This window comes from Coturnix japonica, chromosome 7, assembly GCF_001577835.2.
Source record: "Coturnix japonica isolate 7356 chromosome 7, Coturnix japonica 2.1, whole genome shotgun sequence".
Lineage (NCBI taxonomy): Eukaryota > Metazoa > Chordata > Aves > Galliformes > Phasianidae > Coturnix > Coturnix japonica.
The window spans coordinates 8115928-8404285 of NC_029522.1; the positions used below are offsets into that span (position 1 = coordinate 8115928).

The 288358-nt window shown below is 42.9% G+C and overlaps 4 protein-coding genes, 4 long non-coding RNA genes and 1 other non-coding gene across 19 annotated transcripts in view; 5 read left to right on the top strand and 4 right to left on the bottom strand.

Annotated features, from left to right (window-relative positions):
• The window catches only part of LOC107316481, an 11307-nt gene extending 4166 nt beyond the window's left edge, over positions 1-7141 (top strand). The window contains exons 2-4 of the long non-coding RNA XR_001556383.2: positions 3944-4649; positions 5250-5533; positions 7031-7141. This is a non-coding gene — a long non-coding RNA (uncharacterized LOC107316481). The remainder of the gene's footprint in view (positions 1-3943; positions 4650-5249; positions 5534-7030) is intronic.
• A 1108-nt stretch (positions 7142-8249) lies between these two features.
• On the bottom strand, positions 8250-47031 carry BARD1 (BRCA1 associated RING domain 1). 2 transcript variants are annotated; one of them, XM_015867994.2, is made up of 11 exons: positions 46788-47031; positions 46633-46689; positions 42972-43117; positions 35607-36571; positions 29591-29671; positions 28730-28902; positions 22014-22122; positions 21285-21414; positions 20257-20349; positions 11362-11459; positions 8250-8347 (listed from the first exon to the last, which is right to left on the bottom strand). In XM_015867994.2, exons 1-11 carry the CDS (start codon positions 46928-46930, stop codon positions 8327-8329), a joined length of 2016 nt encoding a protein of 671 aa, XP_015723480.1. In that variant the 5' UTR covers positions 46931-47031; the 3' UTR covers positions 8250-8326. The 2 variants fall into 2 exon arrangements, with proteins under 2 accessions (XP_015723480.1, XP_015723478.1); XM_015867992.2 differs by lacking the exon at positions 8250-8347 and adding an exon at positions 9255-10708.
• Positions 19911-19993, top strand: TRNAL-CAG. The gene has a single exon. It is a non-coding gene; the product is annotated as a tRNA-Leu (tRNA).
• Positions 47032-47180: 149 nt separating the features above from the next.
• LOC107316480 lies at positions 47181-54473 on the top strand. 2 transcript variants are annotated; one of them, XR_001556382.2, is made up of 5 exons: positions 47181-48427; positions 49684-49870; positions 50320-50454; positions 51127-51225; positions 51331-54473. It is a non-coding gene; the product is annotated as an uncharacterized LOC107316480 (long non-coding RNA). The 2 variants fall into 2 exon arrangements; XR_001556380.2 differs by having other exon boundaries at positions 51127-54473.
• Positions 54474-57064: 2591 nt separating this feature from the next.
• On the bottom strand, positions 57065-134107 carry ABCA12 (ATP binding cassette subfamily A member 12). Its single transcript, XM_032445977.1, has 54 exons — positions 133609-134107; positions 129025-129118; positions 117395-117542; positions 114703-114791; positions 113213-113322; positions 112346-112531; positions 111401-111579; positions 108460-108572; positions 107391-107484; positions 103108-107259; positions 102362-102477; positions 101562-101668; positions 100371-100624; positions 100132-100244; positions 99527-99651; positions 98630-98803; positions 97558-97722; positions 96352-96553; positions 95648-95787; positions 94961-95080; positions 93739-93829; positions 92231-92410; positions 90644-90950; positions 88218-88332; positions 86538-86867; positions 85604-85673; positions 85369-85503; positions 84529-84681; positions 83608-83785; positions 81823-82041; positions 80971-81167; positions 80424-80584; positions 78832-79056; positions 78469-78607; positions 76976-77228; positions 76200-76286; positions 75388-75481; positions 73735-73862; positions 72745-72832; positions 71340-71445; positions 69085-69139; positions 68486-68663; positions 66698-66813; positions 65985-66144; positions 64390-64658; positions 63713-63923; positions 62747-62856; positions 62070-62214; positions 61793-61927; positions 60614-60717; positions 60260-60352; positions 59708-59813; positions 59071-59208; positions 57065-57833 (listed from the first exon to the last, which is right to left on the bottom strand). The coding sequence occupies exons 1-54, from the start codon at positions 133675-133677 to the stop codon at positions 57714-57716; spliced, it is 11946 nt and encodes a 3981-aa protein (XP_032301868.1). The 5' UTR covers positions 133678-134107; the 3' UTR covers positions 57065-57713.
• Positions 87402-121142, top strand: LOC116653691. The gene is made up of 2 exons (XR_004308042.1): positions 87402-87865; positions 114727-121142. It is a non-coding gene; the product is annotated as an uncharacterized LOC116653691 (long non-coding RNA).
• A 15020-nt stretch (positions 134108-149127) lies between the features above and the next one.
• On the bottom strand, positions 149128-155490 carry LOC107316473. Of its 4 annotated transcripts, none has more exons than XR_004308072.1 (5): positions 155306-155490; positions 154942-155001; positions 154426-154590; positions 153090-153167; positions 152540-152970 (listed from the first exon to the last, which is right to left on the bottom strand). It is a non-coding gene; the product is annotated as an uncharacterized LOC107316473 (long non-coding RNA). The 4 variants fall into 4 exon arrangements; XR_004308071.1 differs by lacking the exon at positions 155306-155490 and adding an exon at positions 155196-155253; XR_001556377.2 differs by lacking the exon at positions 155306-155490 and having other exon boundaries at positions 154942-155188.
• Positions 155491-156209: 719 nt separating this feature from the next.
• ATIC (5-aminoimidazole-4-carboxamide ribonucleotide formyltransferase/IMP cyclohydrolase) lies at positions 156210-172703 on the top strand. The gene is made up of 16 exons (XM_015867983.1): positions 156210-156345; positions 156475-156601; positions 156940-157016; positions 157821-157887; positions 159180-159268; positions 161179-161330; positions 161460-161616; positions 163447-163572; positions 163724-163831; positions 164416-164501; positions 165311-165400; positions 166437-166565; positions 167328-167420; positions 170829-171011; positions 171752-171907; positions 172326-172703. The coding sequence occupies exons 1-16, from the start codon at positions 156324-156326 to the stop codon at positions 172443-172445; spliced, it is 1782 nt and encodes a 593-aa protein (XP_015723469.1). The 5' UTR covers positions 156210-156323; the 3' UTR covers positions 172446-172703.
• Positions 172704-175020: 2317 nt separating this feature from the next.
• FN1 (fibronectin 1) lies at positions 175021-223118 on the bottom strand. 6 transcript variants are annotated; one of them, XM_015867978.2, is made up of 46 exons: positions 222886-223118; positions 222598-222726; positions 221056-221193; positions 219342-219473; positions 219091-219228; positions 217346-217504; positions 215896-216096; positions 215245-215424; positions 213576-213752; positions 212591-212743; positions 210628-210756; positions 208906-209049; positions 207161-207282; positions 205810-205987; positions 205512-205688; positions 204155-204283; positions 203941-204030; positions 203203-203397; positions 201544-201816; positions 198203-198469; positions 196685-196779; positions 196063-196231; positions 195715-195801; positions 194941-195132; positions 193569-193841; positions 192341-192523; positions 191310-191399; positions 190645-190914; positions 190352-190468; positions 189843-190007; positions 189012-189167; positions 188818-188931; positions 187054-187323; positions 185321-185508; positions 184165-184252; positions 183801-183980; positions 183183-183272; positions 182794-182973; positions 182180-182269; positions 180896-181362; positions 180344-180482; positions 178761-178925; positions 178205-178330; positions 177570-177676; positions 177214-177324; positions 175021-175913 (listed from the first exon to the last, which is right to left on the bottom strand). In XM_015867978.2, the coding sequence occupies exons 1-46, from the start codon at positions 223040-223042 to the stop codon at positions 175884-175886; spliced, it is 7410 nt and encodes a 2469-aa protein (XP_015723464.1). In that variant the 5' UTR covers positions 223043-223118; the 3' UTR covers positions 175021-175883.
• Between the last annotated feature and the right edge of the window lie 65240 nt (positions 223119-288358).

Here is a 288358-nt window from a genome sequence, read left to right on the forward strand (position 1 = left end):
ATGGAAGAGCTCCAAAGGGCATTCTTGCATGTCCCTTCTGCTATGGGAAGGGGAACCACAGGCACAAGCAGATAGAACATGAGTGTCTTCTGGTCGTGGGTATGCTTACTATCTCATTTATCTTAGTTTGTGTTACTTCATGGGTTCATATATAATACGACAGTCATTATCACTGAAACAGTACTGACTCTGAGTGCTTAGCACTTCTATAAAGTCATGTTTTCAAGACTGATGTCCTGAACTGATACAGATAAAACCAAAGCCTCAGGCCCAGACAAAACAGGACTCCAGGTGATCCAGCCTCCTGTCCTCAGTGCCAGTGTCAGATGTACCAGCTCAGCGTGGGATGGGAGAAGATACACAACAGTGGAGCAGCTGATTCTACCAGAACAGACTGTCTTCTTATAAGGCAAGCCTTTCAATGGGCCCTCCCAAGGCACAAATCAAGTCATGTGTGTCATTTTTCTAAATGAAATGTTGCTACAATAACAGATCTCAAGTGTCCCCTGAAGGCGCACTGATCGATATTTATAATCACTTAATAAACACATAAGAAATGGCACAGTATGGGCCTGCATAATCTATGTGCAACGATCCCCAGTGACAAAGTGTAAGTGACCAAATCCCTTTCCAGGCCTAATGATATTTTGCTCCAGTAAGCCAGTGATATATCATGTATGGAAAAAAATAAAGCACTCATGCATAAAATTAATACAGTAAGCTCTGAAGTCATAAAGCCTTCAGTCTGTGATATATGAGATGGGAAAACTACTAAACCGTAATTCAAGTTCTCCTACTGTCTTATTCCCCATAGGTCCTCGGGTCACCTAGGCATTGCATGATCAAGCTGGGCCATTTCAGCTGCATATGGATGATTAAGAGACCAGTTGGGAAGCTCCTCAGGATCATGGGCAAAAAAAATCTGCAAAGACAGAGAACTTCTCTTTGTAGAGATTGTTTATCTTCTTTTAGAGCAAATCTTTGTCCACTGTGCTCCACTCCTCTAGAAGAGCCTGTGACATGGTCCTGCAGGGGCAGGACCACAGCTGGACCTGTGCGCTATTGCAAACTCAACCAGTACTCATTGGAGAGCCAACCAGGACCTCTTGCATCTATTTCAAGACCTTTCTCATGAGAAAATGCAGACACCCCTTGTTCCAACTAGGGATTGCACACAAGAGCATACTCTAGACTCCATCGATCTGCAATCCATCCCTTGCTTCGACCACAAAAATAATTATCCTTTGCATGTGAGATGATCAAAGTGTTTAAAAAAAAAAAAAAGAAAATCAAATTGCAGCTCCACAATTGGGAGTGCTGCCAAGCTATTGAATCAATAGGTTGTTAGATACTTGAAGTGTGGGGGTATGTGAAAGCCATCAAGTGATTTCTCTATTAATAATTACCATTAGAATCAGAATAGAAAGATACAGATCAGAAACAGTAAAATGTGAATGGTTTTTCATTAAGTGAAATTAGAATACATGAGATTATTTTTTTCCCTTCTGCCTTGATTCTGTAACATTTTGCACTTGTAGACCTAGAGCTGCTTGTGCACCCTGCTTTGTCTACCAGGATTTCTGCTGAATAGCCTTCTTCAGTGAGCCCCCAAGAAGAGGAGAAGCTTACCTGGGATCTGGAGAGTAGTTGCTTAACATCAGGGGCATGGGAACATCCAAGACCTGCACCTTGCAGAACTGAGCAATAGGAATGGTAGTAGACCAACCTGCAGCAGCTCATTTAATATCTTTATTGATGATTGGATGAAGGCATTGAGTGCACCCTCAGTAAGTTTGCAGATGACACCAAGTTGGGAAGATATGTTGATCTGCCTGGAGGTAGGAAGGCCCTACAGCAGAATGTGGATGGATTGGATCACCAGGCTGAAGTTCAAAAACACCAAGTGCCAGATATTGAGCTTTGGCCAAAACAACCCCAGGCAGTGCTACAGGTTTAGGGAACACTTGTTTGAATATGAGCCAGCAGTGTGCCCAGATAACCAAGAAGGCCAACGGCATCCTGGCTTGTATCAGAAATAGCATTGCCAGCAGGAGCAGGGAGGTGATCACCCATATGTACTCAGCACTGGTAAGGCTGTGTTCAGTTTTGGGCCTCTCGCTACAAGACATGGAGGCCCTGGAGTGTGTCCGGAGAAGGACAACAAGGGGTCTGGAGCAGGTAGGACATTAAGGAAAAATCAGTTCTCCAGAAGAGGGGCCAGGCACTTAAACAGGCTGCCTAGGGAGGTGGTGGATCCTTGGATGCATTCAAGAAATGTCTAGATGTTGTATTGAGGGACATGGTTTAGTGGGAAATAGCAGTGATAGGTGGACAGTGGGAATGGATGATCTTGGAGGTCTTCTCTAACCTTGGTGGTTCTGTGATTCAGCAGAATTCATCACAGAGGTGACCACAGCAGTGCTCCAATAGGACCAGAGCAGATTTAACCAGTGGACTACAGGTTTTAATGCAGAAACATGCACTCAGTCTGAACAGCAACAGGGAATCTGGAAATAACAGTGGGAAGGTGCAGGATGTCTCCAAAGGTGAGGAGTCTCAGCCCATGCTGTCTGAATTCTAAGTGTAAGGACAAAGAGCAAGAAAGTATCATGACTCAGATTTCTAGCTTTCAAAAGTCTGCATTGCTAAAATGTAAAATTTCAGTTAAAGAACACAGCAAGTTCTGCAAATCACAGCATCAGGAGGCAAAACAAGCAGCCAACCCTTCCTCCCACTTGCTACTTGTGGTCATTAGGGTAATAGACTGGAAAAGCCTGACCTTGTCTAAAGAGCAGGTCAGGGAAAGCAATGAGATACAGATAGGGCTCAACTTTGCTCCAATTAGCAGGAAATAAATTGCTACTTTGAGGGGAGGAGGGAGAAAATCATTTGCTGAAGGTTCAGAGGCAGTCTAGTTTTCAAAGCTAGCTCAGCTGTCCACTCAACAGCTGGAATTACTTTGATATTGTCCTTAGCCTAATAGATGGGAGCATGTGGGTGAAAGCACAGCTTCATTCAAATCAGAGAGAGTCAGAGTAAGCAGTTCTCTCAATGAAAAATAGAAAAGCTGGTCTCAAAGCCTCCAGCTCTGCTTGTGAAGAAAAGAAAGATTGCAAGGCTGGAAAATGCTTGAAAGGTATCACTCAGCATCTGCAAGCCCTGCAGTGCTCAAACAGAACAATATTAATTGTCCCACAGCTTTGCACATAGTGAATTACAAGTGTTTCCAGACTCCTTCCAAACCTAATGTATTTACTGAAATTGGTTGCCTTCTACCAGCACATAAAAAGGAGGAGGAAAGAAAGGACTAATGGATGCGCATTAACCTTTTGGTACTAGACTTCCCGATACTCTCTACTAATGCAAAATCCATTAGAAAGAAACGTCTGGGAACCATGGTGTGCAAATGCTGTAATACAGGAGACATCTGTAAAAACCTGCAGCAGGCACACCAGGAACAGGGATCCATGCAAAGGTGGCTGCAAGTGCAACGCAATTAAAGAAACTCCTGGATTTGCTCTGGGCAGAGAAATTCTGCAATAAAGGGCCTGGGGAGGGGAAGATTTGGAAGGTGAGCTCTGCAGCAGATTCTGCTGCAGTACAATTTGGTTGTTAGCTCCAAAGTTAGAGCTTTCAAGAGCCTCCTTTGTTGCTACTGCATTTTTTCTTGCCATAGGATTGGAGAACTATAAATTCATAGAACTTCCTGGGTTGGAAGGACTCCCCATGCACCATTGAGTCTAACCCTGACTCTACACACCCCTCTGGCTGAGAGCAGTGTCCCAGTGCTCCGTAAGCTCCAGCAGCTTGGGGACAAGCCCACTGCCCTGGGGGCTGCAGGCCACCATGATGAACTGCCATGAGAGCCTGGAAAAAAGCCATCTGGAGAGAGAATTCCTGAGATGTCCAAGCAGATACAATTTGTCTCATCTGTTTTCAACAGCTGGGGAGCCCAGGCTTGCCTTGAAGATGAAATACCAGGAGCTGAGCATGCAGTGACCGTGAGGTTCATGACAGAAACCAGTCCCAAATATCCTTATGGGAAGATATCTTCACGTAAGTACTTTTCTTTCAAGGATGTGAGAGAACGAAGCCAGGAGAAGTGGATATTACCATTTAATATGCAAAGACAGTTTCAATAGTTACCTTAATGTTCTCTAATTAAGTGTGGGAATACGCAACACATCCTAAGGGCTGGTTACAGCCTCTTTCTTCGCTGCACTCAAACATGTTTTGCCACCATGGTCAAATATTTTTCAATGTTTTCTCACAAGTCACAGCTACCAGCCAGCCTCCTAAAATGCAGGATATCCCAGCCCCAATTCATTTACCACCTAGAGCCATCAGCAGAAACGTGTAACAGTCAGGGCAAGAGCTTGGAACTGGACAACATTAACTGGGATGTTGGAGCTCCCAGTTCTTCAGTCACTGCATAGAACCTCTCCAGGCCACTGGCTGCAATCCAGAAAAATGAAATCTCAGGTCTTTCTTTGACTTGTACTCTGATCTTATTTTTTTTGCAGCTGTGAAATCTCTGAAGGAATGCCTTACGGGCTGCCCAGAGAGGCTGTGGATGCTCCATCCCTGGAGGTGCTCATGACCAGGTTGGATGGAGCCCCGGGCAACTTGGTCTAGTACCAAACCTGGAGGTAGGTGGCCTTGCCTGTGGTAGGCGGGTTGAAACTTGATGGCCCTTTGAGACTTTTTTTTCCTCCTCTGCTTCTACTGTCATTTCTTCACACACACCCATAGCAAAATTGCCACTTCCAAGTTACAGATCGCCATAGAGCAACCCAGAGACTGCTCCAAAGCTGGCACTACCTTGCTGGCCTTCATCAGGAATTGTTCTTCCTTCTGACTTGCAGCTCTTATAGACATCACCCTTGGAGTGGTGTGTACCATTCTCACATCATCTTAGCAAGGAGCCGCTGCACCTCGTTGCTTGCTCCTTTGTGCAAGAGTCTGTGAGCTTCCATTCCAAAGCCCCAGTGCCCAAGCTTAGGAATGTGAATGCCAAATTTGGCTATGGCACCTGCTGCTGCACAGACCACAGGAGCTGCTAACTCAGTGAGTGGCTACTCTATCTCTCAATATTGAGCCAAGAGCCATTTCATCAAGCAGCTTTTCTGAAAACACAAACCGATAGCCCACGAAAACTCTTTAAAGAGCTCCTACAAAGATATCCTGGGGGAAAAACAACACAAACCAAGACGAGTATTCCAGGATGTTTACGCTAACTCATTCAACAGGTACACAGCAAGCAGAACAGCATGACCACAAAACTCATACTGTAAGTGGGAAGAGCATCTGCCTCCAATTTTTCAGTGAAACAAACCCATGAAGCTTAATTTAATAACAACCTCCTGCTACAACCACAAATAAAATCCTTCAAGGTTGGCTGAGTTTAAAACCAGAAGCTGGCACCTCTTCAGAAGCACATCAGGGGAGGAAGTCTTCCTGCTTTGACACAGCTGTGAGGAGGAGGACTGGAGCTCTGCAGCAGGGCCAGGCATGCAGAGAGCAGACAGAGCTGGTAGGCAATTCCTATATTGTTTGCATGTGGGATACGGGCACTGTGCTGCTGCACAGCACAAAATAAATATGAGGGGAAAGGTCCAGCACCGCAGGCTTATTGAATTAAACATTATTGCAGCTAACACAATCGATATGGTATTGATCGCATTATACATATTAATATTTAATTCAATTAAAAGGCCCCCAATTTATTGTTTTGTGCTTTTTGTTTGTTTGTTTTAAATGTTCTTCCAGACCTTTTGTGCTGCAAAAAAAGCTGACCTCACACAGCTATTGCAACACAAATGGTTATGTCTCTGCTCAGACCTGAGCAAGGGCTGCTGTGCCCATCAGGAAGAAATCCCAGCTTCTCCAACCCATGCTGATGTGCAGAGCAGATACCAGCACTGCAGCTTGCCATGGCATCATACAGTGCTGCAAAACTTCCTCTCCTTCTAATTACATACCAAGTGTTCCTCCGCTTTTAAGGACAATTTAACACAAGTCAAACTACTGTTAATCTAAGTCAAACAAGTCTGCAAAGGCAGAACATGTTGTACTGCTATTAAAAACACCTGAATCTTCTTTTGTTCCCTAAGAGAGTGCTGCCAGTTAATTAACCAATAAGATTTGAAGGTCCCCTTCTGGCCAGCTGGGGAGCACAGGTACAAACACTTTGCCTGTGCTCCCCCGGCCAGTCACTGCCCTTCACCAGGTGCTCCATCACCACTTTAAGCCCTAACAGTTCTCCAACAAACTGGCCAAACTGGTTAATCTCAGTTAATCAAGACAATAAATTTATCCTATTTACAAGAACAAAACTAAGTCACCCTCCAGCCCTGAAGTACCGAGTAGCATAAAGTAAAACAAATAAGCTTTTCTCTGCTGCAATCCATAGACCAGCCCACCTCAGTTTTCCCCAGACAAAGCACACCAACACCTAGTTTCATGTGACTGTAGTTTGAATGCTTCTTAGTTTTGAGCAGAATATTTGGAGGAGTTTTGTTGTACAGAGAGCTGATTTGCTGGAAAACTGAAGGATAAAATAGAGTATCCAAATGAAATTTGGTATTAAGACACCAGACCAGCGCACAGGAATACACCCAGTGATAGAACAACCCAAATGGAATTCTCTTTATCTCCTGTGAGCCTCATGCAGGCTGACCACAGGTTGGAGCCCTTCCTATGTTTGTTCCTCATAGGAAGAGGACTAAGTAAAGACAGATAACGAGCACTTCCAAAGTGTGCCAACTTGGCTTTTGAGTTTAGAAGTACCAACACTCTGTGCTATTGCTATTTCCTCAAAACACTCATGAAACAATGCAACATCCAGCTCTCTAATACTCTGTGTTCTTACAAGCCACTTGCTTCTTCCTCCAAAGTCACTCCTCAAATAACAAATGAATACTGAATCATGGGAATACTAATAATTACAGATAAGTAAATTGAATCATGGGAATACTAATAATTACAGATAAGTAAAAAAAGCTGACTAACCTAGGTTTTCTGGTTGTAGGTCACTCCTCCTCAGGAAGCCTTCATCCAGCAGATGTTCTTCATTCAGAGGCCAACCTTCGAATGAGCCCAGGGAGGGCTGGACTGGTCAGTTGGGGAGCACAAGTAAATTGCTTGCACCTGTGCTCCCTGGGCCAACCACCCACTTCACCAGGTGCTCCTCATCAGTTCAGGCTGCAACAGAACACCCACCATATGCTTATTTTTAAGAAAATTCATCTCTTTTCCCTCAAACATGTATAATTAAGTAGTGGGGAAGATATCTTAGATATAATAAAACAAGTAATCAGAGGTATAAATGTGCATTAGTATGAGCTATTTATGATTATATTCTCTGGGATTTACCCAAGACACTAAAGCAAGGAAGCTTCCCAGTGTTGCCAGGTATGTTTCAGTCAATACACAGAACTATTCTTAAAAAAATAGCACTAATAATGAAAAACAATAGTGGCCTGACCTCATCTTCTTCTTTAGACCACAGCCACGCAGTAAGGTTGTGCAATATTGATTAAACATTACTTTCTATTATCAACAATAGCCTGATGCCACTGAACTGCAGACATTGCTACTGAAGGCGTTATCAGGTGCCACAGATGAAGCAATTTGTAATGAAATAACGGAGATAAATTTCAAGGGCAGTGGCCTGAAAATCATTAGGCTGAGATTCACAGCATTTTTTGAGGTAAAAACAGCCAATTTATTTATAACATCTATAATCTAGAATGCAAGTATTGGATTTTTACCTCTTCCACAGACCCAAAAATCACACATTAAGTGTATGTGTTTTCTCAGAACGCTAAATAGATGCTATACCCAAATTTGTTAGCAAACTTTAATGTGTTTGCTGATGATTTACCTACTCCATGCCATGCCAAAATAGCACTCCAAAGGGAGCACAGCTGTCCATGCCTCTGCTCTGCTGACACCATACGAAACACCTTTTGTTTTCAGCCTGCCTCCTACTTCCTTTAATGCACCCTCACTTGAAGGCAGTGAAAAATAACCCCTGCACACCCTTTGCTCCATGACTCATGGTTTTATAACCTTGTTTTTGTGAGCCAAAATCCAGTCATTGCCTTGAGGAGCTTGATTTATCCTTACTACAAGACTTTTTTCAAACGTGCTTTAATCAAGTGCTATACCTCTGCTTATGATGAACAGCGCTGAATTAAGCAGCCTGCATCACTTTTCCTTAGGTTTTGTTTTTTATGCTTACCAGTTGCCTCAGCAGTGTTCAACAATTGCTTCAGTTCTGGCATCAGAATCTTCCAGTGTTGAAGGAGTGCCCACAAGTTGATCAGGCCCAAACTCCCACAACCTGAAGGACAGACAAACAGGGGAGAGTTAATGTTGAGTGTACATCACTTAGGAAAGCAAAACTTGCTGCTTTGATAGTAACTATTCTTGTTAACATTATCTGATTCAAAGGAATGAAATTAAATGTGAGCAAATTTGCAACAAATTGAGTATGGCTTTTAAAAAAGGCACATTTCTAGCACAGCTTCTTTTCAGCTGTCAAGGAACAACAGCTCTGTAAATCTATTGCCTCTACATAAAGAGCATAGGAAGAGTTTCTTGATGTGTCAAATCCCTTTTCCTTGTGGATGGCAAAAAAAAAAAGCTCCATGCTTCAGAATTCTGCAGAGACTCACAGCTACTGCTGCAAAGAATACCCCATTAGGTATATTGATGTGCTATGAAACATCAAGTTAAAATGTGCTACAATTGTTAAAATAAACGACCACGTCTACACAGTATTGACTCAGTACCTTATTTGCTTCCAGTGTTTATCTGCACAAAAACCCAAAACACATTCATCCTATGAGTTATTCCACTTATTAATGAGCCTTACATTTCTGCTTGCTCACACAGACCTGCAAGTACTTGAGAACTGCATTTAGTGAAGAGCAATGATTCAGTCTAGCGTAAGTGATAGATCAAGACACTCCAGCTGCTGTATTCTAGTAGGTGCTATTGAAAACTACACCTATTATCCATGAAGTGTGTATTTCCAACAGCTCTACAGAGGATGTTGAAAATCTGCACGGGATCTCCAGTGGCAGCGATTACACAAAACAACTCATACTACAGAGCTTGCAGATATAGGATACTATCTTGACAGCTTATCAAGTTCACAGAAAAGTACTTAACATTTCCATTTACCTGCTGAGACACACATAGGAACTATGCACTTATTCCACAGCTAAGCTCATGCAACGAGACACTTCAGGGTGACTGATACTAAGTTTTATTACAAGCAGTACAAACACCAAGCGCAAACAACTTCATTTCCCCCCCCCCACAACCATCATTCTCATCTCACATCGTGGCAAAGACAACATCTTTAAGTTAGGAATTCACAAAGGCAACAAATGCCATGTAATGCTTACAGCTCCTGAGAGTAGGGAAGGAAGAAGCAACATTCTGACAATAACTTATGATCAATTTGAGAAAGGAATTACAAGCTGATCATAACAAGTATGCAACAATCAAGTACTGCTCCAATGCAGCAAAGTACACTTAAATACAATGGTGCAAAGCAAGGCGTAATTGTTTTGTAATTATTTTTTCCACTTAACTGTGATAGCAATCAATCTTTAAGTACATAATTTTTTAATCATAATTTAATAAAGGCTCTGACATTTAAAAACCTTCAGAAAATAGCATTGAATTCAAGTACGCACATAGAAGAGAGATAATGGATGGAAGTGAATAAAGCATGACTTGATCTGAAAAAGAATTTTAGAACAACATTTTCACAGATGCACTTTGAAAACTTTACTTTCAAATGAATTCAGGCCAGTCATTCTGCTTCAATTTCTAGTCTCATCCTATGCCAAGAGTTTCCTATGATGTTCAATTTTAAGTTACAAGGAGCATCACACATCATCTGATCGGTGTCTATACAGGCAGATGACTTTTCTTTATACATACAAATTCTGGCCTGGCTGGGAAGTCTTGCCACACACAGCAGATCCTTGTCAAAGCACACCAAACAAAAGAAACAGGGTCATGCTCTATCACCAACTAAAGCGTGATTTAACTCTAAATTCAAAAGGCTTCATTTTGCAAAATCTTATAAAATGCCAATGCTTATTACAGCGAAGTTAAATGCAAAAATAAAGCTTAGAAAATAATCCAAGGCACAACTTTTCAACACAGCATCTCTTTTTTTCCCTATTCCATTGGCAGGCCATTTATTCCAACCTATCACAGTCACCTTGGAATACAGAGGAGCTCTGACCATGTAAATGAGTTACCAAGTGCAAAACTTAAATCATAGCTTCGGACCAGCTGCTCAAGATTCACCACTTTTGTAAAGGTCTTAGTTGTGAGACCTAAGGTATGTTCACTTTACAGGCAGCAGCTGAAACGACATTATGCAGTCTACAATCCAGCTGGAGGGAGCAAACCAGACTTTGCCTTGGCGAATTTTCTTCGGTTTGAATTTAGAAGATGCATCATAGACGACATACTGAGTGCAAAATCTCTGGTCAGAGGTAGATTCTGCATGGTATGCCACCGTGTTGATTGTCTGTGTCACATCGCTGTCTGGTTTCGGCTGCCTAACCAGGATTTGTCCTCCTCCTGCTTTGACCAGCTCCACAAGATCGCTCTTCTGGTGACTAGCGAAAGATCCCAAAAAATAGAAGTAGCATCCATCAAACAGCTTAGGCAGCTAAGGGAAGGAATATAAGAATTAGTATAAAAACAAGACCTCCCAAACTGATGAAAAAAGTGAAAGTAAACAGTGAGTGCCTAAAGAAAGTACAACTGAAAATAATCAACAAGAGAAGCCACTTAACACATAAGGTCCTCAGCATAAGCATACAGCTGGCCAAAGATTGCTTACCTGGTAAATTCTTGCTTATGTTTAACTGTTTTCCAGTACAACAAGATCTTCAGCTACCAGCCAGGATTAGTCACAGCTACCCCTTCAGAAAGTAGCCTGGTTAAATATGAAGTGCTGTCATATGGAAACCTGATGCGATTCAAAACATATTTTTCCTTTCAGCTTTCAGATTATTTTGACTACACTCCTAAAGCTGACCAGAAAGGGCCAAAGCACCTTCACTCTCTGTCCCACGCAGCTTCTTCCATAAACGTAACAGAGCTTTCCTTCTGACAAGGTTATGGCAACATAACCACTAATGGAGAAAAATGACTGCTTTATGGACATATGCGGTTCTTTCCATCACCTTGCACATAATCAAATTTTGGTACGAGGCCACATTAAAATTTTACATCTATTGCACCTGGACGAGTGGCAAAGGGCAAAAATGCACAAACCAAAGGTCATCAAGACAATCTGTCTCAAGCAGTAAAACCCACCAGCTGTTCTTTGTTGAGCCGGCCTCTTTGAGGGCCACCTTGGATTTCATACTTCTCTTCTTGCTCTCGAACTGTACTTTGTAGACAGGCTTGTACCCCTATAGAAACCACAACAAGGAAAGCATTATTTAGTTTCAAATCTCACCATTAATTTAGACAAGAAGTATTTTTATTTTTTGTAAACAGGTTTGCATTTCATTTCTGGGAATAAACAGCTGCACTAGGATAAAAGAATTATCCGTAATGCAAAGGACTGCATCCACATAGCATCCAATCTCACATGCTTTTAGCAATTTTATTTTAACCTGGAAAAGAATTTACAGCAGTGGTTGTAAAGATGCAGGTTAGATGGAGAGAAGCAATATCACACTAAGATCAGTGTTGTAAACACATGGAATTATTAGCATTTCCTCTTAACTGCTACTAAAGGTCAACCACTTAATGTCAAATGTCAAATGGCTGAACATTTGGAAACTCAAAGCCAGCAAGGAGAAACAACCGCAGTTAAGAAATGGAAGCAATCGCCTGATAAAGAGCAATTACAAGGCAAGTACAAAGCTGTTTCTGAATAGGTATGGTCTTAGATAAATCAGATGGGATTTCAAGGTCTCCAAGATCAGCAGAATCTGCAGGTTTACACCGAGGTTTCAACAGTGGCATTTATTTTTGTTACCACTGCTGCATAATGAGATTGTCCTTCACAGTCAACACGGTCTTACCTTGTTTTAAGGCTCATTTTTTTCTACCCCCCCAATCCAAAACGCACTGATGCTGATGTATCACTAACATTTGTGAAACGTACCTCCTGACCTGACTTTGGAAAGAGGAATTGCTGGGGTCATCCATTCAAGGATGGAACACTTTGCCTTCATTCATTTATAAAAATTACCTGAGAAAGAAACTTTGCAAAGTGTTCCATGAGGATTACAGTTGTCAAGGTTCAACTTTCAGAGCGGTTCTCATTCCTCAAATAGTGTTTTTATTTAGGCAACTTACTTTTCCTATGCAAATTTGGGAACCACAATATTTGAAGAAACACAACCAACTGAACAAAACCAGAAATGAAGCAGGGGTGTTGATCTTAAGAGAAGAAAGCCCAAGACTATGAAGCAAAGCATCAATGATGAAGGTACTTGATTCCCACAGGAATAAGTAGCAATATACAATCCCAATCAACGGAGATCTTTAAAGTCAACTGGATTTGCTGCTGCTTTACACAAACTGGTAAGATGCAAAAGGAAATCATATTTTAGGTACCAGAAGTCTTACAATTTACTTAAAAAAGATAAACCTACACAGAAAGATACAACTGGTTAGATAATATAACGATATATATTTCCCTTTCCACGTACAGGTATAAGGTAACTGCACGTGGTAATTTCTTCAGGAAACACTGATATGAACTCATAAAACTGGAAGGGAAAGCTAGTCATGTATTTTCTTGAAAGTAACTTCTGCATTTATTATTCATAACAGCCACGTATAGAGATAAGCTATTTTCAAAGTGCTCCCAACTAAAAAATAAATCTGAAGGCTATTTCAATACTTAATCATCACGATGTAACTGGATTTCCTCCATCAATTTATTTCGAACTTATAAGGTCATTCTTTCAAGAGAACTTGGATGTTAATGGGCATCACTCACAGTAAAGAAAAGATCTTCTCAGCTAGTTGTAAGAGCAAAGCTGTCCATTCATTAAGAGCATGTGTTATTTCAATTTACCATCAAAAACTCAATTTCAAGGATTTTCCACTATAGAGCTGAGGTTTACATGTAAGAGTACATCACAAATCGCTCATTTAGTGCCAGCATCAATAAATGGTGCAAATTTGGTAACAAAGTAATGAAAGGCTGAATAAACACAGAAGGCTACGATGCCTTCCTGTACAGCTACTTCTGTGAAAGGAAAAAAAATGAGACAAAAATCTATGTTAACAAAAGGTAAAATATACTTTTGCAAACATACGCCTGCCCATTCTACACTGCCAGTTTCTCCAGCTCATCTGTAGGCACTGAAATATCCCTCTGTTCTCATATTTAAGATAGAAAGACAGAAACTCTAGTTGTGTTTCTAACCAATTCATTATACATACTTGTCTAAGACTCTCATTTGCCTCCTCTCTGACTTGTTTCTTATCTTCTCCACACTAAGTGCCAAGTCACTTGCTTCTACACCACTACTTCTGGATTCCCCTTTTCAGATGCAGTGACTCCAAGCAGCTTCCATAGTCTCAGTGAGGTTCAGGACAGAATAATCAGCTTTGGCTGTGGTCTGGTGTCAGCTGGGAGCAGGAGGCACATTGCAAGCTCTATTACTCTTCAAAGACAACCTCATGCTGGAAAAATCTCAATTCCACTGTTAAAGTATGAATACAAGCAGATGATTAGTGCACACTCTAGGCCTTTGGGTGGCTTTTCTTAGTTTTTTAATTTCCATATTTTTAATAAAGCTAGGGACATTATTTTGTGTGACAACCTCTGAGTGCTAAGCAGAGTTGACTCAATAAAGCCTGGGTCTTTTTCCTGAGTAGATCATGTTAACTTTAAAGCTGCTAATGTGTATGAGTGGCTGGGTAACATGACAGTTCCCTTTTAATACCTTTTTAATCAGGATGACACTCAGCTTGATGGAGAGGACATATAAAAGGAAATAAAGGCACAACACTCTACTGCTTTCATAGGGGTGTTTCCAGAAGCTCTGTGACCTCATAATACTCCTATTTAAGTCAGAGGCACAATGCCCCCTGACTTTAAACAGCAGCCATATTAAACTGATTTCCTGAACATCTTAGATTGCAATCACTTGTTCAGCCCCAGCAAAAACCTGATGCCAAGATGCACACACTGGACAAAAGAATGAAATGAAAACCAATGGCTACAAAAGTAATTAAAAGTCAATTAATACACCATCAGTACTATGCCTCTTCTTTCCTATAACTGACAAGGGCACTTATTTACTTATGTAAAAGCCAGCACAGGAATCTCCATCTAAGGGAAAGACACCCTTAAAGGAGCTTACCATAACCAGAGAGGGAAGTAAACTTAATGTTGGTAGGTCACCTACAATTTTTGAAGGGAGAGTGATCAGAGTTGCGTTATTTTCCTCCCCAAATTTACGGTAGGAAAAAAAATATGGGTAATAACAAAACAGAACGAGATGACTTTTTTAGCCAAGATCTCAGCAATTCTTGGTTTATTCCCTGATACTATTGCCAATTTTTCCTAAAGCACAGAGGATGATTACTGCAACTATACTTTAACGGTCCTCTAGTTTAATCACAGCAGTTGAATCAGACATCAGTTACCAATACAAGTGTCTCTCTTCCATTTCAACATGGACCAGAGCTGTTTTCCAATACCTAATGCAAGACCTCAAGCACTCATTAATAAGGCTTGCTGCCTGCCTGACAGGAGATGATGCTGAGGAAAGGTCACACGTGCAGAAGGGTCAGGGAATGTTCTCCACCAAAAATAAAGAATATTTGATGTTTGAGAGCATCTTAAATGGTTCCATGCTTGCACTGCTTTGATGCAAATAATATCAGTTGTGTGAAATTCTAGCATAAATAGAGGCTGCATTAATGGTACATAGAAAACATTGCAGAGAAAGGTTTTGGCTTAATACCACTGCATTTAGTCTGATGTCATCACATTTGGAGGGGAGAATACTGCTCTACCCCATTCCTCATTAGCGAGATCAGTAAAGCACCGCTACTTAAGCTGATCCTTATTAGCTCACTGAACATCTGGCCTCACCTTCTCACCTCCCAGTATTTAAGAAGCAAGGAGGTTAAAAGGAAGCCCACTGGCGATACCGTTAATTGACCTTTGATACAACTGTAACTACCAGTGCTGGAAATAAAGAAATCATTACTTGCAAAATTTAAGATCAGAGCCCTATAATCCTTATTAATGTAAGTCTTATTGGTTTATAATGAAACTAATTGCATCAGCAAAAACAGTTTAAACAGGGTAAAGTACAAGAAGAACTGGATGCCAAGAAGGTAATCACCCAGATACCCAGGGGTAGTCCTCAGTAACTCAATTAGCTTAGTGGAGGTTTTGTTGGATTTGCATTAATAGAGCAAAGAGCAAGGGTTAGTCACAAATTTCTTCTGAAATAGCTAAGAGTAATTTTAAAAGATGCAATAGCAACAAAGAGGATGAGATACTACACAGACAAGATCCAGCCAAGATTGGAGCTTCCTCAGCTCTCTCTGCTTCTGCTCCGAGTTCTAAGACTTATATGCAGATTGAGCAAAGCTTGATGAGATTATTTTCCTAGGAAAGGAGGAAAATTGGACTGAGACTAAGTGTTAGGGGAATTTAGTAGAGCTAGCTTCGATATGCTCCCTTAAGAACACTACTGATCGCTGCCATAGCACAGAAAAGAATTTTCATGTTGTATTGTGGATTTAGAAAGTAACTTTAGAACTGCAAATCTTCATGAAGTGAGGTTAGACCTCACTCAGTGAAACACAGTCCATTGTTCCAAAAGATGGAAATGCCACCAGATGCTGCAGGCTAAAATTAATCTCCTTAAGAAGGAGAGTTAATAAGTTAATCCAGGTGGTATTTATTAAACACAATGGAGCAGATGCTGAGGAAGCCCTTAGATACTGATTGCCAGAAGCCAGGATCATGTAATATGAAAATCACCACCTTGCTTAAAGAAAAAAAAAGGAATGGTTTTAAGCAGTCACCATTTGCCAGAGCTGTGAACAAAAAAGTAGAGCTAGCCATACCTGAGCTGAATAGATTAGGTTAAATGTCACTTATTTTCTCCTCTGGGGATCCCAGCAGCTGCACAATGTAAATTTGTGCCAACTCTGACACAAAACTGCTTCCCTACTCTCCTTGCCAGGAGGTGCCAGCCACTGTAGGAGTGCAGAAGTTTAGACCCTGGTGGCTGATGTGAAACATTCCTCTCTGCTGCACAGCCAACTCAATCACACACATGTGCACACTGGATATTCCTACCATCTCCCACAGAGCTGTGAGTCCTTTACAATTGAAATAAGCCTCCAATACAGATTAAGTGTGAAATTCTAGTTGTCAAAAAATTTAAGCTGCTCTAAGGAGAAAGTGCTTTGCTTTAGATAAACATCTTCATCTAAAAATACTTCTAGAAAACAGATAGCTCAGCCTAAGAAGAGCCAGATCAAACTAACTTGACACTTCCCTTGTCTGATAGCCTAAACAAGGCTGCTCCGAGAAAATTTTGCTTGAAATGCCAGTCATGCAGTCCCCTGGCTCTCCCTGCCAGCTCCCAGTTGTTCCAAGTCCTTACAAGAAAGGCAGGATTTTTTGCATTCTTGTAAGTGGTCAGAGCTGAGTCATTGATGCTGCTCCAAGTAAGCAAAGCAGATGAAGGAATCAGCAATTGGATACTTTGAATTCTCCCAGCTACCTTGCCAAAGACTGACACAAGCTTATTTCCATGCCTATTGTTACCAAGCCAGTGTCTCATTCCCTGCTTTAAAAGATGACAATAAGTGCTTAAGACAAAAGAAAAGCTGAAAAGCTATTAACTATTACTGTTGGTTTTAATTATGGCCCTGTGATCTACAAAGAGGACACAGGGAATACAGTATTACTCGAATCTTTGTCTCAGGCAACTTGCAGAAGTACAATGATGCTCTGCTTTGTGCCCTAATACAGACTCAGAAATAATGAGGGCAATAAAAGAATGAAACAAATGAAAGATATGGCCAAGGGCAAGGAGTACAGCAACAACAGCGGTGTTTTAGTTGAATTCTACACTGCTCTGAAAGTGGACAGATCACTGACAGAATAGCATGTATGGAAAATACAACTAAAAAGGTGGAAGTTTTCTAATTTTTTACCTGTGAAGATCTAATACTCCACAGCAATGATATCCTTTTATGATTTCCACTATCAGACAAAAGGAAAGCCCAGAACCAAATACACACACGTGAAATCCTGCCTCCAATACTTAGAGGTCTCCCATTTTGCTCAGACAGCAGGAAAACTCCACATTACTTCTCCAAGTGATGCTGGAGGATATTTTATCTGCACGTACAGACACACACAAACAGAAGCACTACAGAATTATACAGAAAGATTGAAGCAAATGAAGGAGACTGCTTTTCTTTTTTTAGACAAGCAGCCTGAAAGTCTGCTATAGCAGAAGAGTTAACATAAATATACTTCAATGATTTTGCTTGCAAGCATGAATTACTTTTTAAGTGGAATAGTTGTGTGTGGGCTGTAAGTATAACTTCAGAAATAACACTACAATGCAGCTTACTTTGTGGTTAAAAGGAATTCCAGCAGTCAGTTTTACGCATAGTCAGCATTTCATTAAGTGTTTGTTTTTAAACAAATTCAGTGTAGGTCTGAACATTAATTTCCTTTAAATGAGCAGTTTGGAACACTGAACTACAAGTGACTCCTCCTCTCATTTATTTGCAGTGTGACAGAAATAAGCCAGAGCGAATATATAGTTTTGAAAGTTTATTTGCATCACATTTAAGGAAAGTTATCCAAACAGGAGTCAGAAAGCCACGATAAATAAAAAGAGAAAGTTATGGAGAAGGAAAGCAAAGACTTCTTTTTTCCTAGACAAATGTTCCATCAGCAGGAGTCCCATTATTTGTTATAACAATCTTTAATTTGTAATGACTCTGAAGAAGACTAATAACAGACTGGTAGGAACAGATGGAGTGGTGCTGTTAATTATAGGCACTTAGCTGCATCAGACCCCATGAGTTATTACTAACACTTCCCACTAGGGAGGGGAATCACTCACTTTTAAGTAGTATGTTGCTTACTAAGCTGGGAGCGCTATCAGTCAGGATTGCACTAATCAGTACTCTACCACCACAGAACACAAAATACAGTTGCAAACAAAAAGAATATATTCCTTGGATAACCCTCACCTTAACCTATTTTTCTTCCAATCATATGTCTACCAAGTTCTTCCACAAAGACTTAAACTCAGGTATAATTTGATCTCCCTGCTACCCAGCTGAAGGCAGCTACATACCTTTATTGGCAACATCAGTTTTCTAAGCACCTTACTAGCAAGAAGATAATACGAAGTACAGGCACATGTGATGGAAAGTACACAGGCTTCCTGAACTAAGTGAAGCCAAGAACCTACATCAAAGTGATTCACCACAGAAAGATTGTGGTTTATCTGAACACAGTAATTACCCAACTCAAAGTTCACTTCTGACCTGAGTTGTCCACTGAATTCCCACCTCCAAGCAGGAAACTCTCATCCATCTGCTTATTAGCAAAGCACCTGGAGTTATTAAACCCACCTCCTTAAGGAGAAACAGTGTGTCTCCTGTTAGAGAGATTAAAATAGTTCTTGTTATATGCAAGTGGTAAAAGGCAACATTGTTTTCCTTTCGCCTGTGCTTAGCAGGCTACAAACTCCTGGAAGCACTGCAGAAAACACTGCTGAGAGAACCCAGTTTTTACAAGCCCTTTATGAATCAAGAAAGAGATGAAAGAAATCAATCAGGAAGTTAAATGAATACTCTAAGGAAGCCCAATGACTATGTGGTGCCTTATTTGTAAAACTATTATGCACCTTCTGAAGCATTAAACAATACTTTCATAAGCATTAGAGAATGCGGAAAATCCAGACCGTTAGAGAATCCTTAAACTCTGATGTTTAGTCACACAGTGAAAAAGTGGAATGAAATTTGGCTATAAGCCTTCCATGGATAGTTAACTCACTTGTAGCGTGATTATTAGCTAAAAGGACTTAGCCACAAAGGTCAGAGGGAAGAAGCTGGCTTTAACAACTCCACTAAAAGCAGATATAATGGCAAGTGCATTAGAAGTCATGTAAAAAAATCAGAACTCAAGGTCCATCTTCACAGAACAACTACATGGCAAAGCATTTGCTCCGTAAGAACTAATGATGAAAGATTACAAAAACAACTGCTTGCATACTAAGGTGATACTGTGCAAATAGTCTTTCCTTGGAGGTTACTGTCTAAGCAAGAGAGAGCTCTGGTCTGCACAGCTCACATGTACAGAAACAGTACTGAGAGTTAGGGTTATTTCTGTGCTCGTAGATGAATGAGCAAAACTGCTGTACCTGGAAGCTCCTACCTGTGATTGCACAGAGCGTGGCACCTTTCCCAACAAAGGGAGAAAGTACAAGCAGAGGTTAATATCAGCTGACAACATATCTTTGCTTACAGTGTCTAACTTGAATAGATCTCACCTTAGACGTACATAGGCAAAACCTTACCTTCCTACAGGCTTTCATCCTACACCCAAAGCAATAATTTCTCATCAATCTGAATGGAAGCTGACTGTAAGAAATTCAGGGATGTGACAGACACCTTCCTCCTCTTCCAGGAGGTCTTCCAGAGTCTTCATAAAGCACCCCCAAGGTATCTATGAACAAATTCATTCCCTACTACTACTAACAAGTGTGACAAAGCAACACACACGCTTACCACCAAGAAGGGAGACGCTGCATTGAATTAAATGTCCTCATTTTGGAGATTCAATAAACAAAACCCCATGCTTTATGTGAAGCCAGTAATTAACACACACAGTCAGGATGGCCGAGCGGTCTAAGGCGCTGCGTTCAGGTCGCAGTCTCCCCTGGAGGCGTGGGTTCGAATCCCACTCCTGACAGCAAGCTATTGTTTTCTAAAAGGTGACACAGCCCAGGGCAAGTTGTTGTAATGTACCTGCTTGACAAGGTGTAGGGCCCAGGGGATGGCCCCAGGGAGGGGAGTCCCTTCCAATCTCAACCATTCCAGGATCCTGTTAGGGGTCAGCATGTCATTTCTGTGCGGAATTCTGTGCTACTGAACAAGTAGTTCAAATACAATTTTCTCTAGAAGCTTATCCATCATTTCCAATTAGAAAAAGAATTTCACGTATTTAATACTTACACTCAAACTTCAGGACCCAACATCCAGTCAGCACAGCCATCATGCATTTAACAGTACTTGGCATCGGAATATCAGGAATAACAACGTGGGTTACTAGGAGAAATAAAAGCACGTGAAAATCAGAACCCCAGAACCATGTCTGAAAAGGAAGCAAGTGCTATATGAACAAATAGGCTGTGACAATTTGCTTTTGGTTTCTATGTGATTGCTGAAGATATGAATCCATCTGTGTGCTATTAGACATTGTGGCTTTCTACATTCTTGCTGTGATAAAGTCACATTTTTACAGTTCTAAAGATTCCACTAAAGTTTTAGAGGATTGATGTGAATCTTACCCCATAAACCTGAGTTGCCTTTGAAGAATTATCTTTAACTCTGACACAAACCTTACTATGTGACCACATAAAGCCAGCAGAAATCACAGTTCTGGAGCAGTAATTAGGGTGTAAAAGGAGACAAGGAAAAAAATTACTTTAGCATTTCCTTCACAGGTAGAAGCAGCACTTGAAAGAAAAACTAAAGGAGGTATTAAGGCAATGCTCGAGCACCCCAAGAAGGGGGAGAAAAAAGGAAGCCTAAATCAGCTCCATCACCTTAATAAATTAAAAACCAATTAAGTTTGAAGGAAGGTAGCACAAACGAAGTTGTCAACTGATAGTCACACTTTTATCTAAAGGCACCATCTGTGTAAGACTTAAAGGAGATAAAAGTTCATAGTATGTCTCACGTAAGCAGATGATGTTTATAAAAGATATGCAGAGAGAAGGGGGTCTCTGAGGAGCACTTATTGCTTGTTATTTAAAATCCATACACCGTCAAACCGTGGCTCCCCCAGAAGCCTTCCGCTTCAGTAACCAGGCAGGCCTTGTGTGCATTTGCATGCAACACTGCATGACATCCTTTGACTATGGCTACGATTCAGAGATTTCAGGAACTACAGTTAAGAAAGATAAAAAGGAATTGTCCCAGATAGCACCTTAACAGATAACGTGCAGAACTGCTGTCACTGTTTGAAGAAAACTACATACCTGTGCTGTTAAATTCAGTACACCTTCGAGCCTTCAGAACTGTTGCTAGCCTGCTCAGCAATTTCTGTTGCTTTGAACTCAGACTGCTCCCTAGGATACCAATAGGTCCATCTCTAGGCTGGCTCGGACTCTGCAATGTCATGAAAGGAAAGTCCAGTATAAGCCAAGTGTTTGGGAACAAAGAATGCAACTTCCTTACTTGACAGCATTATTTAATAAAGAAAAAGCATTGTGAAAAACAATTCATGGCAAGCTGAGTGGAAATGGTCTATCATTAAATCTCTTTGTAAAAGCCAGATCCAGAGGAGGACAAAAAAAAGGTTGACTTTAGAGATATTTTGTTTAGTTTATGGAAGCTACAAAAACAGGAAGCTAATGCAAAAGTTGTTTTGTTTTTCTTAAACAGACTGCTGTCCACATGTTTTGTTGGTTAAACTCTGTGTAAGCAGCTTTGCTGACTGCAGTGTTGGAGGTTTCCTCAATGTAGCAGTAAAATCTTCTGCTCATAGAGAAACATTACCAACAGAAGACATTATTGAAAAATAATAATAATAATAAGGAAAAAGAAAAAAGACCCAAACCAATAATTCGAAAGCTGTTTTCAGCTATTGCGCTGACAAGGACCAAGCCTTTGGCACTTAATGGATGAACTTAGGCTTTTTTTTCTTTGAAAACAAACATACAAAAGCACAACTACAACTACAACAACACCCCACACTAAACACTTACCTCAGAGAGCTGGCTAAATGAAAATGATTCATTCTTGACTGGTAACATTAGCACAGACTTCATCTTTTCACTCTCTGCATAGTCCACAGGCCGCAGACCAAATATATTACTGGCAAAACAAGCACAGATGGGTTTAAGTAAATAAAATGCAACTTGTTTCTCAACTAACTGGGCACATTAGCTGGGTAGGTTCCCTACCACCACTTTCTAACTAATATGCAATTTCAGCTAAAAACCAGCAAGCCTCACATAACAATTGTATCCAAGACAGATGGATACTGAATTACAAGCTGCTCCATTCAGCCCAAGAATAAGGGATGTTCAGAGTGCTATGTTAAGTATGCTATAGTTCTTGATAAACTCTTTTGAGATACACTGATATCATTCACAAGTCCCAGAAATTTCTGCTTCCATCTTTTCAGTGGCCTCACAGGATCAAGAAAATGCATTTTTAGCTTACCCTTCTGCCACAAAAGGAACAGTGGAAGATTCCACCTATTGAGTTAAACACCGGAGTTTAATGTTGTTAGGCTTTTATGGGAAAAGCTATCTGCATTCTTCCTGATAGCAGAAGCTCCCTCACGCATCCAGAATTTGAGTAAGCATCTTATTTATCTGTGCTGGGCCACAGAACACATTACAGCCAATTCATTCAAATCTGTATTTCTTCGGTAATTTTGTTGAAAACTGTTCATCCTATGTGGCATCTCATAGTTATTAGATATGCTTCAAGTCCCCTCACCTCCCCCATTCTTTTAACATCCCTGACAGACATGATTTGCTATAAACACAACATGAAGCACAGCCATGGCTTTTGTCTCTTCCTCACACAGCTCCACATTTGCAGGACAGCAGTGAGAAAAGCTGGAAACTGCAGAACCGGTGTAAGTGCTGTTAACAAACTCTGCCAGCCCCCTTGGGAGATATTCTGCTTGTTCTGACCTATGCGGAATAATGGCCAGTCCAGTTGATCCTTTTCTCCTCACCTCATGTAACTCTGGCTGTTAAAATGCATAGTAAGAGCTCATTATGAAGGGGAAGCTTGTCACCAAGAACAAAGCCCTGACTCAGTGCCTGAAACCTGGCAAGCTTTGTCATCAAGCAATGAAACATTTAAAGAGGTCAAAAAACTGCTGCATCTTTCAAGTGCTGTCTCTTAGTTAGCCACACGTTCCTGTGCAGAGCAAGAATCCAGGAAGCTTTACAGCAAATTCCACAAGGCCATAACTCAGCCCAGCCTGAACAAAAGCTCAAATCATTAAATCTTCATTCTGACTACACTGGGGGGCTTTGCCCAGCTGTAAGTTAAAAGATAGGTCTGACCCCAGACTCCTTCAATGCTCCTGGCTGAGCACAGCTCTCTGACTTTAGCTCTTGGGAACACTACAACCCACAAAAACCCCACATGGGAGATTCTGGTATTTTACAGTTTCCAATTTCATATCATTGCCCAACCAGAGCTCTCCTGCGTTACTAATGAGCAGAGAACCAGCCTAATACCAATTCTGCAGAATAAAAGATAATTGGTTAAACCTCGGCCCAGTCCTGGAAGTTGTAGCCCATTAAATACTGTCATGCTGTTCCTGCTTTGTCATGCATCATCAGGGTAGCTTTTGCCTTTTCTTTAAATAAGGGTCATTTCCCACTCAGACTGCTGCAGGACAGTTCCTCTGAACAATGGATGAAGAGAAACAACAGTAGCACATACACTAAAGGCATCCTTAGACTGGATGGCTGACTGAACTTTTGCTATGAAAAAGGGGGGGGGGGGGAAGAAAACACATTACTTGCAGAGATTTGGGGGTGCCCTTTCTCTCTCCCACAAGTACAGTAAGATCCTTGACTAGTAAAAGAAAAAGCTAATCACCTGATGAATACTTACCTTCATGCCACTGCTATTCTATGTTTAATTGGCAGAAGACGTTTGTTAAATATAAACTGCTCAAATAGAAGCTTTAGCTGGTCCCTCTGTATTCGATTGTCTTCTTCCCCTTTCTCCCATTGTTTAAGAACGTTTTAATCATCTCTTACCAGAGCACTGCAAAATGCCATCCTGTCCTTCCGAGCAAAGAATTAATGGCTAGTCATAGGATGCTAAGGTGGCACAGTTAAAGTGAACCGTGATGAGCCTGAGAAAACAGAGCTGGAAAAAAATATACACACCAGCCCAAGAATGGGTTTAAGTGTTCAGAATATTTGTATCAAAGCAGTTTGTTGATCAGAAGGGAAAGAGGGGGGTGGAAATCACTGAAAAGTGAGAATAGTTCTTCTACAAAGAACAACTAAGGAATGCCTTTGTAAAACAGATATTGAGTACAGTATTTCTTTGACTTCCTTGTATAAGAATAAGGACAAAAACCAAGATTTTTTTCATTTTACTTAGGCACTTACAGGTAATCATAAACAGAAAGAGACCAGGTCTCTGTTCAGCTGGTGCCATTCTTGGTGTAGTTAGTCAAAAGGACTATTCCTAATATGTTAGGAATATGCATTGTTTCTAGAACCATGAGCAGGACTGGCAAAAAATATGTGCTCCAATCTATCTGCAGCCAAGCTGAAGAACATGAGAAACCCTCCATGTTGTTGAGGATTTGAACTTTTAATCCACACTGTGAAATGAAATTGAGTGCCATTAACACTAGGTCTGCAATAGGAACACAAACACAGCATTTTGAGGAATATCAATAATGTTCCCCACACAGGTTTCTGTTTGCTGAGCATGGGTTCACATGACTGCTGAGCCAACAAGTTCTACCTTCAGAGGGATGGCAGACACAAGTGTTACCATCAGACAGTACTAAGTGCCTCTGGTGCTTCAGACAAAATACAAGGTCTCTAAGGCACACTTCTTTCTCCTAGAGTGTAAGAGGGCTTTTTGCAAGTTGATTTAAACGTTCAAGAGTCAGATGTATCCTTTGATGCAAACACTCTCCTATTAGTCAGTCATCAAGGAATATTCAGAGGAGGGCTCTTAGGGCTCCAGCAAATTCCAATCAAAGAGCAGGATGTCTGTGCTGAGAACAAAGATGAGCCCAATGAAGAGCAACTCAATATAATCTTCTGAGTACGGCTTTACATGAGACAGCGACAGGTGATAACTTAAGGACTGACCGATCAAAGAGCTTCTTGAGAAAAGCTTTACAAATGGGATTCAGTTTATGGTGGAACGCTGCTGAATTCTTGGCTACAGGGACTACAAAGAGACTAATTGCTGTAGCAAATAAGAAATTTAACAGCTACCTCCTACATGTTTCAGGGAACTTTCAAGAAACAAGCAACCAGGGGAGAACAGACAGAGGGACATATCCCTGCCAGCTCCTCAGAAGCCCCAGAATCACATTTACCTCTATGCCATTCATAACTGGGGGCAACAGCCAATCCTTAAAACATTCTCCCAGGTTAGTTCAGAATCTCAACTATTCAGACTGCTAACACCTAAACATTTTTACTAATGCTAAACTTATTGCGCATGAAGAGCTGGCAAGATAGCCCGTTTGAGTGAAAGCATTTAGAAAGCACCATGAAACTGCAAATGCAAAGACCTAATTTTTCTAATCACTCGGCTTGCTGCGAAGCAAGGAAAAAGGCAGAATTCAAGAGAGGGAGCACATGGAAAAAAAAAGCTGTAAAAAACTCAATTAGCTCCGTGTAGGAGATTAACTTTAAAAAAATTAACTAGAGCAGTGGGACAACCAATGGATCCATTGGTGCATATAATATTTTCCATTTGCACATTGTGTCCTTCCTAGTCAGAAGAAACTTCAAATGGTAAAAGAAGTGCCACAACTACCAAATCTGACAGACTTCCAAGGAAATTCTTTCTAAGGAAGATTGAAATCCTAGAACTGAAATCCGGAGACACTGTAGCTCTCACCTGTATTCTATTTGTCCAAAAGATACGCAGTTGCTTCCTATTACACCTAGTTACTTCCTCATGCCTTGAGATCCCTTGGAAAGTGGTTGTATTTGTTCCTAGATATATCTATAATCCCCTACAGCCCCCAACTGCCTTGAGGTCTTCAGTTAAAATACTTCATTTCTTTAAAAATATATATTTTGTCTTGTACTATCAAGATTCACGCTGAAATTCAAAACCACTGCTCTAAACAGGCTATTCAATGTAATATTCACTTTAATTCCAATAGATTAACTCTCCAGCACACAAGGGATATTAAGACATAATCAAGTTACATCTATGGTCAGAACAGCCGCATCAGCCACTTCTGGGGGTTTTCATGCTGCATATCTCAAGTAACATCTGAGTACATGTTTCATGCTCACAGTTCACCAAGTTTAACTAAAGGAAAAATGCGAGTAACCACAGTGAACCATTCAAATGTTCCCCCACTCTATGAGGCAGAGAAGAATGACTGCAACACACTAGGATAAAGACTGCCCTCAACCAGCTTAAAAGTTCACCAAGCACTTGATGAGCTCAGGCAATTACCAAACTGAATCTCACGTAAAGAATTAAAGCAAAGACAGCAGCTTAGCAAAATTTGTTATAGTTCTAGCTTACACACTGCACACCTTTAAATTTAAGGCACTCCTGAAGTTCAAACTTCAGAGATACTAGTTCTGCTCATTACTTCCCAACTTCTACATTAACAAGGCTAGTCATAACATGTAGGTAAGCATATCCTGTATTCAGAAGAACGAGGCCAATTATAACTAATCATGCCAAACAGACAATGATAAGTGCACTATCTGAGGTGATCGCCCCACTCTTGCCTCCTGTTTTTAAAGCACTGCTCAACAGGTCTCCTGGATATATGAAAAAACTCTGAAGAAAACGTGCCTCTTGCCAGAGTCTTGACTTCATTATAAGGGTTCGTGAATTCACTAAGAAAAAAATATTAAACTTCTTACATTAAAGAGGTTTCAAATCCAACTACTGTTTTAATTAGGACCAGGTGCAGAGGGAGACAGCCACCCTGTAAAACCTGGTCAGTTTGCTCCAGGGAAAGATTGAAGCAATTTGTTGTTAAAAACTAGCAGGGTTCAGTAGAAAAGGGAAGGAAGTATAAGACATTCTCAGAAGTCTCACATTCATTGTTGTTGTTTATATTGTTTCTTGGCAATGTTTGGAAGAGGTCAGTGAAGTCTTGCTATTCAAGTCTGAACACCTCACTTCTAGATCCCTTCTTTTTTTATGTCTCTTATGTTCTCTGTAAAATGGAAAAAAACCATCTTCCCCTCATTGCTATGATCGGAACATATGCAGTAACACTTCAGACAGGGATAGAGAACATACAGAAAAATTGGAATCCTCACTTTTTCCAGGGCAGGGGGCAGGCAGGGATGTTTTTCTGCCAAAGCAATGAAACAGATCAAGAAAGACTATGTTTGTTCCCCAAAATATTTAAGAAGAAAGTATATTTTTGCATGTTTATAAACAGCACACAGAGATTTTGAGTACACTGGAGGTTAAGTCAAGAACACTGTATTTAGAAGAAGCCATTTTTAATACTTAAGGTACTAAGGAAGTAGCTGGCTAAAGAGTTATGACCTAGCCTACATCCCAGTGCCTTAATACTCAACTGAGTATACCCATATTCAGTGAAAACTATGGCAAAGTTTAAGATTTATTTAAATCTTTCCCTTCCATGATTAAAAAGCTCCTGTTTCAACAGAAGGTCATGTTTGCTCACATAGAATGAGCTGAAATAGGTTCAGCTTTGTCTCAGTTTATCTAAGCCCACGCAGCAGAGATTAAGGCTAATAAGAAACCTGAAAAGTCCCAGTGCTGGCATTTGGAGTCTGCCATGCAAACCCTGCAGCGCTGGAGTCCTGTTGAAAACTTGCATCAAAGCTGTTGCTTGTGCTACACTTTCAGATACCAGACAGACAAGTGGTAAGTGTCACACAAGCAGAGAGCAATACAGGAGTGGTTTGAAAATTAGTTTCTGAAGTTGCCAACTTAAGGTGTAACGTGCAGGCCTTTGTTGTTCAAGAACAAAGTGAAGATGAACAACTGATCCTTTTTCACAGTTGGGGTGGCTTATTTTGTGTGATTCCCCCCTCCCTCCCGTTTCTTCAACTCTAGTGTTTTCAAGTCAATGACTTGTTGAAAATTCCATCTTTTTCCTGAGAATACTTCAGTTCTGTGATCTTCATGAGTGAACACTGTAAGCTGAAGCGATTAAACTGAATCTGCTTATGTTTTGTTATGCTCCTGAGAAGGAAATTTATGTCATGAAAGACTTCATCCTTTCATTACACATACACAGACCCTTCCTTTGACATGTGTTGGGTGCTCCTGGCACAACAGCAATACTAAAACACCTACAACCACATTAAACAGTCTGCAGTTTGGACTGAAACACCTTCTGCTAGCAAGGAGTGCAGGGAAAGTAAAAAAAACAGCTGTAGCAGTTCAAAGCTCATCTAGTTCAGCATTCCATACCTCACTGAGCTGTAACAAAATATCAACAGAAGAGTGTTACAACAGGAAAAGCTTCTTTTGTTACTTTCCTAGGACAGTCCCCAGTTATTTATGATTTAGACAACTTCAAAAATTCTAGGACAAAGGGAAACAGAAACAAAACACCTTGAAAAGGAGTGGATTTAAGTACAACACAGCATATAATGTTTAACATCTCCACTACCACTACAAGTAATCACATTTTATTACTAGCTTTGCTTTATATTTACTTATCATACATCCTGGATACTCTAGCTGGTGCTACAGCTTAAATAGCATTACATCTACTCACACTGCATCACGGGAGGCACCATGCAGAAGCAGCAGCTCAACAATGCTCACGTGCCCATTCTTGGCAGCATCGTGAAGTGGCGAATCGTTCTGATAGCCCGTAGAATTCACCAGTGCTTTGTGTTGTAGCAACAGCTCCACCACCTCTTGGTGCCCATGGTTGCATGCCTCGTGCTAGCATGGTGAGTCCACAAGCAGCAAAGAGAGAAAACTCAAGTGAAACAGAGTTCAGATGAAGGGCCTCTGTCATACCAGTTAACATGTTCATTTTCAAACCCTCTCAGAAGATAATCAGGGAAAATGATGCAAGAATACTGCATTACATTCCCAACATGAACTAACCTTGGAACCTGGCACTAATAACAAGCACAAGAGAGGAGGTGAACAAAGGCCAATTGTGTTCAAATTAGAACACAAAGAACAAAGCCTCACAGATTACAGATTCAGTCTAAAGTACTGTTTAGTAGAGAAAGAAGTCACTGAAAAAAGCCTTGTATTTATTCTCTGTAATTGTGATATTTTTTCTATTAACCACTTCATCTACTTCCAGTAATGTTAAGAAAAACAACAAGGACATGAAGTACTCATGAAATACAGATGTCTGTAACCGATCACATTCTAGGTATCATAGTCACATCTTCTGCATTTGCAGAATCTCAGACAGACCAGCTGCAGGTTCTAACCCAGCAGAGGAAACTTGGATTTGGCTGCAGCTGTTAATAATAAATTCTTTTACAATGTCATCATTTTCTATCTTGAACAATTCTTTGTCACCTAAGTGTGTATAAAGAGAACCAAAACATGAAAATAAGGAAGGATGAAATCTGATTGAAAGACAAAAGGCAAGAATTCTACAACTCACCAGTGGTGTCCAGCCAGCATTGTCCTTAATGTTGGGATCTGCCCCATTTTTCAGCAGCTCTTCAACAGCTGCTAAGTCACCCTAAATAGGCGAGAAACAATTACCATTACAGGGGAATGAAGACACACAAAGACGACAAATTGAAGAGATGCAATATTCTAAGTATACTTGCAGTGACAATGTTATTAAATCAGTCTTCTATTTTGAAACTGCTAAGATCATAGAATGATTTGGATTGGAAGGGACCTTTAAGATCACATAGTTCCAACCCCCCTGCCATAAACAGGGACACCTACCTCTAGACCAGGTTGCTCAAGGCTCCATCAATGCCTCCATGGAGGGGGCACTCACAGCCTCACTGGGCTGCTTTGGAGACAAATGTCTATCATTGCTGTTCAGTTAGAAGGAGCTGCCCATTTTCCCCATATACATATATTTTTACATTAAAATCAGGTGCATAACTGTCTTAACTCAGGATCCTGAAATGGAAAGTTTGATCTGGTGGATCATGTGCAGGTGAAACAGACTAATAAGCCAAACAAGCTCCTGTAGATTGTTTCTCCCCCACAAGTCAAAAGGAAAAGATTTATTTATTTTATTTAACACCAAAATTACTACTTACATTGAATCTTACTGAAACTCTGACACTTACTCTAACAGAACAGTTTTCAATTGCTTTTTTGGAAAACACATTATATTCAGGTTTTACTATAGGCAAGGAAATGAAAATAATGGAAACTGATTCCTGCTTGGCCTCCGATCTGCTTCCATAACAATATGGCAAAAGAAGCTACTGGGCAGATTTAGTGAAGACACTGCAAGACAATAGCTAACACTTGCCGTAGAGCAAGGTATTGAAATAATAATGTGTAAACTGGTATCTTGCCCTTGTCCTTAACCAAACTTTCAATGTATAAATAAGAGCTATAGGGAAAAAAGTTTATTACACAATACATGAAGTTCTGTAGCTGACATAGCATCAAGGAACTGTTATTCTACAGCATATCTTAGGAAAATGTGAGAAAATATTACAACAGAAATACACTTAATCCCGTTTATTTTTGTTAGTAGGGGCGCTGCTGAAAAACAGCTTTAATCTTCACTCTAGTTAGAGAAAATATGAAGATATCAGACTCTGGTCAGCACAAATAAATCCAGCAAGCAACAACTCAATATTCATGAAGAAAGCACTGAGAATCACCGGCTCTACAGCAGCCAAGCAAATTAGACGGCAGGGAAGTTTCATGCATTAAACTCAGAGCTTAGATGTCCCAGTAAAACATTACATTTCAAAGCAATTTAAGAATATGCTGCTGTTACGGTTGCAAGGTAACAGACACGCATCAAATCTCAACAGTTACTCAGAAACAGCTCAGATGGTGAGATCAGCATCAGATCTTTCTCTACAGAGGGAAGACACAATTATCTATATTAAGCAAGATCTGAGCTTATCATTTAAAGTTAAGTTTGCAAACACGTACAGGAAAGGTTTGACATTTCAGCAGTACTCCCCTCTAGCGCAGTAAGCATAGCTAATAATTTGTGTGGGCACCAGAGTATCACAGCTGCTCAGAACAGCAATGTAAATGTTGATTCGTAAAGCATTACTGTAGCTTTAGCAAAGGAAGCATAGCTGGCGTGGACAATGGAACAACATCCACAGAGTAAAAAACAAAGGGAAGATCAGTGTTCTGCAACTCACAGAAGTATTTTGACATCCTTCCCCCCCCACCCCCAAGCTGTAAATAAATGGAACCCACTTCCCACAAGCAGCACCTTGCAATGAGATTGACAGAAGGGAGGGAAGCTGTCATGTCAGCGGTGCTGTGCAGTGACTGCAGATGTGCTGTCAATCAGGATTGCAAGAGATACATTAAGAAACTGCAGCGTCAAAATTGGAAGAAGCGTAGCATTGAATTGACTGCTTCATTTCTGACTATGGCACATGATAGGAGCACATGCCTTTTTGAGAACTAAATGATCATCGAGGTCTCTTCCAAACCAAGTCATTCTGTGATGATGTGCCAAGCAGCTCTTTGATTGATTATCCTCTTGTGAAGCAGGAGTTTCAAGAAGCAGATTCTTAGCAACCACCACAAAGCCCCTCCTGCAAGGAGGGTTACTGGCACCAGAGGGTGATACAAAGTGGTCAGTTAACAAGTGGTCAAAACGGATAGTTACTCATCAGTTAGTGCTCTGGTCAGTTCTAAACGAGAAAGGCTAAATACCTGGTAGGGACAAAGCCCAGTCACAAAAATCATTTATACCATCTCCCTTTTCTCCACAAGAAAGCAGGAGTCCACACTTATACACAGACATGCTTCGTAAAGCCTACTGTAGAGAACTTGCCTTGGCAGAGGGTTGGACTTGATGCCTAGATGTCCCCTCCAACCCCTACAATTCCACCAATTATGCTTTGACTGACATTGAAATATATTATGTGCGTTTGATCCCTTGAATTTATTTGTGCCCAGCAATGCCAGCAGAAAATCACCAGTCCCCAGCAGTCAAAGCTACACCAGTGCGGCCCAATGGCTTGTGTTCACTCTGCAGCCAGAGTAGAAACAACTGAAGATATTGCTTGTTCAGAAGCAAACAGGACAAACATCGGGTAGAAAAGCTCTAACATTAAAAAGCTGAGGGAAATGTTGATTTGTTTTTTCTTTAACATCTCATTATCAATGATAGATTACAACCAGCTTCTAAAGAGTCAGGAACTATCGCAGAGCATAACATTATCTGTTCGAAAGAAGTAAAGCAAAGGACATTAGAAGCTCATAACCGACCTTATGTATAGTGACAACAACATAATGGATCGGATTTGCTCTTCCTCTGCTTAAGGGAGCTCAGAAAAGTCACAAAGCAGGAAAGGCATTGGGGCCATCTGTTGGCAGGTCCAGAAGATAGCACTGCATTAGCTTACAGAGAGGAGGGTATTTACGCAGCTTTGAAAGCGCGTCCCTCCCAGTCAGCATTTAGCTCGTGCAGATGCTCATGGCATAAACCCAGAAAACCAGCCCCACTTGGCTTGGACAACATTTTGGGTTCTTCCCCCACCCCCCTTCAAGTCCTAACATCAGTTGTGTCACGATGCTAACAAGAACAGATGGTTAAGAACAATTGCAAGTGTCCCTTTAGGCACATTTTTGACATTTTCTCCTTTACTGCTTCCATTAACCATACACATTTTCCACCGAAAGTCACCTTTAAATTATTAAGTTATGTAAAAATTCTACCAGTTCGAAAACTGAAACTCAAAGCATTAGGGTTAAAAACCCATATGACACCAGCCAAGCACTTCTCCCTTTGCTTGCAGAAGTACTCAAGAGATTTCAAGCTTTGAGTCAAACAACTGAACAAAAACCCCTTTTTCCAGTAAATGGAGAGTTTCTCACCTCCAGATTCTCTGAATTAATTCTCTAACCGTGATGGCAGCAACCATCATAAAGGCATTTATGGTTATGGTGGGAAAAATACCAACAGAGGAAGATGTCTGCTGAAACACTGACAACAGAAAATGCTGCTGGCCTAGGAACAGGAGATATCCTTGGGAAATACACAGGGCATCCTATACAAGCAGCTGGGTAGCAAAGAACTTGAAACATCTGGAAGTATCCTTAATAAGCACAAGGAAACTGAACTCGTCACCCAGAAAAACCGAAATACTTTTGTGAAAAGCAAAATTCAATCTGGGAATGCGAGAATTGGTCTAAGAAAATACAAAGCAGCAACTTCAACTGGCTGTTGTAGGTAGAGGAGCAGAAGTCAGCAACAGCTCCTGGCTGCTCTGTGTGCTGGTGTCCTACACCCTCGAGGTCTTTAAGGATGAAGTAACCCAATACCTGCCCAACTGGAGCTTCTCTCAGAGCTTCTGTTACATAAACTCTGCATGAGAACTCCTGGATACCTGAGGATGCCTGGGTGACATCAGACGCTTGTTCACTGTCTAAAGGCTAAAGAGGAACAGCAGCAAGGGATGCGTTGCCTCTCATGTGCATGTGTGGCCCAACATTTAATCATGAGTTAGATACATATCTGGTACCAAGAGGAAGGAATTGCACAGCTGGCAAGGTCAGATGTCTACCTAAAAAGGATCCAAATGGTCTAGAAGTTGGACATGTGGTGCTCACAAAAACCTTCTTTCAGGCCATCATTACAGAACTGGTAACAAAGTAATAAAAAGGAATACTCTCACGGGCTTAGAGGGAGCTTACCTAGCAGTACTGCAGTGCTAAGCTTAATGAATATGGAGAGTCCAGCTCAGTGGGCTAACCATGGGTAAAGCTTTGATGAAATCCCCTTCTTTCCTCACTAGCTAGTTAGTACAGCATCTGAAATGTAAGTAGTACCGAGTCACATTCCTGAGCAGCACTTAAGTAAGAGAGCTTACACCGTGAATAAGTCATTATTTAATTGTTAAAGAAAATAATAGCACGCTATACAGATGGACTGTTGAAGGGGCAATTTCCCACCATGCTAGAGTATCAGGAATGCAGAAGGGCACGTTTTGTATCTTGACTAATCTGAAGTTTTACCTTTAATGACTATGGAGGAAGATAAACACTACTGCTGTGTGCCGAGGGAAGAGCCGCATTTATTTTCATTTATTACTGCAACTCAGCATTAAGTTCATCCATTGTAGAATCTTTCTTGAAAGCCATTCTGATTTCATGCAGTTTATCAGCAGAGTAGAAGTACTAAATGGGAACAACTCCTCAGAATCATTTGAAACAGCACAATACACTTAATTTTAATGCCTCATAATGTTGTTAATTATCTATTTTAAATAAGAAAAAACAGGGAAGTCAATTAGCTTTCATTACAGCCAGAGTATTAGATTTTAACAGCTAATGAAAATAACAGATATTTTTTATAATTAATGAAGTCCCAGAGAACTAGACTTAGTTTCACTTGGGAGAGGGTGGCAGCTCCAAGGCTTTCTCATTACACACATGGAGAAACATCCCAGGCTGCAGAAACATGAAGAAATATTCACCTGTAACACAACACTGGAAGAGAAATACTTCTCTCAGAAACCAAAGATCTGGCAGGGATTTTTTTAGAGGCACAATGGGAATACAGGTACAGCATGCAACCAAATATTTCCAAGACCAACTTCTTTGAGAACACACCTGCCATTTGATATAAAGTACTTGGATGAACTACTTGTGTTCCAAAGAAGCATCAGGCATGGAAACCACAACTATGTCAACACTCATCAAGGTAGATCAATCTTAAGAATGAGTCACAATACTGTCCTTCAGAAATTCCCAGAAAATCGTGGAAGGATAATTTGTAACCATGCGTTTTAATAAAGAGGACTTATGAAGAGAAGAAACAAGATCTATCCTTTAAAGCTTTTGAGTCCTGTGAGGACAACATCTCATTTTCTCTTCCCTAATTCAGTATTAATGGCATCAAGTAAGAGATGTGAACTCGGCTCAGCTGCCACTTCCACTTAAAAAGGTCTCATGTGCAGCAGGAGTGGCTTATTAGGATGCCTTTGAAAGAGGGCACAGTTATTTATCAAGAACAGCCTTTGTCTTGACAAATAGAAGCACAGTATAAATGTCAGGATGCTTACAGGTGAATCAATTCCACCAGCATGGGCAGCTGATTAACAACACAGCATTTCTATATTATGATTTAGCACAGAGAACATTTAAATTGCTAGGGTACAAACTCTTTGTAATGCCCTCACAGAGAAGAGCCGCTATTATAACATATTTGATGAGGCTGACTGCAAGTTTTCAGCTTACTCCATCTGCATGTGTCTAAGTAACATTGTAAAATACACTAAGATCCTCAATAATAAGCGTCTTTGATGATTCCAAGTCATTTCTTTATGAAGTCAGAGAGACAAGATGGAAAGTACTCACTAAATGCAGAGGAGGAAGACCATATAATGAGCTTTGCCCACAAAATCAGAATGTGCTGAGGTGGTTTTCAGGATATTTCAAAGACAATGTTGCCTTTTTAAACACATTTAAAGATGAAATAGAAAATATAGTCCTACCTTGATGGAAGCAAGATGGAGTAAAGTCTCCCCTTTGTAATTTCTTCTGGCAATTGGGTTACTACCAGGAGACCTGAACACAGAAGGACTCTGTGGTATTCCTGCTTGATTGCAAGCCTTGAAAGTAGATGGAGTAGAGGGAGTTTCTGGAAGTGAAGGACTGCTTCTTGCTGCAGAGCTTCTCGTCTTCATTACGCTGCCACAGACCTGAACAGGTGTCTTGGGTTCGGTCACTTGGGGAATAGGGCGATCCTGAGACAAGTCCTCTGAGCAAGTCTGACTGTCTGAACTCCCATTAAGCCTCCCCTCACCTCTTTGTCTTTTAAACTGAGAAGTACCTGGGAGTTCTGATTGCTCCCTTCCACGTTTCAACGGCATTGCTTCACTTTCTATTGACGGCAATTTCTCTGCAGCACAGTTTTTGTCCTTGCTGACTTGTACAGGACAGACAGCCTCATCATTATCTTCTTCCTCTGAGGGTTTCACCTCTGGAGATACTTCCACTTCTTCCAAGTTTTTGGTGGAGTCAGCTTCCTGTGTAGACTCCTGTGGAAGTGCCTCTTTGGGATTACTTGCTTCTGGAGTGCACAGGACTACAGGCTCACTGCAAATAGTCACACTCTTTTCCTTGGAGGTCTTCTCCTGAACCCCTCCTTTTTGCTCAGGCTTCTCTAAACACCACACTCTGTTGATGTCTGCCAGACGTTTTTTCTTCATCTTCTTACTCTGCCTCTGAGTTGGTTTTTTTGTTGGTTTAGAAGGCTTTTCGTCAACAGGGGAAGGAAAGAAATGATAAACTGAAGATGGGTCTTGACAAAGGTCATTACTACTAGTCTTTATCTGATTCTTGTTCATGATGCATCGAATCTTCCTACTTCTTGGACTGAACCACATTTTTATATGTTCCTTGTTACTGTTTCCTCCAATATCCGAGCACATTGGTGTAGCCGTAGATTCCATTGAATCTAAGAAAGAAAGGGAAGAAGAAAAATAATTCAGAGTACTCTTCAGGAGAGTACCACAACCACTTGCCTTCCTGGGCAAGCAAACACTCAGGTTGAGACATTTCCTTAACTCCCCAGGTTAACAAGGCAGCACACACATACAATGTCTAACACAGAGGAGAGAAACTATTTCTCTCAGAGTTGTCCTTGGAAACAGGTCTACCAAAGTAGCCTGTGCACAGACATCAGTACAGAAGCAATTTCCTGAAGCAATATTGCAGTTTATCTGAGGAAAAACGCAAATAGTTACTGCAAGCAATCAAAAATAAGGCTTATAAGGATGTTAAATATTCCTGACAAATGTTGATTAATTCCACAGATACAGCAGATGAGTCAGAGGAATATATAAAATCTACAAGCAATTGTATCCTGCTATCTGATCCTCTAACCCTTGGTAGCTAATAACTGCAAGGAATGCTTTGATCATCTCAAACACTTCATAAAATTGCTCCATTGCACATTTTTAAGTCACACTGTACAGCACAGTACAAATCAATAGCCAAAATGTCATCGGAATATCCTGTACGGGGAACAACAGTTGAGAACAAGGGCTATTAAGTATCCTCAGTGGATTAAAAGTATAAAAACCATTAAGTGACCTCTAAATTAATGTTTAACTTAACAACTCCTTCAATCCAAGAGAACTAAAACAGATCACAGATTCCTCCTTGGAAATCTAACTTGTTTTAGGTTACTCAGGTAAGTCCTGTGAAGTAAACACGACACACTAAGGACACTGAAACAAGCACATCTTCTTGTCTTCATTACCTCCAAGCCCCCAGAACTACATTACCACGCACAAAAGTCCTACTGATGTGTTAACAATCGGAATCACAAAACCAATATTCATTTTGCCTAGGAAGGCAGGTAGGAGGCTGCTGCTTTTCATAAACAAGATTAGTGTGCTGTTTTTATTTTAAAAAATTATAGAAGAAAAACCAATTATACAAAGTCTTAGTTAATGAAAGACAGACACTAAATGCAACATACTGCCTTTAGTGTGTTAACTTTCTAAGGATGATTTGTCTTACCCATGCTTTCTCTTGTTTTTCCACGGACATAATATAACCTATTTTCCACAACAAACTGGGATGAACTGAGATATTACATAAAGTAGTCCCAATCCATTACACACAATAATATGTTTATAACTATTTTACTTAAAACATAGCTGTACAATTAGTAATCCAACATCATTTTTCTTTTAAAAGAGCATTTCAAGGTTAAACGTTTCCTTAATTCTGATTTAAACTACCCTACTTACCCCTCAAATTAAAAGAGACTCCTAGGTATGAGGAGATTTAGCTGGAGGGATATGTAATGCATCAGACAAAAGTGTATTTAAGAATACAGCTTGAGGCTAGCTAATCAATCATTTACTTATTTAATAAAAGCTACACCATACCAGCAAGATAATTACCAAGTACAGAACTGCAGCTATTTGGTTCTCCTTTAGGGTTGGGCTTCTTACAAACAGAATAGAAGGATTGAAATTGAGGCTCAAATCTCATAACAAGCTTGCCTTCAGGAAGATGTAGTACCCAATTTCATTCTGACAATAACATCTTAAGAAAAAGAACTTGATTGCGAAACAGATGCAAAATATAAGAGTTACTATTTATTTGTCTTGCCTTCATTGTTTACACAACAGGAAGATTCCCTTCTAAAATGTTTACCTTGCTAGAACTACCAGCCATCTCCAAGTAAAGAGCAAGAATGGAATCAGCCAGCAAAAGTAATTTGTCCAACAATTTTGTGATGGCCACAATTCTTTTTGATGTGTACAGCACAGGAAGACTTTAAAGTCCAAGTGACAAATGCAAGCAAAAGCACTGTCCTTCAGAAGCAGGATCTAAAGCAGCGTAACACAATTAAGTATTTACATTATAAGCTCTCTATATACCACTTCTGGCAGCAAGAAAGCTTGTGAAAAATTCACAAGTTTCTAAACACATCTGGTCATTACTGGTTGCTCACCAGGGACTTAGTAGTCAGGTTACTGAGCACCTGCTGAAAATACACTAAAAAAATGCTTTCCTATGATTATTTTTCCTCACATGGGACTACTTCACATGTCAGATAGCATGTTTTTGAATAGAGGAGGTATTCATGGACGGAGATCAAAGGGCCAGGCAGACTGTGAAGACTCCCTTCACACACCCAGAGGCCAGCCATGCAAACTCAGGGAAGCTCCTGCAGCTCCTCTTGGGTGGTGGGTGCCCTCTGGCCACTCGGCTCCATTTTTCAGAATGTTCTGTAGTTATCATCAGCTTTACCTGCACAGTTCTGCATAGCAACTGCTAAGAAATGCCGTGCTCAAATTCTGCTTCCCTCTCTTCTGTTTCTGAAGTTCACAAGGCAGGGAGTATAAATAAGAGGGATAAATGGCAGATCTATCCTCCCTGAAAATCTGTTCCTTTAATGGACTCAAAGCTGGACAGAGAGAGAAAAGACACTGCTTAGAAGCTGAAAGGAAGTTGTTGCAGTTTACTATGTAAATGTTCTTTTATATAAAGAGGGAATTATCTGGTAGCTTAGTGCATTCAGTCAAACTACCTTCAGAGAAAACTGCTTATAGAAAAATCGATCCAAAGGAATTCTTTCCTGTCTTGAAGGTGGAAGCCAACTCACAGAGCCTGCATCTCAACAGGAATGGAAAAATGACTGCGAATGATTGAGATGTAATCGGCTTATTAATACATAGCATTTTTTTTTAGAGATTCATTGAGACAAGGTAAATCAGCAAAGCATTACTTACCAATTTTAGATTTTAAACATTTATATTAACATAAAGATTATCCACAAAAGCAGCGTTAGGAAGAGCCTACATTAAAAGTAATATTTACTCTCCGTTGCTTATATACTAAATACTGTATCAACATACACAAGCTTATCTGAATACTTTCTAAATTAGGCTCTTTGCACAGAATAAACACAAGTTTCTTAATGCTGACACTTAATAGAATTCAATTCTTGAGTGTTAAAAAAGAACTGAGAGTAGACAAAAATAATGGTGGATATAACTGGAGTGCCATGGTTCCAAGTTATGCTGTAGTGCAGTAACAGACTAGAGCAGGGGGAAAAAAAAGAAGCAATTAGAAAATGTAGTTTAGCTATCATTAATCTGCATCAAAGGAATATAATGATGCACATTGTGTGCCTTTCAAATTATTCTCTATTATGGGTTTCAGAACAGAAGTTGAGAAATCTCTTTGACAAACTAGTCCCTTATTAAAAATCAAAGGGAAGTGCTTTGGTACCATCTGTGCAACATTAGAGCCTTCACTGAAGAATGATTATTTTGCAAGTTAAGTATTCAGCACAGGAGAAAAAGGGAGAAATTCCAGCTATTCAAAAACTCAGTTTTAGCTATTAAGAAAAATGTCATAGCATACATGAAATGCAATACAATCTGTTACAGCAGTTCATCCCCCCCCTCCACATCAGAAAAACAAGAAACTGAACTGTAATGCTATGAAGACTAATCAGAAGTTAAATTCTCCTACTGTCCACCACTATCAAGACAGGCTTGTGAAAATCTGACTAATACCCACAAAGTTTTAGCACTATGTGAGAAAGAGAAGGGCTGGGGGATGAAATGCTTTGTGAAGCAGATTACATTATAAAGAATAAGGTTAAAATCACCTACAAGTGACAGCTGAGATCATTTATGATGATATTTTCAAAGAATATCACACAAACATCTGTAGTATTTAGAAACACCTTGCATAATCCTAAGGGATAGTAGACAAGAAAGTGAAAATAATCCACGAACTAACAGCTTGTTTACTCTTAATTTAAAGGTGATGGGGACATTTCTACCCTAAGAAAGTCAGAAGTAGAATTAGGCGGCTTAATACTCATCATTGGCTTATACAGAAACAGCCATACCCTCAGGAGAAAGATGCTATAACGTTTGAAGATGTCCTCAAAACGTGAAAGTGATAAGCCACAGAGTAATTCCACTTGGAGGCTTTAATCAAACACATCCTTAGCTCTGTAAAATAAAGCAATCTCAATACTTTACTGTCCAGATTATAAAAAAGCTGCTGATTTGTAGCTTGTTCTGATAAATAACCCACAGATTGAAAGATTACTTTTTTATCTGATGTTGATGCAACTGACTACACACAATTTTGCCAAGGTTCCATTGAAGTTATTTTTCATGTGAAGTAGGAAACAGAAGACAGACCAATTCTGGCAGCCATGTTCTCACCTGTACAACCACCAGCAAAAGCCCAGAAACACTTGTTCATTCCAAGGAAGCCATTTTTCTTCTTTTTAAGCTACTCCAAGCATCTCAGAGGCTTTTGCTAAACTGGCCCCTATAGAGCTTATCAACCCATCAACCACAATTCCCAAGATGTCTTGGAGTTGGCAGCATTAAAGAGTGTTGGCAAAAGAACTGAAGAGTGAGGTGCAAATACCCCATCTGTGGAAACAACCAGCCAGATTCCCACTGTCCTTGTAAAGATACAGCAATGGGCAGTGAAAAGGATGCAACATCTCTAATGAATTCATTTTGAGACCCAGCTTTTGCTACCTATAGCTTGCATTTTCTATCCACGTTCTATTTGCCAGTCCTCCCTGGTCACATCCCTCATATTATTCTGTACTATCATCTGTTGTGCTTCCCTTTAAATTAAAAGGGAAGGATAATCTGTTTTGTGCAGTCTTCCCTGAATTATTTGCTACTGTTTCTTAGAACAAACACAGCTGTGCAGAAAGCTGTCCTTTATCCCAATGGAGTAGCAGGCAAGATTCCTCCTCCTGCGCTCCATGCAACTTCAAGGCTTTGACTTTAACCTTTTCAGATATTCAAAAACTGGCGTATGAAACAATTCTCACTGTAACTGCTTTTTCTTCTGCTTCTTTTCCTTTCCTCCATAGGAATATGACTGCTGACCTCACAGAAGGAGTAGAAAATATTGCTGACGGAGCAGAAGTGGCCATGTAAGAACACGATATCAACTTCTAAATAAGAAGAGCCCACCTTTCCAAACTAGTTCCTAACTTCAGCTTCAAACAGAACACTCTTGTAAACATTCACCTAGTACCCGCTTTAGAGTCCAAGCACAACGAATGATAAAAGAGTGTCATTTTTTCTGTGGCCAAGCCACACCACACAAACCTCATTTTAGAAGGGCTACAGCATTACACGTAGTATCCAGCTTCTAGCACAGTGAAAGTACACAGAGATCTGTAAGTCACTCCATCTGTAAGTTCTGCAGAACATTCAAGCAGTATCAATAATTGTGAACAGCTGCATATTGAACAGTGTGCTTACAGCAACACAAATGCCTCCTCTCAGAGATTCTCTTCCAACTAGGTTTCAACAGGCCTTCACCTCGTAAGATGTTTCCCTGATATCTCACATAAGGCGTCAGCTAGAATTCTCTATGCTCCAGATTTTTTAATGTATAGAAAACATATTCCTTTGCAGTTGGACAACAGGCTTCCAGTCCCACACCATCAACTTATTTTGATCCCAATAAGGAGCTACCCCATTAATGAACATGAAGGTGAATAGAGACATTGATAAAGGATCCTTTGTTTAGACGAACGTATTAAGAAGCAACAATGAAGCAAGAATTCCTTTTTCTGTGTTTGACAACTAAATGAATGTTTTCTAAAACCTAGTGTTACATAATAGGCTCCTCTCCAGGCTTCAGAAGAGTCACACATTCACCTACACTCATCTCATTTTTCCCTACTTTGGCAAATGGTCTGAAATTTGATAGACATTAATTTCCAGTGTACAGCTCCTGCAATCTTCTTGTACAATCAACAAGGACAAAATTCCATTGCAGCAGAATAGCTCACTGTTAGGGACCAGAATAAAATAAATGCATTAAAACTTGCCCCCTTCTCTCTCTAGGCAGAGAGCAGAGTTTTCTGTGTGTAAAAACCCCAAACTGAAAATTACTGGGATACCATGTAAATCACTGAGGGGCATGATGATACGTTTTTATCCTTTAATGGACCCTCCTAAGGAAGTGTGTACTGTGAGATATTACACATTTGTTTTCCTTTAGGAGCACAAGATACAACATCTTGTGCCCCTGGTGTGCTCAACTAACTGCCACAAGACTTGGGAATATATCCTACTTTCATCTAATTTTGAAAGACAGATTCTAATGAATTATGGATAACCCGCTCATGCAGATTTCTTCGTAAAACAGATTTGAAGAACAAGCAATCCATACAGACAGCTCTCCTCACATCAAGTTTTCCAAACATGGTTTGTAACAGCTTTTCAGAATCTTAAACAGAGCTGCACTGCTCATTGTCTATAAAGTACAAAGGATGAAACACTGCGGTCTGGATTCAGTGGCTGTCAGAGGGCCGGATTTGCTCTTACCTGAGGTGCCTGAACCCAGGAGATGCCGCAGTTTGCTGCAGAGCTGGACCATGTCATCCAGTTGACGGTTTACCTGCACATCTTGCACCCAGGCTGGCACATGACACACTGGACACCCTTTGCCAATGTAGTCGTCCACGCAAGATCTGAAAGTCAAAAGTAAAAATCTATTACCCAGTGTAAGTTATCTGTTGTACTTGCACGTAGCCTTTTCAGAGCCAAAAGCTCACAGAGAATCTTTTCCCTTAACACTGACAAACTACTATTGTGAAGCAAATGCAAGCTAGTCACAAGCACAGGAGAGGACATATTTATCATGGCAAGATGACAAGCCATAATTAAGCAAGCTAAGCCTTGCCAGGATGCTGTCATGGCTATCACGTGATTCCTACAGCCACAATTTGATCCAAATTTTCAAGGTGTGCTGAAGTTCCGTCGCTGTTTGTCTCTAGATAACAACAAAGAGATAACATGGAGGAAAAACCAGTTCATTAAATAAAGGTCATTTAACATTTGTAGCTTCTTAGTAATACCATATATACCAATACTTATTGTGATACAAGCTTTAAATCTTTCATTCATTAGTCCAATGAGAGAACCTTATGACTTTTGCTACTGCCATCAGTTGGTTATTGGTGAATGCAACACATTCACCAAGGAGGCTGTGGATGCCCCATCCCTGCAGGCATTCAAGGCCAGGCTGGATGTGGCTCTGGGCAGCCTGGTCTGGTGGTTGGCGACCCTACGCATAGCAGGGGGTTGGAGCTGGATGAGCATTGCGGTCCTTTTCAACACAGGTCATTCTGTGATTCTATGATATGGCCCAAATCTAGTAGTGTAGCAGCTAACAGTACCAGAAGCATAACAACTACCAATTTAATTATGAGAACTATTTGCAGAACTGCACTGGCATCTTTCCCTTAAACATCACTCAAGTATCCATGCCTTCAGATAATATCAAGACAGGAATGTAGAAGCTGCTGCTAGGTGTTTGTGTTTTGCACTAATCGGTCTTCTCACAGCACAAAGATGCTCAGCATTGAGGCCCTGTGTGAGGCCACTGGAATGGCTGCCCAGGGAGGTGGTGGAGTCGCCATCACTGGCAGTGTTCAAGAAGTGCCTGGATAGGGAGCTAGGAGATATGGTTTAGTGGTGTTCTGTAGGTATGGTAAAGGGAAGACAGTTGGACTAGATGTGATTCTATGATTCTGTGATCTGTTGTACGTATTTGGTACTGTGTTTTTAAATTATTGTTATCAAAACATTCAAAATATCATCTTGAATTCAGATTTCAATTAAGCCGGCGTTGTGATTTGCGAGTGCATGTGATTGAGATGCAGCATAGCTGCAGGGCAAGTGTGGAGTGTAATGATTATTATTGTCTGACTGTCTGTCTTTACGTTTTGTATGAATTTATGAATGGGGACAATGAACCCATAGAGGGATGTCCGTTCCATTCAGGGAATGAGTGTCAACCCATTTATGTAATACTATGTACTGCTTGCGAGGAGTGTGTGAGGGAGGTGGTTCAATCAGTGCTGGTTCTGTGGCACAGTGTTTATAACCAAGCAATACGGATTGCTAAGAGAAAGTTATACGGTATTGAGGGTGTTTATGGAAACTGATGAACTGTGTTGTTTGATTTGTGGGTTTTGAAGGGAATGGGACAAATTGTTTTGACTGTATAAGCATAGTTGTTAATGATATATGGAAGTGTACTTGAGGGAATGTGGAAGTGTATCTGAGCATAGAAATAGAGGAAGCATTTACAGAGGAAAAAGGGTTAAAGAGAAAGTGAGTTTATCTGTGCTGGCATGAGAGCAACCCCCCACACACACACCGTTCCCTTGCAAGCAGAACTCTCAGAGTGGGAGAGAGAACCAAGGTCAGAGACTGCTGCTGTAAACAGCAAAGGGAAAGGAGCTGAGTGAGAAGGAATTGCCTCTGATTGCAGAACTGAACAATGAGAACTTGGGAAGTTAACCCTAGCAGATACACCGATGAAACTGCAGCTAAGGAAGCAGGATAAAGTAGTTCATTTTCTGATGGATATGGGAGCTTCTTACTACCCATAGATGGTTTTGTAACAGTAGTAGGTGCTACTGCCCAACAAGAAAAGGCTTACTTTTGGGATTAATTAAATATAAGCTAAGAAAACAAGTAGGAATACAGAAATTCTTGTACCTGTCAGGTTACCCTGGCAAGAAATTTAATAAAACTGGAGCTAAGAGTCAAACAATATTGACTGATTAAAAATTGTAAGTCTGGCTTTAACACAAACTGGGAAAAACAATGTTGTACCCCCAGGAGTCACAGCAATCTCAATTAAGACACACTTAGGGGTGTGGGCATCAGGGCCAAAAATGAAGCCCTAAATAGAAGTTAAAAGCAAGAGCTCACCCAGTCAGGACAAAGCAGTGCCCTTCAAGGATATGTGACTGTAGAAGGATAAAAAATAGATAATGTTTTGGAGTTCGAATTCCTAATTGAATGGGAATCCAAGTACAAAACTCCAATTTACCCAAATTTTTGGATAGCAAGTGCTTTAGTATGGTACAAGACTTGAGGGCAAGTAATAGAATCCTTGAACGGATACACTCAGTGGTGGCAAGTCCATGCACTTTATTAACCAAGGTGGTGTTTACCTTCTGGGTTTGAAGGATGTCTCTTCTGCCTGGTTTGGCCAAAGGAAGCCTAAGGTTATTTGCCTTTGAATAGGAAAGCCCTAATAGAGGGAGAAGAGACTCAGTGAACCTGGACAGTGTTACCCAGGGTTGTGAGAACAGCTTAATGATTTTTGAGAACTGGTCAGAGAACTCATAAGACTGAGACCTGGGTTCCTCCATCCTAAGGTGGAACTTTACTGCAGCACGTGGATGCCACAGCAACAAAAGGACTGTGTACAATAGACTGAGAGTTTGCTGAGTTTCTTGGTTTACAGAAAGCACAAATAACTCAGCAGCAAGTGACGTATTTGGGATAGGAGATGACAGCTGGACTTTGAACCTTAAGACGATGAGCCTTCATCCCACAACCACCCCCACGACTCACTATGCACGCACAAGGGGGGAGGGACTGCATGCTAATAGTCTCAGGAATGTAATGGATATGTATCCAAATTCCTGCCAGCTATTGATAACATATTAGTTCAGCCTGTATCTGTAGCACTGTATGGGAAATCGGTAATCACAGCCTGAACCTCTGATTAATCAGCTGAGGCAAGTGTTAAGTCAGCTGTGAGAGCACAGGTGAGAGTAATTCAGCTGTGTTCCTGGAAGGGCAGGAGCTTGACTCCACATCCTCTAGACCTCATTTAAGGGCTGACCACCACTGAGGCAGCATCTCTTGGAGACTGCTTGTCAGTGAAGACCGCCCCAGCTTCCTCAGCAAAGGCATCACCACTGGTGAGTTCCTCTCTTGCTTATACCTTCTGTACATTTGTTACCATCCTTGTTAACATCCGTATAGTTACCACCTATACAACAATCTAAAAGCAATAGGACACGAGGGGATGGCTTTAAACTAGAAGAGCAGGAATTAGATGTTAGGATAAACTCAGAAAACACTAGGGCTGGGCGGGAGCTCACTATGCAGGTCCCTCCAGAGCAGGCCGCACAAGGCCCAGCGCGGAGAGGCCTGTGCCACCATTAGAGCTACTTACAGGCAGAAGACGTGCTCGCAGCCCCCCAGGGACACGGGCTCCCGCAACACACCAGCACTGCGGGCAGAGGAAGGAAACAAAGCGTTAGGGGAAACGCGGCGGCCCCGAGGGAAGAAAGAAGGGGGGGGGGGGGGGATGAGAAGAGGCGCCATTACCAGCGAGAGCAGCTCAGCGCCCTCTCCAGCCCCTCCAGCGCGGCTCGGGTGTGTGCCCAGCACCTCGCCATGGGGGCGGTGGAGCCGGAATGTCCGCCGGGCTCCGGCCTGTTTCCCGAGCGGCCCCGCAGCACCTCACGCATCGCTGCCGACACTCCGAATTACCCGCTCGGTTACACTGCGCAGCCGCCAAGCGGGGAGCCCGCCTTGAGGCCGGGGCGGAGCGTCATGGCGGCCTGTCGGTCTGTGGTAACGCCCCACCTCACAGCGGGATGCTGTGTGGGGAATGCGCCGCCTCCCTGCACGCTGTAATTACTGGAGCACATAAAGCGGCTCCAGAGGGAATTTATCACTTTCAAGCAGAAATAGTCCTGGCTAAATAAAAGATACCGCTTCTGCCACTGCTGCTTTACATTATGGGCTTTACTGACATTTCGCGTCGAGATGCTCCGCTGGTGAGCGAGCGGCGCTGCCATAAATCTCGGTGCTAATGGGATGTTGTGTGAGGGAACTTCATCACCAAAGCGATGCGGATTGAGCAGGTTTGGCTGGTGGAAGCTGTGGGAAACAAGGATAAACTCGGTAAATCCACTCGTGTTGAACACGGTTTGTGCTGAGACATTGTGTGAGCATTTACAACTAAGCTTAACTAAGGCAAAGTATTGCCCTGGGCAGCCAGCCTCCAACAAATACTTGTTCGAGAAAGATGTAAAAGTCACCAGTGATTCATTCGTCCTAGTTTTATAAAGGTTAAGGAGTGGGCGCTCTTGGAAATCTAAGAAACGTCTTCCACTGCAGTGAATTACTGTAAGCAATTGGACGGTCAGGAGCAAGAAAAAACGATGCAGAAAACAGGAGGGGGGTGAGAAATATATTGCTAAATTTGGTTTATGTGGTATTTAAAGCATGAGGAAAGCCATTTCAGGCATTGTAAGGCTCCCATGCTTGAGAAGGAATTTGCTGCATGACAGAAAGCTTGTGGAGTGGTTTCAGCATTGGTGTGATGTCGTGTGGTAGCAAAATTACCCTGACCCTCCTCAGTAAGTGGACCACTGCTATGTGACTCATTGCATGGCGGCGAGTCAAAACAGAAGATTGAAAGAGCGTTCCAGGAGAAGCAGCTTTGCACTGTGAATTCCCTCTTCCTTCAGATGTCTGAATCAAAGCCTTCACAGACTGAGCTCAGCTCACTTGCCAGGCCGCCCTTGGGGTGGTTGTTGGAAGCTGGAAGCCCCATGAGCTTGATTCTAGACCTCCTGTGTGGCAGCGTGGACTTGAAAGACATTGAGCTGTGGAAATCACTTGGTGCGGCAACTGGTAAGGGCTGTCAGAGGAGCGAGTGTTAACAGTTGGAATACTGAGGGATTTGATCCCCAGAAGGAAATAGCAATAATAATTAAAAAAATAAAACACCACAAAGTCTATTAGGCTTTCAGACTAAGCAGCACAGTCAGCATTGCATTACACAGTGTTAAATTATTAGTCGAGGCTCAACAGCAGGAACATCTGCTGGTGTTAGACATGGCATTTTTAATTAAAGGCAGCAGCCGCCTGTGGTTCATCAGTTCTGCTCTCGCCATGTGAATTGCTAAACCCAGAGCTGGCTGGAGCAGGTGCTGTGGAGCTGGTGCTGCAGAAGGGTGAGTCACAAAGTCCTCATGGTGATGGGCTATTTGCGCGTGGGTCCGTTGGCTCTATCCCCACCTCGGTCAAAACTGCAAGGGATTTTGTGATATTGAGATTTACCCACCTGGTTTTTCCTCTCCTCACCCTCTGTAGGGTAAGAAAACAGGAGTTTCAAATGGAAAGCAAAGTAAGTGGGAGGGAGAAACCCCCTCCCCTAGGAGTTCTATTCCCAAAGGCATTGAGGTTTGAGAAGGGAACACACTGCACTCCATCAGCCACACACCCGGACCCCCGGGCTGCAAAAAGTACCATCAGACTGGTTAGGGAGGGTAGAGACATGCTACACATTGCCCAAAGCCCCTGTCAGGATGGGCACATCTAACAAATCAAGAAATAGCTGTAGGTGGAGCAAAAAAACATGCCTTCCTGCCTTCGTGCACCCACCAAAACTGAAATGCTGTCCCACAGCCTGGCTCAGTGCTAAACAGCCTCCTCTGAAGGGATCCAGCATTTCAGTTATATATGACTTGGCATCTGATCCCAAAAGGCAAGGTCCTAATTTGTCACAGGTTGGAGCAGAGGTCCAGGGCAGGCACCAACAGCCACATGGTGGTTGTGCAGAGTTGGTGTCCCATCCTGTTGGTGTGCAGGGGGCCGGGATTTCCCTCGACGAGTCCCACAGATGGTGTTTGTTTGCTCAGCCACAATGAGAAAGGAAAATATTTGGTGCAATCTGCTAGCAGGCAGAGTCAGACATATGGTTGGCTCGCTGCAAGCCTGGGTGCTCGGGAAAAGGCAGAGCTCTGCAGCACCTTTCAGATGCTGGATTACCTTTGAGCAGGATGAAAGTGCAGGGAAACCTTTGAAGAAGTTGGCTTCAGATTTCCTAATGTGCCAGGGCTGCTGTACTGTGACCCCTCTTATTACTAGGCCCACTCTAATTAGTCCTGTTACACTATCATGATTATATTAGTGTTATTATAAATAGCCCAATTATAATTAACACAAGCCTCAGCCCTGGTTTAATGCTTGGTGAAGTTCTCCCTGGCTGGATGCCCATTCATCAGGCACACACAAAACATGGGTTAAAAATGACAGAGGCAATTAATGGTGATGGACATGGGGGAGCCGAGGTGTGGATGCAGCATCACCTTCATTCTCTTTACATCTGATTGATGACGATCTTTTCAAACATATCCTTGCAGCATGAAGCCTGCTGGAAATGTTTGGGCCACCCCAAGACATAACATTCCTTTTCTTTCCCTTTTAGTTGAAGTAAAAATATCCAGATGTCCATTTCCCAAATATCAGCAGCACCTGATTCCTGCTTGGGACTAACCCAACATCGGGTACCACTGTGCTGAAGGATAATGGGGCCGTGAGCTGCCAGCTGTCATCAGACCCTGCACACCCATCCCACCCTGTGAGAAAGCACCGTGGGCACCACTCATGCCGCTGTAAGCCTTGTTCTCTTGAGGCGATGCGCTGTATCCCTTTTTTTTTCCCCCAAGTACAGAGAGCACAGAAGCGTTTCCTTTCTGTGAGGGCACCTTTGTCAGGATTTAATTCCCTTTTCCCCTGCACATCTTCTTTTGAAGACGTACAGCCGAGCATCCCTTTGAAGCTCTCACTTTTAAATTCGCCTTTTGGCTGCTGTCTGCTCTGCGACATCGATCAGGGCTTGGTTTCATCAAGATGAGACGTTGCTGGGGCTGTGGGCACTGGGCATGTTTGGACGGAAATGTGCCGTGGCTTTTTAACACAAACCCTTTCCTCTCCTTGAAGACTTTTTTTGGAGGCTGAAGGTTGCTTCCAAGCTTCAAGGTGGGAACTTGACGACAGGGGCAAAGCTCCATCCCTGTAATCCTGGCTGTCCCAGGCTCAAAACACCTTTCTTTTCCCCCAGGCACCAAGTTCATGGGTGACTGCAAGTCCCGTATTGTGCCCAGCCTGAACCATGGGAAAGCTCTGGGTTCAAAGCTTCCCTGGGAAAACCAAGGAGCAAACGCCCCAGTGTGCATCTGTGTGCTTGCAGCCGTGGGTATGTATGTTTTAAACAGGGAAGGGTTACTTTTTTCCTTAGTAATCTCTACTAAACCCAAATTAAAACGGTAACAGCTCCCAGTGATTTATGCTGTTACAATAACTAACAGCAGCCACTTGCTGCTGAGTGGCTGATTAATGATCCCTATTTACAGCGTGTCCAGCTTTGAGCTGCAGCTTACAAAACAGTTCTCCCCCCAAAATCTTCCCTGCATGACCACAGGCTTTTGCACATCTGTAGCCCCAGGTGCACAGCCGTGCTTCTACCTGGTTTGTAAGATATTTCCTGTAACCATGCAGGACAGCATGCTCTGTAATATGGTCCAAGCTCTTACTTTAGCCAGAACTCATAAACAGCAAGGGGGGGGATGGTGGGAGAATGAAACACAGCAGCTTCCATTCATCTGGATGAGGCCAATGAGCAGTACAGAGATATAGCAACCCCAGGATGACACCGGTTCCTGCCATTGAACCTAACGTGAGAAGCAGTGGTGTATTGTTCTCACCAGCTGATTTCAGGCAAGGCAATTACCCTGTGTAGGATATTCACCGTGGAAAAAAAATCCCTACCATCAGGCTCTGCAGGAGCTGTGTGGGTTTGTTGTCTCACGGGTCAGGGCTGTCGCCCCATCGGCTCGTCCAGTAATTACATTTCTCTGTTCTCTGGCAGTTATGTCCTTTCGGCACCTGGGATTCCTGCCATCACTGCAATATGAGCTCTGTCTGAAATGGCATCCTCGGCCGTGCTGCCTCCACTGCCCTATGATAGGTATGTGTACACAGGCTAATGTGCATCCCCAAACCTCCCTGAATGTGTTCATTGCTGCAACCCCATGGTATTCCCCAATCCTGCCACATTTTTTGCAAATCCCAGTTTATAGCCCAGCCACGAGGAGGAGGCTGCTTTTAAACCAGCAAACCTCTGACTGACAACCAAGGGCTTTGTAACAAGCCTACCAGCTTTGCCTTTGCCATCCACCCATGCGTGGCAAAGAGCTGTTTCTGGGTTAAAAAAAAAAAGAACACAGAAGTTGCTTGCTGAGTCTATAATGAGGATTCTCAAATGCCGAAGACGTGGAGAGCAGGTTAAAGGAGCACAGCCTGGCTGCCCAGGAGAGGGAGGGAACGGGTGCAGCAACTCCAGCACATTTGCAGAGTGTTATTGCAGCACAAGGCATCGCTCTGTGAGCAAATGCTCTCTTCACACTGCTACGCTCCCTGGGGAAGCTTTCATAATTCCTAGGGAGGTTCTGAGGGCTAATAAAGAAGTGAATAAAGAAGTCAGCCCCAGCTATTGGTCTCCTCCTCCCTCCCAGGGAGCCTCGAGCTGCCCTTGTTTGTCGGGTTGCTCAGGTGCAGCTCTGATTTCCCCAGATCCTGAAGCAGAAGCAATTCAGCAGCACGGCAGCCTGCTTTAAGGCAGTGGATGGTAACTGTTAATCTGATTAAGCTCAAGGTCTCCCATTTTGCTCATCTTACTGACCTGGAGATATTTAAAGAAACACTTGAGAAGGAGCATGTGAAGGCATGTGAAACACCTGCTTCTGGGCACCTGTCAGTATTGTGCAGGATAGCATGATTTGGTGCAATCTGACATCATTTTGCATTGAAGTGAGATCCACAAGGTTTTAACATACGGTGTGCACAACTGGCAAAGAGAAGCTTTGTGGGCTCTTTGACAGGATTTTAGAGAGGAATTACTAGGGAACAGGAAGAGGTCCTGCAGCCCATTGCAATCCAGGGCAGCCTGACTATTGACTTGGACAGCTTTGGGGCTAAAGCTCTGAGCCTGCCCTGCCAGCTCTCAGCTGGGTCTGTCTGTTTGCTGGTGTTATGCTCCAGAACAAGAGTGAAAAGGCATTTTGGATTCCCGTTCTTCATGCAGAGATGCCAGAGAGAGCTGAGAAACACACAGAGGTATTCTTGTGTTTCTGGTATCTCTTAAGATTTGGATTGAAAATATGCACTCCTTTTTTTTTTAAATCAGTTTTCTCAACAAAATGAACTCAAATGCTTCAGTCTCCAGGTTCCTGGAAGCAGGGAACATTCAGTCCATGCAAGAAGGAAAACCCTCTGCCCTGTGGACGGTGAAAATCTGTTCTCTTTCAGAATCACTTGAACCTCAATTGCTTTCCAGCTATCACCTGTTAGAGAAAATTGCTACTAAAATGCTGAAAATGTTGTCCTTGTTTTTCCTTTGCCCTGCTTCTATGGCTGGCAAAGGATAGATGAGGCAATCCTTTGGGGTTAGGGTACCCAGCTCAAGTGAGGGATCTGCTGCAGCTTTCCAGCTCCCACTGCAGCCACCCAGCAAAGAGGGGCTCCCTGGGAAGCACAGGCTGGTGCCTGCTGTGGTTCATGGAGCATCTGGGCAAAAAAGCACGGCCTCCCACTGCTGGGTCCTGCTGGTTCAGGAGAAACCTCTCTGTTGGGAGCAATGTTTGTAAAGGGAGCAACTCTGCAAAGGTATTATTTTCTTCAATTAAAGAACAGACTTCAGTAAGGTGCTAGGAAGAGGTTCTGTTTAACTACATCTTAATCTGGGTATCGCTAGACCTGCCTGCTCTGGCTCCTGGTTTCTCCATACTTTTAAATGACAAGCACTGGTTTATACTAAAGCACCACCAGTCATTGCTGCCTAGAAATCTTCAGCAGTCCTCATGGATATGGGTCACCAGGCAGACAGCAGCTCTGCGCTCAAGGTCCTCTCTGCGTAGGTCGATGAAACACCACGGGTGTAATTAAAGATGCTCTGCTAATTGGATGTGCAGCCCTGAGGGATCTGCTTTAATTGGATTTCAGTCTTCTTGGTATCGTTTTAACTTCAGTACATGGCTGTTTTGCACAGGAATAAACCACCAGGTGTGGATAAGGAGGAAGCGTGCCATCCTGCACTGCACACCCCTCCGTTTTGCTCTGGCTGTGAAACCACAGCTGCACAATAAAGCCCAGGGCTGTGTGAAACCCCTCAGCTGGCAACTAGGACAGACATAGTGGAGGGGCTGGGAGTTCACCTTGACCTGCTAATGGAGGTAAAAGCCTCAATTATTACCCTGTCTTCACTTGGATTTTTTCTTGTGTGTGGTACCATAAATCCTCCTTCATGCCCTGAAGGTGCACTCCTTGCTTTCTTCCGAGTCAGAGAAGAGCTCATCTCTTTCTAAAAGATGTTTCCTTTCTATCCAAATGCTTGTTTTAGTGACAGAGCCACTGCTTGGCATTCAGGAGCCTGTGTTAAACTGGAGGCTGGGGTGGATGATCAGATTGTTGCTTTGGGCCTTAAAAGCTGGGGGAGCACCACCACTGATTTCTCTTATTTCCCTGCACAAAGCCTTCAGAATTGCTCTTCCTGGTGATGACCCATTTCCAAAAGCCTTTTAAACCAGCAGTCAGAAATGAAGTGGGAGCTGCATCCCTGGAACCCAGCACAATGGAGAGGCTTCAAGTTTTGCTCCCTGGGCTGCAAGCATCAGCCACAGCTTTTCTTCATCCTGGGCTGCATGTGGCCACTGCTCCATCCTCCCATTTTGCCACATACTGGCTTTCAGGTGCCATTGTACTCAGAGGATTGTACTCTGACACAGGACTGGTGTTCTCCTAAAAACAATACCCCTTTGGGGTGACCCAGGGCCTCCTGTGGCTCCCCCCGAGCCCCACAGATCTGGGGGGGGCTCATTTTGGATGATGTGGCCCCTAAAGAGGCTGTCCCCAGCACTGCAGGGCTGCTCATCCTCCCTCATTACCAGCACTGCGTATGCAAGCTGCGTGAGGAGCAAAGCCAACAGTAAGTTAGTGTTGGCCGTGTCCCATACTAATGTTGTTCTTACTATTTCAGTGCCATCTTCCTTATTTCCTCCCTCTCCCTGAACAACTAAATTAATTAGAGTGATTTTTTTTATTTAAATACTGTTGTGGAATAATAATTCTGGCAAATTCGTTTCTGTCATTCCCCACTGCTCCTTTTCTCTGTTGCACTCCCCTCTAATATGCTGTAGATATTTTGTTATAGCTATGCAAGATCACAGCTGTTGTCTGCAAAAAAAGAGGGAGTAAAATCATGCTATGTGCTGTTGCCATCTAACAACCATTTTTCTTCCTCCACCAACTCACACAAACAGAAAAAAAATACTATTCCACTATGAAGTGCAGGAGCTTACATTTTTCTCGGCTTGTAAAAACCCCCAAATCCTTACAGCCTGTTTGACAAAGCAGCAGCAGTGTAAGAAAGCTGAGGATCAGAGGGCAAGCCAGGGTCCCATCCTGTGCTTTGCTGGCTCCTGGAGCGATGTTGACCTGGTTGCCTTTCATCTGACCTACAAACATGCTTGTTGTTCCAATGCCAGAGCAAAACCATCATTGTGGTTCTCATGAAAAGACAAAGAAGTCCTATCAGACTCTCAATAATTACAGTAGTGATCAGTGCTGAGAGAATGGTTGTTTGATTTGGCCCCACAGGACAGTTTCCTTGGCTGCCCTTGGTGGCCACTCACTGCAAGGCAGAAGCCAAGCAAGGATCAGGCTTGAGAAGTGCCATGCTCTCACCAGCAGTGCAAAGCTGGGACAGAGATTTGAGTTGCTGTCTCTTATACACATCTCCAACTACAGAATTGATTTGAATCCATCACACAATCCACACAACCAATTATGAAGGCCCTCTTTGACTCCTCGGCCCTGGATTTGTTTAGTGTTGTATTGTGTACACCTTGAGTTACTAATATTTTAAAGCATTCTTAAATGAAGCTCAGCTGAAGCCCATGCAGTTCCAATTAACACATATGAGCCATGTGATCACTCTGGCAGGGCGTTAGTGCTCCCCATTGCCTCAAACAAAGGTTAGTAGGGTGGCTGAAGTGAGATTGCATTAAACAAGTGAGATGAAAAGCTTGCTTTCCCCCTGGCTGCAGCATTCATCTCTCACTCCCGGAGAGGTGATGTGTAGCAGTATGCAGAGTGCTCCTCTGTCCCTTCTGGGGACACTGAGGTCAGTGTTTTCAGCAATCTTAAGCTCCCAGCTCTGACCAAGAGAAAGAACCAGGCTCGCTGCCTGCTTGGCTTTATTGAAAAAGTCATTTTCTGAGCGGTAGCTCTGTATTTCCATCCTGCAACCTGCACGGGGCCTCCTTGGGGAGACCAAGGGGTGATGGGAAACCCAGAGCTGGCTTTCAGAGGTAGGATGTGATTCGCTTCCATATTTCTTGTCCTGGAGCCAAGCCTGGAGCATGTCCTACCTTAGAAAAGGACAGGTTAAATCTACAAGGCTCAGAGGGGAGTTTGTAATACAGCAAAAAATGATAATTCAGCCCCTGGTGATGTTTCATACAGCCTACCTGCCAGATGCTTCATCCCCCTGAGCAGTTGTAACTACTTCTCCACAGGTTTCAATTAAATCCCCTTAAGTACCTAAACTTTTGCTTGTTTGGACCAATACCTGCAGACTTGATTGCAATAGCAGATGTTTTATTTTTACCTGCAAGTGAAACTGGAGAGCGTATATCACGGCTGTGACACGTTTCACATGAAGCAGATGTTTCTATTAATGCCAGAATTGGATGGAAATCCAAAGGATGCTTTTTGCTTTTTTTTTTTTTTTTTAGGGGGAGGGTAATTCTATTTTACCCAATTAAACTGCAAACTTGCTGAAGTATCCCAATGAATCACTTCCTTTCCCCCCTCCTCCCTCTCTTTTTTTGATTAGCAGGCTCTAAAGGGACAAAAGAATAGCTTTGTATCAGTCTCCCTCAATTAAATGTAAAGTACATCTGGACAGAGCCTGAAGATCCATCTTTCACTGGCAGTTGCAAAGCCATCGACATAATAAAATAATACTCTGATTGGTATTACAAGGCTGCATTTAAATCATTGGCATTCATGCTCTGTGTCCTTTGCAGGGAGCGCAAGCCCTCCATTAGAGAAAAGCTTAATTTTATACTGTGATCTGTGTAAGATATGCAATGAAAATGAGAGGGGGAAAAAAGAGAGCTTTTTCAGAGCTGGAGACGTAATAATAGGAGGCACAATGAATGTCTGGGCAGCATTTGCAGTTACTTATAAACTGCAGGTGTCAAACGCATTCTGGAAAGAAGCTGAATTCCAAGTTTTAATTACAGCCAGCAGGTTGAGGCATAATTCAAGGCTTGATAATACCTTCAATCCATAGTAAAACTCCTCCTGCAATCAGCAAGAAGTTTACACCGAGATGAAGGAGAAAGTGTGACCTCCTCACAGTGGCTAAACTGTGAACCTTCTGCACCCCACTGTAAAATCCTGAACAGCCCTGGTACTTACAGCGCCCGCTCCTTGTGCGATTATCTCAGCAAGCCTTAGCACCACACGGGAGCTGAACTGCTAACACTCCTCTCGTGAGCAGGATGAGAAAGATGTGGCATCGCAGCTTCCATCTACGGTTTCCCTTGGCTCAAATTTAACAAGTACAGCTGTTTCAATACTGTTCTTCTGCCCTAATGGAGATGCCATGAGCACCAGCCAAAAGGAGAAAAAGGCCACTGTGATGGAGCGATCTTCCATGGGGTACCAAGAGCTGCCTGGGAGCTGAGGGCTTATTCTGGGTGTCAAGGAGGGCTGGAATAAACCGGAATCAGTGGAAGCGCTGACCTTTAAAATAATTATATTTGTACTAACATCACCCACACATACAGAAAAGCCTTATGTCATTACCAAAGACGGCCCCCACCAACGGTATATGCAACTCAGTACACAACACCCACAGCCTCACAACACCCCTGTGAGGTGGGACAATGCCATGAACTCTATTTGACCGGTCAGGAACCTGTCTAAGCTGAGCAACAGAAAGTCTGTTGCAGAGCAAGAAGGAGAGTGTGGGCTTTCAGAGGGCGGCTACAGGGCTGCTGCTTTGTCAAGCACCCCGAGCTTCCAGCAGCTCCTCTGCTCCATCATAGCCATTTCTCATGTAAGTAAATGGCCATGGCCAGCAGGAGCAGGTGATGACAACTATGTCCTCACAGGTATAAAAGTCATCGTACAACTAGAACTGGGGAGAAAAAAAAAAAAGACCACGTGTGAAAAGATCAATCTGAGTTGTAACCAAATGCCAGCCTTAATTGCCTACCACATTGCTAGTAACAAAATAAGTGCATATCAAAAAAGTACTTTAAGAAGTCGTGACTTTTTATGCCTACCATCCTAGAATCAAAGAAAATAGGAAGAAATTGGAAGGACCCTGCGAGGGGTCACAAGGTCTTTTCCCCAGCTCCTGTGATGCCTTGTGGTAGTGCCCTTTCAATAGATGGAGCTTATGGTGCTGGCTTGGCTACAGGTGTCAGAGCTGTCTGATGTCACATCAGGACCAGCATCCGCGCCGTCAGGATCTGCTTGATCTTTAGCAAAGTCGATGAAAACCTGTAAGTGTAAAAGATAACATTCAGTATGCGACGTTGTAAAGAACTGACAGTGTGCATGAATAAGACAAGAGGAATGGCTGTGCATTTGGCTGAGCCTGGAGAGTGCTCAGGAACGGATTTGCACTGCGTTTCAGAACTGCAAATGTTGTGTTTCTTATGGCTTAATGTAAATAAACAGATGCATGCTCCTGTATTGCTGAATGGACACCTGGGAATGCAGAGGTAGATGTTCCTGCAGAACCTAATTGTCCTGCAGCTCATGTTTCAAAATGCTAGTGAGATAATACCCCCGTGTGGTAGTTCATTTTGATTACAGTGTAATACATCTATATTATTACTTTATAAACCTATCTGTCTATATATAATTGACATCTATGCAGGCGCAACTGCATATTATATAGATAGGTATATACAATCACACATAACAGTGTGTTTGAATAGTATCTAATGAATGCATAAAATATTCTTACTGGAGCACTACAATCATATTTGCATACATAGAATCCATGCTGTCCTCTCACAAAACATGACCTGGGGCTTCCTGCTGTTTGTCAGCTGGTTTCTCTCACAACCACTGCCCCTCATTAAACAATATTGAGGAATTCCTCCCCTTCTCCCCCAAATCTGGTCAACAATTCATAGGATTGCATTTTTCCTCCTGTCTCTGGGGCAGACCTAACAGATCAGATACTGATGTTCAACAGACTGCTCTCTTCTGGATAAATCCTTATGAATCCCTTCAGCTGAGGCATTTTCCTACAAGGTTTTTATGCCAGTGGGAATGTTCTTCCAAGGGAAAATGAAAGGAACATGCCATGAAAGATAAGTTTGGAGTAACGCTCCATGAACTTACAATACAAATACAGTGCAGGAAAGAACAAAATCAAGTGTGATTTCCATGACTGTCAGGAAATCTCTGTCACCAGGATGCCTGGCATTGAGCTCTGGGGTGATCCATAATCCTGCCCTTCATCTTCATCCTTGAGACTGCTGAAATCAGCACTGACAAAGAACAGATCCTTTATGCTACAGGCAGCATTCTGCGTGTTTTCCCAGCGCAAGCATGGGTATCTGGAGGCAATAGTACTGATAAAGTATCCCCAGGAGGAATATGGATGGAAATCCCTTTAAAATGTAGTCTATTGTGTGCAGCAGTCCATTATGTGCAACCATCAGTCTGCTCGCTCCCCTGTTAACAGTTCAAAATGGATGGCTACACATCTTTAATTCCTTACCTCCTCTAGCGTCGTCTGACTCACTGAGAAGTGCCTTATCTTGAAGGCTTCTTTGCTGGCTTCCAGGAGATCAAATATATTTGCTACCCCTCCTGCTGAGACTGGAACATGGTACTCCACCATGTTGAAATGACGATCCTGCAGGAGCAACAGTGATGGAGTAAAGTTAGAAGCCTGCTGCAAGCTGCTCTCACTGGCTGTCTGGCTGAAGATGGAAGCACAAAGGAACTGAACCGGGGGAGAATTAAGGGACAGAGGATGCGTTCCATCCTCTGGTCCCTAAAGGTGAAAAATATAATTGTTTGCAGTTGATCAGTGACCATCTAATTACTGATGGAAAGTGCATCTGCATACAGATCAGGCTTCAGTGGGGCCATTCACAGGTGCAGAGGGTCACCTAGCAGATGCCTTACAGGATGACTGCAGCTGCTTGGCTGAGGTTATTTAAGGCATCAAGGAACTTGGATAATCCAACCCTTGAGCAATGCTGCTTATAGCTGTAACAAGTGCATGTGTATGAATTTCTTACACTTTACGAGCATGGATCTGTATGTACAGCAAGTTACAAGATGTCTATCTTGCAAGATACTCCTGGTTAATGTGGGAGGACTCCCTTGAATGCAGTTGTCCTGCTTACCTTCAGGCACGTATTTGGGAAGTGTGACTTCATGAACTCTGTCAGTGCCTCTGTGCTAACTGTGTTGCCATTTAAGTGCATCTTCACAGTGAATCCTCTTCCAAACCTAGGAGATAAGGAAAATCATAATTAACACAGTAAGAAAGAGAAACAGATAAAGAGAATCCCTCGAGAATGCTGCACAGCCTCTTCAGGGAAATCTAATGCAGGCAGAGTGCAGCTTGAATGGGGTCAGGGTTGTTAACCTGGAGTGAATCTCAATAAGGAACAGGGCTGTTGTGATAACTAATAAAATCGAAGCTCGACCCTAACATGCACTTTACATTTTCAGCAGTGAATTACTTTGAGAAACACATCTCTTGGAAGAAAGGCTGTGAGAGAGCAAAAAGCGTATTAGTTAAATGAATTTCAGTGGTGCAGTAAGGAACATAAAACAGAAAATTGCTTATTTTGATGCCCTGTTAACAAAGGTCTCATGTCCTCAGCCCTTAAAGCTGTGTTAGTAACTCCAAATGCCAATCAGTAGGAGTGGAGTGAGTACATTTTACAGACCTGCTCTTGATATGCTGCAGAGAGCCAATGCACTGAAAACTCCCATTCACCATAATTGCCAGCCTGGTGCACAGGGCTTCACATTCTTCCATGCTGAAAAACCAACAGAAAAACTCTAATAAGTCATGGAGAAGGCATACACAAAGCAATCATTCTGGCGATCAGAAAACAATACTGCATCTTCCTTAGAATATGGTGGGTCTATGTGGGCACCCCCATCCAACCCTAACCCCGCATAGCTGTCACAGCTCAGTGCCCTGAAATTCTCTCAGGAGCAGCAAGGATTTTGAAGGATGGATCTCTTCGTATTTTTTGAAGACCCTGAAACTGGAGAGAAAGCCAAACCAGCCCTACCTGTGAGATGTGAGTATCACGGAGCATTTGTTCTGCACTTCCTCACTGATGATTTTCCAAAGGTGCCGTTTAGCATTTGGATCCATTCCGGAGCTCGGTTCATCCTATGTGGGAAGACAAGACTGCAGTGGGAACTCCCAGCCTCCACTGGATTCCTTATAAGAGCCAAGTGGCTCTGATAACACCACCTAAGATCAACCCTGCACTGCTTTTTATATCATGGTGCTTTACATTTCCACAAACACCAATAGTCTTAAACAAGAAGCAACCAACAAGCATTTGATTCCCAGGTGAATCTGCACTCTGTTCCTCTCATATCCTCATAAAGCAAGTGTTCAATTTCTCCATTTATAGAGAAAATGAGCCAGAGATGAAAGACAATATATTGCCTTCTACTTTATGCATTGCTGATAACATTGTTAGTCGGTTTCAGATTGCCAGATTGTTGTTGTTAAGGGTATTGTACTATATGAGGCAGAAACAAACAGCTTGGGTTCATGCAGCAGCCAGTACAGAGAAAACTTCTCCACCTTCTCTTTTTATTAAGATTTTGCATGTCACAAAAGTTATCAAAGGGTGGTGTGGGCACTTCTGGCCACTGAACAGCTGGGCTGGATACAAGTTGGAGCAAGGAAAGCTTATTATGTTCACTAAGCATCCTATTTAACAATGCTCTTAGAGCACTAAGCATATTTAGAAACACTGAATAGAATCACAGAATCTTTGAATTGGAAGGGAGCTTTAAAGGTCATCCAGTCCAACTCCCCTGCAATCAATAGGGACACCCACAGCTCCATCAGGTGCTCAGAGCCCCGTGCAGCCTGACCTTGGGTGTCTCCAGGGATGGGGCATCCACCACCTCTCTGGGCAACCTGTGCCAGTGCTTCATCACTCTCACAGTAAAAAACTTTTTCCTTATACCCAACCTAAATCTCCCCTCTTTAAGTTTGAAACCATTTCCCCTTGTCCTATCAAAGCAGACTCTGCTAGAGTCTGTCTCCTTCTTTCCTGTAGCCCCCCTTTAGACACTGACAGGACACTCTTGGGTTTCCTCCCCAGAGCCTTCTCCACAAACATTTGGGGGAGTGTCCTGCAGCCTGTGTCTAGAAAGATCATTGAAGTGTCCCTCCAGCCTGGAGATCTGCTCAGCTTTCACCCAACAAGGCCCCCATTTCTCACCAGCAGCAGAATAGATGGATTCCCAATGAGAGCCAGAGCAGTTGAGAGTTTTCTGTTAGTGCCATAACTGCACATAGAGGTGACTCTGTCTTTGTAGGCCATCAGATTCAGCCTGTGGAGAAGCTGGAGCACGATCTAGGGGTGAAAGAGTACTAATTTCACAACAGACTCCTGGAATTAATTACTAGTATACATCTACGTTGACAGACTAATTAAATCAGTGTAGAGGCTCCTGATAACTAAAAAATGCTTCAAGTCAGGCCTTGGTGTTACTTACTCCTTTGATCTCTCTCTCTGGGATGCCATGGAGTCTAGCATAGTAATACATGTGCTCTTCCACCGTCAGCAAGTCATCTAAGGCATCTTCTTGAGGACAGTAGCCAAAGAGAGACCAGTGTGCCTCGGTGATGTCATTCAAGGACCTTTGTAAGGAAGTAAGCAAGTCATTTTAAACACACCAAATTGCCAATGCACTCTGGAACCTCCAGCTTCCTACCCCCCGCCCCCCCCCCAAGCCTTGAAGGAAAATGCTAAGAATTTGCAGATCTTCAACTTTTAGGCCCTCAGCTCTGCAAAGACCTGTGTTTGTGAGCCACATTGTCTAGTACATAGGTCACCAACTTCCATTACCCCTTCAGACAGTGCAGCTGCCACCAAGCCTGCTGCTGTTAAAGAATGCTTGGGGATGAGTCCTTCTGGTCTGATCCCGTCTAGTGAATGAAGTGGAAGAAACACCACTGAGAACAGCGAAGGTATGACAGCAAATGCAAACTCTAATGAAGAAACTGTGCCATTTTCGAAGGGTTACATTCCTTGCCTTATTTATTTTTGCTGTTTTGAATGTTTGGCTTTGTTTCAAACTTTCTTACTTCCTTTTCTTGGCCATTCAGCCTTATAAACTGTTCCCATGTTGATTAGTTTATGTGCCTTCCCCTGAAATCACATCTTGCATACCCAGAATGATCCTGGACCCGCAACCTTCCACTGGATGCTCCGATATCTCCTGTCAGCATCTTAAAGATGGTTGTCTTCCCAGCTCCATTCACACCAAGCAAGCCAAAGCACTGGGTTGTGAGAAAGAAAGGCAGAAATGTAACCATGCTGTATTTATAACGGAAGAATACTGCACTGAGATGAGTGCTCAGTGCAGTTTGTCACTTCTTCTCTCTGGCCTCTTGAGCAAGATAAATTGCAAGTGAGGCAGAGATACTTGGAGCATACAAACATTATAATGGTGGTTGTTTATGGTACAATATACTGCAGCGTATAATAGGACCGTTTGTTTAATATGGTGAAGAATCAAGGACATGTCTCTAATAGAGTCATTCCTTTTACTGTAAGGTGCATTTTCACAGTGAACCTCCCTGACAGGCCAAATCCTGCTCATCTCATTTGTGCAAACCTCCCATTGACAGGAATAGAGCTATTCATAGGAATGAGGTGAGTGAAGTTTGCTCTGTCATTGGTAAAACCTTAACGTGACACAAGATTTCCGTCCAATAATCTCACTAATGCACTACATTAATAAGATTAAGAACTGGCTCCCTGTAGTGCAGTTCCGTATCTCATGCTAAAATCCATATTTTATTGCTATGGCCGGAGATATACAACTGAGTGTTGCATGAGCAATCACCACTGTGCTGATAATTACTATTATTTTGATATCATTAACACAGATGAGCTGACTTGAAAATACTTCCGTGCTGGGACACAACCAGAGGCTCATCCCCCACCTCAGGTCTGTGCAGGAACAATATCTGTGCACAGGGCCATGCAAGGTGAAGGAAGGAAAAAAGAAACCAGAGTGGAACAAACCACTCCAGTCACACTGGGACAGAGGCAAGGACTGGGAAGAAGATAATGGTGGGATTCTGGACCTGTCCCAGTGTCCCTCCCCATAGCTTTAACCAACTTGCTTACCTCTCCGGCAGGAATCCCCAGGCTGATGTTTTTCACGGCCACAATGCGTTTGTGAGGAAGGTGGTAGATCTTTGTGAGGTTCTGAAGCAGTACCACATCAAAGTCAGCTTTGCCAGACTCTACTCGGATCCTCTCTGCCTGAACATCCCCATCTTCTTCAGCCACAGATAGCAGAAGTGGGGCTTTGCCATGCACTCTGTCAAACAAGAACCTAAGGGGAGGAAATAGGGTTATTATGCCCTTATCCTTTAGCGGTCACAGACAGCAGTAGGTCTGTATGTTTGAGGTACTGAGGAGACTTCTTGTGAGATCCCAGGGCATGCAAATATACACAGGCTTGCAGTTTTTATTCTCCTATTAAATCTTTTCAGGGAATTCAAGAAAACTCAGTGTTCCTTTGATGCCTAATTTTTCTTCCTATTCAGCAAATATTCTGAGCTGGAGCAGGCCCTGCCTTATTGAATACACACTCATGGTGCCAGGGACAGGTTCTTGCTTCTCACTGGACAAAAGAAGAGGCTCTCAATGAGCTGACTCCAGCTGAACACCAGCCCACCAAAGCCAGAGGCCTGAAACAGGGACAACAGCCTGAGCCAGTGATGGTGCGAGAACCCAGAATGAACCCACTGAGTGATGGCTTGATCCATTCTCACCGAGATACTCCAGATGTTACTTACTCCAGTGTGCTGTTCCAGACCTTCTGAATCATCCCATCGTGAACTGTCAGACGAATGGCAAAAAACACCGTGCCCTGGATAAACATGGCAAGCAGCTTGGATGTGGTCTTGTCCAATTCAAAGGTCTTGTCAGGGTAGTCCACTCCATAGGCTTTCAGGAAGCCCAGCAGTGCCTGATCCTGAGACAGTTCAATCAAGCCATAGCCAAAGCAAAATTGTGGGAACAGAAGGAATGCGTGCCTTAAGTTTTCAGCGAGATCATGCAAGCCCTGGGGGTAAAAAAAAAGCAACACCACAAGAGCACAGTCACTGTTTTTATTCATGGAATAAATTCATAGGTTTCACTATGGAACTGAAGTGTAACAATTACATTGGGATTTGCTTGTGTCTCAGAGCAGAGATAAATTGAGAGCAAAGAGCTCTAGAGACAGCTCATTTCACAGACACAAGGTCAGAAAAGTCAAGAGGCAACTCGGAGGCTGTGATCACCCATAGTAAGCAGCATCCAGTTCCTGTTGCAGGAGCTTAGTGCATGCAGCAGCCAGAAACCTACTGATGAGCCTGAGCTGAGTCCTGCAGCTGCCCAAAATTAGCATCACTGCACCAACCCACTGCAGAGTACTGCCTGCTTCCAGCTCCACTCCTCTGGAGCACTGTCCTATCCATTTTTCTCAGACAAACATCCCCATAAAACACAAGATCTGGCTCTAATAGACATAAAGGCTTTTCCAGTTAATTCACGACAAAGCATCTGAGTGCACAGTCTCCCAGCTATGTGCTCTTGTATGCAGGGATTTGGTACATCACCAGCAGAAGAAAGGACTAGCGCACACAGCAAAGTGGAAAGGCTGTACATTTGTACGGGGACAGACTGACTCCCTGCCTCTGGGGCACAGAGGGATAAATGCAGATCATATTCTTACATCACTAAAATCTAGGGGGCTGCTTAGCTACAGAGCAAAATCCAACACAGCTCTTGTTTTACAAAGCAAGTGCCCTTTATTTAAAACAAACCAACGACTAAATATAAGGTGTACACTTTGCATTTTATTCCACTGATTCCCAGGGATATCTCTATATAAAACAAGGCCTGACATTCTGGAGTCATCACTGCCTCAGAGTCATTTTTCATCCTTGCAGTGAGAAGGTGATTGCATTACAGATCAAGATGACAGACAGCCACTGCTGGGCTTAACGCAGCACACTTCACACTCAGTGCAATGAAATCTAGTTGTCGCTCTCAAGTTTGTACTGCAAGAATTGAGCAATAGTTTAAATTCCCATCAACCTTGCATCAGACATCCATGCCTTCCTGCCTTTCTCAGCAAGGGCAGTTTTTTACCTCTCTTATTATATTCTTCCCTCTTTCACCACCATGTTTTGCTGGGGGAGCAGATCTACACAAACAAACAGGATTTGTATGTGACTCACACCCTGTCAACAGGGAAGCCCCTGTAGTCTGAACTTCCTATCCTCTGCTTGGCTGAACAGAAATACCTTGAAACTAGCCAGCTGCTAAGGACCTGACCAAAGCTACCAAACTCAAGAAGCCTCCTGCTGTTTCACTCAAGCCTTTGTGTCACTGGGATTCCTACCTGGTCTGTAGCCTTTTCTTGGGAGAGCAGAAACACGACAGAGTGCGTAATGATGGTATTGATGCCAAAGAACAAGTTGACGCAGACATAAACGATGAAGGCCATTCCTGTCTCCTTGAAGACTCCAGCCAGCAAGTACATCCATGAAAACGTTGCATATCTATAAATCCCCAACAGCATAAGGAGCAATTGAACAGTAACTCAAAGAGCAATTGAAAACCAATAACTAAAGTCTTCGGACAACTTAACAGTTCTGTCTTGGCAAATGACTAGATTCCTCTAGTACAGGAACTTAATGGAGGACAAATGGCTTGATATCTGTTCGAATGGGACAAGTTCATGATACGTAGCCCTGGCTGAAAGCAGAAAGACTGGGCCTGGAGGACTTAAAGTTACGGAAACAATTTTGCCAAGTTTTCCAGAGGTTTTGTTTTTGGTCTGTTTGTTTTCCCCTTGTTGCATCTCAAAAGTTCACAACAGTTCAGTAAATATCTGCTTACAGCCTGAGCTGCCACCTGAGCTTGAATGTTTTGTATCCTCACAAAGATCTTGCAGGCATGACAATAGCTTAGCTCACTGTTCCTGGAAGGAGTCACCACTTGCTAAGTAGACACTGAAGAAGAAAGCCCACATATTCCTCTCTTGGATCCCAAATCACAGCAGCCTGCAATATCCAGTTCCTCACTCTGATATTTAAATTGCTTCACACTTACCCAAAGAGTAGCAACAGAAGAAATACTGCCAGTAAGTTATTGTTGTTGCAGAACGCTGGTATCTGGAAGGATGAAATAACTCCTATGGAGAGTCCAACAGGGATCATAAAAAGTACCTGTAGAAAGATATTACAAATATGTTATTAGGACAATAATTCTCAAGAATTTTTCTAGAAAGACACAGAAGCAGCAAAGTCTGAACTCGGTCCCACTGGTGTAACCAAAGGAAACAAAATACACATAAGTGTTTCAGTCTTATTTAGGAAGTCTTGCACTTGAACCCAATTTGAATAGGCTAAATGTTAAGAAGAAAAAAAAAAAAGAGAGAGAGAGAAAAAAAGAGGAAAAACAGACATAAATGGAAAAATACCCCTTGGGTTTTTTTTTTCTGTTAGCCTTGCAGACAGCCCAGTTCATTGCTCCCTGTAAATCCAGTCTCCCCAGTGTTGTGTCAAGCTATTGACCTCCCATGTGTCTGCCTCAAGAGGTTCCTCTTTTCCTCAGTTTTGGCATTTAACAGAATTTCCTGGTGGGGATTCACTGAGAAATATCAAGTTGCTGAGAGTGCTGGATTAGTTTCAGCCCACTGAATACTGATTGTGGCAGGGACTCCGGGGATGTTTCCACAGGCTGATTTACAAATATGCAGTGCTAGAGCAAGGGTTTGGACCAGGGAAGGAGAAACACACCTGCCCCATTCTCCAGCCCCCTTGTCATGATGCGGGGAGGCTGTGCCAAACCAGGCCACAGCCATGGCTGACAGACCCCAGGGGATTTCAGCCCTTAGCTCTGACTGCATCAAAGAGGCACCGGCCACTCAGACACACTTGCAGAATTCCTATTTTCAGAAATGGATGCTGTTGCTGGGATTTTAGCACTAGCAGAACTTCACAGCTGGAAACTCATAGGGCATGTGGAGCTGATCACCATCGTAGCACAGCTGGCAGTGCCAAAGCTTGTGAGCAGAGATAGTCTGCACTTGCAGATCTCTAGCTTTGTACGGGTTTGACATCATGCACCAAAGATAATTCCTAAGACACAAAGCACTTTAGTCTACAGATACTGTGCGTGTGATGCTTTCCAGCAGTGCTATTAACCCTCTTTGCCACAAAGAAACTAAAATTCAGAGAGTACAAGGGCATGTCTATGCCACATAATGCAGCACAGTACTGAGGAGCTCGGCTATCTCTAGGAATGCAGTAGTAAATCTATACAGCACCATGCAGCACTCTAGAAAGCAGCCTGCTCGTGACTTGGAAGGCACAGAGCTACATGAGTATCTTTCCTGGCTTAAAAACCTTTACAATAGATAGAAAGCATTCAACTAAGCAATGGATTTTGCCCAGTAGAGAACTGTCAGCTGTGAGATGTCTGCTAATGTCAGTCCCCGTGGTGGCAGGGTTCCCAAAACAGCTCCGGTCTCAAGCCCCAGATCTTTTCCCCAGATGAATAGTACCCACCCAAAAACTCATGCACTCCTGTGAGTTAAGAAAAAAGCCGCTTGCATGATAAAGTTGAAATCAAGCCCTGGCCTGTTCTGTGCTGCTCTCATATAAATGTGCTGAGTGTTTTGCATACACTCAAGAGAGAAGGAATGCCTTTGCTTAGCAAAATCCAGTGTTGCGGTTCACATTTAATCGTCTTCAGTGCCTTTGAGAACAATTACTACACAACACTCTTGGTAGTGATAATATTAATAAGTCTAAGTCAACCAACTTTAAACAAAGAACTTTTTCACCTCCTGCTGCTGAATGCCACTCTCGATGCATTTAAGTTTGAATTATTTACCAGATCATAAACGAAGTTAGTCAGCCAGTAGCTTGTCATCCCAATGCCTGAAATATGCTGCAGTTGCTTGGCTTTGGTTTGATGTTCTTTTACCACGTAGAGCACGAAGCTTGCCGTTGTGATAGAGTAGCCAACCAGAACAGACATTGAAACTATGATATCAAGTAAGCTGTTGAGCCTGGGGAGAAAGCAGAGAAAGATATATATGGTGAGTCGAAGCAATAGGCTTCCCTTGTTCAGTTATTTAGAGCTCAGAAGCGTAAAGGACCTGATTCTGTTCCAGTGTCCTTTGTTGGTGGTTATTATGTCTAGGAAAAAAGGGCTTAGAGCATTCAGTCACGTGAGTGCTGTAACATCAATCAGGATTGTGACCCCCAGATTTATACAGAATCCCACAAGAAAAAAACACCCTAAAAAGAAACATCCTGTGAGCATACAGAGTGCCACTCATGAATAAAGGCAAGGAAGGCAAGATGAGAGCAGTTTTCACATTTGGAGGGAGATATTTAGTAATTTAGGCTGCTTAGTGATTTCCAGGAAGCAGACTTGCTTCTTTTGAAGCTAAACAATTCAGGCATCAGCCAAATGAATCTTCTTACATTACTTGTTCTTGACTTTGTCCTCCGGGATATGGGTGAGCTGATAAGAAAATACCTACAAAACCAAAAAGAAAATAAAGGTTAAAAGTAGCTGGCTTAAAGTTTCTTTCCTCAGTTCTTGAGGGTGACAGTAATACAGAGGACTGAATAGAGAAGAAAAGCAGACCCAAAGCTGTTTTTGCTCTATCATCTTGGTGTGACCTTGGGCAGGATTTTGAGAGGCCCTGTTTTCCTGTGACTCCACTTTGATGCTCAGCAGCTATGAAATTCAGACCCTAGGCCTTGCTTCGGTACCTGCCCAACTTTAAGGGCTGTATCATTCACTTCAGCAGGAACACTTCTACAGTGAGGAGAACAATTTTGTCTCATGCAGCTGAAACAAGCAAAGAAAAACATTTTGTCCAAAGGAACTAATGGAAATTCCTTTGTTCAGAGGCAATCTGTGCCCATAAGTCTGTCATGGGGAGAAATCTGGGGGGCTCTGTTGGGACAGTTCCAACCTCCAGCGAAGGCCAGAGCCTTGGTCACACCAGCACCTGGGAAGGGCTTAAGATTCAAAGGTTCCCTAGGAAATACATTCAGTGTGGGAAAAAATCCTCAGCCTTGTCATCAGTGAGCAAAATGGAATGAAAACCTGAGGCTGATGATAGAGCCCCGCAAACAGCCAGAAAATGTTTTCCTTCTCTAAAAGAGGGGCAAAGGAAGATACCGTCTGCCTAATCTGCTAATGCTTCACTATAAAGCCATTTTCCTGTGCTGAAGCTTAGGCTAGGAGTCAGAATTTCCATTTCAATGCTTACTCTTTTTTTGTTGGTTGGGATTGAGAGAAGAGAAAGCACAATATACGTAAGTCAAAAGCTATTATGACTCGCTTAGTGACAGGGTAAAAAGCTCTTTATGTATTTTATTTTTTCAAAAAGATATGCTAAGTCAAACGTACTAAAGCAGGACTGGCACCTCTTTCAAACTGCTGAAACGACAACACACTTTTATCTGGCCTTTTCAGTGCTTCTTAAACTGTCATTTATTTGTCACAACAACAAATAGATTTAGCTGCCAGGGATGTACCACGCAGACCGTCTGTTCAATTGTATTTCAAACTGGATTTACACTACCCCAGGGGAGCTATCCTCATCCATTCATTTTATTTCCCCCATTCTATGAATTGGATCATTAGTGGGAAGTGGAGAATTATCTGCCTGGTCGTTCACTACTAAGCATTTCATTCAGAAAAAAAAAAACAACAACCAAACCAACCACGCATACACAGCAGGACAGATGGAATAAAAACTGCTGCTATTCTTTCCCCCTGAAAATTGCTTTTTTGCTGGTACCAGACTTTCTCTGTGAAAACTTTCTGACTGTTCACATAAGCTTTTGCTCCCACTATGGCATGTGCTGGGAATTCAGAGATGGGGCGAGCATCGCTGCTTAATAATTCAGCTGCTTTGGGATGCTCATGCTGCTGGAAGCTCCTCTCTCCGCACCCTGGCAGGGACTGCAGCTTCACCACGTGCTCTTGCAGTGCATACAGAAGAGCTTGAACCTTCTGACCTCAAGGGCACCCTGCAAGTCTCCAAAGCACAAGCCTCTATTGATAGGATGGCGGTGGAACCAAGGCGCTGCTTTTGCTTGTTGCAAGGGGAGCTGCAGTGCATCAATATGTGGAGGTGGGGAGAGAGATGCGCTGCTTTGACTTGTAATCAGCATTCTGCTGCGTCTTGAATTCATGGCATGGCATTCAAAGCTTCAGCAGATGCCTTTTCCATTAGAGTTAAATTCAGACACATCACTGAGGAATCATAGTCTCATGAGCAAAGAGACACTCTCAAGCTATCTCCCTGCCACCTAGAACAGCAGGCACCTGAGGTGAGGGGGCTTGGCATGGCTGCAGTGTGGCTGGAAGGACAGCATTTGTCACAGACAATGAGTCAGGGGAGCATTCTGCAAACACTCTGAAGCAGCCTTTTTATGCATAAATAAGAGGCACCAATCAAAAGTACCGTAACAAGAAGCAATAAATCAACTAGCAACTGTTGACACTTTTTGGATGAAGCGAGTGTTTTACATAGGAACAGGGGTCTTCCCTCTCCAGCTCCCTAGGGCCTTTGACAAAGACAAATGGAACACGTGATTTATTCATGTTTCTCAATGCTGTTTTTAAAAGAATCTGCATCATTCAGAATTTTAAAGTGACCTCACTGAAGTCCCCCCAGTCGGGAGAAATTACCTGTTCACGTGACGGGACACCTTACCGTATCTGGATGTCTCATTATTTGGCAGATTAGCTCGAAGAATGAAGTTGTTCAAGCTGTTCAGATAGGCTGGAAGGCTGTGATAACCTTCGGGATTATACCACACCTGCACACAATGGAGAAATTGAAACAAATTGGGAGATAAATTGTTACTGATAACATTTTGGTTTGTTCTACTTGCACAAATGAATCAGTCCATAGCTGTTATCTTAAGCCATAAGCTCTACAAGCTGAAGTGCTGTGATTAAACCACATCAGGTACCAGATGAGTATAAAAGCACATTTCACTTAAAACACAAGTAGTCCCATCAGCTTCATTTGCCTTCAGAGAGAGAAGAAAAGCACTAACTGGGTATGTGACATAATGCTACAGATATGTGGTTTCTTCTCTGTCAAACACCAGCTTCCCTTGAAAGCAAGTGGGAAAGAGACTGTTTTAGGGCAGAAAATACAGCCCTTCTCATTCAGCAACAGCCCTTCCTACGCTCACGATCACCTTCTGCCAAAACTATGATAAACTCTGAGGACTGAGGGCAGAAATCAGACCGGAGGAGATGCACTTTATGGGGATTTACCTTCTTTAGGAACAACTTGCAGTACCCAGATTAGAGGTGTAAGTTACTTGCAAAGCACAAAGGGCTTTGGCTATTAAGGTTACAGGCTTAAATACAGCCCACAGCTCCCACCTTTATATATCTTCAAGTTCTACATGCTCAGTGATTTTATGCTTCTCGCCCTAGCAGAGCAAGTACTGCTAAAGAAAGAGAGGGCTGGAAGTCAGCCTTGCTTCCAGTGCTACCAAAACTTCAGGTATCTAATCTGACACACAATTAGCAAATAGCAGGAGCTTTCTGATCTAGAATTGAAGGGGTGAAAACATTTGCAAATTGATTACACGAGGTCTGAGCATTAGCAAAACAATTAGAAATGAATCCTGTGATTCCCTTTGACTGGGAACACCTCTGAGAACAGCGCTGCTTTTGCAATAACACTTTCCTGGTAAGCTTGGTTTAACGTGGAAACAACAGGAACTCATCTGCAATTCTCTCCTACCTCAGATTTCAGCCTTGGTGCCTTTAATGCTGATGTGTTACAACATTTTCACTGAGCAGAAACAGAGAAATGGGTAAATCAGAACATACAAGCCAGCCCTAGCAAAGCTATGTACATTCTCCTGTGAGATAAAGGTGCCACGAACCGATCTTTTCACTCCTGGGTAATAAAATTATGACAGCAGAAAAATTGTTTCCTATCAGCAAGAGAAGTCAGACCAATAAAGAAGAATGGGAAGAGGAGAGGAAATGAACTGAAAGTCATCTCTCCCATGCCAAGCTGCAGATTTCAGATGTTTTCGCTCTCCTGAAACATCCCCCGACTCAACATCACTCCAGTGGAAGTTAGTTACCTTAGTCAATGTTCTGTTGGGGGGCACTGGCTTGATGTCAAACTGGAGATCTCTTGTCAAAGGCATCCCAAAACTCCAGCCACCATACCTGAATGAAAAATCCAGAGAGAAACGCACTGTTACGCTCACCCAGAAGCTGTAACAACATGGCTACTATATGCTAGCATGGACTCTTCAGAGGCAAACGTGCACTGCGTGTCGCCACAGTCTCAATTGTAGACTGACTTGAAAGAGAACTCATCCCACTACATGGTGTGAGAAATGCCAAACCAACAGTGCAGCAGGAGCCCACATTTGGAGAAAAAAGGGAAACAAACTGTGTTATTACAAAAACTGCCTCAATTTGAGAAGTGTTTTGGAGATGCTTGCTTACCACTTTGAAACAAGATTGCTTCTTTCCCAGAAGATGAGCAGCTCAGGTTAAATCAATGGACAGGTGAACATACTCCTTGACAACCTCAATGGCAGGCTATTTTTGCCCTACAACATGCTGTGCAGCTGCATTGCAGGCTCCAGACAAAATAATAGTTCTAACAGCCCCATGGTGCAAGAAAACACTTGAATTCTAACTTCCCTCCAACACAAGCATTTGTTTAAGTGAAGTGCACACCAAGACTCTTCAGACAATTAAACCTAGAGGAGAATCTCTCCCCAGGGTTCACTTCATGACAAGCTGTGTCAGATTTTCCTCTTTAGAAACATTTCTGAGCCAGACAACAGCTCATCTGTGGCCCCAGCCACCAGCTCATCAGGTGATGGACATGCTATCCCCAGGTGCTCTCTGCTGTGATCAAGCAGAGCACTTACACAAAACCTTTATCTTTAACTCTGTGCTTCTAGTGTATTTTCCTCCTTCCACTAGATACACAGAAGCTATCAGCAGAGGGGTCCTGCTAAGCCCTGACTACACCACCCCTTCTTTAAGTACAGAGATATGATAAAGGATTCTCGCAGTGCAGTTCAGAGAAGGACTGGAGATGCACAACACACCTTTTCTGCAGGAAGTCTTTGGTGGTTGCCAGAATGTAGGTCTCCACGTCGTGCCCCGTAACGTTATAAAGCATTCGTGTAGAGAAGGTCCTTCTGTGAGGGGGGGTGTAGTTTTTCTGTGGGCACGTCTGAGAAGAGACAAGGGAACAAAGAGATCAGTGACTGTGCTTTAACTGTAAACTTCACACAGCAGGACAGGGCTGAGAGCTGACAACGGTGACATTCCGGTCCTGGGACCAACACTTACAGCTGGAGATCTTCAATCCACTGTGCCAAGACACACAGCATCCAACCCTGTGTGCTGTTCTCCATGTATTTAGAGAGGTGCTTCAAAATAACCTTTGCTTGAGTCTATACGTCAGATTTACTGACATTAGTGAGACCTTGAAATGTGCTTCATGCTAGGTAGGAAGATTTTTCCTGAATTAACTCTGATCCCTTTTAGCAGAGCTTCAGAGTGACTGCACTGACAACAGCAGAAGGCAAAACAGCTCACGGAGCACCAAACTCCACGGTGGCCTCAAACTCTCATCTTGCATTTCACAGCGGCTACGCTTTACATTTTAACTGTACTGTCAGTCATTGGGAATATTTTTCAGAGCTTCAGAGAAACCTCGGATTAGTCCTGAATATATAATTTAACACACCGAGGGTCAAAATTGCACTGACTCTTTCATAAGGTTGAAACGTCCTACACCGGGCAGCATGCTGTCTGCTTCCTTCAGCTCATCCATAACAAATATCCTGGCCTCCCCTGTTGTGTATCTGTTCAAAACTCTACATCAGAATACACAAAACAGCTGCCTTCATGCTGAGGAACACCTGCCTGTGCCTGCTAGAGGTGAGAATCAGCTTTGAACATTACCCTGACATAACAGGGAATTGATGCCAGTACTTCTAACGATGTGAAATTAAGTACATGCCCAGTAAAGTGCATAAAATGGCTGTGCTTTAAGAAATGCCTGGGAACTTCTGACTAAGTACACGCTTTATCTTACAAGCAGTATCATGCTGGGCCTGGAGTTTGGTTTCCTTCTGGAATAAAGCTAAAGACAGGTGAACAGCACTGTGGGGAGGACAGTTCAACTTAAACTGGATACGTTAAGTTCTAACCTTTTTTGGTCAGAATCTGCCTTTCCCCAATATGACACCAAGCTCGTCAGGACCCACATCTGGTCCTATACATACTACTGCAAGGCAAATAACTAATACTATTAATCACCACTGTTCGTAATGTGGAATGGTGCAAAAGCAGATGGATCTAGACTTTGCATTAAGTTAAATTCTGAAGAGCAAACAGCAATAATAGCTGTGCTTTCATATAATGACAGTGCTGTATGAAATGCAATTTTCTTCTGGAATATACACTCACCTCTGCTAAATGGGACAATCATACAGCATTCAAAGACACCATTAAACCTTTTCCCACAGAGGGGAGCAAGGCAGATACACGAGCATGCAAATCTTCTGAGGTTACAGTTTCCTTTCCTGTCCCCAAGCTGGTGCACATTCAGTCATTATCCAAAGTACAAAATCAACAAGACCAGAGAGAGACAGGTGGGATTTTGAATGCTGAGTTCATCCACAGATCCCCACTCACAACCTGCTCATTTCCCACCAAACTCCTTCTCTTTTGTTTTTTTTTCAATTTACCTGGATGCCATCAGTGCAGTTGCAGGCAGAATACTTTGTTGAGGGGTTTCCATTGGTGATCCACGGGCCAAGCATGTCTTCATTTAAACACTGCCTGAAAATGAACACATTCTCCTCTGAGGGTCCCTGTAGCCAGAGGTGCAAATGCTACTGAGATGGCAGTAAGTAGCTTTGGCAGAAAAGGGACCTCCTTTTGTCTGCTCTGGAAATACCTGTCCTCCTACTAATTTGGTAGAGATCCCTCAGCACAGTTCCCCTTGCCTGGATTAATTCAGCTGATTAGAAAGAATTCAGACACTGCTTCATTCCCGCAGTGGTTGGCCAAAGCTAAAATCATCTTCCAGTGCAGAAAATAAGGGGCTACACCTGGGGAGTGCTGCAATGGGCCATACTGACAGCAGCCACTACAGATATTCAGCATCAACATTTGCGAGCTGATGTGAGGCACACTTGAGTACATAAGCTGCCGAGGATTGTACTACTATTGAAAATTCATCCTCAGAACCCCAAACGGTCCAATTCTCATGGCACTGCTTTGATTTTGTGGATAATAGCTACGTTGAGAATGTAGCTGTGAGAAGAACAAGCTTGCACCAGCCCGGCAAAGGTCAGTCAGGCATCTGCAGTGAGCTTAAAGAGTCTGTAAGTCGCTTTGGAAAGAGGCAAGAGATTTTCTTTTCCTCTGGCATCCATGTATGAAAATTCTGCAGGTGATCAAGGATGGAAAGAGGGTCTGCTGGCTAAAGTTGTCACATCAATTCTCTTGCAGACTCAGGATTTAAACGGGAAAATAAAAGGCAAGAAGTACTTACGAATTGCTTTCATTCATGCATGTGTTATCTGTCCCAGGGAAAGAAAGCATGGAAGCAACTAGAGCATTTGTTGATTCATTGAAATTCCTGCAGTTTAACAAAAAAAAAAACAACAAAAAGGAAAATATTCAAGGTACTTCCATTACCACTGAGCAGAGGAAAGCTGTCTGAAAGAAACGGGATTTATTTAGGATGCTAAATAAATGACTATTCCTGGTGCTAGCCCTGCAAACTACTTCAGAACATGCAGCACATGAGGGAAGACAGAGTTTTAAAAGAGCTGCTCACTGCTTACAGCTGCACACTTGCTCCACTGACTGCACACCTTAGACTAGTGAATCCTCAGCAGGACATCATATGCTGCACTGACAGAGAGGAGGACAATCAGACAGTTCACAGATGGATAGAACTTGATCCTATAGGTGTAATGTTGGACCCAACTAATGCTGCACCTCCATTTCAGATTGGGGAAGATTAAATACCTTTTTTTAAATCCTTTTGAGGCAGGATGGATGTCAGGGGGACAGATGGCTCCATTAGCAAACGCAACAAAGAGTATTTCTCACATATTTCTCAGTTAATTCCGACTTAAAGATTGTTTCTCTAAAGCTTTCTGATTGCTGGCTTGTGCCAAGCCATCTCCCCAGGAGATACCCCTAGGAACAGGGTTTTAATACTGCGTTGTCTATACAACAGCTTTCTGCTGTATTTGCTGAGAAACAATCCTGATAATAAGAACTGGGCCTTTAAGAAGGCTGAAAAGGAACACCACTCACCCAAAAAAGTCTGCCTGGTCAGATGTGCCATACAGAGATGGGGAAAGAATCAGCTCTGGATATTCAGTCTCTTTAGTTCTCAGTGTTCCAAGTCCCATTGCTGCCATCACAAAGAGGACAGGGAGGATGACCTGAGCAATGAAGCCTCGAACATCGCGCCGGGTATGATGGAATCTCTTAATGAATAAAGCGGATGTCTTCTTAAGCAGCAATGGCAAACCCTGCAGGCTCTTAGATCTGATCAGGAGCTGATCTGGGTACAAAAGAACACATTTTGTCATGGATCAGTATTCATGAGATGCAGAGAACTGATGCTCACTGGACCCTGGCAGTTACTTTGGCTGCCCGTTCTCCTTTTCAGATAGAAAAATCAAAACTAGTAAGCTGGGCCATACCCTGTTTGGACAGCATTCGGGGTTTGGCTCAAGTCACAAGCTCATGTAACACCAGATCTTTGCTTGATTTCAAATGCGTATGTGTAGCACACACATTCTGACACCTTGCAAGAGGAACAGAGACTTCCAGATACAAGAAGTTATCTGCACCATCCCTACTCATCTACACCTTTTGTATTTGCAAACTGAAAATTCTCATCGTTTAGAAAGCACGTTCTGAGGCAAATCAATAAGAGAATTCATTAGGGAACAAGAAAACAAGGCACATAAACTAATCAATCACTTGCATGGACAAGGCTGCAGCACAATAAAAGCAGAGCTGAACCCTATGCAACCTATTCCTCTTTATGAAATATTAACCTGTGTAATGCAACACAAGGCAAATCACCGTCAGTGCTCTCATTAGGGGCATCATAAAACACTTTTCTACATGTCTGTGTTACTTCTTATGGATTTGCCCATTTTACAGCACAGGTCAGCTTTGTGAAGTGAGTATGAAAATAGCTCTGTGTTGTCCCTCAGCAGCTTCCTTAACTATAAATGATAAATCTATAAGCAGAAGGGATGTTCAGGATGTTTTTTGGACCATGCCGCCTTGGGCAGCTCTTAAACCCTCAACATACAGATACTGTTGAAGGTAAATTTATCCCAGCGTGTGGCCCTTTTTGCTGTGTGACTTACACTGCAGTTGCTGGGACAGAACAAAAAGCAGCAGGGAGGACCGAGCTCAGAGCTGTGCAGCTTTTCCTATGAAGTTTCTCTCAAATTCTACTGACTGCGTAGAAATAATTCTCTGCATCAATTACAGCAATTGCTTTCAGAGGTACACATTTGCTACCTCACCCACACACTGTATTTGATTAGATTAAAATCAATGTAAAGGGAGGCGGATGCAAACAAAACCCCTCTGTAATTTGTTCTGTGATTCAGACATTCCAAACCAGTGGATCTAGGCAACTGTTGAGTGCTGCGCTTCTAGGGAATCAGTGGCTTTGTGTTCCTGGTTGGGTGAAGTTTGTTTATAAACAAGAAAGAGCCCATCTGCCACTGTCTGTATCTCTGACAAATCTGGATGAAAACCTGGAGGTCATTTAGTACCATCTCTTTCTGTGAAAGTATCCGTGCTCACAGACATTTCGTCACTGCCATTTTGGCTGCTGGCTCCAGGCACCCGCTGGGATAGTCCTGCATCTTCTTGTGGGTCCTGCCCGAGCTCTTTTGTCAGATTGAGAAACACCTACAGAACAAGAAAGCATAAAGTTTCAAACAAAATAATTAATACTCCAACATCTTATTCTCTAGATGAAATGCTGAAAGGTGAGACAGTGGTATGCATTGTGCACTACTAGATGTATAGATTGATGCACACATCTACAGCTCCCCATGTTCATAACTGTAGCACAGTGAGTAACAAAACCATCCCTGTTACTCCTACATCCAAAACCTGCTCCCACCTCTTACCTCTTCCACGGTTGTGTTTGAAATCCCAAAGCAACCAAGGTGGAGATCACTCAAGCTGGTATCAAGGGCTCTGAGAAGTGCCTGGTAAGCCCCTGAGACTGTGGACTTGAAGGGGGGAAGCACATACACCAGCTCTCCACCAATATCCTCCTTGAGATAAGCCTCTGGGAGGTGAGACTGAATCAGGGAGGTCACTGCTGCGGTGTCACACTCCTCTATCATATTCTGAAAAAGGAGGAAAACACTCTGTGTTCAAACAGAAGGCGCTGAGGTCAAAATTCCTGCTGCAGGATTCAGCTCGGATCATGTCCTTAAGTGTAGATGGTGGGTGATCTTAGCACAGACATGCAGCATTTCATTTTTAATACCAAATGGATGTGAACCCAAATTTCCAGACTCAGGAGACGTGGCACAGACTCCCTACCCCTTGTTGTACTCAGGAGGAGCTCCAGGTATTTTTTGGACTAAGTTGAGCCCACCTTGGTCCATCCATGCCTTGCTGGGCTCCCTTTGACAGCAAACATACCAGGGCTGGGACAGATGGACCACTTTGCACCAGCTGGAGTATTTATAGTGAAGGGAAAAAAGTCTAGCCACATGGGAGAATTCACACCTGAACTCACCTGAACTCACACAAACACAATTGTTCTCCCTGTGAAGTACAGGGCTTGCACAGGGATCTTCTTTCATTTTCTCTATCTACGCTGCCAACAATTTGGATGAGAGCTGATCTCTTATGATATTCATATGTTATTCAGTGTGCTGGCCTACAACAGCACCATAATAAATGCTTTCAGAGCACAGTTCTGCCCTCCCTGCAAGGAGCAGAACATTTTGCCCCAGGTCAGGTACTATAAACGGATCTCTTCCAATCTGATAACTCTGAACTCCAGAACTCACACTGCATCCAGCCTGGCCTTTAACCATCAAGGAGGCCCTGTTCTCCAACAAAGCAGAGCGCTGAATTTCTTGTTTCTGAGAGCCTCAGAGGCAGGTCTGATGGCCTCTCTGGGGGATGGCTTGGAGTGTCCCCCTGCTTCAAGGAAGATGCTCTGTTAGTATCTCTCCCTGAGAAGCACTGTGCTCATATGCAGATCCTCTGCTGCTCTTTGGTGCCTCTCTGCATCAAACATAACCACTTTGGGAATGCTACCACTCTCAGCTCCTGACATTAGATGTGCATGATGGACATGAAAGCAAGCTGGGGTCCAGCAGGGAAGGGAGGATGAAGAGGTCTGCACCTGGGCACAGAAGGCTCAGATTCATACTTTTGCCTCATCTGTTAGAGCTGTACAGCTTTGGGTAGCAGGGCTAGCCAACACATCCTACTTATAAACCACAATAAAAATGGTCACAGAAAGAATACATTCCACAAATCATAAATTAGATTGGAATAACCATTTCATGGCAGAAATCTAAGACCGATATGAACCTTTTGCAATGGACTTCATTTCTGTTGGACACTATGACTCACTTCCTTATTTCATTCCTTGCTTCCAACTGATGCAGCTTCCCACCCAAGATGTCTATCAAAAAATCATACATTTATCTTGAGAGGAGGCTGAAGATTTAGGACCAACTCTGACACGAACCTTCTTTTTTGTGAGCGTTAGGTGATATCCATCACCAAAGGTTTCCTTGAGGTAAAATGGAGACCCACAGCATTTGAGCCCTCCGTGCTCTAAGAAGGCAATTCGGTCGCTCAGTACTTCTGCTTCATCTAAGTGATGCGTAGAGAGAATGATGGTCCTGCCTGGAAAAGAGGAAGCTGATGTCAACCCACACAAAACAAACATACAGGATTACATGAGACAGGTGAAAGCTGAAGTGAATGATGTAGAGTACCAGCTGAAAATCAGCTGCATTTTTAGGGAATTAATAATAATTAGATGAAAAGTAACATTACCGAGGAGCTGAAAGACATTACTGTAAAATATGCATTATGGTAACAATACTTATCAAATGACATTGTGAATTTACAAGGAGAATGAAGAATGAATCCAGAGGATCTGCAAGGTGTTTCCAGTCTCCCACAGTTGGTTCTCTATGGTCTCCAAAACCCACAGCTCAAAACCACTCCATAATTTCAGGACACAAAGCACCTCTGCCCCTGGGCAGCACCTCATCTCATCACAGTACCTTTTTTATTCTTGGAGATGATTTCCCAAATACTCCTACGAGAGCATGGATCCACCCCAGTGGTTGGTTCATCCAGGATCACTACCCTTGATCCACCCAGGAGAGCAATAGCTATAGATAGCTTTCTCTTCATCCCACCGGACAAGGAACCAGCCAGCTTATGACGATGGCTGTAGAGTCCAGTCTCCTTCAAAGTCCTTCAAAACAAAGAAAAAACAACTTCGAAATGTTGCCCCTCAGGCAACTTTAAAAAGCAGAATACTTGAAAATGTCCAAAAAACATAACTGCAAATGAAGCACTACTCAAGTATAGACTGCTCTACTGAACGGTCACAGTGCACTGAGATGATTCATCCTATGTGTAGCTCAGCCATTGCCATTTTAATGTAAAAAAAATAATCTTTCTTTAGGATGTTTTCAAAGTTCCCATCTGACAAGTCAAGGTTAAAGGATCAACCTCATCAACAGAGATCAGCAAATTCCAAATTCCCTGGGATGTTTTGGCTGTTTCACTTCTCCCCAGAAACAGTAAAGCTGGCATCATCTTCTAACTGGTTGATTAAATCTCTTTCTGGGGAAAACTGTAAGGAAGCAAGGACCAGACCCTTAGGCTTATAAATTCATCTCCAAAGAATTGCCACATAAGCTTGTAAACTCCTGGAGAAGAAATGTTTTCTTACAGCTGCAGATTTTGACACTCAATGTACTCCAGTCAGATCAAGGCATTTATTTGAACTCTAGGCTGGGGTTTGCAACAGTGCTCAAAAACCATTCATTTGAGCTTTGTAGTGGTACTACTATGCATAATTTTCACAGCCCTCTCTCTCTTCTCCCACCCTGCTGTTTTTATACCTCTTAACTTCTTGGTAGAGCTCCTCTTTACTCCAGTGAGGGACTTTGATGTACCCATAGAGCAGCAGGTGCTCCTTCGTGGTGAGGTAGTTGAAGAGCACGTTGTGCTGCATACAGATACCCATGTTCTTCCTGATAACTTCCTGATCAGTCTTGATGTCTTTGCCATAGACAATGATAGTGCCTGATGACGTAGGGAACAACCCGGTCAAAATAGATCTGAAAGGGAAAAATAAGTAGAAAAGGAAGCTAAAAATGAAAGAAGAGAAAGCCATAGGTATTTTTTTCTTCATTCTCCTGCAGTTATCATTACTTGCCAAGCTTCTTTCCATTACTAGCACACTCCTTGCAGCCAGAAATCACTGAACACAGCTTCTTCTGCAGTCCCTCCATGCTTTGGTGGAGCAGTGCCCAATTAACATCAAAGAACATCCTCCTCCCCCCCATCTGTGGGATTGTGAGGGCAAGTACCAAGCTCACACACTGAGCTCTGGCTACTTTACACATATACTTTCATCTTCCTCAGTCTCTCCCTCCCTAAGTCAGACCACTGCATGCTCCTTACATCAATACTCATGAATGCCCTTCACTTCCAATTTAATCACCAGGAATTCACATAAATGCAGTTACTCTTCATTCTTTGGGGTTTGTCTGCAGTATCCAGACAGTCTCATATTGCTAACCACTTCAGAGATTGAAAACCACATCTTCATCATACTAACCACATCACAGCATAGAAACCCGATTTCACTGCCATTATTAAGAAGGAATGGGGGAGGATTTCCTGACAAGGAACCTCACTGAGGACAGCAATTTCATCTAGTTCAAGCTAATAATTACCTACCTAGTAGTACCTAGCAGACCTGAGTCAAACACCTTCTATTTGGAATGACTACTTGCACAATATAGGCTGGTTTTAGAGCTGTCCTGCAAGGGAGTAAAGGGAGAAGATGCATCTCAGGCTGCCCTTCTCCATCCTTGAGTTGCACTCTCTCCTGGGACTTTTAACTCTCATTAAAAAGGAGAGGAGATGTACCTTGTGACCTTACTCAGAATTTGAAGCCTGCACTAAGTTTCAAGAAGCTATTATACTTTTCTGTACATCACCTTTGCCTACACTTACAATGAGGACATGAGATGAATTCATAATAAGCTGAGATGAAGCACACATCTGTCTTGTCTTACTGTTTTTGGCTCTTCTGGGGCTTCTATTCATCAGCTTAATGTTGCTTTCAGAGTGACGCATACATATACATCAGTAGAGAAATCAAGTTCCACAGGTTTCTTTTAGTGATGTTACCCAACACCTTAAACTATAATTTATAAATGGCAATGCTGGAAGGGCTGGAAGGCCAAAGCATTAACCTACTGCAATTCCAGCCCAGCCAACACACAAGTCTGTACAGCTGAAATATACCTTCATTAAGCTTTCTCGCTAATGTCACTTCAAATTTGGCTGGTGCACAAGCTACCCACAGCTTTCAGAGCAACCCAGCCCCATGCACCAAAGCCTCGTGGAACAAAATACTGGAACAATTGCTGTGATGCATATTACAGGGATCCTATCAGACCAAAACGTATGTTCCTAAACAAAAAAAGGACCGTCAGTTCTAATAGATGAAGGGGTTGCTGAGGTCATCTGAGAGTAAGATAAAATTACAAGAGAGATCTGTCCTAATAAAGCATTTCATTCAGCTTCCCAATGCTGAAAAGCCCCACTTGCTCTCATATCCACCCAGCTGAGACCAACAGTACTAAATGAGCCCAACTTTAAACAACATGTACATGGTTGTAGTTTTCCCAGCTCCATTGTGTCCAAGCAGGGAAGTTATATTCCCTTCATAGAAGTTGAGGCTTAGGTTGTCCACTGCAGCTTTGGATCCATAAACTTTGGTTATGCCATGGAGAGAGACTCCCAGGGTCAGATCAGTGGGTTCTGGCTCCACGTGAGGTGGGGGGGCACCTTCAGAACCAAAAGGAAGGGTGAGAGGTCAGTTACCTTTTTTCAACTTGGAGATAAGCAAGGCTTTTGATAGCATATAACATAGCAGAAGCAGGTGACTTTCAATTAGGAACCTAGAGAACATTTCATAGGATCTGAGACATTTTGAGCTTTCCTGGATTTCTCCTTTTCACTTGTAACTTCACAGAAGTTATACTTCCAACAATAGGCATTAATCTCCTCTGATAAGGTCTTATATTTAGATGTTTCTGAGAACCTAACTTAATCTACGCTAAACAAGTATATAAAATCAGAGGAAATACAGAAAAGCTGTTGAGTGAATTTCTGTTAGGTAGAACTGGCAAGTTTGTATGTGTGATCTCATTATATTTGATAGCCCAAATATTTAAAGAGACGGACAGAGCAGCAGACATTCCTTTTAGCCAAGTGGAATTCTGTATATTTGCTTTCACAAACAAGAATATGTTTCTACACAGAGCATTGTAGGGTGAGGTATATGAGCACAAGGTATCTGCTCAACTACAATATACACAACTATGCATGCTGGTGTCAGTACTGGATTTCCATATCGAATTGGAAGAAGAAAAAAAAGAAGACAATTTAAAAGCCAAATCTCCATTTGGGTAAGTATTAATTTCCAGTTTTTCCTGTGCTACGAAGTAAGGATTAACATAGAAATGTGCTTTGGCTTTGTTTACTTAAAGCATATGTTAGCATGGCTATCCCATTCAGTATTCACATACATATCTGACTGGTGGGGCTGGCTTCTTTCCTTAACACAAGCTTGCTGAAGATGAAGCCTCTTTGCTTCTCACTCCAGAAGGGGAGCCAGTTGTATTCGAGCCAGTAAGATGGAAGCAGTGGGAAATACCAGGGAGCAGCCATGCCGTATCTTCCTGCAAGAAGAAGAGGAAGCTCATTCAGGTATCTGTTTCTGCAGGAAGCACCACTACTGGACTGCACTCAAAACAACAAAAGTGAACTCCATGGAGATCTCTCCTCTCTCGATGTGCTTCATGTACTACTGATGCTTGGAAGGGATTTTCCCCTAATTGGCTCAATAGGAAGCATTTGCTCATTTGTTATTCTGAGTAACTTCATAGCCTGAGGGCTGGAGTACTTTACATTTTCCACTGGGTAGATTTCTGTGTGCCAGTGGACTGCTTCATTAGGTGGGGAAGAAAAGCAAAAGACAAATGTACTGTCTCTTGCCCAAGGCAGGAATTACTTTTTGAAATCGGATGATATAAGTAACACAACACAAAATCACTCAACTGACAAATGCTGGCTAACATGCTCGGTTCTCATTTTCACCAACCAGACAGCAAACACATTCTCCTGTGTCCTTGGCTTCAGCTTCTTCAGAGGTTCCACCAACCCACGTGATGAGCAGAAGAAACCCTAATCCTCCCTTAACCCAACATCATTAATATTCTCAACACATCTTCCAAGTTATGGTTCCTCTGTTCTAGGAATACAGGTGTCCTGCGTGTGCCTGAGTGACTGGATCATAGAATCAGTCAGCGTTGTACTCAGTGTTTTCCAAACGAAACATCAACAGCCTCAGTGCTTCATATCCTTACCTGGGAATACATTTCTTATATACCATCCCAGGATGAAGTAAATGAAAGAGTCTATTAGAATGAGCCAGCACATCCAGCCAAAGGATGTGTTGTCTCCAATCATTGGAGATTTATACATGTTGTCCCACTGCAGACCTGCAGAAAGGAATTGAGAAGTACAAGAGAATCCATATTACTTAATGGAATGTCACAACCTTGGAAGCTCAAAGTGTACTTTTGTCTTCAATAAGCATACCTATGTCCTGTGCCTCGTAGCGAGCAATGTACTGGCTTGCATAACTGAATGCAGTTGGAGACAACAGGCTCTGTGGAACAGACAGAATTGAAAACAAAGAATTTGTTAATTAGTCTCAAAGAGATTTTAAGTCAGACAACCCATCAGGTGCCTCCCTGGCTTGGTACGCTAACTGGAAAAATGAGTAAGATTTTTTCCAGCAGACACAAAGAGCAGGGGACCAAGCTTCTGATGGGCAGAACTTCTGATGATGGGCTGTAACATCCCCTTGGAGTCTTTCTTCCTTTTGCTTCCTCTGCCAGCATCCAACTTTATCCCCCACCCAGGGCTTTAATTTAGGCTTTTGAAATACAGTGGTGATATAAAATTACATGACATGGCTAATGAATTTACCACTTGACTTAAAAGGTGACCTTTCCCAGATCTGAAGAACTTGAAAACAAATGTGACTCCTGGTACTTAATACCAACCTATTACCACCCTTGGCAAGTGACAAAGCTTTCTCTCATTTCCTATGGCTACAAAATTGAGGAACACACAAATAAGGAATGAACAGAGCCAGCTTTCCCTCAAGTCCTGCAACCTTAACTCCTTACCTTCCTCTTCATCATGGTTGAAGGTAAGCTATTTTTCCCTTGCAGCTTGAGAGGGTAAAGTGCACAGATCACACTACTCTGATTCAACTGGCAGTGGTTACTCACTAAAATGCCACAAGTTTTGCTTTCAGTGAAGGGACACAGGTCTCCTTCCCCCAGGCTACAGCCACCTCTCCCATTACATGATGTAGCATGTATCAGCACACACTGCTGTCATTCAGAAAGGCTACAAAAGATGTATACTTGTGACACAAGCCTTAAGAAGAGCTGAAGTGTGTTGAAGGTGAACGTTTGCTTCCACATACACACAATCCCTGTTATTGAAAAGCAGAACTTACCAGTAGGCTCTTCACAGAGAAGCTCAAGTGATTTTCAATGACAAGCAATACAATGAAGGGGAAGAAAGTGAGGATGTACACGAGACTGCCCACCAATGCTGCGATGTTGGTGTTGTTGAAGAAAACACTGATGAAGTAGCTCATGGCTATGATGGACAAGCTGTAGTCCATAAGGTACAGGAACAGGAGCGCTGTATTTGTTTTGGGAAGGATGTCACCCACTTTTAGGACAATGATGAGGAAGGTGACTGTGATTAGAAGGAAGATGGCACACTCTATGAACCAGGCGATGAAATGGCTGCTTGCATTAACACCCATCATCTTCATGTACTGTAGAGAGAAAGGAAAATAAAAGGAATTACAAATTAGAACTGTTTACTAATGTGTGTTTTTTTTGTTGGTTTTTTTTTTCAGTCTCTGGATAGGGCACACAAACAAAATACGCTCTCTCATACTCCAGCATGAGTTGATTACCAGAGAGAAGCCATGCACTCACACTTCTGGAATGCCCTTGGTTTGCAAGGAGCCTGTTGTAAAGGAGCAGCATAGGCAGGATCTGCAAGCATCATATGTCACAAGCCCAAGTGTCAAAAAGCAGATGCTGGACCTTACATTTGCTACTTTTCTAAAGCATTTTGGCTATTTTATTTGTTTTAGATAACGCTGTTCAACTCAGCGACATGAGTGTAAATACTCTCGGGTACAGTTGAAGCCAAACGTACCATTTGGTTCAGCTGGTGAACCACTTCACACGCATCCCCCCAGCAATAAATGATACACTTACATATTTATATGGAAGTAATATTAATTTATATCAGCTGATGACCAAGTCACAAGTCATAAGAACTGTGAACTTGCCTTGCCGAATCCAAAAGAAATGAGAGATGCTGGTGTCTTGTTGCAGATTACACAGCTGAAAGATTACTGACACCTTGGATCACAGAGGCAATGAAAGCGTGTCCCCAAAGCAATATTCAGAGACTGTCAACTGGACACTCTTATTGTCAGTCTCACTGCTGTTCGTTGGGTGATCTTTCTTGAAAATACTTCTTTGGTGATTCAGTGTTTGTTTCCATGGTACCAAATAACAAACAAATCTGTCTGAGCTTTATTGCCTGCTGAAGCTTAGCCTCCCAAAAAGTTCTCTGCTGTTCATCCCCATTGACTGTGTTCACACTGAAAACGCACGCTAATTTAATAAATTCCCTATGTCTCAATCTGATTTCTTTTTCAACAGGCAACCTGAATGAAGAACTTCATTTCAGAGAAGCTGACGTAATATGTTGCACCTTCTGAAATATTAAGTATAATAACTCCAAGGATAGGAGGTAAGTCACTCTTCATGTCTTTGTTCCCAGGAGGTTTGACTCAAAGTCAGTTTTTAGAGGGCTTTAGATCTTCAGAAAACTTTTAATTTCATAAGGTCCCCATTTTTTTCCAGTGTTCAGAACAGCAAAGCAATATTCCCACTGCTTGAAGGGCAAATGCCCTGCATTTCTATAGTTCTGAAACTGCCCACAATGTCACAACTTGAATGCTGCAGGTCAAACAATAGGTATTTGCCATATTATTTTCCTTAATGTTTGTTTTGCTCCATTTAGTGTCGCACATGAGATGTACTACCCACTAATAAGGAAAACTTGTTTATACATTTGCACACCCCAGAACGTTTCAGCATACCTCATAAAGCCTCAGATCTTTCTCCTGAACAAGAGTTTTAACAAAATCAGCTATAAACAGCACCCAGGCAGCCATCAGAGCAAATGGAAGAGAGTAGGTCACGCTGGTTAAGAACCTGTAAAAGGCAAATGCAGGCTTTAGTTGAACGCAAAACGTTCTAAGGATTAACGCTTTATACAGAATGTATTTTTTTTTTTCAGGGAGTATAATTAATAATTAAAAAAAAAAAAGACTATTTTGCTATTGCATTGAAGATTCTATTAAGAGACTCCTGTACTGTTAAAAAAAGAATAGCACTATTAGAAAACATAGGGATTTTTCCAGCTTGGTTCTCAAACAATTTTGCTTAGCAGCATCACTGGCAAGAGCAGAAACCAGCAGTGGCATCTTGTGACTCTGGTGGGTGCATCCCACCTGGAAATACCACAGCAGTTGGCTGTCCTGTCAATGGATACAATGGCCTGATTTTGTTATCAGACTGTATCACCCTGCCAGAAGCTGGATGTCAGTGCATTCTCTATTACTCCAGAGGGTGGTTATTACAGAGACAAGTCTACCACACCACAATTCTTAGTTCCTCCTCTTTATAACCTTCCTCCTGTGCCAATTGTGTGCTCAGAGAAGATGCAACAGTAGCCAAAAGTAAACTTCTCCTTTTGTGATGGAAAGCAAGTTTCTATTGTAGGAGATTCACTCCATGGTATCTACAGGGCTTATGCTTCCCTCCCTTATTTCTAAAGCTGACTTAAAAAAACAAACAAAAAAACCCAACAGCATTAATTCTTAGGAAAAGTTTAAAGTACGATAGCAGTAGGAAACCAATATGATTGGTTTTTTAATTACATTTTTAACTTGCGATGTCAAAGAGTTCCCAAAACTCAGCACTTTCAAGGAATTCTTCTTCCTTCAGTGCAAACAAAGTCCTAATATTTACATGGAACAATGACAAGGCATTGCAGTCTACTTCATTGTTTTGGCTCTTTTGTTGCTGTTGTTGGGGAAGAGCTCTTTTTTTTGGTTCTGTTTGCTTTTTGTTCAGTTGTTTGGGTGGTGTTTTGTTTTTTGTTATCACTTTGTGCACCATCTCTAGGCCATTAAAAATCCAGTATTCCTACACTTTCAGTGCAAGTGTATATACGTTCACTCCATTTCTCTACAGGATTCTAACTATCTGATAACAATCAATAAACAGCCATTTTCTGATGACTTCTACTGGATGGAAATAGGAAGCCTTTAGGTATTTTAATAATTGAGTATCTCATGACCCTCTGAACCCAGGGCGGGGAGGGAAACCCAGAGGCAAGCAGTTCACTCAGCAGCCCAAGAAAAAGCAAAAGAACAGATAACTGTAGTTAAGTGCCTCCAGCAGACAGTTAATCATTGTGCAAAACTATCTCACAGCAATAACCCACACACTTGCTGGAAGCTGACACCTGGTTCGAATGCTCACCTGCTTGCATACTTGCAGGCACTTTGCATGCTAAGGAGAGATTATAAGTTTCCAGCTGTCGAGTGACAGGCTGATGTGGGATTTTAACAGGTCTGTTGTAGCTCCCAGATCATCTTTTAGCTCATGCAGTCGGTATGCAAAGCTCCTGTGCCCATTCTGAAATCTTGGTCTAAGAAAGACCCTCCTATTGTGGATTGACAGCCCAGCCTACTAATGTAACTTGTTGAACATCCTTCAGAGCCTGCTGATGGACATGAAATCATTTCCCTACATGTTATCCATTCTGCTTGGCCACCAGCTGTGGTCAGGGTAATAACTCTGAGGATGTACCATCTTGCCAGCTTTCCAACATCAACCAAAATTGCTTTGCCAGTGGGACCAGTCCTCAGCTGTGAGAGATTGGCTTCTCTCTGTTGCAGTTGGCAGAGACATGGTTTATATTAGCTTCAGATCTGGCTCAAGATGAGTGGAAAGGAAGATGATCCGAAACTTTTTGATCTGTTTTGCCATTCAAAACTTACTTTGGTCCACACACAGTTCATGCTGCACCGCTCAGTATAACAGGTTGTTAAACCTAACAACTTGGCTCATCAAAAGCTTTTCTGTCCTCCCTCATTACAGTGGCAATGAATAGTACAATTTCACACTCTTATCCTTCTTAAAGCACCTGTGAGAGAGGCACCTGTATGGAGTACTATTCACTACACACTGAACATTAGCTGGAATCAGTGGAATGAATAACAAATAGAACAGCTGGGTAGCAATCTGCAGTAACAAAGCTCATAAACCTGGGGGCTTTTTTTGCACAATAAATGTATTTTCTAAGTTCTGCTGCACTGTCTGCATGTAAACACCTGCAGAACAAGTGAAGACTCATATTTAACCCAAGTCCTGCCAAACCCAGTCTCATTTCTATTCTGTGTAGTAAAAGAATGACAGCAAATTTTATGGGAAGATGGAAATTCCACAGACTTACATGTCCTTGTTGTAGCAGGGGTAAGGCATGGCCTGGACTTGAACAGCTATTTCCTCTAGCTTCTTGCCAGTCTGCAGATGAATAATGGCTCTTTCAATGCTGTCCTGGATATAGATAAATGCCCTGCTGTATATCTGGCTCTGTGAGGTGGAGTTGTGTGGTCCCACAGTCCAGATGCGCTCCCTGATCCTGTTGGTGGTCTGTGTGATCCTGCTGCTCATTCTGATGGTGTAGTTGACCACAGGAGGGAGGGCCAAAGCCCCATGGGCTGGGCTGCTCCAGCCTGAAGGCAGCCTGAAAATGATACCTTGGGAAAGAAAGAAAGGGATTTTCTTCAGAGTTGGAGTAGTACACATAGATATATATGAACTCCTCATCTTTATAAGCCTTGACTACATTACAGTCCATCATCCCATTTCTCTGCAGCACAAATAATGCTCAGGTGGGTAGGTTGTTAATGTTCACTACCAAGGGTCTGGTAGTAGAAATCAAACGTCACTGCAGCTCCTTGTACTTCCAAATCTGGTTGATGATTCTGGCCTCCACATCTTTTCCTACTAAGCATTCAAAAATGAAAGGCTCCCAAAATAACCAGTTGTGTTGGAAAAACCCTGCTGTTAACATGGACTGTCACAAATCTGTCGGGTACGTCCCTTACCACATGCATCTCTCATGAACATGCCTATCTGTGCTCCATCAACAGAGCTCACATAGTGGTGCTGTAAAATACACACCTCAGGAGCATTGCATTGACACGGTTCGTGGCCTATGCACGTATTTTTGTGCACAAAACTCCTGCAAAGCTGAGAAATGTCTGGGAATATAAAAGCTTTGCAAGTTCCTGCTAGGAAACTGCATGCTGTAAATACAACAGGATGGAGGACAAACATAGAGAAAAACTTTTTTTATGGGAATTGACAAATATTATCAGGGTCTGAAGTTCAAGGAATAGAAAAAGTCTATACCTACACCTTAATTATGAGGTAAGACCAACAGGTCATGGGACTTAAAAGTAAATCCTAACTGTGGAGTTTTGTGCATTGTCCAATAACTAAGACACATTCTATCATTCAGATTAGTCTAAGTTCTTATTCCCTGCTCTTCTGTACAGTCTGATTTGAAGCTGTAATCCAATCCCACAAATGTTAAAGGTATGACTGGAAAGATTCGTGATGATACTGCAGTGTAGAACTGGAGCATCTCAAGATCTTTAGAATCATCTAAATACCTTCAACTGTCTCTTTTTCAATAAAGCATCTTTTCCCTTTGGTAGCCTGAGAGAAGGGCAACTCTGTCACAAAGACCTCCAAAAGGCAGAGAAACTTAGAGAATTAACCCAAAGAAAATGCCAGATGACCAAAGGCTTTCTTTACAGACAAGAGAAGGTATATACAGGACAGCATAAAAACACTGCTACAAGGAAGTCTGAGTGTGCAGCTCCAAATCTCTAGGTGAAAACTGACTGCTGCAGGTTGGGAACTGTGACTACAACAGGCACTGGTGGAAAGCCAAGCCTCATAGGCTGTGCTCACACTCCGCACCAGGCCAGCTTCAGTTGACAGGGGAACTTGAGACTCAGCCACATACTTGCAAACAGTTCGTTCTTTAGGAAGAGTTCTTTAGCCATCTTTTCCATTTCCTCTAAGGTTTTGACGGCCCGAATGCGATTAAACGAGACGCAGGAGGACACATTTACTGCAAGGGTAGCTAATGTGTTCAGCTGATCAACAATGTCAGTGTTGTTCTGTAATTCCAGCCGAATATCATCTAGAATAAAATACCAGGAATGAGACCAACAGCATCAGCACATATAGCAAAAAAAAAAAATAAATCCATCAGAACGTTCTGCTCTTTATACCAACAATGACACCAGAAAGGAAGAGAAGACTTCACACATAACATTAACAAACACATTTCTGCACTTTGCAGTGCAATGAAGGCATGTTGTTGACCCAATTTTTATGTTAATCATTTGTAATATGCTCATGAGTTTGCCTCTGGGAGGATGCCAGCAATGTGATGTGACAGCCATCCCAAATCAGAAGTTGTCACTAACCTGCTGGGTTTCTAAACCTGTGTATGATGCTCACTATTCACCCCGCATCTTATGGTTCTTGATGTAATCAACGCGTCTGCTGAGCTGCTGTCTCAGGGGAGAATGGCCATTATCCAAGCACATCAAGGGAAAGTTATGTCTGTTGTGCTGATGTGTGTACTAAACCTGATAATGAAGTTTAATAAAGATGCTGCTGTTTGCTGGCTGTTTTAAAAGGTGACTGCATAATGCAGCGTAACCAATACGGAACAGCTGCTGCAGGCATGATGATTTTATGGGGAGTCCAGATAGGAGACACTACTCATAAAATAACACAGGGGTCATCATGAACAGCATGTTCACACTGTTTGGACTTCAACAGACTAAAACTACTCTTGGCTCATGCTAGGTTTTCCTGGCATAAATCAGATTTATGTTGAGATGTATGGACATGCTGAAAAGTGAGCAGGGGCAATGAGACCAGCTAGGAGGGGGCTATGAGCACCATGCTGTGCACTATCAGGTAACACATCCACCAATGGCGGTAGCACTGATTCCCACAGTGCAGATCAGCAACTCTCAACTTGAAAGACCACTCAAGACCACCAGAAAACAGCAAATGCCATCAGGGGATATTTTGCAATGATGCTTCTAGCTTCACCAGCATGGGCTCATCCCTTCCTTCCCTGCTCTGGAAAACTTATAAGTGAAACCCTTATGCAATGCAAGTGAGCTCAGCATTTCCTGTCAGAGTCCCAGGTAGCTCATTTGAAGTGATCATTATGGCTAAACAGTGTCCTCCAGTGGCCACAACCAGCTGCAGAGATTCCCATTCTACCATTCCTATGGTACTCAGGAGAAACATCCCACACAAGCCCTTTGCTTTCTAAGAGTCTTTTCCCACAGACAAAGCACAAGAGTTTAGAATCACATCTGAGACTGTTTCATCTCCAATACTGGCCAGAGCAGAGCAGGACTGGGGGATGACTACAGTTTGATGATTCTGGAGCTTCCAGACCTTAAGTACAAACACAAGGGTAGTGTACATGAAACAACTTACCAAGCTTGTTTATTTGACTGAGCAATTCAACAGCATCCAAATCAACCATCATCTTGATAAAAACCTGCACAAAGGGATTCCGTAGGGCATTCTGTCAACAAGCAAAGAGAAAAAGCATTTGGCCACAAATCCCATAAGCTTATTTGGCGTATTGCTAAAACACAACGGATCAGCTGCTTTCAGTTGCATTTATACTTTCCTGCTCCTTTCTTGACCTTCTGTTCTTCACTCTGTTTCAAGATGGAAAAGTGTTAGCAATGAAAAGAAGAAAGATAATGTTTGTTGGAGTCAACAAAAAATGCCTCTTGTCTCTCCACCAGGCATTGGACTCCCATGGAAAAAAAAATAAATCATGCATTCTCTTTAATATGGGGACTAAAACTATAGTTAATTTCATTCCTGTGCATTTTAAATCCTGTGAACGCAGCCAGCACAGAATGGGTAGGGTCCAAAATTTAGTTTGGAGACCGTCTGTCAGTTTTTTATTTGGCTGAATATTTCATTATTCCACCACTGAGTGCAGTCAGCAGAGAATATTTCATCTCACTTCTGCATTTTCTGCTCTCGATTTTCTCTCTGTGCCATGGAAATTACAATGAATTCCAGCCACTGAAATTATTTTTGAATGCTTTAGAGTTTGAGAGATCTCATTTTCATAGTTTTTAAGAAAAGGCGACAATTTGCACCATGGCAAACATGACGCATGTATGTAAAGCATTACAGCCTGCTGCTTTTCGCATCCAACCAAGGCCGGGCTCTTTGGGAGGGGAAAAAGAAATTTCATTTACATTCACTGAGGTACAAAGACATCTCCAAGCTCTTATGTGTGCACCCAGAGCTACATGCTTATTATAGATACTGTTTCATTTTCTGAAAAAGTCATTTCTTGCCTGGTCTTGGTTGGCTGGATCACTCCATCAAGCAGAAAGTTAATTTACAAACTGAAGAGCATTTCTCGCTCATCTTAGCCCTCCAGCAGCCCTCAGCAAGGCCACTGTCAGAGAGCATATTATAGACATATCATTTCAGAAAAGGGATTTGCATGGAAAGGTGCATCAGGAGTATTTCTGTGATGGGAACAGGCAGACAGGCATGGAAACTGAAGTGCAGGGCAGAAGCCTGAGCTCAGGTGTTCTTGTCATTACTCCAACATTTTTTTTTCTTAGTGAAAGGAACCATCCTCCCTGTGGGTCAACAGGATAAACAGGGTGAGATCTCATACCTTGATCATTGGAACCGTCTGGTTTAACTTAGTCAATGAATTCATGATGGCAGGAGACTTATCCAGCCATTCCTGTGACTTCAGGGCTAGATCAGCCATCTGCTTCAAGGTGGCATTAGACTATAAAGGAAGTCCACAACAACGTGTAAGTTTCAATTTATTAATTAACTGCGCGAAAGCTTTAGAAAATAATTGAGGAAATTAAGCTGAGATTCAGTTTGGTTTCTTTAGGGTTTATGTCAAACTCTATCACTGTGTGGCAAAATTCCTTTTCAAATAAGTACTTAAAAAAAGCAGTTTCATACACGACATTGGGAGCATGCCTTGGGTATCAGCTTTCCTTCTATCAATGGCCTGTGAGCATTAGTTCTGGGAGACATCTCTGTCACTAACTGAAAATATGGAGATAAAGCCTCATGAACCAAAAGCCTTTAAAAAAACCTGTACTATGAATATTAGAACAACATGATTTATTTATTTATTTATTTTTTTTTTGAGGTAACATTCATTTAAAGATAAAGGATGACACACACAAGCAGCAATGGGACTATCAAAAAAACATATCTGACTAATACTCCTAATAGTCAGAAATAGAGTTCTGCTTCTGAAAGAAACCAGCCTGCGCTAGACACAAATTAAAATCCCTTTGAGAGGGCATATCTTCACATAGTGTAAGCAGAGCCATACCTGTCCCATAATTGCTCGAGTTTCTGGTGTATCTGGTGTATAAAGGATCTTCCCAAACACCATTGGTTTTAAAAAAGACCAAATTAAAGCTCCGGTTGGGGTCTTGACCAGATCCAGGTAGAAAGATAAACAGAACGGTGCTGCAAGGGGAGAAAAACAAACAAACTACTTGTACAGAGCACAAGTAGACCAAACACGAGAAAGCATGGCCCTAATTGTCGCTGCGTCCAGCAAATGACTTCAGGCCTCTCTTCGCTGACTGATACAATGTGCCTTGACAAAAGCAATCCATCCCCAGAATCTCCCGTTGCTGAACTCAAGACAACAAGAGCCTCATTGTTTGAGCCAGGATTCTCTGCTTGGAGGTTAAGTGGAGTTTTGTGAACTCAGAGGAGCTAATAATGTCAAGCACAGTCGGGAAAACTATGTATCAAGAAAAAACAGTGACCCATCCAGCCCTAGAACTGCACCATCAACAAATGTGAAACGCGACAGTATCAAACACTGTTGGGCTGCGCAGGCTCTTTGCCTTTTAGCACTTACAAGACTAAGCCACTAGCAATTTAGGTGAGGTAGATCTTCAACAAGCATAAACCATGAGCCCTCCAGAGAAACATCAAGGATAGTGATGGATCTCTTTGGAAATTTGAGAGTTTGGCTTTGAAATGTATGTTTGAAATGGCACATGAAAAAGTCAGACTTACTGGAATCATGAGGAATCCCATATTTCCTCATCATGTTTTGGATGTGGACATCCTCCACAGAAGAACTGTTTCTTACAGGGTCTCCAAAATCAGGAAGCAAGGACTCAAAGAATAGGGGTGTGATCTCCTGGTTGCAGAGAACTTTTGACATGGATTTAAATGTGCCATGTGTTATCTTAAAGCTGTTTGGTTTAAGTAGTGCCTGCAGAAGAGGGAAAAAAAGAAAACAGCACACAAATATATCATGTATGCCACAAGCATCCAGTTCTGAAGAGGAAAAAGATAACAGAATGAGAAGGTGAGGATTAAATACTTTCACAGTGATTTATTACAAGAAGTTTCTTTCCACAAAATGAGAGGCTTTACTGGAAAAGCATGTTTTATGGCTAACCTCTGCTACATCAGAGGTGGAAAAATCATTTCAAGGTATGGAAGTCAACGTGGGAACTGCCCATAATTTGTGCAACAAGGTTATCCAGAGGCATATATATGTACAAAACTGTAGATCAGAAAGGGATGGGATCCAATGGTGTTAGTGCAACCTGAAGTTACTGCAGCTGGTGCAGCAGGGTTTGTACTGAATATTTTGGGCAGTCTTGAGGCTGCAGACATGGTGCAATGGACACCAAAGCTGGAGCAAATTTTTGCTCTTGACTTGAATGGTTTTGGATGGTTTGTAGTGGGAAGCTCCCCAACTGTTTTCAATATCTAGCTTCTTCTAGTGCGCCTGAATATTCTGGGGGAAGTCTATCATCCTTCAAGACAGTTCACAGAATGATGGAATCACAGGGGATGGAAGGGACCTCTGTAAACCATCCAGTCAAACCCCAGCAATAAAGCAGTCTGCCTAGAACAGGTTGCACAGGAAAGCATCCAGGTGGGTTTTGAATATCTCCAGAGAAGGAGATTCCACAACCTCTCTGGGCAGCCTGTTCCAGTGCTCTATCACCCAGTAGCTCATTCTCTGCATTCTGTTCCTAACGTTCCCTCCTCCAACCACAGTGAACTGTCCCACTGTACCAAATCTAAGCACTCTCATTAAGGCAACATGAGAGTTTAGTAGAGATTAGTCACAGGACTTTACTGCTTCAACAGAGGATGCAGTAATCCATGGTTTAGTGCACCCTCAGCTTCCAAGGTAAGAAATTGCAGTGAAAAATGTTCCAACGGTGTTTTACCTCCAAAGCAAATACAAACTACACGTACCTTACTCAGTGGCATCCTTCTATTCTGACGGAGCTTTTTCAGTGAATGAATGGCTTGTAGCAATGGATCAACATCAGACTCTACCCGGTGTCGGAAATGTTTCATTTTTGTCAGAAGGTTTAATATCTTGTCCACAGGTTTCTGAATTTCCTTAGGGAATAACACCTGCAAGAGGCAGGAAGGAAATCAATTACGATTTGCATGGATGTGCGTACACATGCAGGCACACACCCATGATCTCCTGCTAAGATGGAAACTGTGGGATGTTCAGAACTGTCAGCAGGCTTAGGGAGTGGATGTCCCATGGGAAATGAATAGGATTAGTATTCCTAAATCCCCATGTGTTTTTGCAACCCTCTCCCATGCACATTACACATCCTAAATGGCACAAGTTTCCAAACACCTTCAGTTGGGAAATGTGTATTGGGTATTCACTGGGATGTAATCCAAGTTTCTAAGAGGTAGCATTTTGCACAGCATAGATGTCAAACACTGCAAGTGACTTTTGACCTCAGCCAAATGGATTGGCATTCCCTTTTTCCCCTCAGGGTCACTTCTGTAGCACTTTACAATGTGTATTCAATACATAGCTCCCACTGATCAGTGTTTCTACTTGCTGTTTCTGTATGTGTGGGATATTTGAGTTGTTTAATAATTTGGCAGTGACAACTAGATTAGGCAAATATATTTTATGGGATATTTTTGAAGACTTCCCCTTTCGGGGGATAAAAATAATTAGCCCAGTGCCTTATTTTGGGAAGCCTGAACTCAGCTGGGAATGTTCAATAGGTTGTGACAGCACACAGGTGATACTAGCAGACAGGGAAGCATTTAAGAGTAAGAAGCATTAGAGTAAGTCCAGTGCCTTTAAATTAGTTTTGCTGGTTTACACCATCTGGGATCTTCATTTCTAACCACACTGTCACAGCAAAGATATGCAATAAAAATTACTGCATGAGCAAAGCCTGATCTTTGGCTTGTGTAAATCAGCATTGCTCCTGGCCACTGCAATCCTTTCAGCCACTGCATGCAGCAAAGACTACAGAAAGCACTCTTCAAATCCAATACTAACCTTGTATAAGAAATTGTAAATGTCTAAGTGTCGTAACAGGGTGACCCCAAGGATGTACGTCTCACGAGTCCTCTCTGAAAGAGAGAGATTGCAGAACTCTTCTGCTACTGTTTGTAGATGTGGGTCAGAAGGACGGATGCTACAAGACTCCAGTTGGAGGATCTGAGAAATTAACTGTGTATGCACAAAGAAAGAAAAGATTGGTTAAGGGCTGGACTACTTGCTCCAGTATGCAACGTTTAATGTTGCCTAGCTGTTGTTCCATCCACACTGTCATATTTCAAACCTGAAAACCAGAAAATGCCTACTCCTACTCCAAGGGAAAAATCCTAAGGACTGTATTTTACTGCTCAGCTTGCACAGTAGCAAAAGCTTTTGTGGTTTCTATTGACTGCTGTATATGAAATCTGGAAAAGAGCACACTCTTTAGGCTTCAGTCCAGACAAGATGGCTGGGAAAAGGAAAAGCATCTCGAGCTCTGTTTGCTCATGAGGCTGAGGAAGGCAAGCTCATCTCTCATTACAGGAAGCTATTTTGGACCCCTGACTACTTCTACACATCCTGGTTAGAACTGTGCTTTTCCATCTGGACAGCACTGAGAACCCCAAAAAGAATCCTGCTAGGTCCTCGTTAGCCTGTTACATTAACCTGTGCCCTTGCTACAGTCTGGAGCAATCATGCATCATACAGTCCATGGCAGTGGCAGCTTACCAGCTATTGGTGACAGCCAAAGAGATAGTATGGCTCTTGTTCTCTAATGGATGAACTGGCATCAGTGACTACATTTCTGATGGCTATTTTGACTTATAACATGCTATGTTTGTCTGTCCCTGTGGGACTGTTAACTTTTCCTTGTGCTGTCAACAGGATCTCTCTTTACAATACCAACAAACTTACGTGACTGCTGTTTTCTGGGAGAGACGCTTCCAGAAGGGCATCAATACTGGCTGTGGACATTCTTGTTGTGTTTTTGAGATCCTCTTTGAGCTGGTCCACATTTTTAAACACATCCCTTAACTTTTCTGTGAATGAAACCAAACAGAAATTGATACAGAAGCTCTCCACAGATGTACAGCAACCTCAAGAGCAAAGAGAGAACTTTACTTTTGGTAAAAGGTGAAAGTGCTGCATATCACTGCTGATTAAAACAAAAACAAAGTAGACTTGTAAAAGAGTCATATTTCCTTAGTTTTACAGTCTAATTGTCCACTATGAGCTAAAGATGGCAGGTTTAGTGAAAGCAAATTTTGCCCAAATACAAAGACTTGGGATTTTCAGTGTTCAGGCTTTTGGGGCAGTACAGAAAAAACTAGTCTGGTTTAACACTGTCTCTAGGATTATCCTAGACAAAGGATCCCAAGGACATGGGACATGGTGCTTGGTTACCCCATTAATATCACTTCTTAGTAGCAGCTAAACAAGTCTTGAGATCCCCAGTAGAAGTTCTGAAGCCAATGATGATGCTCACAAATGAACACTGTAAAGAAAATACAGAAGATTACCTGGAACACTGGAGTCTGTTAAATTCTCTGTGATGTTCAACATGGAATTCAAAGCTGACATATACTGAGGAATCTCTTGAAAGAAAGCAATTTCTGGTACATTTTCTTCAAACCTAATTTGGAAAAAAAAAGTAATAACAATAACCACAAATTAGGGAATATGAGAAGAAGATAAGAAGCCTTTGTATAGTTTTGTAAATAGAATACTATGGCAGCCTAGCTTGGGGGAAGAGCCTCACCACATTATTTGTGCCTGGACATCTGTAGCATCTCCAATCAGTACGTTCCAAAGCTCCTTGGAGACCCTTCTGCCGTTCAATACATTGGTCACAACTTGATTGCTCAGCTCAATAGCACGGAGAAGCTGTTCATGAGATTGACTCTGTTCACAGAGTTCTCCAAAGCTAACATTAGGAAGATGGCAAATATGCTGTATTGACTTAAAGCTCTCGTAGTCACAAAGAAGTGCCGTCAGATTCCGGAGGAGAGATATCTTCAATGAACATTTTGAAAAGGAAGACAAACGCACAAGTTAGAAGACAGTATTTTAAAAAGGTAAGTTTTAAAGAACCTAGATGTTCCTTCACATTTTTCTTTAGGGTTATTAGTATTTTTTTTAATTATACCTTTATACAAAAGGTCTCAAATAGAACAACTCACAACAGTTATTCCTTTTGTGATAGGTGTAGCTATTTGGATACCAGTTGGTCATCCCTACAACAGCACTTGAAAACAGCACATGAACAGGAGCTGGCTAAAAGTCAGGACTTCTCCCTCTACCAGCTTGATGTGCAAATTACAATCCTTTGCCTCGTCTTCTACCATGGGTTTTCCTCTTTTCTGACATCCCTCTTTACATTATCAGTCATAGCAAGAGCTGCCATGCCTGATTACATGTTACAGAGAAACTCATTGCATTATTTTTATAGATACAATAAGCAGTGTCAGCATGGAAAACTTATCTTTTTTAAAAATATGCTTTTTTACTATTATTGTTTTTTTCTATTTCTCTTCTTCAGAGAGACAGAATAAAGTGCATACGTGCTATAGCTCAAACATGAATGTATGATGTGAGAAGTATTTTATTCAAGTGAGGCATTGCTAAATCCAAAGCTGTCTAGGGAAATACATGAATAAATATTGCTTAGGTGCTTGATCTCAGAAACTACAGCATTGTTGTAAGGCATCTACCCTCTCAGAAAGCCGGGTATACACTGTGCACAGGACTGGTATAGGAACAAGTTTGTCAGCCCAGGAAAGTAACGACCTTTAAATATAGGCAGAAGACAGTTTCCTTCCTAGCTTTTATCAGCTGTCCTATGAAGACTTTTTTTTCTTTTTTTTTTCATATGCTGTTTTCCAAATTTTCCATTGCACATTCATGTATCACTGCAGGATGTCCTTCAAGTCAGCATTTTAAGCAGACTCACTTTTAGCTTCAGGAGCTCTGGTATGGATGAATGTTTCTCAGAGGTATTATTTTGCATAAAATAGTTCTTTTTCAGATGAGTTTGCTTCAAGAGCAGCATGATGTTTTCTGTGGGAGGATGAAAACAAAAGTTACTTGAAACAAAAACACCAGACTTGCAGAAACTTCATAGATGGGGATACTGGCACTTTCGTGCCAATGCCTACTGAGCACTGTTAACTTCTACAATATCTAGTTGGCTCAGGACCTCTAAAACCGCAGTCCAAGATCTGGATTGCAACCTGCTGATCCAGTTTGAGTAGGTGCTCAGCTCCTAAGGAAACACACCCCACACTTACAAATACAACTTCCAACAGTGAGCTTCAGAGCATGCTTGGTATCTCCATTCTGTCAGCAGATAAACCTCTGAGGTTTTACAATAAGCATATATCATGAATATCTACTTGAAATATCATGCTAGCACTCAAAATAACTGCTGTCATCTTAAGGGTACATAAAGCTTGGAAAAGAAAATAGGTTTCTATTCATAAGGATTCGTTATCTGAGTGTCAGCAACCTGTCATCACATAGAGAACATCACACGTGCCTTTTGTATATAGCTGGATGGAAAACATATCCACAATGTGACATAACTCAAACAAAGAGGAGTCTGGCTTCCCAAAGCCTCACAGCTGCAGTTAATTGCCAGCAGATGAAACCACATAGCACTATTCCTTTCCACCATTACACAGAACCCTTTGAAAAGTCAGACACAAACATATTGCAGCTGAGGTCCCACAACATTAATGGAATCATGATTACCTGTCAATTCACTGTCTTCAGCTTCAGTGGCATTTATTAAACACATCAGGTAAGGGTTACAGCTATTATTTGCTGTCACTTGTAAGATGGTACTTTCAAATTCTAAAAACAGAAACCTGAAAAAATAAGGCAGGAATTTAAATCAGCTTCTCCTTCAGAAGCAAAGGTATGTTAGCGAGCGACCTGTCAGCTGCACAGATGCTGCTCCTTGGCAGCTGTAAATAAGAACCCCAGATGAAGCCATGCATCTCTCATGACACTTCCTAAGTGGGTACCCACCCTGTTTTATTTCATCCATTATTTTTGCCATTATCTCCCAAAGCTGTCATTCACTCTCAAACCATAAGGAAGAGAAAACACGCTTGAAAGGTTCACTGTGGAGGAAATACTTAGTTAAGGCAGGCTTACAGGAGGCTGAGAAGCAAAAATTAAAGTCATACCACAAAATAAGGGATTCCAAAGAGTTTACTACTGGTGGGAAGCCTCCTACAGGATTCTACTTCAACTGTGAATGGAGATATAAAAACACAGATATTTTTGGAAAGCCTACATTCAACTATACGTGCAGCTCAGACAGAAATTCACTGTCCTTTGATTTAACCTACATTACATCTGTTGTCTTGAATTAAGATGATTTTGGAACAAAATTGCTCCACTGGAAGAAACTAAACTTCTTGCAATGCTGGAACTGATGATAGATGCAACTCACTGAAAAAAAATAATCAATATCCAAAACCCAGACTCACCGTGTGATCAGACTGGTGGGTGACAGGGTTTGGTCACTTTGGGTCCAAGGCACAGTCTTGTTGTACAGGGTTTCTGCCATGTCAATGAAGTGATGAGCGACCGTGTCAAACACAGCATCCAAAATAGTTTGATTGGAGTGAGAAGCTGAGCTGGAACTTGTACTGAGTTCATTTAGCAGATCAGAGATGTTCAGCAGCTTAAGAACATAGTGACCAGCTTCTGAGATGTCGAGAGCTGATACACTGTTGGCAAGGTTCTTTGCCTCTGCTTCCAGTAACTTCGCAAAGGCAGCCACTTCAGCTAGGTTACTTTCATTGTTCAGTGACCTGTCAATCACATCCCAGATGCTTGAGAAATAGCTCAGTTTGGTGAAGTTGTAAGAATCTAGGAATCTCTGCAGCATGTTGTTCATGTGAAGCTCGCTCTGTGACATGATGAAGAGCATGGACAGGTTATTCCAGCCTACAGAGCTGTCAGAGAAATTCAGGGAACTGAGTTCTGTCTCATTCAGTACAAAAGGAAGGAGCATGTTCAAAAGCTGAGATGGGAGCTCATCACCCACATCCTGGACTGGGATGGGGCAGGAGGCATTGCTCTGCAGCACTGTCTCCAGGAGAGCAGCCAGAGCTCTCATCTTCTCCTCTAACCAAGAGTTTTCCACCTCAGACACAAGCTTTAATTTGGAAAGGAAACGCAAGGAAAATCGCAGGGACTGGATGGTGCATGACAGCTCCTTGGAAAAGCTTTCACTGCTGTTCTTGTAGACAGCAGCAAACTCTGGAGACAGCTTCAGGTTCCTTATGGCAAGCTGGAACATTTTGGTGAAGGTTTCATTGCTCACAGTTCCACTCTCAACATCCATGGAGGCAAAGAGGTCTTTGCAGGGGCTTGTGGCCAACGACTCACTTAGAGTGACATTCTCAAAAAGCATCTGAAGTGTTACGTGGAGCACATCCTGAGTGGAGCAATTCTGGATTGTTCTGCCACTGCTGTCTCTGTTCTCAAGGAACGGGCTCAGGGCTAAGAACATGAGATCCACTGCTCTAGCCTTGAGTGAAGCATTGCGTGGTAAGGAAGACTCACTGAACTCCTTTAGCAGAAACAGACGGAAGAAATGATAGACATTGCCTGTTTTTTCTTCAAGTGTTTTGTTCAAGTTCATGTCATGAAGGACTTTCACCCCTGCTCTACATATTTCAAACAGTCTCTGGGTATAGTTGCTGTAAGAATCAAATAACAGGTTAATAGTTTCAAGGTCACTGATGTTGTAACTTTTCTGCAAATCTTTCAAAGTAAAAATACTCCTTCGTATGGCTTGTGAGTACATGCTTTCTCTGGAGTCACCTTCATCATACAGCTCAAATATGGAGGAAATAAAGGCCATCATCTTCTTCAGTTCCTTACTGAAAGGAAGACTGGAGTCATTTTGTGTGGTATCAAACTGATTTTGCAGAATGTCTAGAACGGACTGGAAAGTAAGATTGCCTGTGCTGTCCCAGTTCATGGACCAAACAGCTTCAGCAATCTGGAAGAAAGCATGAAGTTCATTTCCCTGCCTTCGATGAGGGGAACTCTGGAGCTTCTGCATTAGCTTAGACAAAGAAGAGATCAGCAGATAATGATCACTAGTATTCACCTTTGCCAAAGCAGCAAAAAGCTTCTCTAGGGCCAAGAGCTGTTCTGATAAATTTTCTGAAGTTATAGGGGTCAACAAGAAGTCAGAAGATAACGATGGCACTTCTCCACTTGCACTGGGATAATTTTCTATGTCTTCAAGCAAAGCTGCATGAAGTGCAATCATTTTGATAACCTCCCAAGTCTTCTCTGTATTAAAATGAGTCTTGTTTGAGATGATCTGATTCCAAATCACTGCAGCTGTGGACAGAATATCTTGATTTTCCTTCCCTTGGGGATTAGTGTAAAACAATCCTTCACCACCTGTCTCAAACAGTGGGATCATTTCTTGAAGTACTCTTTCCAATTCTAGTGTGCTGTTTGTGGCAGAAGTTGAATTGAAGAAGTGTTTCAATAAACTATAATAATCATTCAGACCTGAGGATTTCATTCCTTCGGAAGAATTACCAAAAATATTATATACTAATGTTTTTCCAGGAGCTAGCCCAAAGTCCACAAGAATTAGGGCTTTTTTCACAATTTCCAGGAGCTTCACATATTCATCCACTTCTGTTAGGTTCCATTTGGTGGTCAGCACCTTGCCAGTGGCATGCCACAGACGCAAAAAGTGTCCCCATTCAGACTTGCGGGAAGCATTTCCACCAACCTTTAGTAGCTCATTTATACTGCTGTTCCAAGTGAAAACAGTTGGTAACAGATGAGAAAACACAGGCACACTATGCCAGCCTGCAGAGCTGTCAGAGAAATTCAGGGAATTGAGTGCTGTCTCATTCAGTACAAAAGGAAGGAGCGTGTTCAAAAGCTGAGATGGGAGCTCATCACCCACATCCTGGACTGGGATGGGGCAGGAGGAATTGCTCTGCAGCACTGTCTCCAGGAGAGCAGCCAGAGCTCTCATCTTCTCCTCTAACCACGAGTTTTCTACCTCAGACACAAGCTTTAATTTGGAAAGGAAACGCAAGGAAAATCGCAGGGACTGGATGGTGCATGACAGCTCCTTGGAAAAGCTTTCACTGCTGTTCTTGTAGACAGCAGCAAACTCCGGAGACAGCTTCAGGTTCCTTATGGCAAGCTGGAACATTTTGGTGAAGGTTTCATTGCTCACAGTTCCACTCTCGACATCCATGGAGGCAAAGAGGTCTTTGCAGGGGCTTGTGAGCAACGACTCACTTAGAGTGACATTCTCAAAAAGCATCTGAAGTGTTACATGGAGCACGTCCTGAGCGGAGCAATTCTGGATTGTTCTGCCACTGCTGTCTCTGTTCTCAAGGAACGGGCTCAAGACTACATGCAAAAACTCCCCAATTTTTGCCTTGAGTGAAGCATTGTTCTGTATAGAAGACTCATTGAACTCCTGCAGTACAAGACGTGTTAAGTTATATACAGCATTAATCAGTTCCTCGGTGGAAGCTTCACTGGCATTTCTATAGTGGAGTATTTTCATGCCTGTCCACAGAAGTTCAGAAAATCTCTCAAAGGTTTTATTATCAAAATTAAAGAACAAATCTATATATTTCAATTTACTGACATTATAGTTGAGTTGTAAGTCTTTTAATACATACAAGGTCTTTTGTATGGCTTGAGTAACTAGTGAGATATTGGCTACTTCAGAGTTTTCCCCATCAAACTCCTTAAATACAGCTGCTATTAATTCAGACAGTTGACCAAACTGTTCACTGAAAAGACTATTTGAGTTATTAATCAGCTTTTCAAAATGGCTGTTTAGTACCTCTAACAACTGTGCATAGGCTACAATGCCTGTATTATTCCATTTCATTGATCTCAGCTTTTCAGCAAGGCGCCAGTAGCCGTTCAATTCATGCCACCGTGATTCACCCATGGAGCTTTCTACTTTCCGCATCAGCTCAAACACAGGCAACAGTAGGTACTCATAACCTATGTTTTCATGTGTCAGTATAAAAAATATCTTCTGGAGAGCTATGAGTTGGTCTGGGAAGCTTCTGTACGACACAGGTTTAAGAAGATAATCAGAAATCAAAGACGGTATTTCTTCCATTCCATCCAAACGATCTTGTAAGTCTTCCAGAAATGATGGCATGCTAGTGATGAGTAGCGTTTTGAGAGCATTCTCAGTTTGTGCTGCACTAAAATTAGAATTATTTAACAAAGCTGGATTCCAAATCATGGCAGCTAATTTTAAAGCACTCTGAATTTCTTTCCGCTGGGTCATTATATTGAAAATGGAAGTCCCGTTAAAGTCACTCTGTAATTGCTGTGATGTGAAGTTATAGATTTCATCAATTATTTCCTTATTATATTCTTCCTTTAATTTATAATCACGATGTGGATTCACTCCCAGTTCAAGAACTGCGTACAATTTCTGTAATGTTTCTTTCTTCAGATTTCTGAATAGATTTAAGCTTTTTAATTCACTCCTATTCATTTTTTTCTCAAAGCCTTTTAAACGATGCAGAGACTTTTGTATGGCTTCTAAATCATCTGAATTAATGGACCTCTTGGAGACTTTTCCACCAATCTCTGGTAACTTTATTTTTCTGGAGGGGGAAAAAGAAAGAGCATTTTAGTGAATATGAAATCAATGCGAGTGGAGATGTGAAGTGATTTAGAGCAAAGATCATAGATTTGAGTTATACTGTTAGTAATATCCCTTTAGTCAATGCCTTACCTCAGAACGTCTTCCAGCTCTGATACTGAAGTCCACTTATCTTTCCAGTTAAAGAGATTACAAATATATCTGATCACCAAACTTTTTTCTTTATCTACAACAAACAGATTAAGGTGATATTCATATTAGTCTGGGAAACCAAGAGGAGCTCTCTAGCAAATCTGCCACATAAAATACGCATGTATGCTATTAGGCTCCTGTGACATGACACAAGGTCCCAGACAGAACTGCCCCTTTAGGTTGGAAAATCAGGATCCCACCTGCCACTGCAGAAATGATTTTCTATCTCAGGAACAGTTCAATGGTCTGAGTAGAAACCGAGCTCTCCTCCTGATTTAGGACCCCTTGACCTAATATTATTACTGGATTTCTCTCTGTTCACTTTTTACTACCTGCATCTGAGCACTGACTGCATAATGTATGTCTGCCACAGTTAGACTCACCTTGATATCCCTATGTGATCCAAGCTTCTCCACCCTTCACATCTCCATGCTTTCCCCTACTTGCACTTCATTAATCTGCGTTCTTATTCACCCCAACTTCCACCATCTCCACCAACCAACAAATAGAGAATGGATGGCATTTTCAACCTGCCCCTGGCAGCAATTATGTGCTGTACTTTTCCCTTGCCCACTCTTATAACCTCAGTTAAGAGGTGGATGTCTCTGCCTCTATTGTAAACTGAAAGGGAATGGAGTAGAAGAAGAGCTACTCCTGACAATTACAAGTCCAGTCTCAATCCCTACCTTGGTAAAGACACAAGAGTTTGACAGAGCTCACAGCTACAGGCAGGTATTGACAAAAAAACTTTAGGCAAAAATTACTGTTCCCCATTTCCACTGAGACTGCAACGGATGTTAATTCATCACCTCCTGACAAAACCGAGCTATTTTGCTTTTCCAGTCAAAATGAGGCACTTTATTCACATTTGTAAAAAGTTGAAAGGAGAATTCATTATGCTGAGCCTTGAACAGTATGCAGTTGGTATGGTTACTTATTAGCCTGCAGTTTGCTTATCCTGAGCACCACAGGTTTTCAGTAGAGATATGACTATGTGGAGGAATCTTACCTTGCTCCAAGCAATTCAGGGAATATGGGGGATCTGTAACCCCGTTTTGAACAGTTTTGAATCTATCATCGGTAACAAGTGATGCAGAGACATTCTGAACTGCTAGCACAACACTGAAGGGAAAAAAAGCACAAGGAAAATAAACAGTGGTTGCAGCTTTATGAGTAGAAATAAAGCAAGTGTTCAAATAGGAAACAGTGGGAGTACAGCCTATGATTCTTCAAACTTCTGATAGAAAAGACAATGCTCCTACTTTTAAGTATTTGTTCGATCATGCACAAGACACAAAAATAAAGGGCTTTGAAGGGAAATCCTTAGTGGTATATTAGCAGTACTGTGCATACTGCATTCATTGGAAGCATTTATTCAAAGGGTTATGCAAAATCTATAGATCACTTAAATTCTCGCAATAGGTCTTAGAAAACACTCAGGTGATACACCACCCTTGTGATTCACTGCTGTGGGTGAATCTCCTCCTAAGAGAAAGCAAGAGGCAGAGCAGACAAGGCTCCTGGGAGAACAGGCTCCTTGGAGATGGTATTTTCGGATGGAAGAAGCAATCACAAATACATAACTCCTACCATTTCCAATTTTCCTTCTTTACTCTTTTATATTGTAATAACCAAGCTTTCAGGGAAGCAAGGAATATATATATATATATGTATTTTTCAGTCTCTGGAAAGAACAAGCTGACAATCAGTCACCTTGTATAACAAGTGAAGCTACTTAAAAGATTGCCTGTTCAATGTGTGCAGGTTACTAAAAACTTCAGGGTGGTTATTAGTCCCTTTTCCTTCTCCTATATAAAGAGCAGCTCTTCACTCTAGGTAAGGTCACCATGGAATGCATAATCTCTTGCCTGCCCAGAGGTCTACTGGCGATGCACACAACACTTAGCTGAGCTGATTCTAGTGGCATGAATATAGACATAGTGATTTGTGGGAACAGACTGCTAGTGAGAACAGAGCACCGGGAATCTCTTTTCTTCTCATTTAACATAATGCCTCCACGAAGGTTTTCTGGACTTTGTGCTCACGTTTCCATTTTGCAGAGGTGCTTTTTAGCACCTGCCTCAGAGGTGGAAGAAGCTGCTGTTATAAACGACTTATTTAGTTGAGCACAATTTCTTGTCTTCCGCATCTTTATTATTATTTTTTTTTAAATACAAGAAATTCCTTTCACAGCATTTCTTCAGGAGGTCAGAACTGCTTGAGTAAAAGACATGGCCAGGCTAGCTAAGATGTTCTTTTGTAAGCCTCATTAAAAAACTATTTGTGCACTTCATTTGCAGTAACTCTTTACTAGCTGCATTTACAGTGCCCCATGCTAGGCATAAAAGCACTGCAGTCCTGGTGGTGAAATTCTCTGGGCTTCTCTGTTGTGTCTCTGAAAACTTTGCCCAACTCTGCAGTCATGAAGCAAAGCAGAGCAGCACAGTAAATATCAATTCCTCCTGGGCACTCAAATGGTGCTAGTTCTCAAGCTTGATACTTCAAGCCAGAAAGTGTGAACAAATGCAATAATCCAGTGACATTTCAGTCACAGCAGCATGGACAAAACATCAGTGAATAACATTAAAAGCTCACCACACTGCAATGGACTCCTTTAAGGATAAGGTCACAATAGCTTGCAAATAGTTCTCCTGATGCAGTAAGGCAAATTACCTGGACAGAATCACAGAATGGCAGAATGGCTCAGGTTGGAAGGGACCTCAAGGATCATGAATCTCCAAACCCCCTGCCACAGGCAGGGCCATCAACCTCCACATTTAATACCAGACCAGGCTGCCCAGGGCTCCATCCAGCCTGGCCGTGAACACCTCCAGGGATGGTCAGGGCATCCACAGCCTCACTGTGCAGCTGTTCCAGCACCTCACCACTCTCATAATAAACAACTAGCCCCTGACATCCAACCTAAATCTTCCCTCCTTGATACTAATTACACCGGTTTTTAAATGCCTTGGCAACATTCTAGTGATGAAAAGTGAGCTCCTCTAAGCCTGAGTATAATCAGACTGACAAAGGTTCTATAACCTCTTCTGGCAACTTTGCCCAACTGTTCATATGCATAAGAAAAACAAAAATGTCTGAAGACCTTCTGTTGTTTGCTTTCCTCCACGTGTGCTGTAAGAAAAGGAAACTTCGGGCTAACTTCTAGCAGTCATACAGACAATAGACAGATAGAGGACTTGGTACACATTCCCCAGTCTCATGGGTCACTCAAGTATATTAGAGGAAAGTGAGAGTTCGGCCCAACCAAAGACCAGGAAAGGCATTCTGAGGCTAAGCCCATTTTAGTAGTTTTTAATGGGCTACCTACAGACAACAATGAATATTTCAGCACAGTTAATTAATGCAGTTAAGCCTGTTCTGTCTTCTCATAAAACCATTGAGCAAGAACATAGCTGGTGCTTTCTTGAAGTCAAATGTATTCAAAGCCCTGCATGAGAAGAACCAGGATCCCTCCCTCCTCTGCTTCCTTGGGATTCATTTTTGAGGAAGAAAACAGCAGTAACTGGTAACTGTCTTCTTTAAAGAGAAGTTCTGGCTTCCCTACGAATACATAAGGTGTTCGGAGCCACTTGAATTTGGCTTTGTTGTTTCTGGTAAGGAAGTGGCTAGCTGCCATTTTGACAGAACAGCTATCCAGCAAAGAGGGCTTTCCTTTAATGAAAGACAGGGGGTATTGCTTACCACTATTTCTATATGCATATGGAAGTGCCTCTAAGTAGGACAGAAGACAACAAACAGATCACATCAAGCTTCCAATTAAAAAGTGAACAAGAGTCAAGGAAAATCAAAACACTGCTAGCTGCATTAATGGCACCGCCTAAATCAATTACACTTTTAAGTTAAGGCCCTTCAAGGTGAAAATGATGCGCCCTTAGTGTTCATCACAAGCCCATCACCTTTCAGTGCCCCTCCTGGTATTTCGTTTTTACCTGCTCGCATTCTGAAGAAAATCAAATATGTCTTGGATTTGCGTGCTGCCCTGAAACACATCTGGAGCCAGCAGAAAGAGATGCCACAGGGAGGTGTCGTTCTGCACTTGGGAGACGAGCGTTAGAAATGAGACCATTTCGTTGACAAATGCTGCTTGGTATTGTGGGTTGTGTTGCACCTTAAAAAATAACAATGCAAGAAATTATTTAAGCAGAAAAATCCTTGTTGCTAGTGGCTCTTTTTATGTTTTCCAGTCTGCACTGCACTTTTACACAACTCTACGAACAACGCATTCAAAGGACTGTAGTGACAGGCAGTAACTGAGAGAGTGAGCGTGCTTTACCTTCATACCTCAGATTGCTCAATAAATTCTCTGTTTAGACAAGCCTTAAAATTCAGAATGTCCTAAACAGTCCAAAGACTAGGAGTGCGAGAAAAAAAAATGTCAATTCTCATACTGGCAAAAAAGAGGGCATTATATTTAGAGGATCCATTTGCTTTAATTATATAGCTTCTCCAAAGACAAGTGCTGCTTCAGTCACAAGTTGTTGGATGAAATGCAGGAGTTACTGGATGAAGTTATATGGCTGATGTAATACAGGATGAAATTTACAGCCTCCCTTAGCTTTAACTATTCTCATTTATGCCACACTCTCACATTGCTCTATCTACTTGCCACTGTAGGAAATAAAAGTAAGAAACAAAACCTCATGGCATGGTGAGGAACTCTTAGTGGTCGCTATTTGGTAGCTGGCTCTCCTTGCCTCTCCCAAAGATCTGTGTGTTTACACTAGTCCACAAAAACTTGTGTTGTAGGTACTTCAGCATAGAGATGAGCTATTCTAATCCAGGTGGGGACACACTGTACCTCCAAAACAATGTGCAGAAGTGTGTGAACTAACAAAGCTACTAAAAGACATTAGGAAACAGTCTCAGGCACTCACCTGAGACAACTGGCTTCTGAACTCTTGGGTAAAGGACTCTAAAAGCGATGAGTCCGTAAAGCAGAATGTCCTGTAGATGTTGGCTGCCATCTTCTCTTCAGTGAGTTCAGGAGCTGAGATGTATCGTGACAAGATCTCACACAGAATGACTTTGAGATTTGCTCCCACTGAATACTGAGTCTTGCTCTAGAGGATGTAATATTCAAGGTTAAGGAAATACTCTATCTGTGATGGTTTTAGACAGTGCTGAGAATATATATATATATATATGTATATATATATATATATATACACACACAGATATCCTCATGTACATGAACAGACATGCAATGTGTTTATAGGACACTCTAAATGTTTGTTAATCTACCATTAATAGCAGAAAATGTCCCTAGCATACTGGTGTCCCTTATATGCTACCAAGTTTCAATTACAAAGGATTTATTCTTATATTGATTCAATTACCTACATAATGAACATACTGTACTCAACACCACTGTTTCAATAGTGTGAGCAAATACAGAATTCAGTGGCAAAGCCATCTTTAATTTCACATGAAAAACCACCTAAACTCACACAAGTTTTGAGGAAAAAGCCTCAGGTTACTGCTTGCCTGTTTTGGTCATTCAAAGTATTATCCCCCAAGTTATATGGTTTATCTGGTTTCTGCTTAGAGAATAATAAAGTCATCACAAAATTTAAAAGTGCATCCACAATAACTGTCTTCCTCTTCACAAAATGAAGCAAATTCATATAATAAGGGAGATCCTGAAGAAATAAAGGCCACACGTGGTACACTGAGCTTTTAATTCTTTACATATAACTATACATAAATGCTCAGATAAAGCTATTATACAAATACAGACTTACCTTCCCAAAACTAAGGGTTCTGTTGAACATATTGATGAGAGAAGTCAAGTTGGATGGTGATGAAATATTCCAAAGTGTGCTTTCTCCCTGAGATACCAAATCCTTGAATGCTGCAATAACAGTTTAAAACACTGTATTTTACATAACGTCTTTTAACCTCTTTGCTACAGCATGCTACATGTTAACTAACTGACTACAGTCCATCTCCAAAGATACAACAATTACCAACCTGTAATTATTTTAGATTTTCTTCTGATGTAATTAAATCCTGGATTACATTGCTTCCTTCTGTATCTTTTTAAAAATTACATGTATTTAACTACTTGCTTGTGGTTCAGTGTTAATTTCCGCCTGTTTTCTCCAGTCCCACAGCTACCCAGCACAGGGAGAGACATAGGCAGCCTTACAAGGAAGCACACACAAGCTCAAACCTATAGTCCCAAAAGGGAGAGCTCTCCAGGTGTCTCTGGCACCAATGGGTGATACTCGTTATTCAGGAACAGCTTACACACAGATTTGGAGCACCGCTGCCTGCTGCACATGGCGGCACACTGCTAGGTCACCAGCTGATGCACACCAAAGCCAACATTTGCACTGAGCAGCCTTTGCAAAACACACAGCTCCATGAAACTAAAGGAGCTATGCCAATTTACATCAGCCAAGGCTATGACTTACGATTTTTATCTTATTTTTTAAATATGAGGTAAAAACTGAGTTCTTTCTTGACTGTGGCCATCAATGTGAGCTGATAGTTCCTATAAACTCTCACTGATTTTTTTCCCTATGCCCCTGTGTTCAGTTGCTTTTGCATGCCCATGCACCAAGGAGCGAATGCACTGCCAGGAATGCTAATTGGAATGCTGAATGGCTGGGGCAGAATGGTCACAGAATGCAAATCTGTAATCATTCATTTGATCGTGAGCTCCCTGGCAAAAGGACTATCCATCATGACGACTTGCAGGCAGTACTAGCCATTACCACAAATAAATAATAACTGTAATGATTTTACTGAAAATTTAAGCCTGAAAGTTCCTTCAGGAAAGAGAAACACGTCAGAGGAGAACAGCACCAACAATAAATATCCACTGTGGCACAGAAGAAGACTTGTGTGCTGGATAAATGTGGCTAAGAGATGCATTTGAAAAAAATCATAAGCTGTTCATGAACAATTTGTGGGCAGTAAAATGGCAGTATTCCATTAACAGCCAGGTCTTTAATTAATGTCCAAACAGTCTGCAATCTCACATCACTCCTGTGAAGTGTAACAATTTAACCCTGGTTTATGGGTCAGTTTCCAGAATTCTTTTCTACAGGCAGTTACTTGTAATTATTCCCAAGAATTTGCACTAATGTCAAGGCCTCAGTCACGTGCCTGTACAGAACACATACATCATTTTAGCAGCGCTCTAAGAACTGCATCTGTGTTGAGAGTGCTCTGAAAGATCACCCTTTAAAGACCAGGGCTTTACATACAGCCGTGAATAACCTACCCAGTGATGCATTCCTGCTTTTAGGAACCTCAGCACTCCATGGTGATGGATGGTTGTCCTTGGACACTCTGGATGAGCTCTTCCTCTTACTGAGGGAAAGAAGAAGAAGAGAAAAAAAGATATCTGTGAAAACTCAGCTTCTTATAATTAAGCTTACGTTTAACTGCAGTGTGACTCAGGATGTGTCTATAGCAGAATTTCACGGTAGGTGTGTTGAAATCTTGGTTGTGTAAATGCTGAGTTCTGTCTAGAAGACTGGTATGTATTTTGAGAAAGCATGCTGTAGTGCTCTCAGATGCTAAATAGATGGAGGGGATTGCATTCATGCCTGATATGCAGGGACAGCAAGGCCTCACATACATTTTTGGTTGTTTAATCTTAAACAAATTCCCACTTCTTTGAAAGAAGGCTTCACTGTATCCCCCACCAACACGTGCTCAACAGAAGAAGCAGTGCAGAATTTCATGACACTTCTAATGAGGCTCAGACTGGCCATAGCAGCCTTGATGTAAGCTGAAATAGCTCTAAGTTATAACAGCAGGCTGTACGCCTGTACCAAGAAATCCTTCAAGACATCAGGATTTCACTTCATCCTTCCCAGACATTTTACTTCAGGGGAAAAAACATTGGAAGCTGTTGATGTTGAGCTCAGTGTTTGAACTTAGTTCCCTTCTATTCAGGGAAATCTCAGCTATTTTTGCACACCTTGGTAAATGCTTCTAGGGAACAGAATAAAGGATGAGAACGTTGCCTATTTTCTCTGCTGAGCACTGGCAAGACACAGTTTTAGGGCAGGTTAGAAAATAGTTTCACACGTTTGCAGAATGCATTAAAAAACATTCTAGGTCAGCTGAATATTACAAACTATTTAATGTTCAACAGTAATACATTCAGACAATCAGAGTCACAGCTTAAGCCTTTCCCCTTCGTGACAATTTCATCCACCACAATTCTGCTCCTGAGGTAGATTTGAGTCTATACATGCTGGCTACTGGAACTTTCTCCTACCTAGTCAACCTGCTGACGGGGTTTCATACTCCTGGAATTATCCTGGGAGGTATTTTTAAGGTCTCCTGTATAATATGATGCATTTCTAAAGCTAACCTTGACAACAGAAGGGGAGGTATATCCACAAACTTGCGTGATACTTCACACAGCTAATTTCTAGCATCAGTAGAGGCCAAGATGCTTATTAAAGACTCATGTGACTTGAGCTATATTTTTACTAAATCCTTTGATTTTCGCTTGGCAAGAAAAAATAGTTATTTCCTAAACAGCTGTAAAGAAATCAAAACCAGAAAGCAACAAGGATTTGTAGCTATTGAAAGCCATGGAAAACCTCCAGCTTTGGCACTGAAAGTCCCCATTTCTTTGTTTCAGTGACACAAATTAACCATTGTTTGACATGCCCAGGAAAGCAGTGACACTGAAGAAGCGAGTGAAGAGCATCCAGGCACACAGTCCTCCCACAGCGTGGCTGTGTTCTGCTGCGTGACCTTGATTCACCTTGTGTAACTTCAGTTATCCACATGTTTAATCATCCAATTCTAACCAATGGATAGATCCTAACCACTGACTTGTCCCTAGAAACAAAGGAGCCTTGAGGAGGCACCATGTCCAGGATCCTATCTGATGGACTCTCTAGTGTAAGGCTTGGAGCCCTCATTAGCTTTTCAGACTCTCAGGCTCTGGCCAGAAGGGATTTTGAGGCTTTGGCATAGCCAGTCTGGAGTAAGTTGTCACCTGAAAAGAAGGATGAGCAACTGTGACCTTGGAGGTGAGAGATGTGCACATTTACTGCTCTCATTGACCAGACCTCAGACCTGCATGTTCCCTGGGGACATGCCAGAACCTGGGAGCCCAAGTGCAGACAACACTGTCTGGCACATCTCAAAGCAAATGCTTCTTGGCTAGCACTGGAACATCACTGAGATTGAAATGCATCCACTGTACATTTTGATTTCAGCAAACCAGCATTCCAACAAAACATGCTTAGCCAGCTCCACTCTGTAAATCTACATGATTATGTGGGGGAAAAAAATGTTTCACTTTTTCATCTGTTCGCCTACATGTTTGATGGCCTGCAGAGAGGACAGCCACTCTGGCTGCCACCTGGAGGCTCTACTGAAAGAGCAGCCGTTCCAGAATAAACATATCTCAGAAACTAGAGCTGTTGGGGAACATTTGCCACTTCCACAGTACACATCTTGATCTGATCACCACAGAAGGCAAGTAAACATGCTGCACTGCTTTTGATACAGTTTTATCAGCTAACAGCTATGACCCAAACCACAATCATGGAAAACTAATAATAACAATATACATATATGCATATATATGTATATATTATTTCCTCTGACTTCTGCAACTTGGGTAATTAGAAGCATTTTCCTCAATGAGTAAAATTCTCACTATCAAACCTGAAACACAACTGACACATTACCAATGGCTGTCTTTAATGTGAACATTCTTATAACTCCCTGCTTTGCAGCCCTTAATCTCATTTCTAAGTGAGAAATATCTGAATACTATATACCCAAAATATCTGCAACTATACCTGTTGTAACAGATGCCTGAGAGATGTCTGTTGTGGACGCACTTGTACATGCATACACATGTGGCTGCACCCTCCACCTCAAAGCAAATTTTGTTCTACAGCTTGCGACACCCAGATGCATTCAGATTTCCTTACAGTCTGAGAGATGAGATGTCATTAAGCCTTGGCAGCAGATCTTCTGGTGTGTATGGTGTGCCTTTACATCTGGCATCTGAATCACACAGCACAGTTTGCAGGAATGGGAAGAAGCCTGCACTAGGAAGGTTTCGGGGTGCAAGATAACCTGGAGGAAGGCGTAGAAAGAAAGAAAATACCATTATTATGATGCAGACATGCTTTATTTTTTTTCCGTATGTTTCTTTCAGATTGCCCTACTTTCCCTCTCCAAACCACTGGCTTGATTCTCAGTTTCACAAAGGTTGTTTTATTCCGTCCTGGTAGCAATCTCTGCCAAATTCCACTAGAAGCCCTTTCTCAACACCAAGAGAGCCATGAAAGGCTATTTAATGAGAAAAGGAGCCAATCTGTTTGTTAATAAGCAGATACCTGTCCCTGTCAATCCCAAAGCAACTGCAGCCTTTGTAGTTTAAATAAAAATAGGCATATGGCAATTGAAACTCGAAGAATCTATAAGAGCATGTTCTCCAAGACTTGTTTGGATCATTTTCTGTGCAAAGCCACAAGCTTCAGCTTCAAGCCAGGGTAATAAAAGAGAACAGTGTTTAAGTTTTTACTGTAGAAAGGAGCAATAGATTCAAGACCAGACAAACCTCCTTTGCTATTTGTGCAGACCTGCCCAAGGAAGGGAGAGGAGCAATCTATCACCACTCCCCCATAGGCCTCCTGCTATTGCAGAGCAGCTCCAGTGCCATCTGCCTGGTGACCGGTGATGTTGGCAGCCAGTGCCCAGGGATAAGATGCATGTCCCTGTCTCCCATTTCCAAAAATACCGAGAGGACCTGAGCAATTAGAGACTTTGGTGTTTCGTGTGCCGTTGCCCCATGCTGCTTACTGCCAGCCCGCAGAGTTCACCAAATGCTTCTCCTCTCAGTGACAAATGCTCTAATAAATCTCAAAACTCTTTCGCTAGATCACAGCAACATATTATTTAAAATAATCGTATGGAAAATTACCTGGCAAAGGACGTGGCTATTATTTCTTCTATGGAACAGAGCCAGATTTACAGAAGGCCTGAAGGCAAGTTTGTGGTAATTGATTACCCTGCTGTTCAGCCTCCGAAGATGACCTGTGACTCTTGCCCAGGAGCAGCTTTATCTCTAACACCTCCAACAAGTGCATCCTACATTTGAAGTACACTTATTTCTTCTAGCAGTGGTCAAAAATCAGATACTCTCAAAGGGATTGACAGTATTAGATGGAGTATCTGGCTGCCAATTTCCCTGAACAGGAGCCATTTCTCAACTTCACTCAGCAAAGCTGGTCACAACCCATGGCTGTGCAATGTGGTGCTGGTCATCAGAAATGAGAGGGGTTGTTTAGGCAACAGAATTCTGGGTGAAACTGAAAATATTCATAGTTAAGTATGGGAGTTCACGCTGCTTTATTTCATGTAGCAATAGGCATATGACTGCTGAGACCTGCAGTGTCAAGCACCCGTTTTGGACATTGTTATGATTCCCTTGTACCTCAGCAGAGAAACACCCATGGAAACTAAAGAAGGTGCCCCACCATAGGAGAAAGGCACAGCTCTACCTGCCCCCCAATGCTCACTGCATCTTCCAGGCCATCAGGATTTACAATGCAGGCTGAGCCAGCTCCCAGTAATTGCAGAGCACCAAGCAGAATGAAAGGCCTCATTTTTCTCTGCAGGCAGTCCTGGGGTTGAGGCCAAAGGACCAAGCATATTCTATTCTAAAGGTTTTGAAGTGTAAATAAGTCTGCTGCCCACAAGGCAAACTGCACAGTAGGGCACTCTCACCTGAAAGCATCCATTTGTGAATATCCACAACTGCATCTGGGATGTTTGCCCTTTGAGATCACCAATTACAGCCCTGCAAAATGGCCTTCTGCACACCCTGACGCTTTTCTTGTCTTCTTTCTGATCTCCCGCACTCTCATTCACCTTGACAAAAATCAACAAACCCAAACAGGCACAACACAGACCTCACTTTATCAGCATCTCCATCAAAATACCAGTCCAAAGAACTGGAAAGCCATGAGATTCGGGACAGACAGCACAACTGCACAAAAGCAGACAAGTAGGAGGGAAAGGTCTATACCTTCTACTGCCATCTGCATCTACCAGTGTACCAGCAATTAAGGGCAAAAGCCTCGTAACTCTTAAGTGTGACAGCAGAGTGGGAAACACTTCTCGTCTCATAGGAGAGGTGCTCCAGCCCTTTTATATCATCTTACTGGTCTCCTCTGGACCCACTACAAGAGCTCAACATCCTTCCTGTACTGTAGAGAGATGCAAGATATTTAAGGAGAAAATCACACAAGGGATCCTCCTGCAACCAAAACAGAAGATCCTCTTGGGAGATGTAAGTAGCAATGCCATATTTTAGAATCAGAAACATTATGGTTTGAACTAAGTGGAAAAAGAGACAATCAGTTGCTGTATCATAAGCAAGGTGATCCATCAGTGATGAACTGATGCAACCCCATGTTGCTCGTGGCACAAAAGCAGGGGAAGTGCCAGAAGAGGCTTCTCTGGAAGAAGCTGAACTCTAAGAGCAGTTTGAGAATCAAGGAAGTTTTTCATGAAAGGCCACGGACAGAAAAATCTGAAACGCCCGGGCCAAATTCCCTGTAAGTTCCTCTCATCCTGCAAAGGAAGAAATATACTGATGAGAAGGAGAGACAAGAGATGAATGCAATTCCTATCCCATCCTCCTCCCTTCCTCCATTCACTCTCTTGTGGCATGGAGCTGTGACTCCACAGAGCCACACGAGCTGCTCTACCCACACGTACGCATCCATTGGCTGTGTCACACACCCCTGCAAGGATAACCAGGGAGGAAGCTGGCTCCTTCTGGGAGATGTTTATAACCATCTGTCCCTCCCTGGGCTGGGATTTATCCTGTACTTCAAACGCAACATAAGCACTAGATACAGAACTTTATTGAAGGAGTTTTGTAAACGCCCTGCGAATTTTGAAGGACACAATGGCAATAGTTTTGCAATCTGAAACGCAATGCTTACTATCACCATTCATGACCTCTGTAATATTTCCCCTGTAGGGAATGCCTTCAGAGAGCATCTCCACCTACCAATGAAGTCTTCTACAATGCCATAGCCAAGGAAAAAGGATTTCCTATGCACAGCAGCCCCCATCTTTATGACCCCTTGATGGAGTAGATCCACAACACCTGACATAATTTATCACTGTCACCGCCTTTAGCTTTCACTGTTATCTTTTCCAAAAAATCCAGTTACCTTTGGAGGATCTTGCTACACTGCCTATGAGCCCAGAGGGAGAGATCACTGCATCACTGCTTCCCCTTCTTAGCTCTGCTGGGACATCACCTCCACGGATTTTCTTGTCAAATTTATTTGCCTGCACCTGAAACTCGAGCCCAGATCTGTATCTTATTAGTAAAGACTGACTGCTGTGTTTGCTAGCAATGGAAGCCCAACATAGAGGTATTTTGCTGTTCTCCCTCACTGTGGAGTGCTTTGATTTTCTGTCAGGGTTGAAAGAATGGCACTGAATCTGAAGCAAACAAGGCAGGCATCCCAAAGGGCAGAAGAAGCCCAGGGCTGAGCACTGAATGGGCTGGCAGGTTCTCCCTGCTCATTAGCATCTAGCCAGTCTGGCCACATCCTCAAGAGCTGAAAAGAAACAAGGCTTTCACTCTATTGCAAATTCTGGCATTTCCACATTTGCTGCTTTCCCTTGGAATAAAACTGAGAAAGTTGATTGCTTTTAGATTCTGGAACACCCAGGATTCCAACATGCTTCAATACAAACATCTTTTTTTTTTCCCAAGTAAAGGCATTTGACATAATAACAGTGAAAAATGTCAAGTTAACAATAAATGTCACATAAGACAGATGAAAATAACTGCTTCACTCCGATCTGTAAGATTAATTGAAATTGACTGAAATGGCCAAATCTAAATGAACCATGTTTTACCTTGCCACAATGATTTTGTTGTCTTCTCACACTGGGGTTTGCACTAGCTGTGTACAGTAATTCTCTGCAAGGAATGAGGCATTTAGCAGAGTGCAGGCACACTGCAATGCATGCTGCCCCAGAATCACCACCTTTCATTGGAATTCATCAAGGCTGCCTCAAAGAAGGCCTTCCTGCCCACACCCAGGTACAGGGTAAAGCCTTGTTCCCACCAGCCAAGGGTCTCTGGTGTAAACCTGCAACCAGGCCTGAGGTTTTCCTGTTTTCTACCCACCCACAATTTAGCAACCTCTCCCTGCCATGAAACATGGCTTCAGATTCCATATACATTAATACTGCATGTACCTTACACATTAAGCCACGGTTCATAAAAAAAATCCATACAAATCTCAACTCTCCAAATGGCAAATTAAGAGCAATGATGAGCAAATGACTTCATTAGGATTATTGTGTTCATTGAAAATGCATCCAATCCCTGCTACAACACACAAAGAGACTTAATAACTGGCACTCTTGGGGGAAGAAAAAAATGGCCCCAAAGTGGTGTGTCCAAGAAATAAATAACAACTTGATCAGCTGTGAAAGGGGTGAGTAAACGATCATTCCTTGCAATACAATGAAGTAGTAGACAAAAAGGAGAGAAAGTTTTTTCTTTTTTTAAACCAGAACCAAAATATTGTGCTATATATTCAAAAGCAGACATTCATTTTAGAACAAATTGGACAAATCCTCTAAAGAAGATACTTCAGTGGCTATTAAAAAGGAATGTCTGGATACAAACTGTCTATCTTCTGGCTGAAGAAACCAACTTATGAAGGCTCCTCTAGTGGAAGGCTTGCTCTGTGCTCCACAAGCTCTCTCAATATGCTGTGATCCCTGCAAGCTCTCTCAATCATCCCTGAGCAGCAGCAGAGGTCTAGCCCAGAGCAGCAATTCTATCAGCTGTAATTTATGGTTATCTAACCCATCACAAAACATACAAGGGAAATATTTACTGCTATGGTGTCCTCCTCCCAGCTTTCCAAGCAAAATGTTGGACTAAAATGTGTACATACAGCATTCTCAATTGATCTTTCCCAGAGTTGCACAGCATTGCTTTAAACTTTATTTCTTCACTGTGCTATACGTCGAGACGAAAAGACAAAGAATGTGCCTCTTCCATGGCACGATGACTGCAACCGTTCCTCTTTAACCACACACAATTGCCATTTCCAGCTACCTTTTGTAGGTAGCCTTATGATAATGCTAGCAGCCTTGATATCTCTCTGAAGTCGAAGCCTGACAATCAAACCCATGGGATAACTTTTGAAACAGAGTTGTGGTTTTTTTATGCTTATGAAGAATGAGCCAAATAGCTAGCTGGCCTTATCCTTTCATCTATGGAAAGAGAATATGTAATTGCTATGGTGTTTATACTGATGTGACACTGCGTGAAAGATTCACGTGCTCTGAAACTTATGTCAGACTGTGAACCTGGAAAAAGGGATCTGTGTGTTCCTAGAGACCTTGTAATGAGGGCTCTGGTCTTGCAGGACAAGGAGGCAAAGGACCCCCAATCAAACAGGTCCAGAGCTCCTCCTCTTTCACACCTGCAAGACCAGCGCCCTCAGAAATCCCACAGTTACTGAGAAAAAAATGGGTGAGGACAGTTAAGTGCTACAGTTCCGAGCAGTACAGCTCAAATCTTGTTCAGTGTGTCTAAAGCCCATGACATAGCAGCGATTGGCCCTACTGATTTTAATGCGATTACTCGGGCTTCAGGTTAAATGCATACTTTAGAATTGCTCTGGGTCAGAGCTAATGGTTTGATATTGCACTCCTTCTCTACCTAGACTGCCTTTCATATGACAAAGCTTGCTTTTAAAACCACTGCAGAGCTAACAGGTGACTTCTTTCACCCTATTTTTGGCCAACCAGCAGAGCTGCCATTTACAATTTCCCCTGCTAAGCTGACAGCACTGGAAGAAAATATTCCCTTGTGTTTACCCTAAAGTTGCAAGACACCAAGCATCCTCAGCATCTGTCACAGTGGGGTCACTCATGTTCCTTTGAGAGCCTCTATCACTGTTATGTGAGCACAGCTGTGTCCAACACCACACACGTCATTATGATCAGCTGCTGTTAGCCCAAGTCTTGCTGGCACTGGAATAGGTGCATTCCTCCTCTGCCTTGCTGTTATGCATTAAGCAATGTCATACTTGGCCATCTATCCCTCAACTCTAAATGGAGTTATTTTAATTTCCTCCATGCAAATCACAACGTAACCAAAAGACTCTGTGAGCTGCTGTTATGCATGCACCAGTCCACCTCTGTACCACATAGCTTACCCTGATTCACAAGTCATACACCCAAGACCCAACTCCTGTTTTTCTAAATAAAAGCATAGCAGGGCCCCCATACAATTCTGTTCCTCCCACCAGGATTCCATTCAGCTTTCCAGAAGCCCAGTGGGGCCAAGTGAGATTCAAGAACTTGAATCTTTCACCCTCATGGCACTGGCATTCATGCTTTCTTGAGTGTCCCAATAACATGATGTCCTCGGTTGTCTGCCTACGACAGTGAGATGGAACAAGCAGACAACTCACTGCAAGGCTCCTCCCTGTGTCGGTGGCTTCAGTGGAGGAAGCATCTCATTGCCCAATTCTTCCCTCTAGCATTTCAGGCTCTGCAAATAACAAGACCAGCCCAGAACAGACAGCAACTGCTTCCATGCTTATTAAGACTAGGCAAGCTAGTTTTGCTCGCCCACAGACCTTCACCTTCCACCCCCTTATTTAATAAATTAAAAATCAGGCCTTGACTGTGAATGCATTTGGGTTCGTGTACTGAACAGGGAGATAATAAAGAGCAGAGCATAAGAACTGAAAATGAGTGGGAGAAGCAGCAGGTGTAAAGGAAGGAGAATGAACTTCCAAATCCAACACAAAGGAGAAAGGAATAGTGATGGAGACCTTCTAAAAGGCACAGGTGGAGAAATGATAGTTCATGTCTGCACAGCAAGACAAAGTTGATGGAGACACACAAAAGCTTCTGTCTGTCAATGGTGAATGTCTTCAGCTAGCCTCCAGAGTCCGTGTTTAGATTCTTTAAACAAATGTGACCTCATTTCCAGAAAAAGAGACTTCAACACCTGCTAATTTCAGTGCAATCCAAAGTGCTTGGCACCTTTGGAAAAATACTTCTGTGCTTCTAGGTCCCAGCGCCTGGATACAGGTGCTTCAGGAAGCCCATCAGAATTAAGTGACTGCCCCGAGGCCTTGTTATAATTCAGTGGGGAGAAGAAAAATCCTGGGAACTCAGGAATTTCCGGCTCCAAATGTAAACATCCTCCAGTTGCACCTCACAAGGCTGAAGACTGTACAAAGAAATGGCTCAGCCAGAGAAGACAAGGCTACAGAGAGTCCTCATTGTTACCAATATATATAAGGGATGCTTATGAGAAAAATGGAGAAAGACTTTTCCCCAGAGCCTGTAGTGTGTGCTAGTCTGTGTATAAAGTAGGCTGAACTCTTAGGGTGGATCATACTTGACATAAATACCCGTGACTTATCCAAATGAATGGAGTGGCCTGTGTAGTCACCATATCCTGACTACCTATAATTACCATGGGAACCTATTAATTTTTACATACTACCCAGTGAAGACTCCAAAGGGCAGACTGGTGGAGCACTCAGTATCAGAGTTTATCACAAATATCTGAGTGAATGCAATACATCATGCAGCCATCTCTCCATGGAGGTCATGGAATTTGGGTGAAAATTCTGGGCAGAGGTGAAGGGTAAAACGTTCTTTGCCAACAGGAGGCAAGGAGTTTCCTGGCATTAGGAATTTGGTGTTTTTTCAGATCAGACCCAAGAGCACAGCTTCTGTCTGTGAAGAAGGAAAAATATTTGTGAATGAGGCACAGATTTTGCAGGCCACATCTAACTTTCACCCTTGGAAAGCCAGAGGGAGACTAACAGGAAAGCAAAGCCTTATCCTCTCCACAGCACGGAAAAGCAGGGTTTCAGAATGAGTGGGAAACTAACCACACCCAAGAGAGCTTCTATGGAGAACAAGGATGAGGTCAAGCTGACAGGAGGGGAAAGAAGGAGAAAAGGAAGAAAGCGGGTGGGTAGGGTGTGACAGTGCTAGTTAAAGCAAAGAACATAATTGGGCTTCCCTATAGACTGAGTGGGTTGTGCCCTGAGGGACAGATTGTATCTCTCGCACAATTCCCATACCTTGCAAAAACCTGAAGTGATGTAAAGGGACTTTTGTCCCTGCTCACAGGTGATACAGACATAAAAGACTGGAAGATACCTCAGACCCCATTCACAGGCTTCCATGCTTCAGGCTTCCAATCCAAAGCTTCCTACCACACACGCTCTACAAAGCACAACCCAGCATCTTCCATTCCTACATGGACTATAATAAAAGGTCAAGAGACACAAATTCAAAGTGCACAAATTGTTGGGTGGGTAAATTTGTTTGGTGAGACTTTCAGATCACCACAGGAGCTGGGTATGCAGAGAAGCAAATCTCAGTTTTCTTCTGGCATTAACTTCTGCTGACCTGGAAATATATCACCAAATAAATATGTGGGGAGAAGAGTGGGTTGGGGGATTTTTTTGCTTATTTTTAAGACACTAGGTGCTTTAAATATGAAGCAAATTGGATTCCAGCTTCTTACTTTACCTCAGTTCTTAGTGTTCCTACACGTGATTGACTGCTGATGTTTATTTGGTATGCCATTTCTCTTTTGAGCTCAGCCCAGTGCTAGACCCCACTGCATTAGGTGCTACGCAAACACAAAGGAAAGTAAGTGACTTGCTCTTTCAAGAAGCTCTTGCCACTTGTTCATTCTGATGAGTATTTGCTAGGTAATTTCTCAAAATAAACCATTTCAAATTTGAGCTAATTTAATTGAGCAAATAATAGATTTCATGATATTTCTGACCCTGAATATGAGATAAGCTTAGATTTTCTGTGGGGTTATCTCTAAAGCTTCAAACCTCAGCATCTGAGTAGCTTATTCTATCTCTGTGCCATTGATCCTATGCTTCCTGAATTTTGTCTGCCTGCAATAATCTCTTGGCAGCAGAAGGAATGGAAACTGCTCCTTGTCACCATTTAATGATTGTGCCATTAAACTTGTCACTGGAATTCGGTATAAAGTGGATCTAATTCCTGTTGAATAAAAACCCCCACTTGTAATCATTTTCCTATGTGTCCACCCACCTTGTTTTTGTTTGTTTCTTATCAGAAAAGAAAGCTCCCGAATGATTTCTCTTGCTTTCAAGAGAAAAGTTGATACATTTTTCTACTTGTCAAAAATAAAGAGGGTAATCTTCAAGTGGGTATTTTTATTTAACTTTTATTTAGAAAAACAGCAGGAAATAGCTGTTCAATTCCCAAGTTAATGTTCTTCTTCATCCCCATTGGATTCCTAGATGGTTTCTGAATAATCTGGATCACAGGAGTATGCAACAGCCATTAACAACTTTTCCAGCCCAAAACCTCCATTGCAATAGAGTTCCTGTCATCTACTTTAAGACAGAAAGACTACACAGGTGCTGAGACTTGCCCCCAAATAAAATTCATCCATGCTAGTCCAAAGACAGTGACCAGTCTCCCCATCCCCACAAAGAACAACTGATGAAGATGCTGCTACTAGGAACATTCCTTCCAATCCAATAATTGACAGATGTAATCCCCCAAAGCAAACACAAATACACATTCAAATTAATAGCCAGATGCAGAAAAGAATAAATATTTTACCATCCAGCTGGCACTTTCAACACTGGCCTTATCTGATTTCTCAGGGACGGGAAGTACAACCACTGGAGCCACATGCAAGGAATGCCATTTCCACACTCGGCCAAAACTGCAGTTCTCACTAAGTACAACATGTCCCTTCCTGCCTTCTCCAACTGGTTCAAGGGAATTTGGGCAGAACATAAGATACATAACATGCCTAAAGAGGCCTTTCACTGGCAGTAGATGTGGTTGGGGTTAAAAGTCCAGCGTAACACACTAAGAATGTCCTTCTCTGTTTAAGACTTTGGGAAAGTCCCTTATTCTGACTTTCCATCACTGTTTATAAATTAGATAAACAAACTTGTAGCCAGAGTAGGCTGCAAGCTCTCTGAGAAAAGGGCTATCCTAATTGCATATCTAGTGTTTGTAACCATGTGGCCTTTTTTCATACACCACTCTGAAGTACAGAGACACTTCTAATCAGAGAACTGCACGTTATTAACTGAGTTGGAACATTTCCAGTGCACATCCCATCAAGTACAGATCTCTCAAACACATTGTACACATCCAATAAGCTACAAACACTGGAAGCCAACCTCTCGTCCTCGCTGCTGTCAGTCTGTCTCCCCAACCTGTATCAGCCTCCTTGCCTCAAATATCAAAATCCTGCATTCCCATGACGTTACTTTGTTCCTGTTCACTCAATGTCATTCTGTTGTTGGCAAGCCACAGTGATGCCTCTCCTATGCATAAGGTGTAGCAAAGCTTTTATTAAGGGCACTTTGAGGCCCTACTCCTACCCTGTGCTGCAAGGATGTGGCTGTCATTGATAGCTCTCTGCACAAGGATGTAACCTGGCAAACTGGATGTGAAACATGAAGCACAAATCCTGCATGTACTGTCAGTGTGTGTGCAACTAATGTTGAGAAACCCTCTAATGAGCAGACAGTGAAGGGGGTACAGCTCTATGATTGATTTTTTCCAACACAAATGTAGGTTATTGCTAAAAAGAGAGACCAGGTCTTCTAACCAGTCCCTTGGGCATGCACTTGTTAAGGCCCCAGTGAGCAAAACAGGGGATTAGATTAAAATAGAATTAACATTGTGGAAAGGAAAAAGACTTGCAGCTGAATAAACTCCTAGCTATTTTTTTTACCATGTAATTTCATAAACAAACATAGCCAGGATTGAGAGCAAGGCAGGACTGCTTCTTCTGGGGGTAACAGGCACCCACTGAACTCAGTGGAAATTTTTTAGAGAAGATTCGAGTGGACTCACACTCTGAGATGCAGATGCAGTTCTCCTGACTGAGGAAGCAAAGGATGCACATGAAAAGCAGCTTGTGTAAACTCCTCACCCACTTAAGCACTATCAACTATCCACACACCAGCCAGCTGCTCTTTGATTTGCTAGTAAAGGTTCACACACACCATCATGTCCCAGGAGCCAATCAAGTTATCATTCTTCAGCTGAGCCGTAGCAGCAACTGCCTAAATAGGTGCTTCTTCCTTTAGCAAACACAAGGTGAATCTTTCAGTCTGTTTTTACTATGTTTTCTTAACCCTAGTTGAATACCTTACTTACCCTTACATTTTACTGAGGAAGATTCCCCTCAGCTGCTCTCTTGTCCCTCAATTTATCAAGTAGGTTTATACTGCTGCTACAACAGCAGTATCTGAGTGCATCGTGATGAGACAGTTCTGTAAAGTTGTTTTCTAATTATGAAACTAATTTGAAAGAAACATAAATATAAACAACCTCAGAGGAACGCTGACACTTTATTTACAGCCTGCTACATCCCAGGAAATCTCCTCTGGAAGCTGCAAAGAACCGAATTTATAAAAGTAACAAAAAGCATCAGATTAACACATCAGTCACTGAAATGAGAACTAATCCCCAAAGAGATAAAAGCAAACCAGTTACTTACAGTTTGGCTGTGGTTCTGGGGGGAATTTGAGACGGATGATAGCCAAGATTATGAAAACAACCACAGGCCAGGAAATTAAAATGAACGACCATACCTATAAAACAGCAATGAAAATATATTGGTTATGTTTGTTGTATTGATGTGTCCCAGAGCTTGTCTAGAATGCACAAGTTCTACCCTAAATGAGTTATAACATACATTGTAAATAATGCCTGTCTTGGAACACATATTACTAAAACTCAAGTATTATCACCCACAACTATGTAAGATTGTAAGAGCAAATAACAAGGCTGAAAATAACACAAGCTTTCCTGCATTTCAGTTTGGCTGTTGATACACTTTGTACTGATTTGAGACACTGCTTTGTAATAGTAAAAGCATCCTTAGATGTACAAGACCTTTGGATGAGGTGATTGCAAAACCTAAGAGCCAAAATGGAAAAAAGTTGGGTTTGCTTGCAGTAAAGATGACTTTGATTTGACTATTCCTCAAAAGTCATCTGACATACAAATGATAAGGCTGCTTTTTTTTCCCCCCAAAGGTTTTCACCATCCTTCACAAACAGCAGGGCCAAAAGAAAAGAGAATTTTCATAGTATTTGTTGACAAGACAGTGAAGGAGGGGGGTTTATTATAGAGCTGTGAGACCAATCCCATTGTGAGAAATCCCATTCAAACACTGGCAACCAGTCACTCTGCGTATGGGCTCTGACCACACAACAAAACTCCCTGGTTCCATTTCATTGCGAAATTGTAGCAGCTTATGTAGATACACTGACTTAAAAGAGAAATGATGCAAAGCCAGGAAAAAAATATGAAGATTTATAGACCTCCTGCCTCTGACAGCAGGGTAACCCACTTCAATGGATGGGAATGAAGAAGTGCAGTAAGCCAATCTAAGTACAAGGCCCAAAGTCAGTGTTAAAACTGCAAGCCTTGGAGTTTCATAAGGTAGGAAAATGCAGTTCTTCAAATAGTTAACTGCTTCTGCACTAGCTGGTTAGATTGGTATCGTGTTTAGTGGATTAGATTTTTCCATCCACCAGTACAGCTCCAAGTGCCCTGTGCTGCAAAATTGCTGTGCTATCTTCATGCCAATTTTTGAAACTCCAAAGATGTCTTTTTCTTCAAAATCATCCCATTTTTCATGGCTGTGTTGCTGTTTTTTTCAGATCAGCACTTATTACCCCAAACCATTTTTTCCGAAGGTAATTCCAAACCCATAACAGTGTTTTCATTTCCTGTAACAGTAACACTCCCTGGAACATAAAAACAAACAAACAGACAGACAAATCCTGAAGACTGATGAGCTTAAAGACGGTTGTTTTACAGCATGACCCTCCATACCATCCCTTAACAACGTGACACTCAGACACAGAAGTAGAAACAAGACTCATGCCCCAAAACAGTGAACTGACAGATGTCAAATCACCTCCTAAAACAGCCTTATAGAGAAAGTCTTCCTAGAATTTCAGCATTCAGAAAGCAGCATTCTAGCTTTTACAGACGCTACTCTATTTTCTTTATATATATATGCTATACAACGAGATTCATCCCTGGATCTTACATCTTTTTATATAATCTTTTGTATCATGTTTGCCTTATAATCAGACCACAAACACAGCATTTAACTTGGATTAATTCACACACACATGGTATTATTAAGGTGTCCTCCTAGTTTAGTACCACGTAGGCTAAAGTAAAATTAGGGGTAACAGCACTGAAATTGATATTAGTCAGAGGCTGCCTAAAGGACTAGCAAGATGTCCTTCATATTTTGGGGGAAAAAATGAATGCTGATTGTCTGTACTGAAGGAAATCTTTGTACCTCCCTATTTGGTGCTAATACAGTGCTAACATTTCCCACTTCCCAGAGAGCTCTTCCCAGACAACTCTTCCCTTAGAACTTCTGTCCTTTGACTTAATGGGATTTCACAGCAGCTGGATACATCACCTGCCACACAACAGTGTTCTCTCACTGTCCCAGGCTTTTCTAGTAAATGAAAACAACACAACCAGCCTGGCCAAACCTGTGCAGGTAAAACACATTGACTTGAATAGAGCCATAATCAACGTCAATTTGGCTTGTGGGACATTAAGCACTCTGCCACACGTTGCGTAATCCTTTGGTTGCTGGACTATTTCACTGCTAAAAGCAGATTAAGAATCTCAGATCTTCATATGTTTGGATGCAGGCATGTGTTTTTTTTCCTGCCTTCTGCCTCTTTTTAAGTAAACACACTGCACAGAAGTGACAGATGGAAAACAATAAAAAAGTGCAAGATGCACCGATTTCTCCAGTTCCAAGGCCAAGCCTTGCTCCCAGAAGACCGCCACCTCAGCTCATGGCCATTCCTTTCTCAGCAGCAGTAACCTGTGTTGAGGCTCTCCCTGGGTATGGATGAAGAGCTTCAGCTGATTTCAACAAATTGATGGCCAAGCAAAGTGTAGCTCTCCCCACACTGAACAAACGGAGGCAATCTCTCAGGGGCTCTGAAGAAAGTGCACAGAGGAAATAAAGCATAAAGCAAAATGCGGGATCGAATGTTATTTGTTAGCCCTGGAGAGACTGATAAACAAAGCAATAGGAAAGCACTTCAGTCTGCAGAGGGATGGGAGCTGACTCGTGTCAGAGTGCCCTGTGACGTGCCAGTCAGCCCTGGGGAGGGCAGCGAACATCACTGCAGCAGCAGGAATGCATTTGTGGGTTATCAGAAACAGAGAAAATAAGCACAGGAATAAAAACCAAAACAGAACAAAACAAAAACTTTCTGAAAGCCCAGTCCATTGGCACAGTCAGATTACACAGGTGAAAAACAAAGAAGCAGGGAGCTGAAGGCAGAGGGAAAACAGGATGCATTTGGGAGCAGAATTCTGAGTTTACATCCTCATAGTCCCTCCAGTCTAAGCAAGATTCCTAATTTAGGGCAAGAAAGGGAAAGGAAGGAGAATCGGATGGAATGCTTGCCCCAAAATGGACATATTTGAATTGACATTTCTATTCTACCCAATTGATGTTTCATCTCTACAAGAAACCAAGAGCAGCAAGTGAGATTGTACAGTCAGATGCACGTGCAAGGTTTAGGTTAGCATTTATTCAAGGCACAGGAGCTGAAAGAGACCCAAGCCTTCAGGTTTTAACAACGTTTTTAAAACTGCTCTTGAGAAACTGGAGATAATTTGTTGATATTCTTCTGCATCTCAGAAAAAGTCTCCAGTATCCTTTGCAGCAGGCCCAGACTTAGCTCAGAGGCACACAGCATGTCTGCAGCTCCTGGGGAAGATCACAGGGACTCAGATGAAAGACTCTCCAAATCAGGTTCCCGACCTGAGAGGCAGGACAAGGCAGGCACACAGTGGACCTTGAAGCAGCACGCAGTGATATGAGGTCTTTCACTCCATCATTAAATCACACTCTCCATGGCCATTTATTGCCAGCCTATTCTGCGCATGCCAATGCTTTCCATTCAACTAGGAAGTTTAAAAGTCATCACATTTGGATTACTATGGAGGGGATGGGTTGTAGCACCAGTCCATGAATTCCAGTGCAGTTGTACTGAAAAAAGACTGTGACAGAACTACCAAAATAGGTTTTGAATGGATATTCCATGCCACCCAAAAGACCACTTGCCTCCATGATGCTACAATTCACATTGCTCTCTGGACACCATTGACAGTGCTATCTTTTGGAAAGACAGACCATCTGGTATGTTTGATTTGCCTCATACTGGGCTGCAGTGGAAATCTGCCCTATCTGCATCTCTCAGAGTCCTTTTCCTTTGGCATCTGTTACAAAAGGCTACAGAGGATACCCCTAGTGCCCTCAAGCAGGGAGCAGGGGCTGTTCACACTGGTGAGTATTTAAGCATCCTTAATTCAGGTCTGCCCATGAGTCTGTGTATGGTTTAGTCTGCATGGACTGGCCCATGGGAACATTCTGGGCTCCTGAGCCCTCAGTGCAAGATCCAACCATTTGGGCTTAAAATGACCATCTTCTCTTCCATGTCATTCCTTTCCTTCCCTCTCTGTCTCTATTGACAGCTTCTAGAATATTTATACTTTAATACCATGACTGTCCTCTGGTGTAGAACCCTTTTTGCTCTTCATTTCATGGAATCAACTGACTTGTAAGGGACCCTCAAAGTTCATCCAGTCCAACTCCCCTGCAATGAAGAGGGACACCTACAGCTCCATCATGTGCTCAGAGCCCCATCCAGCCTGATCTTAAAAATCTCCAAGGAAGGGGCATCCACCACCTCTCTGGGCAACCTGTTCCAGTGCCTCACCACCCTTATTGTAAAAAACTTCTTCCTTATATCCAATCTAAATTTCCTCTTCTTGAGTTTGAAACCATTTCCCCTTGTCCTATCATAACAGACACTGCTAAAGAGTCCGTGCTCTTTCTTACAACCCCCCTTCAGATGAGGGTTGATGAAAGACCACTATCAAGTCTCCCCCAGAGTTTATCCATGCTGAACAGCCCCAGCGCTATCAGCCTGTCCTCATAGGGACGGTGTTCCATTCCTTGGAGCATTTCGTATGGTTTCTAGCTCCCCCTCCTCTCTGGCTTTGCTTTCACACTCACCGGCTGCCTCTTGACACTCAGCCAGTTCTTCCACAGCAGGATCCTCAAGTGCTGGAAGAGCGCAGCCATCCTCGGCTGACCCAACCAAAAACGAGCAGGCTGCGTATTCCTCCTCCCCAGGCTTAGGAGGCAAAAGTGGAGGCTCTAACCCAAATGGATATCCAATGTCCAAAATCCAGGCCCCTGTCTCTTCCCCACAGCATAGCTCTGAAGCAGCTACCTCATCCACTTGTTGCTGCTGTGCTCCCTGTAACCGTAGCTTTTGTCCTCACAGCAGTAACTCCTAGCAAATTCAACAGGTTATTCTTCTCCAGGCAGGCAGGCAGACGCAGCAGCCTGCCTCCACTTGCATTAATTATAATATCCAGCCTCTCCTGGCTGCTCGTTCTTCAAGCCCTAACCGATAAAATGGATAGCATTCCAAAAAGATGCTTCTGCTTAAACAAAAGGTGATGCATGCCTCCTCCTCCCTGTGATGAAACTACCTGCCTACCCACACACCGCTTCTGCTGGACAGGTGTCAGCAGCACTAAGGAGCTGGGCTGCTTGCCAGGCCTCTCCAGCTTCCCTGAGTTCACAAGCAAGTGCTGGGAAGAATAAAGTACCCTCAGCTACAGCTTGCATCTTCCTGGCAACGCTGAACTGGAATTATTTCTTAATACTTGTGAGGATCTCGAGCCTACCCACCCAGGGAAATTAAAAAACAACAAGCAACACAGAAGCTAAAACAAGAGAAACACATATAAATGAAAATCTAATTACCCAGCTTCCTACATCTTCCTTCCAGAGAGATCAGTACTGGCATTCTGACTGAATGCAGTGTAACATATTAAACCTAGACTGCAGAACCAGACCCCACAAAGATTTCAGCACAGCCACAAGGCCTGAGCACAGTTTTATTCAATTGATTGTTGATTTTTTTTTTTTCAGGAGCTAGCAGTGAGATTTAACTAATAACGGGATATGAAAGGAGAGAGTAAAGTGCAGGTACAGAGGGAGCAATGACAGCAGAGAGGACTGCCCAGTGCACCACAGACCGTAACTGATATGAAGTTATCTGATGAGCTCTGGTCATCCAGCAGTGCTTCTTATCCCACCCAGGAGAAGACCAGGCACACTCAATCACCCCATCAGCTAACAATGAAAAAGTATAGGAAAATACTTTTTTTGACCAGTGATGAAAATATCTGCATCCTTCAGTTTTGTAGTCAAATTTAGAGGTCACTTCTAAGTTTAGCTTAGATTCGACTCCTTTAGGGCACAAACATTTTTCCAAGAAGTATGATATATTCTAGACCAGATATTAAGATTGATCAAATGAGCAAAGTGATCCTCCTCAAATTATTGAGGAATCTAGTTATTTATCCATCTCTATAACACAATAAAACTTCCTGTGAGACCAAAGGTGTGCTCTATGCCTGTTTCCTCAGATTTGCCCAGATGGGAAGAAAGTTGAGCTTTCCCAGCCTTACAAACAGAAACTTCTTTAAGCCAGTGACTCTCTTCAATGCTGTATGGAACAGCTTCTCTTCTCCAGTGCTGAAGGAATCCCTGCTCACTTATGAAAGCTCTTGCACTGGCAAGCAGGGCAAGGAGACTCACCAGGCCGCAATTACAAGAGCTCCAATAACCCTGATCTATTGTCATGGTTTTCATTCCCATTTTGAGCACTGTCACATGGGCTGACAGAGGACAAAACCATCTTCTGTACTCCAATGCTGTTCAGCTTACTATGCTACTTGGGGAATGTGGAACCCTGCCAGTGGATGCAAGTCTTGCCCACCGCATAATGGTCTGCTTCCAGCTGTTTAAGGCATGATACAACCAGATCTAACCCTCCCCAGCAAACTAGAACAGAACAATAAATGAAACTACATTTGAGCAAACACAGCAACACTACCAAAACCCTGAAAGGTTAGATTTCAACACCCAGCATCCAGCCTAGGGACATAACATCAAGCCCTAACATGGAACAAAACCCCAGCCAAGCAGCATGCTGCCCATGTCCTTCAATATCTAGGCAAGCGGTGGAAGAACACTTGGCTGCTCTCAGCATATTTTGTAGAAGAGATCCAAATAGATTCTCCCACGTGCCATTTGTTCTAGCCACAAACCAACATTATGCCTCAAAAATGAGGAACATCTTGAATGAATCCTTGCCAAACTTCACCCAGGGGTAAATGTTGTAGAGGCAACCCTGCCAGCCAGAACCATCTTGAAGCAGAACAACTTTAATCTAAGGGTGGCTGAAAGTGCTGCTCAATGAACTTTAAAGCCTTCCCTGGCGAAATTTCGATAGTGATGAAACCTGAACATCTCAACTCCCAGCTCTACACTGATGTTTCTTCTACCAAACTCCCTTAGGAGAGAGAGGTCTGTGGGTGAAGAACAAGCACTGCTCCTCAGGACGCAGCCCTAGTTTAGCTACATGCAAAAGGCACAGCTGATTTCATTTCATTTGATCCAAATACCATTTGCAAACTTGATTCACTTCCTCTCCAAGGCCAGAAAAAAAAATTTCAAAAATAGATAATTTTGCTCTAAGGGAGCAGGAGAGAAGAAATTTATGATTTCACCATTCGCTGCTTTGCCAAGGTCTTTTGAGGCGAGCATTTGATTGCTTCTTTTTGGTATTCAGTCAAAAAACTATTTCAAAAGAACATTGTGATTTGGATAATAATATTCCCAAGCAAATGCGCATCCTTAGCTCCTTTGTGAACCGAGACAACAAACATTCCCCTTGGGAAGAACCCAAAGGGTAATTTGTTCGAGTTCACCACTGTAAAACCAGAATAACTCAATGTCAATTGGCTCTCAGAGCGCCTGTACTCATCTCCCCAAACACCATCCAGTTCCAGCTCAAAAATGCAAGATGAGAACTTCATTAATCCCTTATACATTCTTGCTTTCTAACTCCTTTACTTATCGACTCCTGCAGATGGCACAGGATGCTGTGCAACTACATGGCCACCCCTGGACTGAGTGCCCAGAGCAGGCAGATGCCCCAGTGACAATGCTAAGGTGCATACAGGCAGAGAGAGGAGAGAAAAAGTAAATTCTTTCTTTAACCAATAGACTTTCTGGTATGTTATTTCTCTTGTTGAAGAACTGTAGTTCATCTCTTCTGGGCAGAGGGGTGAATTGCTGGTTCAGAGCAGGGGGAAGAAAAGCAGAACCTGCTTCTGTGAGCATGCAGCTGTAGAAATCCTCAGGGAAGCTCTGATTTCATCCAAGGTGAGTCTTTAGGGGCATGGCTCATTACCTCACATGTGGCCATGGCCCACCACGATGTCACACAAAGGGCACAGAGAGCAGGGCAAAAAGTTTCTTGCTTTACACCAAGAACTCACAGACCCTGAGTCCTTTATTTGAGAAGTCCTTTCAAGCAGAGGAGCTTTTACTTCAGCGAATATGGATGCAATGATACTTCCCAGGTGTGCCAAGTTAGCTCTATTGAGAAATGAAAGCTTAGGGAAGTGGCGCAAGACAGAACTGGGAAGAGAATGGAGTCAGTGACTGACGGTCTGCAAGACTAACACAGGGGTAGTTGGAGCAAATCTGCCAGGGCAGAATATTTACCCCATTGAAGCCAGTGCTGAAAAAAGAAAAAAATCTGTTGGTTATGAGGGGGGAAAAAAACAAACAAACAAACAGGAGCAAAACAGTAATCTTGCAATGACTGTGCATGCTACAACTAAACCACAGAGACTTCCATAGACACGCAGATGAACAGTGATTAGGTACCCTCAGGGGCCTGGAGGAGGAACGATCACTCCAGCAGTGAGAGAAGCAGCATAACTAGATGAACTGCCATGCCACAAAATACATGCAAAGCAGAATGAACTAAAGAAGATCTGCAAGGGGAGCAGTGGGGCAATGCTATGACTCATCAAAGAGGCAGGACTCTGGTACTTTCCTCTTGCATAGTCTGCAGTGTCTTTAGTTACTGAACTGCAGCAGCGGGGCATTCCTCATGGTTTGTGTAAGTTAATATTGACCAAATGTTGGACTCCATCTGCAAAGGAGTCGCAGGGATGCCATGTGTGGACTTCAGCTGTGATTTCTTGTCAACAAATCAAGCCAGGCCAAGCCAGCCAGAGTGCTGTAAGAGCAGCCTGCAGCCCCCCCAGTCTTACCTGCAGCTCACAAGGCACTAACAGACCAGTGCTGAGCAGACCTATCTGCTCAAAGATAAACACAAGTTATATGGCCTGCTAGCACGCTTTGCTAAGATGGCATCTACTAGCAAAATGCTACAGAATGATGCCACCCTTTCTACCAAAATGGTTATAGAAGCAGAAAAGGGGAAGAAAAGCCTTCATGCAGTGTATACTACCAATTTTCAGCTGGGTAGCTGCTGTTTCATAGGGTAGTTCTCTACCAAAAAATAGATCTCCAGATTAAGTCCAAGCTTTTGGATACTCTGAAACCTGAATGAGTAGGAAACAAAAAATCAAAGAACATCACATTTGTCTGCACAGACAAATGCAAAAGTTAAAGTCCACAGCTAAATTAAAACATTGGCTTCTTCACACATCATACAGCAGTTGCCTAAGGTCTTGACTACATTAGGCAACACTGAACAGTGTTGGATGATGCAGGAAAGGCGGAAGAGTCTTATGATATTAGTGTGCCACTTGCAAAAACTATAAAAAAGGCTTTTGTCAAGCAGCCCACGGCATTCCCTGTGCATGACTGCACCTGCTCTCTTGGCCACTACAGATTCCTTCCAAAGGCATGGTAGGAGCCATGTAAGTTCCTCCCTATTTCCTGAGTGCCTGATGTCAAGCACATGAAAATGGCAGAGTTTTTAGACAGATTATCACTGAGTACTTCTGAAAAGAAATAAGGGACCTCAGAGTGTCTATAGGCAACAATACTTAATGGGAACTACAGGTGACATGGCGTTACCTCACTACTGCTCTGCCACCAGCAAAGACACCTCCAGAATCTCCCCACTGACATTTTTGCTTCTCATTTTCAATGTGTTTGAGCTTGGAAATATAAGGGGTTAGAGAGGACCACATCCACAGCCTCTGTGGAGAACTGTGTTGCTGATTTTGGCTCACAGTCCTTGAATATCAGCAATATATTTTTACTGAGCAGTCCTGTTTGCAGGAATAAGACCTCAAATGAAATGAGAGTTTTGGGATATTCTGAAATCAGAGCAGTTGAGCACCAAAATGAAAATGTATGAGTTCTGTGCAAGTGAATTAGAGGCACCCAACACTAAAATGTTTGCCATAGGATTTTCAGAAGAGCTTATGATTACTTTTTTACCCCTCATGACAATTATGACAAGTTCAGCGGGAACAAACTCAGGGAACAGTAGGGAAATGCACCTTTTGGCTTTAAAGCCTCTGTTCAGATGGGAATACAGTGTCACCAGCTAGTCTTTTACACTATTCATTGGATCCTAAGGACATTTTAATCTACATCAGCTCTTAGCAAAGCTGCAGTTCCATGAATCACATCTTACCACACCCAGCAGCTGAACCCTTTATTTGTGAGGTTCCTACATGCATCTACCTTGCCAGGCTACCCACTTTACAACCAGCTACAAACTCCCATGATACCATTCATGCACAATGCTGAATCAGGATTTAAAGAAAAAAGTTGGAGCTACAAGTAACAGATAAGGAAAAGCAGTTATGCTTATAGATCTTGACAGCCACAATAAGCTCATTAGTGTCTCCCTGCTGTAGTAAAACCTTGCCAGCAGACCATGAATCCCTGTTGCTCATCAGACAGGCCCATCAGTTAACAGCTCTTCAGAGTACACACACAAGCCCACTAGTTTGGCCACCACTGTGCTCAGACAGGTATGTGAACACCTGCTTGCATAAGTCCCTTCTTCAAAATCTTGAGCCAGGGTCTAACTTTCAATGAAACCCACAGGATCTCAAGGCTTCCAAGTGGGCATTAGCTGATATAACACATGGCAAACTTTGCTCAAGAGCCTTGCTTTGTAAGAGGAAGCAGATGTTATCACTGCCAGTTTCATTAGTATGTCCTTTAACCTTTCTTCCTGATTATTAACAGTGTTCAGATCTGATCTGATGCCAAGGCTTACAATAAGGCATTAGACAGTTACCAGCATCCAAATCCTCTGACATTTCCCATTTATCATTTTCAAGCACTCAGCCAGCTTCCAATCTGCGTGGCGATGCTTATGTCCTGTCACATGAACCTGGACAGCTGACAGATGGACTAATTAGAGCCCACAGAACTTAAGGAAAGACACATAGCAAGGTCAAAGCCCGGCCACTATGAACAATGGATTTGACTTTTGCAAAGAACAACGGGTATTTCTGCGGCTGGGGACAACCAAGCTACCGAAATGAAAGCATCAAAGATGTGAAAGGGAAAAAAGAAAAAAGCTTCCGAATCAAAATTTCTAAGGACAGTCTGGAATGTTAAGGAAACAGAAGCAGCAAGATGTGCTTATGACAACAGCTGTACCACGGCCATGCTGTTCTGTATGCAATGAAAACAGTCATTTTCTGAAAGATGCAAATTGGATGAAGTTAAAAATTAACTGTGGTTGTCTGCACATGATGGGAAGCTAAACCCTCAATCATGTGAATTACAAAAAGGCTTTTTCTTTCTTCCATAAGAAATGCTGGGCTAGCTTCACAGCCAGTTGTCTTAAAACACTGGAAAGAGATAACACTAAGAGTATATTTCCTGATAGATAACGCAACACAGAAAGTGATGCCAGTATCAACAGAGCAGACATTACTAGTGCTGTGTGACTTATCCAATCTCTAGCAACTAGCAAGTATGCTTGTATAGAGACAGATGACCTTCAGAAAGTATTTAATGGTTTGACTAAGGTTAGTTATTCCAAATCAAAGGTGATCGATTCACACCCAAACGGAGATAAAGCAAACCTGAACCTGCACTTGATTTTATTGAACTATTCAAAAGGCAGCCAACAAGTTTAAACACCTGCTCCAATGTTATAAAAACAAGCAAAGAAAAGCCTTGTTTAGTTCCAAACAGTATAGTCTTGGTTATACGTGTCTGACTGAATCTGATCTCAAATACTATGCAGTCCTTGCCCACACTTATGCCTTTCTGGTAGAAGCCTTGAGACTTGTTTTATCTCTACAGGGCTGATCATTTCTGTTGCACTTATCCACCAGCATAACCTAGCTGAATTTATTCAACAGATTCAGAAGCTATTCGAGTTGGATGGACAAAAAATCCCAAAGGCTCAATTTCTAGAAGCAAACAGCAATCCAAAAGAGTATTCCAAGGACAAGCAGTCACTATACTCCTATTTAATAGGTTTCTAGGATGTCTATCCCTCACCAAGTCACTGGGGTGTTGTTACAAAATCAGCTAATTAGGACCACACCCTGAGATCCAAATGAGTACTGGGAGTGCTGATGAGTAATGACTAGTTACACAAGGCCTGTCAGCCTCCTATAGCTGGGAACTTGCTTGCTGTGGAAGAAAAATATGTGTTGAAATAATCTCACACAAGTACTGCAGTGATGGAGGAGTATGGATAGAAGCAATGCGGGGCTTGCTTCCCTTCAGACTGTGGTTTTGACAGCTCTAGCAAAGCAAAGGTTAGATAACCTCTCCAGGTTACTTATACATGACAGGTGTCCTGTCAAAGTGAGGTTGATCCTCTGACTCATATGATGGAAATAGGCAATCTTCATTGAATGGGAGAAGGAATGTGGCTCATCCTGAGGCTTCACAGCCAGCCTGTGAGAGTGTTCAGCCCTCCTTTCCCTAATGACTAGCACCCCAGCATCCCGCATAAGAGCAAACAGTGAAGTCCTTCACAAAGAACTCTGGTCTGATTCTCCAAGCTGAAGGCACCACTGTGCACATGAGAACTTAAGATAAGGCATGTGCTGAGATTTTGTCTCGTATTTCTAGGTCTCTACACACAGCATGCACATTGGGCAGCCAGGTGTGGTACACGTGCTGGGAAACACAGCAGCTCCCTGGGAGTTGCCGTAGGATGTGCTGCCACATACCTGGGCCTCAACTGGAAACCTAGAATTTGCAATTAGCCAGGAGCCTGCCTGCCACCAGCACACCCTCACCAGGGGTTGCGCCACGACCTTATCTTGGGAGTTGCCTATGTTACACATGAAGCTCCTGAGCTACAGCACACCCACCCCTGGGTGACCAAACGGGCAAGATCCCATGATAGGTTGTGCCTCAGATAGTTGTCACTGCTAGATTTATCCATCCATATGCTAGAGCTCTATTTTTCAAACAGAAATGGAAGAAAGCTAAAGACAAGAATAGATATTGTGACTGTGCTGTCATGTGGAAGCTTCCTTAGATATGGAACAAATACTGCTGTGCAGTTGCACTAAGGGCACAGCAAAAGGCCCCTGGCTATTAACAAGGCTTTTTGATGACCATATTCTGGGTTTCTTTGTTCCAAGTCCAAGGCATCCCCAAGGGATGTGCTGAGTTCTGCAGCTACCAAGTTACAAAACTGGGCCAGAATTCCAGTCATCTTCAGTCTGGACATTTGGAAATCCCAAATAAATGACTTTGTTGCTTCTTACATTTTTCTCCTCGTCACACAGATAAAAATTATGGCTGGAAAATATTTAAACAGATCAGAAAACCCAGCAGATGTGTGTCCTTTTGGGTGCCATTACAACCACAAGAAGGGTGTTCTATGAGAAATATACAGCCACAAAACGCAGCTGGACCAGTGCTGGGAGAGGAGCACAGGGCAGACACTGTGCCTGTGCATAAAGATGAATGGCTTTTGGCAGGAAGATGGTCTGACTAGAAAAAGCCCTGAATTTATGGATTCAGGAGCTTTATTTATGGATAGAAGCATTATTTAGAATCCAAAGGTCTGCCCATTTTCTTCACATTGTTTCAACAGACATCAAGGGAGGATCACTGTCTTCCTCTCCATTGCCAGAAGGTAGTAATAGTAATAATAATAATAATAACAACTCTCTGCAGTCAGAATGCTTATAAAAACCACTCTCTAATTACTTAATAACAAAACATTTGATGATGCGCTGGAAACAACATTCATTGCCTTACAAGAAGACAGAAGTAGGACCAGATGTCTGCTTGAGGAAAAATACCACAGAAGAGCCACTCTGTAGATACCAATCTGTGTAACCCTCTTAAAGGAGCCAGCTGATGCCTTCTTTTCCAAAACAAGTTTCAGGGCAGACTACCATATACACATATATGTGCATTTCACTTGAAATGGTCAAAAGAACTTCAGTTTGTATTGTGTTAGTAGTTCAGAGATGGCAGTAAAGACTTCTGAGGGGAAATGGGATCGTAGTATTTATCTGGGATATAAATTCTTCCTAGAAGTTAAACTAGAGCACAAATGTGTAGATAATATCCAGCATCAGCCAGATGATATAGCAAGGCATTAACGTTCTCACCAGCACAGGCTGTTTAACATGTATGAAGAAACCTAGAGTGCACAAACAACAAAACATGTAATAGCAATTCTCCTCCCAGCAGAAGAACAGCGATATTGAGGACTCAGTGTTATCTTGACACTGGTTAACATGACAAACCCAGCTAACATGTCTTCCTCCCAGCTAGAACCAGTGCATTGCCTCCTGCATTTCCACAAAAAAACAGTTAGGAAAAAAGCTAGTCGTGGAATAAAATACCGTAAGCAATTCTGTGCTGCATTACTATTTTGATATTGCTTTGGGCACAAAGGTTGACAAAGGATATATCATTTTGAGCCAGGCAAGAGCCCTGGGGCTTTGTTAATGTAAAATGCTGTGTTTTTTGTACCACTGGAATCTACTGAGACTCACTCAGTCTCACATTCTAATGACACTTTCAGCATTAGAAGTGGTACAAATGGCTGACATGTTTTGACCATCTTAGAAAACGCCCTGTAGAAAATTAAGGACTCCGGGGGCCTTCAGCCTCACTTGGTAACCAGCTCTTTTCTTTTGGCAGAAGGCTTCAGTGACCCACACATGGGTAGAAAGCCCTGTGACGGTATCCTTGAAGGACTGGGCCTCCTCTTGGTGGCCAGGAGGCACTTTGCATGCAGTGGATGCGGTGCAAAGCACTGAAGAAATCAAACTTTAATATAATCATTAGCTAGAACTACTTAATTATTCAAATCTCTGGAAAGCTGCGCAGTCAGGCACCTTCATTTTACATAACAAAAGGTGAAAAGCACACGCTGCTTTCTTCCTTTGCCCTGTACTGGAAGCTGGGGACTTCCAGACAAGATGTTGCTGCACACATTGGCTTTGAGTCTTTTTTTCCCTCATTCTCCAGGACACACAACAAGCACCACTTGCAGTTATTTTTTTTTTCCAGAGAGAACAATCAAGAGCTATAAAACCAATTCCAAATGCAGCCTGGAACGAGTTTCAATAAGCCCCAATGCTCTGTGTGTGTGTATGTGCACAATTTAATTTACTGTGGCTTCAGAACTGTATTCGCAGGACTATATTTAATTTTTTTTAAACTCCAAGGCAGTTATCTATTGCAGTGAGTGTGTCATAAGACAAGATCACTTGCAGCAATTGCATAAATAAGCCTCTAGCCCCTTGCCTTAACAAGCTACGCGACCCAGTGATCTCCAGCATGACACTCCTTGCGTTTTATTGCTGGCTGGAAAGATTTGTTTTGAGTCTCTTTCAGTGCCAGAGGTCTTTATTGCTAAATAGCCCTGACTGTTGAGTAATATGAGAATTTAATGTACTCATACTGGAATGATCACTTGGAAAGTAGCAGAAATTCAGCTTAAAACATTTCCATTCTCTGAGCTTTCTCTTTGCTGTTTGTAAACTGCTTCCTGAGCTGCCTCGCACGCTGCTGCGGCTCTTTATGAAGCAGAGTGTCACCTCAGTCCTGCTCAGGCACATGAAAGAGATGACAGAGAAGGCAGCAGTAAGTCTCATAAAAGCAGCTTCCTACTTGTGCTGCTTTGACAAGACATGAAACGGTCCCATTCTCACTGACCATCTTATGAATAATCAGAATCCATCTGCAGTACAAAGCACCGCCGGTAACATTTCAGCTGTCTCTTTGGCAAGATGCATGGGGGGAGAACAGGAGAAAATCTTAAGAAGTGCATTGAAGCCTGCGTTAAACTGTTTCATACCTGGAAGAGGTCAAAGGAGGGTTTTTTTGGGGGGGGGGGGCAGTTTTTGGAGTAGAATAGAAATCGTGCTTTTGAACATCCAGCATCAAAGCTCTCTTGAAAATACCACTGTTGCCTCTGGTACTTCTAGCCATGAAACAGAAAGCTTCTGTGACAACTACCTGCACTTACAAGACTGGAGCTATGCTGCTTCTGGGGGAAAAGTTCTAAGCCCATAAATACATACCTGAATTTTTAAACAAGTCTTTTTGCTGCTTCACATGGTGCTTTTCAGCAAGTACGCTGCACTTCCAGCAGGAGCTCTGACAGTTTACTGGGAGCAAACCTGTGCTTTATTACAAAGGAACATTTGTGGTTTGGTGCTCTCAGGTGTTTCATTTTCCCCCTCACGTTCCTAGTACTGGAATATAATTGGGAATACCATCTTCTCTTCAAACAAAAGATCTCTACATAGCCCTAGTGATTAGAAAAATAGATAAGAGGCTGGAAAATGTGAAGTGTACAGACACTGGCATCAGAAAGACCACACAATGCAGAGAGATCACAGTATTCAGCTGGTTTGGGGTAGGGAAACTGAGCCTGTGGTCATCCCTCTGCCCTCTGCACACAAGAAAGTTGATTCTAGAAGTTGCACTGCCATGATGAAGGGAGAGAAGCAATCTAAGCAGCTACCTACCCAGTTAATGCTCTGATTTTGACCTCTGAATAGCTTAATAAGCTGCTCTCAAACGAGTTACAGGTTCAGTATTATTTGCAGAAATAATAACAACCAACTATTTGGCATCCTTGGAGAAAACTGCTGTTTTCTAATGGGCTGTTCACAGTGACCCCAAACAGACAAAATTAAGCTAATAAGGTATTCATTATGTATGATTTACCAGCTTGTGCAACTGTCAGTTCAGAATGCAAATCCACACCTGACTTTTAAAGACATTTTTTTTCCTAACAGCCACTTTCTATCAGACTGCATTGTAAAGCAGCTTAGCTTTCATCCCTGGGACTGATGAAAACATCCCTCTCCCCCTTGGAATTGAGCATCCTGTTCTGTTAAAGCTCAGCTGCCTGAAAATGGTGCATTTCCCCAACACATATCACACCTGTTGCAAAGTTCTGTCCCTGTGATGAACAGTAGAAAAAAACATCGTGTCCGCTGAGGCCTCTCTGAACATTTCTACTACAGGTGGGGGCTACCAGGAAAAAAACAACAGCACAGAACTCATCAAGCACAAAAGCACTGAACCATTATTGCAAGGTGACGAGAAGAGCTGGCATCTCTGGCAGGTCAGCATGTGTCAGATGTCACATCTGTTACTGAGGTGAGCCTGTTCTACGTCAAAGCCGACGGATCAATGCAAAAATGAGACGTTCCCCAGGTCAGTGCCCTGACATTGGTGTACTGACGCAAGCAACTGAGCTGTTAAAATGTTACAGCCTGCCCTGCCTTTGCATAAGGGTTACCATCCCTAGCAAGGAGCAGCAGATGCAACCCTACCTCTGTGCCATCACTGCTGTACACCCACTGCACCCGCCTCCACAGGCAACCCATACACACCAGCCAGTCCACAGTTTAGGTGCTGGGGCACTGAGATGTGCTTCCTGCTCTTGGCAAAATGGGATGACACGTGGCCAGTAGTGAACCAGTTATCTGTGAAAGCGGTTTCATTACCCAGACACACTGGAGACGCTCAGGGTGGAGGATGTTTTACTAGGGAAGACCCTTTTCTTTGGAGTATAGTTCCCTCTCACTTAAATCAATGATCATTTGTTACATTAATTCAGAGACAGAAATCAGCTACCCCTCATTTATGCTCTTTAATTGGCCAGCTGGGGAAATCGATGCTTTTATTGAATTTGCTGGTTGCCACAGCAAGTTTTCTTTGATTTCTAAGGTTCCCATGAAATCAGCAGGACTCCGTCGTTGCATCTAAGTGGAACGAAGCTAATCTCAAAGTCACAGTGGGTGGATGAAGCGCAGAATCAAGGCTGGAAAAGACCATTAAGGCCATCTAGTCCAACCATCAACCCATCCCTACCATGTCAAATGACCACATCACTTGGTGCCACATCTGCATCATCCTGGAACACTTCTGGGACCTTCTTCTGATTCCTCTGCATCACACGGATATGGAATTACTTGGTCACTTGCCAGAAAAATACCTCCAACCACTTCCTCCCCTGCTTCACCAACTGTCCCTGGCCCATAACTGCACCCCAACCTTAGCAGTTCTCATCTCACACTCAGCATCTGCCATTTGCCTGCTCATCAGATCATTCTGTGCCCTAAGTTCTGCTGTCTCAGTATCTTCTCAAATACAAGTATCTGCTACACAGAGGTACTGGACACAGGTCTGCATCAAGCAAATCTAAACGCCCCCCCAGGACTCCCTTCCCTGTGCTGTCAGCAACAAGTCATCTTTATTCAAAGCACTGGTCCAAATATTTCATATCTTTTTTCTTCACAAAGGTAATTATTGTTACCATTTCCCAGCCTCCTCATAAAACCAGCCTTTTATTTTTTAAATCAGCACAGCTGGCTGGGAAGCATGATTCAGACATAAAACACCACTTTTATTGCATTCTTTCCCTTTGTCAGCCCTTTTGCTGTCAGCTACACGGGACAGGACCATTATTCTTCATTGTTTAGCAAACACACTACACATAATGGGTGATAGTGTAAATAAATGAAAATAAAAGCTGAAATCAAACAAAAGCTGACTGACATGACTTCTCTGAAACCACCTGAGTTCTGCAGGTCTTTAAGCAGCCATGCTGTGCTGTACTACATGGCATTTAGAACAGCCCTGCCTTACTTTTATCACATCAGACAGGATCACAGATGTCAATGGAAATCAGGGCCTTTAGCTATTTTATCCGTGGCTCGCTTCAATCAATTAAGAGTGATCTGTGCCTGATTGGCTGACGAGCATCTTATAGGCAAATGATGATGGATAGCCCAGCATTTATTGCCTAATCAGAAGTTCTTCCTGGAAAATGGAGGGCAGCGATAGAAATGGATGCTAAAGAACAGCAGTTAGCAGGAGATGTCAAAGTGCACAATTGATGGGGGGGAATTTCAACAGACAAGCCGGCCCATAACCAGTGAATGCAGAAGTCCATAAAAATCCTGTGCAAACAAAATTTGATCGTGTTATAGAGAACAAGGGGAAAAGACAAGGGCAGCAGAGATGAGTAAATGCTGATCTAAGCACAACTGAAAATCAGGGGAAAACATTAAAGCAGGATCAGAGGGCTGCAGTATTTCAGCTTCACCATGTGGAAGTAAAGAAAATAAAATGCAAGATGAAAACAAAACTGGTGCAGCACACAACACAGCACAGACTAGGATATTAAACTAGCCAGGATAATGTTACATGGAGACTTGTAGGAGAAACAGAAGCATTTCCATGAGGTCAATGATGAAAGGGTTGTGGATGCAAGATGTGTCTGAAATTGATATTGTTTGTGCTGTACTGCTTAAACCAAGAGCGCAAAACTTTTCAGTTAGACTGAAACCAGCTTGAAAACTGATGAGTTTATAAAAGCACTCTGTATATTCTAAATGTTTGCCTTCTAGTTTGCATCCTTCAGGCAACTTTCAGTTTTCTTCAGTAACAAAAACTAAAGCTTCATTTTCTGGAAGAAAAAGAACAACAACAAAACAACACCAACAGTCTCATCGTGTCCTCAACAAAAATACCCAAACCAGTAATTATTGCAAGATCTGCAATCAAAAAAGCTGGCTGCAAACCAAGTAACAATGAGGTTTTGGGCAGAGGAGATGGTAAATAATGACAGCAGTGAAAAGGTAAAATCCAAAGATGAGAAAGGACTGGAGGGAATTGATCTAATGCTGCCCGGCTCAGGTGGATGCAGATCAAGAGCTTCATGACATGCAACAAAAAATGATTCTAGAAAGCAATGTGTATTTGTGAGTAATATGGAAACTTCTTTATGGAAGAAACTGGAAATGATCTACTAGATCTACTCTCTGCTACAGCCACAGGTTATTTCTATTGTTTTAGAGTACAACCCGTTCCAATTGTCAGTGGAGATCTGTGATAGAGAATGGACTTCAAATGCTGGACTTCTTACCACCATCTTTTACCCTTGCTTCTTCAGGAATAAAAAACCTCATGCAGTTCACTATGCAAGGCCTTATCCATGCCCAGGATGCTTACAAAAGGATCTCCTTGGCCTAAAGTGTCTCTAAAGAAAAGACCTGCCCTCTTTCCAGAGGGTACGATGCTGATAACCACTGAAATTAGGAACAGTTGAACAGTAAAGGTGGACTTTGGCAGCAAAATGTCAGAAGTGAACAGAAAAGAATGACGTGGAAAATTAATCAGTCTTTCTCCAACCCCCGGCATTAGACCCAAGTCTCTAACGTTAATCCAGTAAAAGCAGAAACCATTTCACATGATTCAGTCAGTCACATGTATTCTTAATGTAATGTGCTCTTTGCCATGCATTATGGCATCAACAGGATTTGAAGCAGCCCAATAGCAAGATTTCAGCCCCTTGCAGGAGTTATTCTCTTAAGAAAGAACTCCCTATGTTCTATTTAAAGGACATTTACCTGACCTATTGTGATAAAACAGTCTTTGGCTTTAAGAAATCACCCTTTCCCACTGTGTTTGTGAGCACAAAATGAGTCAAATGGACATGACCAGATCCAAGCAAGTTCTTCTCCAGGTTCTGACAGTGGAAAAACAATGTAAATAAAAACAAGTGCAAATAAAATAATTCTATTCTTCAGCTCTCCAGAAATAGCAAGATGTTGCATATTGTCAGCACAATGTTCTGTTTTGGAGATTCTGCTCCCAGCATGCTTGCTTCTTTTCAACCACATTAAATTAGACAATAAAATGCAGCAAAATAAACTGAAGCGTTACCAGTCCTTATTAGTTACCCAAGTCTCATAAGGATGGGTTGAGCCCCTAATTATGTGATTAATGATATTATCATTAATTAAAAGCCAGTGCTGAAGAAAACATTAGCTAGCTAAATTGAAGAATACAGTTGGAAGTCCATAGCAGTATTTTGCAGGAATCCCCATTCCATTACTCTGACTGTTCCCTCTGGCCTTGCTGCCTTGGCCAGAATCCCAGGATGTTTTTACCACTGAACTCATCTCATATAGGGTCAACTATTTTATTCCCATGCACCTGTTAATTTCACCCAGGAAAAGAACCTTGCCACTCTGGCATCATTTGACTGCCTGCTCCTATGGTGCAGTGGTGGATCTTAGAGGCCTACATCTCGCAACTAGTAATAAAGCCAATGGTTCTCTCCCACTGCACAGAGCCATAGTGCAGTGGGAACCAGGTGATGATTAACCTGAGCTCAGCCAAATGACTGTCCCGTCCTGCAGATGTGATTGAGGGCTGACAGATGCGCTTCCTGCCAACTGATCCGGGTCACAATAAAACTTGGTGATAATGGCTGCTTCCTGAGAGCTTGGATATCCACTCTCGCTCCTGTTTGCCACTGGAATTTTGAGCGCTTGTGCCTATAAAACAGCAAAGATGAATGCACTCTGAAAAAGACAATAACAAATAACCTTTAAAGGAACATTATAAATGCTTCCCCAGGCCAACTCTCCTCCCAGTCAAAGCATAACTGATGGCTCCAGTGATTCCAGAGAAAGAGGCACAGAGCAGAGATGGGCACGGTTACAACATCTGAACTGCACAAAGTGTGGAGGAGAGAGGTTCTTATGCAAAGCCAACACTAATCCTGTTCTCTCCCTGGAGGGGTCGGGTGCAGGCTTCTTCTGTGCATCTGAGCTGCAGAAATCAACAAGCAAGGCAGGACACAGCTTGTACACTGGTAGGTACCGTGAACATCACAGCTCTGCAGCTCCAGGGTAATTAGCTGCATGACTAAATCCTATTTCTCCTGCAAAAATATTATCTGGAAAATTCTATTCTTTATTCTACAACCAGGAAATGTTAATTTTAAGGCCTCTTGATCATTTTCAAATGCTTGTTTGTTTGTTTGGTTTTTTTTCTAATGAAAAGCTTGGCTTTGATTTAGGTGAAAAAGAGCTGGTTCAGTGATGTCTTCTGGGGAAATAAACTTCCTCCTCTGGTCATTTCTTGCTGTAACACTTCAGAGAGACAGTTCTGAAAAGCCAGAATTTGTCCTGTTGTGACTGGAGACTCAGAGCAAGGAAGGTCAGAAGCAAAAGATGGAGCCACAGCTGATTATGAATGCAGGGCATACAGGATAGAAGCATTTCAGAAAGCACAAGATACTCCTGAGGAATCAAAAGCCGCTGAGTTTTAAGTACTAAAGAAAAGAAAAAACATTCATTTTCTTCCCTCCCCCCCCTTCAGTAAGATGTTATCCATGTTTCTCAAGCCAAAACACATCGACCTGGTCCAGTTTCCTTGGAGGTTGAGAAAATAAAAGTGATTTATGAAAAAAAAAAGCTTCATTCTCCCTCCATCCTCCTGTCTTTATTATGTGTGAAATCAGAAACAAACAAAAAAACAAACAAAAAAAAAACAACCACAAAACCAAACCAACCCTAAGAAAGTCTACTATAATAAAAACATCTGCCAATTCGAGACTGCTCCAGGGTCTCACAGGCTGTGGCACTGACTGCTACATGATGCTGGACATGTCACATGTACAACTGTCTTTTTCCATCCTGTTTAGCCACATTCCTATTGAGACCACAAGACATTGAGGCAAGACTCCTTACTCTACATCTTAGCTCTCTGGGGTTCAGATCAGAGTTAGCTCTAAGCATAACACATATCAACAGCCTCCTATGGCTGGCTTTCCAGGGGAGCCTCCTGCTGCCTTTGACCAGCTGCCATTTTCTCAGGCATGCTGCAATATTGCAGCTCTGTCTGCATTTGCTGTCAGGTCTCCTGAAACACAGCCTGACAGGGTTTCCTGGGTCCCACAGTTCACAGAGTTGGCCTTTCCCTGCAAGCCATTCCTTGGCATTTGACAAAAAGCTGAGCAGGATGTTTCGGTGGAACTGAATGATGGGGTTTGTTGACCTTCGCCTAAGCCCTTCAACACTGACTAGTCTAAGCTAGTCTTCCTCCCAGCTTTTCTCTCTCACTGTGTTCAGTCTCTCTCTTCCCTTGACAAGTATCTCATGGACTTTGCCAACCAAAGATGACTGAGGCTGGATTACTATACAAAAATGCATGTTTCTTCTTAATCTGTTGCAAGGCTTTCAGGCCAAGCTTCACTGATTTCCATATGCCTCCTGACACTTTATTATCAGCCCTGATGCTATTTGTATTGTGTACTAAGAACTCCTCTGTGACTGTTTTGCTTTTTACTGCAGATCCTCCTCGCCCTACAACAGATGATGCCTGGTGGACAGAACTGTCAATTCTGCCTTCAGGCTCTCATCCCACCCAGGGAGCATTTTACCATCTCTTCTTCCATAGGGTCTCTTCCAGCCCAAACTTCAGTGCACTCAGGGAGCTTCACTGAGCACTTCACAGTGTGCTTTACCCTCTTCTAGGTGAAAAGCTGTAGCCAGAAGATGGGGAAACTAATCACATCCTCTGCTTAAAGAGCACAGGTGCCATTTCTTACAAGCATCTATATTGCTTCCATTCTGATCCCAGAAGGACACCATCTCCATTATAACTGCCCTAGCGCACCCTAGTGGGAACCCACTCCCTGCACAGCTCTGCAGCAGCCCTGCAATAGACGACTCACCTCTATGAGACTCTGCTCTGGCCCTTTGCTTACACATCACAGGCTGCTTCCTCACTCATTGACGCAGGGTCTTATGCTCTGGGAATCATTGTCTCACTGCACGGGAGTTCCAGACAATAGAATACACAACAATTTGCCAACAGAAGAAACTCTTTCTTACTTTATTATTATTATTCTTGTGCTTGGATAGGAACAAACCACTGTGAGGAAAGGAATGGGAACATTCAGAAAATAAATTGTTGTTTGGTTTATGCACCTTTGGGTCTCATTCATAATCTGGGGCGTTATGAGAATAACTCAGGCTGAAATCTGCAAAATTTGTTCTATTACAAGGCAATTGTTTCTTTTGCAGAAAAAAGCATTAGAAAGTAATAGCAAAGCTTTGGGAAAACCCAACAACTTATGTTGGTGTTTGAAATGGAGACATAAGCTTTAAAACCCATTGTGCACACCAAACTCTCTGGTGTCTCTGAATCTTAGCATCATCTCTGCATCTTTTATGTGACTCCGACGACGGATTTACAGACAGCCAGTTGAAAATACGCCAGCCCCAGGGAGGTGATCTAAATGGGAGCACAGCGAAAGAAAAGGTGCTCAGGATTCACAGACTCACAGCATGGCTTGGAAGGGACCTTAAAGCCCATTCAGTTCCAGCCCCTGCTGTGGGCTGATTGCTACCTACCAGACTGGACTGCCCAGGACCCCATCCAGTCTGGCCCTGGGTACCACCAAGGATGGGACACCAACAGCTTCTCCAGTGCTAGGGTTGAACAAACAACACAAAATGAGAGCTCTTGAGTCTCTCCAGTTACTCCCAGCAAGGCCATTCATCAGCTCAGCTGCTGAAGTCAGCTCACAGATTTGGGTAACTAGTGGCAAATGGCCTGGACAGCATGAGGCAGATTTTGATCGCAGTTAAAGAGCTTAGCAACTCTTTTTCTCCTGGAATACCCCCAAAAGACTTCACCCTACAGTTCTTGCAAGCTCTTAAAGCAAAAAGGTAGATAAAAACAAGCAAACAAAGAAAGATACAATGCTAGCCATTAGAAAACAACCTATATCATGCATTCCATTCCCATCCCTGCCATGTTATATTTGAGAAAAGGCATTTGAAGCCTGCTTGAGTAATCACTTTTATGACTTCTCAAAGCTGTGATATGCAGTCTCATAATATTGACTGTATACAGATTCTTGCAAAACTAAAGTCAAGGCACTAAAGGCACCTAGAGAAGCTGAGGTCCAGCATATGGCAAAAAGCATCCTGAAGGAAGATGTGAAGCAGAACAAGGCAGATGGCAGGAGGGCTGCAACATGTTCCTCACTTACACTTCTGTAATGCAATAGGAAGCACAACAATGACAGCAGAATAGCAAGGTCTTAAGCTACAGCAAGTGAAGGTTTACCCAAATATAAAAGCCACGGACAAAGAAACAAAGGAAAGAAACTACTTACGCTCAGAAGGCCTTGGGCATACAGAAATCTCCATATGATATTTCTGCTTCCACTGCCAACCCATTAATGAGGTCTGGGAAGGGGTGGATCCTGGCTCCATCCCTTCTGGTCACTCAGACGCACTGGATGTACCTGAGCTCCGCTAGGTTGGCCCTCCCTTCCACCAGGTGCTCAATGACTGCTTCAAGCCTTAACTTAGCATTTCCACTGCAACTTCCCTATTTCCTATTTAAATAACTGTCAGTAGAAATGTTTGGCTACACATGTATGCATCTGCCCTACATCTTCCTAAATATGACTATGCTAAGGCAGAGTAATTTCTATGTGAAGGCAGTTCAGAAAGTACATAAAGAGGCAAGAGGTTGCTTGTACGTAAACCGAGTATGGAGAGATGTACAGAGAAAAGCAGGGAATCAAGCTTATTTATGAAACTAGACATGGTAGGATGACTAATTTCCAAGTTGAAGACTTTTTGTCCATGTAGTGATGCACACAGTAATGTGCTTTTAGCAAAGCACCTTGTGGCTGTGAGGCACGTTTGCTGAGGCCATTGTTGTAGCACTCACCATGGATGACACCTTGCTTCTTGAGGCAGGGTTGCAGGGTCTTGTGCTTTGGTTCCTCCATTTGGATTGGGCCTTTCCTGGTTCAATGCTGGGTCAAGCCCACTCTTCTGCCAGCTCCCAAGCAGCTGCAGTGATGGCCGGAGAAACCTAGGTTGGCCTCCTACCCTAACAAATCAACAAACAGCCAAATTAACCCGTTTTTATCTACATTTCTCTTGGCGTGAAAAGAAGTAACAATAGAGAATAAGCTTAAACAGGGACTCACAGCCAAGCTGGAAAGCATTGCTATTACTCCCTATGGCCTTAAGAGCAGGGAATCTAAGGTATTGTCCTGACAACAGCAAGACCAGAAACACTGTCCCTTTTGTATGTCTATTCAGCTTCACCTTCCTTTTACATCTCTCTATTAACACAGCAGAGTACATTGCTAATTAAGTCTGAATTTTCTCCCCTGGATGTAGGCCTGGTACAATTCAGAAATAACCTTAATTTAGTATCTATAATTGTAGTATTTACCTCTTCCCATGATTTCCAGTGTAATGCTACTGCGCTCTTGGCTTCAGTCAGACATCGCTCCTATCGAATAAATAAAGGAATGTGAGCAGAGCACAAGATAATTGAATATCCTGTAAATATCACCAAAGAAAAACCACCCCACTTAGTTAGTTAAGTTCTATAAAGCAAAACTAGATATTTTGGGAGGCAGGTGATTTATTTTCTTGGTGTGGCCCCCCAAAACCAGGATGTTCCTGTCATATCCAAATCCATACACAAGAGCACACAGCCAGGACAGCCCTACTCAGACATCAGTCCAAGAGGACACAATGTAAACTCAAACCTCCCCCTTGCACGTAAGCCCCTGTGCAAACAGGAGCCTCACCTCAATCCAAGGGACAGCAACCTTGCTAGACAAGCAAAAAATCCCAAATGTCACTATTTATGCTGATAAGGACGCTTTATTTGTCTGAAAGCAGTATCAGCTCTGTCCTCTTGTGCATATGCTAGCATGGCCATCCGCTTGCATCTGCAGCATCTCCAAACACCCTGCTTTGCAGGCAGCATCACAGTGGTCCTTAGCGCCTCAGATGCTGCCCCAGAATATGCAATTGCTCTCCAGCCCCAGATAAATATGCAGAGCTCCGTCAAATCTTTCATTTTCACGTCCATTAATCATCCCCAAAGCCCACCTCGGCTGCACTGCTCTGCACTCCGTGTGCAGCCGCAGTTCTCTCCAAGGTACGTATTTTCATAATGATGGTGCTCATGTACCACTTAGCAGTATATTTTCATTTGGCCCCAGCCGCACTCCTGAGCGGTAATTTATTACTGCTTGTCACTAGCTGCTACTCAGAGTAATACATATACCGACTTTATTTAGTGTTCTGTATGTCTTGCTTGACTCCTTCTTACACAGACAATACTGCCCAAGCCTAGAGACGCACAAATCACAACAGCCCTGTTTTCTGGGTGTGCTTCCCAGTTTTCAGCAGGATCTACAAACTGGCATTTCTTACTTCTTTTCTAATGCCCTGTGTGAGGGTAATGGCTCTTTGGGAGATAAAACAGATGCATGTGTGGAAGTCCCAGATCGAAGCTTAGGATGCAATGTGACAGCCTGAAGTTGCACCAGGGGAGGTTCAGGTTGGATTTTAGGCACAGTTTCTTAGAGTGGTGCTGTGCTGGATTTTACACAGCTGCAGGCCTTCAGCCCCCACCTGATGGCTGCAGCACACCCTTTAAGCAGCAATATTTAACCCGAGCTCTGCCCCTTCCTCCCCTCCCTCCCGACCCGGGGTGGGGCGGAGGTCCCACGTGGTGCGACTGTTAGAGCCCAAATCCCCTCGGGCCGCCCTCGTTCTCTCCTTTCCTTCCTCCGTTTCTGACCCGTATCGTTCGCTATGGCGGCCCGGCAGCAGCTCGGTAACGTGGGGTGGGATAAGGGGGGGGAAGGCGCGGGCATGGCGGCCGCGTGGCGGTTGTTTGCAGGGGGGTGGGTTTGTGCTCTGTGGAGCTTCCGAAGGACTCATCCGCGGCCTTTTCGCCTTTCAGCTTTGCTCAGCGTCTCGGAGAAGGCCGGCCTGGTGGAGTTCGCCAGGAGCCTGAACGCTTTGGGTCTGGGCCTCATCGCTTCGGGAGGAACGGCCACGGCCCTGAGGGATGCGGGGCTGCCCGTCAGGTACATGCACGGCCCAGTGCCCTGTATTCTGCTCTCCAACACTCAGAGTTACTGCCCACCTGCTTGCGTGGTTATCAGTGAAGCCCAATGCAAAGCACTTCTCCCTCTCCAAAGGAGATGAGCATTCCTTAAGGATGGCATTGCAAAAGATTGCAACCTTCCTGGGTAAATCCAGGAGATACAGCTCCTTCTGCAAGCTGAAAAGTTGCGTCTGAATGATGTGTCCTAACATTACCAGTAGATCTAACTGTCCCCTAATGGTAATTAATCACTGAGCCTCTTGATGAAGTCATTGTGGCACTGCGGTTGGTGATGCTGTGTGTTTTCTTATTGAGCAGGGATGTTTCGGACCTGACAGGGTTCCCTGAGATGTTAGGAGGACGAGTGAAAACCCTTCATCCTGCAGTCCATGCTGGTATGTTTCTGCTGGTGTGTTTTCAGTCTGAAAGAGAAATCCATGGGCAGTGAGGGTGGAAAGAAGGGATTGATTAATGTCTTTTTAAGAACTGTGAGGAAGAACTGAGAAATGAATACAGGTTTGCTCTAGCAGCAAAAGGGGAGGTATGATGCACAAGGTGGAGAAGAAGTGTGTGGTGGCTGAATTACTTCCTCTGTTGTTAGGCTGGCATCTCTGCAGTTAGAGCTTTTCATCCCCGGAGCTATAAGTAATGGGGCTCCTCTGTAAATGCAGTTGTGAATTCTTTGTTTAGGCAATTTCAGGCCTGTTGAGGCAGAAAGCTCCACTGATTTTTAACCTGTGGGTGAATCTGGTGTGCAGCATAAGGACCATGACAGCGTAGTCTTTAGTGGGTGATTTCTGCATCTTTCCTGGCTCCTTGACCTCAGCCTGTGCTGTTCCACTAAAGTCACAGCCTCTTGCTTCAGCTGTTTCATAGGCTTTGCTTATTGCTGGCTGATAAATGACAGGTACCTTTTTCCTCTCCATGATCTCCTTGTCAGCTTTACCATTTCCAGGTTACCAAGGGAATGCTTATAAATCTTCCAGGGTTTTGTATTGGGGGGGAAGAAAGGAAGTTGTTAACATGGAATTTGAACAGCCATAGAGCCAGGGAAATGGAAGACAGCCTGAGGACCATCGAGTGAGAAAGCTTATGGGTGTGGGGAGAAGCACAGTGTGAAGAGAAGTGCTGAATTCAAAAAACATTTGTCGTGGCATCAGTTCTTTATTTTAATGAGGATGTACTATTTGTGTAACTAGGTATCTTGGCTCGCAATATTCCAGAGGATAAAGCTGATATGAGCAAACAAGATTTCAGCCTTGTAAGGTAAATTTTGGGGAAGGTGAGATGCAAGTTGTCTGTAATGAGAAATGAACATTGGAGATCAGTGCTGGCGGATGGGAGCAGTGGGGATCTGCACAGCAGAAGATCTGTTGTCTTCTTCCTCTTGGGAGATGTTATGCTTTCAAGAGTGTGATTTTTCTGCACTTAACAAATACTTTAAAGAAAGTTATGCATGTTTTCCACGGTGTTTTTAATTTCTTTTGTTTATCTGTGAATTTTAAGGCCCAACAACTAGTCTCATTGCTGTTACTGCAAAGTTGAACTCAGTGCTTTTGGAGCTGGTACAGCTCCTCTCAGCTTGGCTCTGGCTGTTTGATCAGATGGCAATTCCTGATTTTGAAATGCTTGCTTAGTAAACATACCCTTTGAGATTTACATAATGTTTACTGAGTTTCAACACGAGTAAAGACTAGATATGCAAAACAGGTCAAGAGCGTGCATCCTCTGCACAGACAGAAAGCAGATATAAACCAGAAAACTTACTTGGCCACCCTGAGAAGGAGTTGGAGCCAGAAAATGAAGTGTTACAGTTCATGCACTAACACATACACAAGATTTCTATTCTGTTTTTGTTAAAATGCATTTACATACTGTTCTTATGCAGGGCAGCTTGGGTCTGTTTTAACTACTTGATTTTAGCTAGTGATTGTAAGCATCCGCTTTTGTCACTGCTTAGATTTAGAAATAAGTGGTTGAATTGAACATAATAAATAGTAGATGTAACCAAGACAGGGGGGTATAGATTGCCTATAATAATTAGGCCAGAGTCCATCTTGATTTTCTTTTAAAAATGATTTTAATAGACGTGAGCCGAGGATGAATGGGTTTCCAGGCTGGATTTGAAAACCCAGAATTTAAAACCATGGGAGTCCTTATGGATGACTCCGCAGTGGGAGCTGTTCAAAATACACTGTGTTGTAAAGCAGGCTCCCCTGAGTTACAGGGGAGTCATGTTTTTACATCAGTGACATAAAGCCGTGCATTTGCATCCAGAGTAATAATGTAGATCACTGTATAATGCATAGTGTTAACTTGTATGTGCCTATGCTGCCACCATCCATAGTGTTTCACCACTGTAACACCTCTTGCTTTATGACTAAACACCACCATTCTTAAGTCTTCTGCAAAAAGAAGCCTTGCCTATAGGATCTTATTTTGATCACAGGTCTGAAAAGGAGGACCACAAGAACACTGATAATACCTCGTGCATATCAAGTCATGCTTGACCTTTAAATTTCTTTCTGAGTAACCCTGCTTTTCCCCTTAATTCTCAGAGTTGTAGTGTGTAACCTCTACCCCTTTGTGAAGACTGTATCTTCTCCGGGTGTAACTGTACCAGAAGCAGTGGAAAAGATTGACATTGGTAAGTTAAAGGAAGAATAAACCTGTTCTCCAGGCAGCCTTGATGTTTTTTTTAAGTGATCTCAATCCTCTTCTTTTTGTTTGGAGGCCCTGTATGCTCGTAAGGAACCATCAGACATCTGTTTGATGCACAGGGAGTGAGTTTGTAACTCCTTAGGATGCTGTCCTACTGGAACAAAATGCTTTTGCTATACCCCTTTTCTAAGTTATGGTCACAGGAACTATTTCTGTGCTGCAGCTAAAGGGAGGAGATGAGGAAACCTGATCCTATACCCTAAAATGTTTCTGTCTGTGGCCTCCACATGAGCTGGCCACTTATTTCATATGGGTTACTTGCTCCTAGCAATAGTTACCAGGCCATTAATGAAGATTTTGCCAGCAATAGGATTATCCTCATCACACACTCAAAACATCACATCCATGGTAGCTGGCATATGAAAATAAATTAATGATGACCAAGCTGGTGTGTTGTGAGAATATTCAAGAAGGAAGGGTGTTACTGAGAACTTCTCTGTGTCAGGGCACTAGAAAATGACTGTGTGCAGAAATGACCTGCTGGGAATTTGCGAACTAATTCTTTTGACAGCTGATCTCACCTTGACATGGTGAGCATCTAATAGTGTAATAGATCTGCAGCTCTTATTGCAACTGCCTCCCTCTGGTAAAGAAAGAAGAGGGGCCACAAATTTTGTCTTCTGCCTCACTTCCTAGGAACATGCAGGAGATTAGTCTTCCTGGTGGCTTTTGCCCTTTCTCCACTGAAGACAGCTGAGGAGCTTGAGGGCTACAAGGAGGAGTCTGAAGGGCATAGCAGGGTAAACCTCATTGCTTTTAAGCAATAGGAAGTGGCTGTTTTATCAGGCTGGCAGGTTGTGCTGTGTAAATGGAGAAGGTGAGCACTTCTCAACATAAGAGGCCTACAAGGAAAGAGAATGTAGAGCATGCTTCCTACTGAGAGCCAATTAAATCTCTTCTAGAACCTTTGGCAATGTAATAAAAATAAAAACCAGTTTTGGAGGAGAGGCTGAACCAGGAAGACATTACAGAGAAAGAAGTGGGTCTGCATGTGCAGGAAGGTAGTTAGTGATATGAGTTTAGAAGCACGGATGCCTGTATTATCAGCAGTTCTGCTCTTCATGCTGGTTATTAACCCCCAAAGACTTGCCTTTGCTTCACTGTAGCATCTCTGCACGGCAGCTTGCGCACAGTGCAGGCACAGTTTTGTGCCATGAGATTGGATGGGGATTGAATTTTCTTGCAGTAGTTTAGTCCAAACGATGCCCAGCAGAGCTCTCTATTAAATGTTTTATGAAGTAGTACTTGCTCTGTATGTAGCAATGCCAGCCTCTGCTTTTCTGTTGCTACAGCCTAGTATCCTGTATGATTTAAAGTGTTATAATCGCTGTGCAGAGTCAGATTTAAGGGGGAGGCATGGCATTTTATCTCACACAGAGGACCTGCACAGTATTCATTAATATTTGCAGAGAGATTTGAGTACCTCAGTTGCTTGGTAGAGTAGAAATAAATCTTCCTGTAGACTCCTCCCTAGCCCAGCATTGCAGAGGACAGTGTCAAAGCAGTATGTACAGATAGCTGTCCTCTTCAGGACGTGGCTGTGCTGCTGGAAGGTGTTCTTTCCCCAGGTGCTTTGCACAGCATGGGACTCATTTTCTCATCCCTGCAGCTGTGCTGGTTTTTTTTGCACCTTCAGCACTGGCTTGAATGATAGTAGCTGACTGCCTTGTGCGTTTTCAAGATGCTGTTATGGCCCCTTTTCTCAACAGAGCCTGGGGAGGTGGGCACATCCATCTGGCACAAATGATTGCTTGATGCATGTCCCTTCTTGGCCTCTCATGTGGTTACGCTGTGTCCAGATGAGAAGTGCCTCATGCCACCATGCTTCTCTTGCAGGAGGAGTTGCCTTGCTCCGGGCAGCTGCTAAGAACCATGCTCGTGTGACAGTTGTGTGTGATCCTGCAGACTACTCTTCTGTAGCTAAGGAGATGGCAGCATCAAAGGACAAAGACACTTCGGTAGAAACCAGACGTCACCTTGCTCTGAAGGTTGGTCGTGCTTGCTCACAGTAGAAGTGAGAAGGCTAGTCTGTCTTTCATTTATTCATTTCATTAAACACTAAGTCATTTGTACTTGGATGTTTTTAAGCTGACAAGCATCCCCTATTCTGCCCCTAGGCTTTCACCCACACTGCTCAGTATGATGCAGCCATCTCTGACTACTTTAGGAAGGAATACAGCAAGGGGGTGTCCCAGCTGCCCCTGAGGTACGGCATGAATCCTCACCAGAGTCCTGCACAGCTCTATACCACGAGGCCTAAGCTTCCCCTGACAGGTGAGGCCCTGACAAGTGGGATCTCTGGGGCAGCAATAAAAGAGGGTGGGTGGGCAAACAGGCATGTCTGTCAGTGTCTTTAGAAATGAGATACCACCTTGTACCTTAGTGCAAGGGATGCTGTACGGTTGTAACTATATAAAGGTGAAGTTGATGGATAGCTAGAGGTTATATAGGAAAGACTCAGCAATGTTGAGGCTTGCTGTAGAAACTCCACACAGGAGCAATCAACAGAAAGAGATGCTGCCTTAGTGGTGGTCAGTCCTTAAATGGGATCTAGGAGAGGTGGAGTCAAGCTTCACCCCTTCTGGGAGCACAGTTTACCTGTCACTTGCCTCAGATGGTTAATCAGAGGTTCAGGCTGTGATTAGCAGTTTCCCATACAGATGCCCAGCAGTGTGTTATGTTAAGCCACTTTACAGTGAGGGGCACTGGCTTTGCAGTGGGAAGGGTTGAGCTGATCCCCATGAGACTTAATGGTAGCTCTGTATTGTCTCGGTGTAGGTTGATGTGTCCATACTGAAGACACTTCAGGCAGATTTACATAATGGGCTTCTTGTTTGACATCAGCTTGAGATTTTGCAGAGGAGAAGTTGTCATCATTTCAAGCTCCTTTTCTCCTCATTGTCTGCATTTAGTACATGCCCAGACTTTTCATGTCACCAATTGCTGTCCAGAAATCAAGCTGTTCTTCTCTAGGCTTGAATGATTTTTCTTACTTTTCTTTCTGCAGCGGTTTTGAGCAGGGTTTATTGCCTCAATTTTCCAGAGTGCTGTTGCTGCTAGTGGTGACAGTGGCAGGGAATACCAGTTTCACTTGCAAGGGCTGAGATGGGTCTGGTGTCTGTCGTCTCCTTTTCACCAGGTGCATACCCAGCACAGCCTTACTGCCATGGGGGAATATCTGGTTTGGAGAGAACGAAAGTAGCCAGGCTTGCTTTCTTAAGTTCATTTTTAGTGTTGGTGAAAAGATGCTCTGCCTTGTAGCTCCTAGGAGGCTTTTCTGCTCTGCAGTAGAAGCTGATTTGCTTTCAAGTCTGCCTCCTAGGTCTGGCAGCAGAACAATATTGTGTTCACCTGTCTGGCTATGTATTATTACATTTCAAGAGAGAAGAGTTGTTTAAGCATCTGAAATGATCCCAGCCCTGCTCTGTCAATGCTGATCTTGCAGTTTTATGTGTGCTGGGGCAAAAGGTTTTGGAAGCAAACTTTCAAAGGATTTCTACTCTTGGTCCTTTCGTCAGAAATCTGTGCTTTAGCTTTGTGGCTGTGAATGGTTCATTTGGAGATGCTATGTATTGAGTTTGGCTATTGCATGAGTACTTTGTTGAGTTACAGCCACCCAAATTTAGCAGATTTGTTAAGAAATCTGTCTGCTATGGAACGAGGGCAGTGCTTTCTGTGTTCCTCACTGACAGCAGTGTCTATGCCTCTCAGTGAAAATCCAGCTCTGTTAGGCTCCCTCAGAAAGAGATGGCTGTGTTCCAAATTGCTGTCAGCTGAACAACTCAAAAACATGAGGGGGAATATTTTTTTCCTCCCCCATCTTTCCCAGAAGGGGAGGGGAACTGGGACAGTGTGTTGCTCTAAGGTTGTGCTGTGAAAGGGAATTGCATTTTCACCTTTTGAGTCCTAAGTGTATACATTCCTCAAGAGCCACTGAAGCTTTCCAAGCTGGTTAATCTATTGCTGAGGAGCCTGGGTCATTTTTAAAGAACAGTGTTGTACTAATTCTCATTCCTGGTGGGGAAGCAATCTCTTCCACTTGCTCTGCAGACTCTGGGGAGAAGACCTTGCCTGCTTTAATCTGTTTGTATGTTACATTTGCAGTGGTGAATGGCTCTCCAGGGTTTATCAACCTGTGTGATGCTCTCAACGCCTGGCAGCTGGTGAAGGAACTCAAGCAGGCGTTAGGGATCCCTGCTGCAGCCTCCTTCAAACACGTCAGTCCTGCAGGTAGAGTGGCTCCATGCTGCCGTACTTTTCTCTTTGAACAGACTGACTCTTGGCAGGCCCTACCAGTGGTATCTGTGTCTTAACAGGGCCCCATGGGCAGGGCTCGAGGAAGGGTTCTGATTTGAGTGCCCTGGCTTGTGTTTCCCACTAGGTGCTGCTGTTGGAGTACCTCTCAGTGAGGAGGAGGCACAAGTCTGCATGGTGCATGATTTACACAAGACTTTAACACCCTTGGCATCTGCCTACGCTCGAAGCAGAGGTGAGAGGCCCAGGAATAAACCAACCTGTCCGAAGAGCTCTGCTTAAGGCTCTGCTCTGGACAGCATATTTTGTGCTTTGCTGGCTCTTCCCTCTGTAGACTACTCCTCCTATTCAGGTTTTTCTCCATAGGCAACTGACTAAGTGAACTGCCCACATATCAGAAATTGCTTTCCAAGTGAGTTTGGCTGGAAGCATGCTCAGCCTTCTGCTGCAGATAGGATGTTAGGGAATACTGATTTGAATGTTTCTACCCAGTATTTGGTGGGTGATATTTAATGCTTTTGAAATTCAGAGGTTACAAAAAGAACAAACTCCCGTAAATCAGAATTCCCTGCTCTGCTTATCTGAGATACCTTGCTGATTATCTCATTGTCTGTGGCAAAAAACAAACAGAACCTGACAGATTATGGAAGACAAAGTGAACTTAGGTGTGAAATTAAGTTGAAGGGTACACCAGCACGTGTCCTCATTTTTCACTACTTTAGGGACCACTTTTGGTCATTGCCCACAGAAAACCATTGTGTGATTGGTGGAAATATTCTGCCATACTTGGAGAAATGACTGGAAAATGTCATTTTGCAGGTGCTGATCGGATGTCTTCTTTTGGTGACTTCATTGCCTTGTCTGATACCTGTGATGTGCCTACTGCTAAGATTATCTCCAGAGAGGTTTGTTAAGCAGCAGTAAATCATTTGAGGGAAAAGGGAGCATCACAGTAGATGGAACTGTTGGTTTGTAGCAGCCATTCACGTTTGGATTTGATAACTCAAGATGATTTATTGTCTATTTGGGTAATTCACTGTCTGGGGTGCTGGGAGCTGATGCTTTACAGGACTCTCATCCTGCTATGTGTTGCTTCTGATTTTCTTAAGAGGAGAAAGCACAGTGCAAGGGGCTGTCGTGTACACTACAGATTTCTTTTGAAATAAATGAAAGGTGGTGTTTGGCTGCTTTGTGAGGACAACATTTGGTACTCTATTTAAAACAACAAAACCAAGCCCATCGTTGTTAGGAGATGAGAATGTGAACAAAATACATTTAAACTTCACGCTTCATGGTGTTGATGAATGTAAACTCTTCAGCAGTGTTTTGTTGACTTTCTGTGTCATCAAGAGGGCCACTGTTGAAATGACTATAATATAGAGAGAATTATTTTTTTAGGCATTTTGGAGCTGAGAAGTGAGGATGTCACACATTGGTAGTTTTACCCCTAGAACAGTATATTAGTTATTAATTCTGTTGTGTATAAAGCAAGGTGCTTTTTTTCCTTACTCCTTAGCAGTCCTGCTATGGGCTGAACACCACTGCTGTTTCCTGTTTCAAGTACTAAGACAGATATCATAGTAGTGCCTTTGGTACTATATAGTACTTAAAGACCTCTGAGGGGCAAACCTTTGCCTTTCTGGATATGACAGGGAGAGTCTGCTGCATTAGCCCCTCTCTTTTTGACACAGTTGCTGAGATCTCTGTGTTGCAGGTATCTGATGGTGTGGTAGCTCCTGGTTATGAGGAAGAAGCTCTCAAAATCCTTTCCAAAAAGAAGAATGGTGGCTACTGTGTCCTCCAGGTTTGTAGTCCTGTTGCCCTACAGCCCTGCAGTGCTCTTCCTGTACCAGATATTAGTGTCTGGATAGCACCCACAGCTATCTGGAGTCCAGGCTTCCCTGCAGTGTAAGCCAAACACGTCCTACTTCTGTCTGAATCTGAGCAACACACGAGCACAGAACATTAGCAGTATGGAAAGAAAATCCAGGGCTTAGCTGAAGTTGCAATTGTAGCGTTGCTACCAAGGGAACTGTAGGAGATGGCTCCAGAGCTTCAGGCAAGCAGGAATGAAATTGCAGACAATCTTGGCAGCTGATTACCTTCTGAATTCAATTAGCTTTGCAAGGATGAGTTTGTATTGGTTAAGTCTGTAGCTTTAGGGCCTGTCTGAACAGGATTACTAAAGAAAGTTGATCTGAACTAACTTAAAGGGGTTAGCAAAACCATACAAAGAGTGTACGTGTTTGTATTTGGAGCTAGTAGCCTTAATCTGGTTTACTTCATGTCTCAATTAGCTGAACAGGGGCTATCAGAACTCTGAATCACCTATGCTTGGGTAGACCTTAATGCAGTTTAACAGTTCCGTTTAACTTGGCCCCATACACTTGTGTGGCTTAACTGTGCTGCAGGCTTGTATGGGTGTTCCCCAGGGAAATGCATCTCTGGAAATAATCATGTTCACCAGTTTAATGTTGAAGGCATTGGGAGTCGTACATTAAGGTGTATATAAACCCTTCTCAAAACATTTCTAGCTTAACTTTGCTGTGGGAGACTAGACAGATCTTTGATTGTGTGAATGCTTTTACATCTCTGTGAAAGATGGGAAGATGTTGTAGGCTTCTTGGCTTTCAACATGGATGGTTCCCTCTTCACTCCTGCAATGTCATCTCCAGTGGTTGAGACCTTAGTGCTCCAATTGATTCTAACTCCTGATGTTCTAATGCTGCTTTCTCTAAACAGTTCACTTCTTCTAGGTTCTGTTGAGGATGTTGCAACCTGAGCTGTTGCTTGAGCTTTGAAGAGCTCAGTGTTTTATTGCCCTGTCTTTTGGCTTTTAGATGGACCCTAATTATGAGCCAGATGACAATGAGATTCGAACCCTCTATGGATTGCAGCTCATGCAGAAGAGGAATAATGCAGTCATTGACAGGTCCTTGTTCAAGAACATCGTTACAAAGAATAAAACTGTAAGTCTTAGAAGATAAAGAGCTAAGAAACTAGTAGGGGCAATTGATGTGCTGTCATCAAGGAAGTGAGCACTGCTCTATTTTAAGAGCTCTTGCATTACAATTACAATAAACTTTGAACAAAATAATGCAGCAAGCTTTTTGGCTGAAAATGCTTGGGCAAATCAGGGTAATTTGCTTTTGTTTTGATTCCTTGTGTAAATAAGAAAAGCTGGGCCCTGTCCTTGATGTCAGAATAGCAAAATATTTATATTTTTTATTTATAAGAAGTCACTTTATTTCATTTCTTATGGTGAGATGGTGTGTGCCACAGATCCGCTGTGATCTCACTCTGACTCACTGTGTTGTTCTCTCTCGTATATACAGTACATAAATTCTGGCCTTCCTGATGTTGCTCATCACTTAGGGTTCACATCATCAGATAACTATTAGTTATTTCTGTGTCTCATTGTTCTCATTAAAAAAACAGATGTTTTAACGAGCATGTTATTAGTCATAGGATCAGAAGCAAGACCTTGAGGTAATAAAAATCATATTAATAAATTAGCAACGGAGTGTACTTAAATCAACATTTAATGCAGATTGCATGAGCTGCTTCTACGGTCCTGTGCATAGTTGAGTATATGTTTAGCTTTTGGCCTGCGAGCACTTCTGAGGACAGGAAGCAAATACAGAAGACCTTGCAGGATGAGGGCCTGTGATAGAACCATCTGGATCTGTAAAGACTGAGTCAATGAGATTGATGGTGGTATTTTGTTTCAGCTGCCTGAGTCTGCTGTCCGAGACCTGATTGTTGCCAGCATTGCTGTCAAATACACCCAGTCCAACTCAGTGTGCTACGCCAAGGATGGGCAGGTAACTAAACCAGACTACTCTGGGGACCGTTCTTCCAAGCCAAGCTGATCAGTGTGCTTTGGTCAGGTACAGGGTTTAAAATCATTTAGTAAAGAGGAAACTCTGAAATAAATATCCCAGTCTGGATGTGGCTCTGGGCAGCCCGGTCTGGTGGTTGATGACCCTGCACATAGCAGGGGGTTAAAACTAGACAATCATTGTGGTACTTTTCAACCCAGGCCATTCTGTGGTTGTATGAAATACAGGTGAACTGCCCCTGACAGTTATCAGAATGGATCAATCAGTGTTCACAGAACAGTATGTTTCAAGTACAGATTGTGAATGAACTGCAGTGCTGTTCCTCTTGCGTCTGCATGTGTCAGATTGTTTTTGCAGCCTGGATACATTGCAGCACTGCCTCACAGTATTTTCTAGGGTCACGTGCTGCGTGGTTCTTGAAAGCACCTCTCTGGAGGCCTGGGATTTTTTCTTTCCTTTTTCCTTGCTGTATTTTTTTTCTTGCTCTTGAGTGGATCGTTGTCCTCGAGCATTAATTCTCATAGCCCCAGAACAAAGGTGACACTATCTTTGCTCCTTTTCCCTTAACACAGCAGCAGTTTCCCCTAGTGGTTTTCTAAATCTAGACCTAACATGTTGCTGCAGCTGTTTCTGAAACGTGTGTGGTAATGTGTGTACCATATGGAAGGAAAAGGGCATGAGGGAGGAGTGGAAGGCGGCGTGGGCAGGCAGGGGTGTAACCAGCCTTGCTTCACTGATGCTTTGTGTATTTGCAGGGATGTGTTTCAATCAAGTATTAAGGTGCATTGTCTTGGTTTGCTGTATATGTGACAGGAAAGGCAAAGAGGCAAAGATCAGAGGTTTGTGTGCTGCACTCTGCCTTGTAAAGGTCAGCAGCCACTCCAACTGCTTATAAGAGTGGCAGATCTGTGTTGGGTCTTTAAATCAAAGCTTAATATCTTCCTAACAAGACTCGCTACAGTCCATATGCAGATATAGCAGTGTAGCTTGCTATAGGTGATGATGGAGGAGCTCAGATTGCAGCTGGCTCCCAGGTTTAAAATGTCAAAAAAGCCTCTTGAGTCTGAGCAGTGCGACCATTGTTCGCAAGGATCAGATGGGCAGGAAATCAGTCCTAAGATGCTGGTAAGCTCAGGTCTGTTTTGGTGATGCTATGCAGAACTAACTACTGATCATATCACCTACTATGATGTGACATCAGCTGTGCTCAGGAATATTTAGGTGCAAAGGAAAATAGCACAGATTAAGGATAGGGAACAAGAAGTAATATCCAATTCAAACACATTTCTAGGATGGGACTTAATTATGTGAGTTGTGTGAGCCAAGCTGGGGGAATCCAGAGTTCTTTCAGTTCTGTTGCTTTTGTTTTTCCAGGAGTTGTTTCAGCTTTGCACAGTTTCTGTTCTGCTTCAGCACTCCCGTGCATCAGATAACCAGAGCCTTTCTGACAGCCTGACTTCACTACTGCTCCAGCTGGGGCTTGGTGTTAATGAGTCCTAGGGAAGGCTGGAGTGGGAGGAAGCATTAATGGACCCGAGTGTCACTTAATTTGCAGGAAGTCAACTGCCACTAATTGCAATAAACACTTCCACTTGTTCTGTCTGACTTTCAGTGCAGCTGAGCCAAAGTCTGCACCGTGCTGGCTTACACTTTCTCCAGTGATGCTATTGGACTTCAACAATTCCAAATTATTCTTTCTTTATTCTCTGCAGAGTGGGATAAACCAAACTTGCTATTTTACCATCCTGTTTTCCACCAGTGCTGCATTGCCCTCTCAGTTGTGAAGCCCTTTATTTGTTCTAATAACTCCAGATGTATTTAGAATTTCTGTTTTCACTCGTCAATCGCAGTAAATCTGACTAAATCCAGGCTAACCTGCACCATTCTGCAGAGCTTCTTTGGGCATTGCCCATCCCATCCACTCCATGCTTTTGCCCCATATTCCACCTATGGGACGCATTGGGCTTTGCTTTGAGCCAAAGTGAATCACTTACAGGACATGTTATTTTGGCTGAACTTTTGTGCTAGCCTGAACTGCCTTGCTAAGCCCACATTTAAAGGCTGGGTGAGTTAAGGTGTGTGATGATGGTGATCCCCCTTGGCTGTGTAGGGAAGAGGGGCCTCCACTAATGAGACCATGTAGCTGTGTACTGCTGGCTCTGAGCTCCCTTGAGGTGCAAAATCCCATGCAAGTTTGAAGATGGAACAGATGGAGTGTAAGGAGCGCAGGTTAGACATCAAGGAGTGTTTGCTAGGGGTGAAAGTGTCCCTAAGCCATAAGAAGCATGGAACCTATTTAATATTTACCCTGACACCAATATCCTTATGAATTTACTAAGTGCTGATGACTGTTCAGTTATAGCTGAGCAGATGATATTAGATAGCAGCCCAACTCCTTTCATTTGTTCCTTGAGGGAACAGTATCCAGCAGCATGTTTTTATGGTTCTGGTAAGAGGTGAAGTCACTGTGTGTCTTGATTAATTAAAGACAAATGATTCATTCCTTTGAGGGCAGTGCTTGACTTATAGCTTTACCATCTGCTGCAGCCTGAGCTGGAAACTCTGAGGCGGTGGCCAGAAGTGCTGGCTTCAACACAGCATCCCTGGAGCGATACCCCATGTGAGCAATCTGGTGAACAGTTCAGCTCTGGCTTCACGGGGGCAGGGAATTGTGGAATAGTGTTGCTTTCTGACAGATCACTGGTATGAAATGGCAGGAGCTCTTTTTGGGAAGCAGAACCTCTGGAATCTGCAGAGGAAAGCTACCAGCCTGAGGTTTGACAGCCGTGGTGTGGCTAGATGTTGTGTTGGTCTGCCTGGCACGCTCTTGTGGCAGAGGGCTGAGGAGCAGCAGGCAGACCCCCAGCTCAGTAGCTGTGTTTACACACTGATCATTTCATCTTGGCTGAAGGGGAGCATGAGAGCTTGCCACAGACACACAGCATTGCCTGCTCTGGCTCCAGACTTGAATGTAATGAGGCATGAAAGCATAATGTGCTGACTCGGACAATACTGAGTTTCCCTGATTGCTGAGAAGATTGAAACTGGTGTTGTATTGCCAGTGTCCAGTAACCAAGATGTCCCCAGCAACATTTAATTCTCAGTAGTGTCAGCACTCTAAGAGTTGGCTTTGTCTCCAGTGCAAGCTTGAACTCACCTAGATAGGATGCCAGGGCTTGTTTGCATTGTATGTTGGGCTGTGATGCATGGCTTCAAGGTTGCCTGTCCCTGTATCCAGGTGATGGGATTGGGGATGCTGTTATTTTCCTGGCTTTCCTTGCTAATTACCTGTGTTTTCTCTTTGATCCGGTAAGGAGCAACTCATTTGTGGGAGTTCTTTGCTAATTGCTCTGAAGTGGGGTGTGATGGTGCTTTGTGTTCACTCTTCAGGTCATTGGCATCGGGGCGGGCCAGCAGTCCCGCATCCACTGCACACGCCTGGCTGGTGACAAGGCCAACAGCTGGTGGCTGCGGCACCACCCTCGTGTGCTCTCCATGAAGTTCAAAGCAGGAGTGAAGAGAGCAGAGGTCTCCAACGCCATCGATCAGTACGTCACTGGCACCATTGGAGAGGTAAGAGGGTTCCCCGATTGTCTCTCTGATGCTGCACCCATTGCCTGAAGTCCTGGAGCCTGCTCTGCACGTTGCTGTGCAGCTTGGTGTCCTTGGATGTTTGCCCCTGGTGTTAAGGCAGGGTTAAAGCCTCAGTTACTGAGTTCTCCCTGTCCCATCGTGCCTGCTGGCTGCTCCTTCTGGTGCTTTGCTGTTTGCCTCTACGGCATTTTGGATTCCCAGAATCGCTTTGACCTCCTCAGTACAAGTGAGACAAGAAAATAGCATGTCCTTTTTAAGTATTGAAAGCCAAGAGCTGGACTGGGGACTGAATGAATCATCTCAGAGTGGCTGCTTTTTTAAGGGGATAAGAACTTCAGTGCTGTTCAGAAGGTGAATCACAAACCAAGCTGCTGTTTGCAAAGTCATCTCCCACACCCAGGTGGTGTGTGCTGGCACTGACACAGAGCAGCAGGCAGGCTGAACAGAGCAACTTGGAGGAGAATCCTTGAGTTTTGGGGTGCAGAGGGAAAGGGATGGTGTTTAAAGGATGCAGGAAGAGCTGACATTGGCAGTGCATTCCCAGCATCACTTGGGTGTGTAGAATTCCTGGTGCGAGGTTGTCAGCAGCAGAGCTGTGGGAGCAGAAAGCACAGCTGAGCTGGGTCAGAGGGATGCCGTAGCTCATCCCAATGTCCCCTGAGTGGGTGCTGCCAGCAGCTGGAGCCATGGGGCTGAGCTGGCACTTCTCATTCCTCCAGGATGAGGACCTGGTGAAGTGGCAGGCCATGTTTGAAGAGGTGCCCGCACAGCTAACGGAAGCCGAGAAGAAGCAGTGGATTGCCAAGCTGACTGCTGTCTCCCTCAGCTCTGATGCCTTCTTCCCTTTTAGGGATAATGTTGACAGAGCCAAACGGGTAAGCTCTTATCGTGGCTGGGCTTCCTGCTTGAGTGCAGGGCGCAGCTCTGGGGAATGCCTCTGTTCTGTACTGAGGGTGCTGGCTGCAGTAGTGTGTCCTGGGCAGCATGGTGGTGTGGTTACTGGGTTGTTGGTTTAGGATGAAAAGAGCATTAAATTTTATTTTAAAACACACATACAAAAAAGCTTAAGATCAAGACAAAGTCTCTTGCTTCCAGAGGAACTATCTTACTCTTGGGCTGTAGAAAGAGCTGAGTACTCAGACGTGGAACTCCTCTTTGAATTGCTTTGAGCAATGGAGGCTGTTGTTTTTTCAGTGCTTGGAGTGAGATGTTAATAAAGAAGTGAGGCTCCTTTCTGGGGCAATTTGGTTTCTCAGTCTTCTAATCCCTATGCTTATCTCTGTCTTTGTTCAGAGTGGAGTTCAGTTCATCGCTGCCCCATCTGGCTCTGCTGCCGACGAGGTTGTGATTGAAGCTTGCAATGAGCTGGGAATAACTCTTATCCACACCAACCTTCGGCTGTTCCATCACTGAGCTTCCTGTGAGCTGCTGTGGCCCCTGTTTGGTCACAGTCTCACCAGCAGCAATAACTGGAGTATCACCAGCTTGATGGGGAGGCACCTGCAGTCTGTGTTCAGTAAGATCTGCAAAGACCTTTCTCTGCACTAGCAGAGGATAATAGTGCAGGTGGTTGACCTCTAATGTAGAAAAGGCCATTCTACATTTCTTTGTGTCTCTTACAAATAAACATATGGTTCTTAGCTATAAGAAGCTTGTATTATGTCATCCAAATACCGTGTCCTGAGGTTTATTTTTGAAGTAAATCTTATGGCATACATTGTGCACTGACTTTACCAGTTCATTAAAAGGACATGGGATGGTGTGAGTTTGGCTTATGGCCAGCTTATTGAATGAATGGGTAAAAGGCTGGGCTGTAAACTGGGCTGAGCCACTACTTTGGAATTAGCATGTACATTGCTGCAGGTGCTTCTGATCTGTTGTGGGGTGAGGGAAGTGGATCCTTCATGCAAGTTGCATGCTCAGCCCTGCCCTCCATGGGCTTTTGGCTGGAGACAGCATCAGGTTGGTGCCTTAAAGGTGGCAGAGCTCATTGCTGCAAGTTTGTCATTGTATGGGAAACTTAATCACAGCCTGAACCTCTGATTAAACCATCTGAGGGAGCACAGGTGATGGTACTTCAGCTGTGCTCCTGGAAGGGGTGGAGCTTGACTTCACCTCTCCTAGATTTCATTTAAGGGCTGACCACCACTAAGGCAGCATCTTTTTCAGGTGATTACTCCTTTGTGGAGTTCTGGTGGCAAGCCTCAACATTTTCTGTCTTGACTGAAGGCCTTTAGAGTTGGCGAGTTTTTCCCATGGATAACCTCTGGCTATCTATTTACAACTATTCTTGCATTTTTCCACCTGTACAATCATGCTCGTTCCCAGACACAGAGCTCAGTTCAGAGTTCAGGCACGGGCACATGGGAAGCAATTTGCCTGAAGCTGCTTCCATTCTCCACTCTGCACAGTTTGCATTAAGCAGATTTGAACTCTGCCTTGCCATTGTGGGCATGGATTTTGATTTACTTGAGGTGGTGACTGACTCTGTGACAATAAGGGCTGCCTGTGTGGTGGTCAGAAACAAGACCTGTGGTTTCCTCCTTGGGTTGTGCTGTTCAAATGGTAGGAACGTGCACTGTTTCATGAAGGCTTCTTGTTGCCATCCTTTGGCACAGGGGAAGACCTGTGTCAAACACGTTTGCACACCTGTATGTGTGTGCATGCTGTTCCCTAGCCACCTTCCTCACCTTGTTTTATCATGTCCTCTCTGTACACCATCACACCAACATGGAAGTCTTGGCTGGAGTGTGAAGGTTAGCAGGGAAAAACCCTTTGGGGTTGAAAGCGTGTGATGCTTCCTTGAGCTGCAGTCCTGTCTCTCTTACCCAGAACTGAGCAAAGCTGAGAGGTTTGGGAGTGCCAGATTAAGACAGTAGCCCACAATGAAAGCAGTGCATTAATCAGTACTCTAAAGCTCCCTTGCTGACTGTGCTGACCCCAGCCCTAGTCAGTGTAGCTATTGTTTCCTGTGGAATAGCAGTGGTTGGAGTCCTTGTGGTTTTTACTAGTATGTACTTCTAAAAAATTGAGTTTGAGACTTTTCTTCTAATGTGCCTTTTCAGTCCCTGTTTGGACTGCAGCTCATGCATACCGTGCCACAAAGGTCCCTCAGAATCCATTAGCCTGTCCTTTAAGTACTAAGTACTGAGGCTGATGATAAGCATCTAGCCAGCTCCCCTTCTGATGCTTTCCTTATGAGCTGTGCTCATCTGCTAGTTGAATGGATACCTGCAGTCGTGCTAAGCTACCTGCCCAGCTCTGCTTAGCATCCATTTCCCACAGCAGAGAGCATGTCTGTTCTCACAGGAGGTGGATCTGATCCCTGCACTTGATGTTTGAAGAGCAAGCTGCTGACAGCTCTGCTTCACACCACTGCCATATGGCTCCTTGCCCTTGGCAGGTCCGTGCTGGCAGCCAGAACAGCTCCCAGAAGTGTTGAAGCAAACACAGGGCAGGGAGGAAGCGTTCTCAGCCTCCAGAGGGAGCAGCAGGGGATCAACCTTTCCCTTCAGCTACCACGGGGCTCCTTGCAGGTGCTGGGTGCTCCAGTCACTATGACCAGGCTGAAGCACGAGAACCTCCAGAATGTGCAGTTCTGTGCTGTTTTGCCATTACAGTGAGGAGATAAATGGGCTACAAACTTCAGCGCAGCTCCTGTGTGCCTCTCAAGTGTGTTTCTTCATGGCACAGTGACTGAGCAGGGGTCTTGGCAGCTCATCTCTGGCCCAAAACATACAGCTCTCCTTTGAGAGGAGCAAATTGAAGGAAGTCCAGTTTAACACAAACGCGTTCTTCCACATTTGTCTATGCCATTTCTACTTTGCATGTATTTTAGATAATCATTTAGCTCTTGTGAACACTGATGGCTGGGACAGAACTGATTTCTCCTGCATTCATCTTCCTATTTGCAAATGTTTTGGTTGCTGTACAGATAGCAATCTGGGAAAGCAACTGCCATGTGTGCTTGTTGTGTCAAGAAGCCAGATTCTGTTTCCATGCTACGCTTTATTCAATCCAGAGAAATGCATGACTTGAGCAACACAGCACCGTTGGAGCCAAGCGAGGAACGTGGCTGAGGAATCATGGCAAGAGCCTTTAATGTTCTGCATTGCAACGGCTGTACAAAGTTTTTGCAGGGGTGGCAGCAAAAGCTAAAGCGAATCAGTGCTTATTTTGTTCATTGTAATCAAGGTCAGAGTTAGTTGATTGTTTTCTATAAAGTGCTTTAAAAGGAATTTTATGTAGCCCTCACCCCAGGGTTTAAGCATGGTAGGCTTGAAATCTGCACAGAGCAAGGTGCTGCCTGGCTTTGAGGCTTTCTGCAGAGGTAATGGAAGGATTTCTATGACTTTGTGGCAGTGCTCAAGGGTACACTCACTGGTATATAATGAGCTCAGCTCTGGAGTTTGGTTATTTACCACAGTGGAATAGCTGAGATTTGAAAGAACCATGTGACAGCCCCCAGAGAAGCCCTTTAGATGGCCACAGGTAAGTCATTCTGCATGGCAGGGAGCGGGGAGTTGTGGTCTTTCCCCATCTCTAGGGGAAGAAGTGGACCAGGGGCATCGATGTGGCCAAGAGCAGCGAGGACCCTCTCTTTTCCCTCCCTTCATGCCCAAAGCAGCATTTAAGTTTCCTTTCCCCCCCAGCTTTCTCTCTCCTCCACTTGTTCCCACAAAGCTGGCTGCTGCATCCTGCAGCACAACATGCATATTGAGCGGGGCTCTCACCCTATGGGGCAGGGGTGCAGCTGGAAGCCTTTAGTTAACAAGCTGCTCTACAATTATTCTCTCCAGGCATACGTCACGTTTCAATGAGGTGTTTGATCCATCTCGTTTCAAGGCAATGTTACTCCAGATCAGAATAATGGTCTTCTTCCTAGATTCCATGGCAGCAAAGAGAAGCACTTCAACTGCGGGCCTGGTTTGTAAATCTTTTTATTAAAAGAGTTGGGTTTGCTTTTTGTTTGCTTTTTTTTTCTTTTCCACAGTAGTAAAGCTTTGGCACTTACAGTATAAAAATAATCACTGCTCATAATTACACCAAATTCCTCTTTGTCAACTGCCTGCTAAGTGTCTTCAATACGTTTTATTCCCATATCAAAACACTTGGAGGTCAGGGGAACGAAACTGATAAATAACAGTATGAGATACAAAGATACAGCTAGAAAAATACTAGGATCATGGAGAAAGAAATCAGGACTGTGCATATTTTAAATATCACAGTGATTGGATTTGCTGTTCCTATCTTACTGCTGGCTGCACGCTTATGTGAAAGCAGAAGTGTTTGGTGGACTTTCCTATCTCTAAAGGTCAGGAACATTGGACTCAAATGTTGTTTGCATTGAATGGGAACCTTTCACTCCTAACTCTCTCCCTCCTCCTTGACGTACCGATCCCCCACCAGTTTGTGATTTAATATCTCCCCCACCACCCTCTGTTTCCCCCCCCCCTCCTTTAACTTTGTAAATACTGACTGGCATTCAACACTTTGAGCAAGAACAAGACCAATTGCTACCAATTGTGAGAAAAGTCTGAAACACTCCAAGAGTGGCGCTTGGAGAAGCTGTGAGTTGAGCTTAAGCTGGGAAAATGGCTCCGGAGCAAAGGGCCATTCTCAAAGATGCAGTTTTGCTAGCATCACTCCAGTTTGGATGGTAATCGTGGCAGATAGGTATTTATGCTTTGGTTTTTCTGTTGCCATTGCTGCAAGAAGTCTTGCTGGATGTTACTTTCCCCGTGGATGTTGTGTGTCTGCCTGTACATCTAGGGGCATGAAACACTCAATGGGGCAGTTGACGTTCTGTCAGGAGGGAAGGAAAGCAGTTAGCCTTGTCTCGTCAGGGCAGACACTGTTGTGGTTTGGGCTGGGAGATGTTCCCAGCACAAAGCTTGCAGCAATAGGTGACAACTAAGAACACTATGTGCGCTACGCCTCAGCTGGAGCATGCAGGAACCTCCCAGTGCCACTGATGAGTCCCACCAGTGTGAAAGTGTGGGCTCAAGCGTGCGTCCTGCGCTGCACAGAGTGGTGCTTTGCTGATCACAGGTGTGCCACGGCTCTTGATCAAACGCAAAGCTGCGTGCTACTCTCACCCCTCACACCCTACCCAGAGCCCCTCTGCCCGCACCCCAGCCCAGACCCAGTGGAAGGGCAGTGGTAAGGAAGGTGTACTCACGGTGTTTGTGGCCTGGTGGTACCTCTGTGTGAACTGGGGGTAGGTATGGCCAGCTGAGCCTTCGGGGGCCACCTCCACGCTGGGCCTGCGGCAGTTGTCACAACGCCAGCCCTACGGGGTGAGAGCACATGTGGTGACACTGATATAGACAGAGCTGCCAGCGTCCATACAGCACAACGAGTTGAAGTGCCTGCATGCACTTAAACACCCCCACTGATGAATTTTCTTTTTACACAGCTCTGTTTTGCCCTAGGCGTTAAGCCACCACCTGACCCCAAACCCAACACTGCTAAGACTGCACCCCAGCACAGCCTCCCCTCTCCTCATTCCCAGCATGCCAAGGCCCTCCTGCCTACCTGCTGTCCTCCATAACAAGTGCAGGAGCAGATGGCCCCGAAGTACTCCTTCTGCCACTGCTCTCCAACTTGGTACATTTTCCCATCGTCGTAGCATGTGGTCTCATCTGTGGAGAAGCAGGCAGAGCTCAGCTGCATGGCAATCAGAGTGGGTGCCTCCAGCCAGTGTGCTCCCCTTGTTTGTTTGACCAGGGGCTCACAGGCTGGCACAGGGAAAATCCATCATTTCTACAGCTCTCCAGACACTGTCAGCTAGACCATGAGAGTATTTGCCCAACAAAAGCAGTGCAGTTAATGCACACTGCTTTGTCTAAAGGATCTCCAGGTGCCAAGCCCTGCAGAAGCATCCTCATCAGGGTAACCTAGACCACTTAGTGTGGTGACACACAGCTCTTGTAGGGCTGAGGGCAGTTCAAGTCACTGCACACAGTATCCAACAAAGCAGTTGTCTTTTCAAGCATGAGACTGTGAGGCCCACGCCTTCAGTTCCTGTGAGAGCAGATTCAGTCACAATTTCACCTCCAAAACTCAAATGAAACACACTGATACTCCATGGGCCACCACAGCAGTGCCAAAAGCAAATGGAAGAGCCTGGAGATGGTTGATAAAACTTTCCAAATCAAGAAGTGACTTACGAGGTTCACACTTGAATTCTCCTTTTCCATTCCCAAGGCAGGTGCAGCTCATCATCTGTCCATTCTCCCCCTGCCGGTCCCACTTCTCCCCAATCTTGTAGTTCACACCATTATCGTGGCACCACTCTGGAGAAGGCAGAGGGAACAACAGAGTTTAACAGATAGAGGATTGAGAGGAAGAGAAATGATTTAAATGCTCTTTGGGTTGTTTTCTGAGCAAATCCCCAGTAGAACTATGACAGAGGCTGCAAAAATGCAACGGGTGAACCATGTGTATCAGGTAATTAAATGTAAATGTTACTCATATAAAACAAACGTCACTCCTGCAGTCGCTTTTCTGCACCTATGTGCATCACAGAAATGCCCTGTTTGCCCAGCTTACTCTGCATTGTGAGAGCACGGTTTAAATGAATTCAGTATGTGTTGTGTTGAAGCTCTCCATCAGGCTTTTGTTCCCTTTGCATCATGTTTGGATCAGGTGGGTGCTGTCAAACATGCCGTTAGTGCTCAGGTTGTCGTGGGAGGGGAGGTGGGTGGTCAGAAGCAAGCTACTCACTAGAGGAATCGCATCTGAAGTGACCACTGCCAAAGCCTAAGCACTGGCACCAGAGTTTAAAGCCCGTCTCAGATAATCGCTCCCACTCCTCGCCGATGGAATAGAAGGAGCCAGTGTAAGTATCATAGCAGGTGTCATCAGCTGGCTGGTTTAGTCCTTCAGACACTGGAATGAAAAGAGAAGAAACAGGCATCACACACAGCAAGAAGAGCCACTGAAAGGCAGGATGATTTTCACTGAATGCATGTGGTTTTTTCCTTTGAATATCCTGCTAGTAATGGAACTACCCCATGGGCATACACTTGATGGCTCCATCAGCAGTTCAGACTCCCTGCGATTTATTTTCCATTTGCATGTGTCAGAGCAGTGGAATGATAAAAAAACAACATGCTGACGTGAAGGCTATTTTCATTTTGATTTGCCAAGTTTCAAGCAAATGTGAGATTTTGCATCTGCTGGTGAAAAGCAGCAACCTGACTTAGTCTGTTTATGAGAAGTGTGCTGTGAGAGGCTGGGGGAAAAAGGCAGGAGGTTGGTGGCTGCATGGCTGCTTTCTGGAGGTGTTTCAGGCTGTAGCTCCTGGAAGGGTGGGAGGATGGAGACTTAACAGCCACACTGTTGGATGGATAGACTTTCACCCTGTATGTGTGCCTTGATCAAAAAGGTGCTTTAAAGCCATCGGCTCAGTGTGTGGTGGCCAGAGACAAGAGTCAAGATCAGAGGTAGGACCGTCCGTAACAGACTGAAGGCAGCTTTATTTCCCAGGGAAGTGGGAGCAGCAGGGAGATGCATGGAGAAGTTTATGGGGTGAACAGTGTAAATCCTTAATTCATTTCCTTTTTTTCTTACCCTCTTCTTCTTTTTGACCTTAAAGTACCCACAGGATGAGAACAAAGGAGGGAGGGTTGTTGACCAGATCCCCATGTGGCTACAGTCAAAGCCTGGGTCCCACAGGGTGTGTGTGGGCTCCAGGCTTCCCAGCTGTGGCAAGGGCAGCCTCTGCCCACACGTACTTGTGGTTGATCACAAGGCTTCTAAGTGCTCCCTGTCTGTGCTTAATCAGCACTTCTGCAGGCAGCCTGCCCCACTGCCAGACCTTCAGGACCGTCCTGAAGTGCTGCTGCATAACCAGCACAGAAGCAGTGACAAATGACTGTTAGGGCAGTTATCTTCCAGAATCTTCCCTGAAGCATGCCTTGTTCTTGTGATAGCAAGTCTTCCCTGGTGGGCAGGAATCTGCAACACCAGCATGATCCCTAGCTTCCTATGAGAGCAGCAAACACCAGATCTCTTGTTTTCTCTCCAGCACAGACCTTAGAGGAGGGTATGGAGCCTCAAGGCACATTCTTCATGATTAGACAACAGGCCAGAACATTTCTAAGCCACACAAGCAGTGTGAACTGGTTATCCAAAACCAATGGGACTCACACTCATCCCAATATCCTGCTACAAACTCTCCATGTCTGCACAAGTTTTCTTTCGGAACTATTCTCAGTGCAAGCCACCTGGCACCCAAGCTGGGGTAAAGGAAGCAATTCAGCTACAGCAAACGTTCAGCTAAACTCCATAAAACTTTCACTTACCAGTATTGCCAACTGTGACCACCTCTTCCAGCACCTTTTGTCTCCGGTGATCCTTCAGGGCTTCCACAATGATGTTGTAGGTGGCCCCTCTGGTGAGGCCAGTGAGCGTAGCACTGGAGGAAGTGCCAGGAACCCTGAACTGCAAAACAGGCAATGCCATGTCAACGGAAATGGAAGAGTGATCACACTTCAGGTGTCAACCCACTCACAGGAAAGACATGGTGCCTAGACTGACTTCTGTGCTCTGGAAATTGAGACAGGCTAAGGAAGACTTTGTCATGGAGTAGCTGCACTAAGGTCTTTGTAACTCTGGAGCAAATTCCCAGTTGTCTCCCTGACTTCTCCCTTCCCTGGCAAAAAGTGTATGCTAACTAAGCCTTTCAAGGGCTTTCTGTTTTGGCACTTTTATCCTGTAGCTTCCTCTGTGAATTACAAGAGAGGTGTTTATCTTTCCTGCTCTCTGCTGCATTTTAATAAGACTGAGCAAACTCAGACTGCCACCTCCTTAACACAACAAAAAGCTGGAGGCCCACGGAAAGACAGTTCATTTACCTGCAAAGTATCTTCATCCTGGCTGACCGGTTGGCACGAGATGATGTACTCAGTGCTCTCCAGCAAAGGCCTCCAGGAGATGGTTGTCTGAGAAAGAGCTTCTTGGCCCGTGGTGTCATTGCGCCTGGGCACACGGGAGTGAGGGTATGAAGGTTCAACTATGATTGGCACTTGGTACCCTGGGATTTCAATTGCTTCATCTACATTTGGTGGCTGCCGTCTTGACCCAGGCCTAAGGGGAGTTGCTGTTGTGGGTACAGGCCTCCTGTAGCCATGCTCCTCGAAGAAGACTTGCTGACCTTGGTGTCCTATTGTCTGTGGGTGCCCTGAAGTGCCTGGAAGTTGGATACCGTTTCCATTGTCATACCTATTGTTTGTGAGGTAAGGGGTCCCCTCATCAACAGAAGGTACGTCGAGAATATCGGGCTGGTTGGGGTGTGGTCCAGTAATCAACGTGGGCAGATCATCTAGCCAAAGAAAGGTTAGAAGCCATAAAGCAAAGCGTGGCAAATTAACAGTGGCAAATTCAGCAGCTAGAGTGGATGCTGTACACCAATCCAAGCATAGATTAGCAATTATCCCAAGATGCAACACACTTTTTATGATCCCATTCTGACTATTACGAATGCACGGATTTATCTATATATATTTATATATTATATAGATATATTTATTTTGTACATAGCCATAAGAAGTGTGTTGGTATGAATTTTTCATATAGCTGAGCAACAGATTTGAACACCGCATCCCATGGAAGCTACCAATGCTCAAATTGAGAAGATGTAATTAAAAGAGAGATTCTGTTGTTATTATGTTAAAATAACCACTCGGATGCAGTAAGAAACCAAGCCCGAGATCACAGCTGGATGTCCAGCTAGTATTTTGCTTTGCTGCAGGTCTCCATCTCACATTGTGGAGGAGTTGGTGTAACAGAAATGCGACAGGCAACCATTTAATTGATTCTGCCTTTGATGGCTGGATAAACTAGAAGGAAATATGAGCATTAACCTTAATTGTCTATCAGGTACCCAGGCAAGAATCCAACACCAAGCATGATAGTTCCATTCTTAGCATTCAAACACAGTTAAATGTCATTCAGGTAACTTAGGAATCTTGCACTCTAGGAAGAAAATCCTCCTTACAAAGCCTATTTAACTCAAAAAGAATGGCTGAAAAGTGTGAGCAGGATATTTTACATATTATCATTATTTCAGTCTTGAGAGGGCATTCCCCAAGAGGAAAACATGTCCTGTTAGCAGTCAACAATCCACAGCTTTGTTTTACCTGTCCTTTTTCGGCCAACCAGTGGTTCACTCTTTTGATTGTTCTTCACAGCAATGATGTAGATGGTGTATTCAGTTCCTGGTTCTAAGCCTAGGGAAAGACATAGAAACAACCTTATGTTTGACAGACTGATGATAAAACATGATAGGGCTCAGCTAAGAAAAAGAGCAGTCATACTGTCTGATTTTAGGGTAGTGCTGTGTGGAGTGATGAGCTGAACTCGATCTTTACAGGTCTCTTCCAACTTGGGATATTTACTACATTTCTTTGCTCTTTTACTGCAGTTTCTAATGCAAGTTGTGTAAGAGCACACCTGTCCTACAAATACAATACAATTCTCTAATCAGATTTGAACAGTCCACTGACATTTCTTTCCCCTGGTGCCACAGCTGTTATCTACTCAAGCAAAAAAAGCCAAAGACTCCGGCACCTCATCAGTCATGCATTCTCAAGTTTTGTGTCTGCAGCCCCAGCTGACATGGTCAGATTTCAATTCATTCTGAAGAGCAGGAGCCTAGACTCTTTGTACTGCCCCCAAAAACCAAGCAGGAACAAAGATGAGATCCTTCTGCTGTGGGCAGAGAGGAGCTCCCAAAGGAAGCAGAGACACAAACCAGTAATAGTAGCCTCAGTGGAGCCGGGCCGAGGGCGAGGCTGAAGCTCCTTGGGTGGTGAGCCAGGTTTCTCATATCTGATGATGTAGCCCGTGATCTTGGCTCGTGGAGGCTGCCAGGTAGCCAGGAGAGAGTTGCTCGTGGTTGTAAGGAAGCGCAGGTTGGAAGGAGCGTCAATGGCTAGGTGGAAAGAAAGGAAACAAGTCAGTTGCAGTAAAAGACAAACATCTTTATGTACGTTGTGTATTCTGAGGCCTATTTCACACTCAGGAGTAAAACACATTGCTGTGAGTCACAGCACTACATGTGGTCAGATACACAGAACTTCTGCCTGACCCAAGGCAACTGCTGTGTGTTAGCATGTGCAGAGAATCAGACAGTATCATCACCTGTGGAAGCATCAATCACTACCGGAGAGCTGCGAGCATTCTCATTCAGGGTGTAAAGGTAGATCTTGTAGTCATTGCCAGGTTGCAAGCCTAGAATGGAGTTGAAACAAAGGGTCAGCCTTTCTTGCATGAACAGGAAGTACATTGCAGTGCACCAAGGGCTGCTCTGGTTAGTCCTGCAGGTTCTCCACACTGGTGAAGGTGGAGGTTCTCCAAACTGGAACAGGTTGCCCATGGAGGCTGTGGATGCCCCATCCCTGGAGGCATTCAAGGCCAGGCTGGATGTGGCTCTGGGCAGCCTGGTCTGCTGGTTGGCGACCCCACACATAGCAGGGGGTTGAAACTAGGTGAGCATTGTGGTTCTTTTTAACCCAGGACATTCTATGATTCTATGATTTCATTTGTTGCAGCATTCATCTGAGGAAGCCATATAAAAGAGGCATGAGAGTTCCTTTCAACAACTTCTTGGAGATCTGATGCCATGACTCAAATATTTTTTTCCCCTCTTTTTTTTCCCCTCTCTATTATTCCCATCCAAACAGTTGTACTACAAAATAAGAACCCAGCATACTCACTGACAGAGCTGGAAGTCCCTGTCTGCTGAAGCATCTCTCTTACCAGTGATAGTGTAAGCCCTAACATCAGGGCTGATGGTCCTCTGGATGGGATTCTGGCCACTTGCTGCTGGGATGGCATCAATTTGGAAGCCAGTAATTGTCTCAGTCTTGGTTCTCCAGGTAATGGTGATGGTCGTCTCCGTGGCGTCTGTTACACGGGCCCTGCGCGGGGGACTGACATCTGCACCAGAAGGAAAGGGTCACCATCAGTACCATGGAGACTGTGAATTTACCAATGAGCTACTTGTGAAAGCTTTAGCTGGAGCTTTGAATAGAGCTCTGCTTCTCACAGTCAAAATCTCTGTCTCTGGGCCTCTTTACCCATGGCAAAACAAAATGGTCACTTGGGGAGGATCACCACTTACTTTCAAGAGTGGTCACCACGCCCTGGGCAGGTCGGCTGGTCAGAGAGTCCTTCAGGGCATACACACTCACTTCATACTTGGTTGCCACCTAGAAGAGACACAGTTACACCATGTTATGGCAAGGACAGTGGGAAACATCTTTGTTCTGTGGAGCCATGTTTCTTGGTGACCAGTTATTGAAGTAGGAAACCTTAAAATAAATCAGTGAGTGCTGGTGTGATGATTCTAATGAATCCCACCTGTAATGAGAGACGTGGACCCTGCTAACATTGCTACTGAGAGTATGAGCAGAGTGCACATGCAGCCAGGAGCTGAGAAAGTCCTAGAAGTTGTTTGTCATCCCCCATTTTGGGATATCTGGGCTTCAAAGCTCCCTCTTCAGGAAATGAGAATTCATATCCTCATTTTCCTGGGGTTAATGGGTGCCATTTGCTATGATAACTCTCTTGCTGTAAAGAAAGGAGAGTGGTGGAAGTTGTAGCTTTAAGCATGGTCTTTACTCCTCAGATGCACCTGATCAGGAGACCACTTAAATTAGGATGCATTTCAAGGCTCACTTTTCAAAATGATTCATAAAACTCCCTGAAAACAGATGAGTAGCTTTTTAAGATAGCAGGAATCACAGAAGTGGTGATTTTCAAGCTCTTTCCGGTACACAAACTACTGAAATATTTCCCGTGGAGAAGATGGCTATATAGCAAATTTAAGCATACCCATAAAAGACCCTCATTTCTTACTTACATTTTGCAGATTTCTTAGAAATAGGCAGGACTGCCAGAGCTCCCATATCCCAGCTTGAAAATCACTGCATTAGGTCACTTTTATCTGACTGCTTTTGTGAAAGATGAGTAAAGGCACCTTCCTGGGTCACTGACTGCAAACCTGACTATTTGCATTTGATTAAAGCACCCACCCTCTGTGCAAAAGGAGGCAAAGGAAAGAATGCAGATCCAGCGGGCCAATTCCTTGCATTTTAAGAACTATGCTAACGAGTAGTTACAGTTGATGGCTGGTCAGACTTCAAACAGAGTCAGACCCTTAGGAGCTGTAATGAGCTGCTTTGGCTGAGGCTCCCAACCCAGGAATTTTATATCGCTTCGGCTTCTGACATTTCCTTCCTACAACAAAGTCTGCATCACGCAAAGAAAAGAGTTACCATTAATCCTGACACGACAGCAGATGTGCTGTCTGGAGAAAGGTTGATCTCTTTCATCGGACCGGTCTTCTCTTTGGGGTTCACTCTGACCCTGTAGCCAGTGAGACGAACGTTGGGTGCGTTCCAGTTGACGGTAAGGCTGGTAGGAGTTACCTGAGTGAACTTCAGGTTGGTCGGAGGTGGAATTGCTGCAGAAATGGGGATTGGCATGTGGTTAGCTTGAAGAAGGTGACAGCAAACACACAAAACAGCATTCTCTCCTGAACATGAGACTGTTTTAGGCCTGGAATATGCCAGTGGGAAAGCAGCGTGCCTTTTGCAAGCATGGGCACAGAGCACTGTGGAAGGGGTAAGGTGTGTAGGTGCTTCTGTTCTGGAAAATAAGGAGATCTCGGTGCTTCAAACCTGAAGTTAGGTGAGCAACAGCACCGTATGTGATAGAAGGTGAATGCTTTGGGAAGTGCTTACATCTATATTAGGTCCCTTTGTTTTTATTCATCTGCCCATCTCTGCTTTTCATCACACAGCTAATGGTTTAGTCCTGCTTCACTTGCCCATCTCTGTCCATTTCTGCAACGTGACTGATGATTTTCACAAGTAGGTAGTAAGCAGGCTGAGGGATGGCAAAGACGATAACAAAATACTGCCAAATGCAGAGGGGAAGCATTTCACAGCCACTTACACAAGTGTAAATTACTACACAGAGAGCAAGGCAATGGAAAAGCAGAGCTGTGGTGGCCATAAGGCTCATCACGTCAGAGGCTGTTTGTGAGCTAATGTATCTGTTACCTTTAAAAACAAATGCTCGCATAATACATGCAGCATCCACTGAAACATTTTCTTGCCTTACTGTTTGAAATGCTCAGGCTGTAAACAGGTAAAAAATAGACCGTACAATAGTGCCTGCTATTAGCATGTTGCTGTGAAGTTTTTCCTCGTTTTATGGACTGGAAATAAAAAATGGGTCTCCCTTGCTGCTTTGCTGAAACAGACCTCAATTTCAAGGCCATAAGAGCCAGTGGAAAGTCTTTAATGACTTCATATATGGTTTTGAACAGCCCACAAAAAAACAGAGTGGGCTTTAAAGATGACCCCATTTGCATTTCTGGCATGTAGTCAGCCGGCTGTTTCAATCCTTACAGCACTTTCCTTCAGTTTAGTACAGCAATTTATACACCAGGTTAACGCTGTCTTCATTACACCTCTGAAATTATTTGTGCCAACTTTTCACCCACAAATGAATGGGACACCTTTATTACAAAGGTGCTACCAAGATGTGTCAGGCAGTGCTGCCAGCTTTAAAATGAATTCCTTATTGCTGGATGTCGCTTTATCTCAAGGAATGGTTTCCTTTTTCTTTTTTAAACACATTCTACATAGAGTTAGATCAGACTGGCATATAAGGGAATGCAAGCCCTTTTCTTGTAGAGGTGATATGGCTGCATGGTGTGGGCATCCACGTGGGTCATGGACTTTAGGGCAGTGCCAATGGATGACCCAGAGGCTGTGTGTGACCTTGGAGTGGAGGAGCCTCTGTGCCTTCCCTAGGGCACACAGGCTGACTCTGCAAGCAGCCAGCTCTTCAGCATAAACCAAGCCACCTCTGGGGGGCAATCACATCCCCTTGGCTGCTTCCCCAGCACGGAGCACCAGCTCTGCAGCCTCACGCTTCACCCAGCAGGGCAGAAGCTGCTGCTGCCATGGCCCGCTGGGCAGCGTAGTTAAAGGTGTACCTGTGGACTGGGTCCCAGTGAGGGGCAGGCTCTCCATGTCATCGTATATGGCAACGATATTGATAGTGTACTCAGAACCTGGCCTGAGGCCATGCAGCTCAGCAGTGTCTTCTTCGCCACCTGGGGCCGGCAATAGCTCATGGATTCCATCCTCAGGGCTTGAGTAGGTCACCCTGTACCTGGTGACTTGCCCCTGCGGGCTTTCCCAAGCAATTTTGATGGAATCAACATCCACCTCAGTGAATGTTAGTCCTTTAGGGCGATCAATGTCTGTTAGGCAAATTAATGGTAAGAGGTTAAGTGATAAAAAGCAGGTTGTGGGTGAGGAAAATAAAAAGCATCTCAATTACATGCAAAGCAGTTTTTGGTTTTGCACGGGGCAGAGGGCTCTTGATTCTCCTCTGTGCTGCACCTTGCACACGTGCTTACAGCTGTGCAGAGCAAGGCTGACAGTTTGCTAGTGCCAGGCAGCAGGATCTGGGTCTCAGCCTTGTTGAACCCACAAGAACTTGCATCACCACCTCCAAAGCAGGCAGGACACTCTCTGTACCTGGATCTACCCCTTTTAGACAACTCCAGCAGCATTCAGCTGGCTGAAAGTGATCAAGGTGAGAAAACAATGTATGGCCATTAGACCTGTTTCCACCAGAGCCAGCAAGCAGTACCTCGTGCTCAAGGTAGGCAGACAATCCACCCAGCTTGGAAAGTTAGGATTCATGCTGCATTTGCTTTTCACTATTTTAAGCTGCTGTGCAAAGCACCGGTCTGAGGAGAATCAGTCCCACCGTTTTCTTTCATAAATTAATATCCAATTAACACACATAATCAAGAAAGCAAATTACCCAGTAAATTAAATTTTAAAATCAATTAAAAATAAAAAATGCAACCTTCTCAGCTTTGCATTGTGTGCACAGGGAATGTCCACAGGTGCAACTGCGTGATACTCACGCTTCCCAATAAGACCAGCTCATTGGATTTTCCTGTTAATATCAGAGCTCAGTGCTAGACTGCAAAGCAAGAGAGCTGTGCTCTGCAGAAGCCTATTGCAGAGCTATACTCTTTTGTTACACATAATGGGAGGATCTGGAAAATCATTTTTTACATCAGACCTAAATTATGCTTTCCTACAAGATTCCAGTTTTATCATTTGCTGTGTTACATTTGTTCTGAATGTTCTGTATTTTCTAGTTGGCAAAGGTGATGTGTTTTCCAGGGACTTTTGAGCTTGAAATTGATGTGAGCTCTTTTCCCACCTCTGAAAAGTTTCAGACAAGTGTCTGCTGTCTTTAGGACAGTTCTGTAACTATTTGGGATTGAGCTGTGGTTTTTGAATATAAGCCTGAGCAAAGGAATGATGGACGTGGAAATCCTTACCCTAGAGGCATAGTATGGATTTACTCTGGAGGAAAATGCTTCCAAGCCCAGCCCCAGTCCCTTAACAGCAGTCACCTTTGCCACCTAGCTCAATGCAAGAAATCTTTGCACATTTTTCCCGCTGATTGGCTGAAGGCAAACAAAGCCCCAAAAGACTCTGCAGGCTTAGTGAAAGAAAATCAGAAGCGCAGCATTTTGTGGGAAGGAAGGACTGCATTTCTGCCAGCATCTTCTATGAGATGCATGGTACTTAACACAGGGCAGGCTACCTTGCATCCTACTGGAAACTGGGGACCTGCCACTTGGTTTCACTGGAGATGTGACACTGCTCAGTAAATTCAGACATCAAAAGATAACATTTGTTGTGTTACCCCCAAGTGAAATACATACTGGTGACAGCCGTCTCTACCAAGGGGAGGCTTTCTCCATTCTGATTCTGAGCGTAGACACTGACCATATACTCAACTGTGGGCTGCAGGCCTTCAATAGTGACTTGTGTTTGATCTGGAAGGAAGGAACAGTGTTAGAAATTTTGCATCCACATTCTTTATAGATCTGTTGAAACAGATTTTGTGTTCTCTTACCTGGAGGGACATTCTTGGTTTTTGTAGGTCCATGTCCTTTCTTGGGGACCGCTGTCACTCGATACCCTGTGACTGGAGATGATGAAGGGAGCCATCTGATGCTGATGCTGTTGTCCTGGACATCAGTAACTTGCATCTGGGATGGCGTGTCTATTTCTGGGCAAGAAAAATAGGTTTTGATTACATTGCTACAGGAAACCCTCCATCCATGGTTACCTCTTAGCTGAATTGTGTTCTGCTTTTCCTTTTCTAGGCTGTGTTTCTTAGAACAAAAAACACGAACAGCTATTTATTTATCTCTCATGCCAGCACAGAGCAAGAAGCACCATGCTGTGTAGGTGGTGAGTGACCTCATATGAAGGTTTCTTGAGTTTTTCTGTTGTTTCAGAGCTTACTAGATGCCTTCATCTGCAGCTATAGTAGCAGTAGGCTAGATCCAGAACAAGAGTGAGAAGAGAGTCCTGGAGTAAGAAATTGAGGGCTTACTGGAATCACAGGGGACCAGAAGCACCAGACCTCAACCAACAGGCACTCTTGATATGAGAGCCTAACTCCACAGTGAGCAGTTACATATTGCTTGCATCCCCATGTGGGCTCTATTTGGTCTCCCTCCTCCACAAGTCCAAGTCCATGATGCCCTTCTGCATTATGTCATTATCATGCTGGGCCACCACCACAGGCAGCTCTGCTGAAAATGATGACCTTAGAACGCAGCCCATGACTTTGAAAAGAAACTGGGGTTTATTAATGCAGTTTCATGGGGGTTATCCAAAGCAAAGTTGCTGTGGGGTTTTTTGGTGTGTGCTTTTTTGTTGTATAAAGTGATCTCACCTGTTTTGTAGGTGACAGTAACTGGCTTGCTGCTGGCAGGGCTGTCTCCACGACCAGTTACAGCATACACTGTGATGGTATAGTCCACACCAGGTTTAAGGCCAGTGATGGTAGCACGAGACATGGTGCCAGGCACTGTAAACTCCTGCACAGGGCTATTTCCACCTGAAGAGGGTGAGGTGGAAAAAGAAATGCAATGGATCTCTTCAAATATACATCATACAGGACAACTGTATATTCATCCAAGGGAAGAGAGGTTATAGTTGATTTGGGGCCAAATTCTTTTTCTGTCCAACCCAAGGAAAAAAAATAATGAAATATGCATAGAGAACCACCTCTAAAATGACTGCAGTGCTCTAGATGTTTTTGGTTTGTTTTTTTCAGAGGGAGATAAAGAAAGGAGTTTTTTGATTGCTGCAGTCAAACCTGCCTTTGCTATTTGTTGTAGCTTTCTAATGGCCTCAAACTAGAGCTGCTGGTCTGCAACTGCCATGGCCACCTGCCCTCACCTGTTTCACCATATGTGATCCGGTAGTATCTGACTGTCACTGCAGGAGCGTCCCAAGAGATCTCGAGGCTGGTTGGGCTGGTGGGGTTGACTTCCAGGTCCCTTGGAACATCTGACACTAGAAAAACAGAAATGAGAGCTTAGATACAGGTAACTCTACCTCAGTACCACAGAGCCTTCACTCATGAGCACAGTTTCACCAGCTGGCAGAGAAGATCTGGTTTATTATCCACTAGAGGACACCAGAATCCTCATGAAAACTTTTAGTCAGCTGATCCATCCCTCAAAGCTTACCAGTTGTTTGCTGCCCAACCAAGGGCACGCTCTCCTCCCTGCCATTGATGGCAATGATGCTGACCACGTACTCTGTCCCTGGGAGCAAGTTGGTGAGGGTGATGGAGTTCCGTGAGGGGGGCACACGGTCCTCCTTGGGCCTGCCAACGCCGTGCTCTGGGTGATGCCGAATCTTATAGCCCGTAATGGTGGCACGAGGAGCAATCCAGTGGACGGTGAAGGAGTTAGCGGTTATATCCGAGAAGTCAAGGCCAGTGGGGGAATCAAGCCCTAGGTGTTTCAAAGAGATGTGTTGAGATATGTTCTAATATTTGCTCTTACACAGACAACACACATGACCAGCTCTTTTACAGTTAGAAAACAAGACAGACTTGGTGACAGATGCAATAGGCTCTGGGTAAGCTCACTGTCAGGCACATGTGATTTGTACAATCACACCAGGGCCTACAAAGCTTTATTTAGAACCAGCAGATCTGGTTTGCAGACATTGGATGTTAGATTTCCTAGTGTTTCCCAGGATACAGATCTGCTCTGCTGTTCGCTATATCGCTGATGATCTGTTAATAAGATGACCACAGACAAACAAGAGCAGCAAGATAAAGTGAGCGGACTCTTGATAGACAGCACTAATTACACGTGTAATTATCTCAGGCTTTGTTTTGTACCTGTTTTCTGGATTCCAGACAAAGGTGCGCTCTCATGTTGCTCAGAAACACTGTAGACTCTCACCAGATATTCAGTACCAGGGAGCAGATCTGTGGAGTTGAAGTAAAGGGATTAAGATAAACTTCTTTACTAATGGTAGAAGTCACTTAACAAACTGGTGCAATTTTAAACAGTGTTTCTTAAGGGAAGTATTCAAGTTGTACCTGGTGGAAGATCTGAGCCTCCAGGACAAAGTTAAATCAGCTTTTTCCATGGCATTACAGTTACTAGAAATGTTGTTAACTTTTTGTGGGGACTGGCTTGAAGCAATGAGTTTTCATCAGTAACCTTCCTAGCTATCTAGTCACGTGCCACAGCGAAGTTCTATCTGATACAAACTGGGATAGGGCCAAGGATTTCCAACGTAGCTATTCTAACTCACACGAGTTTCAGGTCTGGTCCCATATTCTGAAAGCAGGTATTGTCTTTCACTCAACAAACCTGCTTGCAGGATGTGGAAAACCTTCAAATAAAACCCAGCTTTTGCACCAGCAAAAAACAAAAACAAAAACAAAGCAATGCCCACTTTATGCAAACTGGCCAGGATTTTTTGCCACGTTCTGTGAAGTTCCAAGCAATATTTATTTTCTGACACACAGAGCCCAAGGAGCAATGACCTTTTGCACATTCTGATCATCCCCCTGGGCCCCCTGCACTGCAAGCCCTTGACATCTTTGGCAAACTAGGAGAGTAATAGGTATTTACTCTTAATGCCTAACCAGGCTGTAAATCAAAGCAATTGCCCCACACTCTGATTCACGACTGTCCTTGGACTGATGGGAAAACGCTGCTGTGGTTTGTTTTTAACCTGGTTATAAGCCAGTGGCCAAAATTCACTTGCTGCAAGTTTGCATGAGTCTACTCTAACATCTGTTTAAATGAGCTGAGAATCCAGCCAGTTCTACTTGGAGCAGTTTCTTTTGCCTTCCCTTATGCCATCTCTACATAGAAGGGGTCTCCTTTATTTGTCCTCTGAATATAACCCTCTTACTTGTTAAGACCACCACGTTGTCTGAGGGTGAAATTGTCAGCTCTGCAACATCCTCCTCCTTCTTCACAGGTGAGTAGCGCACCAAGAAACTGCTCAGCACGATGGAAGTTGGTGCCGTCCATGTCACTCTCATGGTATCAGGCCCCACATTGGTGAAGCGGAGATCGGTGGGAGGAGGCACGGCTACACAGCAAAGAACAGATAGATCTTAACCTTCTACAATATGTAAGAGCTGATTAAGACAAGGAAACCAGAGGAAGTATCTCATGCACAACAAACTACTACTACTGTGTCAGACCCATGCAAACGGACTTCTAAACTACAGTTGGTTTCACTACAGTTAAGAGAAAAGTATGCCTGTACTGCTGTCAGGCTCCTTTAGCCTCCTGGCATTTCCCAATGCTTTAAATATACCTCGTGGGACTAATTTGAAAACAAGACAGCAAGTTTCAGTAACGTGCTTCTTGCAGCTGGATTTCATATTACACATGTGGAGCCAAGAAAGGTTTAAAGTTGCCATACAGCAGCTTACAGATGGAAAAGTCATCTCGTCTAGAATTCATACATGCACACATAGGAGAGAAAAGGGTATACCACTAATTTCTTACAACTCTACTTCTACTTGTGTTGAAGGATTTACAGCCTCAGGATTTTCCAACACAATAGGATTTCATGCAAGAACCAGTTTCCAGCTTGCCTTCTGCCCATGCACTACAGAGACCCTCGACGGTGTGACATGGCTGTCAATGGCATGTACGCAGGGAGTGGAGTTTCACCTGCATCCTTTTAGGGCATTGCGGAAAGAGTGGAGCCGCCACTGAACAGGCTGCTGGAGGCTCAAGTAGCTGCCAAGGCTAGGGATAAACTGGAGGGTGCCTGCTGAACTGCTCCACACTTTGGCACTTTTATTTTGGGGAAGTGCAGCTTAAAGTCCAGTGAATATATATCTCGCATTTCACGCTCTAAGTTCCAACTGGATGACAGAAATCTGAACAGCAATACGTGACCGAGCTTGGCAAGTCTGCAGCCATTCAAATCAGAAAGCTGATCAGTGCATATCCATCCCAGCAGCCATTTAGAAACAGGAGTGAGCTGGGTCTGCTTGCCTTTTGCCTTTCCCTCAGTGTGCGGCTCGATTCCTCTTTGGACAAAGCCCAATGATCCCGACAGCTAGTGACAGCATGAAACACCGTCCACGTCACAAAACACGGAAGTTATCAAAATTCACCCGTTTGCTGTGTCAGAGTGGTAGGGGCGCTCTCTCCGCCATTAATGAGTGTGATTACACTGATGTCGTAATCAATGCCCGGCTCCAAGCCTGTCACTGTGTAGTATCCTACTGAGGAGTCCACAAAATCTTCAAAAATAGGGACACTTTCTCCTGCTGCAACTACTGTGATGCGGTACCCAATAATGGTGGAGGCATTTAACGGGGTCCACCTCAGGCCGATGCTCGAGTCAGTTATGTCAACAAAGCTTAGGTCAGTGAGTTGGGGCACCTCTAATGAGTTAAAGAGCAAACAGGAAGGGCAAAGACACACGGAGGCAAAAGAAAGACAAGGGAGAAAAAAGCAGTGTTCATCACTATTAACATTGACAGAAACGTAGAAGCAATTGTGGTGATATGAAAATTTTTTCCTGGGGCTTGGGTGAAGAAGCAGAATTTTGGAGATTGGGTATTTTTTGTATTGTACCCTTCCATGCAGTCCTCAGCTGCCTCTCAGAGCAGACAGAAGCTGAAATCTGGACCCAGATCCACCAGGACAATGCACTTCAGACAAATTATTTCCAACAAGGCCTGCAACAGGCTGGGCACTTAACTTGCTTGGCGTTTACTTTGAACAGTGATGAGACATAGAACCATTCTTTTCTGAAGAAAACTGAAGCATAAGACATATCCTTTTCTTTTTTTTTTTTTCCCCAGGTATAAACAAAAGTCTATTAAGGTATAAACAAAACAAGCATCTCTGAAATATTAGTGGTTCACCTACATTTTTTGTCTCATCCGAATGTTAAGTCTGGTTTTTATGATCCCAGTGATAAAAGTATCAACCCATCTGAAGGGACTAAATTAGCCTATGCCATAACAGTGGTGACATTCTATTTTAATGTTCTGCTGGAGGAAAAAAACACCTTGTCTTACAGAATAGATGCCAAAAATGCAGATTTTCTGTAAAATTATCATTAATCTGCATAGAATACATGTACCATATCACCTTTAAGGAGTGCTGAAAGCCAGAGACATACATTCTTAGCTCTTTTTTGCACCAGAAGATGGCAAAGGGCTAAAGCCATCACTGCTTTGATTATGCAGTATTGCAGTATTAGTTCACTTCCAGATTGCGTACAGTACTTCAGTGAAGAACAGACATCTTAAAGCAGTATTACAAGAGCAAGCAAACACAGCAGCTGGCATCACTGCAGGGCTGAACAGAAACAAAAACACACAAACGGAGCCCTCACAAAGAAAAATGAAACAAAACCATCTGGGGAGATGGGCATTAAATTCCTTCTACTGCCCTATGCCATGATACTAGTTGGAGTCCCACAATGTAGAGCTCTCTGGCACAATTTAACTTAACTAAAAATGCTATCATTACCTTGTGTGACGGTTTGGGAGATGGGGATGCTCTCCTGGTCATCTTTGACTGCGTAAACACTGACATTGTACTCCACACCAGGGTTTAGGTTTTCAAAGGTGCAGGAGGTCTGATCTGCACCAACTACTTCCTCCAAGGTAGATCCCTGCTGCCCATCTGTAGGAGCAGTGGTCACTCGGTAGCCACTGATGCCTGAAAGACAGATATCCAGCATTATTGCAGCTCCCTCTGAGACCTTCCCTTGCTGAAAATCTCACGACACAACAAGAAGAGTTACATCTGAGAGCAGAGTTTTCAAAAGCCTTTCAACCCTTATTTTATGGAAAACAACTGCACTGCTCCCATCAGCTTCTGTGGGAAAAGAATTCATCTTGAACACTTTCAGAAATCCCATGCATATTCTCAGCGACACGAACTCATTCTTCACTGTCAGAAGTAATTTTTTTTTTAGGTCTAGTTTGCTTTCCTTTTTTCACACCAGTCGAGATATTTGACCAAATCCTTCAAATCCCTCAAACCGCTGAAATATTTAAGTGTATTTATACTCCAAAATACCATTTTGTATAGAACGCATGTCGTAAAAAATCCTATGGCAACCTATACTTAACTGTCAATTACATTGTTGAATATAACCCAATTTTTTTCCCCTAAATGACTCTGTATCAAGCCACCCATCAATGTCTCCTTAGTGAGCTGCAAGGCACCATAGAATAAGTGTTACCATCCTGGTGGTACAACAGAGGTTTCATGATCAGCACGAGGTCATACAATTACCTGGAGTTGTGCTTCTATCCCAGGAGACTATCAGGATCCCAGTATCAGGATTGGGCTCCAGGCGCAGGTTGGTTGGTGGAGACAGTGCTGTAAGCATTGAGAAAAAATGAGTCATTTCTGGCTTTGATCATCATGCTAGCTCCCTCAGCATCCCTTCTTCCCAGATTCTATTCTCATCCTTCAGAACTAGCTAAAACTTCTGAAGTTGTGACCCTGTAAGCTAGTGCTACAGTCCCCCGTGCATCAAAAAAATCCACAAAAGACTTCCAGAAGACAGACATTCATCTGAGGAGTACAGAAGAAGCAAGTAGAAGAAGAAATAGCTGCAGAAAAGCAAACGTGACTTACGTGTAGTCACCCTCCTGATGATTGGGGTCTCTCTCTCCTGGCCGTCCATCAGGACTGTGAGGCTGTAGGTATACTCCACACCAGGGGTCAGGCCAGATATCACGATGCTTCCAGAATCAGAGATGACCTCACGGGGAGCCTCTCCACCTTGGCTTGGGCGCACACCAAGCTGCAGAGAAGCAGCAAAGTTTTCTTTTCAGTCTTAAGTACTCCTATCCCACAGAATTATCATCATTTTGTCTTGTCATTCAACATGCATATCATGGGTCTGTATGCTCCACACCAGCCATTAATCCTGTAGCTTGTTTTAGAAACCCAGAGCTCAAGCTGAGTTGCTTCGTATACCCAAAGTGTGCAAACCTGAGCTGGACCCAGATCACCCAGACTGTGGAGTAACAGCCCTAACAGACTCTGAGACCTGTAAGTAACATGTCCCACTGCTGAACTTGATCTGAAACCTAGAGAACACACTTGTATTGGCCTCAATGATTTATACTTGCCACCTCCAAATAGCATGCTTTTTGCATCTCTTTCCTTTTTGCTATATTCACTGTAGTTTGTAATTATCAGTTTTAATTGGTCCTTCCAATCACAATGAACATGGCACTTTGGTTTCTCCTACCTTGAAACCAATCCTTGGAGCAGGTGTCCAGGTGATAACGATAGAAGTCTCAGTCACTTCTGTGTTGTAAGGAGGAACAGAGCCAACAGGCTGATCTGTGAAGAGAATTAAGAGATGAAATCTAGCTGCTGCAGTGATGAAAACCTGACCTATGGCAGCCTAAATAACAAAATCTATTTAATAAGATGCTGAACTGCATTACTTTGGAAAAGCCAGTGGTTTGGGAGGGATCTGAGAGTCAACCTCTCGTAAGTCCTCTGTCCATCCAACCCAACTTAGCGAATACTGTTTTTGGCATGATATCTGAAGTGTTCTTCAGAAAGCAGGTTTTTTTCCTTCAGCCACCATACATCGTTCAATCAGCAGAACACTCCACTCTTGTCTGTCATCCAGCTGTCCCAGCAAGGACCTCCTCATCCCTCACCAACATCTTGAATCCTTTTGAAGCCAGCGGAGTGAAAGGGAGCTCAAAGCCAATTAGAGGGCTCTGTTGTCTCACTGACATCTGTCAGGAGCATCACACAGAAGCCAAAGTTTTGCTCATCTCAGAATCAGCCTAAATAACTTCACTGAGTTTAATCTGAATTGACCTCATTAATAACCAAGAGACTTGGTTTATTCACCTGTGGTCTCAGACTGGAATGGTTTCATTCCCATCAGCAAGGACTCAGTGTTGTAATTACAGACAATGTAATTGAGAAATATTTATAGATAAGGCTGTCTGTCAGCAAAAACACACACTGCCAAGGTCAAGATTGTTGCTATGGTGATAAGTTCAAACCCTTGTTTTAACTTCACATTGTTATAAAAGAAACCACACTCCATTTTAAAAAGAGGATGTGGTTCTTGGCTTGGATGACTGAATTTTGTTAGTTTGTATGACTACTTTTTCATTATTTAAAAGCAAACCTACTTGCTCATTCTAGAAGCACATGTTGGGCTCCTACAGAACCATCTCAATATCCAACATTTGCTGAGTATCCCTTCCATGCGATCAGCACAAGTGTAAGTGATTACAATGAAATATCAATAGCATGCCGTCTTTATGTTACCTTTATGTTATGTTAGTACTGTAACTGGCCTTGAGCTGCCTTAGATGGTATTGTTGGGCTTGAGAAATGACTACCTTCAGCTTTATACAAATTACAGACTAATTATTCCTTACCCATTTTAAGGGAGCTCTTTGCTTTCCTTGATTACTCATGCCAAAACCAAACAACTGGAAAGAGCACTTAGAATTAAGTTCCTTTGTCATTCAGCCAACTGAGGTACCAGTACTAAGTTTTCACTTGTGCTGGAATACGTTTTACTGGAAGCTTTTTGATGCAGCTAACTCTTTTAATGCCAAATATTTCAGTGAGAGGAATAGGGAATACTTCCCAAGCAGTTCTGCTGGAATGCTACTTCAAAAGTGTTCTTCTGTAAACCAGTTCACAACAGCCACTTCCAGCACAAGGCTTCAGTTTTGAAGAAGGGCCGGGGCAATACTGAAAAGGAATATGTGCCTGTTATACTTACATGTTGTGAAGACTCCAGTCTCTCTGGCACTTTGCAAGTCTTCCTTAACTGCCACGAGGTACACAGTGTACTCAGTGCCAGGCTGCAGGTTCCTGAGGAGGTACTTAGTGGCAGAAGGACCCACATTGTATGTCCGTGGCTGACCTCCTCTCGTGGGACCTGCAGTCAGTCGGTATCCTGAGATGATAGCGCGGGGCCGTGTCCACAACACCAGCACAGAATGCTCTGTGGTATTGATGAACCTCAGGTTGGTGGGGGCATCGAGCTCTGGGGAGGAAAAAGGACAACGTGCATCAGTTTTCCAGCTTAACCCCTACTTCACCCCAAAGCATACTCATCACCTTGCGTTAAAGCATGGGTGTAAAGTCAAGCTGTTGAGCCTGTAATTCTTGCCTAGGGCATGTTAGCAGCAAGGGAGAGAGAAGGAGGGAGCTGGAAGTAGAACTGACAACTACATCCGTGCCTTGATGCCATCCAGCGATCTGCACCTATCCTACCCCTGGCTGCCATGATTTGGGCTGCTGCCATTCATGCCTTCCCACAGGGGAAGTCAGTCTCACCGCTGAGGCGAGACCGATGAACCCAGCAGCTCTCAGGAATTTCAATAGTTTCTCATGAATGCTGAACAGTGAAAAAAAATCAGCTCAATTTGGAAACACCAGCATTAGCACAGAAACCCAACTTCAGCTCTTTTTTTTTGCTAAAAGAGATTTATGTTTTCAAATCTTTGCCTAGTCCTACTCCCTGCCCTGCTCAAAAGCCCTTCCCAAAACTAAGCAGCACCCCTGCCTTGTCATTTTAATGACAAAATAATCAAGTCAGCAACTATCTGGAGAAAACCAGTTCCTAGATCTCCTTAAAACTAATCATGCTGTGGAACTGACCACAAAACAATTTTAAGCATGCTCATCGCTCCCATGGGGCTTGTGCAATGGCTCTTATCAGGCTTCCTCCCCTGTTTTATCACTACCTCTGGGAAGCTGCTGAGACTGCTAACCCAGAGAACTACATAAACAAGCTTGAAGTGCCATAGCTTCTTAAGCATCGCACGAGAGTCCCTAGTGAGTAGCAAAGATGTCCCTACCTTGGGCTTAGCAGCTCTTGGGGCAGAATGAGACTCAGAGGAGGAATCATACTTAAGCAGTTCACTCACACATGGCAGGCAGTGTGGCAAGCAGGTATGGGGAGCTTTACAGCAAGCTTTCCCACTGTTCCCAGACCCATGTTGAAACCGAGACCAATAAAGAGGATCCAGCAGTGCTCTTTACTTGATGGCAGAATCTTCACCCCCCAACCCCACTGGCCCTCAAGTAAATGACATTGCTGTGACAAAATTAATGTTTTCAGGACCTTCTTGTTGATTGAGTGAAAAGCAGTTTTTGCTTTTTTGTTTCTCTAACTGTTTTCTCTGATTTTTTTTTTTCCTTTTGCTTGAAGAGGGAGGGAGAAGGAAGCCAGGACTCCCTTCTTTCACCACTACCAAAGATGAGGAAAATATTTCAAATGCAGAAAGAATGAGTGTGACCCTCCCTATACTCATCTCCAACCAACAGGTAGAGATTCAGCCTTATCTCTACTTGGTATCTAGACCTGTGTTCTGTTCCATCTGACAGGGACTGTATCTGCATCCATTTGTCATCTACACTCAGTTTCTTCCTGCACAGTCTAATTTGCCAGCTTTGTTAGACTTCTATCACTTCCTCTCCCCATATTAAAGTAAAAAGGGGAAGATAAAAAGCCACACACATGCTTGAGTTTGTTTGTAGACTGCTCTTTACCAGAAGGCCAAGAAAAAAATCACGTTTACACTGTGGGAAGAAACTTTTGCTGCAGGGTTTTCCTTGGGAACTCCCAATGATTTCTGTTTCCCAGGACTTGGGATTACAGGATGCAATTTACATGAATACTTTCTGAAATGTGGTGTAGGCAAAACAGTTAAGTGGATGATCATGGCCTATGGAAAAGGATTCCAGACATGTTACTAGCCCTGTGCTGTCTGAATCTCATATCTATGCTTTTATGTACACCTCTAACAGAGGCACTACACCTAGCCAAGGCTCCTGAGAATGACAGAAAGCTCAGAAAGCACACAGATCTTGTATGGGAAATTGGTAACCACAGCCTGAACCTCTGATTAATCAGCTGAGGCAAGTGTTGGGTCAGCTGTGAGAGCACAGGTGAGGGTAATTCAGCTGTGCTCCCAGAGGGGATGGAACTTGACTCTACCTTCTCTAGACCTTATTTAAAGGCTGACCACCACTAAGGCAGCATCCCTTGGAGACTGCTCCTTGGTGGAGATTGCCTCAGTGGTTCCCAGCAGACCAAAGGCTTCCATTGGGTGAGTTTTTCCTGTAAATAACCTTTTGGATATTTACCACCACCATCTTTTCATTATTGTCACCATACAGATCTAAACAAAAACTAAGCTCTTCTTGTTCAACAGTGTTTAGATGTTGTACTGAGGTATATGGGTTAGTGGGAAATATTGATGGTAGATGAGCTATTGGACTGGATGATCACAGAGGTCTTTTCCAGTCTCAGTGATTCCATGATTTTACATGCTTACAAGAGAACTCAGATTCCTAAGTTGTATCCTTGCTTTTGATAGACTTGCTTTAAAGAGGAGAGGGGTTGTCACTCAGCTGCAGAACAGCACAGTAACCTGGTTACCCCTTATACTGCCCAGTAAACAGGATCTTTTCAAATAAACCAGGTTCTGTCTGAGCTGCCTGTTTTGATCCTTATAAGCCAGTTTGCTAGGTTTTGCTGGGATGACAGTGACATTTCTGGGGTGCTGAGACAGACTGTGGAAAAGCCAGACCTGTCCTGGCAAAGCTAAGATGCAGTCCTTTTGATTACACGGCCTGCCCTCACATGTGTGTAAAGAATTCCTTCCAAAGACAGTGGAGCTGAATAGGCAAGCAACTGTCAGAAAGGAGAGAGGGATTTTTCAAAGCAGTCTCAACAAGGCTCTTATGTCATGCTGAAATCTGCCCTAAGGTGTTCTCCGAGAAAATCATAGACTGTGATCTGCACAGTAAAAGAACTGCAGGGCCCATCAATTCTCAGCCAGTAATAAAAAAAAGTTGAATTCCAGCCATACAAAATTGTTTTAAAGTGCCACAAGAGTTAAACTCCCATTGGAAAGCCCTGGAGGAGGATAAATCTGCTGAAGAGATCATTGTTTGACTGAATGAATTCCCTGCCCTGTCATCCTAGTTATGGAATACCTCCTGGGCTACAACTGTTGCAATTTAAGTGCTCTGTTTATATATTTCTCTAAGCGACAGAGGTGTAAGCACCTCAGAAGGTTGAGAAAAGCATGAAGGAAAGGTACTTACTGGTGGTTTGCTCTCCAGTCAAAGGTTTGCTCTCCCTGCCATGGCTCACAGCAAAGATCTTAAAGAGATAGGTTGTTCCTGGGAGCAGGTCGACAACTTCAGCAAAAGAGCTTCTAGTAATGGGTAATCTCTGGCCGTGCTGGCCAGGGCGATTGACAGGGATTGCTTCCACTCGATAGCCGGATACTTGGCTCTGGGGTGGGGTCCACATGATGGTGACCTTGACGTCAGTAACCTCCACAAACTGCAGATCTTTGGGAGAAGGAACTTCATCTGAAAAGAAAGGAGGCAAAAGGATGTTAGAGGGAGTCCTCAGCAAATGGTAGAAGAAACTATGGGGGTCACATGGGAAAAGAAGTGAATTTTGACCGAACAATGGATAGCCCAAGATTATTTACCAAACAAAAAGATGTCATGGTAACCTTATTTTGAACATATACACAAATATTCCCAGACAAGCAGAATGCAACTCAGAATATCACCTCACAGCTTTAACTACTTAATGTCTTCAGTCACAGAAAGTATCTTCTTGTCATCAAACGAACTAAAAACCAAATAGAATGTACTAGAATGTCATAGAACCAGAACCTTGAAAAACAAAAAACTAACAAGAGCAACAACAACAGACCATCTCCAAAGCTGGGCACAAGATCCTCCTCTTAAAATCAGGAGAGTTTTGAATATCCACAGCATGTTCTGAATGTCTACAATTAACTTCTAGATCTACTTTTCATAATTAACCAAGTACAGGGGCTGATCTGGCTTTACTGTAGTCAAAGACAAAATCTGATTTCCACTGCACTGGCCAACAGTACTGCACCCTTGAATTCCTATGTTCAAATTAAGTTTCTTTAGATTAGTAGTGATACTGTCCTAAGGTTAACCAGCACATGTTTTGAGAAGACAGATTCCAAACCATGAAGCCAGTGAGCTGAGTTCCTTCCTGGTAAGCTCCCATTTGCCAACACATATGCTTGCAACATGCAGGACCATCACATTCCACTATTACCACATCAGATCCCAATTTTTTTCCACTGTCTTTTCTTTTGGTTTGGTTATTCAACTCAATTGATAGTTAAAGAGCTCTGAAACCACTACTTTATTTTTTAATGTGGCTCCCTCAATTTTAGGTCGTACGGTGTTATTTTGGCACATCAACCAATGCTGAGCAATCTCCACAGGCTGCTATGGAAAATAACAATTAGGACTGGAAAGGAGATGGAAAAATCAGGTGAGCTATTTAGATTTGTGTTGTTGTGTCTGAGTACATAACCTTAAACATCTGCAGGCCAACTACTGAGGCAAAATGATTTACCAGGCTTATAAGATCTCTCAGCAGAATCCCCCTAAGACAACTTAGGCAAAACTGATCTCTCTTTTCCATAGACACAGTGCAAGACTAACCTTTTGATCTGCCTGCAGCCTGATCTTGAACTGTAAAACTATTAATGCAGAGCAGTGGTTTGACTGTGCCAATTCATAATTATGAATTTACCACAGAACTTCAGTGTCTGACATTTGCAATTAAAAAACCAAAACAATGACAAAAGCAAAATTAGAAGTCCATACAAGGACTGAGAGGCAATGCTCATTCAGTTAGGGTAATGAGAGCTTGCACTGCCGTTTGGGTTAGGTACTGACTGGTCTTTTCAATGCTACCTGTGCGTGGGACACCTGTAGTTTCCTGCTGGATGAAGACAGGAGTACTCTCCTGATGCTCCTCCACTGCATAGATGCTGATGTTGTACTGAACACCTGGCATCAGGTCACTGAGTGTCACAGAGGTTGCAGTATCAGGCAGGTTGAGCTCTGTGCTGCTGCCTTCCACAGAGGGCGTGTAGACAATTCTGTAGCCTAAAAAAAGATTAAAGAGAAGCATGCATACAATCATCAGGTGCCATCAGTAAACCAGCACAAGAAGTGATAGAAAAGAGAACTAAACAAATGCCTTTACTGAGGTTTCACAAAGCCAGTCTTGAACTTCTGTAGCAGCTGTGGCTTGCTTTTGCCGAGTCCCACCTACAGATTGTGTTCATAATGACCCACACCACATCATCTGACCTCTATCAAGATTTGTAACTCTTGACATGTGGATTTAGGGTCCATATCATACAAGTTTGTTATGGCATGGTCTGGATGACAGGTACAGAGAAGGTCAAAGGGCTTGATTTTATTTTTCTTTGAATTTTTTTACCCAACATAAATGCAGTAGAAATGATTCTACACCCTAAATTGCTTGAATAGAAAAGCTAGTTTTTCTGTGTGCCTTCCAGCTGGCCCTTGAGCCTGGGCAGAAGGTACTAACCCATTGTTTTGGAGTTACACTTTTGTTTCCTTTCTACTTAGATTTCAGATTCTATCAGCACTGGGGAACAGGCATGCTCCAATTAGACATACCTGTGATTGGAGCCTGTGGTCTGCTCCAGCTAATGACAATTGATGTGTCATCAACACTTTCCACACTGTGCTCAGGAGGTGCATCAGGAGCTGTTGAAAAGAACAAAATAGGAGGGCAGCAAGTGTAAGGATGCAACATACCAAATATCCAGAGCAAACAAAAATACCTTCCAAAGTGTAGCTATACCCCCCCCACCCTCACCCCCAACAATACCTGTTGTCTGTGAAGTAGACAGGATCAGATTCTGCTCGCCTTCTTCAGAGATCTGATAGACATTAACAATATACTTGCGACCAGGAAGCAAGTCAGGGATGTTGACAGAAGTGGCTGTGCTTGGAAGATCTAAAAGAGGTAGGAAATAAAAACAGCCTTAAAAATTTTGCCTTGGTGCTATGTCAAATGACACAGAGAATTCTGTTCTAATCTGGGCTGAATCAGCCTTCCTGCAGTAAAAAAACTGCTCTGCACTATGGCCTTATTTCATAGCAAGGGAGTTATATGGAGAGCATCTGATGAGAAACTGGGAAGCGCTTGCATTTGCCTGCAGGCCTCTATCTGTAGATAGATATGCTCAGGAACTGGTTCACAACATAGCTCAGCTGTCTGGGCAGCTGGAGCGTGCAGATAAGAAAGGTGGTGATAGCACTGGCAGCCTTAGTGTAAGCTCATGTGTCCAAGCCTCTGAGTTCAGAGGGCAGCAGGCAAGGGAGAAATTACTAGGTAAGGAGTACTCTTCTTTTTCTCACGTTGCTCTTCCACCACGTTCACGTGTCCTAATAGCTATTGTAACATCAAATCCTTGTGAGATGCTGCTATTGTGATTGTTAAGACAGGAAATTAGGAAAAAGAGACTAAGATGAAGTTACATATGATAAGAGAGGCTCCCTATCAGTTGTAGTAGAAGTGAATCCACTTCCCAGGTCAAAGTCCAGTGCTTTTAACCAGCCTCCTGTCTTAGCTAAGTTATTACATTATCAGAACCTACAAAGATCTGATCCAAACTAAACAACAAAGTGGTCTGGGACAGACATCCACGAGATCATGAGTAGCCAAGAGGGGATTTGGGAAAGATTGCTCTCAGTTTTGATGCATGGACAAAAAAAAATTAAAAAACAAAAACAAATCAAGAAGGAAGATAGCCAAAAGCTCAAAGATTTGATTCTCTCCTCATCTGCCTTCACAACACTGTGGAAGCTAATAAGTTTAGGGAAGTATAGAATAAATTAATAAATAAAGAAACGTTGAAAAGAATGCATCTACACTCAGCTTTTACTAATATACCACCTCTGGCTCAGTGAGTTTTCCTCTGCAGGATCCCACAAGAGTGTTCTAAGGGAGTGTTGCTACATGCATGCCTTCTTCTTATACTTTTCCTTGGACTTGAACTTATGGCCACTGATGGAGGAAGGTCAACTGGGCAAGTCTGCAACCCCTGCTAGTCCTCCACTGGCACACCTTATACTAAAGGACAGCAAGATCCTCACTATTTACACCAGCTATATTGATTGTTACAGGAAACAGTGATGTTGTTAGTGATGCTTGGATCTAATAGACTTATACACTGTCTCACCAAGATATTGTGGCTCATCACCCTCCTCGCTCAGTTCATATTCAACACGGAATCCAGAAACTGTGTCGGAAGCAGAAACCCAAGAGACAACAAAGCTGCTGGCTGTGATTTCAGTGACTGACTCTGAAGTAGCAACCATGGGAGGAAGAAGAGTGGTCTCTCCTGAAACAGTGTTGCCTGAAAAGAGAAGAAAAGAGTGTTAGTTAATCATTATCACTGTGTTAACTGGGATGCAGGAAATAGCCTTCAGGACAGTAGGTTTCTCTGGATGCCACTCCAGCCCCACTGTTTAACTCACTTGTCACTGCTGTTGTACTAGTTGTGGTAAAATCAAAGCGTGTGACTTCTTTGGGTCCATGCTGCTGAACACTGATAAGCTGTCCTTCATATACAACGCCAGGCTTTAGGCCTGAGATGGTGTAGGAGTTCAGGTGACCAGGGATGGTAGCTTCCTTCCAGTGCCTTCCAGAGTTTTTCTGCAAGAACAAGGATACTTGTTGATATATAGTGAGAGACTCCATGGCCTGCATGCAGGCCTATCCAGTGACCCAACCTGCTGCATGGTTACTAAACACTATGATATTTTGACATCCATACAACTTGAATGCTGAATGAACAAAGAGAAAGCAGAAAGGTATGCTAGGAAGAAGAGATAATAACTTCTTGGGTGACTAAATTTTACCAGGGTAAACTGAAAAGCTATCTAGCTTTGAACTTTTTCCTTTAAAATGAACATTCTTTGTAATGCATAAACTAAAGTTTATAAAAAAAGACAGTAAGGCATGAAAGAATGGCTGGGAAATTCTTATTTGAAGACTGTTCACAACAGGACCCCAAGCCATCATCTGAAAAGAACATACTATAAAATTTGTCCCTCCTACCCTGTACTTGAACTCTATGGGAAGCTCTATAATAATGCTTCATCCTCTGAGGTTTGTATTCCAGTGCACCAAAGTCCATTTCTTTCAGGCCTTGATCCAAGATACACTGTAGTTCGTAAAATACTTGAGTGCTTTCAATGGCTTTGGATCAAGGCCTTTATTGTTCTCTTAATCACAGGCAGCACTGAGGTACTAGTGTACTTAATCATTAAGTGGTCTTTTGTGAAGCTATACTCTGGGGAACTGTAATATTAACCGCATCATTCATTAGAAGAAATTATTCCTTAAGTATGAACAAGCCAACAAGCAGTGGTTAACCAGCTTTGCTCAGACGCTGCAGAAGATGGGAGGTGACTAATTATTTAATTCTCTCCTAGCTGTTACTGTCTTTGTATCCTACTCATTGCCTGCTCATTAATTGCATATAATGTGTTGTAGTTCTCATCTCTGGATATGCACTCGGCACTAACACACTGAGAAAGCTTTTACCAGGGTTTACGTTGCTTAAAGTGAGGAAGGATATAAAGTTGTCTACTGTGATAGTGCTCTTATTAATATGATACTATACAAGCATGTTGACCAGTAGTAATGTTTGGGCATGAAAACATCAAGTGTTTATATGGCACAGGTTGTTAACAGTTGACCTCAGCAGGACAAGGACACTGAATTAGCACTGTATAGTAACAGCACACTGCAGGGAAAAGCCTGGAGCTGTGGATTCCTGGAGCTATGAATGTACCTAAAGGTCCAGCTGAATGGGGTACTCACCGGTCTCCAGCGCAGAATGTACTTGCTGATGTGAGATGTTTTGGGAGCATTCCACTGGATGGGGTGGGAGTTTGGCTGGTTTGTACTCTCTGTAATGATCACCTGAACAGGTCCAGTTGCTCCTGAAACACAAAAGTTTCCATTCTTAACATAATGGGGATGGTTTTCGTTTTAAGATTTGATGGTTCTCTTTTCTGTACCTCCCTGCCCCGCTGGGGAGGTTTCACTGAACAACTCAGCAACACTGTACTTGTGTTAGTTCTCATCAAATCTCATCACAGAGCAGCCTGGAATCTGCAGGAAAGTGTGTTGTTTTAGCCATTAAATACCTACACCCTTCCCTCACTCCCAGCATTTCTATTTATAATTTATTTGGACAACTGTGTGACATATATACCTGCTACATATTTAACAGGACTTCCAGGCAAATAAACCTGTGCCCACACAGAATTTCAAAGCTCCCCTAGCCCCAAACCTACGTTCAGAAACATTAGATTTGGTTTATTTACACATTTGCAGTCACTCTTGTGTCTATAGAAAGCCTAAATCCCTGGTCTCCAGTCTGGAGGCATGCATATTTCACATAGCTCAAGGAGATGTTTGTTTAAGCAGTCTGACAAGAGTCAATGAAGCTCAGCAATCCTGAATAAGAAACTAAGGGGGAAAAAAAATAAGAGGAGAAGAAGCCTGCTTCCTATTCACCGCCCCAAAGAAAAGCAGCCCCTAGGTCTGCCTGCCAGGTGTCTTACTGCCTTACAGCTAGTAAGCCAGACACAAGGCAATAGAAAAAGGGATAGTCCCCCTTCTCTTCAGGTTCAAATTCTCTTTCTGCTATTACAGAGCACTTATAGGATAAATACATTGCAGTTACTGAGTGGACAGATACTTCTAAATCTATCATGGTGTAAGAACAGAGATTCAGCTTGCCCTGAAGCTGGTACATCCAATTCTTATGCAGATCCTCCACGTTTATGCTTAAAAATGGGTTGGGGAACCCATGACATGAGCATAGCTTCCTCCCAACAGAGTACGTGCAACGCAACATTAATATGCCATCTTTTTCAGACTGAGACAATGAAAGCTGCAACTTGAAACAGGCAGGTAAAGAGGTTCCCCTTGTTTCAGAGAACTGAAAAAGAACAGCCCGTCCGTACGAAGACTTCCTGGAACTGACTATGCAAGCAAATTTCAAGTATTTAATTTCTTCAGGGCGCTGATCAGAGAAAATGCTCCATTCTTTGGTGGATTTTGCTACTGTAGTGAGTGTAAAAGGAAAGGCTATAGATGCAAGTTTTACACAGCAGAATCTGAAGGTTACAGATGTGACATTGCTAAGCACTAAGAGGTGATGAAAAGCAAAGTTGTGTGATAGTCATGCTTTAAGCTAAGCCAGGCCTCGGGAAATGCTGTTAACAATCTGGCACCCTCTTTATAATCATAACACCTATTTGTGTCTGCCAAGGTGGGGGAAAAACATTCTGTTCAGAAAGGAAACCAAAAGGATCTCTTGAGCAGTTAAGGAATACCTCCCTAAGGTTGGAAATACCTGCAGATTATAAACCATTAGCAGGCCTTAAAAACTACAGAAATAAAGTTTTCGGTTTTTCGATATACAGTGAAAATCATTTCCACTTAATGGGACTGGAAAACGATGTAGAGTAACACACAGGAACCTGAACAGGTATGGGATAGAGAGATTGCTTTCCTTATGTCTTAGCAGAGGAGTTATCTATCATGTTTCTTACCAGCATAGGCTTGCAGAGGCTGGCAGTGCCACTCTCCAATACCCCGACCATAGCAATAGCACTGGTATCTGACACCATGAACGTACTTCTCCCAGGAATCTCCAATTTGGTAGAAGGTGCGGGTTTCAGAATCCTGGCACTGATCTAAAGGCACAAATGAGAAAGATAACTACTGTGTGATACCAAAATCCTTGTGAAAAACATACATCAAACAGAAGAGTCAATCCGATGAGACTTTTTCACAGCAAATGCAACCATGTTTATTTAGAAATATTGCTGCATGAAGAGCAAGTAGCAATAAACTAAATCTTGAATCAAGGTTCCTGATAGATCTCTGCTTGCTTTAAGACAAATATCAGGCAGCTCATTCTGCTGTGATGCATTTCTTAAGATACCGTTAACACAAGCTGTCCACCTGGGAAGCCTCCTACTAAAGTCAGTGCAGTATTCCTTCAAGGAAGGATTTATTTTGTACTGGCTATTGCGGAGCCCTGTTCTGCTTCAGTCAGATGAGTTCATTTTTAATCCAAAGCTAAACCATGCTTCTCTCCAGGAAATCAGTGGCAAAATTCCTACTACCTTAAGCACAATTCAGTCCTATGTATGTCTGAAGTGATCCGTTAATATTTAGAAGTCATTCTAGATTCATCGTCATATAAACTGAAGGACAAAACAAATCTGAAATCTGCTTAAGCTGGTGGGAATACAACGTAGTACCAGTGCTTCAGTACACTTTCTAGTCTGACCTCTGCCTGTGCCTTTGGCTCAATGCAAGTTTTTAGGGAGAACTAGCATTATGCTTCTTTAGTTAACAGGAGTCTTGTTTAGAGAGAGCCAACAAAACTAAACCAGTTCTGCCTTTACAGAGAACTGAAATCATCTCCCCTTCTTTCACAATGATTTTCAGGAGCTTTTCAAACCAAATTCCTCGAGTAAAACTGTATAGATATTACTGTAAATAAAGAAGAATTTAACCACTGCTACTTGATTATAGATTTTCCTGGCAATAGCTCCAAGTCCTCAAGATTTAGTAATTGCGAGACAAACAGTCGTGCCTTATCTTCCAATCCTGATTCACTAGAGAAGAGGGGAGGCAGAAAAGATGAAATCTCTTCATTTTTGCACAGAGCCATTGTGGTTTTAGCTAACCTCCAGAGTACTATTAACATGTTCTCATCCCGAGCTTGCTTTCTTTGCCAGAACAAAGGGCATCCAAAAAAAATCAATTTAGTCTGAGGTAAGAGAATATATGCTGGTCATGTACTTCTCTCAGTTCAATGAGAAGACCTAAAGATTTCAGCATAGAGAAAGGAAAGAGAAACTGCACCTGGAATCACCAGCTACTCTCATATTGATTTACCAGTACTCAGTCTGAGCACCCTGCCTGCTAACAGTACAAGGTATCAGACTTCAGCCAATTCAGCCCAGTCTGGGGTTCATATACCCTGTTACCTCAGCTTGAAGAGTGTTATATTTTGAAAGATATGCCGCATAATGGAATACCTCTAGGGTATGTCTGATAACACAAGCTTCCTTCCCTAAAACCACAAATGCCATCTCACGCACCCCCAACTAACACAGCATTGCTTCTACTTTCAGCATTGTGCAACAGAAGGCAGAAAGTTGGCAAAGACTGCGTCCAAACTCACACACCAGTTTCACCACACTGTAATCAGCTCTTGTCAAACACAGGCTGTGCAAGTGGGGACAGCTGTGACTTACCTACAGGATCGCACTTCCATCTCCCACGACCTTGGCCAAAGCACGTGCAGTTCAGCATGTGCCCCTCATCGTGACGCTTGTGGAACGTCTGGTTCACATCATAGGTGATACCATCCACAATGCACTGATCTGTTTGAGAAAGAGCAGAGATGTTTACTCAGCAATAGCTTTAAGCATTAAGACAAAATCCTTCTGCTTGGCACATATTTCCCTCCTCTTGATCAGCTTACAGAGACAAACCCTGACAAGCTCCATCCATGCAAAACGGAGCCCTTCTGGTATCTGTGATCATGGCAGATTAGTGCTGCATACACACCACTGCTCCTGATTTCACTTATCAGCAGTGTGCAAACAAGCACCACTTGCAGAGAAAAAAATGGTCCACAGGATTCAGTCCAAAGCAGGTCCCATTACTCAGTATGAAACTGTCTTAAGACAGGTTCCACATGTGAAAGAATCTAAAGCATCACATTCCTTCACTACTATCTCTTAGGGAAGTCTAGATCAGAAAACCTTGTCAAGTACTGCCTGAAATCATCAGAACTGCACAAGAAGGAATGGGATACTCCAAATTCATACAGATGCCAAGCCGAGGTGCAAGCATACAGCAGAAAAACATCATGAGCATCTCTCTGCTACACTTTGTAGTAAGCTTTAGACAGGAGCAGATCAACCACACATCCAAAATTCTAATGGTGTCTACTAATCTACTACTCCCTCAAAGCACAGTAACCAGACTCCATGCTAAAGTATGGTCTATTAGGTTTAATGGAGATATGTCAACCGGTGACATGGCCCAGAATTCCTAAAGCCAGTCTAATCACAGCAAGGAGCAGAAAGACAAAACAAATGATAAAACCACCCCAGAAGCATGTTGTTTTGTTAACCAGGACCCAAGAGACCCAAGTTCAGTTCTGGACTCAGTCACAGACCATCTGTCCTTGGGGAAGTGACTCAGATAATCCCAGGCTTTCTTTCCCTGTCATACTTTCCCACAACACAAGCATGGCGTCAGGATAAACCAAACACTGTTCTGATCCACCAATGGGGGCTAAGGACTTCCTCCTGTTGCTATGTTTTAAAAGTTTTACTTAGATAACCTTTGCCTTCTGAAAAAACAATATCCATGTCATCATCATCAAGAAAGACCCCTTAAACTTGAGAAGTAAACAGCAGTGAACTAGCTTTGCTTCTAGAGAAAGGAGTTTCACAGACCAGAAAAACTTCTAGCAGTGCATTTCTCACCATTCTGAAGGAAACACAAAGCAAAACCCTCCTAAAGCCCTCGAATGGACCTTTCCCTATAAATTACATCCCATTTCAGCAGTGGTATTAAGAGTTCTTTCTTGGCTGCTTCTCAGCAGTCCCCCTGCCTTTTCCAGACACGAAGCCAATGCTGTGAGCTAGCTGTAGGCTGATCAAATATCTGTGCTTTTAAGACTTTTTTTGGTATTGCTTAAGCACTTCTCCACTTGGGCCACTTATATAAATAAGTAAATAAGAGTAATGTCAGTGCTCTACTGCCAACTTTTCATACAGATTAGCTCGCAAAGGGAGCCGAATATTGCACTGCAGAACGATAATACAGGATGGTTCTGCATTCAAGCTTTAGACTAATCTGGGGTTGTGTCTGTTCTTGAGATATTTCTGCTGAGATCCCTCTAAGACTCAGTGGCACTGACTGCTAACAATAGACAAGAATAGGTAGAGCTATGTACTGATCAAGCTAATCAATGTTTTCCCTAGCTTGCTAGCCTACAAAGGCTGAAACAGTACTTTTACAGCATGGGATCAAGACAAGAGCTTTACATGTCCTTTCTCATCCCCTTTGGAATCTACAGAAAAGATCAGAAATATAAAATTGGGTCTGGGCTTGAATTTCCCACGATGGGAAAGAAAACCAATTTCTTCTGTACCCCCAACACTTAGACCAAAGCAGTGATGTCAACATGAGAAGCAGTACCTCTGAGCTGGGAGTATGCAATGCAAGTCCACTCTCCACGGCCATTTCCTACGCAGGTACATCTCATCATGTGGCCCATGTCGTGTTGTTTATCCCACTGGTCCCCAACACGATACATGATACCATCATTGGTGGTGCAGATTTCCTCATGGGCTGGTTGGGAAGAAAGTAAGAAAACACTTCATGAGGTCATAGCTAACAAGGCACTGAGGGCTTACATCATTTGCAGTGCCCCTTCATGCCATATACTGGTTTCTGCATCTTAACAAGGGTGTCATGTGCACCCGTGATATTTCAAATATCATTTTTTCAGGATGATGAGCGTAGATTCCCTTGCAGGGGTTCATTCATTTAATTTGCACTTGAAAGCTAACAGAGATTGGATTCTGTATGATGTTCAAAGGGTGCTGTGTGCAACAATCAGTTCTCATCACATGTTTGCTGTTACATGAACATAGCCATAAGAAGAGCTGAGAGTTCATCAAGATGTTTAAGGTCTCAGACGCTGCACTGCTGATAATCACAAAGCCTTAGAACTCCCATGTGCTAGAAATCATAGATGTGCATGGACCGGAGAAATGGACAACAACATAGTGCGGACATATTCCTAACCACACATTAAGTAAGAGTAAGTGATGAGCCATGAAGGAGAAACTTTGTCAGATGCAAGATAAAAAAAATCACTTGCAACATAGTCCAGTGCTTCTTAATGAACCTACAACAGTTTGCACCAGCTGAAAAGCATGCCTAGCTTGCAGAAAATAAGGAACAAAAATAGCCTTCTCCTGACCTGAGTCCTCACAAGAAGTGATTAGCTGGGGGAAAACAGGTCAAAAAGCTTCAGAAATTCCTTAAAGGTTTTTGGGCCTGGATGCAAGCTCAGTGGAAGTCATCAGTAACTGACCAATGACAGACAGCTCCTTACTTTCCAGTTCACGAAGCTACGTGCGAGCAATTATAATCCCTTTATGGTTCTCATTCTTACCAGCCATAGGGCAGAAGCCAAATTTCTGGTCAGCATCATAGTTCTCAGTGGTTCCACACCACTTCATGTTGTCTCTCCGTCCCTCAGAAGTACAGTCGGTATAGTTGCGGTTGTTGTACAGGAAGGGGAAGTGGCACAGAGCACCATTGGAATTGCCACCACGTGTCTGGACCAAAACTGGAGATAAAAAGGAAACAGATGCAAATCAAACCTACGCTCTCCCATAGCATGCAGAGAACAGCTTTAAAAACAAACCACTAGCACTATTTTTCCCATGTGTATTCTGTATGGAATTATTCACTAGCCTCTTTTATTGGATTTAATTAATTCAGATCTGGAAATATAAGCCTTGCACAAGGTCAGCTCAGTTCAAACATTGCTTTGGAAAGAGTTGCTGGACCCAGCCATGGGATTTCCTGGGGAATATGGAAAACTAAAGCTCGCTGTGTTTGGGAAGTGGCTTTGCAAACCCTTTGTACCAAAGTCTAGAGAATCAAATAACCTCACATTTCTCAGCATACCTATATTATCTCACCGAGACTATTACTCAATTGTGCCCTTTGGCTTAAAGAGAAACCTTGGATGTCAGGAAAGGGTTACAATTCATTTATGAACAACAGGACAAGTCAAAAACTCTCTGCAGTTTGAAAGCTTTGTGTTTTGCAAGCACCAGTGGAAATAGGGCTCTAATCTATATAAACTATTCACCTCTTGTACAACTCTGGTTTACAAATAATAGAGAACAAGGAGGCATTTGCTGAGGTTTTTAGCTATATCAATATTTCTTAATCCCCACAGAATACCACAAGAAGCCTCACTAAAACAAGAATGCGTGCACATCCGCATGTGGACAGGGGAACAAGTTTTTTAGCTTTGTATTTGTTGGGTTTGTTTTATTTTTTGTTGTTTTTTTTTTTTTAAAAAGAAAGAGTATTGTATGTGCTGTGCAGAAAGGCTTATCATTAAAAGAAAAAGAGATAGAAGAGCTGTTAAAAAGCCTGTACAGTGTAAGAAGCAGCATTTTTGTGATGGAATGTGAAAAATTCTCTGTAAGGCCAGACTGCAGAGAAGCCTGCCTGGACACTGCTCCACAGATGCCTGATGGGCTTTCCAGGAAGTACAACCACACAGGTAGATTTGTGCTGTGAAGGGAATGCCGACCATCCACAAACAAGCAGGAATGCTGCTGCATTAGTCATGCACCAGCTTTTGATCACAGTAATCACAAATCACATTAAGATTACTGCTATATATGGCAACCTGGCTAGAAAGTCAGGAGCGAGGCAGTGACAGAGAACTGCACAAGTTGTACTCTATGGATACCCTCTTCTTTGCAACCTAATATGGGCAATGCTGTAGCAATTCAGCCAAGCAGAAACAAAGTCCACATATCCTTTGGGCCAAAGCTCTGTTCTGTCTAAGTATTCATGTTCTAAGGTCAGCTTGAAGAACAGAGAACATGACTCAAAGGCTACACCCTCCAAAGATGCCAAGAGTGTAAAAATGCCCTGACTTCAGACAGCCCTCCATTCACATAACTGCCTTGCTGTTGAGGCATGCCAAGAGTCCCACTGAACTAACTGCCAGGACTGTTCAAGTCAGCTATGTGCTTCTGTTCCTTCCTTCACGAAGGCCATATGCACGTGAAGACCCTCTGAGAAGGACTCACCATTCTGCTCAGTACAGAAGGAGTATCTCCTGTCCTGCTCAAAGTTGGAAGTGGTGCTGCACCAGAGGTGCCCATCTGTGCGGCCTTCGGTGGTGCAGGAGTAGAAAGTCCTCCCGTTGTAGGTAAAAGGCAGAACGCAGGCTTCTCCATCAGAATTGCCACCATATGTTTGGGTAACAGCTTTGAAATAAACCAAGCACAGCATTAGACTCCAGTTTAAAGCAATCCCCAAATCTAAGGGTTCTAACACAGCAACAGCCCCTCTGGGTCAAATCACTGGCTGCTATGAACCCACAGTGACTGCCATGGACCTGGGCCAACACACACCAAGAGAAGACTTAGTCCCACAGCTGTGTCATTCTTTTACATTCTTTTCTAAACATATATTACTGCAGCTTGGTTTGAATAAAATTATGAATGTTGTTCCCCATGGGCCTCAGCAGTGTTATATATATAACTCACTGGGAAATATTTCTGCCCTACAGAACCAGGCTGCAAGTAACCAAAGTAATTATTTATTTTTTTGCCTCTTGCATCTTTTTCCAGTGTGTCTTCTTTAGTAGACATATGATGCACGTGCAAAGAGGCTCCCCATCAAAATAAAACCACAGATCTCATTGGAAAGAACAGGCACTGAAGAAAAACTCATACCTATCTCCTGGCAGCTGACTCCATTGCCCAGACAAGTACAAAGCATTTGTTGGCTGCCCTGTGTCTTCAGCCACTGCATACCCACAGAATACACCACTCCGTTATCAGTCACACAGTGGCCATGTGGCTGAGGTTGGGGTTGTTGAGGCTGGGGCTGATACAACGCAGTCTGCACGTTTGTGAAGCTGGGAGAGCCAGATCCTGCGGTAGAACATGGGAGAGAACAGAGATGTCACGTGCAGAGCTGAAGAACAGAACACTTCAATTAAATGCTGAGACAAACACTTAAGCACTACATCAGATTGACGACATCACTCTTAACCTCCCCAGACACATTATTCCATTTTGTAAACTTCAAAACAAAAAGAACAACCCTCTCTCCTGCTAATGATAGCCTCTGTTTTCTACCACCATGTAGTTGCTTTAGAAAGGATTAGGATCACCAGCTGATCATACAACAAAGAAGTACTGATAAAGTAGAGAGAGAATGCAAAAAAAAAACAAACAAACAAAAAAAAAACCAAGGGTAGGATTCATTTTTATTTTTTCCACTGGTAAAGAACACAGGCTGTCTGTTTATATTATGGATGTTTTTACTAAAGATTCCCACAGCAATCTTCACAAATTCAGGTCTGCTGAGGTGCAGTAAACAGAGCACTGACACCATTGAAGTGATACGCCTTTTGAAGTTTGTACTTTCTGAGAGTTTGAAGCAAACCTGCTGGTGCTAACGAGTTAGAAGTCATTAATCAAGAAAATTTCAGTGTAGTTTCTGTAGAAAAGCAGAAGTTTTTCTGCATACACCAAAAGAAAATGGTGAAAATTTTCTGCATACACCAAAAGAAAATGGTGAAAAGCACTTAGAAGTTGAAGACTTTGTTAAGCCTTAGGCAGGAAATAGGTTACCTATAAACCAGGTAATATTTCACACCAAAATTACAAACTACCTATGTGTACTAAACTGCACTTCATACATACTTTGGCATTTCTGTTTTTTAAAGCCTAACCATTAGTAGATGCATTTATCTTGTCAAAGAAACCAGATGGTCTCAGTGGAGTTTAAACTGAGGGCATTTTAAGGCAGTTACCCTGAGGCAAATACATCAAGTTCAAACACTAATTCAAAATGCCGTGCTTTTAAAACAAAGCTAGTAGATATTTCCTGTAGGTGCACAGTTCTATGTGTGATTTACTGCACTATGATTGTGCAGGCAATCACATCTGTATGTTCAAGCCCTGTCTGTGCAAGGCAGCCAAATGTAATTAATTTTATCTACACATCCACGAACAAGGAGCATCTCCTGAATTCTAACCCTCTGTGCTGCTGGTCTTTCTCTGACAAGTTTGCTATGTGCCAAAGGTAGGATGGTGCAATTCAACACCAACTCCTAGCCACTTCAAGCACGCCTTTCATTGCTTCTGTCCGTAATTTACACCACGTCCCACTTACCAGTGCTAGTTGTATGCAGGGACGTGTGTCTTTCGCATTTCCATTCACCTCTGCCATTACCAGTACAGATGCACTGAAGCAAGTTTCCACGGTTATCCTTCTTGCTCCAAGTGTCTCCAATTCTGTAGGAAGTCTTGGTGTCTTGGTCATTGCACCTATCTGTACAAGGAACACAATCATTAGATATTTCTGCGTTGGATGCTTTCACTGTGCCATTTATAGTACTGAAACATCAACACCATCAAACGTGCCGATAGTTTAAAGCATTTACTGCGAGCCAACCTTTCTTGAAGCCTGCTATTACAAGCCCTATATACTCTAAAATCTGTGTTTAACTGCATAGGCTGAGAGACCACAAAAATCCTGATGGTAAAAATAAATCAACTCGTTTTAATGCCTTGCTCAGCTGGAGTAAACCAGAACCTATTAGAAGGCAACATGTTAAATACCACTTTTTCCAAAAGAAGTGTTTGGAAAGCTGTCAGTGAAGTTAATACCAGCTGCTCATGTCCTAACAGGAATATCAGACTTCCTAAATCTTCCCGTTGTCTTTATTAACTCACAGCCCACATTGAATTGAATAAACAGGTTCAAAGGACAATGTAACAAACTACTTTTGTCTGGATGCCAGATACACATGGATCAACTAGTTCTTCCATTACACTGTTTTATGCTCTCATTCACAAGGAGAACTTGAGACAGTGGCTCAAGTATAATCACGGATCAATGCACATGGATTTATGGAGAACTGTAGAAGGATGCATGCATCATCTTAGGTGCCACTAAAAGAGCACTCGGAATAAAATATCAATGTGGAGAACACGTTACTAATTCACACTGGTTAAAATGACCAAAAACTGAGTAATCTACCACAAATGTGGTAAACTGGCGTCAAGTATTCAGAAAGTAATTTAGCAAATGTGTATGTGGTGAAGGGTTTGGGGATTCAAACTGTCTTATGGACATCCAGTTTTTTACATTAGACAATTAAAAGCTGAAATGTCCTCCCCAGCATTCAGTGGTGATTCTAGAAAACTCTGGCTGTAAAAGATATCTAACAGCATCTATGCTGAAGCATAGTGACACTTTCTGGGCTACAGCTATCATCTTACATACAGACATTCAAATTTATGTACTTAATTACATTTGAGAAATAAAATGAAAAATGAACAGGTCATTAAATTACAATTTCCCTACAATATAGCAATGCAGACCTGAGTTATGAGGGCAGGAAGATACTGCCAGATCATTTTTATTAGTAATAATATCTCCTCAAATTCACAAACAACACATTCTGTTTTATTCATTCCTGTTTGACAGTTAATGATATTTCCCCATGTGTTCTAACAGACCTAATATTGTGAAGGCTGGTTTGCTTTTCATGGCTTGTTTCTCAACCAAAGCTCTCCAGATACTCAGTTTTAATCCCAGCCCTCCTCAGAGTTTTAGTTCCTTACAGGTCTGCTGTTTACATCAGCAGAAAGCTATTATCTGTGTGTCCCAAGGCAACTGAATGGGAGGCAATTTAAAGAGCTCCTCAAAACTTGCCCAACAGAGGTGAAAGGTACAAAGTTCAACTCTTCTTGAGGAAACTGCTGTAAACTGATAACTCCACAACAGAGTCAGTTCCTGGCAAAATTCAAGCAGAAGCCAGACAAACCAGCACGATTTTGGATTTTACAAGCCCTGTCTGCTTCACAAGTGCTAAAACAATAGAATATTTATAGCAATGCGGTTTGTCTTACTTCTGGAGGTGCAGGTGATGCGGCCGCTGCCTTCCCCCAGGCAGGTGCAGTCCACCATCATCCAGCCCTGGTAGGGCTTCTCCCAGGTCTCACCCACCACATAGGATGTTCCAGCCGTGTTGTCATAACACCGCTCAGCTGAGGGAGAAAAGAAGGTCAGTGTGTGTGCCCCATACGGAACGGGGGACACCCCAGGTGAGGAGGGAGACTGCAAGCCAGCCAAGCTAAGGGAGGACAAAGCCATCACATACCCAAGGGCTTGCAGGTCCACTCGCCCTTGCCATTGCCCAGGCACACGCACTCCAGCAAATAGCCGCCTGTCTCGTGAGGCCGACGCCAGGTATCTCCGATCTTGTAGGACTTGCCGCCCTCATGGCAGCGATCTGCAGGGAGAGAAGGGAGCTGAGATGAGGAGCACCACCACAGCCAGCACCACGGGGAGGTAGGATCCCCATGGGGATAGGAGTGAGCAGGAAAAGGTTTCGTCATGGTGGAGGTGAAGGAAGGAGGAAGAAGATGAGCAGAAGGGCCAATCATAGCCTCCTCCTTCATGCTGCAAAATGGCGCCCACTGTTTTCCTCAGAGGGCGCCATTTTTCTCTTGGCACCATTGTAGCCCACACAGGCTTGTGGGCTGAGGGATGCAGCAGCCAGGTCTGTGTGTGCAGGAAAAGGTGATGTCTGGTGACATTGCTCCTCCTTCTACACCAAAATCCTGCCCCAAAAAGGCCAAATCCCAGTCTACCAGCACCTAGTGGGCCTGAGGTGTTCTGGCCCCACAGCTCAGCCCAGGCTCAGGAAGTGAACAGTGCAGTGAACAGCAGTTAGCAAACAAGATCCTTTTCCAAGGTAAGAAGCACATGTCTGGTCATTTATTAGGAGCCACTAAAATGTTTCATTGGCTCATTTATGAAAGCAGGCAATCTAAGAGTTATAAAGATTGATTCAAATCCATTTGCAGTCAATGAGACTCTCCAGTGAGCCCTAAACCGGGCTGATGATGAAGAAATTAGACTCCTCTTATGTCTGCAATTTCCTCACTGACTCTTTCTTTTCTTACAACACTTATCATCCTTGCTCAATAAAATGCCATTACATTTCGAAGGTCTCCAGCTCTACTTGCTATATTTGATGCATTTCTTTCCATGCTATAATGATGGCTGGCTTTCGAACCCTCTGTGGCAATGCTGTTGGGCTCAGCACTGTGTGTCTTAAACAAGAAACTGAATAGCTGTAAGAAAGACTTTTCCAAAGGTGCCTGAGGGACTTTGAAATCTCAGACTAAAAGACCTGACACACAGCGAACTTCATCTGTGCTCAGAGAAAGTCTAATTATGAACTGAAGGGAAACTGTGAACAATTCAGTGACTCAATACGGAAAGGATTTCCAGACAGAGACAGATGTGAAAGGGAAAGCTGTGCAGAAAGAAGCAAGGATGGGGCAGACAGGTAAAAACAAAATTGCAGAAGCACAGAGCTGGCTCAATGGATATCAAATCCTTGTTCCCTCTGAGACCAGGGCTGGCATGATGTTTTTAGAAACTAAAGGGAATGGCTCCCAGGTGGCTGATATTTAGAATACTCCTATTAATGTTTACAGGGTAACTTTGACTTCATAGCAGATTAGACCCTGATGTTTTTTCAAGTATATTTTGACTGGAAAAACTTGTCTGTGAAGATGCAAGACATTCTTATATATATGAAATGTACTAACATGGATGGCTGGACACTACCAGTCATCCTGGCCTATGTTTTTACACATAGGACCTCACCTCTTAAATAGAGGAGGAATTTGATTTTTAAAGTGTGCGTACACAGGGGAAGGACTTTCACTTGCAAGATTTTAATGTGCTCTGGATCAAAGCCCCCTAACTCTAGCTAATAAGCACTGGAAGAATTGTGAAAGCGGCTCTGGAAAATGTGACAAGAAGGAATGAGCTCTAGTAACAGGCTCTTGGTTACATACTAGCAATGGTGCAGCTGATTCTCCCACGTCCAGCTCCAATGCAAGTACAGTCCCAGATCATGGAGTCCTTGGGGCGCTCATAAGTCTCCCCTACTCGGTAAGTGGATCCAGTGTATTTGTCAAAGCAAGTCTCTTCAGCTATAAAAGGAGAAAAATGAATTTCATGAAACCACTCTAGTAACATGTATGGTCAACAAAAAAAATGCATGTTCTTCACCTCCTCACATGGATGCTCTTTTTTTCTGAGGGATGATAGGCCTCCTCTTTCTCCTTGGGGTAGAACAACAGAAAGGAACTGGGGCAGAGTTAACCCCCTCATGTTCCCCCTCGCTGCTGAATAACCACAGCTTCCCTCCCACAGTGAGCCAGGGGTTGAGCATGGCACCTGGGCTGGCATGCCCTAAAGGATCAACCCCAACTGTTTGAAGTGCAGCAGGACAGAACTCAGAGGGGAGCAAATATTCCCCAGAAGTTGTGGGTTTTGACATGCTAATCCACCTCTTTTGAGCGCATTAATCCCGAATTCTGCAGCAGCCCTACTAAAGTCAACAGGCCCACTTGTGACTCGTTCACACTTGCCCAAGCCTATGCGATTACAGAAGGGCTGTGCCAGTGTTGTCACACAACTTGAGGTCTCCAACAGAACAACGTTCTGGATCTCACTACCAGACAAATGGAGCTAAGTGTAATAATAGCTACTAATCGACTTTGGAAGTGTAAAACTTTGGAATACCTGGGGAGGAAGAAAACGGAGAATAAACCCATTTTTAATGGAGGAGCAAGGGGATTGAGTACTCCTTAAAATACCTTTACCCAAGTCTCACCTAACACATCTCTGGGATGCTCCCATCTTACACGAACATTATCAGCCAGGAAACCAGTTTCTCTCTTGCATCTCCAGAGCAAGATAAAGGAATTACAGCAAACCAATGGCTCGAGACCAACCAAGACAGATAGCGTGCATCTGATTATCTAAACCACGCTGTATTCCAGCGAGTCGCATCTTCCATTGGATGCCACGTATAAAGTTTTTTTTTCTGTTACCTAAACTTTTACTGCAGAAGACTAAACAATCTCATTTTACACTCAATGATGGAACGCTCACAGCACGGCTGGGGGGCTGTGGAAAGTTGTAAGCTGAAGTATGTTTAAACAGGCTGACGACACCGCACAGCTATGAGAAGTTGGGGTGAAGCGATCAAACTGCACGGAGCCAGAGCTGCAAAGTGACTCCAGATTTGAGCTTCCCCATGCGAGCGGAGTCGGTTCAGTTCATTATAAAGAAGAGGTTGGCTCCAAAGTTAATGTTTAGATCCAATCCTCCAGAGAGATGAGTGATGTTTGGCTTGGGGTTCTGGTGGCAGGCCCATCTCTAATGAAAAGCATTTCTTAAAATCCCAAGCCAGATCTTCAGTGTAATTGAGAGTAGATCCGTTAGCTGACCCCAAGGAGCAAACTCCAGCTAAAAACCCGCACTGCTTGCTGTAACTCACTAGCTGAATCTGCACCAAAAGCCACTCTGCAGCTAAAACACCAACTTACGTTCGGGTTTGCTTTCGCAGTTAAACCCTCTGCTTCCACCGTAGCAGGTACAGACCAACGTGTTCCCCAGGTAAATGCGCTCCCACTGCTGGTTTATCTGGTAGTACCGTCCATTGTCAAAGCAGGTCTCTGCGGAGGGGACGGGGGGGAAAGAAAGCAAAGTTTCATCGCACCGAGGGCGCGCTCAGGGCACGAGCAGCCCGAGCAGCACCACGGACCCCCACCCGCGTGGTGTACACGGAGCCGGCCGACCCCCGCTCCATCCCCGCAGCCCGTGCCGGTACTCACGCTTGCCCCCCTGCGCGGGGGTGGCTTGGGGCACCGAGGCGGTCTGCGCCTGCCGCCGGTTCTTCCCTCCGCGCCGCTGCCCGTCGCCCCCTCCCGCAGCCGCCGCCCCCAGGCAGAGGGCGAGCAGCGCCAGCCGCAACCCGCCGCGGCCCGGCATCCTCGGCAGGGCTCGGAGAACGGCACTTGGATCGGAGCGGGGAACGGAGCCGCTCGCAAGCAGCCCGACGGTCGCAGCGCCGCCGCCCGGGCGTTATATAGGGCGGGCGGTGTTGGGGGGGAGCAGCCGCCGCCGCCCCGGAATCCATTGGCCCTCGCAGCCTCCGGGGGACGGACGGGGGCCGCCACCGCCCCGCCGAGCAGAGCGCGGCGCTGCCCCGCCGGCAGCCACAAAGGGTCGGGGTGCGGAGAGGGGGAGCGGTCGTGCCATTTTGTGGGGCGTTTGCCTTGACAAAATGGCTTTTTCCCCCCTCTTTTGGGGAGCTTTTCTTTATTTAGCGGCAGGCTTTGCACCCCTTCGAACTGCACCGGCTCTTCATTATTACAGTCTAACTTAAGCAAGTTGCATACAAACTTTGTCACCCAGTTCTGCTCGTCTCGTTCCCACAGCTATCTCTCCTGCATTGTGGGGTGTCTCTTTTTCCTGTTTTGAAGGGAAGTCTCAAAGCAGAGTGTGCAATCGTGACCCCAAAGCAGGAAGCTGCTACTGGGGAGATCATTCACTACAACCTCACGCCCCATCCTGGAGCACTGCTTGGACCAGAGCTCAAGCTCACATCCAATATGAGGGTTGCACTGCTGACTGTTGTTGTCAGAACCTCCGTCTTTGGAAAGGGGTTATTGATCTAATAGTCCACCCTGGTTCCCAACCATTTAAAATAGCTCTGACAAATGTGGACATGAAGTACTGTTCTTAAGCTGAACGTCCTGGATCTCCATGAAAGTTCTTCACCAAAATGAGAACCAAGCTCTAGTTCCACTTAAAGAATGCTGACTGTATGACCTGCAGCGAAAAGCAAGCTGTAATCTGTTTGGGATGAAGACATTCAGTAGGCAGTGTACATCCCCAGCACATGCTTTGTTCCCAGAAAGCACTTAGTTGGAATGGCAGGTATGCGTTCTCACAGAAATTTCTATTCCTCTCCATGACAAATGTCCACAGATCCATTAACACGAGCTTCCCTGCTGAAAGCTTACTGGAAATTGAAACCTGACCTGGCAATTGAGGTGAGCCATGGTGAGCCAATTCCCATCTTGTCTAATTTTCATTTTTAAATCTACTGTGCTGCATTTTTTTAGCCACCAGAGACATATTACCCCTCAAAATAATCACACAACCAGTGTCACCATAGCAAGGGAGAGCTTTAGAAATGGGACCTGCCTTCAGATTTTTCTTGCTCTTTTGAGACTGGAGATAGAAAGTGTTGTTCTCTAATGACAACTTAAAAGAACTCTGGAATTCTTGATGAAACCAACTGGAGGAGAACACTGTGAGAAGGTATAGTCATTTCTTACTGGGATGTGCTTCTTCTGGACAGGGTGTGTGAGCAAGTCCCACTGCTGAGAGCTGCTACTTAAGCACAACCGATGTGATGAAGGAAAAGGAGACAAGGAGCCTTCAAGCCCAGGAGGATTATGGTAAATAAAAATCACTCCAGGAAATCCACTTAGAATGGAACGTAACCCGGAATGAACTGGCTATGGTGGAACAAACATGTGGGTGCAACCAGCAGTCTTCCCTGGGGAGGAAGACTTCCCCCTTGGTGCTAGGTGCTGTACAAACATAACCAAAGGGCACTTCAGGGAGTTTCTAACCTCTGAAGGTCTGGGTACGTGGCATCTACCAGTTCTTCTCAAGGGTAAGGGCAGGGTCACTGTTCCAAAGAGATGCGACTTCTAGATCCATTTCCAGCATGCTGCTTTTAGTGACCCAATTTCCAGCCTGCTGCTTTTAGAGACTATTTTTATAATGGCATTTATAATGTGTATATACTGGATATACCCAGCATGGTCAACCGTTGACCTCATTTATGTCTTTTGTCATCCTGCATTGCACCTAAGTCTTCCAGGACAATGTTGAGTGTTTACACAAAAATGAAAACGCAATTCAGTCTGAAGACTGAGTGAGAAATAGTGTTAACAAGTGTGTGACTGTGTCTAATGCTTACCACAGCACTGCTTACACAAACAGGGGAACAAATGTAAGAATCTTATTTAAGAAAACATTACTGGAAGCACACAAAACAAAGTCATAATTTACAGTGATTCTCAAATTAGTTTCTTGCACAGCCATCATTTATTAGCAGCCAGAAATAATCGAAGGAGTCGTATTTCAACAAAATTTGAAACAGTCTGGTTTCACTTCCAAAGGAATCTCTGACAGTAATTATGACACAAACATGCAGTAATCATTATATTGCATGCTGTTAGACTTTCTGAGATGTCTCTTAAGTTATTTTGGGAAGTGGATGTGACTCCTTTGTCTGTCCTTCTGCTCGCTGAGCTAACAGGAATGAAAGATTCACCTGAAGGCTTTCTTAGGATGAGATCACTCTGAATTTATAACAACCTTTCCATGGTTTTTGCATCCCAGTAAGGAGTAAGGATGTTCTAAACCCTCTGCTTTAGCCACGGATATTCTGATTCAATTCTGATTCATGTTCTTGGTCTTTTTTTAACTTCCCATACTGAAATCCTAACTTTTCACTCTTGGCTAGAAAAGGCATATGTCCTTATAAGGTCCTCCTGAATTCTCTTGTTCCGTGTATTGCTCTGCAGATAAGCCTCTCCAGTGGGTTGGCTTAGTTTCCTCTACTGCACACACTGCTTGGAGGCTGTGGATATGCCTGGGAGGATGGTCTGGCCCTGAAAGCATTTGCCTGCAAGTCTAGATAGCACAGAAATCACCAAGCCAGGTCACTTCTTATTCTTTTTGCAACCTTAGAAGAATGGCCACATGGGCTTAATTATCTCCTTCTAAAATTATCACTCGTAAGAACAGGAATCATAAAGACAACAGGTCAGGATTCCTTTCCTTCACATAGGGAGACCATTAAACGCTTCCTGCAGTTTCCAAATATTTTGCAAGAACTCCTGGTGCGAGCTGAAAATTTCTGAATCATCAGAATTTCAAGTCTGTGGTTTGCGTTAGGTCAGAGCAGAATTCATTTCAAGGCTCGCTGAGGTTCTGCTGCACAGTGCTTCATTCACTCCTGAGCGCAGCCGTCCTGAGAGTCTCATCCAAGAATCTGGAACATCACTCCTTAAATGAAATTCATTCCTTCTGCTTCTTACCAGCAAATTCAGCAGTATGTAACTTTATGCCGGCTCTCGGCGTAGGAATGAATTTCATCGTGTATAAATGGTCCCTAACATGGCATTCATTACATCTTGGCACTCTCGATGGAAATTCCCTGCTCTTCTCCCTCCTCCCCAGTCTTTCATAACTAAACATTCGGTGTCATCAACACAAAAAAAGCAGTTGCTTTCTGTAGCTGTCTTCAGACTATGTTACTCTGCTTGGTCACCTGAACTACTGTAGTTTACCAGTGGTGAGAAGTTCATAGCTGCAGCTCTTGCTTTGCAGTTGGCTCTGCAGAACAGTCAGCTCCAGGCATTTAACCATTCATGAATGTGAACCTGGAAAATCAGGTGAGGAGCCTGGGGGCGGGATTAGAGATTTTCATTCTCTTCCAGGTACAAGGCTTCTTTTGGAGTTTCATTTTGTTTTTTCTGATTCTGCAAAGAGGATTTTCATCACATATGAAGCAATACAAGAATGGTAGCCAAGAGTCTGATATACCATACTCACCATACCCACTAAGTCTTGTCCCTTGGTATAGCATGTCCACATTTCTTGAACACCTCCAGGGATGGTGACTCTACCACTTCCCTGGGCATCCTGTGCCAATGCATTAAAATCACCATCTTAAGACCTCAGACCTTGCTAAAGAGTCTGTCCCCTTCCTTCTTGCAGCCCACATTTAGATACTGAAAGGCCGCTCTCAGGTCTCCACGAGCAGTTCCAGCTCTCAGCCTGTCCTTGTAGGGAAGGTGTATCACCAACCCGCACGAGACTGTGATACTGTGATACCTCTTGGATCATCCTAATAGCCTTCTTCTGGACACTATCCAACAGGTCCTTGTTTCTCCTGAGGACTCCACATCCAGATGCAGCACTCCGGTAAGATTCTTGATAACACCTTCAGATGGTAAGAAGATGTTTTCAAAGATGCTCAAATCCTATTCAAGTTGCCTAAATCTTTGAAAATCCCCGTGTCGTGACCTGCTGAGGATTTTCTGGGGAACTTCTCAGAGCATCTCAGGAAATACGACTGCACTTTCAGGATGAACCATGAGTACTGCTGAATGTGGCTTGAAACAGCAAGTGTGGTGTTGCCAGCTCTTGAAAGAGGTGTTATTTTAGGCAGCGTTGGAACTGTCTTGTTTTAATGAGGGATGTTCCATCTCCCCAGCTGATGTCTACTCCACTTAAAGGAAATCCCCCTCTAACTGGCTGCTTGTGTCACTTATTTTCCTGCTTTTAGAGGGTAAGAAGCCCCTAAAGACTGCTGTAGGGAATGAACAACACTCCTATATTCCTCTGACTTGTCATGCTCCTCACATGGAAGGAAATGGAATGTTGCAGCTTCTCCCCAAAGCAAAGATAAGAGAACTTGAAAAGGCTCAGAAGTGGGGCTACTGGGACAAAATGCACCGAAGAGAGGATTGCTGAGAGACCATGATCTTGTGCAAACCTGTACATGTGAAGCATGGATGAAGGAGAGAAAGAAGTTACAACAGCTGGAGAAGCATAGTTTCTTATGGCTGTTATTTTCTCTGTAATTTTTGTGTTTTGGCCAAAATCCCACTTGGTGTTGGCATTGGGAGAAGGCTCCTAATTATGGTGGCTGCCTTTATTTTGTCATTACAGAATTCTAACAACAATTTCACTTTTGAATAACAGAGGTTTTTCTCTTTTAATGGAAGGACAACATTATTGGCATAACTTGAAAGTCTCCCTTAAAGCCCAGCAGAAGAATTGAAACCCTTCCTTTTTCCACAGCAGTCTTAAAAGTCCTAAAATAAAGTTAAGTAATGGTGATATCACCACCAACAGCATGAGGTGAACTTAGCCACAAATCCTGGGGTTTGAGTGCAATTGCTTTTATTCTTTCCCCAAAAATATGGCAAATCACACCAACGCTTGTTTGGTTTTAGGGAAGCCTGGTCAAAACACAGAAAGTAATGCTGGTGCTGGCTTGAGCTTGGCCTGATGCAAGGAAGTTGAACGCACTGAGCAAGCAAACAGCTATTTATTATGATGATTATGGGGAGTGTGTAACGGGTTGAATTTGAGAGTCACAAAGGGCTGGGCTGAGCCAGCAGCATCCAGAAGGAAAATATTTTGGCTCCAAGCTTCACTTTGTCTCCTGTTTCCTTCTTATCCCTTCCACCCAGCCATACATGGAGCCAAGGAGCATGGATAGATCTCTGCTGCCAATTTTGAAGGTTTTTGTTTTTTTTTCTTTTTTAAATTTCTTCTTTTACTGTTGGTAACCTGGCTTTTTGGCTGCAGTCTAGGATGAGAAAAGCTCTCACATTTGTTTTTCAGCCCTAACCATGAGTTCTTGTTGGCTGTTTTTTCTACTTTCCAGCTTCTGGGGAAGAACTTGGTTCTGCTCCCTGCCTTCATTGTCATTTTCCTTTTCCCTGCTCTTCCACCCTCTCCCTTCTTCTATTCCAGGTCTCCCAGACAGCAAGATGCTCCCTGGTTCTGGTTTATTTGTTTTAATTTGGTTGTTTCTTGTGGCTCAGCAACAGTGTCACTTCTCCTGTGGGACTACCCAACTATTTCTCTTCTGTGAGTGGGAATCCAGCCCAGAGAGAGGCCCAGAATAAGGAAGAAGGGCTGTTTCTGAATTACTCAAACCCTTTTTGGAAGACAAAGCTGCATTATCTTGCTTCTAGCAAGAAATGTTAGTGAGGCAGAACTAGAGTGTAATTCTACATCAGTCAGTTCCATTCACTCACAGTGGATTGGTGTGTGGCTACCTTCAGGTCAGTGCAAGGAATTCAGAGCTCACTCAGAGCCGAGGAGTTTGAAAAATGCGTGCCATTCAGTGAAATCTGCATCATTCAGTATCATAACTACATCCTTATTCGACATATTATTTCTCTTACTGGTATGGTTCTTAAAATGGGAGGTCTGCTAGTGAAAAGTGGTGGTCCTATATAGACAAAGGCATTGTGAAGATTTTTTTTCCCTCCCAAGTCACTTACATTGATATTCTTTAGCTGCTCTGTCTGGCTGAGAATCAGCTGCCCCAGTCCTGCATCTCACTGCTTAGATGTTTCTGGTGCAGCTCTGTGTTAAAATCTAAATGTGCTTAGATTATTTCTTATTTTACAACTGCCGATTTACTTGCACTTGAAGTAAGGGAGCAGGCAGAAGGCTGTTCCTGCTCAATTTGATGTGACTTTTGCCTCATTAACCTATATATTCTGTTAGAGACGTGCTAACCTAAGCTTAACCTATCTTGTCTCAGAGGCTTTGCAAAACAAGTCTCCAAGCCAAGCTACTTCTCTGGCTTTCTTGAACAGACACAGTGTCTTATGGTACTGAATCCAGTTTGTTTCTCCATTTTCTCTGCTTGAATGCTGGATCTCGTGCATAGAACTTTCTGTACTGACTCACACAATTTCTGCTCTGTCATTAATTCTCTGAGTAACTCCTGACTTTCAAATGTTGATTATAGTGAGCTGGACATTTTTATTTTATTTTTTGCTTTTTTTCTGGCATTCAAAACCGTTAATGGTCTGCATATGTTTTTTGATTATAGTCCTTGTTCTGGTTTTGGGGTTGCTTTGCCTCTTTCACTGCCTTGGAATTCATCTTTTTAGCCTATACTGAACTGTGTATCCATGAAGTCATACAGATTTGGAGCTGATGCTTTCCAACAGTCATCACTTACTTCTTTTACCTTTCTAACACTATGGGTGGAATTTAAAGTGTTCCTCATTCTTGAAATGATGAATTATTGCAGTAACAATAAGTATTACAATATTTCTGCCATCTACATTGAGCTCCTACTGCCAAGCCACAGGTGTTTCTATATGCAAGCAAAAGTTTTGTTGCTGATAGCATTTAGCCATTGATATGTATACAGCTGGTTTAGCAGATACATTGCAAGAGGAGTTCCGCTAGGATGTCACAAATGAAAATGAATTGTTTTGCCCAGAACAAGGAGTGACACCCAATGCTCCAGAAACTCCTCTCACCTCCTTCAAGTGCTTAGATACCACTTCAAAGCTTCAGTGTGTTTTCCAGGTTGTCTATCGCAGCTCAGAAAGCCAGCAATTCTGACATATCCCTTGTCTTGCAGAAGTCTCTTCCCAAGGCCAGCAAGCACCTCTGAGTGGTGTGTTGGGATGTGACGGCCTCATAATTTAACCCACACATTCCTGCTTCCACATCTCCTGGGCAGGCACAGGAGCAGTCACTGTGTAGGCACTTAGACAGGTAATGGATGGGAAACTACATCCCTGACGTGATTACATGGAGGTGGTTTTAGTCCAGCCTTTTGAACCGAACAGTATAATTCCTGCTTTTCTTAAAAGGAGTAGAATCTGGGCGTGTTAGCATGTTGATTCTAAGGATGTTCGAAATGGGATAAATTTTAACATAAATAGAAGGAAAAGGGGGGTTTCAAAGGAAAAAAACCTGAAGTAGCTTGATACAAGTATAGGGAGGAAAGTTTCCCATTATGCTGTCCAGAATGGCTGCTTTCAACACCAAAAGAGCTGAGCATAATTATTGAGTGAAGTAGGAAGTTTTGCTAAGATGCATCACATCTTGTGGTCATATGCTAAAAACAAATATCCCAAAGCTCTTGATGATGCATCTGGCATTTGTTCTCACTGAATATGTCCCAAGCCAGCCATACTTATTGAAGGCACATTCTTCCATAGCCAGATCATGCAGAAATTAAAACAAACATCACCTAAAAATGCATCATCTAATTGGGGTATTAATCTGGCTAAATTAGTTTAAGCCCACTTACTGTCTGTAGCTGAACTGAGAGATTTGTAGAAGCAGGTAGAAGCTTCAGAGTCCAAAGATATACGTTACTTCTGCACTTGATTATACTCTCTAAATTTACTCACAATTTGGAGAGAGATCATAATTTACTTTCCAGGAACAGCATTCATATTTTCCATACAGTGCATTAGTATAAAATGCAGATTATATCCACATTAAATAAAGGGCAAGTTTTTGACAGAATGCCTCTTTAGTTAGTTTATAATCAGAAATGTCACGTGTAACACTGAAAGTAAATCCTACACGGAGTATTTCTCTCCTGACTGACACTTCCTTTACTCTCTTTTCATGTTGTTTCATAGGTGTTTAGGGATGTGGAAATGTGAGCCTGTAAAGGATGTATATACGTCTGCAGTCCTTGGATAATGTTTTAGACAGTCTCTTCTGGAACGTAGCTTCTAAAAATTACTCTTTTTTCCTCTGGCAAATATAACAGCCTGAGACATTTCTCATATGGAAAGACCTGAAGGAGAAAACAAGAAGGTAAAGAGGGGAACATAACTTTGATAGGATATTTTTTCAGAAGATGAAGCATCTGTGCGTGGCAAGGAAATATTTAAGACAAAGAAATTCTAATCCTGATCCTTCAAAGATTGATTAAAGCATCTTGTTTTACTCATTGCCATCATTCCACCAGTTGATGAACCTTAGCTGTCACCCAAATAGAGCTAGGACTGTGCTTTGTCCCTCCAGAGCCCGCTCCCCACAGCGCTGCTGTGAGCAGCTCTTCAGTACGTCGGTATCCTCAGCCTGGCCACTGGGAAAGTGTGGATGAATAAGCTGCACGACAGGGTCATAAATAACATGGAGAGCAGAACAAATCTTGGCAGCAGATCACAGCTGCTGAGGAGATGAGAGCTATGGTAGACACATGAGAAGAAAAGGAAAGGAAGAGTAATATTTAAGAGGAAAGTAGAAATTTTACTGCTAGACTCTGTTCCATTGAAATTAGACCATTTCTGACCTTGGTTTCTTTGCTAGCAGGCTTGGTCTCCTGAATTCTTAAATGCTTTTCTTTTTATCTAACCTCTCAGGGAGGGATTGATGCTTTAAAACCATTAGAAAATCTGCCTTCCTTATGGAAAGTCAAATTCAAAGTCAGCTTTTAAGGAGATCACATCCATCCCAAAAAAACATGAATACTGTACATGCATATCTCTAAATGCATGAAGTGCATTTCTATCCTTATGTCTGTGTGACCTTTCATGGAATGCAGGCCTATGTAATTTTACAATCTCTTGTGTCCATCACGAAGTCCAAGCACCGTTATTGCACAACATTCTTTTTTTTTCTCATTTTAATTTCATAACCAAAATATCTTCAAACTGTGTTTTAAAACTGTAGCGAGACTTCAAGACATGTTTGGAAAACCTTCAAACAATTACAAATATGCACACAAAAAAATATGTGCTTAGATGAGGTAATCCATAAGAGGGTTCCCAAGTGGCCTTTTGAAAACCAACTATTTTATATATAAACGTCACAATTAATTAAAAATCAACAAAAAACAAGAAGTGAAAGCCACAGTGCTGTATTCATATACTGATTAAGCTCTCTCCCTTTAGTAAGAGTTTAGTATCACTGTCCTTGGAGTCAATGAAGCCTTTTGAAAGAAAGGAACAGATATGGACCCACTGGAGGATGCAGCCCATCCAAATGATTTCATATAGAAACCAACTCCAGGATGACAATTTTCAAGGACATTGTGGATCCTTCTGTGATGCCTGATTAATGATGAAAATGGTCTTAAAGCTTTTGGCAGCTGTGGAAATCACTCCCATGATTTAAACATGTTGTCCAAAGTCTCATCTCTGGGGAGCTACAGTTGTCTGTGTGAGTTTATACCAAGAATCAGTGAGACACAGTGAGTTAATATTTGTTTGTTTATGCTAAGAGCTGGTTTTTATGAGTGTTGCTAAATGGCTTTTTAGATCCGGTTCTTGAGTACCAAAAATGTGCCTTCCAACTTTGCTGCGTGTATCTATGCTGGTGGAGGGAATGGCCTGAGCTTAATCATCCTCAATATGATCTTAAGTGATTAATTTGCAGTTTTCCGTGAGTGCCACGCAGCAGGTTTCAATACTACTTTGTTTTTCCACTATTCTACTTACTTATTACTGCTGTGTGCATTACTGCATTTTTTAAGGATGGAAGTATATGCCAGTGCATTCATGACACACTTTGGTGCCTCGCTAATGTTGCTTGCGCTTGATAAAATTCCCAAATCATAACATTTGAAACTGTATATGAACAGTATGCAGTATACAGTATACAAAGATAAAATGAATGTCCCATACTTACCAAGGGTGAACTCAATTCCCTCATCCAAATCATCAATAAAGATATTGAATGAGACAGGTGCCAGTACCAAGTTCTGCAGAGCACAATTCAGAACCGGTAGCCAGCAGGATGTAACTCCATTCACCACCATTCTCTGGGCCTGGCCATCAGCCAGTTCTTTACCCAGCAATGAGTGTACCTGTCCAAACCATGAGCTGGCAGCTTCTCCAAGAGAATACCATGGGAGACAGTGGCAAAGGCTTTGCTGCAGTCTAGGTGGACTGTGTCAACAGTCTTTCTCTGTTAAGATAACACCTTCACATCCTACAGAGCACCTCTGTGCGATACCAGCTGATCTGCCTCTAACTCTCCTCCTATGTGACTAACTTTCTCACCTGTGCAAATGCTGTCACTTTGACTGTCACTAGGTACTTCTTAGATAAGCATGCTCTTGTTTGCATATATAATTCCACCTAGATCTTCTTTATTAAGAAGAATATAAGCTAGGTGCTTAAAGAAAAGGTTCGTCTCTGGGGTGGTAATGCTTTTTGACATTCAGATGCCACAGATGACTTCAGACACTGGCTTGTAGAAGACACAACCTTGTTAAAGTGCTGGTAGAGCCGACAAGAGTGATAGCTTTACAAGCATGCAAGGGAAAGCTTCCCAAAAGAAAGGTTTGTGTAGGCAGAAGGCTTCACTGATTCCCATAACTGCATGGGAATGACTAGAAATCAGTCTTCAAGTCTCTTGTGCTGAGAGGGAATCTGAGCGAGGCTGCAAGCAAATACACGATCCTACAAAGAAGAAAGGAAGCTTTTCACCTGTCACCATTTGCAAGTTTCCAGAGGCAATGAAAATATAAATACAATAACTCACTGCGGTAGCAATAGCTTTGCAGTGAACTGCAGAGTCACCCTAAGCCCCCTTGTTATATTAGAAGGGTATGCTGAGCATGACAAATGCTTCTGGTTTAAAATATTCCAAAGAGAGCATTTTTTATCTCTCTCCTCTTCCAAACTCCTACCAACTGTGCTTGCACGTAATAAAATCCAGATGCCTCTCCAAATAAAATTGCTGCTATATTGGATTGCAAAACTTAGAATTAAGGCTGTGACATTTTTAGCAAATGCTCCCTTTTGCTGTAGTGGACCCTGAATGGGAAGCAGTGGATTTTATGGCAGCAAAATACAGAAAGAAGGTGTTTGTTCTTATCTGCTAACAGATGAATTATTGTTCCATGTTGCTTTGGTGGGCAGTTTCAAACAGAGATTGTGCATAATATTTGTAGACAGTTTGATCTTGGGAAAACTGTTTCCTGAGATCAAGTCTGATTTCTTCTAACAGAGAGTGTGCTTACCTACGTGCAGGTACATGGCATGTGAAAAATATTTGTCAAGATGCTCTGGGGAATTAAAAGGACAAATATAAGCAATTTGGAAACGTACTTCCACAGCAAGGCATTTTTGGATATTAGGTCAAAGTGGACTTTGAAACTTATGATTGTTTGCAACATATTATGGCATAAGACCTAGCTGGAGGAAAAAGTGCATTTGAATGGCTCTGTTATAATGCAGTACCAGCCACTTTTTTAATGCTGATATCACAGTCTATTTTCATTCTGTTTAAAAGAGCGAAGATACAAGCTTTGTCTTGAACCTGTTTGTCTTCAATTGTCTCCACTGCTGCTGCAGTAAAATATTTCAACTCCTTGTCTTGTGTATTTTGCTTTGTCTGGGATCCCTGTGCACAAATACTCATCGCTTGCAGGATCCTCAGGCTGAGCCATTTCTCTGAGAGGCACAGAGCATAAATCAGTGTGATATCCACAAAGGTTTCTATTATCCTAATACTGATTTGAAAAACAATATTGAGGGAACTTGAGAAGGAAATCTGTTAACGCGAAGATAATTTCCTGCAAAGTCTATTAAGGAGCCATCAAAACAGCTGTCTGCTTTGGATGTTGTAAGTGGGAATGACATAAGGTACAATAAATGAAAGAAAAGATGGAGGAGATGTCAGCTCTGCAGATCTTTAAGTCAGCCACTTAGTCTGCTAATGTGACAGTATGCAAATACATGCTAGTTTGCTTTTAATAGATTACTGTATGGAAGATAAAGAGCATTCAGGGTATGTAGTGTTGATTCATAAAAAACTTGTATATCAGAGGTGGTGGCTATTCCAGCCCTCCTGTGAAGGAGATGGCTTCAATAACTCTTCTCAGGGCTGCACCTTCTTAGCTCAGAAAGCTTTTCTTAAGCCACCATAACTAAAATCTATGCTGAATTTTGTGTTGCTGCTCCCAGAAGCCTTGGAGAAAGACTGATCTTGATTTTCTGAAGCGTGTTTTTGTATCTACTTCCCCCTTTCTTCTTTATTTTTTCTTTTTTCCTTCTAGATAAAACCCAGATTATTAGGTCTCCTCATTTTTCATACCTGATCACTTTTTAAAGCTTTCGTACTGCTCCCTTTGAGATTCTTCCCATTCTCTTGCCAACTTGTTGAAACACTGGAGCACTGGAGCAGAGGTGGCATCACAGTGATCAAGCAGAGCATGGGAATTGTCCTGAGTGTTGCCGACAATATAATAAGTGTTTCCACACCAACGTAGCTTAAAGTGAGATGTTTTTTTGTTGTTGTTTCAACAGCAGTTGATTGTTTTTAATCTGAATATTCCATTACCCCTTAGTTCTTTGCTAGAGTTATTGCTGCCAAACCACACAGGCTCCCTTTATCCTAGGGCAACCACTACTTGTCTCTATCAGGTTTCAGATCTAACGTCACAGTCACTGTAGATTCTGACACCGCCCTTGAAATTCTTGGAAGTTTTTGTGACTTTTGGCCAGAAACATTTTCTAATTAGGTTCATCTTATTCTTGACATCTGTACTTGGGAGCCATGTTTTAATTGGAATAATTTGAATATTCAGCCTAAAATCAGTCCCTGAAAAAGGAACATTTAGGACTGGAGAAATTCTGAACTTATTCTTGTTTAAAACAATCCTTATCCTACCTTATCTGTTCCTTCTCTTGAATTTCGAAAGAGATCAGGGAAGTGATTTGTTTACAGCCTTTGTAAATGGAGAAGGGCATTTACGCTGGATGTACTGATAATGTGCAGTGGCAGAAGAGAAGTGGAAACTAGATTATGTGGCAAGTGCTGCTTTTTTTTCCCCATACATTCTGATTACTTTGGATGTAACATCCCAGTAAATATGCAAAGTTTACGTACAGAGTAACAGATGGAACAACACCCAACAAGAATTCCTTTCTGGAGTTTTGTACAAAAGCAGCAATTCTGCTTCTAGTGCAAGCTGGCCTTTAAATGCCTTGTGTACGTGTACATGTTTGTGTATATACGCGTTTTGAAAACAAACTACAGTGAATCATGTTGGAAGAGCTTCACAGACACATGTTGGCAGCCCCTAGAACCACAGCCTCATGGAAAAATCCATTGCCAGCAGGCAGGTAGAGAAGGCAATTGTTTTCTCACTTGTGTAAATCAGGTTTTTATCATTCACTCTGTGTTCCTAACCTGTTGTGTCTGTTTCTGCATTCCTGTCAGTATACTGAGGGCTGATGTTGTTCTTCCATCAACAGACTTTAAAGCATAGATCCAGAAGCTCTGCTGGTTTGGCCGCACTCCATATTGCAACCATGAAGAGTGAGGAACTGGTTGGCAGATCCAGTGACAGCTTTCATTTGCAAGAACACTCAGGTTGGAAATTAGGAAAAGTTTCTTCTCAAAAAGAGTGGTGAGGTATTGGAACAGGATGTCCAGGGTGGTGGTGGAATCACCAACCCTGGAAGTGTTCAGGAAAAGGGCAGACTTTGTATTGATATGGTTAGTAGGTGTGGTTGGAGTGGTTGGGCTTGGTGATCTTAGTGGTCTTTTCCTGCCTGAAGGATTCTGTGGTTCTATGAACTTCTACTAGTGTTCTCCACTGTAGAGACCAGAATTCCAGAATTAGACTAGGAACCCTGTGGGGTTCTTTTGTAGCAAGATGTCTGTGGGGATAAATCCTCCATCGTCTGACTCACCCCAGCCACCTCTGGCCATGAGATCATGCTTTGTTCAATGTCTAGAGCCACACTCTAGAGCCTGTAGCATCATTCCTTGCTCCCTTTGAATTGCGTACCCTAACTTTCAGTTTTGGAGGTCATACCAGAGGTTATACTGGGCTGTGAGGGACGGAGTGAGCATGTCTCACTCCTACAGCTGGCTGAAGGACTTGCAAAAGCTTAAGGTGACAGACAGCATTTTGAGCTGTGCAGAGGAGCCAGCGGAGGAGTCACAGCAAGCAGAGTGATGCAAAATTAAAGCCCTAGGTATTTAGTGGATTTTGCGTATCGTCCTTTACAGTTCCTGGTATCGTAAGTCCCTTCATATTACAGCAGGCGACGTGTCATGTGGACAAAGCAGGGCAAAACAAAGCAACTTTGTGAAATGTATGCTGGAGAATGTTTGTGTGGGCCTGAGCTGTTTGCCACAATGCTGGGAGTGATGGGAATAACCTGATCAGCCCTTTTGCTGGTGCAGTTTGGTGGGATTTAATTGATTCCAATGGAGCCCCTCTCCTTGATGCAGCATGGGAGGAAATCTTTGGGAAGGACAAAGGACAATAGCCGTTCATGAGCTGTCTGATACAGAGCTTTAGCTTTGTGATAGGCAGCTCTGAAACAGGCTCAAAATGGAACATTTAGGACCAAGGCCAAGAGTGCAGCTCTTGCAGCCGTTCCAAAGTTAGGAAAGGAGGTGTTCTCCACAGCATACTTTGATCAAACATCTCATCCTATGAGATTCTGGAGGGCTTTGAATTGTTCACTAGGATAATTAGTCACTGGAAATACTTATTTAAAGGAATTTATTTTTCAGGAGGAGTGAAGCAGCGTATCTGTATAACATCCATCCACACAGCACTTACGAGAACAAGAAGGAAACAGCAACTTTCCTGGTTGAAACCACAAGTGCAATTATAAGTAGGCGAAATCCCATTTGAAACTGAGCCAGGGCTGTGGGCTATCACTCCTACCCTTGTGGCAAGTGTGATGGGGTTTTTAATGGTGCGATACAGTCAATGGTTTGGAATGATGCCTCCTGCAAGAAGGAATGGGATTCCTTTTCATCAGCATACACTACATCACCAGTGGATTTAGTTCTGTGTCGCTGTCATTAGGTGACAGTCATCAAAGGTGCTGTGCAATGGCTTGGATGCCTTCTAAGAATATGTTTGTTTCTCTTTTCAGATACTGATTTGAAAGACAGATTGTAGGACTATTAGCTCAAGCACAGGTCTGTACTACGCCCCTAACTTCACCTCTCTGCACAGCTATATCCCTGATGCCTGTTAATTGCTTCTTCTGTGTCTTGGGCGAGAACACCAGATGAAAACTAACACCAATCCTTTATTTTTTTTTCAGGGTCTTTGGTTCTCTGTGATTCCACACTATATTAAATACAAGTCTTAACATGCAGGATAGGGCTGCTTCCCTCTGAACTTCTGACTGTAAATACCTGCATGGAGTATATCAGCTCCTGTTGCATTTAGAGAATGGTCAGACGCCTGGCCAGGTTACTTGCTAAACCTGCTGTATTCCCTGCTCCGGGAAGCATCCGGCAGGTCAGGAGTGGGCTGATTTGAAAAATAAGGATGGAATGTGCTCTGAGCTGGGGTGGTGGCAATGTTGGTTTGGATTGGAGGGAGAAAAATTTTAACTTCTTAATCATCCCATACTTGCTTAATTATCCCAAAGTATGTCTTTCATTCTCCTGCCCCCCTTTGAGAATGTGACATGGGCTTGTTTTAAATATTAGGAAGTATGAAAGGTGAATATCTCCTTAACGTCGCTTATTTCCAAGTTGTGCACTCTCCCCCCAGAACACAGCTGCTTTGACTGCTGTTTTTTGTTTGCTTTTCTTCCAGCAGTCTTCCCTTTATTTGACCTGTTTTTCCATCTTCTCCTCCTCCTCTTCTGAGTCATGTGTTGACACAACCCTGTGTTGGCCATAGTTGTTACACTGGAGGATTGTTGTTGTGTATAGGTACAAAGAAGGATTTCTTTTGTGCTAGACATATGAACACCAAAGCTCCCTTCAATTCTTTTTCTTTGAAACCAGGTATTTACTGTCAAGGTGTTCAGCTGGTGTGAGTTTGCTTGCACAGAGCTGACCCAGTGTGCACACATTGGTTTTGATGGAGATGATGGCCGTGGAATGAATTCATTTTCCTTATTTTCAGCTGGGACATCTCTTCTCTGAAGTGATCTTTGTTCACCCCCCAGACTGGACTGGTGCAAATTAGCATCCTAGCTTTGAAAGGTTTCTTTTACAGAGGTGTCTGATTGCCCAGCACAACAGTATGACACGGTGCTGCAGCCACTGATTATTTTTAACTTCTGGTTGGTGTTGTGGGAAGAAGAACATTTGCGTATCCTATGCTGGGGCACATATCATGCCCTGAAGCAACGTGCCCTGGAGCAAACTGAAGTTTGATTTATTCTTTTCCAAAATGTCCTCACTCTACTCTGTAGCCCTTTATTTTGTTGTTATTCTTGGACTTGATCATTTAGTATGACTTTAATCCCTTTAAGCTCAGGAACGCAACTAGATCAGGCCACTCCTTTGTATGGGGATATCCTCTCCTTACCTCCTTCCTGCTGCTTAATTGATAAGAAGGTATCACTAGCAAGAAACTGGGCTGACGGGTTTACAAAACAGCCCTTAAGACTTCAGAATTACCTTCAGTAGACTTCAGTTCTTCAGTGACACAGGGATATTATGCACCAAGAAAATAAGAGATCAGGGAGCTGTTGCACCTGTACCTTTTGCAACAACTCTTTGGTGCTTCGATGCCTTGCATGCTGAAGCAGTAAATACTTCAAGGCAAAGGCTTTCTTATGGCTTGTTACGAATTACTCTACATTACAGCTCTCATCCACAATTTCAAGACTGGTGATGTTACAAAAAGACCAAAGTGATCACTGCTGTCTCTGATATTAGATAATATATGTTTAATAGAATGTTCTTTTTCGTTTTGTTTTGCTTTGTTTCCCCATTAATGACGCCCTTTGCTTTTAGCAAGCTTTCTGGGCTTTCTGTTCTAGTGCTTTTCTCTGTAATCTCCCTTCCCTTGCTGCCAGTTTGGTGTTGCACATCTATGCTGACCTTCACTCTGCTCAAAAGACAGCGTGTAACAAATACTGCTTGTAACTCTCTGATAAAGATTGATGAATCTCTGTTTATTCTCTAAAGGAAACTGTGAACCACTTCTCCAGCTCAAAGCAGGGCTGATATTGTTTCAATGGGTTTTATGGCCCATTTTCTTTGTTTTCTGCAAACATCTGTCCGGCCATATTTTTTAAGATATATTCATGGAAAAGAGCAGGTGTCAAATATAGAAAGGAAAAAGTGTGGCACTCTCTGAAAGCATTTACTTGGCTGTTTTGGAAGTTTTTTTGTGGGTGTTGGAGTGTTTTAATCATTCAGTAAAAACAATGCCATGTAATTTAGCAGGTCAGAATCTGTTTACACAGCCTACTCGCTATTCTAAGGCTGGAATCCATTCATTTACTTTGGAATACCGAATCCTACTAACTGGCTTTATGAAGCTGGGTACTTTCATTAACAAGATTTCTAAGTGGAGCCTTTGCAGAATAGCACAAGCTCATTCAGAAATAGTCACAAAACCTTTTTTTTTCCCCCCATCCTATGGGTCTTCTTGATCACATGTTGTAAAATGTTTTACCATGACTTCTCACAAAGACTAAAAAAAAAGAGTTTCTTACAGAGGAAGTGATTCAATAACAGCAAATATCATCCCAAAGAGATGCACCCACACCAATGAAATAGCGATCCTCCAACAGTGTGAATGAGGGAGAGAAGAAGTACCAATGAAAGTAATCAGATGAGTCTCTGGGGGACTAAGTTAGTATGAGATCAGAGCAGTAGGATGAGATGAACACTCTAGAGAACACTAAAATACAGGGAGGGACTCTTAATGGGATTAAATGCTGGATGAATATTTAAGACTGTAAAACCAGTCAATGTGTCAGAAAATAAGAGAGCTTTGCTCCCATTTTTTGCAGCATGGGATCGCTCTGTTCATGGATCTGGGATTGCCACAAGTTTCTGAAAGCAGGGATTTGAGAATTTGCTACAAGGCAAGGTCAAGGTAAGGTCAAATGCTAAAGACTTTCAGATGGACAGAATTGCTGGAAGGAAAAAAGAATAATCAACAGCCAATCCCAGGTAACAATGCCTTACTTTCCAACCACAGGAGATTAAACAGAGGGCTTAATTGGCTGGTCTGGTGCTCAACAGAAGCAAGTAGGGTCTTATCCAAAATAAAGTAAGGTGAACAGAGGAAAGACTGGCTATGTCACTCCCCATAGTGAGACATCATTCAGACACAAAGGGCAGTAGCAGCAGAGAGAAAAGAAGAGCATTTCTGCTGAGACAAATAGGTGGTGAACCCAGTGGAACTGGAAAAAATCTTGTTTTAAAACATGACGCAGCAGCTAGACTGAGATAGCTGCTTACGAAATGCTACTTCCTTGGAAAGCTGGGAACAAGAATCTCTTTAGCAACAGGAAACCAATGTATAAATCACCATAATATTTATTTTTTAATTCAGTAGTACATGGAAAAGTCTGCTTTTATGGCACGTCTGTACTTAATATATTAAATTAGTAGTCATGCTCTCAGCAGCTGTTTTCTGTGTCTCCCACTTCATAGCACAGAACTTGACATTATCTCTCTATATACACAGGCCTTAATGTTAAACTGTAATATATTTCATGTTTGACACCTTGTGTGATAAAATTTGCTCACAGTTTTAGCCTAGCTACCTCGCAAGGACGGACACTTAGAGAGAAGACAGGTCTCTGGGACCAGTGAGCATGGTTTACAAATGGTAAAGTCGTTTTAGCTGTGTTGCCTAAAATTTGTTCCCTTACATGACCATACTCCTCTCCCCTCAACTTCTGAACCCAATGACTAATGCCAACCAACTTCACCAGCAGGGGAGAAATGTCAGAGATAATTATGTTCCTGTAAGCATCTTGGCAATAAGTTGTTGAGTAGGAGAGAGAGATCTTGTGACTGAAAGGAAAGATTGAAGTGTGAGTTCAGGCATGAGTGGGTCTGAATGTGCCCAGGAGAGATGTTATGAAAGCTTTGCTAATGGGGAAATGATTGAGAATCCACACATCCGATGTGGCTCGGTAGCAAGGCAGCTTTCACTGCACGTTGAAAGGAGTAAAATTAATGGGGGGTGCTCTTGACTTGCAGCCTTTGAATTTGTAAGGGTCTCTGTTCTGCTCTTCTCTACAGTCTAGCAGGGCTTTTTTCCTGTAAAAGTCGACATTGTCTTACAGCTCTGTGTCTCTAGAAGCTGAGCTGTTAAGAAAACTGCCAAATACATTGAGATGAATGGTAAAATTAGAAGTGTTGATAACACAGTAGAGATCTTTGGGGATTCTCACATTATATAAGTGTGGGGACCCAGAGCTGACGTGCAACAGAAACTTCACAAATCTATGAACTGTCAGAAAACTATTTCATGACCATTATGCTGGGTAAGAGTGATAGAATTATAACATTTGCCTTCATATTTATGCTTCATTTCCCTCTGCCTTCCCATCAACCAATTTATTCTGCTGATTTCCTAGATTAACTCAGAGGTCTCTTTGTGTTTATTGGAACAACACGAGAGGCTTCGGATACATTCATAGCTTGCCCAGACAAGGCTGTGAACAGCCCGACCAAGGATAGCTGCTGTCAGAAGAGGGGACAGGCTGCACCAGATGAACTCCAGAAATCCCCTCCTACACATTTTGATCTGTGAGTTTGATGCTACGACTCCTCAGCCCAAGTCTGTCCACTGATTTAATGTGATATTGCTGGCTCATCATGGAAGACCCTTTCAAGAAGTTTGCAAGCTATGCAGTCATCAAGAAGAAAGTCAGCTCCTTCTAGCAAAGCAGTCCAATGCTGAGAATTCTGATTTCTATGCTTTACATCACTCTGTGCCAAAGCAGGTGTAGGAAAACTGTTAGGTCAGGGCTTGAAGTGGTGATGGAGCACCTGGTGAAGGGCTGTGGTTGCCCAGGGGGGCACAGGCAAAGTGTTTGCACCTGTGCTCCCCAGCTGGCCAGAAAGGGTGGACCCAGGGGCAGCCACACTGAGCTCATATAAGGACCAGCCATGGAAGGGAGGGTGTTTTTAGGGCATTTGTTGTTTCTTGAGAGGAGGCTCCTTTGCCAGTTGTATGAGTTAAGCTCTTTCTTTATGAGATGGTATGCAGAAGCTGGAGTTTTAAGGTAAATGTAATAATTTATGTTAGGAATGATAAGTGTTAGTTATTTCCTTTTTAAGAGCGATTTGTTTTTCTTGGTCTATAAGATGTGTGACAAAGGGGGTTCTGAAATTTATTTATTTATTTTGCTGACCTGAGCCTGTGATTTTGTTTAATAGTAATAGAGAGTAAATGCTTATTTCTATCATAAATTTGAAGTCTTTTCCTTGGGATAATGGGAGTGTTGTTAAAATAGACCCTTCCATGGGGTGTGGAGGAGCAGGCAGGCTCTTGGTGGCCTTCAGGAGAGCTGACTTAATAGACTTTTCTGTGCTCACTTGTTAGACAGAATGCACCAGTTTCTATAAGGCTCCACTGTATATTGCACCAGATGAGTTACTGGCTTCAGTTCTCTCACTGTATGGTATCCCATGGTTATCCTGGAAACAACAATTGTAGCAGGTATGTGGATTCATTTTTCTTTCAGTGCCCTTCCATGGGTGCTGCCTTCCTTTGTTCTTACAACAAACTCTGCCTGTAGGTATCTTTCTTGTCTGAAGATAAAAGGCAAACAAGCCTTTACGATTTCCATGTTCCTCAGACTTTGGGGAATGTACAAATACTTAAGACTTCCATTCTCTCTTTTTTTGTAGCAGTAGGGTACTTTAGTGGCTCTTGACCCATGCCTGAATACACGTGTGTAAGTGGCAGGGTGCTCCTGGCCTGGTGACTTGGAGTTGGCTGTTTTCTTTCATAAATGAGGGATGTTGGTTCCAAAATTACAACTTGGTTTGGCAATGTGCTTCCTGTAACTGAGTAGTAATTGAAATCAGATTAAAAATGGGTTGAGATAGTAATAGGAAAAAAAAAAAAAACTTGTTTATAATTTAGCTCTTTGGAAATATAAATAATCTGGATTGAAAACAAAGAGGATGGTTTGTTAAACATAACTGTTGAATTGGATGAGGAGTGTGATTTGAAATGGAAAGCCTCTTCATGTTATGATCATTTTACTGTAAAAAGTCTGGGATAATGAAGAGCTGGCTGGAGATTTCTGGCCAAAGCAGCATTCTAATGGGAAATGCCAACTTTCTTCAAGCCAAGCCCACACTGTTTTACAGGGAAGGTGTCTATCTTGGTGCTGATGTACAAACAAGTTGCAAGATGTAGTAGTATGAATTCAGGCTTTCTGAAAGAGCTCTCCATGTTGTGATATGGATAAAACCAAGGCCATTCATAGCACAGATTCCCCATGGCAGCATCTTCACAGTGGTGGGAAATGAGCTAATGGATGGTAAACAATCTTGGGGAAGAGATGCTGATACAAATGCTGTTAGGGCTGGGATATGGCCCATAATAGCCTTGTTAAACAACACCACAAATGCTGTTTTTTCCTCTCTTTTTGCCTGGCTGGAGAAGTACATCTTCCTGTGCTCTTTAGACAGGTATACAGTGTTGGAAATCCTCCTGTTAGAAACAAAGGGAAAAAAGTCTACCTTGTTCTAAAAGATGACTTTATTTCAGTTTTGCAGCCCTTAGGAGAAGGAGGCAAATTTCAGTTAAGAAAACATGTAGGCAGTAAGTGGTTTATTCTGTCAGTTACCTTAATTTCAGTGCTCTTTTTAAACAGTTTCTCCATTCTTAAATGGGGGGGGGGAAATTGTATGACTTGTTTTCTTACTTGGAGAAGTGCAAATATTCTTGTAGAGAATACTGAAGGTCCTTTTGTAAGGGGGTCTAGACAGTGATACTTCCCTTCTTGAATGTTGCATTGCAATGTAGCTAGAGACAAAGCCTGGCTTGTTTATGGTGTACAGTACAGATAGCAGCTGCAAGCAGTTAAGTGTTAAAGAAATCCCTTTCCTAGCTGCTCTCTTCCCCACACAGGTCCACCTTCTTCTTACATTCCTTATCCCTAGGGGACAGGCAGGGGAAGGTATTCTCAAACACCATTTCTTATTTCTTTTATTGTGAACCAGAGTCTGTTTTGGGAGCAGAGTATGCTAAACTGAATTAGATAATGGCTTGGGAAAATAGTACTCCTGGAGGATTTCTTCACAGTGTGGGATATGCTGGTACTGCTAATTCCATCCCCCTCCCCCCAAAAACCCTTAAAATATAATTTATTTATTTTGGTGTCCTATATCCAACGTAAGTGGGAAGGTTTTCTGGTCTGGTGCTCTTGGTTGTGTTCATTACAAAGTGTATTCTTTCATGTATGGTAGTTCCTAAAAGCCAGGTATTGCTTCGATGCTGGGAGCTCCTGATTATATCAACCACCGTCTTTGCAGGTTTCACTGACAACTTGGGGCAAGTCTGTTCTTTAACCTTCTGCCGATGCTTCAGCAACAAATGATTCTCACTCAGTTGTCAGAGCCATTCTTTAAGAGTAGGAGAAAAGGATGCTGTCAAGAGCTCAAGCAGGGATGAATGTAACAAATGAGCCCTGCTGGGTTTCACCTATTTAAGCTGAAATATCAAGGGCTTGTTACTTTTATTACATGCAAATCCAAACGCTTGCCTTTAAGTCAACTGTGACTGTGAGTGCCTTAGGGCTTCAGCCTGCTGTTCTCTGCTGTGCTGAAAGGAACCCTCTAACAGGCTGCCAGGATGGTGGTGGAGGATTATCAGGTTTATGCTATCCAAACAACCTCTTGGCCCACGATTTAGGGAGATTGTAGCTTGATAGGAATAGATATAAGTAACTCTTAACTAGCTGAGAGCTTGGCCTGGTTTGAGAGACTGTGTAGAGGTTCTTCAGCACAGATGGTAGCTGGTTGGACTATTATCCAATTGATTAGGAGCTTGCACAATTTCTGTACTGATGGAGAGTTGTAACAGCATGATATGAAGTCAGGAAGAGTGGGATGCAAGTATGTAAATAGGGAAAGCCCACTTGTGACTTTACAATGGAGGAAAACAAAGCATCATCTAGTAAATATCTTCTCATTAGAACACGGCATAGGACAAAGTAGGAAAGACAAGGAATTTTGTTAGTGTATTTAAGGCCTTCAGTTTGTTTAGCTATTTCTAATTAGTTTCTTAGAAAATAATTTGAGCCTTCTCCCAGGGCGTGGATTTTGTACTTCTCATAGATTTTCTTACCGGGCTGAAACACCTTATGGGAAATGCTCATGGTTTCAGTGGATGTTTGCCAGATGACTGACATCTCAGAGTACAACTAGTAGAAACTGGATTTTGGAGCCTTTAGAAGTGGTGTGTTGTAGATTTAAGTTCTCTTTTGTTGCCTATGTATGTGAAAACATGATGAGGTGGGGTAGCTGCCCAAAACTGGGGTTAAGTAAAAGGCAAAGTAGAAAAGCTGGGGTGACTTTCAAGGCATATAAAGCTGAAAACTTACTTGCTGGTGAAATCAATGCCCTCTTAGCAATGCTCAGATGGTTACTTATAGTATAAATGTATGTAATCAGACTCAACAGAGGCTTGCAGTGACAACTGGATCATGAGGAGGTATGTGGTAGGAAGTCTGCTGACAAAGATTCCACATAAAGAGAATGTTTTAATAAACTCAACCTTTCTGACATCACTGTAGCTTTGTCACTATAAATAACTGGAGAAAAAGGATTTTCTTTGAGTAGAATCTTTTCACTGGAAATATTTGTAGTTATAGTATTGTATGTGTGTATTTCAAAACACTGTTTGCAAAGCCTTCTCTTTTATGAAAGGAGAATTATGTTTTTACTCCAATAAACTTGGAGAGGATAATTTAATCGTTGAAACAAAACTTTCATGATTTGCAATCGGAACTGACTTGAAGGCTTTCAGTAATATTGAAGTGTCTGTCTGTGTGTCCAAAACATACAAGGCAACCCTGAATGACAGGGTGAGGGAAATAGCAGATCTTGCTATAAATATGTACCTCTAGGAATGACCTTCGCAAAAGCATTCCTGTGTGGCTGGTGACTGTAGATCATAATGCTAGGGGAAGTTCGCAAGAACCCTTTAGAAGTTGGCGATGGAAGAGAAGCTGTAGATTGCTCCTTTTGGAAGTCTTCTCCAGTAGCATCTGGTGAAGTGGTGTTTTATCTTGGAATCATACCTGGCTACAGGATGAAGGCTCTGGCTGTCACCTCATCCCAGAGCAGCTGCCTTTGTTCTGAGGCATTGTGGTGGGGGAAGAGCAAACAAACATTTCAGCTGTGTTGACTGGAAAATCTTGAGTGCTGGCACTTCTGGTAAGTATGGAGGAGACAGGATCCTGACTTTGCAAAACAGACTCCTGGCGTCATACAGCCATTGTGAGTCACTGCTGAGGATGTGATTCTTTCGTTGGCTTAAAATATTCTGTAGGGTGTATCTGTCTTTTTGGCCAAGTAATGTGTTATTTTCTACTTGGCATTAGTGGAAAGGTTTCTCCCACTGTGGATAGCTTTCTTGAAGGGCTGCATGTAGGTTTTGATAAAGTAAATGCCTCTGCTGGCTCCTAAATGACACTTCATTTTGAGGGAATAAAGCCTATTTAGGGTGCTTTCACAGAAGGCTGGATCTTTCGAGTACCCCCAGACAACAAACTGTTAATAGTGACAAAAATGTGATTTGATTGGAAGAAATAAAGCAGAAGAGATCATTGTGTCCCTCCTTGTGTTTGAGGCAGTAGTTCATGAGGTAGCCTGTTTATTAACACAAATAGGAGCAGTTTGGTCTTGTTTTCCCTTGCAGTCTCTAGAAAGCCAAGTTAAGATCCCAGCTCTGAACTGAGAACTGCCTATTGAGGAGAATTCTTACCCAGAGAAGTTTATCACCTAAAGCAATATTCATAACCTGTTTGAAAAGCTTGACATCAGCAAGAAAACAACTGAAAAACAACTCTAATGCATCTCACCTATGTCTTGTTGGTCAATGTGTGGGGGTAAATCCTCTAGCTCTGGGTCACATGAATAAATCATGAGACATATCCTCCCTCCCATCTCTGCCTTTTCTAAGGGTGCTTGAAATAGATAAAGAGATACTGAAGCAGGGGGAGAAGTTTCTTTTCTTCTTAATTAACAATGTGAGTTGCAAACCCAGAGCCAGGCTTGAAATCTTGCTTTACAAGCCAGTGTCCTGTATCTGCTGTAGAATCTTGCCTTATGAAAAGAAAGCTAGAGTGCCCTCCAATAATCAGCACCCCTAATGATACTTGTACAGAATCATAGCATCCTTTAGCTGTTTTTGCCCTTAACTGAGTACTGTGTGGTAACTCAGAGTGGGATAACTAATGATGACAGTCCTCTGCTACTAAAGTACTTCTCCATGTTCAAGGGACTGGCACTTGCCTGGCTTTGAATGGGTTCAGATCTCCAAAAGAAATGGCACTAAGTCTTATAGGGACTGGTCTTGCAAGAGTGGATGCAAGTGTCTGAGTGTACTGAATGGAGTCATAAATGGCCAAAACCTGTTTAGATCAAACCTTAAATGGTCACATCACCCACAGTCTGCTCTGTGTCAGGCTAATTCCTCATTCATCAGCTCTTCTTAAGAGCAAAGCTCTCACACAAATTCTTTGTAGATAAAGATGTGTATTTAAGCATTTTGACTCTATAATTTAGTACTTTTTCAAACTGTTCAGAATGGGTGACTTTGCAGCAGACAGAACTTCAGTAGATAAATATTATTTCTAAGTGGTGTAATGGTGGTTTGTTATCTTAACATTCATGCAGTGCATGCTGGTCTACCCATCTGACAAGCTACTCCTTCCCAGTTTAAGTCTTTGAAACTTAAGACTGTTTTCTCAAGCATATGTGGAGCCAGTTACTTGAAGTGTGAAGTAATTCTTTGGGCAAAAGACAATTGGGCTCATGATTATGAATGCACCCATTTCAGAAGGCAGGTTGGTTCTGCTTGTATAAGAGCTGATGCTGAACAGGTTTGGCAGTCTCTACACAATCTTATTGTGTTCTGGAAATGTTGTTTTGTTGTTTTTTATGAAGGTTTTATTTTTTTTTTTTTTGCTCCTATTTCTTTCTTATTCTTGGAAAGACTTTGAAATTCTCTCAGTTTTCAAGGTAAAACAAGTTTTGCCCCATTCCAAATGAGGAAATGGGAGGGGATGTTCAATTTCAGTGTCTCTGAACCTCCAGAAAGTTTGACTCATTCTGTTCTAGAAATTGCTGGTACCTGAGGTGAAGAAGCTCATTTAGAAGCTCATCTGAGAGTTCAGTTTGTTGTATTTATCTGACTGGTACAAGTGTGCTCTTGTTGTCACTGCTATATGCAACCTAAAGTGACTTGTTTCCCCCAGAAGTGGTAAAGGCATTGCTGCTGTAAATTAGTCATCACTTTGAATGTGCAGTGAGCTGCACAACCCAGAGTGGGCTCAGCAGTGGAAATAAATGGTAGGTACATCAGCAGGCAGGAGTGCTCCAAAGGGGTTAAACAGCACTGGAAAAACGTCCAATAGGATGAATATGAAAAGTTTCAGTGCATCTTACCTGGAGCTTCTGGGAGTGAAAACCAGAGCACTTCTTTGGTGAGGGTACTGCTTAGAACTGAGTACCCTGTTGCATGGTGCTCAGATTTTGCCTTGTAGGTGTTAGATCTGTACTTATTCTGATGCTGGATTTGATATTCAGGCTTGAAACCATAACAAAATGTCTGATCCGAAGGGAAGAGAGACTTCCTATTAGGGTGGAGTGCTTACATTTGCCCTGTGAGTTCTTTTTATAGGGCTCTCTTTCCTTTGAATCTCCATGCAATCATTTAAAGAAACCAAAATGTTGTCAGCTTTGTCAAGGGTAAGTCCTGGAAGCGTTTTCCAAATAACTTCTGATTCATCTGGCTGGTTCTCTTTGAGCTATCTAATTCAGATATGTAAACAGTTTATTTTTAAAGCTTCGTGTTCTCTGCTTAAAAGGCTGCTCCTACACATACTAACAGTTCACATTTTATGATCAAGAGGCTTAATCAACACCAGAGAAGTTTTATATATATATTGGTGTTTTCTCTCTGTCCAAACATAATACTTTCTGTTGAACTTTCCCTTAAACTGCTTTTGGCTTTGCTGTGTAAGGACCTCAGGCTATGTAACTAACTTAAGGATTGAATTAGCTATATTTGTGTTGACACCAAGATTTGTACGTTCAGTCCTATGGCAGGCAGAGCCTTAATTGGCAGGAGCCTTGCCCCCACGAGGCTCCTTTGTATAGCTTTCCATGATAGCTAAAGATGATTCTTTCACAGAGCATCTAGGTGCTGGATTGGGCATTAGGTGCTAGCACAGCTGCTCATAGAGTTGTGGATGCCTTGTCCCTGGAGGTATTTAAAACCAGGCTGGGCGGGCCCTGTACTGCCTGATTCAGTGGCTGGCAGTCCTGCCCACAGCAGGTTGCTGTTTTTTGAGGTCCCTTCCATTACCAAAGCCCTCAGACTGAACTCAATGACTGGCTGTAGAGTACAGAGCCTGTTTTTGTGCTGCCTTTTCTTTGCCTCCCTGTCTCAGATTCTTCCCTGACCAGGTCACTTCCACGATGCATTAGAGGGGATGAGGTCTGCTTACCAGACTGAGCATACCCAGCAGCTGCAACTGCTTTGAGGAAGTGTAACATGGGGATTGGCATGTTTGGAGGGATCTTATCTTTATATTAACCCAACATTAACCTTAACTTCTTTACTTTCCCCCAGTGAATGTATGCTTTAACATTCTGGATAGGCTGTTCTGTCTGCTAGTGGCCACTTGTTCCTGACAGGTGGCATTGATGCTGGGCTTACCTAAACATAGGTCAGGCCTACTAAAGGTAGTTTGAACTGGTGAGGCTTGGTTTCAAAGTCACATGGATGTGACAAGACACAAAGAGAATGTTATTGTTTTGCAAGTTCAAAGATATGCCAGCCTTTCAGTGCCTGCCACTTCCCATAGGCATGTACAATTCAAATCCATGTAGTCCTATTGTGGGTTTGAGACCATTGAGCTCCTAGAATCTCTGGGACAGATTCTCAGTTATCCATTGAGTGTTAGCCACATGGACAAAGCCAGTGTGTGGTACAATGCACAGATACTTAAACACAACTGAGTGCTAAGCCTGAGGATGCAGAGAGGCACCTGCTTGTCTCAGCAGGGTTTATGAAGGCAGAGAGGTTACGTATCTTAAAATACCAGCAAACTGGTCTCATGCAGCTCAATACAAAGTGTACACACTGATACCTGATGTTATACAAAAATGGGAAGGGCTATCCTGACTGTAAGCAGAATCACTTAGTATATGGTCTATCCTGCTAGAGCATTGCTGACCTTCCAAAAAGTTGCAGTAAATAACATCTGCATTCCCCATCTCGTTTTAAGATCATAATCTTGTGCCTTTTTGTTCCTGGAGCTGCAGGGGAGCTTGGTTCTTACTTGTGGGCAATATTCAAGTTAAGATTAGCATACAGATGGTGGAGGGAAGAAAACTGGAGGGAGGCTTAAGCAGTGCTGAGCTCTTGCTCTGACCCTTGACATGCTCCATCTGATAAGAGCCAGCTTCCCCCTCCCACAGAAAACTCAAACAGCAGCTAGTTATACAGTAATGGAGATTAAGGAGAAGGAATTTGAAGAGCTCAGTGCTCTGAGAAGCCTCTAATTTAATTTCTGTTTTCCACCTTGCTATCAGAGTTCACTGAAGTCGCCCCCCAAACCAATGAAGGTGCACTGCCAGCTGCACACCTGACTTCCCAATTGTGCTGAGAAGTGTAAAGTTGATCGTATTTTCTTAAGGCTTCACTATTAATAAGTATGTCTGGTATATTTGAGATCAGGGTTGCTCATTGGCCTTGAGCAGCTGGTGACTGCTGATTGCACCAGTTTGTTGTGAGATACTCAGAAGACCTGGAGGCTGCGAGAGATGCATTTGACAGGCCATAAATCAGACTCACCTTTGTAGTATAAGACTGAGGTGTTTCCCTCCAGCTGTAAGGTAATATCTCACCTATAGCAAACACTTGCCCCCTCCAGTTTATTCAGTACTACTTCTGTAGTCTCTGGGCATGCAATGTTGCAGTGATCCCTTCCAGCTCTCTGTTCTTTACCGCACCTATCACCTGCAAGAGGTGCTGGGGTCCTCAAACCAGTGATATGAGGCCTGGTCATGTTTTAACTTTGTTATATACATGCTGCTTTTGTCTCTTCCTTGAACTCTTACTCAGAGGTGCTGTCTTTATTTCTTCTTTTTCAGTGAGGCAGAGTTGCCAAACTTTATCTTGTTTTTATTTCAGCAGTATATAAGAAACCTTTTTAACGCAGGCTCATTTCTGCAAGTAAACTAGTGACTAATTTAAAATAAATGAATAGTCTCACTGAGTTGGGAATATTCCTATGAGCAACAATCCCCGGGAGTTTCTTGGAGTTTGAATCTGTTCCACACGTAAAGCTCTTTAGTAGGAAAGTTTCTATAGAAATAACAATTCTGAATGCTTGTTTGTGTTCACACATCTACATTCCTTCAGAGTTAAAGGTATGCCTTCAGTTTGTAGCTCAATGCAAATGATTTGTTCGGAGTAGTTACAGATATTGTACTCTCTAATACAGTTTTGATTGTACAGTTGCAGTTGCCTATAGTTAAAAAACACTATTTTTTCCCCCCCTTGTTGCTAAGAGAGAAACATACAAACAGCAAAGCAAACTAAATGCCATCAGGCAAACTATTAAGCAGAAAGCAGTGCTGCATGTCAAGCTAAATTGAAGCATGTTTCAATTCTCTTTCTGTGCTATGCTTAGGTATTTCACAAAGCAATTGTAGGTAAGGTTTTTTGGACAGGAGAGAAATTAAAGCAATGCACTTAAAGGCAATGATAGATGGGGTTTGTATAGCTGTGCATAATGCGTGCCTCAAAATAGTGTGACTGGAGGGCTGAGCAGCTTTAAATCATCTCATTCAAGAGACTTCTTCCACTTGATCTTAGTTACTCTTCCTGTGTTAAGTGTTGTCTAAACAGTGTAGTTCTCATGAGTTTCATAAGCAAACATGGACAAAAATTTTTATATCTGGAATGCATGATCCACCCCAGTGTCTGTGGTTGCACTTCAAACTGCAGTTTTGCAAGGGGCAGTACTGAAGGCTCAGGGAATGCTGTGTTAACCTGCACAGTGACTTTTATCTGGTGTGTGCCCTACAGTGTTAGATCCTAGTGGGCAGTAGTGAGTTCTTCACATTTGGGATGTCCCGGTGTTTGGAAATGCTTTTTTAATTAAAGACTTACAAATAGAAAACCTTGGAAACTGGAAGTCTCGGGAGAATTGCATAAAAGGGAAAATGTTACTTTAGTAAAAGGGGAACTCAGATGAAAGACTGTGTGTACATGCGTGGACTTGTTTGTGCGAGCAGCACTAGGAGTGCTTTCAAAAAGGGTGTCATGCATTGGGTTGGGATGAGTTTGGAAGCAGTGTGTGAGCATCATGCTGCACAGTGCCCAGATATCCTCGGGAGGAAGAAGAAATCTCCCTCTGGAGACACAGCCTGTATACTGAAGTCTTATTAATAGGATGCTTGGAAAAGCAAAAACAGTTTCTTCTTGAGTGTTTCTGAAACCAAAATATATGTGATACTGTAGTGTATGTTCATGTAACAAAGTTTATCAAGATGTGCTGAATGCAGAATTGTGTTTATGACAGCCAAAGACTGGAGGGTGCAGTGGGATTCTCCCTTCAGCCTAACCACCCTCTGTACCTACAGAGCTGCTGCTGGCCGTGGTCAGATGGCGGATTGTTAGATCTAGCATGATATTTTCCTCAACACATCCAAATGGCAACACATATCAATTACCCCAGAAGCTTACTGAATATGTGTAGATGTGTGATTGACAATGTGGAATGCTAATGTACAGGAGTTGTGGAACAGCTGTAAGTCAAACATAAGGAAATGAGGAGGGAGGCTCATTTATACTTAAAGTCTTCAGCTCAGAAAGCATGTGGTCCTCACTGGGGTGGGGATCATTGCACAGTAGCCAAATGAGGGGATGGTACTTTAGAGAATATATACAGCTTCTTTTAAATGTAGCAAATACATACAAGCAAAATCATATATAGCCACAGTATTATTTCCACATGTATCCCATGATACATGACACATACATTTCTGACTCTACATTGCAAACTATAAGTTCTGTTTCACTGGGATTTTGTTTAAGTCTTCAGTACTGTTTTATATTGATTAAAGTGAAGAATTTGAGTTTCCCAGATATGCTCAAGAAATGGTTCATCTCAGACTCTGGCTGGAGATGAATTTCCTGAAGGATAAAAAAATCTTTGCCTCTTTCAAAGTACTGTTTCCAAAATAACCCCTGAAACTTCTGATGTGTTAACACAGTGTACCCTAAGGTACAGCAAGAATAACTGTATAGCTATCAACCCTTCTTACTGCCTCAAAGCAGAGGTAACATTTTAATAAAGGGGAGAAAGTGGGTATCTGGATTTGTATGATTGGACAATCATCTGATTTCTACAGATGAGAATTCATGCTCTGCACATAAGTTTTTTTTGCTTCTCGGTGACCATCAGTGTTGATTTAATCCTTTAATTCCTTTTGTCCTGCTTGACAAGCCTTTGAGTCACCCTTGCCTAAGACCTTGTGTTGTAGATGCGTATCTGCTGAATGCTTTTCTCCTCTGTTATATGTTGTTATTCATTCTCAAGTCAGTCATTAAATACTGAGTTTAGAGTCTTTCTATGGCTCTGAATGTTTCAGAGAACAATCCATGCTTTCAATAAGTAGTCCAGAGATGATGTTCTTTTTAAGGTGAACTTATTGGAGGCGTCAAATAGGAAAATAGCAAAAGCTAAGTTGTCTTGCTTTTTTTTTATATAACTTTTTTAGAATGTGTTCCTTAAGGTTTTAATTTATATCCAGCTGTGGTCAAGTAATCCCCTTTGTCCAGTGAATTTCTAGTAGGGATGCTGTTGGGAGATGGTAAATCCAAGTTTGATCTCTTCCAGTCACTTGTCTTTGCTCTCTCACAACCAGCGTTTCTCTTGTTATTATATTTGCTCTAGAAATCCCTTCTTGTCCTGTTTCAAAGTTTCTTGCTTTTCTTCCCCAATCCCCAAATGTTCTTCCTCATTAACCTATGTGTAAATTTCACTTTTATCAAATCTTTAATGACTAATGAATCTCAGTTCTAAAATCCTGTCTAATCAGGATTACTTTACAGCTTTGACTCATGTATATTACTCAATATACATGGAGCAACTGAGCTGTAACTGTAACATCTTACTCAAAATATTTGGGAGTTCCCACCAAGAATTTCCCTGCAAGTGGTCTAAGCTGAGCAAAAGCTGTAGTTGAAGCTTGCACTTTCCCTTTTAGATTCCAAAGCTAATCAGGCATGAGGATGCTCCCACTCTCATGTGGGGATAGTAGGTAAAATTGTATGTATTTGAGAGTATTCAAGAAACAGTGAAGCCAAAATCCAGCTCTGTAATGATATACCCCTGTTTGACATTCAACTCTTAATTAAGAAGGAAAATAGCATGTTCTTTCAGTAAGTGCTGTCAGAGTTTCTGCCTTGATATACTACTTGCAAAGCAAACTCTGGCAGCAGGTGGGCTAAATAGCTGTGTATGGCTCTTTCACCCATCCAGTTTTCTGCTGTCTGGGCTGCAGAAAAGGAGCTGTGCTACTCAGTTTGCTGCGGGGCAGGGTTCTGTGCCAGCATGGTCCTACAGCAAGCTGCATTAGATCTTGATGAAACAAGGTGAGCATGGTAGAAACTGCTGTACCATTCTGACAGCTGGGCCATGGGGGTTGCTGAATGCACTGGCAAATGCCTTTTTTTTTTTTCCTGACTGTGGTGGGTTAAGCATTCTGCCACAGCTCCAAAATGTTTGGATTCCCAGGGATGCCATCCAGCTGTTACATCCCTCTTGCAGGGCAGTGTCTCCCCTCACCATGTTCTTTTCTAGCAGGATATCAACAGTCCATGTGCAAGGGCAGCATACGCTTTCCAGATCTCCATGTTTTTGAGAAGAACTTTTGTGGTAGTACACTTGTATACTATGAGTACATTTGGAATCTGTAAGGTGTTACCTCTCAGCTGATTTCTGATTGGCCTGTGTTTGGGAGGATGAGAGCTCACAGGTGATATAGGGTGCTGTCATTGCTCTCTAATACGTTGGCTTGCAAATTCTTTGGATGAGGATTATTTTAAGTAAACAAACAAACCTTGAGTTGTGATCAGGCTTTGCATGTGAAAAACAAATAAAAATCATTGGATGATACAATGCTGGAGCCTCAAATCTGAAACCACTTCAGTTTTGTTGCAGCAGACTTCCAGATTGGTATCATCTTAACTGATTTTGATTTCAGTTGCGATAAGATGCGGCTGAGAGGTCAGAGTTTAGCTTGACAGTTTTTAGTGTGGTCAAATGCCTTTGTCGAATGGGCATACCCATTGAACACAGTATCAGATTAAAGATAAGCTTCGATTTTAGCCTGAATTACTTTTCACTCCTTAAGGTGAATTTTTGATGTGGAGAGCAAACAGAAGAGCTGCTGAAACATTGTTTAGCTGGGCTTGGAAATGAGGTCTTGTATGGGCAGTTTTGGCATCTTTGGATTGCATGGCAGAGTAGAAGACTTGAGTGAAGTGAAACTTGAAGTAGCTCTGCAGGAAAGCCTTGTAATTGTTTCACTTCGTAGGAGATTTTTAAAAATACAACATCTCTCTGTCTAAGAGAACAGAGAGTGAATAAACTTGTTCAGGGCTCAGTTCTACTGTCATCTTACATTGAGGGCAGCTCTGTGAGAATCACAGAATGGCCTGGGTTGGGAAGGATCACAATGATCATCTTGTTTCAACCCCCAGCTGTGTGTAGGTTCATCAATGACCAGATCAGGCTGCCCAAAGCCTCAATATGATATAGCAGATTAAAGCAATCTACCCATGTGTTTGAGGTTAGAAGAGATGTTTTGAATCTGGCCAAATACATAACTTCATCAGAAGAGCTTTTCTCTGAACTGAGAAATGCATCTCCTCTTGCTTATCCTCTGTCCAACTACATGGAACTGTTCTCAGTTTTGAGGTGTTGAAGATGAGGTTAGGTGCACTGCAAAGGGGTAGGTATTGTAAGCTGAAAGACCTGATATCTGGGCTGATGTGAAGCTAAAGCAGCTTTGGTAAGTGATGTCTTAGCATGAATTTGACTTTATTTGTAGTGCTGGAAATTCACTGCTCGCTGGAAAAGGGTAACTTGGTTTGTCCACCAGAATGTGAATGAACACATTTAGCAGTAGGAATCTTAATGCTTTATCTTCGCTTATCTCAAATATGGCGAACTACTTTTTGTTCACAGTTCTAGCAGAGTAGGTTGCCCTTCCTGCATATCACAAGTATCTCTTGAGAAATGCTACTAAATTTCTACTAAAATAGAAGTTAATGAATTCATTTTATGGTGACATGCAACTTACAGTTACATCTTTGAAGCCACTTCCTTTTGAAAGACAGTGCAGATTAGAGGAACAAACTGTCTTATTCCATAGATCTTTCTTGAATCCTTGAGGCTACAGGGGTGTGGATGGCTACAGCCTGAATCCATTCTGCACTTGAACTGATATCTTAGGATGTGTCAGTACTCACATATGTTCTTTGCTGGAATACTTATTGGTTCTCACTTGGCAAACTGGCTTTTAGATGGTACAAATGCTTGCTCCTGTGGCCTGGAATGAGACTTGAATAGTTGAGAGGCAAGGGGGAATTTTACCTGAATATCATGCAATTTAATTGCAGAAGAATTGATTAACTACAGTGTTGAGTTACCAGTCATTCAATGCCTGGCTCATACCTTGAAAATAATAGTTAGAACTGGGAATATCCTGCTCTGTCTGGAAATGACACAGCTCTCTGCTGGAGCCAGGGAGGTGAATTCAGCTCAGACCATTTAATTTCTTACCAGGGACCAGCAGGACTGACTTGGTCACTTGTTGTGCTTTGACTAAGAGGGCATTGTGTGCTAATTGGCAGCGCTAATTTTAAAGCAATTTTGTTTCTCGCAATTATCTGGTCGTGCCAATTTGGTTGTTCTAGCAATTTCTTAATGGAACATCACTGTTAAAAATCCTTTTATCTGGTGCCTCATTTGCTTAAGCTGAATGAAACAATGATCACTTTGTTCTCCTAAAAATATTAGCTTTGAGGAAAGCAAACTTTACCCTTGAAGACCACCTCCCATCCCTTTCTTTCTCTCTTTTCTAATTCTCTAAAGTTCAGAGGTTGAAGTGCTGATCATTTGGGAAAGCTGATTCTATATATATGAGAACTAGGTGGCTGAATGTTATTCTCTGACCAGATAACCCTTTCTAATTAGTTGTTATTCAGAATGTTTTTCTTGTTCCCCTCTGGAAGAGACTTCTGAGCAGTCATGCTCTAAGAATGTGTGGCTGCAGTATCTTTTGGGCTCTGGCTGCAGTGGAGTGGGGCCAGCAGAGATACTTTGGCCCCCTGTTTCTCAGAAATGGTTTCTTGAGTAGATTCTCATTGTTTCCCAGAAGGAGGCAAGTCCACTTGATGTATTAACGAAGGAGAGTTCTTAAATACAAGAACTGCATGGCAAAGTACATACGTAATTGAAGGCTACCTCTCATGCCTAGTTGCCTTGATAAGTTTTATAGTGCATGAAACAAAAAATAGCATTCTTCACCCAGCTACAAGAAACTGTTGGTCACTACCTGGACCTGAATATACCTCTTTACACCCACTGACATTTAAGTACTTAAAACAACTTGTTTCACAACACCAAATCGAGAGTTCAGAGGGCTTCCTGCTTAGGTATTGAGAGGACACACAAAGAAACTAACAGGTTCTCATTGTGCAGTAGTTTACTTCAGCTTAGCTGTTGTATACTTGCAAATCTATTACAAGGATCATGTCATGTAAGAAGGTAGTCAACTGTAGAGTTCACAGGCTTGTCTTTTTGTCTTATTATGTTAATGTAAGTGATTTCAGGGTATGGAGGTGGTGTGCTGAAGCATCCTTTTTTCTATTGTCAGTTAAAGACCTCTTTAAGGGTGAGAGGGGCTTGCCTGATGGTGTGGCAGCTGCTTGCAAAGCAGGGGAGCCTTGTCATGCTTGTAGTTTTAATCCACAATATATGTGTGATATAAACATTTGAAGGCCTATTGTAAATGCTACTTATGATTTACCAAGCTGGGAGCATTTAGCCCAGTCTGTAGAGCCAACCTGTGAAGCCAAGGCCATGCTACTGGACTTGAACTAATGATCCTTCTTGGTGGAACTTCTGTGGCTTCTTCCAGGGAGCTTTTCAGTGATGTTCCTCTTAAACTGAATTGCACTGAAGCAAGCCATCCTTGGAGTGATGAAGGTAGAAAGCAAGCCTGGATCCTTACCCAAAATGAGTGGGACATGAGGCATTAGTGCCAGTGAACACAATGGACATCTGACTTACAGAAGTTTCTCTTTCACAGAGGCTTTTTTAGAAACCATGAGCAAGATACTGGTATGAACACTACTGAGTGCCACCTGACTGGATCCCCTCCTTTCCTGCTTCTTCCCATTGCTTGCTGTGGCAGGCAGACCTAAGGACAGCATACTGACTACAGAGCTAGAGGAAAGTTCTCCAAATGCATAAGAAACCACCCAGAATTCCTGCCCAATGGGCTATTCTGAAGCAAGGTCTACACAGGGCACAAGCTCCTGCACCTGTGCTAATTGAACAGGAATAGATAGGCCCCACCAGATCTGTTTGTCAGCAGAACACTGTTATCATTACTGTCAAACACCAACTAGAGAGCTTCCATTAAACACTCTGAATAAGCACTTTTTTTTCTCCTTTCACTATTTCTGTAAAAGTGGTCTTTGAAAATATCATTAGTATGCTAGAAAAAACCATCTGCTAAGTAGTTATTTACTGCGACTTTAAATACACGGGCTGAAGAATGGGCTCCTGTGAAAGCACTGCTGTGGCCCAGGCAAAAAGGCTGGTGTGTCAACCCAGAGGCTCCAGTCATTTCCTCCCTGTGCTGCAGACAGGGATGTGGATGCCTGGGGAGCTTCTGCCACTCCCTGTCTGACTGCTGGTGCAGGGCAACCAGCTGCTTGGAATTTGCCCTTTTCCATTCTGGGAATTGTGGGTGTGTGGGAAATGGGGTCCTGAAAGGCAAGTGCTATGGTGAAGCCTGCTGAAGATGTTGAGGTGGGCTAGGAGATCTCAATGTCACATCTATCTGGTAGTATATAAGTGTCGAATCACTGTAGACTAATAAAAGACCTACTATCAGTTAACAAGAAGACAGTGTTCGATGGCTTCAGTGGGACAAAGGAGAGATTTTTGCGGGCATATTAAGACAGCTATGAAGTTAAGAGGCTAGTGATAAAATATTACTATATGAGGTTTTGATAAATCTTTGACTGCTTTCACATCTTGCTGAGCTTTTTATAAATCAGGGAGCCATAAAAACAACTGTGAATCCTGATGACCAGCAATATTTCAGATGTGATGAATAGCTAGAGGTCAGTAAATGGAAAAAATAGTTGTGGTTTCTTTTGCTTGAAGGTGCTATGGATGTTGTTTCTGCTTATTGTCTGCATTTGCTGTAATGCACTCATGGTGCTGTAAAGTATGGCTGTGAGCGGCTGCCAGGTCTGCTTATTTGAGAGTTGATCAGTTTGTGCTGTTTCTCCTTGCATAGGAATCGATGCAGCTGCATACATGGAAGTATATGGCTATTTCTGCATTGCTGGTGGGGAAGAGGATATGCTGTAGCCTTTCCAGCTCTAATCTCTGTAGCATCTCACCATGTCTGTGTGCAGCCAGTTCTCTTCATGAAGGGCTAGTTCTTTCCCCTAGCTTGTCCCTAGGGCTTTTTTTGAGTGCAAGTAAGCTAAATTTTGATAGGACTCTGTTTTTAGGTGGAGTTATGTTTTGGTTTTTTTGAGCTGTGGGTCATGCTTAGATTTTATTTTTATCTGTGATTATGCCTAACATTCACTGACATTTAAACTAGATTAGACACAACTCTGAAGTAATTATGTTCTTTGGAAGAAGGTTCCAAAGTGCTGATGAGCAGGGTGAACTAAGTTTTCTCCAAGTATTTATGTATCACAGCAAAACTAGAAATGGAGGTGTATTAAGAATCAACTAGTCTTTGAAGTCGTGGAGAGCTTTTAAGAATTGCATGTATTGTTCAGAATGATAGCCCTGATGCAAAACAATAAAACTCAAGTGTTGCTTTAAGAACCTGGAGTGGCTCTTGGAGAAGAGGAGGCTCTGGGGTGACCTCTTAGTGGCCCTTCAGTACTTAAAGGGATCTTATAAGCAGGAGGGGAGTTGACGGTTTACAGTCTGATAGTGCTAAGTCTAGGGAGAATGTCTTCAAAAGAGGGGAGATTTAGATTAGATGGTAAGAAGAAATTCTTTACTTCATAGGTGGTGAGGCAGAAGCGGTGTGACATTTGTGGTCAGTTTGGATGGGATCCTGGGCAGCTGGCAGGGTGGCAACCAGTTGATTGGGGGGAGGGGTTGGAGCTCAGTGATTCTTAATGTTTTTCCAACCCAAGCCATATTAAAGCTCTTAACCTGGTCCTTTGTTCCACAATTTCTAAGGTGATTTGGTGTTTGCCCCTGCCTACAGGTGCCTAATATCATTGGCAGCTGCTCAGCCAATTATTTCCAGCAATTATTCTTTTCTATCAGAGAGAAACTTGCAGTGCTGATAAACCAGTAGTTCAGTCCTGTACTTGATTTGGTTATCTAATATTGATTTTATTTTTTGACTGCTTTTTTTCTATTAATCATGAACATTTTTGTTATCCAGTTTCCATTCTTTTTTGTGTGTGTGCTGTTTAATCTTAGCAAGCCCAGCTGTGTATTTTGGTGTTTTCTTTCCATTAACAAAAAGGTGTTAAGAGCACTGCTGTAACACTTGTACAGTGCCAGAGCAGTGCAAGGTCACCAGAGCCTACCAGTGAGCCTTGCTCTGCATGTTAAGTGTAGGCAAGAACATCAGTAGTGACTGTGCTGTTGAAAAGATGGTGGGGAGATCTTGTCAGCTGTAATCACTTTCACGGTGTATTTATGGGGAAAGCTGAAATACTTGGTAGATGCCTCAATATATCAATATAATGCACGTGTTGAAACTGGAAACCTTGAGGTTTTGTGGTGTTTCATTTCTTTCGGCATGCTTCTAGGAGGGGTCATTGGACAGGTCCCTCTTATGCTACCTATACTATGTAAAGAACTGCAAGTCTAAACCATCAGCCAGCTTTTTATCTTCAGACTCAAGGAGTTTGAACTCCAACTTTAATTCTCCTTAGTTACCTTGAAATATTCTCTTGCATCTCTGTGGCTGTTGAAGTCACAGCTTGTGATCATGGGATACCACAGACCAGACACTGGGAGCAGCAGGGGTATCAATCTCATTTATTTCTTGCAGTAAGCATGATATCAGGTGGCCTTTACTGTAATGTAATGCAGTGAAATGGCATGAAAAGCTACTGGAAAAAACTGAGACTATAAACAGGGTGATGCTTGTCAAGCCTCTTGCTCTGAGTGGTAAGGAATAAGCTGCTTCTTGCATTGACCACAGTTTTCTTTTTGAAGAGGGCCTCCCTAAAGGAAGCTGTATGATGTGTGTATGTATGGGGGAAGATACAGAAACAGTATGGGATGTAGCACTGATTCCTAAAGTGCAACAACTGGAGCATCTGGATCAATGGTTAAAATTATGTCATTTGTATGGGAAGAAATCAGGAGTGCAGTGGGCAGTCTGTAGGGTGATATATGCTGTAGGTTTGTTAACTCTGGTGGGAGCCACTGTCTGATGAAGATAATAGCTGAATGTTGGTGCTGGCTTTCACACATGAGCTGTGACATCTTTTACATCTAAGAGGTATTCTCCTTGCCAAAAGCTGGTGTTTAAGTGTATGTTTTGAGCTGTCGTTTATCACTGTAGAGAAAACTAAACCGGGCTGGATGCTATATTTAAAGCAGGAATGATAGCAGTACTTGCTATAGTTAAAGGCTTCCCACAGCGCTAAGGGAAACATATGACAAATCCAAGCCAGCTATTTTTCCAGATTTTGTGCCAGGGTTCAGTCTGCATAGGTGGCAGTATTGGAAACCCTCCAGAGAAAGCTTTTTATCTGACCATTCATTTCTGCTGGCTATTCTCATCTTGAATCCTACTTAAGTAGAGCTTTAAACTGCTCTGGCTAAAAAAAACACAACACCTTTGCTATACAAAACAGCTCACTGGCTTTAAACTACCACAGATTGAGTCACGGAAGCCTCAGGTAAAGACAGAGATGAGCTTTTTCATTGTTTCCTTTGTTTATCATACCCAAAATCCTTTTCAGAGAGCAAACTGAACTCATCCAAAGGAGCTAAAAGGAGAATGTGGATGGTTGTGAAGAAAGCAACCAGCCAAACTTATGTGTTTCCACTATTGGCAAGTGCAGTATTATCCCACACTGTGTTGAAGCCCACCAGGTAGATAGGTGGGCAAATATGAATTTGCTTGTGGGTTATTCATGCTTGCCTTCAGACAGTTTGGATGTGAGAAAGGCAAGGGAGCGGCAATTAGTCACCTCTGCCCTTGGCTACTGTTCCTACATCTTGGCTGGGTGACTGGCACTGCTGAGCAAGAGTGTTATGTACAATTAACCATCAACTTGGTAATGAATTCTCAGACAAAGGGCTTCATTGTACTGGAAGTTTGGGGAACTGGGATGCTGCCCAAATATCTGCAGATACTACGTAGTCTGATTCCACAAATAACAGGGGGAAAGTGTTGGAACTCCTAGAATCATATGATCAGTTAGGCTGGAAAAGACCCTTTGAAGATCATCTTACATAAGAGCTCTTGTATTATGTAATATATGCATATAGATATATTTCTGTGAAGAGAATTGCAATGGTTTCACTTTCTGAGTAGTTCTACCAAGTGGCCACCCACTCTGAGACAGTCCCTTTCTGGGAACCAAAGCTGTTGAAAGCTGCTGAGCCTTTTGATCTGGGAAGGTGTTTTAGCAGTCCTGGAAGCACTGCCTACTTGTTTCAGACCAATGTTTTCTGTCTGTAGCTGTAGTAAGCCAACAAAGATGGCCTCAAATGGGGTGACTTAGGTGAAATCTGGAAACAGTGTCCAGCAGATTAAAATCTCTTGTGTGCCGCGTGTCCTGAGACTAGTGGTTAAATTACTTTAAAAAATACTGAGTTTTCACTTGGGTGTTTTCAAGCTGAGACTCCCTTTGCCCATAGAGGATGTTATTACATTTTCTTGAGTTTTAAAGAATTAGGGCACACAACTTCCAAAAGAAAAGCAGCTAATGACTTTGGGTGATCTAGCTAATCTCAGATGTGATATTTTATCTGTAGAAGCAGCTCCCACTGACTGAAGCGTGGCACAGGGTTCCTGACTGCAGTGGTAAACGTAGTCCAAGGAATTCAGTAACTACTTAAAATTCTCATTTTCCGTACAAAGAGCAATTCATGCTTTACACTCATTTGGCTCTTTGTTTTTGCTCAGTCTGTTTCTGTTACATTTTAATGGCTGTCACGCTGAGAGCCCTAATGACTTAAAATCTGAACTAGGGAGGAAGAGCACAGCTATAGAACATGACCCTCATCTGATGTGGCTACATTTGACAACAGTAATTTTCCTTTGCCTTATCCATTGAGAATATGGACTTCAGGTTATAATGCATGCACTGCGTATATATACCAATTAGTGTTAAACACGAGTGGGCTTGTAAAACTGAAAAGACTTTGATAATGCATTGCTGTCAGCTGAAAACCCTTCCCTCAGTAGCCTGGGACCTCTGAGCACCAATGATTCAGAGCAGAGCCTAACCTGCTGTTTCAGCCAAGTTTCATCAATTGACTAATCTCACGAACTCATTAGTGATTTCTACTACCACAGCTCTCCCCAGCACTGGTAGGTGGCAGTTAAAGATTGCTACTTGCTTTTTTAAGTATCATTTGTGGCTGTCTTGGATTTGTAATTACACAAAGTGTTTAAATGCGTGGGACTATTCATGTGATGGCCCTATTGACTTCCCTAGGTTTACTTTTGCACAAGGTATGTGTTTAGGTAGATAATCAGATTGGAGTTTAACTATTTATAAGAGTTTTATCTGTTCTCTGGCCCAGCAGAAATGGAAGCTGTGAAAAGCTGGAAGGCATGACCAGTTGGAAGTGACAAGACCTCTCATAAGGGGTCTCCTAAGCCTGAGGTTAGAAAATTAAGCTGAATAATAGAGTATCAGCAATGAGGTAGGACTTGCCAGTAAGAAGTGGGATTCTGGCTAAAACAAATACCCTTACAAACCTGTGCAGCTGGATTGATTGGAGAGCTTGATTACTCATCCTTTCCTGTCTAGACAGACCCAGTTTTTAGATTTTATTAAAGTTAATATTTATTGTGCTTGATGGCTGTCTTGGTGCTAGGGTGAAGTTTCAGGAATTCCTGTCAATAAGACTGGAAATGGAGTTTGGGAAGTTATTATTAGTAAAGCAGCCTAACCTGCTGCTGTAGCTTAGTGAAAGAAATGGGCTCCTCTCCCTGTGGGTGCAAGAGGGTAACCCCCTCCTTTTCTGTGGTCTCATAGGTCTGTAATTACATGCTAAGCTGAAGCAGCAAAGTTCAATTACATTGAATACTTTCAGTGAATTGTATGTGAGCTATGGAAGAGCTAACCTAAAGCTGAGTATCCGCAGTTGGTTTGCAGGATGTTGGTCACTCCTGTGTCAGGAGTAAGGCTGGTGGAAGCTGCCTCCCTTCTCCATCCCTATGCCTTGCAGGAAACTCAGACAGAGTCTTTCTCAAAGAGACTGAACACCAGTTGGAGACAAAGCCGTCTGTACAGCTGAATCAAGCATGCTTTGTGGTGCTTCGTCTCATGAATGAAAACTGTGAGGGCAATCAGGGAAGCCAGTGTGTTCAAAAGCACTGAGTTAAGAGGACCATGCTCAACACTTAGCAAATGAATCTTTTTCAGCTTACTTTTCTAATCAGATTTGATTTGATTCTTGGGGGGAGGCTGAGCCCTTTGGGGAAATTTTAGTCCTCTTAACTATGGCCCAAAAAGCATTGCATTGCTTGAGGTCCTGACAAAACTCAGAACGAAAGCAAGATTGTTCAAAGGTAACAGATGAATGGAGAAAGGAAACTACATTAATTGGTACCTGAAAGATTTCTATAACTTGGGTGCTGTGCAGCTTTTGAGCTATGAAGGCTGGCAGTGACCTGGTCCCCAGGCTTTACAATGCCAGACAACAGGGAAGTGGTGTACTTACATGTAGCATGCCCAAGGAAGAAAAGGATTTATTTTCCCCTTCCATCTGTTGTTCTGGTTTGTTTTTTTTTTGTTTTTTTCCTCTCTCATTTGTTTAAGTTTAAGAGAGGTTTAAGAGTGAGAATGAAGAACCACAGAGCTGGTTGTGTGCTCAGCAGTCTTTAAAGGCATCCATTTGGCATTGGTTCAGTCACTTATGCATGGGCTGTCAGAACTGAAGGCACTGACATCGAACTGGTCCAGTTTATTCTGATAGGGAAAAGGAAATGAGAAATAGGTACTGATTGGAAGTGGAAGATGGTCACTGACGAAAAATAGGTGCTACCAGAACTTTTCTTTTGTTGGAAAAGGGATCCTGGTGTTGTGGGGTGCTTATTTTCCTTTCTTTGACAGTATCTAGTCAAAATGGTAATGATTTTTCCTTTAAAACTCACTTTGTGGAGTCTTTTCTTAATAAACTGTTCTTGTTCTGAATTTTTAACTTGCTGAAGTGTCTATTTATCAGTTGAGCAGGGTGTAAAGAATCAAAGCAGACTGAAAATACTTATTACTTAAATCGTGCTTAGACTTTAGTGCTGAATAGGAAGGAGTGATGGGTTTTGGCATTCACCAAATGAATGCTTAGGAAAATAACTGGCAATAAGAAACAGCAACAAATGGGCTAAATAACAGAGTGGATTTCAGAGGTTTCAAAAAAGGAACGAGAATGGTTTGTTTACTTAGAACATCATGTTTTATCTTGACTATCTGTGCTAGTGCTTTAAGTTAATACTTTTACATTAAAGCAATTTGCTGCATTCTGAACATATTGGTGATTTCTTTTTTTGGTGGCTGGGACAATATGGAAATTAGAGTTTAAGACCTGAGTATAGTTCCCAGTTGGGAAGTTTTGCTCTAAACAGGCCAAGGTCAAGAGAGAGTTGGAGGAGAATAAGAGAAACTGGGTCCATTTTACAGCAGGGAAACTCCAAGCAAATCTAAGATCTGCAATTGTAGAGTCTGCCTCAAATCTGAAGAGACTAAGGTGTGCAAAATAGCTTTGGAGATCAGTGCCCAAAGGATATGTCTACAGCAGAGCTGAGAGTTAAGCAATGATCTCAGCCCAGTACTTAACTAGCTGCTCTGTCTTGGTAGACCATACTACTTAAGTCTGGTATGAACATTGTGAGACATTATGTGAGAAACCCTGCAGAGCATTAGAGATGATGCTGAGCTGTACCACTGTGAGCTGACTTCATTGAAGGTCTGGTTCTGATCCCTCCTTACCACCTACAAAAGTTAGTGCCTCCCTGCTGCCAGGCTCAGATACATTAGTTCTTAGTGTGTTGGCTCCTGAAAGTGATTTTGGAGAGATGCTTTAAAAGGTATTTTAACTCTCCTTTCATCTTTTATGAACAGTGTTGTGTTAAGTGCTCTTTGGCTGCTGTTTCAGGGAGCTGGCACAGCAGAGTGGTATGGAGTTCACCGTAATAGAGCTAGACTCGTTAACATTTCACATTCTGAAAATGTGCACAGCTGGATCCTAGCCAAAGGACGGGTCTTCTCATCTGTGGCTGTCTGCTGCCCTAAAATTAAAGCTCAAATCAACTTTAGTAGAAAAAAGTATTCATATATATATATATGAATACTATATATAAAAACATATATATTATGCATATACAAACATACATTACAGCCAAGCTGATGTTTGCTCATTGCCTGCTTAAAGGGTTGAGGTACTGCTCTGTCCTTTGGATGGTGTCTGACTGCTATAACTATTTTCACATCTTGGTCTTGAGGTAATAGTTTGCTCTGTTGGTTCCTGACCTGGAGCAGGAACCATCATTTTAGAGCACCATACTGCCTTGGTTGATATGGGTGTTTTCCGTCTGTGACCTTTTATTTCAGCACATGTGCAAGTCTTGCTTTTAATGGGTGGGGATATTTTGAAAGCCTTTTTTTTTTTTTTTTTTTTGGTAAAATAAATCAATCATTAAGGTTGGGAAAGACCTCTAAGGTCATCTAGTCCAACTATCCACCTGCTACTGATATTGCCCTTTATCCATGTCCCTAAAAGTCCTGCCTGGGGTAAGTGATCATCTTCAAATAAAGTCAGCTGGGGGAAGAAAAAAGATGAATTATGTTGAGGAATTATCTGGATAAGGGAAAAAATAAAATGAGCCTGTGGCAATATGTTGATCCTCAGAATATTCTTCACTTCAAGACTGCATACAAAACTGGAGACCACAAAGTAATATAATATACCTATATAAAATAGGAAATGGCTGGGATGCCTTTTGTGTGAGAGGTCGAAGTGTTGCTTCTTTCAGTGTGGGAGAGATGAATGAGAAGAAACTGTCTTTAGCTTCATGACCTGCAGTGAGAAGGTCATTAAGAAAGGCCTGTTCCCTTATGGTTCCAACAGCAATGGCATCAAGTTTTTAGTTAAATGTCCTCAAAATGAGTGAGAGGAGGTACCTTGTCATAACATATGAGTCAAGCATGGAAGTCACTGCTAGGCAACTACTGAAATCCAGAAAAAGGTGTTAGAAATTGCTGGAAATAAGGTTTCTTGGGAGTTAGAAATTGCTGGAAATAAGGTTTCTTGGGAGTTACTAAAAACAAAGGTCTGTGTAAACATATGGACTTTGGCTCAGGAATTCTGAGCCACGCGTTGCCAAAAAATTGAGAGAATAGTGGGAGGTGGTGCTAAATGCCTGTCCTTGCATGCTTCCTTATGCAGCTGGCTCTTACAGAGAGGTTACTGGGCTTGGATGGTCTTGTCCTATGATTAAGCTGGTCCTCCAAGATGGGCAAGACTTTCCTATTTCAATAGTCTAAGGCTGGAATGCCAGCTGCAGCTCTGTGGAATTAGCCTGGGATGAGAGAGGATTGAGCCATTTAGGTTTTTAGCCTCTGCATCCTGGCCTTTATTTTTCAGAAGATGAGGGCTAGATTTCACAAGATACTTGAACGTGTTTTCTTCTCCTTAGTAGGCATAGGAGCGTGTATCTTTATGCATCTTTCCAAGGAAGAAATTACCTGTATCTATATAGATGTGTATGCTTGCTTCTTCCATACCCTGTTTTATTGGCAGGAAGGAGTACCTTTCTCTGGTTACTTCTCTAGCACAGGCAAAGGCCTCCTGCTCCAGTAGAACTTAAACAATCTTGGGTTTGTAGGCATGCAAGTTCCTACTTGAGAGCTTTGGAATGGCTGATTCATCTGAGTAAGACATCCAGTGAGACAAAGCAAATGAGGGATGAAGGTGTTTTGGGGAAAGCTAATGTGTCATAGATGTTGACAGAATTGATTTGGGGGGGAAGGAGGAGAATGAGAAAACTTAGCTAATTCAATGCTGAAAAAATAGATTATGGGAGATCAGTGTCACTAAATCCCTATCTAGGAGAAGTGATGGCTGTAGAAGGTCAGCAATGTGCTATTAACTCATTAGACAGAACTGTCCTGAAAGTTGAATTAAGCACCATTCTAAATGATGGCAGCTTACTGGAGCATACCACACTACTGTGGAACTTTCAAGGGTGTCTGAGATGGTAATATCCTTCTAATGTTTGTTTACCTATACGTGGTGACTCCAAGTGTGTTTACAAATGATCCCAGTTCCCAATAAGGCGGTGGTGTTGGATGTAACCACTATTTTTCCCCATCATAGTCTAGTTCAAAGTTGGCCTTGTGGGTAGATGGCTGTCTAGGTCCTTCTCAACTCTGGTGCATGGACTCATTTTTAATTTAACACCCGTAATTTAAGGAACTAAAAACAGTCCAAAAAAGTTTCGTTGACCAAAGCCTGAAAATATGAAATGTTCTTTGGGGGGTTTTGGGTGTGGATCATAAAGCACATTTTCGTAATATTTACTATGTCATCTTCAAGCAATGTTTTTAAACCTCAAAACTCCAGGGAAGTTCTGTAGGCTTTAGCAAACAGATGTTAGCAGTCAGAGAAGAATTATGATTCCTGCCCAAAAATATTCCCTCTTGCCTATCAAGATAGCCTGAAAGTGTTGCATGTCAGGCTATGTCTCTTATGGAACTGAGGACGTAGTGTTTCTGCAGGTCTGTGAATCAAAGAGAGGCTGAGTGCCTTTTATTAATCATCAAGGTAACATATCATTTAGAGTGTCCTGATTAACGGGCTGTGTGTGCAATAGAGCATGCTTTCTCTATAAGCAGCTTTAGCTTGACTGCTTGCATTGAGATCCTGCATATCTTGAGTTCTATAAACTGCTGCTTGGACTGATGGGAACAGACTGCAAATCCAGACTCTTTCTCTTATAAAATGTGGGAAAGATTGACCTTTGAGGACTAAATGCTACCTGATCCATGGATGAAGTTTAGTTGCACCTCAATGGGGCTATATCACCTTTCTAGCATTTTCTATTTAAATTTTCATAATAAATTTCTTAAGACACATCAAGATGACAGCATAGTACATTGATCCAATGAGACCAGGAGCTTCTGCTATCCTACAGATAGTCTGATTACGTCAGAGCTCTCACACTTTAAGACTTAATGGAAGTATCTGACATCTTGCTCTAGTTGTACTTGTAGCAGCCCTCTGAGAAATCTGTAGACAGCTTGCTTGTGCAGTAGACCATCAGCCTGTGGTCTTCTGTTCCCTTTTCCATTCTTCACCTGCTTTCCTGCATCTTCATTTCTTTGGCAATCCAGATTGCAGCCTTAGTCTGAACTGATGTGTTGTTTTCTTCTCGCTATCTGACCAACAGATCAAGGGACAAAGCTCCTATTCTGTCTTTCTACTTGCTTACATACAGGAGTCCCATTTAAATGGGGGTGCAAATCCCACTTTCAGTATTTGGGGAGCTATCAGATTTATTAGCTTCTGATGGGATTTATAATTTTATGATTATTTGAAATGGAGAAAAATCACTCTTTGAAGTAGATCTACTTAATGCAAATAATTTAGGATCATGTTCTGCCAGTATTCACATGAATAGACATGGCCCACTCACATTACAGTAAGGTGAAATAGGCTACCTGTGAAAAGTAAATGATCTCTTATTAATACACAGTAATTATCAGCTGTGCTGTGTGACCTCTCTGTATGTCTTCACATCAGCTTTACTGTGTTTACACTGCAGTGTCTCTTTGCAAAGTGATTGATCTTTGTGTTTATGGAGAATGGTTATAGGGGAGTCCTTATGAAAACACTGTCTTAGCCATAATTTCATGCTTGTCATTAATGGGAATACAATATTGTGCATGGATCACCTCTTTGGATGGCAGCTCAAACTCTCTTGGGCGTGTAAAATGAATCCCCCTTGATCGGGGGGCTGTGATGGAACTGTTGCTTTGTGTAATACATTAATTATACTTCAGAGCATTATGATGCCCTAGTAATATTTCATTGCTACTGGTGTAGAAGGAAACAGGAAGGTGGTGATGAACCTTCAGCTAGAGTGCTGCAAATGGGCCAACTAACTGTTTCTCTGTGATTGATATTATGGAAATGAGATGTTCCAAGAACAACTTTAAAGGCAGTGGTTTTCTCATGTGCTTGAAGCTGAACTCAGAATCCATGTAGTCCTTGGAAAGACTCCTTTCCAAGCTTCACCAGGCTCACAGGCTCTATGTAAATACATGACATGGACATGCTGCTTTAACTGTGAACCCAGACAAATGCTGGCAGCTTTCCTGCCTTAATAAAGTGAAATCCCCTGCAAATGGCTTAGTCAACCTAATAAAAATCAGAGCTGTGATCTATCATTTGAGGGAAGTATATCATAATTGTGATTATAGCCTTCTGCTGTCTGAGCCACTTAAAAGTGACTCACATGCTGAAGCGAAATAAAATTTGCAGATCTATTTATTTATGATGCTTATTTCTTTTGCATTTGGATGTAAAGATAACTTACATGAATGCAAACCCTAGAAAGGCACATGCTGGAACAATTCTGAAAGCTTCCAGAAATAGAGCATAAGGCTGATGAGCTTGGATCCAGAAGTGCAAAATTCCTTATGCAGAAGCTCCCAAGTCCTGTTAGGAGCAAAGAAAACTTATATTTGTAGCTGCTTCAGGCCTGATCCAGCTTGTGCTGGTGTCAATGGAAAGCCCTCTTCTCAAGGAAAGTTCTAAGCCCTGACAGAAGCAGGGTTTATAGAGAAAGCTGCAAATAGGCAGTATAGGACTTTCACCCTGTTAAGCAGAAAACTGACCTGCAACAGTTTCACTGCTGGAGTGTTGCAAACCATCAGAAGTAATGGTGCTGGCAGGCTGTGGTCAGGTGTTGTCATCTGTAGGTCCTCTTGGATTTTCAGAGCCTAAGCAGTGACTCAAGTAGTTGACTTGGGGATGTAGTCTGCCTTGATAGGCCTGAAAAAGTAACGTGGATTTTATTTTATTTTTTTCAGAAGAATCAAGTATGACAGTATCACCACTGGGTTCTTGGAGGCAGGCCAGGCATACATCCTTGGTTGGAGAAGAAAAGCAACTTTCTGTCTAGTAGAAGATGCAAATGCAAAGCTCTGAGTTTGTCTTGCCTCTTCTGGGACAGAAAGGAAGCCTTGTCTATTGAGCTATTCTGCTTCTCTGTTCAAAGCAATTAACTCAGACTGTTGAAAATGAGCAGTTTAAGGATTGGGGTTTTTTTTTACTGTATTTTTCCAGGAGATGACTTTCATGTAGGTCTCTTCTGACTCATAAAGGGAGAAATCATCTGGGAGGAAGTAAATCTCTGATGGCTGCTCAGAAGAGAAAAGCAGCCAGGGAGTATGGGTGATCTAATATTAATAAACACTGCAGTGCATTGAATAATCTCCTAGTTGCTTGTGTTATGCTATTAGGAAGTTTAACTTAGGCTTCCAAGAACCACAGGCACATTTACTTCTATGGTGTTGGTTGCTGTGTGACTTGATTAGACTTTCAGTTAAAGTAGTGAAGTATGCATCATGATAATGGCAAGATCACCTTGTTGTATTTGGCCATAGTGGAAACCTGAATGCAAACTCAGCCTCACACCCCTTCAGCTGTGTAGAATTTGGGCTTGGAACTCCTGACACTGCAAACCAGGATAACTCCTGCCTGAAGGACGATTGAGCTGCTGTCTGGAGTCACAGCTTGTCTCCTGACACAGAGGACAACTTTCAGTTGAGCTTATCCTCCATCTTGTTCCTTCTGCTTCTCTAATACATTATGTTTAAATCTCCAAGCTAAATGTAGGAGATGACAGAGAAAGGTTTATGGAAGGTCTCTTAGGCTCTGTAAGCAGCACTGGAATATCAGCGAGGAAAAGTGTGTGCTGGGAGTACAAACATAGCCAGGTCTGGGTCTGAGGCCGTTCAATACAGTGCATTGACTCCTGCTGACTGCATGTCACTGTTGGACCGGCTTGCTTCCTCCACCCCCTGATCTGAGCCTGGAGCGTGGCTCTGCATTGAGTCATTCCCAAATGGAGTCAAACATGAATGCATCTGGAACAGTGAGAGCTTGGCCAAGTGCCTGGTCTGATTTGGTGAAATATTCTTGGCAACAGCCAAGCATTTTTAAACCAGACCTCCATTAGGTATAGCTTTGCTTTGCCAGAGTGTGCCAGTTTCACGTGATAGGAAGTCTATTTTAAGGAGACTTATATGCAGCCTATTATTTGGGATAATGGCATTGCCCAGGGAAGTGATTTTTGCAGTGTGAGGCAGTGCAAAGTGCTTGTTCTCATTCTCTCATCTTTCACCTGTCCTGTCTAGCCCTGATCCTTCCCCAGGTTCTCACTTACGTGGGCTCTCACTGTGATCTGAGCTTTGTTTAGCCAAGGAGAAAGGTGCTATCGCTGCAATTAGGAACTCTGTCTGTGGATGGAGCGCTTCTAGCAGCAGGAGAGTAATTCCACATGAGAAGGTGAGAAGTGTGTTCTCACCTCATCCCAGCTCTTACATTCCAGAAGGCACTGAAGCCAATGTTTTCACTATGATTCATTCTGGAAGATGCCATCCACTTGCACATTGATTTGCAAGCCCTTCAGATGAAATTGTTTTGCTTTTGTCACTCTCTTTTAGTGTTGCTGGCTAAAACTGTACACTGAAAATAGTATTTTATCTTTTTGGGCTGAATGCAATGTTTTGTTCGACCCCAGACAGGGAGTGGATCAATCCTGTTTTTTTGGTGTACTCAAATTTAATGCATTTTGGATAGATCTGAAACAAAATACCATTTTTTTCATGTTCGGCCAGCAAACCAAAATGTAATTATTTGCACAGCTGCAAGCCTACTTCAAAGGAGACATGGCTCCTCCTGGAGTCTCAGGTGCATGGAGAGGGCATTAGCTCCTGCCATGAGCTCTGCATCTATGGAATTGCAGGTCCCCCATCTTGCTTTTTTGACGACTTTTATAGCATCTCAGCCCTTGTTATCACAGCGGGAAGCCAGGGTTATCCTAAATCAGCATAAAGATGCATGCACAGGCAGATGAACAGAAATATATGGGTCCAGTAACAAATTTCCATGTCAGTGTTCATGGAACAAAGATGTATCGTTAAATCACAAATAGGGCAATAGATGGAAGAAGAATAAGCTTGTCTATACTTAATGCTTGTCTATACTTAATATTTCTCTCTACTTGAGTTTAAAGTAAATACAATATGTTGGCATTCCTTCATGGGCAATAGTTCAGGCTGACTCTTTGCCCTAGCATCTGTTGATAGGTGACTTGAATCTGGTAGTATGAGGGAGGCTTAATAAAAGGGGTTGAAAAAGAATGGGAGGAGTCACACCACTGTAAATCCACACTTTTGTTAGTAAACAACTCCTTTGTTAGTCTAGTTTGTCTTATTGTAATTGTCCCCACTGATATCGTGACGCAGCCATACAAGGGGCTGAAGGCAAGGCTGAGGTTGCATTGTACATGTATACCTGCACGGGCCATCCCAGGAGAGCAAGTGGCTACTGGAAATCTGTTTGCTATTGTCTAGATCTCTGTACTTCTATTTGGTGACAAGACCTCAAGTGTATCTCAGCACTCTGGGAGATTTACTTGATGAGCATGAAACAATGAGTTGGGTGGGTTTTTTTGTGTGTGGTTTTATTTTTGGTGTTGTTTTTTTTTTTTTTTGCCAAGCTGTGATAGGTGGTGTCTTGAGTTTGTGTGTGAGGACTGGTTCACGTTTTGTTTCTTTCAGAATGAGAAATGCAGGAGCTGCGAGAAAAAAAGGGAAATGAGGTGGGGGCTGAAGGCCCAGCGAATCTGGCAAGAAGCCACAGGGCTCACTAGTGTTGGAGAGCTTGGCCTGTCCAGCTCTTAGTTAAGTCTGCAGCCAGGTTTTAGTGGGGATGGGAACTCCCGAAAGCACTGCAAGGCACTGCACAGCGAGACGGCTCTGTGGGGTCTGGGAACACAGAAGGGGAAGGTTTACCACATTCAGCTCGTTGTTTGTTTTTACTTCAATATTGAGTTCTGTATCTGATTTTAGTGTGCCTGTATTCCCAGCTTGTTTTATAAAGTGATTATTAAAAAGTGGCCTCTTAAATATATATATATTAAAAAATGTTTCCTTTGGCAGGGGAAGGTTTTCACAAACAAGCTGTGTAATTACTTTAACTAGCAAGAGACCTGCCATTTCCTTTGGTCACTGACACAGCATTGCCTTTTTCAAATGGCTGTGTGTGGAGACTTTTATTATTACTTAAGCATTTGGGAAGACTCAGGATTTAACAATAAGGTTAAAAAGTTGACTGGAGACTTTTGTGATGCTCACTTCTCCAGCAGTGCTGTTCAGACAGCTCTGTGGGCTGGGCAGATGTCCAGTGTGGTGGATGGATGCTTTGCTAGAATGATCCAGAAAGGGTTTGCTGTGAAGTTGTATCTTGATGGGTAAATCCTAAACTAAGCAATGGTTTGAGATCTGCCCAGCCTGAGCTTTCATTGTTGTGTAAGATCATCTGTCCTGCTTAAATACAGGATGAGAATGAAAGATGCTCTTTTATTGCAGGCTAACTGCAAACTCCTTTTGCTCTGTGATCATAAAGCGTCAAATAACTTTAGCTGGTGTGAATTCCTTTGGGAAATCTAATGCTGCTGGATGTAGCCAACCATCTGACCTGCTGTGCCCTGTCTGCCTCTGTGTCTGTGCTATTTCTCCTCTTGAATCCCCAACAAGGAGATGAGGTTCCAATGAGTTAAGTATGCATAGGTTTTCCTTTAAGGAAACAAGACAAAACTTAGAGATAAATGCAGCTTATCCCTATGTTATCTGTTACAGCTAGGTATCTGGTAAAATGGGCTCATTGGTACGTGCCTGTGTTGCTGCATTTCTAAGCATGATAGTGAATAGCAAATGGTACACAGGCTTATGACAGGATGTGGCCTCAAGCAAGACCAAGGAGAAGGACTTTCTGCCAAATAGAATCCCCCTGAGGCTGTCTGGCATCAGTCAGACAACGGAAAGCCCAGACATCTGCTGTGCTGTTGAACACTGCTCCCTTTGCTGTCTCCTGCTACCACCCATGTTCTTTTTGTACATGTGTTCTTTCCACCTGCCCCACTTGGATGTATGTCTAGACAGAGGTCTGTGTCCACCTGACAGCTCAAATACAGGTGTACCTGTGCTCCAGGTGAATGAGTGGTGATTGCTTATGCTTTTAACTATAGGAATGGCCTTCAGCTGTGCTCATGGCCACTGCCTCTTGTGGGATTGATCCTCCTGCTCCAGAGAGGTCTTTCTGATCTAGGTTTGTCTTTATGGCTTCTTTAAATTTGGTGCTGAAAACCACGCTGAAATTCACACATGGCTTGCAGCAAACAGGGGTGACCTTAGCAATAATAAGCTAGGTGTTGAAATGAGAGGACTCTGGTGTTAAAAACATATTAAGAGAAATGAGTGACTTCTGATAACTCTGGTAAGTGGTTATTGTTATATATGGCATCCAAAATATCTGTCTGGTCTATTTTCTGGTTTTAACTTGAGTAGGCACCTAAAGGCTCTGGTCTGCTTTGCTGTTACATTGGCAAGGAAGGAGATTGTATGGAGTAACTTGACTTGTCCTGTTTACTGTGAGGTATTCGAGGTGCTTTAAATGTGTGCACCTTGCTGGGAGCTCATATAGTTGAGTGGAGAGATTCTGGTTTTTGATGGAGCTGTAGATAGGGAAGAAGCTGCTAATGAAAACGGTAGGCTGTGGACAAAGGAAGTAATGATTTTTAGGTTTGCTTTACCAAAATACCTGTTAATTTAGAAGTTCTCTTTAAGTTGTTTGGACTGTAACAAGCATACAAATTTCTTGACACTCTAATGACCTTACTTCATAAATATTTAGTAGAAGTGTTGCTGTCTTAGACCTCCTTGGGATATCTTGAAACAAGGCCTGAATAAGGCTTAAAAACTTTAGAAATGGACAAAAGAGTGCACAGAGCCAATTCCTGCTTGGCCAAGATCCACTGGCACCACTGTATTTGGCACATGGTTTTTAATAGAGTAGTTCTATCCCTACTTAAAGAGTTACACCATTAGCATTCCCCGCCTCTCTTCCTATACAGAATTCTTCTTTGGTTGCTGTTAACACTATACAGAGATGATCATTACAGCTCTCAAAATATTTGTGTTATTAGAAAGTAGAAACATTGGGCAACGTGTGTGCACCACCATTAATCCTAATCTTTAAGGCAAGTCCCTTACCATGCAAGGGTCTGAATTAAGACAGGGAATCTCCCTCTCTTAACTGGCTGAGGGACAAAAAAAAAAAAAAAAAAAACCAAAAAAAAAAACAGCTCAATATTTGCTTCCCTTTGGTCAAGTAACTGTAGTTTGGCTAAAGATAGTTTTGTATGAGATGATGCTTTTCACAGGGAGAAAGATGGAATTTTTTTCCTTTCTGGAACTTGACTGTTGGCAAAAGGCACGGTGTGGCTGTGGGGGGCCAGCAGTGCATGCAAAAGATGCTCTGTGGTTACTTTTTTTACCCCATCTTCTGCAACCCTGTGGCCAGACAACCCCACAGGAACAGAGAAACCAGTACCCTGCTCCTCACTCATCCATTTGGCACCTCAGCCTTGTGGGGAAATCCCTTCAGCCAAGAGGGGAACAATAACAAATCCACATGCTGAGAAGCATAACTCCTGTTTGTAGGGCTCTTTGAATGCCTTTAGTTTCACTGAGAGCCCAAGCAGCTGAAAGATGGCAGAGAAAAGGTTTTTGAAGGTGGTGAGCCTCCCCAGCTTTGCTTGCACATTGGCAAAAAGTCACCAAAAACTCCTGAAACCAGAAGCATTTTACAAGAAAGGAAATTGGTTTTGGTCCTTTTATTCTGTTTTCCTTGTTTTCTTTTCACCATGTGGTAGGGAAGGTTCTTTGGATGGAAGATGTGCAAGTGACTCCCAGGGGGTGGAAGCAGGGCTGAACCACCATCTGGGATATACTGACCAAAAGAGGTCCTTAGCACTAAGACCAGTGCTCACTTGTGATTCATGTTTTAAAGCCATGGATTGCATCTGGCTTTTTTGAATTTAGAATCATCTTGGAGTGAGAAAAATGCCTCCCTGTGTCTCAAGCTTTAAATGAAGGGTAGCACACATTCCTCTTTCCTTACGTAACCTCTCCCTCCCCCCTAGACCATGGAGCTGCTCAGCCTTTCTCCCCTTTGCCAGCCTTTGGGGAGGGTAATGCTCTCACATCACTGCTGGCCCCTCCTCGCCTGCCTGGGCAGATGTATCTTCTGAGCACAGCAAGCTGTCCAGAGGAAATAACTTTGTCAAAGGCCCAACAGAAATTCAGGCTTATGTCGCAGCTGCAAGCTTGCTATGTGAGCATCACATTGATACCTACATCAGCCCTGAGCTCACCTGCAGATGTCAGGTTTCTCTTCTTGCCCAGCAGTGTGTGCCTTGCTTCCAGCCCCTCTCCCCCATCCTCAGGCTGGGCACTGGCTTGCCCTCAAGGGTGTGGATCTGCTGGAAAGCTGGCCAGCCAGCCAAACCTTCAGAGATGTTTTTCCAGGAGCTGGGAGCTGTGCCCTACCTGCTCCACCCTGAAAGCACTGCAGCTAGATGGCTGCCGTGGGGACGAGATGCTGGTGGGGTAAGACCTAGGTAGCAGAGGGGTACAACAGTAAGGAGTGACCTGAGTTTGTGCTATCCTTTTTGCTCTAAAGCCTATAAGATGAAGCTGGAGTGCAGAGGAATGTAGCAATAGGGGTAATTTTCCTCTTAATTTATTTTTTGCATTGGAGGAGAGGCTGACCTCCACCTCACAGCACCCTCCTTTCAGGGAGCTGTAGAGAGCTACAAGGTCTCCACCGAGCTTCCTCTTCTCTGGACTGAACAATCCCTGTACACTTAGTTTCTCCTTACAAGGCTTGTGCTCTGTGTTGCTTGATGAAATTTGAGAAAGAAACCAGACCAGAACAAGTCTTCCTTTCTTTCCAGCCTCAAACATTTGTGTATCATTCAGAGCCTTCCTTTGGTAGGGCTGGTTTTGCATTCTTGTGCTCAGGGGCAAATCTTGCAGGATAAACCCACCTTCCCTTTGACCCCTTCTCCTCACCACCCCACCCCCAGAGCCCTGGGAGAGGACAGGAACCCAGTGTGCTCACACCACACATCTGCTTGCCAGGCATTTCGCTTCATTGACGGAATCCTCCAGCACTTCTTACTGAAGACGGGAAGTGTTTTGAAGGCTGGAGGTGAGTTTAGGTCTGTTCGCCTCCAGCTTGCCAGTGACTCATCTGTCTGCAGCTGATAGGACGTCGTCTGAGATTTGTTCTGGAAACTGCAGACAGCGTTACGTGCTGATGTACTGAAAGGCTGATTTCTGTTTTGACTGTTGTCATGTTGGCCCACAGGGCGTAAGGTATGTGTCACTTCTTGGGGTTAACCATTCTCATTCAGCAAATTTTATTAATAGCTCTGGTGCTTATGAATGAAAAAAAAACTATTTGTTGAAGTTGGAAGGAGTAGGAGGGAACTTCTTGTTTTTTTTCCATGTGCTGTAGAGTTTGAAGGCTTTCCATAGAAAGAGACTATCACGAGAAGGCTGAACTCCATTTAGTGTGAATGGAGCCTCAGCTGTTTGCACCACATCTGAATCTGGCCCTGTTACGCTACAGAATGCACTGAGGCCTGTGAATGAAGTCAGCTGCACGTTACCATGTGAAGCATCCAGCAGCAATGTCTGGAGCTCAGTAGCAGGATCTTAAAGGCTGGGAATTTTTACTTTTAATTAATGCCAAAAATAAATAACTAAATAAAAAAATCAGAGGATTGCATTAAAACCATAAAGAAAGGTGAGTAGAGAGATATAGGTGGCATAGAAATTGGCATCGAATCAATCTGAGACAACTGCAAATAAATTCCTGGCTACATTTAATGCTAGATATACCAGATATATCTAACAAAAAGTACATTTGTCCTTAAATCTTTTGCTTTTAACTGAATTTCTTTACATAGGCTGATCTGCCTGTAGTATTCTTCCTTTGCTTTTGGAACAGAACTAAGCTGCAGGGGAGTGAATTTAGCTGGCATTTCCAAAAGGAGCCACAAGTTCAAGAACTCTGCATCTTTCAGATGAATCTTTTATCTTGTCTTTCGAAGTTGCCCATGTCTTTTGTCTCCCTTTGCTGATTTGGGGCATTTAACCCAAAGTAGGGCATCTCTTCAGAAATGAGGGGATTGGAATGGAGAAGATCTGAACGGGACTGATTTGTCCCTGTCTCTAAGGAAACTTGGGGAAGAGATGATGTACCAGGCAGTTTGGAGGGACTTTCAATAGGCAGTAGATCTCCAGCTGTTGTTTCTACTTGGGGACACTGGGTGTATAACAACTGCTGGAGTCTGACTACCTGCGCTGTTTTGTTGGGTTCTTCCCACCTCTCCCTTTGCTGATCTGTACGAAAACTTGTGTGAGTGATTCATCTCCCAGTGTTCATTTGGTTATTATGAAGCACATTGCAAACAGTATGCATGTATGACATAACTGGTCGCGTGTGTGTTGAGATGGTTATCAAAGGTGGACAGGTGGACAAATGGCAGTGAGAGGCTTGCTTAACCCTGTTTTCATCTGTGGCAGCAAACTAGCAGTAATGACAAGGATACAGACTTGCAGGTTGCAGGAAAAGGAGGCCCCTGATTCATAATGGCAACTTGTTGAAGGGAAGTCTCTGAATATGTGGAATAGAAAAGCAATTATTCCTCAGTGGGGCTTTCAAAACGCATTTCACTGAGGTGCAGTTAACAGTGCACTGAAAGTGCTTGGTTTCTTTGAAAATACAGCTACTAGAGCAGGCTTATGAACAATATCAAAGAGCACACATTCCGACAGTGCAGCATAACTCCATTGCTTTCAGCAGTGATTTTGGTTTAAGGACACTGTAGCGTTAGGCACGTTTTTCTTAACCAAAGTAAGAGCAGCCAAAAATTCCAAAGCTTCATCCGACCATCTGTGCACAGCCTTGTAGATCTGCACGTGTATCTTGGATGCTATATTTGAACCCTGTGTTATTTGGTAGGAAATAGTTCTTAGATCTATAAGAGGAGCTGATGTGACTCCTTGAATGCAGGCCTATTGCTTGCTATGTGCTATAGTAGGTAGCCCTATGCCTTTCCTTCTAGTCTTGCTTGCATATCCATCTGTCTTCCATTAGCTTTTAGTTACTTGCCACCCAAGGCAGCATGCTGTAAGATTTTTCTCTAGGTGAGAGCAAGGAAATTGAAGTTGGAATGTAAACAAGCTTAAAAAAATTGCATTTATTTTTCAGATTTGTAATCAGTGTAATGGGATACACCTGCTGAAGTCTCCAAAGGTTTCTAGATATCACTGTGATGAGTAACACAAAGCTAACACATGCACATAGTCTTTACTATGGCCTTAGGGCATTGCTGAAGGCTGAGCATCACAGGGCATCAGATCCACAGGGTGCTGTACTACACAGGGCTGTTCCCCAAGCAAAGTGGAGGCAACAGGGAAGAGTACCAATGGCTAACATTGATCTCCTGTTAATGGTTACTGGAAGACAAACTTCCTCCTACTCAGTGGCTCTGTTTCCCGCTTGTGCTGGAAACAGGGTGACCTTTTACTCTTTGGCAGCTTCCAGCTTGCTGCAAGCACAGATCCTGATCTCTTAGAATTCCTCAACTCCTACTGTTCCTACTGTACTAATGTGATGTTCCAGAAGGCCCCAAGGTGAGCCATTTCCACACTAGCAGAGTGTGTGGATGTTCTTGAAGCTTCATTCCATGTCCTGGCACTTCTGCACAAGCAGCGATGCAGTTTCCTGCTCTGTAGTACAGTGGCTTTACATTAATTATAACTTTTGACATCAGAAAAATGATCTATAAAAGCAGAGTAAAATCCCCATCCAGTGAACGGTCTCAGTTAAACAAACAATTTCATGATAAACCCTGTGAACTACTGAGGAACATCTACTAGGGCCCATAAATGTGCTGGCTTTCAGTTAGAGCCTTGATTACCTTTGTGCTGCTTTACTGTGTACTTTCAACCCACGCAAAGAAAATACATCAGTGCTAGATATCGCAGCAGCTCACATGGTACAAAGCTCTGTCCTTTTGGGTAGCTGGGCTGTTGGAAAAATGCATCCATTTGCCATTCCTGTATAGATAGGCTTGGATTTATAGTAGGCTTCCATTTATGCAGGAGGACCCAATAATTCCTGCAGAGCAAATCTGAAATGCAGCAAAGTGTGAACTCTTCTATAGAAATATGTGCAGTGCTACTAACTCCTGATTACTCCTACCTCTTGCTTGGATGTCAGCTCTTCATAGTAGAATAGGAAGAATAGTTCACCATAAACTCCAAAAGTAGCCTAAAAACTGTTTTTTTTTAATTTTATTTAGGGTGCCAGATAGACAAGGAAATGAAAACAAAATTTAAACTATTTCTTGGTGGTTTGTATCTTCAATATCAACTTTTCAGGTTTGATTACATTTCCTCACACCTTCCTCTCTGGAGGTTTAAAAATCTGAGATGTTTATGGCCTTAAATACTCTGGTTTTATTGGACATCCAAGAGCTCCACAAATGGCTCAACCTTAGTTGGATATTATTCTTCTCCTTGGTTTAAACAAGGCTGTTAAGGAAACAAAGCCCCTACGGACAAAGACCCCCAAAGGTCATTTGTCAGACATTCAGCAGAATGAATAGGAGCTCTGCTGGGCTGAAGGAAAGATCCTTTTTCTGTAGCAAATGTGGGCAAATCTGGATCTATTCCTCCTAGTGACCAGTAATTTGACATAAATTACGCAGCAACTACTTAGCAGGGATTGGAGGTGTTTTCTTTCCTTTGCCCTGAAGATGAACTTCGTTTGCAGCCGGGCTGCCAAATACATTTCATTGTAAAGAAATTTGCTTTCTAAACTAGACACCCCCAGGGACTTGAAATTGTGTGTAAGCAGAGCCAAATCCAATTGCTTGGCTATCTGCGTTGGTTAGCTGCACCTGAACGAACCCTATCGCTCCTTGCATCTTGTGTTTACTCAGCTATTTATCTGCTGGCTTGGGGCCACGTTCCTGGGAGCGTGGAATTCCATCTGCTTCTGGGTGCACACTGGAGCCCTTGGGGGCTGCTCGTGGTCTTTGCAAGTCTGGTGCTAAAGAGCGTCTAGCAGTTGGTTTCTACTGTTCTGTACTTGCCTGTAATTGTAGAATCACAGAATGGTTTGAGTTGGAAGGGACTTTGCAGATCATCCAGTTCCACCCCCTGACATGGGCTGGTTGTTCCACACCAGCTCAGGCTGCCCATGGACCCATCCGGGGATGAGGCACCCACAGCTCTCTGGTCAGTATTGTAATGATGACTGGTGGAGTTCCCTGTCTAGCCTTAAGGAAATCTCACAACAACAAGATGTTGTGGTGCCGAGTGCTGTCTGATTTACTTGCAACTTAAGCGTACTAAAAATGGTTGCTATAGTGCTCAAATACGCAAAAAAATACAATCCAAAATGGGGGGAAAAAATGTTCTCTCAGCCAATCCAAGCATGAACTGAGGAATGAGTCATGTTTGATGCATTTAAAAGTATATGGCCTGTTCCTGTACCTGTAATGTAAAACATTGCTGCAGCTCACTCTACTAATACAGTGGAAATTCCAAGTGCATTTCTCATGAAGCCTATCTGTTATGTTATCCAGTTGAGTTACTTAGAAACAGCAGTCAGTGCAGTGTTTTAACAGGGGACCATAACCACGATTTCCTTTGTGATTTCAGTGTAGGCTTGTCTTGACAATCCATGAAGGTGACGTAACCAGAAAACAGACCATTAATCTCATCCGAAGCTTTACATTCCAGCGCACCATAAATCAAGTTTTAAACAAGTTTCCACTGAACAAAAGGGCTTTGCAAAAACTTTCGTTTTCTTGGAGGCTCTCTTTTGCTGCAAGTTATTATATAATTCTTTAAGTAGCAGCTAGTTACGCCCAAGCGATGAATTTCTGTTTTTGCATCTCCATAAAATACCTTGTTTAACAGATGCAGAAGCTGGGCAAAAGAAAAAGGGGCAATTTTGATGTTGTGTTCTTAGGGGGAAAAAAAAAGCAGCATTTATTTCTTTATAGCCTATGGATGCGGCTGATTATAGGTTGAAACTGTGCAGAGCTACCTACTGGATTGAACTGGGGCAGGCAGAATGCTCAGTAGTTGGTCTGATCCTCCGAGCTCATTTTTGTGCTCTGGCGCCTCTGAAGTGGTACAAGTACAAAATCAGCTGTGCTTGCAGGCTTTGTTTTTAAAAGCAGCTTCCAGCCCTGAGTCTTGCTGTGTTCCCTTGGCATATAAAGCTTGGAAATGCTGAGTGTGTGAGAGGATGTAGCAGAGGTGTGTGAAAACACAGGTTTATGCACCCTTGTTGGATAGAGATGTTGGAGAATGCAATATATAGTACACAAGCAGGAGCTCTGACATGTAACAGTGCTTCTTTACATCCTTTCGGTACCTGCCTGTGGTAGGATGCAGAGGCTCTAGAGTTACTAATGCCTGCACCAGACCTGTTGTGCTCTGCAAAGCCTCCGGGTAGAATCCTAACAGCCCTTCAAGGCTCTGCAAAAGGAACGGGAGGCCCTGAAAGGGGAACTGGAGCAGGGAGCCATAGCCACATGTGAGCGTTTCAGCTCCTTTTTCAATGATGACAACCCAGGGCAGGAGGGTAAAGCTCGATAGGAGCAATTTGACCTACTAATAAACAGTAGTGTTAGCAGTAGAGCTGAAGGCGCACCCAGCTGTGATGTTGGGGTGCTGTCAGACTGTCTGGGGCAGTGACCTTTTCCCCCAGGCCAGCTCTAAGCAGTGCAAAGAAAAGAGGAAGGAAACCCTACTGCGTAAGTGGCAGGACTGGGATGTGCAAAGCTCTTCAGTGACCTTTCTCCGCCTGGTTTCTCATGTTCAGAAAGTACAGACAGCAGTGTTTTCCTACCTCACAGGTGGGAAATTAACGCAGCCTGAGAGATGCCCAGACAGCACCGCAGCCCAGGCAAGTGTTTTCCACTGGAACCACTGCCCAGCCCCAGTCCCGTCATGGGCTTGGCATGAGAATGGGACCTTGGCATGGCCAAAACCACTCTGTAGTTGAATTTTGTATGGCTCGGGACACTGAGTCTGTTTTATTGGAAGTATTGGCAAGGTCACATTGTTTTGCCTAGAAAACAAAGAGATGGAGCAGAAGAGGTTGCAGAGGGAATGTGTGTTAATGTGTAACTGTTTCCATCAGGGTTCACGTTCATCTTTTCATTCAAGAATGTGATCTTGAAAAATACATCCCAGGTCAGTCCGGAGGTGTTGGTCTTGTTGGTGGCTTAAGTGGAAAGGGAGGGTATTTCCCACCTGCAGAGCCTCATTGGCCTGGTGATGGACAAGGTGAAGGTGTGGAAGCAAAGGAGCCCCCTCTGGCCTTAGCAAAACATACAAGCATGCCATTTTCCTTTTCCTCTGAGTGGAGTAAAGTCCCTGCTGAGCTGAGAAACTGAAGCATGTGGAAGTTGGCTGTGGTATCTTTTGCAGAATGGAAATGAAAGGAAATTGGTTTCAGGATTAGATACAATCTGGGCTTGTAGGTCTCTCCAGCACAGGATCAGTTCAGCTGGTCAGCAGACCAGATTTGCTGTCTCCCTTGTATATATTATATATATTGCCTTATGTATATTATATATATTGCTGTGGAATTATCTCAGGAAGCCTGGATTTTCACAGTACAAAATTCACCTTCTTTGCAAGCTCTAAGACTTACAAGATTTAGACTACCTTTTGTCATTCCTTTTCCTCTGTTTGCCCTGTTACTTTTCCTTTACTGGAATAATGCTTTCTAACAACAGGCACCTGGGAGAAGCAAACATTTACAAACATTACATCTGTTTGTTTCTTGAGTCCTTATCAGAGTTTTCGTACTAAGGTGCTTTCCCATGTAACTTCGGCTTTCCTCTTTCTGAACAGTTTCCTACTTTATTACCTACGCACCATCCATCTCATAGGGCCAGTAGCCAGCTCATATTCTCTCTCAGGCACTGTGCAGATCAGGCAATCTATGATTTCCATCCCTCTAAGCTTCCTTCCTGAAGTCTGGACAACTAGAAATTGTTTTCTTTGTACTTCTCTAGAAACCATCCTTTTCTTAGCTTTCTCCATCCCATATTCTTGCAGCAAGAAGAGGACAGACAGGGTAGTGTAGCTGTGTCACACGTAGCTGGTGTTGCCCCATCAGAGGTAGGAAGGCTGACAAGGCAGCACTGAGTCATGACCACCCAGCATTCATCTGGCTCATGAGGCCTCTGCATCTGACCTCTGGGTGGGATGAATCTGCACAGTTGTGAGGAAGTATCCAGGCTCCTAGAAGCACTGAATTACCCTGGAGCGAAGGCTGGAAACTCTATTCCAACTCCGCAGTCAGGGAAATCATCAGTTTCAGGTAAAGGAGATGAGAAAAGAAGCTCCTTTATCTCTCTTGAACATAATTATGAAGTCTGGGGCATATGTAGGAAGACATACCATTTTATTTTTTTTTTTATTTTCAATTCAGGCTTCTTGAGGGATTTAATGTCTCCTGAGGATCTTCTTTGATTGCTTCAAGAACTCAGAGGCTGTTGCAGCCTACCAGTGATTGGAAAAGATCAACTAGGGCAGTGTAATGAATGAAGGCAAATACTCTCACACTGAATTTAGGAACTTGGACTGATGAGGTTGGAAGGGACCTCTGGAGAAGGACTTCATCAAGTCCTACCTCCCCTCTAGGTCAGCTAGAACAGATGATCCATTACCATGTTCCTCATGTGAATGTGCATTGGAAGGACACCAGGCCTTTGGCATGTTGTAATTCTACATAGGTAGGTGGATTGCTGTCTGTCTTGCTCCAATGAGAAAACTTCACAAAGTCTGGTGTAGTGGAAAACTACCCAGGATAAACAGAAATGTCAAAAGGAACAGCCATCTCTTCTGATGCACAGCCAGGAAACCTCAAGGTTTGCAGGAAGCTCTGTTGGTGATTCAGGAGGTGGTATTCTTCCCTTTGAGTCAGTCCTGAACGTATGCCTAGGTGTGACCACATCTGAAACGTGGTTCCTCAGACAACATCGTACCCATGAACTGTGCTGGAGGGCTGGCTCCTCACTGCGTTTTTCTTGGAAAACTCTCATCCAGGAAGAGTCCAGTCTTGACCA

What these genes read in the sequence shown, in the direction of transcription:
- BARD1 (XM_015867992.2), bottom strand. Translation starts at nt 46,930, where the DNA reads ATGCGTGAGGTGCTGCGGGGCCGCTCGGGAAACAGGCCGGAGCCCGGC. An exon ending in GCGCTGAGCTGCTCTCGCTG is followed by an intron (nt 46,690 to 46,787) that starts GTAATGGCGCCT and finishes CTCTGCCCGCAG; the next exon opens with TGCTGGTGTGTTGCGGGAGC. An exon ending in ATGCTGGCTGGACACCACTG is followed by an intron (nt 28,903 to 29,590) that starts GTGAGTTGTAGA and finishes TCACCATGCTAG; the next exon opens with CACGAGGCATGCAACCATGG.
- ABCA12 (XM_032445977.1), bottom strand. Translation starts at nt 133,677, where the DNA reads ATGGCTGCGCTCTTCCAGCACTTGAGGATCCTGCTGTGGAAGAACTGG. An exon ending in TCTCTGTGAAGAGCCTACTG is followed by an intron (nt 85,674 to 86,537) that starts GTAAGTTCTGCT and finishes TCTGTTCCACAG; the next exon opens with AGCCTGTTGTCTCCAACTGC. An exon ending in ACTGCACTGATGGCATCCAG is followed by an intron (nt 73,863 to 75,387) that starts GTAAATTGAAAA and finishes GTCTCTTCTCAG; the next exon opens with ACGTGCCCACAGAAAAACTA.
- ATIC (XM_015867983.1), top strand. Translation starts at nt 156,324, where the DNA reads ATGGCGGCCCGGCAGCAGCTCG. An exon ending in GGCGGCCCGGCAGCAGCTCG is followed by an intron (nt 156,346 to 156,474) that starts GTAACGTGGGGT and finishes TTCGCCTTTCAG; the next exon opens with CTTTGCTCAGCGTCTCGGAG. An exon ending in GCTACGCCAAGGATGGGCAG is followed by an intron (nt 167,421 to 170,828) that starts GTAACTAAACCA and finishes TTCACTCTTCAG; the next exon opens with GTCATTGGCATCGGGGCGGG.
- FN1 (XM_015867978.2), bottom strand. Translation starts at nt 223,042, where the DNA reads ATGCCGGGCCGCGGCGGGTTGCGGCTGGCGCTGCTCGCCCTCTGCCTG. An exon ending in CACTCTGACACAGCAAACGG is followed by an intron (nt 192,524 to 193,568) that starts GTGAATTTTGAT and finishes TTTGCTGTGTAG; the next exon opens with CCGTGCCTCCTCCCACCGAT. An exon ending in CAACGTGGTGGTCTTAACAA is followed by an intron (nt 191,400 to 192,340) that starts GTAAGAGGGTTA and finishes TCAACTCCACAG; the next exon opens with ATCTGCTCCCTGGTACTGAA.